The following is a 257080-nucleotide window of genomic DNA, read 5'->3' as shown; positions in this document are numbered from 1 at the left end:
GGGTCTTCGCGGAATACGGGTAGGAAAAAAAATAAGGTGATTGGTTTAGTCATGAAAACATACAAGGGTGGAGTGGGTGGGTGGGGTATATAGGATTTAAGTTAAGCCATTTACATGCTTCTACACGCGTTATTGAGTAAAATTACGAACATATACAACTGATGTAATAGAAACAGAATATTTAAACAATATAAAGAAATTTGTTGTCTCATTAAAAGCATAAAATCATGCCTTTCTGAAAATATTGTGTCACACCTGCGGTATTACTTAAGGTAGAGTGATGTTCTGTAGCTCTAATGTTCACTCCTCTTCTGTTAAATTACTGTACAGAATACAACGAGGGTCGACAACAAGCTTTTCTTGAACTTTATTAACCGTCTCCCCAGCTTTAATGCAACTTCTCAGGCTTGCAACAACAACCTAGCAACAACAACCTAGCAACGGTGACGTTCTGACCAGACACTTCTTTAAAAAAAAAACTCTCTTCCTCACTAGTAGCTTTAGTCAATATTACAGAGAACATGTCCTACAACACTGTTTCCCATTTAGTGTCTTACAGTTGTATCCTAATGTTAGTTTGTAAAGTGGTTGCTGCCTTTGCAAAAGCAGTGTCCACTTTTTTAAATTGAGCATTTTTACTGTGAGACTGTTTATTAGCCGCTCCTTCTTCCCACTCACTTTTCCATTTATTTTGCTTTAATTTGAGCCTAACTCCTACTGAGTGATTTGGTGCACCACTACTGCAGATGCGAGCGGGATCATTGTGAGTAGTTTAAGATTTACATCAGGTGCATCAATAATGTGACTTTTGATTTCCAGGATGATCGCTGGTGGGTTGGTGTCAGCAAAATGAGACTGAGATTGTTTCCTATATTACATCAGTGAGAGTTCACCCCCATGACTGTAATCTCCCATGCACAATGCAGATATTTTGTTTAGTTTGATACCAAATAATTAAAGTGTAACTGTAGGTCTGAGCCTAACTCCACCTACTGCATAATTTTGAGAAATGCTAAAAAGCAGGCAAGAGGCTGAGGAGGGGGAGCATAGCTGTGTGAGGCAGGAGGGCAGGAGTTGCTCAGTGACATATTACAAACCACTCAGAGCTGGCAGCCACAAAAACAACAGAAATCCTCTTCACATCTCGTCCTGCAGTTCTTCAACTCTCCAGCTCTCTGTTCCTGCAGATATCAGCTGGTAAAATCTCGTTTTATAATGTTAAATCGTGGTGTAACCGGAGCCGTTACTAAACCTGTCCAACCACAACTCTGCTCCATCAGCAGACAGGTTCAGCTGACAGACAAAACAGACAGTTTTGGTGGAGTTTCGGTGGAGCTCTGGTTACACCAAGCAATTAGTTTACAGCTCAAAAAATATGTTTTAGTGTGCAGTACCTCTTTAAATGTTCTTGGGGGAAATGTTATCATTGCAGCAATCCAAAGGAAAATTACAAATTGACAACATGCAACACATTGCAATAAAAAATATTATAGATGTAATTTCTATCACAACTGCATTTATTTCTTGACCCAAACATGAGTTGAATTAAACTCGTAATCATCTTTACAGTTATGATTACAAAGTATTTGAATTTATATGATTTTAAAGTGAATATGATAATAATGGAAAACCAATCATAGGTTCATAAAATATCTTGATCACAAATGGGCAAAAGTGCACAAACAGGAGCACAGAATTGGCTCCAGATGTAGATTTATCAAATATGTAACAAAATGAGTTGAAACATGTCAAAGAGTAAGTTGTGTGTTGTTAGCTCAGTGTTACAACAGAAACTAGTAAGGACAGGAAAATATAATAATGAATATGTTGGATGTATGATATTTAAAATGACAGGACAGATAATCAAAACTACACTCACCAAGTAAAAAATGTTCTGTTGACAAAAACTGTAAATCATTGTAATGCTGATGAAACATTAGTGGTTTGAAAATGTACACTGATTATATGAAACTGGAATTTGTCTCACACCACTGAGGTTATCCAAGGATACTCCATTATCTCACTGATTTCATTTATTTACTTATTAAGGCAGACCGATTAAAGAATTTCATATTTTAGAAAGGTTTGGATTCAATGTGTCACTAATATTATGTACAGGAATTACAAATCTTAATGCAAAAACTGGTCACACATTACTCTGCTATTCACTACATGTGAGTGTATTCCCAGAGAAACAGAAACATTTCTGTGTTTCCAGTGAACATAAAATTAATGTTTCCACCAAGGACACATGAAGTCATCTGGCTGTTCGCTGGTTACACTGGTAAGAGTGTGTAAGTGTGTGTATTTTACAGCGTGATAAATGTAATTGTTCTCATATTTAATAGCTCATAGCCTACATATATGATCCCATAACCTGCTTGATTTAATATGATGGACATGAAGCAAAGTGCTAAACACAATATTCACACTGGGGTGTTTGAGAAGAAAACTTCTGATAAATAAAATGGAGCCTTGACTACACTAAACCATCAGTTGAATTATTCAAACAAACTTTGTAACTCAATTACTAAAGGACAGGGACATTTTTATCTTTTGGGTCACCTCCATGATTACACACAGACAGCTAGATTCCCCCACAGACTCACCACATTCACCCAGATTTCATAATATTTATGATATTGTAAGTTTTATCTGCGCTCCAATCATTGGTGTCACAGCAGGTACCCATTAGCTGAAAATGTAAGACACCTGGGACATCGCTGATCCATTCATAACATGTTTCATAAAACCTTCTCTTGTGCTGTATCGTAGTAAATCTCAATCAAATCTTCTGCTGAACACATCTTTTTTAAATCTTTGTTTCTTTTCAAGTGAGGCTCATATGATAGCTAGATAGATAGATAGATAGATAGATAGATAGATAGATAGATAGATAGATAGATAGATAGATAGATTATGTCCATGGCTGTCAGAATTGAGTTTGATAAATATTGATATCTGAATAATCTACACAATATATACTGATACTATCCATTGATTGAATCTGTCTGGGATGGCCAATGAGAAAGCTGGGTGTATAATTCTTGACATAGAAAGGAGGATCCAGAAGTTTATAGAATGACTCAATCCTAATGTTTTGCTTCTACAACTCCTACATATTTTACTGCGTTCAAATGCAACGCAAGTACATGTTGAAATGTTTTCAACCCCCCCGGTAGACAAATATTATAATATATTAGGAACACTTCAGTAGCCTCTAGTACACCACCACCACCCACTAAGACCTCAATAATAAACATAATCACCTTTCTAAAAGATAGCATTGATGGCAGAAGGGTTGTTTTTGATAGTACAAGTGTTCCTAATAAAGTGCTGAGTTAGTGTAAGTCATAGGTGTAAGTTAAGTCTGCAACAGTCTCGTCGACACAACGTCTGACCGTGACATCTGCTGGCTAATGGCGGTATTGCGGGCAACGATTTTTTAGTTTTGAGTACGGTGGCTTTGAGGACACTATACACTATATATACACTTTATATAACACTATAAAATATATACATACATATCAGTAATTGTAGCGTTTATTATTTAGATAGCCATAAAGAGGAAAGACAACCTCTTGCAGTCACGTGGGCCAGTGGCGCAATGGATAACGCGTCTGACTACGGATCAGAAGATTCTAGGTTCGACTCCTGGCTGGCTCGTAACTTTTCCTTTTGAGATTAATATATGTTAAATGTTCACACTAGGCAGAAGGGGCAAGTCCTACACTGGAACAAGTTATGAATACTACCTTACCTCTTACCATCACGTTGAATCATCTATAATGTGCAGTGGAATCACTTAAAGAACCACTGGTGTAATCTTTAATAACGCAGTGAAATTAATAAACTTTTATGTAAAGTGTTAATCTGAAACGTCACTAAAACTGTCAATTGAATGTATTGGAGTAAAAATTGCAATATTCAAAGTCGCATAAAATTAAAAGAGAAAGAAAAAGTACAATAATTGAGTAAATATATTTACTTACATTCCATTTCTGTAATTCAATCTTCTTCTTCTCTACCTGTAAATCGAGTTTATTCTTTGTAGTGACAGCCAATCACGTTTCCGTCTGCTACTACAAATCTACCTGGATTTTTAGGCTATGACCAATCAGCGCTCGTATCGCCACCAAATTTCACCCAGCAACTGCCAAGAATTGACCAATCAGTGCCTCCTAATGCCCAGACCAGTCACAGATTGGTTGATTGCGGCTGGAATTTTAAAAATAAAATTGAAAACGATAACGACCGATTACGATTGCTTTACTTCTTACCAGCATTTCAGAAGTAAGTATATCCTTTATAGCTATTGTCAATACAAATAAATTGGCATGTATATACAGTATACATTTCAATGAATAACCTGTGGCTCAGTAACGTTAACTAGTTAACGTCTAGCTAACGTTAGCTCACGTTTGCTGTCCCATCACTGTACAGCTTCCTGTCTGATAGTGATTTTGAGACCTCCTGCTATTATTATGTTGAAGTAAAGTCAATTTAATGTGAACATATCTGACAAACTAACCTCCCTGATGATGATATTAGCGCGTTAAGTCATGAAATGACCGTTAAATTACAAACAAGTGACCAGTACAGTAGGGGAGAACGGGGTAACATGAGCCACTTTTTACATTCGATGATTTTACTGCAAAATGAAAGTGTATTTGTTTCAAATAATAGTAACTATATATACCTCAGGTTGTTGTGTACTCATGGAAATTAAAACAAGTTATCTAATTATTATGGTTTTAGAACAATGACCCATCAAAAAAAGTTTGTCCTATGGCACAACTTACCCCAAGGTAGGGGTAAAATGAGCATGGGGATGGGGTAAATTGAGCGCTCTACGGGTAAATAGTGTTACCATTAAATACTGATATAAAAATTACACAAAATCAAACTAATTCGAGATATCTTGAACTTTATTAATGCAATCAATTTAACAAAGGCAAAAACTCATGCTTTTCAGTAAAATTATATGTTTGTGTCCTGTTGTTCAACATATCACCTAAACACTTTCAGTAAAGATTAAACTGTGAGCTTTGTGTGTTAGCCACAGATATAATATGTGTGTAAGCGTGCTTTTGTGTATACAGACAGGTGACAAATTAAAAGAAAAACTGGTACAGGTCTGAATGCTTGACCCCTACAGTGAGGGGATCTGGTGGCTCTGTTATGCTTTGGGTGGCATTTTGCTGGCATGGTTTGGGTCCACTTGTCCCCTCAGAGGGAAGGATCACTGTGAATCAATATAAAGTTGTCCTGAGTGATCACCTTTATCCTATGATGAAACATTTCTACCTTGATGGCAGTTGTTTCTTCCAGGATGACTGTAGTAGAAATTTAAGATGAATTCACAGAGAGCAAGTTGTCTTTCAGAGTTTTATTGCAATATCCAGAATACATATTTGCAAGTCCAGATCTCCCAGTTTGCTAGGCTGAAGAGATATTGAATGAAGTTCAGTGTTGGTACTTGCATATACAGCCACATGCATCACAATCATCCCATATTCATCACCCTAACAGTTATTTTTAATTAATTCACCGTATCTCTAGGGAGTTTCTTTCGGTCTATGCTTAGAATTAAGACTTGAGGGCTAAATCCTTATCTGCCTTTCCTCCCTGGACATTCCCTCTAAAGTTACAGTGACCGAGTCCCATACCTCACCTTTGACAGTACCTGTTAGGAACATTTTCATACAGGAAGCAGATCATAAAGTATATGTTTCCATTTCAATGACAATGCCCACATTCAAAGGGCACGAGGGGTCACTGAATGGTTTGATGATTATGAAAATGATATGAATCATATGCTATGACCTTCACAGTCACCAGATCTCAACCTATTTGAACACCTATGGGAGATTTTGAACCAATGTGTTGGACAGCGTTCTCCACCACCATCATCACTTTAATAACATGATGAATTCACTTGGCATGACAAAAATCATTTGTTTTGCTCTGTTTTGCTGACCACTCTCTCCATGTGCTTGAGTCCAAGATGGATTGATCAACAAAAGAAACTATACTTTCTTTATTCGTGATCACATGATTACTTTTGTTTATGGTTACCAAGATAAAGGGGGTGGCTCATTTTACCCACTGGCTCTATTTACCCCATTCTCCCCTACAGTAAAAGTTACAATGTAGGCTAGTTAATGTGCTGGTTAATGCTTCTTCTACTTGACGTGATTCTGAAATATTATTCGACATTTTGACCTACTGGAAAAATATACATAGACAGAGCGTAATATAAAATCAACATTACACAGTGATCATGATGATTGAGTATAACTGGTAGTAATATAATATACACAGCTGCCTTAAGTAATGTGTTAGCAAATGTTTTGTCCATCTCATCTTTCACAGCTGTGTTGTTTACATCTGTTTCTCTGTTTTCTTTATATTTTAATTTTTTAATTTAAATGGAACCTCGCTTCAGGAGACAGGCTGATGGTAAACCTTAGAGACACAATTGAAATGACAAAGGTGAAGGATATCAACAAAGTAAAGCCATGGATGAGACCCATGTCCCCAGTGGGAGTGCTGGACAAGACTAGAAAATCTTTAATTCAGCACCGTGGAGATCCAGCATCAGGAAACACCTGCTGGATTTCCAGTTTGATGGACTTTCAGGTGAGTGGCTGAAACTTTTCAAATTTCTGCCTGCCTTATAAAATTTTAAATGGTTTGGCCCCTCCTCCACTACGTGACTTTGTGTACACTCACTCAGTAAATTTTATTAGATCCTCTGGGTATCCACTATAGGAGATTGTACCAAACCATTATACCACACTGTGTTTGTGCGATCAGCTTTTACTGTAAAAGCCACAAATCAGCGGAACACCCTGTGTGACAATGTGAGGAGCTGCAGCTCTATTAGCACGTTCAAAACCAACTTAACAAGTCTGTTAAAAGCTTCTCAGCTCTCCACTCACTGATTTTGATATTCTATCTTATGGTCTTCATGACTTGCTTTTATTTGACAAGCTTACATTTGTGATGTGCTATTGTGTGTAGTTTTGTATTGTGTGTCTTGCGTGTTCGTTTTTGTATAACTTTGTATGTTGTTTTTACTCTATACTCTGTGTTATTGTGTTGTTTCTTTGCTCTGACTTGCCAAGGAACTACAGATGGGAATTAGCTTGAAGCTATAATCTGGTACAGTGTATCAAATGGTGACATTTTTGTTTAAATTGTACACTGTCACTTTTAAAATAAATGGCAGCTATGAAGAGGGACCCCACAAGAGGCAGCAAAGACCATGCCCACAACAAGAAGTGTTTCAGGGAGTGTATTGCTATTGAGCTCCTTCCCTCTGGCAGAATTGCCATTGCCATGAAAGAAGCAAAATATACTGGGAAAACTCCCCAGCACGCTGCCACCACCCAGCTCGCTGTGACCACCCAGCACTTTGCCGCCACCCAGCACGCTACCACCTCCTCTCTCCGCTCCCTCTTGGTTAGGAAGTGTCTAACCAGAAGAGCCTGACCAAGACTGGAAAAAGGCTGGTTTCCCTCCTCAAAGCCAAATCATCTGGACTCAAACTATGTAGATAAAAAACAATAACCTCATATTTGTCATATTCTTGGTCTTCTTCATCATCACATAAACTCCTCTGGATTTTACATGGGCCTGCTTTACATTTCTGTTATTTCAGTTGCTGCCATACATGTTTATGCAACCTTAGGACGTCTAAGATTAATACAGTATTTTTTTTACTAGTATATCTGCTGCTGCTAATGTCACTACTACTACTAACTACCACTGAGATTTAACTTTGCCATTCACGATAGTCATATGGTTCCTGCTTTTGTCCTGTAAATTTGTTATAATGAATTGGATTTATTATGTTTTGTTCAGTAAATTGAAAGGCTACAATTTTTTTTCTATCCTGAGCTGTTTGCATCAATCCCTGCTGATCTAATAAAGGTTTGTCTGCTAAAAATGTGTTTATTGTCCATCTTTCATCAAACATTTACTTACAATAAACCCGTTTTCTGACCTGAGCTGTTTGTGTCCAATAAAACATCCATGGCCTATAATAGTTATTATTATTATTATTTCGCGTGTGGGCTAATCATCTTCATATTTTCGCCTGGCAACAATTGATGGTTGGCGGGTAAAAATAAATAAAACAGAATAGAAAACAGATAGAAACAGCATATTAGCCATTTTCATAAGGATTTGGATATTTGTGTGACAATATGAATGTATACTAGTCATAATGTGATCATAACGAGTTAGGGACGATCTCAGGGTGTGTTTAGCTTTATCTCGACTAACGCGTCTGACTGCCGATCAGAAGATCGTAGGTTCGATTCCTGGCTGCTCGGCTTTGTTTTATTTCATCTGTATTTCAATCTGTTTGATTGATTCAGGACACTTACCATGTCCGAACAATGAAGTTGATTGATTGTAAATTGATATCTACGTATGATAAGAATTTTTACAGTTTGTGTGATATATATCATCTCATCGGGCCAGTGGCGCAATGGATAACGCGTCTGACTACGGATCAGAAGATTCTAGGTTCGACTCCTGGCTGGCTCGAGTGCAACTTTTTCTACATACGACGGTTTAGTAAATATCAAAGTTGTTTAAGGGCTAGTATGAGGGGTGCATTATGCAATATTCCGTATTTTAGTATTCTTTTGGTCTCACTTTTAGCAGAAAAATGCAGTGGTGGTAGAAGTACTTCAATCTGTTACCTCAGTATACAGCAATGCAAAAATAAAGCATTACAAGTAAAAGTCCTGCATTCACAATCCTATTAAAGTAAATGTACACAAGTATTATCAACAAAATGTGAAAAAGTAGAAGCATTCATTCTACATTGAATAGTCGTTGTGACTGTGATTATTAGATAGTTAATAAGCAGATACAGTTGTTGAATCAGCACTAAGATAACGAGTTAATAGCCCGATGAAAGCATGATGTTGTAAGGTTTGTTAATGTATTCATTAATGCAATCTAAAAAAGAGCCAGTGGAAGTTTGTCCTATTGCAATGCATTTATTAAATATCTTCTTTACAACAATCATACCAGAACATAGTTAAATGCTTGTTCTTCATCTTAATCTACAGCTGGCTATGAAATTAGGTCCTCAAATGACAAGCAACTTTAGTATTAAGTTAGTAAACTCCAGACAAGACATGAAATACGTTTGGATGGCAAAGGTAGGCAATCAAAAATGTACTCCCCACTGCAAATCAATTTAGTATTTAAAGGGTTTTACACAAAAATCAAAATGAAACAAAAGTAAATGAATATAGGCCTACAATATATATCTTTTTAAAATATACACTTTTTTGCAAATGTAACAAAATACATTAGATATAAAGGCCTGATACCAACCTCTTCATAGGTGCATAGAAAACACATCTATCTCTAAGTGCTTACAACTGATTGCAGTTTGTTTACTTCAGAACAATAAAACCTGGCTATCCTCAGCATTCTTGGTCACATGTAACACAAGTCATAAAATGTTTTGTATGACTGTAAAAAGATATGCCCTAAGCACATAAAGGCATATTAACACAGAGGATAATAATGTTTCTATGAGATAGTTGTGTTAGAAAATTATTATTAAATGTAATTTATTGCAACAGTATTTGCATATGGAAAATGAACACTACTGGTTTTGTGTGCAGGTCGACTAATGGAGGCTTTTCACAGAATGTTTGTGTACTTGTCTATTTCCCAACATGGCCACTGGTGACCTCTGAGAGGAAAATTACCACTTTCTCTACAGCAGTGACTGGTTAAAAATGAAAAAGCAAGAAATGACTGTTCTTCTGTGTACTTTTAAAAATATCACTGAGACATCGATTTGTTACTTTAGTTTGTACATTATTCATATATAAATACATTCTATGCATGTAGAAACTGCTGTTCTCCTTCCTGCATCCACAAGCATCTGTGAGAAGCCTCTTTATCGTATATCGATCAGAGTCCTGACTGAACCATTATTATCAAAATAGAAAACTGAAATAATAGGTACCTGTGATTTGTGTCACATTCCACAGTGGACTTTGCATATTTTTTATAAACCATCTCAGGAACATTTCTATAAGAACCTCTGGACAGATGATTTATAGATTCATTTTGAATGTTAATTTCACAGCAGAAGTGTGAAAGTGAAGTTGAAGGCACACAGTATTGAAGATGGGTGGACAGTAAGATATTTACACAGCCAATGCGACTAATATTTACACGAAATAATCATATGGCGACACTTCTGCAAAGTCAGTATGCAGCAGGTATATCTGCATTCAAATAGGGCTTTGGTGTATTTCGGTACTTCATTATTGGGTCATAACCTCTTTAGGTGTTAATTATGATATTCTCTCACATAACGAAAACTTCAGTAACATTCTGGTCAAACCATTGTATGATCTGATGCATTAAATCAATCAATCCTCTACAACAAGAATTGTACAAATCTTCTCCTGCTGCCAACGTTCACTCTTTGGCAGTTCCTCCAAATATCCACCAGGTGTCTCCCTCCACCTGCGTTAGTATTAGTAGGAGGGGTCGCTGATGGAGGCGCCGGGCTCGATGTGCTTCAGGTGGCAGGAGTGGCAGAGAAGGTGGCCGTTCAGAGGGTAGCAGCGGTGACCCTCCTCGTCATTCAGCTCCATCTTACAGTCCTTGAAAACACAAAGGAGGAACAAGGATGAGACGTGTCTGCTGAAAGGTTACGTGAGCTTCAATAGAGGATAATTGGTCTCATTTTTGCTCAGTATCGACCTCGTTTTCTACAGCTGAAAGAATGGACAGCAATAATTGCCTTGAGAGCATATAAATACAGCATTTAGAACATGTTATTTTAACTATTCTCTTACCGTGTACTTATCTTTTATTTTATTGTTGTCTTATTCAATTAATTCTTTTAAAGTAGGTTTTATTAAATACTTTTTTCTTTCTAATCTATTATTGTTTATTTAATCATATATTTTATTTACATTTTGATTTTACATGTATCTCCTTGTATTTACCATCCTGTGCATTTCTCAATCACTTGTAAAACACTTGTATGAAAAGGGCTATACAAATAAAGTTTGATTGATTGATTGGTCGATTGTTTATTTCTAAGTTTCTAAAAAAAAGGAAACTTCTTATTAGTAGTTTATTTCATATCTGTGCATACTAAAAATCAAAAAGCATGCTGTGGTTGGTTGAAGGATTTCTTTATCTGCCTAATGGTTTACAGTTTAGAGAGAAAAATCTGCTTACAAAGACAAAATTCTCCTCTTTCAACAACCTGAAAGATTTAAAAAAAACACTAGAAGGACCCAACGACTCAACAGTTAAACACTGTTTTAATAGCGAGCTGCTCCTCACAGCTCACTGATCTTTCTTTTCATGAAACTGAAAGAACAGCAGCTGTCAGTCAGCCTTTAGCAACAAAAACAAACAGAGAAGGCACTTGAGTAAAATGATGAGATAGTGATGATGAGGTGTTGCATACCTGCTCTCCTCAGCAGTGTATAATTACCGCAGAGACTGTGATTAAGATTGGGGATCTACTCATTAGGTATTTCTCTTAATGAGACATTCAGGAGGGCCCTGGCTCTGAGCCACTAAACATATTTTCAGATAACTCAAATGCAAAGCTTCATTTTTCAGTCTTGTAACAGAGAAATCTGAGCTGTTTTTTTTGTTGTTTTTTTTTTTTACTCACCTCACAGTGATAGCATTCCACGTGATAGTCTTTGTCCATGGACACAACTCGAATGGTTTCATCAGACCCCTGATAAGAAATTCAGACAGACAAATGCAACTGAAGCCAATTTCGCCAGAAGACAATCCAACGTCTTATTCTCTTCAACTTCTCTCAGTCTGCCAAAAGCTTCAAAAGATCAATCAGAACTGTGAGCACACCGAAGTGAGCCAGGAGCTGAATTGTCTGTACTTTCATCTGCTCCTCTGCATTACAATCTTGGAGCTCAAGTGCTTGTCACTCGTGCCTTTGAGCATAGACCATCCATGTTTTTATCAGTAGAATTCCATTATAGTTTCTCAATTTACTATTAGGAAACAAGAACTCGTACTCAGAACTATCGTGAAAACAAAACGTACTGAAGTGCACGTATAAAGACACAAAAATATAGCAGTTATGAGCCCAAGATTGCAGCAAATAGTATACCTCCTGACTATGAATGCCCACACAATGGAGGTGTTTCATCATGTGTTACTGTAATCTTTCTTCGGTTACAATATCAGCCTGAGAGGGAACTCCCCTGAACATCCATACAACAAAAGCTTACATAAACACACACAGCAGCCTGGGCCCTGTATACCTAAACAGACACAAACAAACACACACTACCTCTCCTCTAGATACCGGCCTCACTGAAGGGGGGGGGAGGGCAGGGGACATTCCAGCAAAGTCAACTCTAATTTTGGACATTTCTTTGCTTTTGCCAGAATGTCCTGCCTGCGTGTGAGCCACACTTCTCCCTACTATCCTTACACTCTTCCTTGACACTACCTCGCGCTGTTTTGACCTGTTGTCTGGTGGAAAATATGGACATCTGCTATTTGCACAACTAAGTTCTGTGTTTGCGTCATAGCGTGAGCTAATATGGATTTATAATCGGAGTTCCTGGTGGTTGAAGGTCCACAGGTGAAGGTGAGCAACGTCTAGATGTCATTAAATAAAAATGCAGTGATACAGGGAGACGATATGAGTCCGAAACACAGGCTGATGTGAGCTTACCTCTGAGGGAAGGATGGGCTGGTTACAGGCTGCACATTTAGGGGCAAGGACCCTGGAGGAATGAGATGGAAAAAAAAAAAGATTCATAGATTTTCAATTCAGTTCATCTGGATTCAGATTCACTTCATCTATAAAGGTTGAAGTTCATATTTGATGTCCCTCTGTCAACCTTTAAACTTTTGACCCCCTCTCTCTTTTTTTTCCTGGCTCTGACTAGATTCAAGATCCTGATTGGACTAAGGAGATGCCAGGGTTGCAGATGTGCTGGCTTTCCCTCAAACACGTGACTCCCCCAAATCCAAAAACCGAGTAGAAAAACAAAAAGCAAAATGAATTCATTATGTCCACACACATGGCTGGCACCTGGATGTCTGAGGGGATAACAAAGGGCCTCTCAGTGCGGACTGGCATGACTGTGGCTAAAAGTCAAACACACGCTTCATACACAATAAGGTTTGTCTGCTTTAATCAGTGGAGAGAACACGTGGCTCCTGTCGCACAGCGATCGGCTGTGTGCTTGGTTGAGCTGTACAAGCTGTCCCAGCAGGGAGAAGAACAGCTGTAACTGTAGAGCTGCTGTTGAGGCTCTACAGGTGTTACTATTGATAAATGACATTTGAATGTAGTTTCTACAGGTACAACGTTTTCCTCACTCACACAAAAACTTAGATTTTTCACTCAGAAGTTAGAAGCTCTGTGTTTTTCCCGACATTACAGAGCATGTTACTGTTGAGTTTGGAGGACAGGAGCCGTGGCCAAACGCCATTCTTCACACCTCTAACAGGACAGTGATCTTTCCTCCCTCCCCCCCTCCTTTCATCCCTGACTACACTTCTCATGTGTCTGCCACTCGTGGCAGAGAGGAACTTTCAGTCAACCCGAGCAGACCTTCTCAACCTGATCCTGCGGGGACTCCAGATCATGTGCTTGTGTTCTTTTGAACTGACTGTGTAACAAGTGATGCTCACCTGTGGTAGTCTTTGACACAGTAGATCTTATTTTCAGTGTCCACAGTGAAGGGCACTCCATCAAGGCTCTCATTACAGATGACACAGCGGAAACAGCCGGGGTGGTACGACTTCCCGAGGGCCTGCAGGATCTATGAAGAGAAAAATGAGTGAAGAATATAGGACATCGATACTCTATTTTCTTCTCCCATTACCATTTCGTATTTCCTCGCTATTTGTATCCCACAGAATTAAAATAGTCATTGTTCTAAAAGAAATCGTTGCTTTTAGAAAGTATGAATCTTTAATGATCCCTGCTGGTATATTGGGTCATCACAGCAGCTGAGAATAGGACAAAGCCATGAATAAGTCCATTGAGTACTCAGGATAATATAACAAGTAATCACAACTACCAAATAATACTGAAAGACAAATACTGCAGTTAAATGAAAATACTGTCTTCACTAGCAAATCTGCGATGGCGGCAGATTATTGAAACATGTACATAACATACTGAACATATAAATATATTAACATTCTCAGTGACTGTGTCTAACAGATTTCTGCTGTAACATAAATTAATTCTAAACAGATTACATCTGTTAAATGTGCAGACGTAAGACGTCATCTTCTTTATCTCTGTCGAATGGAGAACATGTGTAATCGTGTCGTTAAGAGAAATCCTTTATATACTGCAAAACTTCCTGACTTGTGTTTATGTATGTTTATGTGTGTGTGTGTGTGTGTGTGTGTGCGCGTGTGTGTGTGTGAGGGGTAAGAGAAGCGCATACAGAGCCAACACTTTCTCCTGAGTCTTTATCCAGATGTAGCCACAGAAAGCTCATTTAGGATGAAGTAACTCAAAGTTTCTGCTGAGATCACCTGGCTCTGACCCACACACACTAACACACACACACACACAATTACACACGGCTATAAAGACGTAACACACACTTACCATGTCCATGATCAGATGTCCACATGCGTTGCACTTGTCCGCAGACTGCTGGAAACCAGAGTACTTTAACAGAGAAAAGATGACAGTGATGTCAATGGAATTAGTTTTTTTAATAGATGATTGCAATTTCTGACTCTCTGTTTAAGACTGAGTCTCCCAGGCAGAATCCTAAAGTAGCCTATGTGGTTTAGCATTTAAAACTGCTTCTTAAAACTGCTTAAAATCACTCCTTTTCCTCTCTGAAAACAGCATCCCTACAGCCTGTAAAAAAAATCATAATAAGTACAGTTTTCAGCTTTATGTTTGTTGAATTTGCCAGTTAGAAAGTCTTTCACAGTCAATATGTGGTGGTTTTTGATATTTAACTCATACAGAATGAGAATCAGTGAGCTTTATTATTTGTTATGTGTGATCAGGTTCAGTGAGGAGAAGCCACACACTAACAGGCCTGGCAGAAGAGCAGATATAATTAACAGCACATAGAGGGAGCAGGGCCAGAGAAAATTTAATTCAGCATGATTTTTTTAATTGAGCAACTAAGAGCTTGTGGTGGAAAGGCAATTAGATGAGGTGTGACGCGGAGAGCTACTGACTGAGTACAAGTAGGAGCTGGGGAAATACATGCAGCAAACAAAAAAATGATTTAGAATGGATTTCCTATGAAGCATGTACGCTGCATGTACACTGACACTGGCTGCAAAATGTGTCAGCACATTTTCTCAGGGGGTTTCAACTGTATTAAAATATGCATTCTGAAAATTTCCCGTTATTGCAAAGCACATACAGTCATACTGTACTGGTGTGACTGGTCAGACCGCCCCCTCCACCCTATTAACCATAGCAAAGCAGCTTCTCCAATTACCAATCTCCGTCCAGTTCCACCCAAGGGAGGCAACTGATATGAATCATCTGCAGTAGATGCTGGAAACTGGGCCATAAGGTCAAAGTCTCTAACCTACATTTTACATGTGAGTTGAAGCCTGACAGATTATAGGTTGTATTTAAGGAAGTAAGAGACACGTCAGAAATGGTGATACTAGGAAAAAGTGATGACCCCTTGTTAATCATAAATACAGAGAGATACGTGAGTCAATAGAAATGTGGGCTGGGTGAAAGTGAATGTAGTTGAGAGACTCAAACCATTTTAAAGTTGCAACAATGGCTTTAAGAGCACATACCCCTGTAGAGGAACACTGAATATTGATTGTGTATTGACCACTCACCAGAAAGTCCTCTTCGCAGAAAACCTTCCCTCCAACATAGTAGAAAGCCTTCCCCCTCAGCCTTCGACCTGCAGACAAAAAAAAAAAAGTCCATTTGTATCATTTCACTCAAGTGATACACAGCATGACCGGCAGCACCTGTGACTCTCAAAAATGTCCTCTCAGAAAGGAAAACAAGTTTCCATTATTGAATTATGATAAGTAGATTTGAGCGGGCTACAAAATGTAAGTCGATGATACAATGTTGAAGTGTCTTAGTGGAAAATCTTGCAAAGCCACGAGCCCGGCCTCAGAAAATAGTCACAGCACTAATGCATAAAAGACCATGGTGATTAATTACAGCCATTCAAAGGTAATGGGCCCTCTTGCAGTATTCATTATATCCTGCTGAATCCCGGGCAGATAAATCAAATACACGGATCTGTGGTGTGCTGGTGTCTTAATATAATATTGCTGGAACACAGAGCAGGCTGCAGTCAGACAGGGAAAACATCTGGATCAAACACATGTGGGGAAAAAATGGTGATTGAATCCAATTACTAGACAGGTGCAACAGATTAAACACTCTGCTCTATTATATTTCATTGCAACAACAGGCCAAGACCTACAACGACCCGCTATTCTTCTTCTTCGTTCCCCTCTGGTGTCTTTCCACGTGCTGGGTGTGCTTCCTGTCTGTCTGTATGTTTTAATAGCTCTATGGTCTGGATCTGGATTCTCATAGCAACACACACACACACATACACACACACCAAAACCTCCTAGCTCACTTTACATAGCTATTCTTGCCCAGGTCCCACAGGAAGAGGGAACATTCCTCACATTTTCGGAGTGGGGAGGTGAGGGAGGGGACAGCAGGGGAGAGGAGGGGTTAACCTTGGTGAACAGGAGCCTTCTTTATCTCCCATACTCCATCTCATGCTCTGTTTACTTGATTACTTGTGTCCAGATAAAAACCAAAACCAAAGCAGCTTAGCCACTGCGAGATTCAGAGTTCATGCTGGTTAACTGAAGATCCCCTTTCAGACATGTTTAAAGACATAAAAATACTCCATAAAAAAGTTCAGTCTTTACATGACATCTACTCCTTCTCCCTTGTAGAAAAATCCAGAATCTATGAATATATAAACATGTTTCTTTTAACTGGTAGACAAGACAGGTCTTCCACTTCACTGAAAAGTCCATTCTCAATGTTTGTGCACTGGAGGCTTAGAGTTTCCTCATCATACTTATGTAAGCTGCATTCTGGACCACGACTGGCTTCCAGACTAGTTGTGATGTCACAAATCATCCTAGTAGGTACACGACTTAAACTCAGATTTTCGTTGAGCTCAGAGAAACTTTCAACTTTCAGTAGATGAATGTGAAAACAAACTATGTACATTCATCATTCTGCACAGTGAAGCTCAAACAATCAAGTTTGAGCTTCACTGTGCAACTACCCTCCACTCACATTTTTAGAGTGGAGGGAGACTTTGGGACGAAGAGGAAAGGTAGTCATGGGCATTATCACAGAATAGCACATTTTACAGGGCTTTGATTCATTTTCTTGAGAACACTGACAGCCCACAAAGTAGTCAACAAAATAATTTTGGCACATAAGGTGCATAGTGTGTTTGGGAGATTTGACAATATATACCATGAGTAAATATACATTTGTCAATTGTCAGAGAATTGGACTATAATGTTTATACAGTGATAGCTATCCCATTCATATGTCTGGGAGAATCAGGCTATCGAGCAATGTTGCAAATAACTTACCAGGACTGCTTTATGGCAACACTGGATTTTTATATATTTGCATCCATGTGATGAAGTAGATATTTAAAGGTATACTATGCAGGATTTTCCTAAAAAAAAAACAATGTATGGACTCACAAAAATAATCATCATCACAAGTGTGTGGCGGTGTATGTATCTACAGAGACGCCCTCTGCCTGTATTTTCTTATTATTTTGCTGTGTTCGGGATGTTTCTGGGCGTCAACCTCTGGGCAGTGGGTGTGTAGCCTCCAGCCAATAACAGCACGCAGGGTGTGAGATTGGGACTCACTTACATCGCTGTCTCCTTCTCTCTCCTCTGCTCTCTGAGCCACACACACAAACACACACACACACACACACACACACACACACACAGCAGAAAGGCCACAGCGGACAGGATGACGCGTGGGCTTTGGCTGCATTCACACAAAAACCGACAATGAGGTACCTCCCCACAGGGTTGTGCAGAGGTGTGGACGTGTTTATTTGTGCTTAACCACCGTGAAACAATCAGAAAATAACATTTCATTATTATTCTCGCAACGGCGCTCCTAATCTCTCTCCCTTTCTCTCTCTCTCTGTCACTCTGGTTTCGTTGAGCTGGGGAGGATGGGACGACTTTGAATGTTGTGTTTACAAACACCAACCGACAAATCCTGCATAGTATGCATTTAATTTGCTGGATTAACCAAATACAGACATTCCTGTCTGGTTATTTTATTTCACTAAATAGTTTATCAATTGATAACCAAATGTACTATTTCACAATATATACATATATTGATATTATGATATAAAATTACAAATACTGTGATAGAGGATTTTATCTATGTCACCAATGCATAGAACATTGATTTGAATATTCTTGCAAAATGAATAAAATGACTAATAGTCTAATAAGGGAGACAACAAGTTCTTTCTTCCCTCTACTAAAACTCCTACTGCTGTCTGTAAATTACTTGACAAAAAAACACAACTGAAACCTCATGATTCATCTTTTCAAATCAACAGTACATGAAATTCTCTGAACCAATTACTCACAATTACATTATCTGACTTTAATAGAATAAAAACGGTCATGCAGCAAGCGAGGTCTGGCCAAGACTCACACAATAACTACCGTAAGAGGAGACAAGTCGTTTTGATTGGGCCAAGGTGTGGAACTGGCCTTGGGTAATTACTGACAGACAGTCGTTTTGGAACTGTGTCCATTAGGACGGAGTGAACGATGAAGGGGATGAAAGTGAGATATGGGCCATTCCTCTTCTTCACATTCTTCATCCTGTCTTTTTTCCCAGTGAGTCAGAGAGGGAAGGCTCTGAGCTTTAGCGAAAAGATAAGAGCTTAATTAAAGTCAGGAGTCAGGGACGACTGTTTGAAAAGCACCAGAAAGGACTGTGACTATTGCGCTTTCATAAAAATGTAAAATACCTGAGCCACAGAACAAAACACAAGGCCATTTTCTAATTAAAACATTCTATGAATCCCCTTATGTAATCCCATTCAAAAAATAAGGAATTCACAACGACCCTGCCATGACTTCCTAATCGAGCTGCGACCCTGTTCTTTCCTGCGAGTAAATGACTTAAGTGAGACATCTCAGCAGAAGCGCCATATCTGTTTTATACCGATTTCACATTTGGAGACTGTTTACTCTGAGATTCAATCTTACCAAAAGTCATTTCCTGTCCTGCTAAAGATATCTATGCTATGTTTAATTATCAAAGAAAAACTTGCCCTGCGCTTAGAAGAATTCTCTCTGGTAGTCTGAACACATTTCTCTGACTGTGAGCAGCACCTGGAACATTTGGTCAAGGCCCTGACAATCTAGCCAGCAGATGTTAACATACCACTGGATTCAGAACCAATCAGATCCTTGTTTGTATTCCCCAAAGCCTGCAGACTGGTTGGGATAAAGAGCTGATGTTATGAAAGCAGAATCTGAGAGGGGGTCTGTGTTCTTGAGTTCCTTACAAACCCAAGTCACACCTTGCACTGCTGCTGTGTGTGGGCCTCTTAGTATTACAAAATGACAAAAAAATCTGTGTGAGAATCTCATATGAGGAGAGGCAATCGTTTTCTTTTTACTTTGATTTCCACAGATTGTTTGAGTTGGCTACTGTGTAACCCAAATCCTCTGATGAAAAAGGAGAGCTTTCCTCTCCAACTGGAATTGGGTTGTACCTTAAACTGTTTGTAAACTGTTTGTAAATTATTAGCCTGGAGCAATGCCCCCCCCCCCCGGCAAAGTGCTGAATCCCAGACACGCAGACTGAGCTCTCCCAGCGAGCAAGAATGTTCTTCTGCCTCACAGGAGTCACCTTGAGGGAACTGTACGGAGGGGATGGGAGGAAGTTCACGACCATAAAGACTTGTTATGCAACTCTGCAAGTATAACAGACATATGGTCATAGAGGTTTTGGAGGAAGATGAGAAGGGACATCTAATATAAAGGCGCTTAATGTATATTTGTATGTGACTTTGTGTCTGTCACTGTCTGACTGCATCTATGCGCTCGTCTGTAGTCGTGCTGCAGGTTTACTTTGTTGATAAAAGCATGAATACATATGTATGAGTATGTACATGTCTGCTCCCATTGAATGGTCTCCCTGTCCCGCACTGTACTCTGGTGCACCCAGCTGACATAACAGCACCCACTGTCCTCCTGGAGCCCGGCCCATTGAGGGCCCCTACGCCTGCATTCCTCCCCAGCTGAGATGCTTTTCCCTGGGGCCGCTCACAGCGAGCACAACCTTTATGCCCTCACATGGAGCCAGCTATGAGAGGTATGTGGTGTGTAAACTCCTCTCTCCCCCCACTTTAGACATCAGCTTCACTCTGGGTCTCCTCTTTTTCATCTCCTCTCTCATACACACATATACACACACACACACACACACAAGAGGGAGGGTAAAACAAGAGATGTTAATCATACATTTGGGGGCGTAACCAGCCAGGTCAAAGGTGCTGCAGAATAATTGGAATGAGCAGGGGTCAGCACACTGCCACAAATACTCCACATACCCAACATCTGATAATTGGGACAGAGATTTTAATTGGCTGGAGCGGTGAGCCAGGTTGTACTTTGACTATGGACTTGCACTGGTGTTCAGGCATGAAGCTACAGGTCAGCCATACGTTGAACAGTGCAGCCAGGGTGTCTGCAGGTGCCTAATTGGTCAGGTAAACTGTCCAAACTGATAAAGTGGCCAGTGACCCATGTAGCCAACCAGTATGAGGTGCTGCAAGTCACTTTTGCTTTATTCAGGGTTTCCACACCTTCTTAAACATCCAATTCAATGATTTTTCAAGGATTTTCCAGGCCCAATGCCCTCAAATTCAAAGACCTAACAAGGCATAGTTTGAGATACGGATCAAGGTTAATTCCCATTACATCACAGAATTTTAATAATGAGAACTAGCAGGCTTTACAGAAGCTCACAGACTCTGTGGTCTCTTGCCTTCTCTAACACTGCACAGCAAAACAATACTCTAATCTTGAACAAAATATATAAATTCAAGCACTTTCAATGGCCCATGTCTATTTATGTCTACTTTCAAAAACTTTCAAGGCCTTGATTTTTTTTTTTTGTCTCAAATTCACAAACTTTCAAGGATTTCAAGGACCTGTGGGAACCCAGTTTATTTCAAGTGCCACACAGCACATTTTGATGTTTAAAGACACAGTGAAATGTTGTTAGCTCATGACTAGCTAGCAGAGCAATATCTTACTAGCAGGAGTGTGTTTGGATTTCGACTAGCACAAACTTTGTTTATAGTTGAGGTCTAATTACTAATTTCACCTACTATCCTCCTCCTGTTCTAACAACGCCGGTGAGGGAGGTGTGTGTGGAGGCTAACAGTCCTCTGCAGCTCCATCTCTGTCTACAGCTCTGTATCACGCTCTCAGTCACACCCACCTTTGAGCAATCCTATCACATCTGTAGGATTTCATTTAAATCCCTCTCATAAATAAACTCGAAAAAACATTACATTACTGAAGCTGAAGACTTTCTAATTTTACTATAACTTCAAAACCCCTGCCATACCCAAGCTGATTCACCGTTTTCAGCATCAATGTCTGCTCTACACAGGACTTGGACACACTTTATAAAAAGTACAAATTATTTCATTGGTTTAGGATGGGGGAAAAAAATGTGTGCTGCTGCGTATGTCTTTGTGTGGGCTGCAGGAGTGACTGGCACACCCAGAAACCAAACACCAGCAGCACAGGACAGTAATCCCCAAATAATTGCCTGTTTTTGCTCACGGCTGTGAATGACTGAAGGAGAAGGTACCACTTTCATTCAAGAAAACAGGGTCTTTGGCAGCCTGTTAGTCGGAGGGCGATATGAGCCTTACATGTGAATCGACCAAGGAGAGAAGGTGAAAGTGAATGGGAGTAGTGAAGGAAAACTGTGTGTGTGTGTGTGTGTGTGTGTGTGTGTGTGTGTGTGTGTGTATGTGTGTGTGTGTGTGTACTTACTGCAGGCACTGCAGGTGAAGCAGCTGTCATGGTAGAGGCTACCCATGGCCTGGCAGGCCTGGTTGGCTCCGTACACTGCTTTGTTACATTTAATGCAGACTCCTGGAACACAACACAGAATAGCAACAAGTCAGAAAAGTAGCAGGACAACACACATTTACTCTAAATATGATGTAGTCACACATTATAGCAACTCATACTGAATTAAAGAATGAACCTGAGATAAAAATAAAGACTCAGTGATACAAAGTTTGATGTTACTCCAACACACTCTAGGTTAAACTATTAATTTAAGTAACAGGATGAAGGCCAATAGTGTGGAGGCTCTGATCCAGATTAAACCAGGCAATAACAATGGAGAGAGAATCACTTCACATACAGTCAGGAAGTCAGGAAGCTGGTTAGAGGGCTGTATCATCTAAAGGGGAAATATATCCACATTTGCTTATTTGACTTGGCTCAGAGACTGAGAACTCTGTTAATGAAGACTTTGACACAAATCAACATACACACACACACACAGTCAGTGGCTTGATATCAAGACATTAGAGTCTACTTAATATTGGTCCATTCTCTCCTCTAAGCCAAATCAGATGTGCAGAGAAAATTAAAAATCTCAAAAATAAGAAAGAGAAATGAAAGCCCATAAAACATGAAAGCAAGAGTTTTCTCTCTGCTGTGTGTTGGGTGAAGAATATCAGTTCATGCCTTTAAAATAGCGAATCACATGAGAGCATGCCAGGCAAATTACATAATCTGTCCTTTGACTTTGGACTGCTCATGATCAACACGGGGTTTCTGTGTGATCAGTATAGAACTTTTTTTTTTTTAATCTGGAGCTTCTTAGGATGCAACACTTCTTTCCTGATGCCTGACATGAAAATGTTATCTTAAATCGCTGCCAATTTCCATCCCTCTAAGCACGCACTGTATGACATGACGCGATATGACAACTGGCATATGAACTGTGACAAGTGACAACCCCCATCACCGCTGACCCTGATGGGTAGTCAACAAGCTGCTAAATCAATCGGATATGGTATGATAGGACCATCCAATCATGACGCATTAAGTTAAACAGTAACGACGGCAGTGATGAAGGAAAGAAATCAAGTTTCTCTTTAAGCGTCAGGATGTGTGTGTGTGTGTGTGTGAGTGAGTGAGGTTATTTGTGAGTGTGAGTTTTTATAGAAAAACTCCCTGGTGACAGAGAAATAGAGCTCAGCTCAGTACTGGTCCTCCTCGAACACTGACAAAGAAACGCCTGTTTCCACTGTATCCAACACACATCACGCGTCTGCCTCTGCCAAAAACACACTGTTACATTTAATAACCTTCTTCAAATGTTGACTTGCAGTATACAATTGGGCTATATATAATTCAGCTAAGCCTCTCCTAATGCCACAACAGAGGACACATCATCAGGGGCCCCAATGGCTGGAAAGAAGATTTAGAGATAATAGAGGGATAAAATTAGAAAGCAAAAGAATGTTGCTCTTATGTAAGCTATTTTGTTTACATGAAAACACAACAAAAGTACTCATGCCCTCAAACTACTTAAATTAATGAATGAAAGTCCTGCAAATCTTTTGTAAATGCCAAACAGTTTGTGTCAAAGAAGAAACTACCCAACAGAGATAAGATTCTCAGGAAAACAGTACACATAAAAATCATAGCGAAAGGTTTCAGGGATGAACATAGATACTGTACAGTACATCCGGACTTTTTCCAAACCTGACACTGGGCCAAGAACATTTTTCCTTTAAATGTGTTATAGCTAGCTTTGATTTGTATGCCCCATGAGACCCAAAAAAACTGTAGTAAAAGTCCATTCGCTCTTTTCTTTTCCCGTTTGGGACCGAAAAATTCCTTGTTTTTTGTAGCAACCTTCTTGCCGGTTGGGCCACTACAAATCTGCTTTTGGCCAGAGTCCCATATTCCAAAACAGTGTGATTATTCAGGGCACTCGCTGCTTGCTTCAACTGGGGGGGGAGGGGAAGCAAAACACGGAGCCAAAACTTCACACCCCCCCCTCCTCCCTTACCTTTCCCAGCTGTCAAAACTCCCAGTAGATGGCTGCTTGCTGACCAAAATGCCACTGGCTGAAAAATAAACCCTTGTCCACACATTGCAGCAGCTATTATGTGTTATTCTTTCTCCAATTTAACCAAAGTATTCAGTTTGTTATTAAATATATTACTTTTACGACTGAGCTAAACATGTGGTTGACTTCCATCTGTAACACATTCACTGCTATGTATGAATGGAGTTGTGTCACCTATGGCATAATTTTCAGACTTATACCACTCTGCACACAGACATACGCCACACCCAGATGTGACATAACATCTAACTCAGACAAATACCACAGGCTATATATTCAGAGACAAACAAGCACAGAGACGTGCACGAGGGGATATCACACACACACACACACACACACACACACACATAAGTCAGCCTCCAAAAGCCCGCCAAAGCAGAAGCCAAGGATCCCTGGGAAGAGTTAAGACGAAGCTTTCCACTCAACAGCCAGATGGGATAAATTAATCCTCCATCTTAACACAACACTAAACGCTCAACTCTAAGTGTGTGTGTGTGAAAGTCAGAGGAAGAGGGCAGGCAGAACAGTGGGATGTCCCACCACTCATTTCCCTCTTGGATCAACTTGTCTATAAATCTCACATCCTCTCAGGCTCTTGTGGCCAAGGACAAAGAAGCATCCACAAACTTGTCCCTAAATCTCTCCTGTTTGTCTGGTCACCCATTCAGCCGCACTGCAGGCACCCCTAAACTTGTCTGGGACTCCCCTCCCCTTTTGTATCTTAAGACCTCATTTTTAAAATTCCTCGCTCTCTTTCTCCAGACATTCCTCAGTGTTCCCCCGGTGCAGCCATTTGGCACCGGACTCATTTTCCCAGAACCTCCAGCTGCAGTTATGCCAATCAGCACTCGGTTGGGAACTGATGGAGCCCAACCATGTGTATGGACGCAGCTAGATTGGTTAAATATCGTTATGGCGGTATACATTTAGACACAAGGTAACATCATCTTTCAGTAAGAGAACCATTTTCAAACATAAATGGAATCTACAACTGTGGAAACACACTAAAAGCATTCAATAGTCTGAAAAACTCATCTTTTTCAAACTTTTCTGTGTGCAACTATGAAGGTCTCCTATGATCATACTGAAGTTTTGTGTAGGAAACTAGCCTACACAAGTTTTTTTATGGCATGAATGCATGACTCAGAGGATGAGCTATGGTCTTGTGGGAAACTCTGTGCAGGAACCGTGTGGGAACATGTGTGTCTGTGTGTGGAAAAAAAAAGACACACACTGTATTACTTTAAAACCTACACTTCGGCCGATTGTACACCACACTCTCCCACACACCCGTAATATTCACATCGCTGTGCTATTTATGAGCTTTGTCATGACAGTGACGTATGCCAGAACATCTTCCCTTACACACCAATATTAGCACACAGGGGGGCTGAGGAAGGCTGTGAATTACAATCGTGACATTGCAGCAGGAAATTCCTGCAGCGAGAAGGCCATTGTGGGTTGTGTGTTTTTTTGTGTGGCTTTAAACATGATATCAACCAACTCATGCTCTCTCCCCTCCTACTCTTTCTTTTCATAAGCGGGACATCCCGTTTCATGAATGGCCTCGGCTCCAAACACCTGGCTAACACATGAGCACCAGCTTTCTCTACAACAAACACACTCTCATAATATACTGTACATCTCGCTTGTTTACAGTATCTGAAGTGTGATGATGGACAGCCCCGCCAACCTCTCTAACAAGCTTTAACTTCTCTTAACTATGTATGAAATGTAATATCGGATGTCTGAAAAAGAAATCTATTTTAACGCGAGGATAGATCAGGACGACTCAAGTGAGAACGCATGGGCACAAGGAATGACACGAGGAATGTGTTGTCTTAATTAAATCAATCTAATCACCATGGTTGCTTGCTCCTAATCTGCCCCGAGATTCCAAAAATAACAATCTGAGGTATTGGTGTCATTCATTATTATTTTCCCTGTGCGTTTGGTGTGCACAAGCATGCATGGCGTGCCTGCAGAAAGAGTGATGAAGAATGTGCAAGCACAGGTCTGTAGTAATGATGTCATTTAGTGAAAATAGCGAATGCCACTGTCAGCCAACCAAAGTCAACACGGGAAAGAACATTTCAAACAGTCACGCACTAAATGGAGCACAGATCTGACAGAAGTGATCAAGCTCTGACTAATGACGTTAGTTACTGATGTTGCCTCAATAGTGTTCCATTAAATCTCTGCAAGCTGAGAGAAGATGAGAGGGCAACATTCTTCTCTCTGGCCTTGGCCCCACCTTTTTCTGCTAAAGGGTTTGTTGTTCCTGCAAAGAGGGCAGACAATGAATCATTTAAAAAAATACGTGAAACAAAATTAGAAAATGATTCTATCCGCTTTCCACAGACAATAAAAAGCCTCCTACAGTGTCTGCCTTTAAGGTCAGGCATTTCATCAGCAAAGACCATCACGAATGTCGTTAAACAAAGACATGAGACAACTGGGATGCCCTCCTAATTATGCCACAGAAACAAGGAATGTGTGTGTATGTGTGTAGACAGGAGAAAGACAACAAAGGGTGACAGTGTGTGTGTGCGAGCGTGCATGCAAATATGAAATCAAAAAAACAAGAGAATTCATGTTCAGATCTGTGGGTAGGCGGTTTTGTCAATGAAAGGGTTTACTGTAGTGATCTTGTTGATGTTGGTAGTCTAAAGTCTTACCAAAGTAGTCAGCCTTTGGTTGGGCATCCATCTCTTTTTCCAGTCGCTTTGTGAGGGCTTCTAATTTTATTTCAGCTGCTGAAGGCCCCTGTTCAGGAGGCTGTGTGAGGAGGGACTGGCAGGGTATTTGGACAGACTTGGGGGAGGATGGGACCTCAGCTTCACCACAGACGGCCTGTCCACAGGTGGGTATTTGGCTCTGACCGTGACCCTGGTTGAAACTTTTGGAGATATTGCCAGGGTTGATGACGGTGGATGCGACCTGGGCTTTGGATTGATGTGTTTCAGAAAGTGCAGGCAGGGGAGAGGAAGCCGCCACAGGACCATTCTCGCTGGCAGAGGGTCTTGAAGTCGAAGAAGGTGGTGCATAATGAGCTGCGGGCTGTGTGGAGGTCTGCTGCACGTGGAAGTCCGCTCCTCCTGTGAAGGCACTCAGTGGCAGGGCGGGGATGAGGTCTGGTTTTGGTGAGCCAGAGGGCTCTCCAGCCCATCCAGTGGCTGACCCAACAGAGGAGGTTGGACTCCGGTTTACAGATGGGGTGACAGCCTGATTCTGCTGAGATGGAAGACTGTTGGTAGTGGGAGGTGCAGACTGGCGCTGAGGCGGTTGCTGAGATGTACTGCTGCTCCCTGGCCCAGACAAAGATGGGGAAAGCTGGCTCTCTCTGGATGGGGCCCAGGCAGCCGACTGGCTGGCCGGGTGACGAGCATGTGTGGGCGCACTATGAGACGCGTTTCCTGGGCTGGGGGGAGTAGGGGTGTTGTTCTGGTATGAATGTGGCTCTAAGCGCTCCTTATTATCGTAATTGTTTCCGTAGCCATATGCCCTGCCGACTGGAAGCTCAGACTGAATGCCTGCGTGGTGTTTCTGGCCGTCAAACTGTGCGTACTGATTCCCAGCCGTGGTGCCCGGCACAGGGCCAGAGAGTATCGGGGGCTTCGCTGCCGCTTCACCCGGCTGTCTGTAGCTATTGATGGGCGGCCTGTCTTTGGTGTAATATGTGCTGTTGTGACCCCCATTCATTTTTATGGCCTGGTTGTTTCTTGCCATCTCCTCTTGGTGTTTCTGCATGTGTATTTTGGTCATTTTAGAGGCAAAAACCTTTCTCGTCTCCTCAAAGTCGGGGTTATTTCCCGCATCCCTCCTCGTTCGAAATAAACCATCTCTGGATGCTTCGTACATGTTTAAGTCCTCGATAAACTTACTTGCCTCTAGTCCTAAATCTTCGTATTTATCCATTTTGAAGATATTGTGTGAGTGTGTCTGCTCCAACAAAAGTTAAGTTACAAGTCACTAGCTTGACAGAAATGCTAAAAACGTTAAATCACAACAGTCTGTAAAAGAGTGATACTTCCAAGGTGAATTATTAGCTTACAGTCCAGCAGCTCGCAGTCTTGACAGGAGACAGCTGAAACTTTGTCAAAGTTTGTCTCCGTTGTTTCCAACTTTCTCGTCCCTTTTAATCGTCCGTTAAAAGTTAAAAGTCTGAAACCCGGCTTAGCCTCCTCCTCGGTGAATATCTTGTCCGTCCTTCTAACTCAGCTCTGCCCCGAACAAACCGCCGTCTGTCTGGTTATAAATGTGAGCAGCAGATCTCAGATCCGATAGCCCGGACGACCCCGCAAACTGCCCCCTCCTCCTCCCCGCTTTACAGTCCCAGCAGGGGACCTTCATTCAAAACTTTACGCCTCCGTACGCCGTCGAGAAAAGTACTTTAAAGCGGTTAAAATAGCTGATATGCGGACAATTTTGCGACGGTTTGACTGTTAAAAATAGTCTACCGTTGAGAACCAAACCGTGGGATAACTGTAGGAGCGTGAGCCGAACGTTGGGACTGAAAACAGGGAGCAGTTTGTTTTTAAAGGCGCAGTGCTCACATCTAGCGACAAGTCAAAGCCGATTAACTGACTCCTACAGAGTCTTCTTTTAAAACATATCGAGGAAAGTTCAGTTGCTTCTTTGAGTCAGCAAAAAAAAACAAAAAAAACTTATGCAATATCCCTTTTGCTCCATAAAATTAAAGGGTTGACCTGGGAGTTGGGAGCTTTACTCATGGGCAGAGGTGGAGTGTAACTAAGTACATTTACTCTAGTATGAGGTATTTGTACTTGAGTGTACTTTGTACAATTCAGAATTCATTTCACTACATTTATTTGACAGCTATAGTTCCTTTATTATGATTTTATGTATAAAAACATCAACTTCAAGTTGTCATAAACAGTTAAAAAGTGCAATTGTACATTCAGAAGCAATGAAATGAATCTGCTCTGGCTCTCTCAGCCCTTAAAACTATATATAAATAAGAAATAAAAATAATAGATAGGAAATTCCACAAATAATAAATCACTGTGAGTTATGTAAGTGCTTACTGCTCAGTAATCTAACCGCCTGGGGGTAAAAACTGTCTTTGAGGCTTGTCTGAGCTCTGATGCTTTGTAGGCGTTTTCCTGAGGGAAGGAATGAGAACAGACCGTGTGCTGAGTGGCAATATATATAAAAGTATGGGCCTATTATATGTAAAAGTACTTTTTTGATATTGTATTACTTTACTTTTACAATGCTGCCATAAAGTAGTCCTGCTCAGTAATATGCAACGTTTCCTCTTTCCCTTCTAATACTTCAGAGATATGAAAAGCGACAGCTTTTTAAGGCAAAATCTTTGACGACAAATGTATATTTTCTCATGGTACAGATTGTCATATCTCCAAACCATACTCTGTCCCATATAGTTAAATGTCAGTCATTTTATTCAATGTTGACTAGTGTGTGGGTCAGAAAATAAATAAGTCTAAAGAAAACCCTGTATTTAAAATGTGCTGTACTGTGATGATGTCCATGACTACCTTTCTTCTTTGTCTTAAAGTCCCTCTTCACTCAAGAATGTGTTTCCTTCTTGTTCCTTCAGTTGGATTCACTGTACAGAATTCCCCCAATCATCTGTTGAATGGGGGAAAGTTTCTCTGTGCTCACTTTAAATCTGAGTGTACATACAAATGTGATACATTGTGACATCACTAATACTTTGGAGCCAATGATGAACCAGTATGCAACTTGTGTGATGTGGAAACTTGAAACCCCCAGTGCGCATACACTGAGAATAGACTTCAGAGTGAAGTAGGAGACATCTTTAGAAATGAACAATAATTGCATTTTCATATTCTGGACTTTCCAAAGAGGAAGAAGTAATAGATGAGTAGATTTTAGTAGAAAATAATAATTATATGTCATAAAACATGTCTGGAAGGTATCTAACATATTTCTAACATTTTCAATGCAGGGCTTTGAAGTGTAACGTAATGGGTTTTTTTTTTATAAATACACCACTGCCTATGAGTTTATTTAAAAGGAAAAGTAAAGTGAAGCAAACTTTGTAATATTTCAAAGGGTGAAAATGTTTCACCTGAAATTTTCACTTAAACAGTAAAATCTTTCTTGAAAAACATACTTATTCATACACAAACATACCACACAAAAAACAAATATACATGTGATTATTTTTAACTAGCAAAGGAAGATAAGATGGGTAATTAAAATGTAATCTGTGGCTCTCTGACGAAACTTCTTTAAAGCTTTCCTGGGTATCATGAATCATCTTAACAGTGTAATAAACCCGTATTTCATGTAACTATATTGTAACCACTGTGTATGGGTGTGTTTTACTTGTGGTTGAGGGGGTCTATTTACAGTGCCCGTGCCCTCTCTGTTTTGGTTGAATGACGTCATACATTCCTGCTCATGAAACAAACACACTCACACACAGAGTGACCCCTCCACATTGTGTCCTGACCCTGGCTGGAATATTTGAGACCGAGTTGGGGTACAGTAGGATGAACTCATGGTGTGTATGGAAAAAAAGACTCCATCTCCCAGCAAACACATGGGAACACATTATATTTGTGTCACGGATGGAGCCTGAGTGTGCGTACGTTTTCTGACAACCTCCAGTTGATGTGAAGAAGTTGAGGCCTCTGGGCTGCTGCTGCTGCTGCTGCTGCTGTAATTAAAACAGAAGCTTTATAAGACACGACCATCTGTATAATAATAACAGAATACAGATCCATAATACAACCTTTCCTTCAAGCAAGAAAATTAATCTGCTTAGTTCTTTCTCACACATATTTACTAAAAAAACAGTTTAGAGTATTATTGTTGTAATGTATTGTTAAAGGTTTTACCTCCAACATTGATGCTCTCATGTGTTTTGCAATTACTTCATGAAATATCCTTAAAGATGTAGTAACAACAACAACGGGGCTCATTTGGTTTCATCAATTATGTAAACGGCCCATTTGTGTCATTAGCACCTTATTAAAGAAAAAAAAGGATGATACTGATTATAATGTTATTAGCTAATCTTCAATCTCTCCACAAATTCATTTTTACTAATCGATCTTAGGGGGTGGGCAATACAGACAAAAACAAAATCCAGTTCACAGTATTTTTCTGGAGTGTTAATGACGTCAATGATTGACAAAAAAGTCAGTGATATTTTCCTCAGGCATACAAAGTGAATCATCTTATTCTCATTGAGGTGAATACCTGCTGTTTTACAGCAATATCTGGGGCTGTTATGGAAGAAACCAACATTCGAGTCAGTTTTATTCACTAAACTCACAAGTTTATCTCAGAGGGCTTCACCATCTGTACAACATACTACACCTTCTACCCTTAGACCCCCAATTCAAATCCTGCTTATTATACTATACAGCATTACATCTGCATAAAAGCATATGAAACTGCAAAACTGAGTAAAATTAAAGTAGAGTAGGAATTACTGGAAGCACCATGAGACTTTTGTAAAGCAGCTGTAGTACTGAGTGAGATATAGCCACTGAGTGCTGCTTGACAGTAACAGTTGGTCTGGATGGATGTAAACAGATGGATTTAACAGATTTTCTTGAAAAAAAAAGGATTAAAGCTTTGGCAGCAGGTAAAAGTATTAAGATGAGTCATCCAGTTTTGGGTACCGCTTTCTGATAAGAGTCTATAAGTTGTAACTAATGGCTTCATTAATGGTTACTAAATCATTTACTAATGCTTCCTAGATTGGTTACAAGCCATTAATAAGAACTTTTGGGTTGCCAGGTTGTGAAAAATTCCTGCAGCGATTGTGTCAGTAATAAAATCAAGTTATTAATAGCCATTAAGGGTGATAAATCATCACGACTGCAGTTACTAAAAGGCCGAGAAAGAAGTGAATTTTGGTCCAGATGCTCTGCAGAAGACTAGAGGTCAAATTATCCATTGGAGGAATCTCCCTGATGGACTTAAGAGCTGCTGGAGGAGGATATACAATCCACAACCTGACATCCCAAACATTTCTCTTTTTACTGTCTTATAACTATAGTTATTACAGAGTGGTACCCACTCTGTAGATCATGTTGAATACAATACATGTTAAACTGTGTGAGTGAATCTGTGAGCAGCATTGGACATGACCTATTTTACATTCACAAAAACGACGGAAAGACTGTTACTATGGAGAGATACAGTAAATAAATGAATAACCTTGGCAAGTGTGGCACATTCACACACATGCCAAGACTTTAGCTTTATCCCCTAAACAATTAAAGGACTTGTAAAAAATCTGCTTATACAGTGAGCTCACGCAAAAAATATTCACGGATGACCAAATTACCAGGCTTGAGGTCCGCCTGCGAGATAATGAACTGTGGCATTACTGCGTCCCCCTGTGAGAATATGCAGCCCAGTCCAGGCCCTCGTCTGGTGCAACGGAGGGTGACTGCGACTGCTTCTGCTTTGCACTCCACCCTTTTTTCCGCCAACAGAGTTTCTCAAGAGGAAGGGGAGTGTTTTTTTTTTAACTCATCAGAGACAATTCATGCTGTACATCTCATGTGTAAGGAGAACTGTGGTCTGAAGAGAAAGTGACTCACAGTCGAATACTGTTGCCTATTCAATGACCCTAGTCGTCATGGAAACTGCAGAGCTGACGAAAAGTGTTAAATGACTCCAGGGGCTGTCAGTGACAAAATTAATTATATGGGGAAATGCATCGGTACAAATCATAGCTCCTTGTACCTAAAATACTTTTCTGGAATATCTTACTTATCTATTTATTCAAACATGTTTCAGTTTGAAAAAACGTCCCTGGCATTTCTGACCCTCCTAAAAAAAATAGCTGTGGTGTTTCTCTTTTCAGTTACACAGCAGCTTGTGCTTATTGTTCAGGCCAGTTCAAGTTCAGACCTGTTTATCAGCTCGTGTTACTATCAAGGAAAGTGAAGAGGGTGTGAAACGAACAACAGAAAAGATATGAAAAGAAGAAAATAGGAGTTAACAGTCACCTCCCATGAATCTAATACTTCTTTCATACAGCCAGTCTGAGATTGTGAAAAAAAAGATGAGTTGACAGATAAAAAGCTTCTGTATCTTTGTATAGTACTCTCACCCATTCCATTTTGTGCTGTGACAGCATCTAGTTAAGATTAAATTCAGAGTCTGACACAACAGCGTTGGCCCTTTGCTCCCCTCCTCTTATTCCTGGTTTCTCTTCCTGTTATTCTGTCTCTCTTGTTAGCCTTTTCCTGTCACCTGATGGTCAGAGATAGAACGTAGAAATATGGAAAAAAAGAGAAAAGGTTAAGGGGATCAGTGAGGAATGTTCTGTTTGTCCTTATGTCTGCACATTTTTTAATAAAACTCAAACCTTCTTTTACTTGGGATACAGCATGATTTCATCAGTCACAAGCGGACCATCTTATGCTATGAAAATAAAAAGCTTCCTCATACAGAAGCTGACCTTGCAAGTCTGACTAATGTGCATCAATGAGATTCCTTCTTGTTCATTCATATGATACCAGACCACATAACACATGAGACTTTACTTACACAGCTAGCAAAAATCTTTGATTAACGGGAGACATGGGAAAGCTGTGAAAGACAAGTGTTTGTACATATCAAATAACTGCTTACTCACCCAGCCTTTAAAGATAGGCCAGTGGGTGTACACATGGATACATTTCAGTGCCGCTGGCGTGAGTGTGTATGTGTGCTCTGCCACGACAGTGCTAATGGCTGAGTCATGTTGGCCAAATGTTAAAAAGAGCATTGACACAGAGGAAACCGAGCTGATGAATATGCACTGTTAGTGGTGAGGCAGGCACAGTGCAGCAATGGATAAGATCAAAAATCCCCGACCACACTAGGCTCTTGTGTGACTTCTGACGGCGACGGGGTTCAGAGAGCTCGGTGGCAAGTCCAGAAGCCAATCAGCGGCCCATGTATGGTGTTCAGAAGAGCTCTGCGGCTAAAAGTGGCAGGCAGGGGTAAAAACAAACACTGATAAGGGAGGATCATGATTGCAGACAGGCGTAGGGCAGACGGGAGAGGTGAGAATTTGATGTCCTGGGTGAGATGCTGAAAGTGGTGTTACGAGAGAGACGGGGAATCTGAGCGACGGCTGGAATCTAAAGTGGTGATTGGGTTCATGTTTGATTGTCAAGAGAGTATGACTAAATTTGGAAAGAGACATGTGGCAATTTTTAAGGAGACTGAATAAGACAAAGAGAAACTCACTGCTCCTCGAGTCTTTTATTAAAAAAAACAGGATAATTTAAATAAAATGTCTTTAGACATATTTACATTATTTAGGACGGCTTTTATGCCCCAACTTTCTGTTTGTCTTAATTTATGACATAAAAAAAGTCCACCTCTTCTGTCTGTGTCTTCTTGCTGAGTCACAGTTACAGAAGCTGAACATCACTCATGAACAAGAAAATTGATGAGGGCAGTCCTGGGAGAGAGGATGGCTCTCTTGATGCTGCGCTCGCCAAGAATCTTCTGTCCGAGCTCGCTCTCCAGCACCAGCTTCTGCACCCGATCCGTATCTTTGGACACCTGCAGAGGCACCGTTACGGTCCCGCAGGCCTTGTTGTTTATCTGAGGGTGAAGAGATGAATAGATGGGAGAAGTAAAAGAAATATTCTACTTTCAACTAGTCTTCATCTCTGACTAAAGTGCTCACTCGTCAAGCTGTGCCTCAACTCTTTCTTCTGAATAACAATCCCAAAATAACAGACTCCACCTCTCATTCCACATACAGTGAACCCTTAAAACACATAGTTAGTGGTAGGTATGGGAAGAACACTCAGCCTTGTATGTTTAGATGCAAGTGTATGTGTGCGCACGCTGAATGTGAACATCTAGAGTTCCTGTGTGTGCTCATGTCTTTGGAAGTGGTTGAAAATTAATGCTGTGTGCATGCATGCATGTGTGCCTATGTGTGTGTGCATATGTGTGTGTGTGTGTGTGTGTGTGTCAGTGTCTGAGGCCACTCAGCTGTGGCTTCCCTTCTGGGACAAACCCAAGTATATGATTAGAGGATAGAGGGAATGAGGTTGCCTCCACAGGGCTGAGGAAGCCCACAACAGAGTACTCAAGTCTGAAGTAAAACCAACATCATCATCAGCGGGCACTGTAGCTCAAATATATGAATGTGTGTGTTAGTGTGTGTGTGTGTGTGTGTGCGTGTGTTAGGGGAGAGGCAGCATATCAGGATGAATTACTTTTGTGCATGAGAGGTGAACAAGAAGTAAACAAGAATGCAGAAATGAAAATGCGTAAAGGATTATTATTTTGACTCACAGACAGCAAATACAAGTAGGAAAAGAGTTGTCGAAACACACACACACACAAACACACACACACACACACACACACACACACACACACACACACACACACACACACACACACACACACTCTTGGTTTCTGTAATTTCTGTCTTGTCTTCCTTGTCTCCATCAGATTACAGAAGCAAAACCCAAACAGTGAAATACAGGTGCTGTTAGTCAGCTGACTGTGCCGTTATAACACATTTTGTGTGTGTGTGTGTGTGTGTGTGTGTGTGTGTGTGTGTGTGTATGAGGGGATTAGAGGGTTCTCTCAGGGGATACAACCCGCTAGAGATAAAATAAAGTCAGATTAAAACAGTTTCAGCTTTAATCTATTAACTGAGCCAATGTTCAAGGCACTGTGAAGGCTGACACGTGTGTGTGTGTGTGTGTGTGTGTGTGTACTGCATGTGTGTGTTCATGAGTGTATTTGTTTACTTTCATGTGCCGGTGTTTGCATGTGTGATGCCTGCAGTTGATCCATGTTCATTTTCTGAACTGTCCCATCACAGCTGGATATTCTCTCTGATTGTCTATATGCCTTTGAAAGCACACACACACACACACACACACACACACACTCTCATTCCTGATGATGACATACAACGCCAAACCGAGGGCTTTCACTATTTATGTGATTGAGTCATGGGCAGAAAAAAAAAGGCACAAGAACTAAGAGTGAGAGAGTAACAGTGAGTCAGGAATAACATGTTCCTGGCTTTTAATTATTGACCCACTTGTCTGTTTAGCTTAAAGCGCACCACTTGACATGCAGACGCATAAACACACACACACACATACACGTGCAGACATACACACACACACCGGCTAATCATAGGCTCTCTTGAAAATTACAGACTATGAATGTAATCATGGACTAAGACTTTGGGTTTAAGAGCGGAGAGTTTGAGTGAAAATGCTGGTGGATGCAAGAGTAAATGTGTGTGCATGTGCCTATTAATAAAGTTATGTGAACAAAACGAGCAAAGCTGAGTTTCACCTTCAAAACTAAAAAATAAGACAATTAAGGAGAAAGGTTTTGCTTTTAGCTAGCTAGTTTTTGTTTTTGTTCATCTTGTCTGGCTGAAAAGCTTTCTTATAATAAAGTCAACAAGGATCAGTGTGTAAATAAGACAGAAGACGGCGTGTGCTGCATCACTGTGTGATCCTACCAGCACAGAAAGTTCCACAAATTCGGGGGCCTCCATGTACTCAGGGTCCACAGTCGGCCAGGGCTGTTGCAGGACATCTCCTCCTTGCTGGACGAGGGAGCTGAGGGGATTTTTCACCTGGCAAAGACCTGGGACAGACCCAGGAGGAAACGAATAACATGACAATACCTGCTGGCACACACTCACTCAATATTCAAAAAATCATCTCAAATTCAGCAAGCCAGAGAAACATCTCTGTTGATTTGTTTTTCCTTTTTATTGAGGAAAAAAAAAATCTTGAATAAGGGTCAAACAACAACCTAACTAGCCCACCACCCCCTTGTCCTGACTCTCAGTTAAACCAGCATGTATATACATCCCACTGGAAGCACAAGGGAAGGATGTGAACTTCCTCTATCCTGCACTGTGTGTGTAAATCACAAACAACGAGTGAGAGTGAAAAGCGCCACGTGACTGAGTGTGGCAGAGATCACATGTCCTTTGCTTGTATGTCCTGTTTATAAAATGTTTTTTTTTAAATATATGAGTAAATATGTGAGCACAAACTAAATGCACACTGCTACTTTTTAAAAACACATACATCTCTTCTTAGTAGCCATCGTCTGTCAGGCTCCCTGACCGTTGCTATCAGCTGGAGTTTAAGTTTTTCCGGAGCCTCTCTTTTCTCAGCTTGTGTACGTGTGTCATCGACAATGAGGGGATGTCCTCGAGGCTAACGCAAGGGCAAGCGTCAACATGAGGCACAAAAATATGACGCTACATCTTCCTTTCTATTATCTGTTTTCTACAGTCAGCCAAGAGCTCACAGCACTGCTTTCAGTTCTGTTTGAAGGGCACCAAATGTATTTCCAGTAAACTGTACAACTGTAATGTAGAAAATGAAAAAAAGTCTCAATGTCACCTTTCACTTATTTACTTAATGACTGTTAATTACGTCACTGTTGGGCGTTCACTCATATTAGATAAGGAGCAGTGTCAACATTACCTTAATCTGAGAATACTTCCTCTTACAGATATTGGAAATAACCCAATTTTACCACAAAAATCACATATTTCTTTCACTGCGTCAGTCTAAAATTTGAGGGAATTTCATTGATATTCACAAAACTACATTAATTAAATCAACAATGGACAACTGGACATCTCCAGGTTTCTCCCATGACAACCAAACTGTGAACTTTTCCTCCTGCGTGTGTGTACAATCTCTCTTTGAATGCATCATTTATTATTTGTGAATAATTTGCACCAACCTGCCCAAAGTTCAGAGGCCAGGTGAGGGGCCATGGGTGCCGTCATCATTACCACCGTAGCAAGAGCTTCCTCAAACTCCACACTGTGCTGCACCACCCTGACTGTTGCGCTCTGAACACACACACACACACACACACACACACACACACACACACATACACACACAGTGGCAAAATGGGATGTTCATTGAGTTATTGAGTAATTAAAGGTAAAGGGGATGTGTTTTTTTTTTCTAGGTACCACAGTGGACACTCACACTCAGTGTGTTGGTGAGACCCATCAACCGAGAAATGGCTGCATTGAAAAGGAAGTCCTCTGTGAAGTGAGATGTGATCTGTCACAGACAAAAGAATAAAAAGCAGCGTGTGACAGTCTGTTATGTTACATTTTGTTTTAGTTCATTTACATCCTCTGCTTCCTTTACTTAATCGACCCAGTCATGGAATATTTGCCTCAGTGACATCCTCCTCCCCGTTATCACCATGTGCACCAGCTGAAGGCACACAGCGCTCTGCATGTCAACATTCCCGTGCTTCAGCCATCTGGGAAGAACAATCCTTTTGGGAAGGGCCTTAGGGAGGAGGAGGTCGATAACTGAGGCTTTTCTGAGGGACAGATCAAAGGACGGCCTCGGCTTTGGGAGCTTAGGGCAAACAGCCTGGGGTCCTTTAAAAGCACCCGGCCCTGAGGGGTGGAGAGAGAGAATCAAACCTGGCAGCGAAAGGAGGCTATTTATAAAGTGTGAAAAGAAACTGAGTGGATTTAAAATCAATTTCCATCCCCTCCTTCTTATACTTTTTACTCTAGCGGTTTCAGGTTACGATGGATGTTCGGTATTGGATAGAAAGGCTGGACTATATACTGCCGGACTGTGTAATGAGTGATATATTACCTCAGACCATGCTATCATATATGTTTTTCTAACTGAGAAAAAACATCTTACCATGCCGTATAACAATTCAATCTATTCCCGTATAAAAAGAGTAAAGAAAATACATTTTTAAGGCTGCGTATGAAAAAACACAAATAGATAAAGGTGACAGATGTAAGAGTATGAATCTATTTTTTTGAGGGAAGATGAAAACTTTCCTACTGTGAAAAGCTGTGATTTTGAAAACGAGCCTATTACTGACCCCTACTGGTGAGGACTGTTAAATGACGCCACTGTGAGACATTTACAGCCAGTCTGAGGCTTCAGAGTTTCTACCTCTTGAATAGCATAGTTCTTGTTCTCCCAGATCTTCTTGGTCTCTGCCAGCTCTTTCTTCCTCAGCAGGGAGGGGCTGGGGATGTCTCCGAGCTGTCGAGCCCCTCTCAGCTTGGTCACCAGCTGCCACAGCCGAGACTGCCATCGCAGAACGCCAGGAAGAGCGTCGGCTGAGGTGGCGAACAAACACAGACACAGAGGAAAAGGATCATTTGACACAGTGTAGGAGAGAAATCTTTTCAAAAATAGATTTCACTCATTTAAAAACAACTGATATCAATTGCTTTAAGAAATTCGTGGCTTATAGACAATAACTATAATGCTTAATAACAACTTCAGCTCACTCTTGACGTTCCAGAGGATGTCCTGTTCAGGCGGCGCGGCGTAAAGGGTGTAGAGGCGAACTGTGTCCACGCCGTACTGCTGCACCACCTCTTGAGGGTCCAGACCGTTGTGTTTAGACTTGCTCATCTTCTCCCATGTCACCTCAACACGACCACCGCCCAACGCCACCGGCTCTTTATCTAGAGGAGGCAGGTTAGGAGTCAAAGGTCAGAGATAGCTCGACCAAGTGTCAGCCACTTTCTAAGCTTTTCTTTTAATGGTCAGAACTTCAAAATTTAATTTTAATCATACTTGTTTAGCTATTAAATTCCTGTATGACTCTATTTGAAATTATTTTTTATTCACATTCTGACAATGAACCGCAGGAGTGAATCTAACCAGAGGATCCTTGCTGTGTCTACATAGAAAATACATGAAAGGGAGTCTACAACACTGGGATCCCCTCTTCCGTAAGCCACCAGTATCTCCTGTTTATCCTTTACCAAGTAATAGAGAGAAGCCGAAAATCCTCAAGTTAGAAGCCAATAGAAAGAGACCTTTTACAATTCTCCAAAGGATTCCCTCTGATTTGATGAGTGGTGGGTTAACTTGCCACTCAATTGGGAAAAGCTTAGAAACAGAGAGCATAAAATCGAGAGAGCTATGCTGATGTCAGTACAAACTACAAGCGAAAAACAGGATTTTTGAGTCTTGTTTGAGCGGTCTTATCTGGCAGAGCCTTATGGAGGGATGCCTGCCTTCTCCTCTCCAGTCTGTTAAAGATGTGTCACATTGACAAACACGCTCCAGATTCAGGTAGCATGTACCTGTGAAGTCTATTTCTTGTCTCTTTAGGTACTGGCCGCTGTCTGCCAGTTTGAAAGTCTGGCCCTTGATCAGACCCTGGACCAGCAGCTTCTGAAAAGGCTCCCTGAGAGACAGAGAGAGAGTTCATTAATGTACATAGACAAACTGTGAAGTGCATGCACAGAGAGAGCTGGTAAAGCACTATACCTGTGTGCCACGAGACCCTGGTCCTTGCAGAAGTGACAAAGGAAGCGAGCATAGTACAAGTGCATGACAGCGTGCTCCTTTCCTCCGATGTACACGTCCACGGGCAGCCAGTGATCCGCTACGTGGCGCTCAAAAGGCCTGGAGAGGAAGAGCAGGTTAAAGTGTAAGCTCTCAAGAGCTGGTATCAAGAGCAATGCTGGGTTGAAAAGTAACAGCGGATAAGATTTTTTAAAGCTCTTTGATGCTTAGTAAAGATGTAATTTCTGCTGTCTTATTGTTTTTTCACTGCACTTCCCAGAAATTGCTCGTCAAACGCTGTGTCAAGAACCAAGACATCTTTTTTTCCCCTTCTTTTCTATTGGTGAAGTTTATGTAGAAGTGCTCTTTTCTTTGTTCTTCAATGTTTGATTTATTCCAAACTGCTGTTGCTACTTCTTTTAATATCAAACACATGGAAATTTTTTCTTTCTTTCCAGGAAACACAGACAGAAGACGTTTAGAGCAGTAAATGTAAGAGCTTTGATTAATCAGTGTGACGTTAATCGGCGTAGCAAAGCAGACTTTTATCCATATAAAATGGCATAATATAATTCTGGAAAATGTTTTGATGTCAGATGGCAGTGGTTGTCATGATTTGTCGGACGTGTACGCACACTTCCTCTAGGGGGCAGGCTGTATCTGACACACGAGGAACCAGTGATGGAGTGAACAGAAGCATCCTGAAGCCTCCTCTCTCCCTCTCGCTCTCTCTCCCTCTCTCTCTCTCTCAGCCTTCAAAACATACTACAGTAATGTGTGATAAAAGCTCATCTCTGAAGACTTCCCCTACACTCAGCTTCACATATTAGTAAGTAACTATTTGTGGAGAAAAACATATCACAGATTAATGGAGACTGAGCTGTTAGGTGCATGCGGTTAGCTTGACTGGCATCCTGGTCAGCAGAGGCAGGGATTCCACCTAATGATGCTTTTTAGGGCAGACTGCTATCTGTAGTGTGTCACCTATCACACCAGTAATTACTCTCCTCCACACCTCTCTGCCTCTCGCCCTCTCTCTCTCTGGCTGATGGTGTCTGGGGATATTGAACCAGGAAGGGGAGTTATGAACTCACACAGCTGAAAATAATTTAGCCTGTTTGTTGGCACCTGGCCAGGCTCCTCTAATACATAACCACACACACTTCCATTTCCTTCCATCTCTTATTTGCTACTTTCAACATTTTCTTGCTTTCCTATTTTCATCACTCCCCCCCCCTCCTGTGCACATAAGGCTCAGCAGGCCAACTGAAATGCACAAATAGTGTAATTGCTTTTTCTGTTGTGCCATAATCTGTCCCGCTAAGAAAAGTGATGGGGAGAGCGGTTCCCCTCCCTCCCTTTTAAAGCAGCTTTACAGCTAGGTCAGGGCGCTGGGAAATTAATCTCTTTTGTTAAGCTCGGGGTATCGCCACCATCCCAGCAGGTGACAGCCATGGCTCCATAATCCCTATTGGCAGCGAATTCACCTTCTAGGCGAGTGTGTGTGTGTGTGTGTGTGTGTGTGTGTGTGTGTGTGTGTGTATGTGTAAAGAGAGCAGAGTGATATGTACACAGGCGGTATATGCATGTTTGAAATGGGTAAGTGGGAGAGAGTGGGTGGCCTTAGACTGTACATAATTATGTGTTTGAGTGTAACTTTCCAAGAGTGTATACAGAACAAAGATGTGTTTTTTTTTAACATCTAAAAACAGACCTATGTGCTTATCCGCCCACTGCTTGAAACACTTGTGCAACTTTTTTCTTTTCATTTTCACTCGAACGAACGAGGTGAAAATAAGATCTGTGCGATTTGTGCTAAAATCTATCACAATGTGAGAAAGAAAAGAGGAATAAGAGCTTGCATTTGGTGGTTAAAGTGTGAAAAGAACAGATGGAAACAGCAAAGTGAATTGTCAGGAGGAGGCTGGACATACCTGTCTATGTTATGAGGGTCTGTGTATCTAAAGTAATACCAGGCTGAGTCCACAAATGTGTCCATGGTGTCCGTCTCCCTCCTCGCTGGGCCTTTACATCTGACAGAAGAGAGGTAGACAGGGACAAGGGGGTTGGCAGATGCAGCACAAAAACAAAAAAAAAAATCAATATTGGGCTGATAAATTAGAAAGCAAACAAATGAGCGATCCTTGTTTGAATGCTTAGAGAAATGGCACATTATGTGATTTAATGTGTGTGTGTGTGTGTGTGTGTGTGTGTGTGTGTGTGTGTGTGTTTGTGTGTTTGTGAAGCTGGCTCCATCTGGCTGTGGAGGTCATGTCCCTGTAGAGAAGTACAGCTGAAGCCTTTCTGGCACCAGAGTGCTGTTCCTGTGCCCTGACTAACAGGCTGTGCTAACAGGGAACGAACTGGCAGGACTAACACATGATCATGTGTTTGTGTTGGAAATGCCACCTCGCACCCCTTTTTATCCAAGCCAAACAGTGCATGGTACGTGATGCGAATCTGCCACCATCACTTTCACAAATAGAGGGGAGGACATCCGCAAAGACAAAAGAGAGCTTTCGGAAAGTGTTTTTCCTTTAGATTTAAAGCACTTAATGGAACAGTGAAAGCGTCTGCCTTTTACTTCATAATGAGTCTCAGTAGAGTTCAAGTCAGTGTCCCAGAAAGATAAACAGAGGATGTGAAACAGAGCAGGTACCGTTTCCTGGACCTTATGGGATGTCTCGCTGTCTTTTTCTGTCTGTCCACCCCTCTGACATTTTCACTCACACAGACATTCATCTCACAGTCAAAATATTAATCTTGAGCACGCTCAGCGAGAGGCAAACCCCGTCAACCACCTAACATACCGGTCTATAATATGGATGTGATGATGAGGTAAGACCTGAGGGTTGCCTAGCAACAAGGCTAAGGTGTAGCGAGGTTAATATTTGGAAGCCAGGTGTTATTTCATATGAAGCCCCTTCTATCACAAAAGAATCCAAAAATAGAAATGGAGAGTCATTTAGTGCATAAATTCTACTTGAGCAAGTGAGATTTCTGACCTTCTTTCTAACAACGGAGTGACCAATCAGAGGCCAGATTGTGGTCATTTGCCAGACAGCCAGTACTGAGCTACAGTCAGACTACCAAGGATCAGATTAGATGACACACAGGCGTACTCTCTCTGAAGATGGCCCTTTTCTAAGCCATGAAAGGAGCCCAACAGCAAAACTAGGTAACTAAATCTGAAGCAACCTGTGTGAGCGTGTGAGTGAGTTTGTTGGATAAGCCAGAAAAAGCCAAAAGGCTCTCAAACAGCTGCCCACTCCACGAAGGCTCTCTTCCCATGGAAAATAGCCCTCCATGTGTTGAGTGAATGTTCGCTCTATGCTAACTATGCGGTCTCTCTCTTTACCTGTGAATTCACGGAACAACAAACACTTGCACGCGCACCTTCCCGGCCAGGCTAAGCCGAGGCAGGGTTCAGTTGGCAGGCCAATTTACAGCGCCGCAGAGGGCCGGAGACGAGATGAGCGCACAGGAAATGACTTCCTCAAGGACAGATAAAACTCCATTTCAGCCACCCATCTCTCATCACCCTGCTCCTCTGTGTTCCACTCAAACTTTAATTGGACATGGTCGACGAGTGAAGAGAACAAATTTCCGAAGACATTTAACAACGAAGGGGAGATGGGTAGAGAGGAGATAACGGCGTCTTTGCGATTATAGCCATCAATCACTCCTGATGGGAGGAATTATAGTAGCTTTGTGGAAAGTGAGTGAACACAATCTGATGACTTGTGCCATCTGCGACTGAGTGGGCCATTGTTTTAATCAACATGGTGCCATGACGGTGATTAGTCTTATTCAGGGAGGAATTCCCATGTCAGCGAGGGACTCTGGAGACGGCGGCTGAGCAGCATTCTGCCTTCTTGTACGTTATCAAACACTGAAATGATTCACAATCAGTCTGATGTGTGTGTGAAACCAGTGTACAAAAGGTAAATGTGTGTGCGTGCATGTACGGTATTTGCGTGTCTCCCTCGAGGCACAGCTGACTTATGTAACTGCCATCATCATCTCATGCTGCTCCTGTCACAGATGCCGCTCATTACATAACCGCTTCAGAACAAAAGTATTAATCACACAATTCACAGGCTCGCTCTCAGTGCTCTGTGTTCTTGTAAAGCTGTCAGTCCTCTCAAGCCTGCCCTGACAGCGGGGCTCGATTTGTCGGTGCCGGTCTCCCAAGGAAATACAGGAAGTGCAGAGGAGAGAGGCTGGAGACGCTGGAGAAGAGTTAACACGTAATTCAATTCTCACTCTGCAAAACGCTGTTATGGACAGGATCATTTCCCCAATCGCCTCGTGTTGTGCTAAAAAGAAATAACACATCCTCCACTTTTTCTGCATCCCATTTACATCATCACACATCCGAATGGAGACACTGATCTGCATGACGTGGCGTGAATCTGAGTCTTCACAAATGGCACTTTGGCAGGAAATGTACGACCGAGACTCAAGAGACTTTAAGTATGTCAGCGGGAGGATTGTTGAGGGGCTCCGTCCCTCTGTCCTTCCGTCCTCCATAGCTAGCTTCGTAGTTCTTTCATGTATTTGATGTGCGTCATTTGTGCATTTCTGCATGCATTTCAACATCAGGAGGTGACGCCTGTTGTCATGTAATTATAGAATAAAACATACATTGGCTGTAAGTTACTACACTTTTAACCTCACTGTACATGGAAAAGAGAAAATGTGAGCTTGTTTAAAGTCAGAACTAGCTGCTACAAAAGCAACATTGAATTTAATGATTTTTAAAAAACCAAATGATGAATTTTTATATAATGATCATGTGGACAAACACTGATATTATACATGCATATTTCCAGAACATGGTTTTCCTTTAGGATGTAATATGTTGGTAACATGAAATAGACTCACACAGGTGAGTTGGATTGTGATACTTATATAAAACATAAAAGTAAAGAACTTAAATGATGCCACTGAGTGATCTCACCTGGGGCATGTGCAGTTTACCCAGTCGTGAGCCGCCTCCAGAGGCGACGCACCCTTTCCTGTGAGAGACGGCAGCTTTGGCAGCGTTACCGGCAACTCCTCCTCAGGGACTGCAACTGGACCGCAGGACCCACAGTGCACCACGGGGATGGGTGTGCCCCAGTACCGCTGTCTTGATATCAACCAATCCCTGAGCTTTGAGCTGGTAAGGTGGCCGCCAACCTTCTGCTCTCTGGCCTTCTGGGTAATGGAGTCAAAAGCCTGCTCTCTGGTGATGCCTGAGAACTATATATTTATATAGATATTAAAGGGGGAAGGGGTACTAGATTTGTACATTATTAACATATTATCAATAGTTTGGTCGTCATTACCTTATCTGAGTTGATCAGAGTTTGTGTCCCATCTTCGTGGCTTTTAACAACTGTGGTCCACTTTAAATTCAGAGCTGTGGCCACAGACAGATCCTCCTCACTACAGTCTGGGATACCTGGAAGACACAGGTGCAGCATGAAGAAAGAACAGAAGAAAAAACAAACACAGACTGACAAAGACAGAAATACAATCAATCTCTCGAGAGTGCAAAAAAAATCCTCCCTGACTGTGGTGATGTTAGGCATGTTGTGATGTGACTAATCGTTAACAGTCCCCTGGGTTCCACCTCCACTCACTGTGAGACAAACACAGTGGTTTCACATCATTACAGCGTCTGCAATACCGCATGGCACAGGCATTGTGTTTCATCTTTACTTACTTTACATGTCCTCATTTGTTGTTGGCATAGATTTAGAAGAAAATCAAAAAAGGAATGGTGATTTTTATCTGGATTCACCTTCTCAGCTGACTGCATGAAGAGGCATCTCTATTAGTCCATACATCCCCCCTACAGTATCAGCTCCAAGACACATAAAAAGACAACGATAACCTACCAATCACAGTGTCCAGGTACTCATCAAACGCCTCTTTGTGTGATATAACCAGAGGAACCTCATGGCCAGTGAACAGGTTGTAAGCGGTGACCTCTGTCAGGGAGTCTGGGGAGCAGAGGGCAGAAGGTGTGAGAGCGGCGGCGCTGCCTCCCCTGGTAGCTCATTATGAACAATCATTCACCACCGAGACAGAGACGACCTCAGGGGAATCCCAATTACCATACACTCAAGACAGCTACAGCTCTTACAACCATACCTTGACAGTTTATGGTTAAATAAAGATTTTACACGAGCTGCACACAGTCCCAAACATACATCCATAAAAGTGACAGGAATACATGCAGCAGAAATACTGTAGATGCTTTAGTTCTGTCTGAATATCAGAATTGATTTTACACAACTGCACTGCCTCTGTTAATTAGGCACTTCTCAGTATTGATTGCTGCAGTCTGATGAACTCTGACAGCATCAATTAGCTGTTGCTAATAAAAACAGCTTTTAAATGTGCATCTTAAGCTTCCTTCCTCTGCCTCAAAAATGGGCAATCATACATCTTGACATACAGTACCAGTAAAAAGTTTGGACACACTTTCCTATTCAAACTGTTGGCTGTTGGGACTGTACGCCTAAAACAAAAGCTGGGGTCCGTATAGAAAGATGCTCACCTCTGCCTGGCTGAAATGCTTTCTCCAGGGCAGAACGCACTGAGCTGCTACCATGCAGCAGTCTGTGGGAAGGCAGGATGGCCAGGTAAGCAGCTCCAAACACCGCCTCTGGGGAGGAGCAGTAGCCCGACACAGTCTCCCCCGTCTCCTCCCCGTTCACCTGGGAGATAAAAGACAAAGCGTGTTGGAACCTCTGAGCATCGGTGTGTAAACAGCCACATTGTAGCTAATGAGGAGGAACTCAGGCTATCGTACAACATGGTTTATTTCATTATTAAAATATCTTTTCTTTTCATCTGTGGATTATTTTCTCAATGAATCGATTAGTTGAAGAAACCGGAAGATATTCACATTTATTTTTTTCTTTAAAAACAACTCAAAATAATCAAATAATCAAAATAGTTGCAGCTCTAGTTTATTTAAAAAGATGATGTCTACCATGTACATTAAACACATTACTAAGTTAGTTATAAAACAGGTTAAGATATTGTATTACGTTTTTCGACACGGAAGCATCTGTGATTTTGTAATATTGACTAAAGCTTTTTAGCACCAAAACAGTCGATTCATAGATTACTTAGTAGACAGAATGTCTCATTTTCATATTTTATTAATAGCTTTGTTCATTTATTAAGTAAAAATGTCAAAGAGCTTCTTTCTTTTTGCTGTTGCATATAAATAAAAACTTTTTTTTGTTGGTCGAACCAAGTAAAGCGATCACTTTTTACTTTGTGAAGGTAATTTGTCATTATTTTTTCATAGTTTTTACAATAAATGTATTCTATACACAGCATCTTGGGACTGTGACATGTGCGTGTAACATGTAGTGTACAGAGCTCTTTGATACATAATAAGGCCTCAATCCTTTAATTATTTATAGATGACACTCATCCTGGAGGGTTCTGAAGTAATGAGTATGTCATGTTGTAAAAGACATGCTAATATCAAGCTTCAGCCCCCTGGAGAGATAATTCAGTGAATAGTTCCTGTAACAATCTATGATAATAAGATGAAGGACAAGGCTCCATCCAATTAACTTAACGACCCCTGGTTTTAACTTGAATTACGCATTCTGCCAGAGAAACCCCTTCACATACAGAACAAGACACAAACAAAGATGCACTCTCACATCCTCTGAACCTCTTTCACTCAAGAAACATGATGACTTTAAATCAACGGGACGACTTCAGCAAACAATTTTTCTGATTCTGTTTCAAGAAGAGAAGTTTAATAAAAGGAACGCAAGTGAGCTTTTTGCAACTGCTCCATTCCAAATGACGGACATGTGAAGAACTGTAAACACGGCTCTTAGAAAACTCAATAGAAACTAATCTGACATCATCTGTTTGGGTAAATTGCCGCCTGCAGATGTGGGATGAATTCGCTGGATACAAACAGCGAGAGTAAAGATTTTTTCATGTTTTGGTACATGACTTTTAATGGGAATACATAAATAAACAGAAGCATCACAGAATCTAAAGTAAAAGCAAGCAATCAGGGCTCGAGAGAGAGAGATGAAAAACAGGAGGCTGGGAAGTGGGGGAGCAACAGAGAATCGAAAGAAAGAATTATGATTGAATACAAAAGGGAGCTGAGATTCACCTTGAGTTTGAAATCGAAGTAGCAGCCGCTGCATTCTCCGATCCAGTTTGCCTGCATGGCTTTGACCCCGTACCACTCTGGAAGGTCGGCCAGGGCATCCAGGAGAGGCTGGAGGAGGGAGGTGGGAACAAAGGGAAGACATGTGAGTTTACTGCTTTGTACAAGTTGGGAAAGAGCTAATTTTCCACTACACTGTGGAAAAGAGATGTTTGTAGTGGTTCCTCGAGTACATGTCTGTCTAGGATAATGTAATTGACTCAAACTCAGTGTGGCCTTATTCAAAGCCCCGCCAATTTATTTCAACAAAGCAGCCGAGTCGACCAGGTCACATTATGCAGACAAAGAGGGATTTTCAAAAATCCTGACCTCCGCTCGCCCTACTTTCCTTGATATCACAAAGCAATCGCTTATGAAGTAAAAGCGCTCTCACACTCTTTCTCTCACACACACAACACACACAAAGAACACAACAGTTATTCTGCGTGATTAAAGGAAGCTATGCATATCAACGAGGCCGACGCCAAAAAGCCACAGCTGGGCTGAAGCCAGAGATGTTACAACTCTCTATTTCCCTTTCAGTCTATCACAATCTATTACCCACAATGCCCCTCACGTCGCCACTCAGCATGCCAAGTTCCTCATCGAAAGCGATATCAATACAAACATAAACACTGGCTATAGTCATCACTAGCATGACAGCGGAGCGCGTCAGTTATGGATTTGCTCCAGAGTGGGAGAAGAGAGACATAAATCCCAGAGAAAAGTGTGTCAGCGTGACTGAGAGACTCTCAGAGGGCGACGCGGCAAAACAAAGGAAGAAAGAAGAAAAAGCAGCAGCACAGAGATGACGGAAAAGTAATGATGGCTTTAAATTGAGAGGCAGTAAATGTTTTTACTTTCCTGGGCAAGAAAATATAGTTTGGCATAGAACGAGGAGTAACTGAAAGATGTACAGCAAGGTCAAGAGTCTCCATGGCAACTAAGAAAAGCTTGAGAGAGAAAGCCTGGTATAGCAATAACCAAGGAGTGTGTGTGTATGTGTGTGTGTGTGTGTGTGTGTGTGTGTGTGTGTGTGACAAAGAAACATCAAGAGCATTTTCTGATAGGGATTAGCAACATCCAAGTTTACATCACGTATAGTTTCTGGAAGTTATGTTGATGTTCAAGCAGTATTATAATCGATACAATACACCGAGCACTCAGCTGGTGAATCATTTAGCTGTCAGAGTGGTGTAACAGGGAGACGGCATGTGTGTCTGAGTGCAACAAGTGTGATTATGCATGAAATTGGAAACTCTGCTGTTGCCACGTGATCATTTTGTCATTTTCTGCACACACATATTAGTAATAATATGTATTCATCTGTGTCCTGGAAGAAAAACTGTGGTTACAATTTATGAGGAAACTCTTTGAGCACGACGCAGGACAAACTGATGACCACTGAATAAATGTTGCAGACTCAAACACGTGTGCAGGCGAGCAGAGAAAGCAGGAAATCACAGTCCAATTGCAGCGTTTTTTTGGGGTTTTTTTTTTTTTTCATTTGGCAGGCTCCGTTTTGACGCGGTCCTCCTTTCTCTCCGTCTGTCTTTCTCACTTCTTTTCCTTAACACCTCCCTCTTCTCTTCCCTCTCACTTCTCCGTTTTGTCAGAGAAAATTAGAAATGCAAGAACACATTGTCACAGTCGGCTGCTTCCACCTCCACTCACACCTCTGACATGGACAAGCACGGGCGACTTCGGCGCTGGGTGAGGCTTGAATGTGGACAAAGTGATTTTTTTTTAAATCAAAATGATAAAACTGGCAAAAAGAATTAACGTTACCCTCAAAGGACAAAACCAGTGTTTTGCTAGTTTGAGCTCATTAAGTATAAATCACTACTTTACATGATTTCTAACCATTTTCCAAAGCACACCAGACATTTTCAGAGTGACTTCACACCTCCCAGGCAGTAATTCGTTTCTATTCTATTTAAGTACAGCATTAAAATCCACTCAGACAAATTAGAAACTTAATTTTGTCACACTTGCTCTACTTGCTCCTCTCATGGCACCAGTTTGCCACATTTTAACCACATATTCACAACTTATAAAATGATTAACTCAAGTTTACATGATGGATTTATAAGAGTGTGAGAAAATTTCTCTCCAATCCCACATAAAACCCTTTTCTTCTAGAGGACAACTACGCAGCGCGTTCCTACATGTCCAACGACGCACGTGCGTGTGCTACATGTTTAATGCATGAAGCCTCTTTCCTGTGGGTGACTCATATGAGTCCAGAGGGGGCAATTTCACCCTGCACCGGGCCTGTTCCCCTCTGCGCTAAAAAGGTGGAGGCTTCTCATCAGCCAGCCTGATGGTATTACCCCGAGTCGGCTGGTCTCTGTCGTTGGTCAGGGGAAGCCAGGCTACAAATGACGGTCTCCAGGGGTCTGATTGCAGAACTGGAGAGGCAGGGCTGCAGTTGCTGTGACTGAACTGTCAGCCATGATTGTTATCAGACGGCCCTGCTGCTCATGAAGCTGCTGGCCAGCCATTCAGACGCCACTTGTCACACATACAGCACACACAGAGACACACACACACACACTACAGAGCCATACCTTGGCATAGTTTGTGGTCTTGATGAACCATTGTGTGAGCAGCTTCTGCTCCACCAGAGCGCCAGACCTCCAGGAGCGACCGTTTTCATCCACTTGCTCATCAGCCAGCACTGTCTGGTCAACAGGGTCCCAGTTCACCACAGCCTGGATAACACACACATATACACACACACACACACACACACACACACACACACACACACACACAAATGAGTAGATGCATACACACACTGTTAAAATGAAAAAGTAGAGCTTAGCAAGTAGCTTAAATTTAATAGACAGACCGCAAGCTTTATTTCAAGGTCATCCCCATTTCATTACACATTATCAAAAGGCTTCTACCGAACTCTCTGTTTTTCATTTTATTCATTTTCTTCCAGGGGTGACGGTTGAGCTGCTTCTGTCACTGTCAGGGACCTCAAACCCAAACCAATCATATTATTCCTGCCGAAAGAAAACCAGGATAAGCACTTTAGCGCAAAAGGCCAATCCTACCTCTTTCTGATAGGCCAGTCCTGCTTCAAAGAGCTTAATAAACAGATACTGTGTCCACCTGTAGTAGTCGGGAAGACAAGTGGTGACTTCCTGTCAAGAAAAGCCAGAGTCAGGTCAACAGTGCGAGGTGTCACACTCATGCACAAGTGAGCAAACCAGACCTAAACTTGCCAAACTCCCTGGTTGATGCTGATTTCTTGTTTCTACTCACCCGGTCCCAGTTGAAGCAAAGGCCAAGGTTGTCCAGCTGCTCCCGCATGGACTGTATGTTACTGAGGAGAGAACGCAGAACAGCAACAAGTGAGAATTGTATAAATGAAGAAGTCTCATTAAAGACAGATCTGATGTACGTACCTTTTAGTCCAGTCCTCTGGGTCGAGACCTCTCTCAATGGCTGCGTTCTCTGCTGGGAGTCCAAAAGCATCCCAACCCATTGGATTTAACACCTGTGGATGCAGTTAGTAGCTCTGTATTAGCACTGAAATCATTATCAGCAACAACTTTGATAATCAGTCCATTTTTTAAAGTAATTGATCGAGCTGAAATGTCAAACATTTTCCGTTTTTAGTTTCTTAAATGTGAGGATTTGCTGCTTTTGCCTTTATAAAATTCTAAACTGAATTAGAGCTACAACGATTAGTCAACTAATCAATTTTTATTTTTATTAATGGGAATTTATCTGCAACTATTTTGATAACTGATTAATCGTTTTGAGTCATTTCTAAGAAAAGAACATCCCAATTCTCTGATTACAGCTTTTTAAATGTGAATATTTTCTGTCTTTTACGACAGTAGACTGAATATCTTGTTGGGTTGTGAACTGTTGGATGGGATAAAAGAAAACTTTTGGGGATGTCACCTTAATTTTTTACCATTTTCTGATATTTTACAGACCAAACTAACCAATTAATCAAGAAAATAATCAACAGATTAATTGATAGTGAAAATAATCGTTAGTTGCAGCCCTAAATTGAATATTTTAGGATTTTAGACAGTTGGTTGGACAAATCAAGCAATTCGAGGATGTCACCTTGGGCTCTGGAAATTTTTAACTATAAAAAGTTAAACAGAAATTAATCTACAGATTAAGCATAATGAAAATACCAATTTAAACTTAACAGACTTTAAAGATAACTGACTTCCTTTGAGTTTAGTCTTTTTGTTACCTATTCTGATATAAAACACAAGGATCTGAGCCAGCAGTGAGAGTAAAAACAAAAATATTTCACTTCCATCTTTTTTAGGAAGTAATTTATTCAGCCAAATAGCATCGAGTTTCCCTTAATGTACCACACATGATGACCTCTATATGATAATGTGTTGTCCCCCTGCTGATCTCAACTCCATTACACATTGTGGTTCACCGATGTAGTCTGAAATTTAATGCAGCTGTTACATAATGTCAGAGCCAGGCTGAGTTCAGAATAGAGGATGAGGACGTGACGGCTTTAAATACTAGACAGCCATTAACATCTATATGGAATTGATGCAAATGAATTTCTTAAAACACCACCATGATCTGCTGCCACTTTCTCTCTATGACTGCTCTCCTCCTCTATAACTTTTATTCACATCCACATTTTATTGCCCCCCCTCCCATAACATTACACTCTCCTTGACATGAATCATAGTTGACTCACGATGACGTCTCTTTTCACTCATCTCTTTTCCCCTCAAGCTCCTTGGCTTGTGTTTCTCTGCTGGCTGAGAGAGAGACGAGATGAAAGCGCAGGAGTTGAAGGCATGAGCAAAGTAGAGGAGTAGCAGAGTGACAAGGAGTCGAGGACTGGAGAGGATCGTTGTATGGACTCCATCGGGTCTGATGTTTCAGATGAATTGGTATCCTTGGTAACTGCATGGCCCTCATTTGTAAAGCCGAGTACTGGATGGTATTAGGCTAAGAGAGCTCAGCACAGCGGACCACTGTGACTGCTCAGGAGGAATACAGGCACACTGAGAGTCAGGCAAAAGCTGGAGATAGCCTATGTAAATAACAACGCAGAGAAAAACATGCACCTCATTAGGACGGATACGCTACTATGTTGTTTATTCAGTGTAAACTCCATTAAACCGAGACAGAATTCATGAGGTGTCGTTACAGGGAGCAGCTGTGATGGACAGGCTGCATTAGCGAGCTCAATTCTCAAAGTTCAAAGAGAGTGGCAGAGGCAAATTATCTTTTCACTGCTAATAGCTTCAGCTCCACTTATCCTTCTGTCCACACAAAGCACGAAGACTAGCGCGACTCTTTACAGTTTCATTCCTAACCTGTTATCACGGAGTCTCACATTTCACAGCGCTAGTGACAAGAGGCAGAGGTAGATGGACGTGGGAGACACTGGAGGCTGTTTTTATGACGATCTGTCTGCTGTAATGTCAAATAAGTCAGTGCCAACCTGTGACAGATGCATCCATCCACATCTCCAGGCTCTTCAGTGTCACAGCAAGAAGGACGGGAGTGCTAGGAGACTGATTTTGTGAATGTGGGGCCACACTGCTTCACGCAAGTGTCCACCCACACAGTCTCAGCTAAAAGCTTCACTCCATCTGTGGCGGCTTTGAAATGCAACGCCAACGATTTGTCGGTTTTCTCATCACACTAATTGATGTTAAACCAAACTCTTGTACTTCCTGATCCTGACAATGTTAAAATGTCTTTCAGTGCTCACTCTGCAATTAGATGAATTCAGCTTATTCATTACAAAACACCTATTGCCATTTAAGTTTCAGAGTTTTACACAACAGCCCATGTGCACAAGCAACTGCAGAATAAAGAAGGACAAGAAGAAGACAAGCGTGATTAATTTGCTTTCATTTAAATCGTTAAAGGGTCAGTTCACCCAAATTATGAAAAAGATTTTCTGATCTACTGTAGCTGTGGTGGTATCTCGCCATGCAGTTACTTTTGGTTTAAATAAATAGTTTGACATTTTGGGACATACGCGTGAGAATGAGATGAGAAGACTGATACAGTATCATTCTCATGTCTGTGTGGTAAATATGAGGCTACGGCCAGCAGCCTGTCAGCCTAGCTTAGCATAAAGACTAGAAACAGTAGGAAGCAGCTAGTTTAACTGCTAGACACAACATGTCTTCATTCCAGTGTATGAAGACATCTTATGTCCATTCTCAGTGTATGTGCACTGGAGGCTTCAAGTAAGGGATAATGCCTGACGAAGTGTCCGTTATCAGCAATTTATGGATGACGGGGAGGCCATGGCGTCCATTAATTGCTGATAATGGACACCTCAATGGTCACTTTCCAAAGAAAAAAAAATTAAGACCATTTTGCAATCAAAATCTAAAGTTTTTCCACAAACCATAACTCCCCTGGTAACACCAGTGGGATTTGACTAATACCTGGGACAATCATTCCCATCCGTTAAGGTTCTTATGCAATGGAAATGTTGTTTACTGCTCCGGTATATAGGACGAACCTTAGATACGACTTGGCAACAGGAGAATAGCAGATGTCCACTCAGCTAAAATAATCCTTTGGCTCAGCTATGAGCCAGAAAGCTAACGTTATGCTAGCAAGATTTATGGTTGACAAACAGTAAATATAATTTGACACACAAACAACAAGACAAGCTAGCTATCAAGCCATGTCATTGTCCCCAGATCAATATCAAGATTTTCACAAATAAATGATAGGCCATGTCTACTGTCAGCCGCAGCCTGATGTAGTGAGTTGAACAGCGAAAACATTCAAGATACAGTTGCCATCCTGTGGTGTTCAGTGGATGAGGCACTGAAGGTATTAACTGCCCATTTCATTGTTGTTTTTTTGTGTCTCATCTTTTTCATCTTCTATTTGATTTAATTCCCCTGTTATTAACTCTTTGTGCCGTTTCTCTCTTTTCTTTTCAGTTTCTCTTTCTTCAGCTGCACCCCAGTCATCAAATTTGTCATATTCTCCAAAATAGGTTAAAAGAAACGTTGAAGTCACTCATTGTGGTAATTTGTAAGCTTGTTAACGTGTTGCAATAAATTATAAACGGAGGCTTTGACTGTGTCCCTGTTGCTATGGTTACTCATTTTAGCCAGCACATTAATTTAAAACGGTGAACAGACAATTTCACTGTAACAACATAGTTGGTGTCTATTATCAGGAATTAATGGACACCCTGCAGCCAATCAGAATCGAGCATTCATCCAGACCATGGTATAAGTTTCCATATCACACTTGTGTAAGTGGTATACTGGACCACCATTGGCCCCAAAGTACTTGTGATGTCACAAATTTAAGGTGAGCTCAGAGAAAATTTCTATTTTCAGCAAATGAAGGTGAAAACTCTGCACAGTGAAGCTCAAACATCCAATTGAAGTGATAATAGGCAAAACACATTATTGAGTGGAGGGGGACTTTCATACTTTCATTATTTGGACTACTTGTTTAGGAGAAAGTAGTTCCTTGCTTATTCTACAGCAAACAAATTGTGGAAATCGCACACTAATCAAGTCATTAGAAGCTCAGTAACGATGAGATTTGATGAGATGTTGGTGGAGAACAACAGGAACATTTGGTCTGAGTAGAAAATAATTGCATTTTATTATTTAAAAGACCATTTCCTCACACATGAAAAACTCCTTGAAATCCAGAAAATTGCTACAGGGTGTGACCATCGACAGAATGTACCCTTCCTTAATTAACTAGTGAACAGAGCAGACTGTGTGCATACAGTGGAACAAGGTTTGCTTTCTGACAGATGCTGAGAGAAAGTACACTCTCGGGCAGAAAGTAGTTGCCAGTCATGTGAAACCGTGTTTCTGTTTGGGGAGGAATCAGACCGAAGGGATTCTCTCTGCAGGTGAGGGAGATACACACCACAAAATCCACCAGGAAAACAAAAAGCAAAGAGAGGAGAGGCTTGTCATACAACAACCTTATCGTCAGACGGCGTGAGGACAAACCAAAGGGAAAGAACTGAACATATGTTGTCGCCGTAATGTCAGAGGATGTGGGTGACTGCAGGATATGTGTGTCAGACACCGGTCACAGCTTCATCACGCCCACAGTTTAGTGGACTCAAACAGAGAGCTGAATATCGATCGCAACGCTTTGATTTGAAACAGAGTCGAGTCAATAACACACTCGAGCGCTTGAGATCGAGAATATGGATTTTACTTTTACCTTATTTACACCCAATTGTAGCCGCAAAAGGAGGCCTCATGGAGAGGTTCAAACTTCTTCCACTACTACTTATATTCTCACAAATTGTCAGCCTTCAAGCATCAGGGTTTATCTTCATTATGAAACAGTTCAAAATGTTTAAGGGGTCTTAAAAAAATGTGTTTGTGGAGATTGTGGAGTTTAAGTAAAAACATCAAAAATCACAAAAAGGTTTTTAACCAACAACATAATGTTTATAATTAGGTAATTGCAACAAAAAAGTGTAACGTATATTAAAAAAAACCATTAAAAATAGCAAAAATGTGAATTAAACAATAAAGTTCTTGATTAGAAATGAATTCCCTCCACTAAAATAATGTCCTTGATGCTCAGATGTGCACTGGGCCTCACATTTATAAACTCAAGGACAAGCACAGAAAAATCTAATTACATGCTCCTTGGACTGTGTAAACTTTGGTTACGTAATTGAAAAACAGCAGTGTGAGGAGGTATCATTATGCTCCTAATGGTACTTACAGTACATTAATGCTACACATAGTGTGTTATATGATGTGCACACTGTGAGAGGTGAACATGAGTAAAGCGATAAGCAGTGTCACAGTTCAGTGAGGGAGTGCAAACAGAGATGATAATATTCTTATTAATGTGTTGTGGTGAACGGTGCCTCTTTGTAGTGTGGACACAGATGTCAGCAGTTAAATATATATTTAATATACATTATTATGTTGTATATCAAATATGGAGGGACTCCAAATGAGAGACTGTTAGAGTACTGAATGATACTTAAGCCAAATCAAACTTTTTCAGAACATTTGAACTCAGTCAGGAAAGCTGAATTATGACAACACACTACATTAAAATACATCCCTCATAGTGCTTCAGTATATTATATAACTGAGAGTTTAGCCACAGAAGGAGACGTGTGGTGAGGGCCAGATAACAAGCAACAAAGAGACTCGGGCGTAAATGAAAACTTTAAAGCTTCAAGTCATAATAAGTGGCTTTGTTTCTGTTCTGAAAGGACATGCCACCTGGTTTGAGAAGCGATGCGAGCATATACATGAAATAACCTTTAAACTTGTCTTATCGCTCATGACAACAAATCTGTCAATGAATGTGGAATTGCTGTTGACCAATAAAATATTCATTAGTTGTTTCATACAAACATTGTTTAAGTTCTTGTTTCAATGAAGGTGAGTTATATTTTGATAACTCCACTTATCATCTCTGGTGCTGAAAATCCGCTTTGCTGTCTATTGATCTTGTATTTTATGTCACAGTCATACGTTCAATGTTCTTTCAATATTCTCTCCAATTTCTACTTTTGGGAAAAAGTACTGCACATTCATAAAAAGCAGTGAAACGGTGATGACACGTTGAAGAAAAGACACGTACCTGATGTCCTCTCATTCTCTGGAAGTGGCCGATGGTGTCACTGATGGTATAAACTCGAACGTGGCCCATGTGTAGTCGCCCAGATGGGTATGGAAACATGGAGAGGACATAAAACTTCTTCCTGTTGGAGCCCTGGGAAAATAATTATGTGTACAAAAATCTCATGGGATGAGGAGGAGATCAAAAAACTTTTAATCCTGAGAGACCACAATAACAGTGAAGGAGCTCCTCTCCTCCGTTATCAGTCTGGCTTTTGAATGAGTTTTGAATAAAGGACACTGCATTAACCTGATGAGGTCAGGACACCAATAATAACTCATCATATACAGAGCGGGAGCGATGACTTCTTGTGTATTACTGTATGAGGCTCTAACAGCGTCTGATTATAGTGTCAGAATGTGAGCGGCGGCAGCACTGATTATGGATGGTTTACAGTCACAACACTGTTACCACAGCAACACTGTAAGTACCGCTTACATCAAGCTATACGTGATTACAGGAAATCCGAGTCATGAATTTTTCAATAAATTAATTAATTAGGACCAGGGCTGTCATGAATGCACTTAATCACTGTCAGCCTGTCCCAGACAGCCGCACGCTCAGATCATTAGGATATATAATCAGCTCTGGGTCCAAGATGAGCTACAAGGGCCAGAGCCAGTAATAGTTGAGAATCATCTGGATGGATGCTTAATGACCTATTGATCAATTATTTTTTTGAAAAAAGGCTAAAAGGTGTTTTAAATGTATACATACAGATTTGTCCAAATTGATAGATTTTGTGAATGTGGATTTTTTTAAGCACAGTGAGTGAAAAAATACTCAAAAATGGGCTTATACAACCTTGGTTTTTCTCAACAGCACTGACAGCTGTTTTTACAGTATGAGTGATGTCAAAAATAGCAGATTTAAAAGCCAGCAGCTCTGTCCATTACATGAAAGACTTTCAGAAAACTTACAAGACTCACAGCGCGCAATTTCATGTACATTAGTGTCCCAGTTTTGAATGTTATCCTGGTTTTGATCTCTTTCGGGACATGAAGTTTATATAGAACATGAGAAACCTGGTGATTCATATACTGTATATATGTATACATCTTAGAATAAAGGTTTCTGATCATCTGTCTGCAGGTGTGTCTTGATTCCTAAACATGTCATCCATTTATTTCTGTACCGATTGAGTCACCTCAACATTTTTTTGGCTCCTGGCTGCTTAAACTCTGCTGCATGTAAAGCTGAAAGGATTCAGTTGGCAGAAAATTAATTAGTCACTATTTTCATATTCAAATCATTGTTAGAAGCTCTTTAATGAAAATTGAAAATGACAAACATTTGCTGGTTGCAGCTTCTCAAATATGAGGATTTGCTGCTTTTCTCTGTTGTTAACTAAACGTCTTGTCAGATCAATCAACGGTAAAAAATAATTATTACTTGCAGCCCTAGCGCCATATAACTCTGCTAAATTAAGCTTAGACTTTCCTTCAATTTCAGTGTGTTCATTATCATCATTTACATCATGTTTTTTTCCTTTATTGACTAATGAATAAGTAGTTCAGCACACAGCTGCAAGCATGGCAGAGAATAATCAGAGAAGTGGATCAGGTGCTCACACACTTTTCTCAAAACCAGGATAAGGGTTTATGTAGGTTTCTAAATCCAGGATATGATGTTTATTGTCCATAACACATAATCTGGATCCTGAGAGAACATGATCCTAACTGTCGCTATTGCACATGTAGACACTTTCACAGATTTATATCCATCACCAAGCTGAAGACCGTCGGCCGTCTTACCTCCTTTAGCGCATCCTTGCGCCACTGTGCCATGATTCGTGGGTGCCACCATTCTTCCACTCTGCGCCGGGTGTCCGTCCGGTAGTCCTTCTCCCACACTCCTGTTTCACTGAACAGGGTGCGGCTGCTAGGGGACAGGAGGCGGGGTACTGGGTTCAGGAGAGCACCCCTGATTTGGCCGGACCAGGCAACACCCAGAGGATACAGAGCCAACTTTCTCACCGAGACCTGCATGGTTCTGTCACCTGAAACAGGAGCAGACGCTGTAAACTGGCAGGCAGAGGGACGGGATGGGTAAGTTATTGAAAGTGAAGCTGAAATGACTTTTTAATTAATTAATCTGTAACAATTTTGATAACAAAAGAGTAATTTAAGCCATTTACTAAGCAAATGCCAAATATTTTTTAGTTCCCGTGTCTCAAATGTGAGAATTTGCTACTTTTGTTTTTTCATATCACTGTAAACTTAACGTCTTTGAGTGTTGGACTCTTAATCAGACAAAAAAAGTAATCTGAAGACGTCACCTTGATCTCTGGGAAACAAGCCTTTTTTCACAGATGACATTTTGACGCGTCACAGTAGGAAAAGCTCAGGTGTAAATAATAAAATGAATAACGGCTGAATTCCATTTAGCTGTTTCCAGATTGAGGGTCCTGGTCTTATTCATACTGGTTCACTGTCATGATTTACTGGGACAGTTATTAGTAACACCTGTAGAGCTGCAACAATTAGTCAATTAATCAATTAGTTCATTAGAAGAAAATTATTTTTATATAGAAAGTTTTGATAATCGATTAATTGTTTAGGTCCCTGTTTTTCTCTCTCTTACATCACAGAAAGTTTAATATCTTGTTGGACTGTTGTTTGGACAAAATAAGACATCTGATTTATCACTGTTCTGATGTTTTATAGACCAAAACGATTCACAAAAAAAGTAATCAGAAAATTAATTGATAATGAAAATAATCACTAGTTGTAGCCTTAAACACTTGTGCTTTTACCTGCTTATGACAAGTCAACATGTCTGCTGAGAAAAAGGCCTTTCATGATGGGGAGTTTTTCTATTTTGCGACATTTTACAGAACTAATCAAAAAAGATGTGGCTGATTTATCAATAATGAAAATAACTGTTGGTTGCAGCCCTACATTAATGTTGAATGCAATGAACTGTGTTCCAGTGATGTTCATTACATCAGAAAACACTTAAAGTGTGTAAAACAAAAACTTTAAACAACTAATTTTGGTAAAAAAAAAAAAAAAAATTGCAGTATTTAGTTATGATTTTCTTGGTCTCATTATTAATTTTATAAAAAAAACATGATATGATTCCATTGGATGTTCATCAGATCATCAGATCATCATCAATAATCGTTTCCCCGCATTTACTTTATTTTTACGTGAAATCAGACACACATCGATTTCAGTGTTAAGTTTTAACAAAGCTTGTTTCTTGTTTTAAGATCTTTTTTAGAGTCTTCAAACTTTGGAGACAAAATATTTCTCCTGACAAAAACACTTGTTGAAATTTGTCTCTAAAGGTTTAATATCCTAAACAAAACTAAATGGTATAATGGTACATTGAAAAATGTAATCACACACTTTTAACCCACATAAATGCCTACAACTACACACATCGCCCACATGCCATTAAAATGTATCCCTCTCAACAACAGGCCCAGTTCAAAGCTTCATCATGGATTGTAAGCTCAGACACAACAAAGCGACCGATCTCGGCTCCGCAGCTCTTAACGTATAATTTATTTTTTTTCACAGTCTGTGTTCTGTGCAGGATTTTGTGAAATAAGAGGGTTATTCAGTGTGATGTGATTACATTCTGGACAGGCTCTCATTGGGCAGCCCGCTCAGACGTGAGAACGACTTCTTCAATCCAATGATTTTGCAATTATTCACTGATTTATCTCCTGTGAAACTGCCCTGCAATTTTATACACGTCTCTCCCTCAGCATGACTGGACAACACCTGTGTACAGAATATTTACTCACTCTCAGTTTTGAAATTATTTCTTTTAGAAATGCAAAAGATGGATAACCCAGTTAACAAATTAACCATTTAACCAGATTACCCAGTTAACCAGTCCTACAATTAAAAACTTATGAAACAAACATTTTGTTGTTGGCTACATCAAAAAGGCTGCAGACAGTCCAGACTTTCCAGTGGCTTAATGTAGGTCAGACAGTCAACTGCATGTAAGAAAAAAACAATTTGACCTAAATTTGTCTCCTACACAGATGTACATAAACACAGTTTCCAAGGTAACCTGAGAGGTTTCTGTACAGTCTCTGCCTCCTTTACAGCGGAGGAAAACTGCTGCTAACCTGACATGTCAAGAGAGTATTTCACAGCAGTGACACATCCAGATCTCAGACTGCGAGACCTTTTGAGCTGCGGAGTGGAAAAAGTGATCATCTCTGAGGCCTGACTGAGATAAAAATGTAAATGAGGTAAATAAAAGTGATGCCGTGCAGAATTCAAACCAAAACTTAGTTAAACTACCAGACTCCAAATCATTCAACAAGAATGTGATGAACCTGAAAGATTTACTGACCAGCATGGACAAAGCTTTCGGGGATAACCAAGCTTTTTTTCTGCCTAAATACTGTAAAACAAGTGAGAAGCGATGTCTCTCCCCTCCTCTCCTCCACCCACCTGCTTATGGGAAAGCGTTTTTCACTGAATTCTCTGTAGTATAACCTCAGCACCGCAGCAACCAACACTCCTCCCTCAGGCTTAGGCTGGGAGCGTTGAGCACTCAAGGTTGTGTGCATCTCTGGCGGTGCGAGTGAGTGGGTTGAGGCGAGAGACTGAGAAAATGTTTCTATGGTGACTGGGCTCATCCATGCGGGCGTCTCCTGTTAAAGAGTGACTGAAAACTTCTGCAAACAGCACGCTGGCACCGCTGCATGTGAAGGCAACGCTGGAGATCAGTCACTGAACTTCAGTTACTTTTTGGGTGCTGAACAACATGTATCTCTATTAACGAGTATCCAAAATTGAGTGTTTGGTCAAATTCTCTGTCTTACTTGTATTTCTTATTCTTCTTAATCAGATCTTTAAATTTTTTTAAAAAGGCATTTTTTAGAAAAATATTTTTTATACCTCAAAGTGACATATCAAAAAAAGTTTTGATTTCATGACATAAACTCTGGTATCATATCTGCATCAGTATATGATATACTGAACATGTGATTGGGACTTATTATTGTAATTAGGGCTGCAACTGGTGATTATTTTGATCTGCAGATTATTCGCTAGATAATCAATTAATCATTTGATCCATAAATAAATAAAAATGTCCATCATAATTTCACGAAGCCCAAGGTGGCGTTTTTAAATTGTTTGTTTTGTCCGTCCAACAGTCTAAACCCCAAAAATATTAAGTTTACTATCACATGATTAAAAAAAAATGCACAAAAAAAAAATCCTCACATTTGAGAAGCTTGATACTCGAGAGAATGTGCATTTTACCTTGAAAAATAGACTTAAATGATTAATTAATTAATTATCAAAATGTTTGGTCTATTAATCAACTTATTATTTCACCAGTGGCTGTAAAACTGTGGCAGAGCTGAAGTGTCTCTTGTTGTTCTAGCTGAGCGAAAGTGGAATCAATAATCATCATCAATAATGCCTGCTCGGTCATGATATCCACATTAGAAATAACTTTACTGTCAATAAACACTGGAGATGAAAAGATAAGTCGACAGAAAATTAATCCCCAACTGCCTTGATAATCATTTAATCATTTAGTCTTTTTTTTTTAAGAAAAAATGAAAATGAAAAAGAAATCTTTTGGGTGTGTGTGTGTTGTTGGTCGGGACAAAATACATTTGTTGTTGTTGATTTATAGCCCGAATGACTAATCAAGAAAATCATCAACGGATTACCATCAAATGATAGGAAATTAATCAGAAACCATTTTTAATAATTGTTTTCATGTATATTTCAAGTAAAAGTGAACCAAACATTGACAAGTTACAGCTTCTCAAATGAGAAGATTTGCTGCTTTTGTCTGTTTTACATAAACTGAATAAATCTGGGTTTTTGAATGTTGGCTCAGTAGTTTGAAGATGTCACTTTGTGCTCTGGGAAAGTGTGAACGGCAACGTGTCACTATTGTCTGACACTCTATAGATTCTATAGATCATAATGCACTTACAATGTAAATGATGAGGCCCGAAATCCACAAATCTCCTTCTGTGCAGCATGTATTGAAAAGTTTATCTAATAATAATAATAAAAATAACAATAGTAACTTTATTTGACGCTACTATGAAGCTTCAGCAGTCTGAAAGTCACTCTTTTTATTACTATACTTCCACCACAGCTCAACAGAGAAACACATAAAAGCTTCAGATAAACTTTTAAATACATTTTTACACAAAATAACTGTGTGGATTTTGTCCCCCGTCACTTACATTGAAAGCAAATTTAAAGGGAATATTTTTAATAGTCAGTATGAACAGGAACTCTGGAGCGGCTGACTCTGTTGCTGCTTTTAAATCTCATCTTAAAAGTCATTTTTACAAAACTTTCCGAACAACAACTGATAGACTAAACTTCTTTGGTCATGAGCTGTTGGTTTTTATTTCTTTAACTGAGTCTTTTTTCTCTTTTTATGCGTGTATGTATATATACAGTATATGTATATGTGTATGCATGTGTATATTATGTATATATTTCTTTATTTACCTCTTGCAATTGTCCCTAATGTTGTTTATTTTTGTTGTTTATGTCTTTAGTTTCCTCAGTGTTTTCTTATTCATGTGGCCCCCTGACTGTTGACATTAAAAATTGTGAATCTGTCCTTTAAACATCACAATTTGGTTCTCTTGAAGTGTTTCTGTTCCTCTATTACAATTATAACACGTTACTAAATTAAAATGTGATTCATTTTTAGCTTGTTGAAACATCCTTCATGCTGTCATGACATTGATTTCACACGTATGAAACGTATTTTTCTGGTCTATCAACACAACAGAGCAAATATCGACACATAAAGTCAAAGTAAACACCTGTTTGTGTCTGTTTGTGCTCGCTCAGCTCGTTAAAGTTAATTATTTGTTGTTTTCTGGTTCAGTCTGTGTGTTGTTGCTCTGAGTGAAGCATGAAGCAGAATATAAAACACGTTTTTAAAAACAACTTACTGCTTTATTTCCAGCTCTTTATGTCCGCGTTATGGTCGCTGATATAAAACCATTAGTCCATGTCGTAAATGTCATATTCAGCCTTTAAATTAGCTGTAAATGACCTGCTTTCCTGTCTCACGACTCCTCCATGCGCGCAGCCATCTTGTGTTTGAAGTAAACTTTATCAACACGCCCTTACGTTGACAATGACGTAACGTTAGACCAGGTCCTCCTAATCCTTCTGATCATGTAGATTTATTACAGAATTGTGTATAATCTACCAATAGATTAATCTCAAGATTTGTGGATATCGATAACATTTAATTTATAAATCATCTATAAGCTATAATAGCAAGTTGTGGGCTGTCAGGTTGGGAAAATCCTCTTCAGTGGTGTTTACCATTTCCATTTGATAACAATGCAGTTAGAAATGTTTGTAATGCATTAAAAGTACTTGTGGGTATTTTATTTTTCAATAAGTCATTAAGACTGCAATTATAAATGTTAATAAGTTTCTAATTAATGGATTTTGGTGGTCAAAAGGTCCGAAGGAGCTGTAACTAAAAAGAGTTTTCACAACCAAATGTTGTTGTTATTAATGTCTCATTAATAATCTTTAAAGCATCAGTACATCATATTTTAACCATTAATAAAGCTTTTTTTTAATACACGTAGTAGACTACCTGTTTAATATGTTTGCAAATCCATTTAGTGCAAACTAAAAATCACTGGGTTCAAATTTTACCCAATTTGAAGGTCAATATGCCACCAACACAACATTTGGTTTTACCCAGCAACAATTTGTTATTTTGACCCAGTGTTACAACTAGCTTTAGCTGAAAACTGTCACAGATGTATTGTTTGACATACAAAATGACGTACGTATAACAATCACAGTTCTTACAGTACAGTTTAATGATACAGTTGTTAACAATAACAAACTGTGACATGTAAGTTTAAAAGGAGTAGATTATAAAGCTTTAGTTTGGATAAATAACCCAACCGTAAAATAAAAAAATAACACTAAAACTGGATCAGAACAACCCTTTGTCTTGAGTGGCTTTCTGTATAACATTAACCCACTATTGTGTTGGTATATATATGTTGGTATATATATATATATATATATATATATATATATATATATGTTTACTTCATGTTTACTGTTTTATCTCAAACTTTACCTGCATTTGTCTTGTTTAAATCTTTTGGTTGTTGTTCTTTTATCTTCTGGGTTCACATTTATGTTTCTCAAATTATAATCCCACACAAAGAGATGAAACATTTCAGCCGTAAAACATCTCTGAAATAATTTCACACAAATCTACTACCAACAGGTATCCTCTGGAGAGCTTTCATTATACGTGATTTCTGAGACGAGCGGAATTTCTTTGATGCCAACTTCCAGCGTAAAGTGATTGCTGACTGAGTGAGCACTTCCACTAACTCTCATCTTCATCACAGAGCAGAGAGGCACTGAGGAGGAGGAGGCAGTGTCTCATCAGAGCCTCTTTTTTCTGCGAGCTCTCCCCGTGGCTCTCACCTTTGATCTGACGCTCAGACAGAGGCGGTGAAGGAGGGAAGAAGTCAGAGGAAAAGGAGGGTGGGGTATCATTAGCAGGAGACAGAGAGAGTTCCTCAATCTGACGTCAGTGAGCTAAACCTGGGGCTCTGCTCCGGCCTGCCATCGTATATCAGAGTTAAATGGGCGCCTCCGGCCAGGGCACAACAGGATGTGGCTGAAGAGGAGGAATGAGAGAGGGAAATGGGTTTTTGACACAGTTGAGACACTAACTCTCTGTCTGTCAGCAGACAGATGCAGCAGGAGACTTTGTGAAGAATGAATCTGACACTCTCTTCCTTATTTGTTACAGTGTTTCAAAGACGACTGCAGGTAGTTGTTCAAAATTTGAATTCCTGGAAAAGAAATACTGAAAATTTGGAAAATAGAGGTTCCTCCTGCTCAACTTTATTTTGATGGTCGACTTCTGTGTTTTAAAAAGTAAGAAAAACATGTAACATAATACAAATCCTTTATGCTTTGCTGCACATGATGGATGACAAAGGTGTATAAACAAAAAGGAAGTTAGCTTGAAGGTCATTGCTCCTGGTCAACTGTCATTGAACTGATTTCATGTTTAAAGTCAATGAACCATCAATTTAAACTAGATGAGTGCTGAAGTCTGCAGCGGAGCCAGGAAGACACTGCAAATATGACTGATATCAGCTTTACTCATTTGATAATAGACACAGATTTAAATAAACGAATCTATGTATTAGATTACAGCGCATTAGAGTGCATTATAATGACCAACACTGTAAGTATGAAATAGATGCAGTCTCTTTGTGGATGAGGTCATTTCATGGAGAAAAAGGCTTGTAACTGGGTGAAGAGTTGTAAAAATTGTTCTCAATATGATACAAATATTGACTTCATAGAGAACAATCAAAGTTAAAGTTTGGGGGTTATTCTTTCATGGTAGGAAAAAAGATGACGTTTCAGCCCTCAGGCCCTCTTCAAGATCAACAGTCATAGTAGGACACAGGCACCGGTATGTTATATAGACCACACCTTCATAACACATCTGATGGTGATTAGCTAATCGTGTTCCACCATTATGGTGAGAAAAAGCAATCAAGAGGCCTTCAGTGAATCAAAACTTTAAACAAACACTGACAGAAACTACAGCCAATCAATTCTCTTCAAATAAAGTGACAAAAACCATTATGTTTCACACCACATATGGATTTAAATTTTACATTTTACATATGATTTTTGATCTTGAAGAAGGCCCGATGGCCTAAATGCACTTGAAGAAAAGAGAAATGCATATTTTCCTACTCTCAAGTCTACTTGCAGTGATCAGCACCTCACTACAACCCTTGGTGTGTGTTACCTTTTAATTATGTAGTTATTCTTTTAAGGAAATACATGTGTTCACTTTCTTGCAGAGAGCTGATACTCTCATATGAATATTAAGCTGCAGCCAGAAGCCTGTTAGCTTAGCTTAGCGTAACGACTGTAAACAGCTAGCCTAGCTCTGAACAAAGGTTAAAAAAAACTGCCAACCAGCACCTCTAAAGTTCATTAATTAGCATCATGTATCCCGTTTGTTTTATCCATTCAAAAACATAAAGTATAAAATGTTGGGTTTTTTTCACGGGGGTTTATGTCTAAGTCTTGGTCAGGCAGTGTAACTGCACAGTCCCCGTAAAACCACAATTTGTTGTTTCTGCACTGTTTTTGTTTTTTGTTTTTTTGTTTGAAGTCTCAACTAATCTGTGTCATTAAGGCTGTGGAGGTGTAATTTGATCAGACTTTATTGACAGCCTGAAAACACAAGCAAACAATCTCATAACTGTCTTCAGATTTTGGTTCAAATATTGCTAAATCCTGCACTTCCTGTCTGTATCTCTACTGTCGTTATCAAATAAAAAAGAAGGAAAAAAGAGAAAAAATTCTGATTGGTGCATGAAAATATACATATGTGACATCACGCTTTTCCCATTGAGCCCTGCCCACTTTTATTTCATGTTCATGGAGGACTCCACCTCTCGTAGTTAGAATCAGACTGAGCACATTAATGTTACTCGGGGCCTTTAAGTAACAAACTTATGAACATAAAAACCAAAATTCTCCCCTTGTTAATCACTGTGAGACCTGTACTCTGAGAAATGAGGCTACTCAAGGTCAATACATTAAAAATAATGGTCCTGTAACAATGTGACATAAGGAAAAATGATAGGTATAACAGGAGCAGATGGAGGCCTGATGTCCTCGGGGAATGTCTGGGTGAGCGAAGCCAGTTTATTGCTGGAAGTCTGTGGAGAGACAACACTCTGAAATAAAACATGGATCCAGTTCTGTAAAAGTCTCATCCTCTTTCCAGACGCCAGCTTTGTCTCACGGTTCCTCCTCTTAATATTTTATTTTAATTAACGGCAAAAAAAAGCATCATTTCTCAATTTAATGACAAATTCTTTTAATCAGTTATTTTTGGTTGCATTAAAGTTCTTGGATGGCTACATTGCTATTTGAGTCTCAGGTACAAACAGGCCTTCTGCTGTTTTTCAAACAAATCCCTTTTGAAAGCAACCAATCATCCTCCTCTTCGACCCACATCCACCTCCCCATTCCCACCATGACAAACAACCCATGGTAATCACCTTCTCTCTCCCTGTTTCGGAGGACGATTGCATTTCACTAGCAGAGAACCAGATGACAAACGACCACACAGCTCTGCCGGAGCAGCTTTGCGTTAGGTAGAAAGCAGATGAGAGGAGTTGGGGTGAGGCGGACTGACTTGTCTTCACCTGTCCAAGGTGACCTTTCGTGTACGGGTGTGTGATTCACAATCCGCCTCAATGAGAAGTGAACCGCTGCTGCTGCTGCTGCTGGTGGAGACACAGAGAAGTAATCTCACACCATCTCAGCTCACACACACCGGTGAGGAGCAGGCTGATAGGTCTCTGCACGCCTCTGACTGCTGTTCAGAGAGCCTGATAAGTGTGATGTTATTTCCAGGGCCTATTTCACATTGACAGCCTCATGTGTCCTTCACTTATCTGTTCTCGTGAAAGACAAAGGCCCCAGAATGAAACACGGTGGTACAGAGGAGATGAAGGAGCTGGAAGAAGATCTTAGAGAATCTGTGAGGAAGTAACTGGCAGCACCACTGACTACACTGATCTCTCTCACACTGCTGCGTAGCTTTCATTCATCTGGGATGAAAGACGCAGATTCTGCAACAGTGAGGCTGTTCTACAAAACTACACATTTGTTATGTCTTCTCTCCAGTTCCCCATCCACTTCGCCTGATTTCAGAGCAGCTCCTTGGCAATTAATTGTTACTAATTAGTATACAACTCCTCAGTCCTGCAGATCCCTCCGCAGTCTCCTCAAGCTGGCTGTAAGCAGAGCTCAGGCGGCACTCTGATTAAGATACACTGACTTTTAAATTGTCATCTTGTTATTTCCTCCAGCAAAAAAATTAATTTCTGCATGTGCTCATGAGCGTTTTAATTGCTTGTAGCTAAAGGTTAACACTGAGATGGAGAGCGTAACTGCAAGAATGAGAGAGATATATCAAATCCATACCATGTATCTCCAAAAAGTCTACTTTTCATGAGAGCTAAGAAAAACATCCCTGTTTTTTTAGATAATCCGGAGAGTTGTAATCTATTATAAATTTAAAGTCTCCCTCCACTAACAAATGTGGTCAAATGTGAATGTTTGAGCTTCACTGTGCAAAATGATGTATGGTCAGAGACATTAAAAGGCTGTTTTTGTATTCATCTGCTGAAAGTGGAAAGTTTCTCTGAGATTATCTTCAGTTGTGTACATACAAGTATAATTTGTGTCATCACAACTAGTCTGGGAGCCAATCACAGTCCAGTACGCAACTTATACAAGTGTGATGTGGAAACTTGAAGTATCCAGGTCACAAACACTGAAAATGGACTTTACATTGAAGTAGGAAACATCTTGTATCCAGCAGTTCAACTTCTGAAATATTGTGAATATTTGCATATTCATAGATTCTGTATTTTTAATGATGGAGGAGGAGGAGATGTAATTTCTAACCAAGTAATTGAACTTTTTTCATGGAAAAAATGTCTTAAACATGTCTAGAGGGGATCTTTAACAGGCACAAGAGTTTTATCAACCTGTAAAGGAAACACTTTCACAGTTTTTATGAAAAATGTTCCAACTTTGGAGATACATGTTTTTTTTTATACTGTGTGTACACTAAAGTGTTACTTCATGTATCTAGTTACATAAAGTAACTAGATACATTTACTCAAGTTCAGTACTTTTTAGCACAATTTCGAGGTACTTTTACTTTACTTGAGTTTTTTCAGTATGTGCTATTCTTTATATTTCTACACCAGCACATTTTGACTTTTTAATCCACTACATTTATTTGATATAGTTACTAGCTACTTTTCCAATTTAAGTTTGCATCCAAACAGTTTATAAAATGTGACACATTGTTATAGATTAAACTACTCAGCAGAATATAAATTCACATGATCAGTAATGATCATCTAATGATATAATATACTGTGTACAATATATTTCTCTGTAAGAAGACTTGTACTTTAAATACTTATTGTACTACTACTTACTACTTATTGTAGAATTGCTACTTTTACATAAGTAAAGAATATGAAAACTTCTTCCTTTGCTGTAAAGAAGTAATATGTGATTTGATCTTATTACAGGTGTTGATGAACCCATTTTCAGAAAGATAAAGTATATTTATCTTCATGAAAGTAGGAATTTATCACATCCAGTTATCCCATTATCTCATGATCACTCTGTGCACTGAGTGGATTTTAAGGTTTGTCACCAGCTCTTTGCCTGTTTTGGTGCCGTCTGATCAGTTTGTGCTCTGACTGTTGTGTCTCCAGATTGAGACACATGAGAGAAGAAGAAACTCTCCTCTGTCAGACTGAACAACTGTCCTTCAGATTGGATCTTAACTCAACATTGTTATGAATTTTTGTGGCTGTTCTGATCTTAAATGACATAACATTAGTAACAATAAAGCTATTAGTTGTATTAATGTTATAATCGAGCAAACAGATTGTATATCTCCTCGTTGGTGGACGCCACTGCTCCTCTGCTTCTAGGGAAACCGCCGTTTTGTTGCCGTGGTGATGAGTCCTGGCAGTGATTGGTGGTATGTGACAGGACTTCTGGAGACGAACAGGGGATTCACCACGCAGGCTTTAGATGTAAAAGAGGAGCTTGAAAGTCGCGGATATGAAGATGCACGCACCCAACCCTCAACTTCTAATTAAGTCAGCTGTCTGGTGAGCCGGTGAGTCAGACTAATGGTGTCTGATCCAGCACAGAGTTGATGAAGGCCATCCAGAAGCCACTACCAGTTCCTCTTTTTGGTTTCCTGGAGAAAGAGCCACATTTTGAGACAATGAATCTTTTATACATTCTCCTTTGGCACAAGAGACTTTTATCTTAGTCCCATTTGCATTTTTGTCACCAAAGCAATTTACATTTTTATAGCATAATTAATGAACAAGAAAGTCATTTACATTTCCTCGCTCTGTTCACCATTACATTGTCTGGAGTGTATCTGATGCGGAGGGAGCAGCGTTTGGAAACGTGTGGGAGTGCTCGCGCGCACCGGAGAGATGTCTGAGTGTGCAGAAAGAGACTTAAACAACCACATGATTGTTTTTAAGCAATAAATAAATAAATAAAAGCTGGAGCAGAATACACTGTCATAATTAAAAGGAAGACAAGGGGATGAGGGCTTTCAGGTGCAAATTGAGGCCAAGGTGTCTTTCACTTCGGCTGGCCCTCACATCAAATACATGGAGCCAGGCCCTCCAGAGAAAATTATACAATTTAAACAGCACAGAAGAAAACAATTCATACAAGTGCCATTTATATTTCCTAGCTGGCAAAGATGAAAGAGAATAATCAATCTCTATTTGCCTCTGGTCAATGATTCCAGGTCTGTCAATAGCTAATTATCTTTCCTGATACATTATATATACATTGTTATGAAGAGCGTACGGGTGAAAAGCATAATTATTTCTTCATTAAAAGCCTTTTCGAGGACACAACAAGATGTGAGGACAGTTAAGTGGCTGTCAAACTTGGATGATGTCTCTTTTGTATGAAGAAGTCAGAGAGCTGTCGATTTGAATTTTTGAAGCAAGTTTGCGCAGTTCTTGTATTGGATTGTACTATGTTGTCAGGAGTAGCTGATTTTTTGAGGTTAAGAGCACATTCTGTGCAAAATTTTCAAAGGATATGTAAGAAAAAGACAGGAAAAAAGGAAAATATCAACTCTGACATTCTGAAGATCAAACAACCACATACTCATTACAGGCAGAGCGTACAACATTAGATACCTGGATATATTTAGAGATGGTATCTCCAGTAAAAGCTCTAATTATGATTGAACCAATACAACAACATTTTGCAAAGAGGTTTGTATGAAACATGCAAGAAATGATTGAAACCATTTGTGTCTGACACTGTGCACAGTCTTGGCCTCAGAGTCGTTTTTCAATCATCAGCCTCTGTCAAGCTGAGTTGCATAAGTGTAATTTTTAGGAGACATGGTTGTTGATTGACTCTGAGCTCAGTGAGATTTGAGCCAAAGCCGGCTCACAGCGACCGCAGCTCGATATCCTCCTTGCCAAAATGAACCAGGTGTTCCACCACTCATACTAATATATAAACTTTTATTAGAACTCCGCAGAATTGAGATTAACTGCAGCTGTGTCCCCAGCTGTAATTGTAATCAGATTTGCTGTTTGTGATAAAGTGCTGCATCCAAAACACAAAGAGGGGCTGGGGGGGGGTTAGGAGGGAGTTACAGCAGCAGCCAGGTGATACACAGTGTGTACAAAACCCCTGCTGCTACAGCACAGGGGAGGCAACATGTTTATTGATGTGTCTGGCTGCCCCCCTGAGAGCACACAATATGGCTAAGAGTAAAACAAGCACCATCATATGTAGAAAGCTCTCAAGTTGCAGAGCAGGTGAACAAACAAGCGAGGGATTATGGACTGTGGGGTTTACTTCACGGAGATGTTTTCATACGTATTAGCTTGAAACTTACACGCAGTGAAAATGTTTACAAAATGAATGTTTTTTATAAATTTCACAGGCTGATTGTGATGTGAACTAGATTCTTTAAAATGTCACCAAATGAATAAACATAAATGTGATGTAAAATTTCAATGAGAGAAGAGAAATCAGTGGCGTCTGCTTTTGTACTCTTGCTTTCTGTTGGACAATCTGTTGACACACACTGAGACACTTATTAGATTAATTAGTGATTAATAGATTATTATTAATTATGTAAATTTAACATTCTGAATTTATCTCACACACTGGAGCTTCTTGTTTCTAACCTTGCGTCTGCTGCATTTGCCATTAAATATCACAGTCTTTTCTGTTCTATACATATCTGTACCTATAGTGTCGTAACTATAGTAACAATAGTCTTGTAGTCAGTTGCTTTCATGACTGAACTGATGTTTTGTTGCCACTAAAATCCCATCATGTTTCTAAAATATCACATTTAGAAATGTGTTGAGCTGTGAGTTACTTTCAAAAAGACTTTATATCTGTTTCCTGGTGTCCAGAACTGTAACAGATATTGAGGACACTGATGTCGAGTCTCAGGATAAGTGTTTGTTTTTTGAATCAGTGTAGTTATATTTGTTGTGTCTGTCTGTTTTACAGCCAAAAAAATAAATAAAATGATAAAAGATTCACTATTTCCCCACCTGAATATTATTCAAGTGTAGGTTTTGAAACAAATGTATTGTATTTATAGTTTCAGGGTCCCTCTATTTTTCATGCTATCTCACTGTCATGACTCACTGACCCTGTTTACACTTGGTTTTAAAATGTGTCTTGAGTGATCGGATCACAAGTGGACAGTGCTAAATACAAGTGTAAACGACCACCAAGATGCATCATAAACCGATCACTCAAACCACTTGCTGAGGTGGTCTGGGAGGCATTTGACCACATATCTTCTGTACTGTAAACACTAACATGTCCTGATGCATCCCCGACAAGGACATAACAGGAAAATACGTCATCAATGCAAGACGTTGTGGTTGTTTTGGTGCCAATGCTCAAAAAAATGGAGAGGAGCACTGATGTACGTGGACGGAGTGCAAGTGAAACCAGACGTTCTTGAAATATTTTTGTTTTCTTAGCTAGCCCGTGCGAAGCAAATCTGGTGCTTGTCTGGCAATCGACTGATGTAATAACTGTGTGGAGGTGACGTAGGAAGTAACAAAATCTGAACACAAGAGTTCAGCTGGAGACACATGACAGACACAGGTGTGGACGGTGACGTGTCTCGGCTGTCCACTTGTGTGATCACTGAAACGCATTTTAAAACCAAGTGTAAACAGAGTCACTGGCACTTGAACTGAACAGAGCCATTGTTAATGTTATTAGTAATACCTGTGCTTTTCCTGGTATGACAAGTCAAAATGTTGTGGGGGGGGGGGGGGGGGGGAGGGGGGGGGGGGGTTGGGGGACTGTGACCTCAATATTTCTAAAACTCAGGCTACATGACTCTGCTCATTTCATGTTTTTTCTCCAGTATGGCTACTTCAAGAATAGGCTCACAATTTTTCATATCTGTCTTAAGACAATAGTCAGACACCCATATGAGCAGTGAAACAGGTTTTTGTCACTGTAATCTTTCCTCTTGTTCATACTGAACATTACAAGATCCTCCAAATGTGCTTAGAATATAAGTGACAGAGGACAAAATCCACAGTCCTGGTCTTGTGCAGAAACATATTTAATATTAAATTTAATAAGTTTAACTGAGGATAATATGAGGCTTCAGCTGTCTGTCTGTTAGTCAAATAAAGTGAATATCTTCCACATTTACAGTCTTCTTAGTAAAATATTCCTTCTTTGTGTCTGGACAGACTTCGTTTTCCTGTTCAGCTGCAGTAGAAGGATCATAACAAAAAGAGGGACTTTGGCACTAAAATGACACTGACTTAGTTTGACTAATTTCACATGTAAAAAAGGAGTGTTAGATTTAATCTAGTCAATTTCAAATTGACAAGGAACTGCATGACCACTAATGCAGCTAAAATGTTCATGAATACAATGATCCTCCCACACATCACGTACTGTCTGACAAGTTGGGGACACATCAATAAAACCACACTAAAGCCAATAGAATCCCTGTACAAACACACAATAAAAACTCTACAAGACAACACAATACAACCCAACAAGAAGCCACAAGGATACCATCATTGCAATATTTTGAAACAGCACACTGGGAAAACCTGGCTAAATACAGTAGACTGTGTCTCCTTTTCAAGGTATTACACACATATAGCTCCTCCACCACTCTGTACTTACATCCCATTAAAAACAAGCCGAATTACTAGAGCATCAACTAGAGGAGATTGTCTTACTCCTAGAGGACAAAGTAGTTTTGGCCAATTTGCTTTTTTTTCAGAGCCTCTCAGGATTGGAATAATTTACCACAACATATAAGAAACTGTGCCAACTACCATTAATTCACCACAACATTAAGAGCCTGGTTCCTAATGAACATCAGAACAGTGAGGTGTTTTTCCTGTGGTTTGTTGTCTTATTTGTCATTATTATACTTAGTATAAGAGCTGCTCCTGCTTGTCACAGGCTCTGTACATAATATCTGCACTTCACTAGTCCTAACACTGTATTGTCATGCTATTTGTTGATTGTTGTCATGCTATTCTTGATTCTGCATGCATCAAGAGCTATCTTTCTTGCCTCTGTGTAGTTCAGGCTCTGTGTGAATCTGCATATTTTCACTGCTTTTATTAGTAACATTTGTGCTTCCTACTGTTTGCCTGCTCAGAGACTACAGTTGAAAATTAGCATTTTTGGCTAACTGGCATATTTTCAGAATTGTTATTAATATGCACTGTCCCTGTCAAATAAAGTAATAATAATCATCATCATCATCATCATCATCATCATCATCATCATCATCATTTGGACATCTAAAGCTTCATATTAGCTTAAAGTAAACTTCTAAATACATTATTGCATGGAAGGAGGGCTGTGGAGTTTGTCCCCCATCACTTACACTGAAAGTGCATTAAATGGTGAATAGACTGCATTTATATAGCACATTTCTAGTCCTCCAACCACTCAAAGCTCTTTACAGCACATGCCAACATTCACACACTGATAGCAGAGGCTGCCATGCGAGGTGCCAACCTGCTCATAAAGATCTAATCTAATGCACACTCACACACTGCTGGCACAGCCATCGAGAGCAATCTGGGATTCAGTATCTTGCCCAAAGACACTTCAACATGTGGACTGCAGGAGCTGAGAATCAAACCACCGATCCCTACCTCCAGAGCCAAAGGATCTCAGAATGGCCAGCATGAACAGGAGGAATGATTACAGCTAGAAAAAACATGTGTCAATGTTCATTTAAGTACCTGATTATTGTTTTAGGACAGACTTGATAAATTGTGAGCCTGTCCTTTAAGTAGCCATACTAGAGAAATAAACATGATATGAGCAGCGCTGTGTAGCCTGAGTTTTAGAGATAATGAGGTGGCTCTGTCTCAAAGGAGCAGTTTGAGGGCTTAGTATGCTGCAAGAGGTTGCTCTCTGTCTGTGCACTACTTATTTTTGTTTGCTTTATCCACAGTCTTCTCCCATCCTAGAGAGAAAAACTGCAGTGTTCATGGAAGATCATACAACCTGCTGATCAGCAGACTGAGGCTGAAATTTTGTCTCCAGATCAGTAGTTTTGTTGTTTTGTTGAGTGTGTGTGTTGGTGTAGGTTTGACTTGTTGACAGGGAGATGTGTTTTGTGTTGAACTTGGCGCCTCTGTCCCTGCGCACTGGAGGCTCTCCCCCTTCACCACTCCTCCGGTGCTCAGCGCTCACACCTGAAGTGACACAGAGGGAGTGAAGAGCTCAGAGCTGTGATGAAGGCACAGCGCACAAAGCTGCTGCTCAGCCTGCTTCTCCTGTAAAAGCAATTGCAAGGCTACATTTGGAGAGCAAGTCATAAGGAAAATATCCAGAGGGAAGGGAGGGAGGGGTGGGGGGGGGGGATGCGCGCATGTGACAGACATTGGACGTTTCCATTTATACCAGTCGGGCAGGGAATTGAATCTCTCCATCGGGAGCTGCGTTTTTAAAAATCACTGGCGACTGGCATTTTCAAACACTGCCTCGTCCGTCGCCTGCGGATCGTCACAGCACCATGCGAGCAGGAGAGACGCGCCCTGTGCCATGCTGAACAACTGTCCGACTCTCCTGCTGGCTCTGACCGCGGTGGCCGGACTTCTCCAGCGATGCCAAGGCTGGAGCGACGAAGACCTGCTCCTGCCGCCCATCAACTCCTCCAACAGGTTCCTGGCCAACCTGGAGGTGGACGTGCGCTTCTCCAAGAGGTCTGTGGAGGAGAGCGAAGCCTCGTCCGACGCCTCCTCCTCATCATCATCATCCTCCCTGCAGTCGCTGTCCCAGTGCAACGTGAGCGTCCAGAGACTCCTGCCCACCTCGCTGGTGGCCCGCTGGGACAGCAGCTTCGGCTTCCAGTGTGATGTGCTTATCTACACCACCAACAACCAAGGAAGGGCTTTTTTCTCCGCGGCTTTCAACAGGGCGACCTCGCCCGTCGTCATCGAGCACCTCGGGGTCACAGGGGGTCAGCAGGAGTTGAGGCTGTGCGTGGGATGCGGGATGTCTCGGTACCGGAGGTTTGGCCAGGGCCGGGCGCGGGGCCAGCAGAGCGGGGATCAGGTCACTTTCTGCTGCGTGGATTTCAGCCTCGATGAGCTGAAGGGGGACAAAAGTTGGAGGCTGAACAGGAAGCCAATCGAGTCGACACTTGTGGCTTGTTTCATGACTTTGGTGATCATTGTGTGGAGTGTTGCTGCTCTCATATGGCCAGTCCCGATCATTGCAGGATTTCTGCCCAATGGGATGGAGCAGAGGAGACCCAGATAACTGAAATTATCTTTATTACTTGGTAATTAGCCTGTGCTGCCTATACGATAATTGTAGCCATTCAACTGTTCACCTGGATGAATGATGATGATGATGATGATGATGATGCGGAGCTTTGGATAACTTTTTGATCAAATGTTTTAGTTTTGGGTGTTCTTTAACCCTTAATAGCTCGCCTCATTAGGACAAGCAAGGTAATGTATGACAGATTATACTAGCCAATAGTAATCTATACTGGGACCAACACCAATGTGTTTTTGTAGGCCTTCTATAGCCTGGGTTATGTCAAACTGTGCACACCTTTCTCTTTAAACAGTGTTTGTAGCCTATAGTTTTTAATCTTTCTAGAGAGTTTTTTGCCTTATCCCATGTGTAGGATTTTTTGCACTGAAAACTGAACTTTAACGTGTGACGTCACATATTTAATCTATAGTAATGTTCAAAGTAAGTGTAATAGTTTTCTTTTTTTCCAACACATTCTGAGAAATAGATGTTGTTTATGACTGACAGAGAGGCTTTCAATATTTATATTGTTAGATTTATAATGTCAAGTTCAATATACGTGCTTATTTGTATTCATGTTCCAACGGTTTCAATAAAATTGATTATAGGTTATATTTCAGTTCTCTATGACCTGTTCTCTTTAGCCTAAATCAATTTGGATTTTACTGTATTTCAAGTGAACACAGTTAGTGATGCAAAGATTATGTATTTTGGAAAGTTTGGGGGGATTTTAAGGTGCAGGATTCACCTTTAATTTATGGCTATAACTCAGATTTTTTTTCCGCACCCATCATTGTTGTCTTCGATTTGATTGCTATTGAGTAAATTGTAAACAAAAATACACGCATCATATACATTTTACAAATGCATATGCTCTTCTGAGGTGAGGATTATTATCAGTAAAATGTATTTAAGCACAAAGTAAAAGAAATTTTTTGAAAATGGCCCCTTTCAGCGTATGAAATTATTGATGCAAAATAAGCAGTATTTAAATGATGATGCAGGTCCAGGTGGTGCAAGCTCTGAGTACTTTATATATCCTACAGTTAGTTTAATATACAGAATTTTATTTTCTTTTAAAAAGCATCACAGTTCATTTTATTTAACTGTCAGGGAGAGGTTATCACTCTTCTGTAATTATTTCAATTTGTTAGAAGTAGAGTAGGACGTGTTTTCACTCGTTAAAACGTGTATTGGAAAATATTCTAATATCCACTGTAATACAGCCTGTGAGTGAAGTGCAGGTCGTTTGGCATGTAAAGAGATTTTATCAGCTTGACTTCTCAGCAAAACTGTTTACCTCCTGCTGAGACTTGTTTGACTTATTTACCCCAAATTAAGAGCATTCAGATATGCCTGCCAACAAGGATCACTTAGGGAAGATCATTTATCTGTAAAAATACATTAGAAAAACATGAACATTTATGAGTCTATTAGAGTTCATTATCTTATATCTATTAGGTTTCACTGTAATATTTCTATTATATTCTTATTCTATCAACTGTAATCTCTGTATTTATTGCGTTTATTTTGCAGAATTGCATTGATTTCAACAGGGCTTTTTCTTTGTTAACTCAAAAAACAAAATATTATCTAAATATTATAACCACGGATGTGTTACGGTTATGACGCGTGAATGAACTCTGTACCTGCCAAAATGGCTGACCTGGCCACGCCTTTACATTAAAAGGTGTGTCCTTGCTGTTGGCGCACACACACACATACAGGAAGTGAAGCAATTGAGTCTCGATAACTACGAGTTGAGTTGCACGTAAACGACAAGAAAATGTGGCGCAGGATGGTCGCAACTTTGGACAAGAAAGCCGTGAAATAATGCGCAGATCTCCATCTATTTCCCTCCGGATCAAAGCCAAAGAGCTAAATTGTGGGGCAGCATGTCCTTATCAACAGCCAGAGTCTCACTACAGATCTTCTTCTTTCTTACTTTTATTGTTTTCACGGTATCAGGTAAGTTCAAGTCTAATGTTCATTTCGTTAACGAAAGCTATGACTAAAAATGATCGTCAACGACCTTTTTCTCCATGACTAAGACCAGACGAGACGGCACCGACGTCATTAAACACTAACTGTGACTATATCAACATGCTGTTGACGAAAAAATAAGAGACTAAAATGTAGTTTAAAAAATAAAAAGCTTCTCTCTTTATTTTCGTTTACAAAAAAGAGGAAACAGAATATTATAGACAGGAGTCGCAGTCTGAGCAGCATGTTAGTGAGCAGAGCAGCAGCAGCTCCGTCTGTGTTTACTGAGGCGTTCAGGTGCACTGCTGAATGTACGTAACCCGCGCGTTGGAAGCACTCAGACCCCAATACAAAACGACTGTAGTTACACGCATAAAACAGAGAAAATAGACTCCAGGTCACGTTTGCGTGTATATAGTGCGAGTGAATCGTGAGCCATAAAACAGTAGTGTATAACTTTACCTTTCCTTATGGTTGTTGTTATTCTAGCAAACATTGAGAACTAGCTTGCTAGACAGCATTTTTTAACCTTATGTCATTATTAAGTGGGGCACAGTGTTTTTTCTTTTCTTGTTAACACAGACCTCAGATCTATTTGCAATTAGTGTATGTACAGTATTCTTTTTTATTTTATTACTTTTATTTCCGTTGTTCAGAACAGAAAGGTAAGTTTGTACTTAAGACAACCAAAAATTACAGCTCTTATTATTTTATAGTAGTTTTAAAGACTGTAATGGGCCCCAGTTTTTGAATCGTGCTGGTTTAAAAGAAATATGCAAATCAGAACATGTTCCATGTTTGGATGTATTGTCCCTTAAATTGATCCCATCAGACCAGACACTTTTCCAAAGCTGCATTCTCAATCATTCAACCTGTGTTTTCATCAGATAATGATAAGTTTTGGTTTTGGCTTGACCAGATTGAATGAAATATTCATTGTAATCTGATGGCTAAAGGAGACTAAAATGTCAACAGTTTTCATTGACTAAAATCTAAGAAATAGTTTTCTTTGACTTAGATAAGACTAAAATGCCTAGACTTTTACTTGACTAAAAAAATCAGGATGACCTTTAACCAGTTTGACGAAATATGATAAAAATTAACAAGGACATGTGACTAAACAGGACTAACACTAAATAAAAAATAACTGATGAAGATTTACTGTGAAATGATTTACTGTGAAAAGGTGAGGTGGATAATTATTTCAAGCATCAGAAAGGACTATTCCTCAAATTACAGGACAATAATTGTAGGACGCAACATCAGACAGAATTATTAGATTATGCAGTTTACTATTTCTTTGCCGTTTTTATTATGCTGTTTACCGTGTTGATTAATCGTTGAATGAGTGTATTGATTAGTCCTGTCCAGAGTAAATGAAGTTGTTAGGCAGGATCAAGACGAGGACAAAACGGAAAGAAGGGCTCTGTGTAGTTTCACTGTGACAAAACCTCATCGTCCAAAAGCTTCACGGAGTCTGTCTGATGTGTCATGTGTCAAATTGAAGGTTCTGTCTGTTTTGTTCACTTTAGAAACGTGTAGATACATATATATAGAAAGAGAAAGAACGCAGCGTAACCAGGAAATGTGAGACAATAGAGTCAAGCAGCACATTAGGTACTGAACATGGCTGTGTTTGCTCAGCACAGGCCTGGTTAGTCATGAGGAATGGAGCCAAGCTGTCAGCCTTAGTCATATTGACATTGAGTGCAAGCATATATCTATCTTTGTTTTCTCTTTATCAAGTTGTGATTCTCTCAGTCTCTCTTTCTACATTTTATCTAGGGGCTCAGAAGCTGACCATTGCCCCTGACCGAGGCACCACCCTCAACATCAGCAGTAGTCAGGTCAGAGGGTCGGTGTGCAAAGTCTGCACAGGGTCAGGACGCTCACGACAATGTAGTACATCTGTGCTGTTAAAAGATAACGCTCCTGTCTCGGTGGAGTTTGAATGTTCCAGACCTCAAGATGTATTCAGCATGGAGATTGTACGAAATATAGGTAAGAGGGTTCTCATCTCGTCTCTGGTTATCTTGTAAAGAAATCAAATTATCTTGCAGAGCTAATATGCTTGGATTTATGTGAAAATGTCTTCTCAGAATGTACCACAAAGTCGTGCAACGGCCACATCATCCAGGCTGACTCCGGCTCCCTCCCTTTGCTGGATTTTAAACGCAAGTTCACCTGGAACCTGAAAGCTCCAACATCAAAAGCATTTCAAATAGACTTCACCAAGACAGGTCTGACACAGATTAATCCATCTGTGAGCTGCCCAGACAGACACACCTACACCCTCCAGGCCTTCCAGGATACAGGGAACGTGGCTTTAGGGAAATACTGCAGGACTGGTACTATCAGCAGTGCTCAGATACTGAATCAAGGGAGCTTTTCTCTGGAGGTCCCAGCAGGTCAGAAGCTGCAAAATGGCCAGTTTGATGTGTCTGTTGGGGAGGAAATCAAGTGTAAGTTAGTGTAAATTGTAGCATCCTAATAACGTCTTCTCTGTCTCAGGTCAAGTGTCAAACATCAAATTATTTGACAGTTTATGGTTTTTTCTCTTCCAGCTCTTGCCAAAATTACACTGACTTTACCACAAGGGACTTCGTCTTCCGAGTTGCTTTCTCCAAACTACCCGGACAGTTTTCCTGACGACGATGTAATGGAGTGGTACTTTCAGATCCCAGCCAAACAAACGGCATCTGTTCAGTTTCTGAATGTCACACAGCCACATTGTCTGAAGAAGGAGACTGCGGTGGAGTACCACGGCAAAGGGAGAGGAGCATTGGTGCTGACTTTGAAGGACACCCAGCCGGCCCAGAATCAGGGCGACTTCTCCTTGATGCTGAGGAACTGCGAGATGGACAGGAGACGAACTGGTTCTCCTGGACTCTCCCTAAGCATCAAGGTGTCCACTCCAAGAGCAAATTCACCAGGTGTGTGTCATATCGTCTGCACTTGATGAGGTTGTTTGGTTTTGGTAGCATTAGGGCTGAGCGATATGAACAAAATCAAATATTACGATATTTTTGACGAAATACCTCAATATTGATATCGAGACAATATTATAGAGATGACTATTGGTGCTTTCACAAAATATTTACACAATAAAAATTTTGATAAATAATCATCAGTAATGTGGATAAAATGATTAATGGACACACAGACTCCGGCAACGACAGATCTGGACGCACCAGACCACTGAATGCTCGGCCGGTGAGTGACGTACTGCGAGTTGGGCGGTGTTTGGTTTTTGCTCTGCTGTTTTCAATATGGCGGCTGCATTACAAACAATCTCATTGTACAGCTAAACAGTACAGTAAAATATGTTTCTGAAAACATTTGAGGTGAGAAATAGTAACTTCAGTAACAGAATCTTGATTCATATTTGATCAGCACTGCCCAGTTTGATAGTTTGATCTGAGTTTGTGAGCTGGCCTGACTTCATTGATCATTTGAATAAAGTTGAGGTCAAGTTGTACTCATGCAAATTCAGATACGGTGGTTGGTCTGTCGACTCGCCGTGAAAATTACATCATTTTACTAAAATGCAGCCTTTAAAACCAGCCAAAGACAACACTTATACCATATTATAATATAATAATATCCAAAATCTAAGATGATATCTAGTCTCATTACACGATATCAATATAATATCATGATATCAATATAATTTCATGATATCAATATAATATTGATGTATTGCCCAGCCCTACGTCACAGCTTTTGATAGAAACTTTTTACCTCTGAGAAGGTTATGTATTCAGCCCTATTTGGTTTGTTTGTGTTCTTTGTTTATCTCTAATATTTATGGACTGAGGTGATCAGATAGGCATTGAGCTATAGAACAGTTTTGATTTGGAGATCTCTGTCGTTTTTATCCACACTATTACAATCAAACTAACTGAGATGAAGGCTTATTTCAAAAGCTTGTTTAAAGGGTCAAGAAACTGATTTAACTGAAATTTAAAGCTGCACTAATCAATTTTTTTATATCAGTAATGGATCAGATTAACGTAATATGAAGGGTGTTACTCCTTGTGACAAACTCACAGAGAATCATCAACAACTCTGCAGTTCCACGCAGCTCTTTTAGCATTTTAGCATCTTTTAGCTTGTTGTTTTGGTTTTACAGTCCACAACTTGACTGTTCTCATTCACTCTCACTGCTCACTGAAGCAGCAAAAAAAGCTCTAAAAACCCTCCATATGCTACTTCCACAGCACCAAATGACAAACAGACAAAGTTAGCAACTAACTGGAGAACATAGTGGAGCATTTAGCAGCTGTGAGTGAGTATCGGAGTTAAATTCATCAGGTTATTCCAAATTAATGCTAATGTTGCTCTAGATGTGTTTATAGGCTGTTGTTTTATTACACATTCCTCAGGTTATGTTATTAGTTGATAATATGTGTTGTGTTTGAAGCTTGTTCTCCTGCCAGAAAATGTATCATCGCTGCTATAAATTAAAATAAGTATTATTAACTAACTACAAGCAAATATTACTTTAACTGTCAAATAATTTCATGATTCTTTTTAAAAAGTCCAATTGGTCCATTAGTCTCTCAAAAATGATGACAATTTATCAGTACCTGGTGTTTTATCTTAAGATTTCTTACTTCATCTGATCAACAGCCATTTAAAACAACATCGTGACTTTCAGAAAGATATAAAAATGAAAAAAAAAGTTAATTGTAGATTCTTTGAAGTTTTGTTCAACAAATGTTTTTTTTTTTTTTTACCTGTTTTTACACTTTTTAGACATATATAGATACATTTAGTGTTGATCAACAATTAGATCTATTAATGGATCATTTCATCTAAATCAAAACCCAAAGCTGCTCGGAGGATTGTTCAGTGTTGGTGGAGGTTTTGCTGTTTAGAGGGTGAATGATTACTCCTCTACATGTTGCAGCAGGTACGCGCTTAGAACATACAGATAATCTTTATTTTGCATTTTCTTGCCTGTTACAACATGGGTGTAGATACATTGTTCGTGTGGGATTGACAAGATTTTCCATTTTTCTGAGACAACTTTTGTAAGGATGAGTAATGAAAGAGTGACGTGGAGAGGGGGCTTCATATATGAGCCTTCAGGTGTCAGGTTAGGGGAGCTCTGAGATTGCCTCATTGCTGAGTCATGAATCACCGTCGTGATTACAGGAAACCCTTCCTTCGGCGTTCGGGGGAATCAACTTTTATTAGTCAAAACAAGATTAAAATCTTTCTTTTTGACATGGTTGAGGAGGATGATTTCAGCTGATATACACGTGCCCACACATTTGCATTTGTGTGTCCGTAGAAGAGATGTTCATGTGGAACTACACTGTTTTCTGTAGTGTTATGTAGTGTGGACCTGAGGAAGCAGAAGGGCTGTTCTCTTCACATCAAGAAGCTGAGGCCGACCTCTGACTGCAAGATGAAGATGAACTCTGTGACGAAGGAGATGATCACAGTCTCATCAGACAGCGTTGCTCAGCTGTCTTTCCAGGACTGCCTCGCTGAAGACTTGAACGTCACCACCATGAGCGTCATAGGTAAATCCAGATTTGACTCATTTACTGCTCCTTGGCATGGAAAATAAACCTTGCATTGCAGGCCTCACAATCATTAGTCACAACATACTTAGTAATTTAAAGAAGGAAGGGTCTCTAAAAAATGCAATTTCATTGCACATTAAAATGAATATAGAATGAAATCAACATGATTTCTGCACTGTGCAAGATCATTTCAGTTTCTAACAGCCCCAAACATTTTCAGTCTGTAATTCAAGCAAGTAAGAACATAGATGTGATGTCCGTAATAATGATATATTAAATTTATACTGCACATTTCATTCGCAGTGAATCTCACAGTGAAACAACCGCAGTGTTGTTTATCAGCTATTTTTGTATGTTTCAAATTGCTGAAATGTCCTTGTTTTATTTAAAGCTACACAGATCAATCTCATTATATTAATGACATGACATGACGTGTATCCAATGACAATGACGATGTCCAGAAATCCCTCATCATCATTCGCTCATTCACTACTCCCTACATAATGGACACTCAATAGTTTACTCAATAATGAGCAGTAAATTGAGATTTCAGACGCTAATCATCTCCGTTTTGCGTCATTACATTCAACTGTTCAGTCGCACAGCAGTAATTTTCTCATTGCATTGTGGAATTGTTAGCAGAAACGACTTTTTTCAATCCACTGTGGATTTTTGAGGACACTATCAGGTGGATAAATTTACACCCTCCAAATTCAGACACCCAGATGACATGTCAGAGTGTAAATATAGTGCACTATAGGAAAAAGGGAGTGATTTCAGACACAACTTACTGTATGTGTAATGTAAAGATAGCCTGACTGCAGTTTCCATCTACTCTACGGGGTGTTTTAGTGTCTTTCAGCTTGTTGTTTTGGATTTACGGCCCGCAACCTAGTTTTTTGGTTCACTTGCTGCTCCCATCAAAGAAAAAAAAAAAGCACCTATACACTGTGACCAAAACAAGACTCCAAATGAATGCTAATGTTGCTCTGTGTCTGCTGGATGTGTAAATAGGCAACTGTTCGTTAACATGTTCACCGTATTAACTTTGTATACGGTGATAATATGTCAGTGTTGGGTTTACAGCTTGTTCCACTGCTTCCAAGTGGCTGAAAAAATCAATTAATGTTGGAGGATTGTGGCTGTAGCCCCTTAGGAAGGCAGAAATTTTGCCTCACTTCTAAATCTTGATTTAATCGACCTCTATTAACATGTCACTCACATTTCCCCAGGGTGTAATCAACTTAAAGACTGCCCGAAGTCGCCAGTGTCTCTGTTACGACCTTCACTGCCGAGCTGCCTTACCGCCTCTCTGAGCAGTATGACCTGGCACCTCCGTCCTCCTGAGCACGGCACGGTGGAGCTGACCTCCGCCGTGCCCCTCAAACAGTCCCTACCTGGGCAGCCATGCAATGAGAGCATCATTAAACTGGCAGAGGATGATGGAACCAATATTGGAGAGTTCTGCCCTCAGGGAGCCATTCAGAAGGTCCAAATCCACACTAACGTTTCAGTCACTGTGTCCAGAGTGGGAGGTAAAGCACTGATGCTGTCTCCCAAACCTGTGCTGAGTGCCAGTTTGAAAAAAGAGATATCAGGTAACAAGAAGATTAAATTGATGATGTGGTTTAAACCATACGTCCTGAACGAGTGCATCTTTTTCCCTGATATTTATTTTTCCTTTCTTTTGAACACAGAAAGGTACATATTCACTGTATCTCCAATGAAAGACACTCCTGTCCTTTTGGCTTCTCCTGGTTGGCCAGTTGGAATGAAGTTTTACTCCACCATCTCCTGGATCGTCTCTGTTCCCCCGAAGATGGAGGCGAACCTGATGTTTGCCAACCTCAGCCAGCCCAAGTGCAGCAACCGCCACACCAACATCAGGGTGCAGAGAGTCGGCTGCCTGGAAGAGGACTACAGCCGCAGGGAGGACGAGGAGGCTGAGAGCGAGATCACTGTGCCAGCAAGCTTCTACCTCAACATGTCCAACTGCATGCCTGAGAGAGGAGACTTCAGCGTTATCACCAAGATCACCCTCCAGAAGAGCACGAGTGAGTATGAGAAGCTTGTGTTTTTGGACTTGGAGGATTTAATGGGTCACAAATGCTGTGTTGACTTTTTTTTTTAACACCAACTAACGCCTTGAAATTACCTTTCTATGCTTTCATTTTGTCTTTGTTTAGCACCTTTTAACCTGTCTTTACCCCACGTGATTGGTATCCTTTTTTTTAGCACAAGCTCTGCTAGTAGTTTAACTTATCATTTTGTCAATTTAACAAAGTATGAAGCCACGAGGAACCAAATTTACAAGAAAAAGTGACACAGGCGCCTATGAAAATGTACAAATTTTGAGTGATACACTCAAAATATTATTACACAATAGTTCATTGTTGTAAAAAAGTATTGCTTCACTATTCATACACACAAATACAAATGTAATAAATAAAACTATACTGCAGTCTATTTACATGTCAAGTGATTTTGTGCCTTTTTCAGGAAAAGTGTGTTTTCTGCAGTTAATCATTGAAAATATTAATAATTCACAGTTTAAAACATGTATTTCAAAAACTGTTTTGTGGTCTTCTGACATAAATGAGATACTGTATGATAAACCCCACATCAGCACTGATATATAAATAAGGTTATGCTACTATAATTAAAACATGCTCAGTGTCTTTACTGATGGATATACAGACTCCAGAGGGATTTAAAACCATTATAAATGCTTCTAACGTTGCCATTTTGGGAGGGAATAGAACTATTTTTCTCAATTATCCAGAGCTTAAATGTAACAGTTATATTATAGCATGTTAATTTAGTTAATAACAGAAAAGATGAAATGATATACTGTGTTGTTTTGTTTCATGTAGACCTGATGCTGACCATCATCCTGAGTGTGGTGGCTGCTCTGTTGGTGATTTTTATCATTGTGCTGGTGGTGGTCTGTGTGGTGATAAGGTGAGTGCATCTGTTTTGTTTTTCAAGGTTTATTACCTAATCTTTATAAGTAATTGTTTTGAAGTCTTTAAAATTACTCACTAAAGTATCTTTACTAAGAAAAAAAAAGTCTACTAGAAAGAAAGAAACAGCAGCATCTTACAGAACTTTGTCTCTTTGAGATTTTCTGCTTTCACTTGAAATCTTCTCAAGGATCTTTTAGTGGATAATTGATATATAGATCCCCAAAGTATTCATACATTAAAAAGAGATGATGATCAAATAAAGAATCACATGAATAAATTGTGTAAAACGTGTAAAGGAGCCAATCATCTGTGAAATAATTTAAGAAATCATTAAAACTAAGCTCATTATTATAAAATGTTATTTCATCGTCAGTTTTATTGAGTTCATTTATGTTTCATAATGGCACTTTCCCTCAATAACATTTTATTAACCTTATTTTGACTCGTCAAAGCAGAAAAAGTGTAAATACTAATATTAATAATGGCTTTGTTCTTTTTAATCGTCCCAGTAAGTGAGTGAACATGCAAAATACCAGAACAACTGACTCACCTAAATGGATCGGAGCCATCGTTAATGTTATTAATTGTGATTATTAATTCCTCCTGAGCTGTTCCTGCTTTGACAAGTCAAAATGTCAGCTGTGAAAAGTGTCTGTTGCACATCTCCTGCCTGTCTTATGCAACAAGTGGCAACAAATGTAGCCAGATAGCTCCTGAAGCGACAACGTAATGCCAAATTAATTCTGATTCAACCAACTAGAGGCTGCTCAAATTAAACACAGTTACAGTAATAAGTAACCTTTCCTTTTATTTAACTGGCTGAATCTGACAGCAGCACAGTCAGCAAAGTTTTATATGTAAATGTAATAAATATTCTGAAACAAAATCAGACTTTTGAAAGAGGACAGTTTAAGTTAACGTTTCAAAAAAGGAAATAAAACTCCAATAAAACTGTTGCTATAACAACAGTGAGTTGAGTTTTAATACTTTGTTTATCATGTTCACAAAGTATTGGTTCATCTTTATATTTTACTCAACTTATAGATGTGATTATTCATTTCATAATTACTTTATCTGACATTGAAGAGCTGTAATGCTGTATGTAATTCTCTTTCTCTCTCGCCAAACAGGAAGAAGAAGAAGCAGCTGAATCATCAGGTCTCCATCTACAATCCGAACGGCACCAGCTTCCTGCCAGGATACAACGGCTTCCCTAAATCACGCCAAGACAACGAATCCCACGTGTACGCGTCCATTGAGGACACGCTGGTCTACACGCACCTGCTGAGGAAGGGGGCAGAGATGGGCGTCTACGGAGAGTTTGACACATACCGACCCTTCATGGGGAACACAGACTCACAGAAGCCGCTGGTCTCTAAAGACAGCATCGCCGACAAAGCGGAGGTCGGGGTTTACCAGCCGTTCCGGTATTCATCTCAACAGGCTCCTCCGCTTCCCAACAGGCCTCCGAGTCACGGCCAAACCTTTGTGGACAATGATATTTACCAGACTGAGGACCAAAGCCAGGAGGAATGTTCTCCGAAGCTGGGGCCACGGCTGGATCCAGAGGGAGGGAACTGAGGAGGAGATTGGATTGAGCTTTCTGCTTATCACTTGACCTACTTGAACTTTGAGATGTTCATTCCCTGGCATCTGTGTGATTTCCTGCAGTTCGGCCTTGCAAGAAGCCTTTTTTTTTCTCCCCTCTTGAGCATCATTTTGCACCAAAGCCAGTCACACAAAACAACCCTGTTCAGACCTGCCTGCCGCTGTTACCTTGTTTTATCTCAGATGAAGCCGCTTTTGTTTGAAAGCAGTGCTTAATCATCCCATTTATACCAGTTTAGCCCCTTTAAAGAGATATTTTTAATTTGAGATATTTGATATATGTATTTTTGTACATATTGTGGATGCAAACCTGTGTGCTATTTACAAGCTTTTCAGTTTTTCATTTTTGTCATGAAACCGGTGAAAAGAGAGGACTCCACTGCTGTTGCAGCTCACTGCTCTTTTATAGCATCATCAGGACATGAGGACCCGATGACGGCTGTATTGCAGCAGATTGCAACAGCAGTGTGTGTACATGGAGTCATCCCTTTGTATTGTTACTCCCTCTGCTTTTGCACCTACTATGGATTCTTCTAGATATCATTATATCAGCCAATAACGGTGCCTTACATAGATGCCATTACACTCCTAACGATACACCTTTAGGTCATAGATTGTTTTCAGTCATTTTGGTCCATGAGAAAGACAAATTTAGTGCTTTTGTTCTTTCTTGGACCTACACTTCTGGGAATCTCAAGACTGATCTTCTGACTGTTTTCTTGATCGCTGAGGGATCTGTTTCTCTGGTCATACAGAGACTTTTTTGTTTTCTTTTTGTGTATCATGATGAATGAGAGTCACCAGTCAGAGACTATATTTTGTTTTAAATGTTTTGTATGTTGAAGACCAAGGACCACTTCTACTGGACTACAAGGACACAGAACGAGAATCTTTATACATAATTTAAGTGCAGTTAGTGAGCAAAAAGTTACATCTTGCAAAGGATCTCAGTGTGTTTGTTGATTGATTGAACTTTGTTACCGGGTTTAACGGAGAGATATAATTGCTCATAATGTTCTTATGTGTGGAACAACAAACCACATCCTAACTTTGTTATATACAACCAAAGGTTTATTTTGTTTTCATAAGATTTTGTACATTTTCTGATAAATGGAGTAACAGATTACACTAACACAGCAAATCAAAATATTTATGTAGAGAGTTCACTTCGACATTAGTCTGACTCAGAAAATTAATAGGTCTCATTTGAGGACACAATCAAACTCCTGAGAAAGACTGAATAAATTGTCTTGTAAAGCCATGTTGCCTCCTGCAGTTTAGAAACCAAACAGCAGGGGGAGACACATACTCCTGATGAAATGAGGTTTCCTGAGACTCTGTGAGAACAGTCTGAATGTTAAGTTACAGCTCTGTAATGTCTATTAATGCTTTACAGTTTGGCTGATTGAGTTTTAAAAGGTCTGAGACGAAGACATTATACCCACAAACACTCTGCTGCTGACATCAGTGGATGACCGTGGTATCATGGAGACGTCCAAACATGTTGATCTGATGTAACATTTCTTTGGGGTGACTTAACTATTGTGAATGCCAACGCAGAATGATGGGAAAAAGTGTGGGTGGGTGCAGATACAGTTAGTTTTTACAAACGTTGGACCAGGAAACTTCTGCAGGGTTTGATAATAAAATGTTCGGAAATTTGAAAAGGTTTTGTGTTTTCATGGGAGGGGATGTTAACCCTGTTTTTTCTGTAGATTTAGAGTCATTCTCTCGCACATCTTCCTCTCTAGACTGGCAGTTTACATCCATCTCCCTTATTACATCTGTGACATATATGAAATGGTGATGTTTAAGAAGAAACGTCATGCTCATAGTGTTACAGTTCTTCTTATTCTTGGACATAATGGTTATTATTTCTTTGAATATACTCCAAAAACACATCATTCATATACATTTGCTTAAAATAGCCCCAACTGTACCCGCCTCCTCAGAGCTGATTATATTCAGATGATTGCATTTCAGAGTCACATACATATGATGTGAAACACTTTGTGTCCTGTTTTGAAAGGAAATTTTTGGCTGTTTGTGAACCTTTAAGCCCATCGGCCCTGTAAAATGATCTGGTAAAACACAGCAACCGTAAGCCAAGAGTTTGTTTATGAGTTGTTACATAAGCATTTTTTTCCCTCTGATGACCAAAAGATTTATATTATAACAGCTGAATCTCAGCAACACAATGAGAGAGTTGTAACTGTGGAGACACAGATTTATTAATGTAATATATTATAGAATATAAACAGCATAATTTGACATTCATGATTGCTGCACAGTAAAAAAAGCTTTTTTTTTATTGTGTTGATTAGCAGATGATATAAAAATACACATAACAAAGACAAGCCATCGAGTGGTGTTTACCTCGAAGCCTGTTATCTATAAAGTTTGAGCACATGAGTCTATTGAATCAGCATCTCCCAGTGAATTCAACCTATACAACGACAAATCCCAGACCACCTGTGTGGAGTCACCCTGATATGGATTGACATCTGAATGGCTTGGTCAAGAAAATGTGAGCTTAAGAGAGATGCAGCACATTATTTCGTGAATGTATTGCAAAAATCTACCTGATAGCTGTCATTCGTTTCTGCAAGCTTCATCTGCACAGGTGTAAATGTCAGAAAGAAAGGAGGCTTCAGACGATATTGAACTCACACACGGAGGCCTTTTCAGCTCGGCAGTTCTCATCAAACCACTTCCCGTTGGCTGTGGTGGACAGGATGGCACAGTTCTGGGTACGCCCCCCGTCTGGCTGCAGGGTGATCTCTGTCTCCCAGTTCTTGAAGCGCACATTGGACCCTGATTGGTCCACCCATTGGCCATCGGTCACCATGTCATTGACACCCAGCCAGATGTGCTCCTCCGGGCCGATGCTCTGGCGGACGTAGTTGTAGAGCTGGTCGTTCTCGTCTCCGGTCACAGGAGTGCACAGGCTGCCTCCCTTGGCAATGCAGTCATCGCTGGCTGCGTGGAAGTTCTTCTTCACTGGATCAGCCAGGAAGCACTTGCCAAGGATCTTGGTTCCTCTCAGACAAACTGAGGGGGAAGAGAAGTCAGTTTTTTTCAGGTGTCATTGTTAATCTGGTGTTTACAGTCTGCCAATCTACCTTGACTTTTCATTTTTACATAACATCATGTTGGCAGTGTAGTAAAATGTCAGTTGTGATACATTTTTGTGAGTCTGTGCAAACATTTTCTTGTAAAAAATGGATGTATTTAAATAAGAATTGTACCAATACCTGTTTGCAAAGCTTGCTGCTCTTTTAACAAATTCAGCTCTTGAATGATGTCATTAACCTGTTGCTTCAGTTCCTCAATTGCTGCACTGTTTGTAGAGTCTGTTGAAACAAAAAACAAAGCAAAATCTAATCAGAAACATAATTCTTCCATCAAAGATTAACAAGCAAGTACATAGTCTTCATTTCCAATGTCAAGTTAATATCAAGTCCCACCTTTCTTGCCATTTCTTTTCTTCGTTGATGTTTGCTGCTCTGTACAGTGTGCCAGCAAAATAAGACAAAACATCCAGCAAACTCCTCTAGCATCCATAACTCTTTGGGGGGGAAAAACGCTTAAAATCCACCGTAAATAAGCTGTTTTAGTGCAGCTCCACAAACGCTCCTCGCAGCTCTGAGTGCTGGCCAGACACAGACTGTTGTGTTTTACACGCCCGTAGTGGCGGCACAGAGTTGAGTGAGGAAATCTTGTGTCAGAGAGAAGAAATGTTTTACAGATGTTTAACAGCCGTTTTTATGGTGCTTTTAAATGATGAAGCATTTAATGGGGTTCTGACAAGCATGACTTGGTTTCCACATGTTTGCAGGTTACCGGTGAATTTCAGGAGAGCCTTATCTGTGTGTGTGTGTGTTGTGTCAGTTCTTACATGAACAGTATTTGAATTGACTAATTTATCTAATATCAGCATATGTTTATGCCACTTAAGCAACAACTTTTTAATCATAACCAGTTCTTTGTTTAGTTTCAGGTTTTTTATATTGTTTCTTGCTGATTAGATTTGTTTACTGGTTTAAGGGTCTCTTGTGTTCCTGCTGAGGGGCTCCAACAGGCCAGAGGTTGGATGCTTTTGGGTTTCTTTCAGAGCAAACATCTGGTTCTCCTCAATGAGCTGGAGGAGGTGCAGTTGACATGCAGCAGGGCCTTATATAATGAAGAAATGAAATACTGTTGATGGCCCTCTGATGAGTTCAGTGTTCTTACTGACTAGACACGCCTCACAGCCAAATGACGCATTAAAATGACACAATGCAAAGTTTCATCTCCAAACATGAGCAAACACACAAAAATAGCTTGATGATTTCTTGCAAAACATTTATATAAATACTGACTACGTTTCACCTCATTATACTCAAAGACAAAACAAGGAGGATATGGTTTCAACAATATATTTGAAATCAAATATTTACAGAATAAATTAGCAATGAAGCAGGTACTGTAAATAGTCTAGTAAGATGACATTCATTGAAAATAAAGTCATTTATAATGTACAAAAGTTCAGGCAAAGGCAAAGGCAGCTTGTATACAGAAATACATACAGAGTAAGAATTCCCATTCATGGTGTTTCGCTGACGCTCGAGCCTCTGATTCAGAGCTCCAGTCGGCGCCGCAAAAGTACAGACAGTGCACGGGTCGCGATTCAATATTCACTCAAATGCATAGTTAGTTAGTTTAGAACTGTCAGTGCAAAACTGTTCCAGCCGAGACAACATCACAGTGGCCATCAATACTTACATCTTCCACGAGAAATGATGTGTGCATGTAGTTTACTGCAGAGATGATGACAGGAGAGCAAACTTTGTCTGCAGCTACTTGAAAGTCTGTGTTGAATGATGTGATGGTTCACACTGGTTGAAGGTAACTAACTAGTTTGTTTGTTATTTTTGGGTATTTTTCTATGTAAATGTATTTGGTTTCTTGCTACCACTTCTTTCCAAATCTTATCTTTCTCTTCTGTTAATATTTTACAGTCTTGTTGCTTTAAAACCATCTGTTACTGCAGCTGCTGTGTTCATAATACAAGTACAATCAGTCGGGAGCCTAATGTGCTTTGTGCACATTTGTTCTTTGCTCAGTGGATAGGAAGCACTTCAGATAAATACAAAGCCCTTTGTATTGTAGTTTTGCTAACACACAAAGCAAAGCTCAGTATTTTACAAACAGTGCAGCTCCTACAGTATGCTGGTATATCCACCTGGGTATATCACCTATATAATTTAACATTTTTAGGACACTCTTTCACAATGAAAGACAAAAAACACTGAAAAGATGTCAAAAAATTCACAGGAACACACAAGGTTCAGAATAAATATAATAAATACAACAAAATGAAGAACAGAATACAATAAAAGACACATCCTGAGGTAAAAACATGCAGGAATAAATTAAGTGTGCTTCATGTGTTTGCAAAAAAAAAAAAAAATGCAATGAGTCCTCTTCATCTTCTCTCCATGACGAACTACCTGAAGCCTCTCCTGAGTGTTCAGCACGCTCCCTCTGGTCTACGTTGGGCAAAGCACTGTAATAACAGCAGAGATGAATATTAGCAGAGTTGTGACTGATGGATGAGGCTTCAGCACTGGGTCACACTGCAGGTGCAAATTACAGAGAGGGAGACAAAGGAGGAAAAACAAAAGGAAAAAACAGCTGTAAGACTGCTCGATGTTTGAAAATCATCATTACAAACTTATTTCAAACGTATGTTTTGATGATTTGAGGGATAAATACTTGCAGGAAATAAGAAACAAGAGCTATATAAACTAATAATTATACAACAGTGTCTTAAATGAAAACTGCAGGTTAAACAGAGCTCTAATTTAAGTGTGTCAGTGAGACTAGACATGAACAGGAATCAACCATGCTGCAGCCAGTCACTGTGTCACTGTTTGGGGAAATGGGAGAAGTGAAAAGGAGAGCATCAGGGTCAAACTGCACTACAGTTCACTGACAGAAAGGGGGCGCCCTCCCATCAGGATGGTGCACATCACATGTGAACGTGTCACAAACCTCTCCATCCGTCGCTCACACCAGAGCTAGCGAGTGTAAGGCAGCAATAAATTAGGCAGAGTAGAACATACGAAGTAGAGTAAGAAAGAGAAATGGAAACGGTGTATGTGAAAGAAAACAAAAGACAAGAGTGAGGAGACACTGAAGGACCATACAGGTTGTTAAATGTACAAGTATTTGGCACCATTTTAGCCTGATTTCCTCACACTTGCAGTTCAAACTTGCTTGATGTGGGTGTTTTTTTGTCAAAGTTTACTTACTGCTGCATGGTAATACAAGGAAACACTTTCTGTTGATGCATTTAAATATTTATTGACCTATCTGGTAACATCTGACACCTCAACTCCAAACTACCCCATTTACATTATGATTTTCACACTATCCAAATATGCATAAAATTTGTTTGTCACCCACATTTGATTTTCCAACAATATAACTTGTGAATGCAAAACTTTATCGCAGGCAACAGTCAATTTTTTTACAAATTGTTGTGTCTTTGAATGCATCAACATGGACTGTTTTTACAGCAGTGTTTGTTCACAAATTCAATACCGAGCGACGGCAAAGTACAGCAACGTGACCAAAAAATAAAGGCAAAGACAAGACTCTGCAAGATTATTTTACCCAAGATTTTATATTGAATTGAAATCAATGGCTGCCTGGTAGGTAGCAAATGCATCTAAATTACTACGATATGCAATGAAAATTGTCAAAAGTAACATACATGATTTGTGGTAAATGAGCTGTAACATGCAAAACCACTGATGTGGTCCTTTCATTTTACTGTACGTCATCAGTACAGCCACTATTGATCAGTCATTGATCCTTCTCGGTTTCTGTGACACACATCTTACAATGCAGCCAACATATCACGTCACCTGCTTCTGCAGTGTGAGAAGAAGAAAAGCTCACCTTTGAGAATATAGTCTGTTAAGAGACTGGGCACCTTGTCGCTGTCGTCTCTCATAGCTTGTAGAACTGAAAGGCGGCAGATAGAGAGAAGACAGAGAAGTGCGGTCAGTCAGTGGCGACGGCTCGGCCACAAGAAATCAAACTTGACAACGTAGATGAAGAAACGTACTTTTGGTCAGGATCTGGAGGTCCTCTATCGATGGAGGATGTCCTTTTTTCTCGTAAGGGATGACAGTGGTCAAATACTGTTAACCATCAGAAAACAGTGACAATGAGAGAGAAATTAAAAAGGCAAAATGTAATTATAACAGTCAGGAAAAAAAACAACATGCAACTTCACTTGTTCTTCAATGTAATAGTAGATTTGGTTAGTTGTTATGAAAAGAAAGATATGAAAAGAAGAGCGACGATGCTCCTAATAAAGGGACAGAGATTATTAAGAAAGAAAATACAAGAATAAAGTAAAGCTGCCAAGAGAGAAATAAGAAGCAACCTGTCTTTCACTGCACCCGCTCCCAAAAGTTTGCCGAAAGCTGTTTTGAATGACAGAGGAGAGTCCCTCCATGCTGAAACGCTGAGGAGGAAGGAAGGAAAGCAGAGAAACGTAAGACGAGAGGTGACCAAAGATAAGAAAAGACCCAGGAATATACTGACAGATCAGTTTGCAGAGGAACAGTGAAAAAAAAAAAGATCTTAAGATATCACATGATCAGAGTAATATCACTGACATTTCACGAGATGATAAAAGAGAAATCTACAACAACAGTCCTAATCAGGCTGCTAATATTTCAAACACGACAGTAAGAATAAAGCTCTCACTGATCCGAGCGTCTTCTCCGCGAGACCCTGCGATGTCCCGCCTCCCCCTTTCAGCTTCTTCTTCTTCTTCAGCAGCTCCCGGTGCTCCTTCTGCCGGTTTTGTACATCGATGAGAGCCGAGATGAAGCTGTTCTTCACCTCTTTCTCAAAGTCCAGCTCGTCCCTGAGAGCCAGCTGCTGCACCAGCTCCTCCGAGAACCTCCTGATGGCCGTCTCCGTCTCCTCCAGACGCTCGTTCAGCTCGGCAACGTTTAGGGTCCTCACCCCTGCACCGCAGACGCACAAAAACACACAGTTATCTGATGCTGAAACTCTGGTGTTTGACTTTCAGGGAGCATTTTACATACGTTCACCTCAAGTTTTGGAACTTTGATCATGTTTAACATAGACAACCGGCATCATAACAGAAAATCCCAAAAAGCACGATATGTGCAATGAAACACCGAATACTTGCTACACACTGAATATCTTTGGGTTTTTGACTGTTGGTCGGACAAAAAAAGGTATTTGAAGACCTCACCTCCAGCCGTGTGAAATTCTAACGGACAATCTTCACTATTATCTGACTATTTTATGGACTGAACAGTTAATAAAGAAAATAATCATTAGTTGCATTTCTGACTTAACTTGCAAAATTGGGATGTAAAATTAACCATCAAAACAAAGTAAAAATAGCAAAAATTGGTGGCAAAGCACTGATAGTGTTGTACCGGTGTTTTTGTGTTGATAACATACTGCGAGAGAATGTATCAATATATATATCGGATTATTTGTCCCACCATGAGTCCTGTCTGTCACACACTCACTGTCTTCGAAGAAAGGGTTGGTGTTAGAGTGCTGGACGTCCAGGGAGAGCATCGAGAGGTCCGACTGAGAGGGATTCTGCTCTGCCTCCATGTCAGGAGAGTCCTGCATCATCTCCTCGATCTCCTCGATGACCTACACAGAGCATCAGCACACACACACACACACATCAGATACACTCAAAAACATCCCAGTGAGGATAAGTTATTAAATCTGTGTGTGAAACATTTTAGCTTTGTTAAGCTGCTGCTCTGCGTTTTTAAGATTGACATTCTGTAGCTGCATGTGGGAACAAACACTGCTGAAGTTTGGTTTTTGTGCATCTTACCTGCTCTGCGGTGAAAAGGGGCTCCTCGGCGAGACAGGAGACGATGATGGAGTGCATGTCCAGCTGCTCCCTCAGCTCCTCATCGTCCGACAGCTCCGCCGTGACATCACTCTTTCTCTAGCCAGGCAGGAACAGAACAGGGGGAGGGAATTTAATCAAAGCGCTAAACCCTGGCACAATGAATATTTGAGATTTGTGAGATGAACGGAGGAGAGATTTGGAAAGGGAGGTGGAGGGCGGCTGGGGTTGAAGAGAAAGTGGGACGGGGGGGGATGGGAGGGGTGGGATCACTCACTGGTTTCTCCTCCAGGTTGAACGTGGGGACGTGTAGGGCGCGTGTTCGAGACTGTTTCCAATCCACAGGCATCACGCGCCCGTAGTTACTGGTTAAAGTGCTCCAGATCCTGTGAGGAAACAAGAGGAAGTCTTGTCAAACAATGTTTCAGTTTTAAATACACAATTATACTGACACATTTATCATCATTACCAACCAATTCTATCTTTTCTGAACCTGTATTTGTAGCCAAGGATCTGGCAAGAGACAAGATACCACAGAAATATTTTTAGAAATCAGATCCACAAATGAATCAGAATCAGATCTAATAGTTTTGGTGTGGACGTTAAATATGACACAGTCCTATAATCTCCAACACTGAAGCCTATCAAAGCCCAAAGCTACAGGATGCTGCCTTCTTTTGGAACTGAACTCATGTTTCTTTTTTCATTCTGAAACTTTTTGTCAACTTAACATTTTAAAGGACTTTGGAATAGAAATGTTGTTTTTCAAACAATGAGAATATCAGAAAAGTCTCTCATCTGTTTGTTGATACTAATAAAGACAACATACTGAATAAGGTCGGGCAATACTACATTAAAATAATATTAAAGCTGCACAGTATTGATTAATCTGCATATTTTCTCCATTAAGCGATAAACTAATTGTCTACAAAATGTCAAAATAGAATTAACCTGCTCAGAATTGCTCATCACAATTTCCCAGAGCTCAAGATGACGTCTTCAAATTGTTACAAATTGTTGTTTCATCCAAACAGCAGTCAAAAACCCAAAAATTCAGTTTACAATGATAAAAAAATCCTCATAGTTGAGGAGCCAGAACCATCAAATATTTGTGCTTTTGCTTGAAAATATACTAAAAGAGTGGACAATAATTGACAGCTCTACATAATAATATATAATCTAATATACAAAATAATAATATAAAAATATCGGCAGTAGAAATAGTACTTTTTAAAATCGACTAATATCGGTTTTAAGAAGCCATTTAGGGGCAGATACCGATATTATACCGATATCAGAGCACCTGTTAAGGTTTCATCTGTAAAGAACTTATATTTCCATTGTGTATTATTACAGTGGATTAAAGCTGACTTGTGTTGTCTTGTGAGTTGTATTGGCTTGACTGAACATGCTGTAGCATCAGTCAGTGTAGCTTTCCTCGTTATCACATCCTAAATGCATCCTTTTCTAACAAATGATGGATTTTCTCATATAGGGAACGAGCAGTTGAATTAAATGTCCTACTCCAGATAAGATGCTTTTCTATGAGTGTTAGACCGCCTCCACATCCTCACATCGTGCATGACACATAAACAACAACAGGCCACAAACATCAGCACTCACTCGTCTCTCTCCAGCAGTGAGTCCTCGGTGATCTCACTCACGGGGGCGATGCTTTCCGTCTTGGCGTTAAAATTTCGGAAGCAAGCGGACAACTTCTCGTCGAAATCGTTCACCAGGTCCTCCATGGACCTAAAGGCACCGGTTTCCCCCGGGGAGAGACTGCTCTCGTGCAGCTCGGGGAGATCATCATCATCATCATCATCACCCAGGAGGAGCTGCGGAGCTGCCGCTTCCCCCGCGGCGGCTACACGGCCTTTCTGCGGGAGGAGCTGGTCTGAAACCATGCTGAAACCACCCAAATGCGGCCACTCGTCGTCGAAATGTGCTATCGGCGCCGCCATAGCCCGGAACAGCCTAGTCGGCCCGGGTAAATGATGAATGTGTTGTGAGGGTGGCAGGCCTCAGCATCCTCTCAGCCCGCTTACTCACTACAGCGGCTGCAGCGGCTGCAGCGGGCCGACTAGTGGCTGCAGCGTGACTGACCCACACATCATGAAAGCATGGAGATACTCATTTAGACTCAGTGCATGTATGCACATAAATATTATATCAAATACAATAAAACCCCATGAATCCCCTCATTATTTCATCATTTGGACCTCTTAAAAGGTCTTTTTTCTGATAAACTCTGATTGTAACGCTTTTATTGATCACCAAAAACAGTGAGCAGACACCAGAGCAGATATAGGGCAGGTTAAAACATACTAAGTGTGTGTGAGAGAGTGATTCAGAGAAACAGCGACCTCCTGCAGATAAAACAGGAACCACGCAGCCGCCTCATTCCACAACATATCAGCCGCCTGCTGCGTGTTGCCAATGGAAACAGACTCCAAACAACAAACACGGGAAATCCCTCTGAAAGGCCAAAACTGAAGCCATGAGTTCACCTCTGTCCATGCTGAAGAAAACAAGGCGCACCCCGCTGCAGGGCTCTCAGGATGAGCAGTGGTGGGTTACAAAGACTACAGGAGAACTATGACTTCACTGTACAGCTGTGAAAAAAAGGAAACATACACACAGAAAGCTAAATTGTTTTTGACCTACAGGGGCAGAAAGAAAGTACCTTTCAGGAGGAATCTTGTAACAGGTAGGCTGCCAGTTGAATCCTGTAATAAAACTAAAACTTTTATTTTTAAATATCCATATATATGTTCTCCTTCTTTGACTTCCTTTTTCACATTTTTCTTGTGTTTTTCCCCAGAATTTCAAGCAGCGTTGGTTGATAATGATGACTCCTCTGATCCAAATCCTCCTCTGACCTCTCACACTCAGCCCAGTGATGCTGCCTCCACCTCAAAGTCAAAAGTCTCAGCAAAGAAAGGTTTTATCACATTTCTTCACCACGACCGTGTACATTCTTTACAAGAATACAGCACCACTTTCTGATGAGGCACCAGCCCCTTTATAAAGGATTTATAAGTATTATTAATGGTTAATAAATCATCTACTAATGCTTCTAACTTTATAAATCATTTATAAGCCATTTGTAAGCATAATTTCCTTTCTATGCCACCATAACATTTGCTCAAGTCATTAATGACTTATTAAATATAACTGCCGGCGTGATGACTTTGATGAAAATGTGAGACATTTAACTTTTTATTAATGATTCATAATCATTTATAAGTATATATGAATCAGTATACAGTATATTAATCACTAAACATAAAGGGTTAAATGTTTCACACTTTCTGATAAGTCATTAGGTCTGAAGTCATTAAGTCATTAGTCAAAATAGAATTAGATAAAGCAAATGTTATAGTGGTATAGAAAGGAGGGATTTTCACAATCTGGCAACCCCAATTAATGGCTTATAAATGATTTAATAACCATTAATTGATGTTTATAAACCCTTTATAAAGGGGTTGCCTTTACAGAACTTATCAGAAGGTTGTACCAAGAATATAATGGATGCTGTTACACTATCAGGTGCCCCAGTGAGCGACTTCCAGCTTATGTCTGCCATGATGAAGCGTCTGACCCTGCTGGAGAAAAAAGTGAGGAGCCAAGAGCAGGAGATCGAGCGTAAGGTGAGCTCGCACCTCCTCAAGGTGAACAGCATCTTTGACATCCTCGAAACGTGTCAAACCCCCCAGTTTTTATTTTCTTCTTTCTTCTGAAGAACAAACGGATTTCAGTCATGGAGGAGAAACTGAGGGCTCTGAAAGAACCAGGTAATCACCTACAACATAATACAGTTTGAATTTCTAGATACAAGGGTTGTATTTTGGCTGAATTGTGCCTGTCTGTGGATGTAGGGAGCACCCATGATGTGAGCTGCAGAGATGATCTTCAAAGAAGGTGTCAGCAACTGCAAAATCAAGTGTATGAGATGGAGGTAAGTTGTTTTGATGGGGAACCCACAGTCCTCCTTTTGTGCAAAAATGTATTTAAAAGTTCATTTGAGGACAATCTGACAGTCAAAGAAAGTAGATTACTTTCACATTTACAGTCTTTTTAGTACAAAAATTCCCTCTTTTCCTGCTCAGCCAGTTCAAGGATGGTCAGCATGAACAGGAGGAAAGATAACAGCAAGAAAAACATGTACAGTGTTCATTTTGGCACCTGATTGTTGTTTTAGGGCAGACTTGAAAAACTTGTGAACTTCTCCTTTATTGAGACATCTAATTTATGTTTTTATATTGTGATTAGCCCCACCTGAATTTTACTGTTCTCTCTCCTTGCAGAGCTTTTTAAATGACTACGGATTGATCTGGGTGGGGGACGGGGAGGCCAGTGACGCAGCTGAGTGTGAGCAGCCAGGTAGTTTCCATCTGCTGTCATCTTTAAGGCCTTGAACTTTACTAAAAACATGTAGCTGGGATACTAAAATGACTCCTTCCTGTTGCAGGCACCTCTGGGGTCAGGAACTTCCACATGAATTTTGACCTCATCCAGCAGAGGATCAAGGAGCTGAACATCCTTGCAGGGGAGGGAGAGTTTTTCGTACAGTCGACAGCTACGGGTGCACAGCTGGCCAAAAAGGATCCGGTCCAACTGAAGCTTTACAGAAACGGTATCGTCATGTTTGATGGTCCTTTCCGCTCTTATGAGGAGCTCAGCACCCAGGTTAGCTTATTAAAACCGTGCAGGAAATAGTATAACTCCTTAAACTAGGATCTAAATTGGTTGTTCAAATCTTCTCTGTCTTTGCAGCGGTGCATGCAGGATCTGATGGACGGGTATTTTCCGTCTGAGCTGCAAGAAAGATTTCCAGATGGTGTCCCTTTTGAGGTGTGTGTCTGTGCGTTTATGTGTGTCTTTGTGCTAATGATGTGCTAATGAGTAAACGTGCAACTTTTTTTCTTAAGGTTCATGACAAGCGAGATGAGGAATTTATCTTCAGGCTGCCGTGGGATCGTTTTCCTGGTGAAGGGAAAGCTGTCAGCTCTCAATTACCTGGTTTGTCCTGTAAACATCACTCTGTCACTCCCCAAAAATTTAATCTGTGACGGAAATCCTTTATCAACCAATTTCTGGCTCACAGGTAAGTTAAGCATGGTGGTGAAGCCCAGTCGAGTGATTGATATCAGGGTATCAGTGAGGACGACCATGCAGGTAAACAGCAGAGAAGATCCACCTCATTAATTAACTACTCCTGTCTGAACATGTGCTGAACATATAATACACTCGTTGTCTAACAATTCATTTTCCCAGAATCCATCTGATGCTCGGAGCAGCAACTCAGTGATCCTCGTAGACACACCAGCACTGCAGGAAATGAAGGAGAGGTATCCAGAATTATATCGTCCATTATTGTAATCATACAGCCATATTTTATTTAAATACCATTAATCTTCAATAAAAATTCAGATTTAACCTTTTAAATTCAGATAAACCTTTTAATAATTGATTCACCAGTGGGGATACAGACTCATGTTTAAACCTACAAAAACATTTTAAAAAAATTAGTGAATATTCTGATGTTTTTAAATGATACTAAATACAGTAAAAAAATTATGTTAAAATCCTAGAAATTATGTAGTAAATGCTGCTTAACATATTTCCTTTTGAAGTAAAGGTTCATCCTTAAAAATATTGCATCTGGGATTTAATATTTAATGCAGTGCGAGCATCAAACAGTCCATCCAGACACAAAATATACTGTATGATGATGTCAAACATCATTTTCTAACATTAAAGGATTTAAGAACACGCGACATGATGTGAAGACTGATTAAAATCCTGACTCGACCACAGCGGCTGATTGTCAAGACTGTGGAGATTACTGTACGCACTGGTCTGAAAAATAGGGCAGGTCAACACGGACAGCCAGCGACAGGATCTAGGACTCATATCTGCAGCCTCCTAAAAGAGTCTCAGACCAGTGTTTGATTTATAGGCCATCTGGGTTACCACACATGTAATATGGCTGCTATGAATGTAATACTATATCATACTACATTATCCTGAGTGGAGTGTTAACTCATATCTGTCACTTTATAAACACCAGCTTGTTCTAACAATCAGTAAACCTCGTTAGTGTTACTTTGACGTCTTTAGATGTGATCTCGTCACCTGTCACAGGCTGCACACGTTCACCTCTGACCGGCCTTCGTCTGCCCGTGATGTCATCACGCTCAAGGTGAGGTCAGAAGACGGGAATCATACTTACATATTGAAAATGTGCTTCTCGGAAACAATCGGCCACCTGCGGAAATATCTGGACAAACACAGGTGAGCTCACATCCTCACTGAGATATCTTTCTTATTGTTTCTGTCTTTACAGTCATGCAACACTTTTTGTTTGTGATTATTTCTCTACAGAGGAGGTGGTCTCCCTGACTATGACATCATCAGTGCGTACCCAAAGTGCCACTACGATGACGACAGCCAGACGCTCCAGTCGTGTGGACTCACGACTGACGCTACTTTGCTGCTGCGAAAAAAGGCAACATTCAATGTCTCTAAATAAAGAAATCTGTAAAAAAAAAAAAAAAAAAAAATACTGTTTGACCTGTGAGGCATTTTGTTCAATCGACATCTTCATGCTGAGTTGAATTTGGAAACAAATTAAAACAAAAGAAAATGTTGAAAATCTTTATTTCTAAAATATGCAAATACAAACAAGGACAAAAGTATGAAAATATAAACATCTTTTCCCTTTTGCAAAACATTTGAGATGTTAAGGCATGCGGAGCCTGACTTTCCAAAGAGAAATCTTGTGCTACTTGAAGTTTAAAGGTCCCATGAAATGTAAAAAAAAAAAAAAGAAAAAAAAAAAAGAAAAGGCTTGTGTGTCCCTGGATGTATTGATCTCTTAAAGTCTGTCACACACACAAAAAAAAGTTAATTGTTGCATATTTTTATATTAAAATTCCTTTTCTCTCCTTGTAAAGTGTCAAGTTTTTAAATGGCTTAGTCTGCACTCAGGGCAAAAATCCATCCAATACAATGTGATCTGTGATTTTGGGGGTGATCCAGCCAACCCCTCCATCATCATCATCATCATCACCACCACCATTTGGGATTAAAACATGTTAAACCCCCCCTAAACATCCTATTAAATACATCAAACCAAAAGGAGAAGAATCACGATCTTGAACGCCACTTCATGGGACCTTTACACACTGTGGTTGCTCAAACACATTAGCACATTATTACAGAAAACACATGAGGACCCAGAACGCTTTCACACTGAGCTGTCAATACAAACAAAAAAAGAAACAAATAAATAATACTGAAGATCAATACTGTTTCTCGGTCATACATTTATCAAACACTTAACCGCTCTGGCGAATGTGAGTCAGCTGTCATCGACCTGAAATGTACAGTATGCTGTGAAGTTATTCGTCTACATAGATCACACAGACTAACGAGTTTTAATTAACTTCATCTATCTACCGGGAACAAAACACTGAAAGGGGAGGGGGGAGGAGGGGCCCTCTGTGATGCGGCCCGAAGTTATCTGCTACATTCAGAGTCAGGGAATGTATTGACTATCCTACTGGTTGACACGCTGGGAGAAAAAGGTCATATTGGAAGAGTCAGCTGCAAACAGCCCTTTGTGGTTGGTCTAACATGAAATTAGCATTGTGGTTGCAAACATGACAGAAAAAAGGCACGTGTCGGTGTTTCATTCAGGACAAAAGCGCTCAACAGACGTTCGCAGACTTGCACGACTGCCTCGACCACAGCTTCTTTGGTAATAAAACAGTTGTAGGCCTGGTGGTGTGAGAGCGCTGGTTTGGTATCAAATCCTTCAGTTGTTATATCTCACAGGAGAGTCTGATGTTACAGCGTCCGCCATTTTAAATAATGGCATGTTAGTAACATTTCCTTGTGAGTTCACTTAAAAGCACAGATTAAAATATCTTCAGTTGATTGTCAACCACTTGTTGGATCATTTCCCTCAAGAGGGAAATCAAAGAGTTAAATAAATTATATTTGTGGGACTTCGACACAAATAGTTAACCACTAGACTAGGGAGGAAAAAAAAAAAGTATAAGACTGTTTGGTAAATGACAGCATTGTGTCATCATTATTAAAAAAAACACACACACACACACAATGCTTAAGGATCAAGTATTAGAGATAAGTTATTTTCTGTTAGCCCTTGGACTGAAATAGATGAACTCACGGGCGGGGGCGAGGGGTGGGGGTGGTTTCTGAGCTACAGGCAGACTTGAGAGTCAACGTTCAGTCAGTCATTTGGGCTTTCCTCTGTCCTCGTTTTAAGAAAATTAAAAAATCCAGTCCTCTTCCTGACATTCAGCAACTAGGCATGACAGACGAGCCCGTTTTAGATGCTTCTGAGGAGAAACTGGGGCTTACACGCAAATTCCTTCCGTTGTCTGGGTGGCGAGGTTATTGGGTGATGCAGTTTTCTCCCATGTCCTGCGCGTACCGATCCAGTATTACGTTACGTAATTCCTCGACATCTCGACGGAGCTGCTGAGCTTCGACCAGCTTCTTCTGCAGCACCTCTGGACTCATCCAGTCCTCGTCCTGTCCTGCCACTGGTGGAGGGGCTGGAGGAACAAAACGTGATGCTGATTCGTGTTGTAAAGTTCTCACCACCCAAACTTTTTACAGCGCTAATCGTTTTCTGAAACTATTTATCACTTTTGTTAGTAGACATTTATTACAGTTTTTCTTAACCAACAAGAAAAGGAGTTTTTTCTCTTACATGTGAGGCCCAGCAGCAGGGAGAGGTTGGGGTCTTGTCCCTGGGCTCTCTGGGTCAGAATGCTGCACAGGGAGCGCAGGTCACTGAGGCAGGACGCGATCTCCACGTGAAGCCTCTGTGTCAGAAGAGCTCCGGCTGGCTGTAAGGCAGAGGAAGCCTGGTTAGTGCTCCTCTGCTCTGGATTGCTTATCTGCTCCTGCAGGGTCAGATTCTGCTCCATCAGTTCTTGGTTCTGGGCTGAAAGCTGGAACACAGCGTTCAGCACCGACATTAGCCAATGGAAGAGTCAGGCTATATAAAAAAATACTCACAGCTGTTGCTCCTCAAATTGAGCAACAGGATACATGTTTTGGGGGGATTTGTCCATATCTCACCTCCTTCATGGCTGTGCGGAGCTCTGACACGTTCTGTTCTTTGGCCATCACCTCCTCTCTCAGAGCCTGAGAGCTGCTATCTTCCTGAGATATCTGCTCCTCCAAAGTCTGAAAAAACAGACAATTAATGACGCTCTGATGTAACACAACAGGATCCACACAGCTGTTTACACTCATTGTAAAGAGATAAATACCTGAATCTGGGAGCCGAGCTGTTCCATCATCCGGTGTTGCTTCTCAATAACCTGCAAAGAAAAGACAAGAGCGTCACTTCCTGCTTTGACATAATGCAACAACACAATGAAGTGTTGTTGTGTGAGGTGCAATTTATTAATCTAACTGCACTCAGGATGTGCTTGGATAACAACTGTTAAACTACACAATCCCACAGCTCCAAATTTATACTTTTTTGCCTACAGTCAGTCACAGGGTAAAGTTTCCAAAGCTAAAAAGATGCCTGCTGGTCACTTCTGTTTAATGAACTCCAATTCTTTTAATTTTAATATCAAATTACATCAGCTTTCTTCTCCTTGTGTAACCGGAAGTGTTTGCTTTGCAGGTGAAACACACAGCAGCGCAGCAGGCACGGCAAACATTAAAGAATTAAAGACATTAAAAGAGCAGCTGCACTCAAACCAGATTAACCAATATTACTAAGAAAAGAGGAAAAGTGCGCTATACTTTGATAAACAGTTTGCTAATACACACTTTAACCACAATGTACAGTAACCGACTTTCTAGGAAATGAGCACTTCTCTGTAATTAAAACTGAACACAAACTTCCTCTAAACTCACTGAATCAGATCAAACTTCAAAAGTTTTCATTTCATTTCAAAAGTTGCATTCTAACTGGAGGATGGGTATTGTTGGTTTTATTTTATTTTTACATAAAACAGAAAAACATGAACAAAAAAAAGACCTTTTTCAGTTTCTGCTGCTCCTCTCTCAAAGCACAGTTCTCTACTCTGAGCTTCTCGATATCAAGGGTCGGCAGTCGGGCTCCATCCTCGAGGCCCTGCTGCACCCGCTGCTGCATGCTGATGAAGACAAATATAATAAACACACAACACACATTACACAGAGTTATTACTGTCTCTGTAAACAGAGTGTAGATAATTACCACACCGACTGAGAATGTGTTGTGGTTTATACAGCCTGTGTGTGTGTGTGCGTACTCTGTAATGGTGGTCAGCAAGTCTCTCTCCCTGCGTTTCTGCTCCTCCAGCTGTGTGTCCTTTTCCCGTAGCTGTGAGCGGGTCGCCTCTAGACAGACCTCCAACTCTCTTACTTTGTCTTGTAGCTGAGCTGCTTGCTGCTCGGCCTCCAGAAGCTGATGCAAAAAAACAAAACAAAAACAAAAACGTCCATGTTTAACACTGATCATGATTTATACACGCTGTCCTAAGTGGAAAAAAACCCCCCACTATCCTAACCTGCTTGTTCTGGCTCTGGTAGTCCTCCAAGGTGGGCAGGTCAGCTAGATAACGCTCCAGAGTCTCAATACGCTGCTGGTTCTCTCTCTTCAGCTCCGACTCCTTCTGACACTTCTTCTTAAGGTTGCTGATGTGCTTGTCTCGACTACGGATCTGCACAAATAGGACATTGTGGTAAGTGGGATAATATGCTCCAAATATAACAAGTACTAGGTGTTACACTTTCCTTGTAACAGACTGAGTCTCGAGGTGAGAACATATGACCAACTGTTCCTATAAACACAATCACATGTTGGCCTCAGAGTAAAAGCTTCTTCTTTCTTAATGAAAATAAGTGAACTAGTTAAAGCCAACATGTAAAATCTAACTTACAAATTTTACAGGTTTTAAACATCTTCTATTCATGACAAACATGAACAAAGTGCAGAAATGTAAAAGCAGGTTTCAGCCAATAAATGCCACTAAAATAGAAGCAAAGTCAACACTGAAAAGCAGACGTCATTTAAACTGCTCAGTGCAACATCATACGTTAGGAAGACGTGTTAGGCAATCACACACACCCTCTCTTCCTGTTTTTTCATCTCCTCTGCGTGTCTCTCACAGGTCTCTTTCAGGCTGTCGGTTAGTCGGCGTGTCTCGGCCTCAACCGCCCCCAGCCTGTGTTCTGCCTCTGCTTTTTCCAGGGCAACGCAGTCGGTGCGCTCGGCAAACTGCGCCCGCAGGAAGGCGTTCTCCCGCTGAGCTTCCTGTAATGTCATCATGTGATACTGAGGTTTCAATAATGTTCTTCAGGGTAGATTGTTTGCACAGATGATGGTTGTATTAACAAAAGGTTTTCGGTTGTTTTTGCACTAACCTGTAGTCGGAGCATACACATGTCCCCATAAGAGGCCCCTCTGCTCAGGAGGGCTCCATGGACTTGCAGCTCGCTTTCCCTCAGACGCTGCTCCAAGTGGTTCATATGTTGCTTTTGTCTGCACCAAGACCAGAACCACAAAACAGTCAACAATGTGTACAGAAACATAGCCTGCAGAGCCTCCACGGTTGTGAGACAGATTTATATACATATTTTAATCACAAGGTATCAAACATTTTAATGTTATAAAAAAGGTGACAAAGATTCCTTCACCAACCCTCCCAACATGAAACTATTAGAAACACTTGCCGCTCAATAATAAGCTCCTTCTCCTTTAGCAGACTCTCACTGGCTTTGACCAGAGCGTCCCACTTGCCAGACTCTGTGTGCACAGGCGTCGGGTACAAAGATGGATACTGACCCACTCCAGCACTCATTAACTGAGACAAAGAGACACAAACATGTGACAGTTAAAGCTGCATCATGTAATGGAAATACGCGATGGAGATACGGGTTGTGAAGATTTGCAGATGCACAATTTTGACCTTGATTATACATTAACTGTCTGGAAGGATGACAGCCGTCCAGCTTATCTTAGCACAATATAGATGGTGTATAATACACACAATACAGCTGTTGACAACAACACAAATGTAAACATTAACATACTTTTTGTCCATGACAAGATAGTTAATTTCAAATGGCCATCACAAAAGAGACACAAAACTTGATGAGTATGAAGTAATGCTCATCTCTTTAGATTAATATGTAATATCATCTCAATGACTGTTTAAAGTCTTTCATCCAACACACACGCTGAAGACACTGGTGTCAGTGTGTTCTGCTGCCCTGAAGAATAAATCTAGCACCATGAATGAAATAATAAATGCTGAACTCAAATCACAAAGAAACAATTTCTTCATACAGTAAAAACTCCATGAGCCCAGTCGTATTTTGCTTTGAATATTCTGCCCAGTTTAAGTATCTCAAATATGTAAATAGTTTTAAAAACCAGCGTTTAAGTGATAAAGTGTACATTAATGTGTCAGCACACAGTATGTGGAAAAGGCGACAGTTGCTGTCGAGTGGCAAACACTCAACGGTCAACATCTGCCATCATTCACTCTAATGGGGGGGAAAAAACATTTTTAAAAAATCCTGAAAGTGCTGTTGTGCAGCAGATTTTTACCATTTTGATTTCTTGCAGACTACAAAATGGAAGCAGTGACATGAGAAGCTGTTAATGTTAACAAAGCAAACAATTTTCTGAATTAAACATCCAATAGAATCTACTTTTATGAACCTGACAGACAACATAATATCCTTTGAAGTTCTTGTGATTTTTTTGGCTGATTGGTTTTGACAAATCCTTTAAAATAGGACAAGACGCCTGTGTGCCTTCAGGCTTTGTTAAGTCAAGTGTAACATTATTTTTCTGATGTTGAGCTATGTGTCAGGAACCTAATTTCTGGCCCTATTTGAATGTCCAAAACCCCCCGACTGTCCCACATGTCTACTCTGACGGCCTTTACTTTGCCAAAGTACTATTTTGTTTTCCTCGCCCTATTCATAGCAGCCATGACGACATTTGTTTTGCCACCCAGCTGTGGTACTGCTTGAAAGGGTGACATCAGTGCCTACCCTACGGCGGTCTAAAAAGAGCTGTGACAGTTATCAGGCCAATTTTAAAAACCCTCGACAGTCCTGGGTTTGTGTTTATTTACAACTAGAGCGGCTGACTTCTTGTTTAAGAATGAAATCTTACCTGCATTTGTTCCACTTGCAGGCGTAAACTCTCCAATTGCTGCTTATGTTGCTGTTGTTGCTGCCAGCTGGAAAGTTCACTACATCTGTCCTGCCGCAGTGGCTCATAACCCTTGGAGCCTGCGTGCTCCCTCAGCAGAGCCTGTGTCTGCAGGCTGAGAGGGCTTGCATAAACGCTGGCCGATCCGGCTCCACCGGGCTGACTAACCCTCTGGCTGGAGGGCTCTGCTATGCCGGAGACACCTGGCCTAGCTTCAGGCAGAACCTTATAGCTGTGCTCCATGGCTCCCCTGTAGGCCTCAGACACACAGTCTGCGGTGTCTCTAATCCCTGTTTGTAATCGGAGTCTAACATCAGGGCATAACCCCCCCAACAGGGCTGACTGATTTAGCGTGGGTTCCACAGCGGGAGTGTCAAACCTCTGGCCTTCGTCCACTCGTGTGTGATCTGTGGGGAAAAGTGAGTGGTCCAGCCCATTGACGAGGCTTCGGTAGCGGCTCAGGCAGTCTGGTTTTGGCCCCACAGGGTCGCTTCCCACACCAGCCTGAGCATCCAAGTTGGGCGAAGAAGCTGATTTGGAGAGGGAGGAAGACTTGGAGGTGGAGCCGCTCGGAGTTCTAGAGCCAGAGGAAGACCTGTGACCCTCGACTGAGGACTGGGAGTCCTCCTGGACAGACACCTGGGGCTTAGAGGCCGGGGCTCCGGCCGTGGATGGCATGACATGTGCAGTGGGTATAGGAATCTGACTGCGAATGGGTTGGAAAGAGGGGCTGCTGCTGGAACTGCAGAAATCTTCAAAGAGTAAACAAACAAAAGAATAATTAGCAAATATATTACAAGTCTTATTCTCTCACTGTCCAGTATACAGTTGTATGCAAATGTTTGGCCACCTGCTGACAAATAACATATTTTGGTGATTTTTAAATTGAAAATATGTAAACACAGCCTGGAAAACATGGGGGAACATTAAGGCATAGTTACTTTTTACGACAAACATTGAAAAAATAATAAATAATTAAAAATATTATTGTGGCATTTGCAAAGGTTTGGGCACCCTACATAGTCAGTACTTAGCAACACCTCCTCTGGCAGATATCACAGCTTTTTGTAGCCAGATAAATGTCTTTCAATTCTTGTATTTGGGATTTTCTCCCATTCTTCTTTGCAAAAAGCTTATAGTTCTGCAATATTGTTGGGCTGTCTTGCATGCACAGCTCTTTTAAGATCTACCCACAGATTTTCAGTCATGCTTAAGTCAGGGGACTGTAGCCTTCCCCTGCATTGTGGGCAGAAAATATGTTTTTTTCCATATCCTAGAAAGGCTGAGTTTAAATCTTTTCAATTAAAAAGAAAAAAAAAATCACCAAAATATGTTATTTGTTAAGGGGTGGCCAAACTTCTGCATACAACTGTACAGACGTACCTCCTTAAATCAGTGCAGAATATCTAGAGCACTACTGCGGGCCATTTCCTCTATTTTCAGTTGGTGATGTAAAGTTGATGCAGCAGGGTTTATGGGTGGCCTACTTTGTTGATGAGGTGTCACCACGGAAAGAATTAACTGTCTCTCACTGACTCGACCGAGGGAATAGGCTTAAATATAGACTTAAGCTAATGTGCAGAATCAAATCTCTCTATTACAACATTAATAAAAAAAAAAGGTGTTTTGTTGTACAGTGTTTAATAAAAACTTGTATTGGCTTCCATGTCGCTGTGTGTACATGCAAGACAAGCAGAATTCACTGGAAAATTCAGTAACAATAGAAGTGCTGACTAAAGGGTCTTCCTTTTTACTTGGCCCAAACTCCACACAGAGAAGCATCCTCGGATTACTCGAGTTTACACCCAGTGCACTCTATAAAACATGCATAAAAATGTCCTCACTTGGAAACCTCAGAGATCACATTATGCTCACCACACACTGCAGGAAAAAAAAACAGCAAGACCACTGCAACCAACCAACAGCCATCTCCACAAGTTACATAACTCTGATTTCAACAGCATTACAAACCTGAGAGACCTGTTGAAGTCTGGAAACCAGGCAGTCAGTAGAAGGCAACAAACATGTTATTAGCTGTGGCATTTTTTCTAAAGCTGAACTGGGGTGAGCTGAGCTGCAGAATACTTTAAATCAAAACAGAAGTCCGTCGTCTGCATTTCTGGGCGGCACGGAATCGACCTCTGAAGCTAAGACTGACAGCAGCGCAGCAGCCAGGCCCTGTGCCCAAAAAGCCGTATTGTCCTCGAACAGCCAAACCAGCCTGTACCAAGCTCAGAGCAAACACATACAAACAGGCATACACAGGAAAGGTTAGGGGTATTTATAGCCCACCTCTCAAGTTACAGGGTGATCTGTGGGTGCCGCTTATTTAAGCACCTTGCCTCCTCCCACTGAAACACACATCACACACGTGTACATCCACAGTCAAAGAGTGAATGGCATATTATTATCCCTGCTCAAGTTTAAACCACAACTTCATTAAACAAGAAACTTTTTAAAAATCGCAGTGAAAAATAATAATTAGTATTTAAAAGGCAAGAATATTAAAAAGGAAATGACACCAAGTTTTCAGGAAGATAAAACCTCCATTATAAAAGAGCCCTCCAGGCTCCCTGATTCATGACTTGAACAAGTCTAAACTACTCTGCTAGATGTTTGCTCAACAGACATTCCTGCCTTTCCAAAGTATATCATAAAGACAGTTACGTAAAGCCGTAAAACTGAATATTTTGATTAACACCAAGCAATTTAATTTTGAAAAACTTCTTGTTTTTTTAAAAGAAGTTTGGTATTTCTAAAACCATTTAATTCACATTCTCAGTATGTTACTCAGTGGTATCTACAACAGGTCATTATTGTGGCTAAATTTGGGGTTAATTGTCACGTTGCTAGGCACTGCTGTCAGTTGAAGTGCCAGGAAAAGCTGTCCCAGTGCCAGTAGCGTGCTCAACAGTTGTGACAAAGAAACTGAGGCCGGTAAGAAGCCGTTACATTCATTCCTACATGGAGACGACAGCTACGATAGTAACATATCCAGAGATCACAACTAAATTGAGCTAACATAACAATTAATGAAAATTAGGTATCCAGTAAGGAACTGAACCACCATTTTTGTTTGAATGCAGTTTCAGTCCTCCTAGGAATGTTGTCTTATAAGCCCTGAGCTGAATCGGTGCGTTCAGGGATTGAAAGATAAAGCTTCACACCTCAAGAAGAAGCAAATTCCGTTGTGTGGAGGACGTAAAAGATATGCATCTGCAAAAGGCTGATTTGCCTTTTGTAGATGCAAATTAAAGAGTTGCAAGACGTTTCCAATGTATGCTTCAGCAAAAGGTTTCAGTCATCTCCATGGTAACCAGACACTATCCTCCAGTTGGCTTGTTTAGTTACATTATATCGTTCGGACCATAACTAATTAAACAAGAATGTTACAAGTTATCAAAAGTTACAGACCAAAACATCAATAAGAAATTTAAGTGAAAACTACCATTTCCTTGGCGACGTGGTAACACTACCCAATCACACTGCACAACAAAATATGACAGGGTCCATGACATAACAAAATTCTCCAGGTGCAGGACATGAAAGGAAAGTGTCGAGCGATACTTTTTTCTGTCGAAAATACAATATTTCTGTCGAGCGACACTTATCAAAAGTGTTGAGCGGTCTACTATAAATCAGCCTCAACACTCCCTTTAAGGTTTAGAGACGTTTAGATCTGGATGGTGGGAGGTGAGCAGAGGTTGTTTAATTCCTCGCAGTGATCAGGAAAGCACCAGAACACACATAAATTCATCTGTACATGGTCCTACAAAATGGCTCATATTCCACTGCTGATATGCAACTGGCGCGGATGGTTATGGAAACTACTGACACCCATGAGATCCTTGCCCATACTATTACAGATCCACTACCATGTTTAACAGCTGCCAAAAGACAATATGAGACGAAGGCATCATTAGAGCTGCAAGATGCGAGACAAGTTTTCTCAACTACTAACAGTCAGTGGTTTTTGTTCCTTAGACCCGCTTTATGTCTTTCTGGTTATGAATTGTATCCATGAAAATGAATTCTCAAATGGCAGCCCCGCCACAAATACCACCTTTGTGTAGCACAAACCCTGCAGTCCTGATTCACTTCTGATGATTCTGCAGTCATTATTTTGTAATGTCCTGTTACACAAGACTTCATTCATCTCAACCTCGACATTGAACCTTTCTAATACCGCATTTCTTTTATTCTGAGTACAGAACATACACACATGCACACTCTAACTCACAAAATTCTTTGAATGTGACATTTCACACCACAGGCAAGAGTCCAGTTTCCATCTCACTGTCCAGTCCTGGTATCCCAACATCCAATCCTCCCAATTAGACTAATCACAAGAGCGGCACAGCAGAGCCTTGGGGCATTTTTGACTGGGACTTTAATCTACCTCTGCAAATCTCCCGAGCACCCACAGTGGATCATGAACATTTATTTCACTCTATAAATAGCCCAAGAAACAACATGAACATGAAGAAAACATCTTTCCAGTCTCAGCACAGAAAAGGGGGTTGAGTCTGAGGGCCATGCATAGCTTTTCACCACATTATTCATTATACGACTGTTCTCAACTTTCAAGACGGCTTAAAAACTGATTTAAAAGAACAGTCGTGTTATAAAACGCCGATATCTTGTAAATTGCATGTATGCAGCAGACTGTTATACTTTTTTTTTTTTTTAATCAGCCACCATTAAAGCACATAACTCAGGCTGTTTGAGTGCAATCTAGAGCTCCGTCACTGACAGACAGACTTCAAAATACTGTTGCATAATACACACTACAGGAAGGAAGAACAACCAAGAGTCACCTTCTGCGCTGTCAGATGCTGAGGTGCCAAGTCCAGTGTCCCCACTGTCCGATGTTCCAGGCCGACGGCCAAAGCGACTTTGGAACTTCTCTGACACAGCTGGTGTCTGCCACTCCATGTCAGCAAACCGAGCTAATGTACATTTGTGAAACAGGACAATGGCAACAGAGGAGTATTATCAACACATGCTGAGCTGACACAGAAATTAATGCATTTTGACGAGCGTCTGTCAACTTACCCGCTGGTTTGGAGTCGATATATCTCTGTGAGGTTTTCATTCCATACAAGACAATGTCACCTGATAGGGATGAGGAGAGAGAGAGAGAAAAAAATCAGACACAACCAGAGGACAATTTTACAACATCATCACTGGCCAAATTCTTGAAATATCTCACTGTAGGTAAGTTAACTTTGCCTCTCAGTCACTTTAGCAAATAAGTGAAAATCTGAAAAACCTATTCTCAATATTCAGTTGAGAAGGAGACTATTGAAAGTGTCTGTTTGACTTTTATGGCGAATCAGAGACGATGTCCACTGAACAAATTGCTTTGTTTCCTCTCCTGCATATTGAACATTATGACCTGAACGATCTTGGGCGTTGGGCCTGAACAGCTGTTCGTTATTGACTGATTCGCTCACCTATCAAACTCATTTGCCCCTCAACATGCCAGGAACAACCTCGCCAGACTTTTCTTGGTACCAACAAAAATAACAACATGAGCACATGTCGTACCGTTACATAATATGTTACACAAACATTTATATCCCTAAGAGGCTACGGGAAGCTCTACATCATTTGTGGGAAGCAATGATTTCTTTTGGAAAACACGCAGTCCGCAGCCTGGTTGTTACAAACGAGGCTAATCCTTTTCTCTAGCTGGTTAATTCATAAAGGAAATGACTCGCTAACGCAGCTAACTATCAGCTAACCGTGACTAATCGCTAAATTGAATATGTTAAATGTAATAAGACTGACGTTAGGTCAAGCTAGATGCGACAATGCTAGCTATTCGGGTCTGTGCCGTTTTAAAAGCAACGATTTCTCTTTTGTCTCCTCGCAGTTATGCTCATTTTTGTTGCGCTGCACCGTTAACCTTTTTAGCTAATCCACGACAAATCCGTTTCCGTCTAACAAGCCAGCTAACAGCTAACCCAACGTCTTGCTTAGCTAACCTACTCGCGTTAACTTACCGTTAACGTCTTTAAAAAATCAGTGTTAGCTTTCCTGCTGACATTATTATAGCTACACTCGCTGTCGGCGGTAACAAAAAGCTTACCTTTCCTTTCACATTAACATAAAATCTAGTAACAAATCTCGGTGTCAGGCTGCCAACTGACGCTGAATCTGATCCGTCCGCTGCTGCTGCTGTTCCGCTAACTGCTCCTCTGACGGCAGACAACAGACCACAGCACGGGAGGCGCTTGTTTAAACACACAGCGCCGCCCGTCAAACAGCGGCGGCTCCTGAGAAACCGTTTAAAGATAACTTGTCTGCGACGTATACTCGTCCGCAGTAGTCAAAAATTGTAGACTAAAGCGCCAAAAACTAGGACTGCAATATTCTTAAGGCTCTTCATAGGCAATAATACTGCAGGTGCAACAAAAATAAGATGAACGGGTTCAATCTGTCATATGACCAGTCACCACTATAGTAATACAAAACGAACCAACCTAACCAAGATGGGTTGAGATGGCTAGAATAACCTAGAAAATAAGGATTTAAAAAGTTATTTAACAGTTTATTTATATTTAATAGGACTACAACGTAGCAGTTTATAGCAAAAATCAACGTTATTAAATGATATAATATTAAACACAAAATTATTACCCACTGTGCTATGTATATAATCATTGCAAATGGATAATAACTATTTTATCTAGTATCACTACTCTCATTTTATTATAAACCATAATTACTGCACAATATATAATGATAACCTTTTCTATTTTACTATTCAACTATTTTATTCTATTTTTATTCTATTGTTGTGTGACAGTGCTGTTGTGACACTTAAATTTCCCTATGGATTAATAAAGTATTTCTTATATTATATAAAATATGTGACATTTTTATTTGTTAAACTGAAGAGCATAGTCTAAATTAGGACATATTCAATTCTATTTTTCAGTAGCTCTACTACAACTATATTATTATTATAATTTAAAAAGTTCTGCTCTTCACTCTAAGTGACCTTGTTGGCTCACACCAAACAGCACAGCTTTGGATGGCAAAGAAGTGAAAATACCACAAATGCTGACATCAGTTTGTTGTAGGAAGTTGGGACATCAACGATGACATGTGTTACACCTAACCTGACAAAAAGGCTACTGCAATTCTTTGCAGCGGTTGAAATACAATTACTTGCAACATCTGTTTCCATTCTGTCTTTCCTTGGTATTATTACAATGAATGAATAATTTAACATGTTTGGAAAAGGTGCCTGGCATTTTTCTATGGTAAAAAAGCTCTTGTGAATCATCATAACTAGTGTGACAATAGCTTAAGCATGAGCACAGTTTAATAGGAATTACAATAGATGGAAACTCAAAGTTGTCCAAGATGTCTGCCTCAGTTATGCTGAAAAAACTGGAGATGTGTTTGGGTTTAAAGAGCTGAGACAGCAGCTGTAATAAAGAAATGGTGGTCATGTTAGAGATTTATTTTCCTTTTGTTCAGCATGTGACCTGCGATGTTTAACCTTTTGCATAAAATGCAGCACTTCTCTGACACAACACAGTTTGTCCCACGGGGGAGAAAGAACATTGAGCCTCTGGATTGTTTTTGAGGTAAACTAAATGAAAAAGGTAATACATAAGAAAGAAATAATATTTAGAAGAAGAATCTATTCATATCACACTGGAGGAGGTCAAGCCACTTCTGAATGGTAAAAAAAAAACAATACTGTTTGCGCTTCATCCTCCAGTTTTGCCTCCAACAACCTCTGTGGTAAGTAAAACTTCTCCTGCTTTTGCTTCCAAGCAGAGAGATTTTTTTTTAATTTCGTCCACCTCTAGATTGCAGTAGAATGTTAAAGATGTGTGTTTAATGCTCTTTACCTCGATGGTTGTTAATAAATGCCACATGACTGCCTCATTAGATGACTTCTGCATGTTCTTATGATCATTCCTGCCAATTCAATGCAATTCCCCATCAGTGCAAGTAAACTCAGATACTACTCTCTTGTGTTTTACTCTAGCTCAACTGGCTCAATTCATCTTCACATCCTTAAGCTGCCACTTAAATGTGGTCAGACCTTTGATATACATCTCCTGTTGGCCTGGCTGCTTGCTACATGCTATCAGTATACCATCCCAGCAGATCTCTCAGGTCACAAGGTGGGAATCTCCTACATGTGCCTGGAGTATTTTCAATGTCTGGTGAAATAGCATTCAGCATATATGCACCTAAAAAATGAATGGAACAGTTTGCCTGCAGATCTTAAACTCGCTCCATCACTTTTAAAAGCAAACACAAGACCTTCCTTTTCAGTTGAGCATTTTCTTAAATGAACACACCATATTTGTACAATATGTATGTTTGTATGTGTGTACACAAACTATTTGTGATGTCACCAAACATGCTTGTAGGCCCACCACTTAAAATCTGATTTTCAATGAGCTCAAATAAACTTTCCACTTTCAGCAGATGAATGTAAAAACAGTCTTCTAGTGTCAAACTCTCAGTGGTGGAATAAGTATTCAGATTCTTTACTTAAGTAAAAGTATCAATACAGCAATGTAAAATACTCCATTACAAGTAAAAGTCCTGCATGAAAAATCCTACTTAAGTAAAAGAACATAAGTATCATCAGCAAAATGTAATTAAAGTACTGAAGTAAAAATATTCATTTTGTCCTTGTAACTAATATATTATTATATATGACATCATTTGATTATCAATACTGAAGCATCAGTGTTAGAGCAGCATGTTACTGTTGTAGCTGCTGGAGGTGGAGCTAATTTGAACTACTTTATGTACAGTTAGCTAGTTTAGTCCAGTGGTTCCAAACCTAGGGGTCAGGCCCCTCCAAAGGGTCACCAGATAAATCTGAGGGGTCGTGAAATGATTAATGGGAGAGGAAAGAAGAAATAACAAAGTTCTGATACACAAATCTGTTTTCAGTTTTTGGACTTTTTCTCTTTTTCTCTTTGATTTTTGGTGAAATGTTGGATCATTTGAACATTTATTGAAATTAAACCATGTGATAAGTTTAGAGGGAAAAATCACTATTTGGTGGAGCTGTTAACAACTCATAGACATCTGAAATGTGACCCCAACCACACACTGCTTTTTGTAAGACGTCAAAAGCCAAAAAGGTTGGAAACCACTGGTTTCATCTTTAACAATGTGTTGTATTTTAAAAACTTGTTATATTATCCATTGTATTAAGTATAAGTAAATTTTAATTGTGTAGCACTTATCATAGATATTAGTCACAAAGTGCTTTACAAGGCATAATACAACATACAAAAAAGAAAGAGATCATAGTAGATTAAGTGACCCCACCCCAAGACACATGATTAAAAAGTGCTAAACTAAAACACACAACATGCAATGAAAAAACACAATACACAATAAAAAACATAAAATGCTGACCTGGTGCATACCGGTTACACAAATACCTGCCTAAACAGATGTGTCTTTAGCTGCTTTTTAAAAGAATCCACTGAATCAGCAGACTGTAAAGGTGCTGGCAGAGCAAAGCTCGATCACCATGGGTCTTAAGGCTTGTGCGTGGGACAGACAGCAAATTTAGCATATTTGACCTGAGGGACTGAGCTGATTAGTAAGGGTGTAGTAGAGCCACATATGTAGGAGCCTGACCGTGCAATGCTCTGTAAGTGAGAATGAGAATTTTAAACTGGATCCTACACGCAACAGGGAGCCAGTGAAGAGATGTAAATATAGAATAGAAAGTAGAATATTTCCCTCTGAAATGTAGTGGACTAGAAGTATAAAGTTGCAAATGGAAATACTCAAGTAAAGTACAAGTACCTCAAAAATGTACTTAAATACAATACTTGTCTCCACCACTGCAAACTCTGCATATACATCATTCTGCACGGTGAAGCTCTAACATTCAACTGAATTAACAAGAAGAAAAATAAATTTTTGAGTGGAGGAGGACTTTGACTATTAGATTTTTTGTTACATTTTTAGCTGCACATTTTCAGATATAATTATTTTATTCTGAATAAAATCGGACCGGAAGTGTGTTTCTGTTTTAGCGGAAGAGAGTTGCGTGATGCGTTCACTGCGCACAGTGGGAGGAGGGTTGCGTTCAAGTCGGAGAAGGTATTAGCGAGAATCCTGTCAACAAACTCACATAGAGTGCGATTTATCACGTTTGTTAAATGGACATCTCTTGACAGGAGCCTTTCTAGCTCAAGGAAAGCGGTGAGATTTCATTTGTAGTCGTAAACTGTAATTAAACGGTTGCAAATGTTGACGTTTACATGAAGTGGACGTTTTGTTTAGCTAGCAAGGTAACGCAAATACGCTAACGCCAGCTACTTGATTAACGACAGCTCTCTTAAAGGCCTGATGCATTGCTGGCGAACGATTCCAGCAGACTAACAGCTCCTTAATGTTTAAATAATTGTTATTGTTTAGCAGAAAACTCGATTTAAATACTGTCAGAGCTGCATTAGCTAACATTAGCTACCGCTAGTTAGCTAATAAACTCGTCTTGTTTGTGTTCGTTGACGGGAGCTTCACTGTCTTGGCTCTGGACTGAGTTAAGTCTGCACACCAGCTAACATGCTTCTGTCTCAGCTGATTTTAAACAAATTATAACGAGTGAATCTCTCAAATGCCAGCTGACCACCTTGCTTTTTAACTGACATTAAACCGACGTAAAACCACTGTCTTGAGTGAACTGTCCATCCTGTATTATTAACTCTTTTCTTCATGTCTGTAACTTTACAGCTGATTTTCAAGAAATACAGAGTAAATGTCATCTGAACCCTGACCGCTGGATCCTCTTGCCCAGATCCTAATTCATGTTTTGTGGTGAGGCCATGACTACTGTCAACATCACCCGAGATATCCTGCACAGGCAGATCAGAGTGAGTAAACAGAAACCACAACATCCGATGAGCTGAATACACTGGTGAGGAGACAAGGTGCCTCTCATACATAGAAATTACAGGCTTAATTTCATTGCAATGATCTGGCATAGTTGCTGGGCTCTTATTCAGAGTTAGTACAGGTGCGTGAAACACAAAATACAAATCGCTTAAGTTATCAACGACTTGAAAACCACCTCTGAAGGGGTGTTTGGGGATGAGATGATGGAGGCTTTGATTCATGCCTGTAGGACAAGAGAGCATCAGGCTTCCAAAGGTCCTACCATGTGACTGACCCCTTCATCAAGAGACTTGGACTGGAGGCTGAGCTACAGGTCAGTGACTGACAAAGTGTGTGTATGCCTGTGTGCATGCAGAGAGAGACTGAGACGATACTTCTGCACATTATATCTTCTTCTGACAGTTTATACTGTATGTTTCAACAGGGCCACACTGGCTGTGTGAACTGTTTGGAGTGGAATGAATGCGGAGAGTAAGTCTTCAAAACCTAAAATTTTTACCTTATGTACAATTATAGTGTCTTTCTATGTCTTACTTTTGTGGATATTATACATACTTTAATGCAGGAAAAGGTCTTTTACTCTTTGTATGTCCTGTTTTTGTCCTGGTGATTTTTTTTTTTTTTTTTTAAATTTCAGTCTACTGGCCTCGGGCTCAGATGATCAACATGCCATCGTCTGGGATCCATTCAGACACAAGAAGCTTACTACTATGCACACAGGTCATGCAGCAAACATATTCTCTGTAAAGGTAAGTAGGGCTGGAAGAGGGAGGTAGTGAACGGCAGGTGGCTGAAATCGTTTACAGTGTTTTAACATAACAGCTTGGTAGGGTAACTTGAGTGTAAAGAGCGAAAACAAGGTCTCCAAAATTGTTAACATTGCAGGAAAGGTGATTGGCAAGTCACAAAAGCAATTTTGCATTATATTTGACTTTGCTGTACAATACAAGGCTAAAAATATAACTGCTGACACTTCATACAGGCATTGAACACAGAATGTCTCTTTCAGGGAACATTTGTTATTTTATAAGATCTGCTGTCTGGTGTTTATATAACCTACCTGCTGCTACCTGCCCAATCTGCATCACTGTATGTTGTATATTTTGTATCTTTTTAATGGTGCATTGTGCCATACATAGTGTATGTATTTTGCTGTACTTTGGGAGAAATAAAGTCAGTCAATCAATCAAGTCCCTGTTGACATACAAACAATAATCCAATTATGACGTGAAAAAGGCAGAGATGTGAATAAGGTTCAACCCACATAACAATAGTTGTCCTAATTGTGTTGATCGGCTGTTGCTCGCTAATCTAAATTGGACTCATTATTATTATTTCAATGCATTTTGCAACACAAACAGCTATTCAAATTCAGGGCGACGGTATGCAAAACATGCTCTGTTCATGTGACTCTTTGCTGTGTCTCAACCGTTCTTTAGATATTACAAAGTGCTTTTTATGTTACAAGTTCACTTCCTGTACATTAGGTGGCGCTGTTGACCATTTATTGAGTGGCTTGTCATTTGGTGAAAAAGCATCTTTGTACACGTTTTTATCAGTTAACAGACAAAATCACCATGTGATCATAGCACTGTTTCATGACAGAATACTTGATAAAGAGGTCAAATAATGGCAGGAAAATGTTGAAGTTCGTTCTATAAGAACCGGTGTAAACATCTTAGCAGTGTCGTATCTTGTGGGTATTGGCAATAATTTGATTAATATATCTTTGAAAACAGCAGTTAATCACAAGACGACCCATCAATCACTCTGGTGTGTTTGTTTCTCTGCACAGTTCCTCCCGCACTCCGGGGACAGAATTTTGATAACAGGTGCGGCTGACACAAAGGTCCATGTGCATGACCTGACAGCGAAGGAAACCATCCATATGTTTTCTGATCATACCAACAGAGTCAAACGCATCGCCACAGCGCCCATGTGGCCCAACACCTTCTGGAGCGCTGCAGAGGACGGCATCATTAGGTTAGAACCCAGGAATCATTTTTGTAACTTTATGTTTCACAGTCTGTCTGATTTTTATATTTTCAGTTAATATGCTCACTTTCTTCTTGCGTGTACAGACAATATGACTTAAGGGAGAACAGTAAACGCTCTGAGGTGCTGATCGACCTGACAGAGTTCTGTGGTCAGCTGGTCGAGGCCAAGTGTCTCGCTGTCAATCCACGGGACAACAACTACCTGGCAGTTGGGGCCAATGGTCCTTTTGTACGCCTCTATGATATTCGGATGATTCACAACTACAGGTTGGTTATGGCTACCTGTTTCCATATGAAAATTTAATTCGATGCTCACAAATATTCAACAACCAATCAAATGTAACACATTCTCCATTCCAGGGATTGACGTACACTTTCACAACTTGGGGTTTAAACATGTTTTTCCTTCCTTGTACAGGAAATCTATGATTCAGAGCACATCAGCCGCTGTGCACACTTTCTGTGAAATGCAGAAGCCCATCCCAGATGGAGCTGGCCAGTATTATGTTGCAGGTGCATAATGGATGAATTTTTTTCTATCAGATTAATTTAATTGGCACATTTGTATTCAAATTATGTAGTAAAGACATCAGGAAAAGTGCAGTTGGCAATAAAATTTGTCCCTCTGTTTGTATGCTGCAGGGCACCTGCCAGTGAAACTCCCAGACTACAATAACCGCCTGAGGGTCCTGGTGGCCACCTATGTCACCTTCAGTCCAGATGGCACTGAGCTACTCGTCAACATGGGTGGAGAACAGGTAACGCTTCTCTGAACAAACATGGAACAATGAGAGGAGTTCTTAAGATTTCAGGTTCAGTGTTGAAATGTTTGCTCTGTGTGTTCATCTTCATGGTCCTGTTAGGTGTACCTGTTCGACTTGACATTTAAACAGAGGCCATATACCTTCTTGCTTCCAAAAAAGTGCCAGTCATCAACAGGTAGGTCTGTGGCATGTATACTAAGGAAAGCTCTTAAATGGCCTCAGTGAGGTACATAAAGTATGTCATCTATAGATGTAATGACAATTTTTGAAACTTTGGCATTCCAGGGGATTTGCAGAATGGAAAGACAACCAATGGCGTCTCCAATGGAATTCACTTACCAACCAGCCACATTCGGTTTGCTGAAAGCAAGATGCGATCAAGGTAACTGTCTTTTCACCAACAGTCTGCGATTCCTCTTACACACAGATTGACTTTGTAAAGGTTTATAAAGTTGCACACACTAAAATATCTGCTCTCTTTGTTGCAGTTCCACTGAGCTCCCTCCTAACTTGGAGAAGATAAAGCAACAAGCTAACGATGCATTTGCACGGCAGCAGTGGACACAGGCCATCCAACTGTACAGTTTAGGCATTCATCAGGCCAGCTGTAACGCCATGCTGTACGGGAACCGGGCTGCAGCTTACATGAAACGCAAGTGGTAAGCCTCATTGTATCATAAAGTTGTGACAGTGCAGAGATGATTCATTTTCTTCTCCTGAAGGCTATGAAAGCAGTTATCAAGTGTTTATGCTTGTATCTGTGATTCACAGGGATGGAGACCATTATGATGCCCTCAGGGACTGTCTGAAGGCTCTGACTCTAAACCCCGGACATCTGAAAGCTCATTTCAGGCTGGCACGGTGTCTGTTTGAGCTCAAATATGTGTCTGAAGCTCTGGAGTGTCTGGATGATTTCAAAGGAAAGTTTCCAGAGCAGGCGCACAGTAGCGCCTGTGATGCCTTGGATAAAGATATCAAGGCTGCTCTCTTCTCCAAGACAGAATCAGGTGGGAAAGAGTGAAACAGTTTTATATATTTTTTTAAAACAAGTATGTACACAGTTGGATCTTGAAATAAACTTGAACACCACATCGCCACCATCCTTTTTTGTAACTCTGGGATACTTACACAGTTTGTATACACAGTTAGGAGAGTAAAATGGAGCTTTTCATACTCAGTAAAATGTTTTTTTCAGGTTTAGAACATAAGTGAGGTGTTCATAAGTGATTTGTTTATTTAGTTTGGCTTTTCAAGAGTAACAGACTCTCTGTTTATTTGTAAATACCTATGAGTGACTTCCTGACTATAATTATGATTTCTTTCCTCCCTAGCAGAAGATAAGAAGGCCAACAGCTCCATTCGGTTCCATTCGTTCAGTCGGAAGGAGTCCATCCCTGAAGATGAGCTGGTGCTGCGAGAACGTAGCTTTGACTACAAGCACAGATACTGCGGTCACTGCAACACCACCACCGATATCAAAGAGGCCAACTTCTTTGGGAGGTCAGTAGATCTGACGCCCGGTCTGCTGATGCTTCACTAGGGGGCAGCCACGACACAGAGAGCAACTGATCTACACTGGAGATAGTGGAGCAAAAAACTGCAGTGAAAAGGAGCTTTCATTCGTAAATGTAGTCAGTGGCAGATGTGTAGTACCAATTTAAAAGGTCATTATTAACAAAAAAATATAGGACTTTCCTCAATTCAATGGGATGTTGGTATTCAAACAGCAACAGTTTGTTTTGTTATTCAAACACTGTTATTTTTAGTAGCCGACAGATAATAGAACACTTCTATTAAACTGCCAAGTCTGATATTATTTATTCATGACATTTGAATATTTCAGTTTTTCCAACATGATTCATTTGTTGAATAAGAAATGCTTTGTGATGTGGAATTGAATGATTACTCAGTCATTTAAAATGTGTATCGGCTCACACAGGCCACAGAAAATCATGTGAGACACAAATCAAACTGGTCCAACCTCTAAACAGCAGCATTAGGTCCTTTGTACTGTCAACAAAGGAAAATATATGTAGAAAAAGATATTACTCATTTTATTCCATCCTCATCTGGCCTCCCACTGCTCTACTTGTTGCATTTAAAAAGGCAATCTGAGTGTCAGCAGGAGCCAGTCGATACTACAGAAGTAATAATGTGGCTGAATTTAGGGGAAATATCCAGTTAAGAAAGGTGTGACTAACTCAAACCACTGAAATGTGATACAGTACAGACAATGTAACAGAACTCATGAATTACAAACTTGTTAACCTTCATCAGTTACTGCTCACACCAGAACTGGGAAAGCCCCATTTACACAGAACGTTGAACTGATCAAGCGTTCTGTGAAAGAAGTACAATGTAAAACGGTTACACAACTAAGTAATTCTGAGTAAATACAACATGTTCCAGGTTCATACCATGTCAGGCAGGTCTGAATGGTTTTCTTGTCTCCACAGCAAAGGCCAGTACATCGTCAGCGGCTCAGACGACGGCTCTTTCTTTATCTGGGAAAAGGAGACGACCAATCTGGTGAGGATCCTGCAGGGAGATGAGTCTATAGTCAACTGCCTGCAGCCCCACCCCAGCTACTGCTTCCTGGCTACGAGCGGCATTGACCCTGTGGTCCGATTATGGAACCCCAGACCGGAGGTAAACAACTGATGTTTGTCTGTGTAGTTTGGTATATAAAACTTTAGGATTTTTAAAATTTCACTGATTCTGTTTTCTTAAGGGAACAGGATAATGTTTGTTTACAGTAACTACAGTGTATAATAGCTATGATAAATTTAATTTGATATTAACCCACCAAGCTCTGTTTTAGGGAGCGATGGCGTCATTTTCAGTATTGTCATTCATTTTTTCTGTGAGTCGAGGAGGATCCACCTGCATTTTCGTCTTTCTTACCTCTACACATTTATTTTTTGTGAGAACTATCAGCTGTTCTTTATCATTATGTGGATGATTTACACAGTAGGTGCAGTTTCACAATGCATATGTTAATGTTCACACCAAATCAAGTTGTTACCAGTAATTATCTGCTTTAGGTTCTATGTTTATGATCAAACTGCCCCCGTATCAGTAACTGTAATTGAACGACACTCATTATTGATGCTATATTGCATTTAATAACAATATTGAACAAGATAATGTTAGTGAAAAGGCTCTAAACCAGGGCTAATGTTAGCTGGTTAGCTAGCTGGCACTGTTGATTATATAACATTAAGTGAAGAAAGCTCACAAACATGAAGCTCTTGTTTTTACTTTTATTATTTAGCTTCTGACTCTTTGTAAAAAAAATGTTTTAGGACGCATTACAGTGCTGTACATTTGTTTTGACAAAACCAATAATTTCGCTGCTAATAATAGCAAACGACAACAAGCTAACGCTAATGTTAATTACTTGTAGGTTATAGTTAAAACCACTGATGCTAAAGTCACTTTAAATGGTGAAATTCTGAAGCTTTAAGAAATTTACAAATTAATTCAAGTCATACTGTTTTATGGTGTGAGCTGAGATTATTTATACCTCACACTGCGGTTCACACGACTGCAATTTGCAACATTTTTACACAACTAAATACAAATAAAAACATACCCAAAAGCAACGTTTGTTTATATACTATATCATCAAGGCTAATTAAAAACTCTTAATGTCAAAATAGAATTTAACAACTTTTAAAGCTGTCAAAATTATTTGAGGAGGCACGATGCTTCTGGTTGCAGATGGCTTCCTACCTAACTGCTCATCATTAATCAGTTAATTAGCGTAGACAGCATTGGTTTAGTTATGTCATTTGAATGGTCTTTTCAGTTTTTCTGACATATTTACCTGTGACTGATGACCACCTGATATATACTTGCAAAATAAGTTGTGGTCATGTGATATTTCTTCATTTTACAAGTCGATGAGGAACACCGGAGTGCACCATTAAGTAATGTGATGGTTGTGATGACATAAATATAAACAAAACATACCACCACCGCTGAATCTGTATCACTCTGCTGCCATTCTCTGTTTTCTGACAGACGGAGAACGAGAACGGACGTGTGGTAGAGGACATGGAGGGTGCTGCTCAGGCCAACCAGCGACGTATGAACGCTGATCCACTGGAAGTAATGCTGCTCAACATGGGCTATCGCATCACAGGCTTGCGTGGCGTCGGACCGGACGGGTCAGATGACGAGGACAGCTCAGAAGGACAAGTACAGTGTCGACCAAGCTAAACAAGCTGTGAGCCATTCTGTAGAATGGATGTAGGAAGCAAAGCACTCTCCCAGCTCCAGTTTGAATCTTAATTCCCCCCCCTATCTGACAGAAACATTGAGTGAATGTCATGTCACATCTCTGCACTATGCATTGCCCTCCCCTGTCCTAAGAGATGACAGGTGGAGACCACTTTCGGGGAGAGGAATTCATTAGGGTGAAGAAGACACCCATCTCGCCCCTTCAAAGCACCGACAACACCTCAGCCTCTCCCTGCACCCTCTGGTGGCAGGGGGACACCTTTTGAGGAGAGCACCTTCCACGTCACTCCCCAGTTTCTCACGAAGAAGAAGAAGGAGGAGTTTGGCACTTATCCCTCCTCAGGTTTATGTTGGAGAGACACACAAACACGTAGAAGGAGAGGCGGCCGGGTGACCTATTTTCAGGTCAGTGTGGCCACACAGTCGCAGCGTCCTCCATGGAGGATCAGATCTGATCAAAAAACCAAGAAGACGGTGCTTTGTTGCATCTCCTGTCTGCTCTACAGCTGGAGCTAAGAGTCACAGTGCCCGCTCATCTCAGAAAGGCCGCACACCCAAGTCATTGATTCTGAGTTAGACTTGATCCTCTTTTCTGTTGGAGTTTTGGTCACAGGAAGCCTAGAATGAATTGTCACTCTCCAACTTGTGAAAGTGCTGCTCCAGTGAAATGTGTTTATAAGCTTTTAGTTTATAAATGTGTGAAAAAAAACTTGTGTTTTCTTCTGCCAAAGGTTGTCATCTATGATTTCAATGGCCAAGGATTAATGTTTGTTTTCTATGTTTCATTGAAACATAATTTTGGCATCATATACTCCTTTAAGTTTAGAGGGAGGTTTTACTACAATAGATCGTTGATGAGATCAACACGGTATCGACAAGTAAATATTTGTCTAATTCAGATCTTTTGTTTTAAACGAAGTCCCCTTGATTGCAAATTCAATTTGGCGTGAAATGTCAGTGTGAAACTTTTGTTGGGTTTGAGTGGGACACAGATGCTAATTTGTGGTATATAACAACTGGGCGCTAAGTATTTGGTGGCGATAGGGTTCCTGCCTACTAGCTGCGTGGCTCTAGCACTAGTCCTCTGCTACGGTCAGGTGTTCAGTCCTGCTTGCATGAGGCTTCTCTGACCATAGTTGTGGGCAAAAAGGACACAGAGCCATCCCATTCGTTGCTCAGAGAACTGCTCGTTTGCCCCCGAAAAGGGTAAATGTTGAAGAATAACAACATGCGACACTAGGCTTCCATGTGTTTTACTTAGTTCATTAATTTGAGATATTCTGTTTTTCTTTAAGGAATCCTGTAATAACCTTTGTTGCAAACAACGTAAAGAATAAAATTATTGAACACCTTCTTGTCTGAATTATTTTGCTTTTGTTCCATTTCTTTTTCATTATAATGAATTATTTGTCCTTTCAGTGTTACAGATACATTAGTGCTGCTGCTGCAATACTAACTAGGTTGACAAGATTTACTGTAGGTGAGTCTACGTTATGAACTCTGTGGTTTCCTGCTCATTCGTCAGTGTCTGCTCTATTGTCTGCTTTTGCTGACTATTAGGTAACAAATGTTTGCACAGTAGGTGAGTAGTTAGAAGAGCATCTCCTACCCCAGATAATGCACAATAAAGAGGTGACCTAGCTTTAGGAATAGTGGAGATTACAATGGTGAAGCTCACTGCCGAGTGTGGGTGTCAAATTAAGGTCAAATGTCAGGCTAGCATGGCTGCTGGGATGAGGGTGGCACAAATACGGCATTTTCAGGTGTTTATGTTTAATATATATCTGTTAAAATATATGTCTTTGTTGATAATGTATGTTGAGCTACTATAGCACTTTTACTGTAATATGAGAGACGTTTTTGTACATTTCCTTATGTTTTTAAATACATGTGCTGTGACAGTGGCTTGGTTTTGCCCCTTAAAGAAGCTCAGACAGTGCAGCAGCTAAAAAGAAAAGGTTAAAAAAATAAATACAGTAGAAGCTTAAAAAAACTTATTTGAAACTGCAGCACTCATTAAATGTCGGTAAAAACAATACACCGTAGTTGTGAACGGTGCTGCGTTCACTGACCGACTGCTGATGAATTTTAATCCGCGGAGGCGACGCCTGCGCGCTTCCGCTTCCCCCGCCGCCAGTGCGTCACTGTCACTCCAGGCAGTGATGGCGGAGGCGGACGATACCGACATGATGATGAACTACAACGCGGATTTCTTGAAAAGCGACAGAAAAAATAGCCGCTACCCGTTCTGCGTTGTCTGGACACCCATTCCTATTTTATCGTAAGAAGCTGCTAACTCATTGTTTCCAGCTCTTTTCTAGCTTAAACGTGGCCGCGTTGCCGCTCAGGTGGCAGCATCTTGTTGTTTTGCAACGTCAAATGTATTAAAGCAGATTTAATATATCCCGCTGAGGGGGATTTTATGCTCTCTTTTGCCTGTTGTAAATGGCTGCCTATAATTTACTGAATGCAATGTGTTCTGCTGCACAGTGAAATTAATTTATATGTTTGCATCCTGCAGGTGGGTGCTCCCCTTCATTGGTCACATGGGTATATGCACCTCTTCTGGAGTCATAAGAGATTTTGCAGGATCATACTTTGTCTCGGTGAGTAACTCATCGTTCAGTTTATCTCAATTTATTCATCTCAGTTTACATGCCATTCTTCTCCTCATGGCTCAAGAGAGTCCAGAGATAGAAATGAAAATGATAAAGATGGCATGGTGACGTGTAGAGTGCAGCAGCTGAATTGATTATAATATATTCAATCAGTGATCCTCTGAATCTTTAGTTTATTGCATGTATTTTGTGTTTTTAAGGTACCAATTATACACTCACTCAGCAAATTGTTGTTCACAGCATAATTTCACTCGTATAATTCATTAAATATCTTTATTTTTTCCCAGGAGGACAACATGGGCTTTGGTAGACCAACAAAGTAAGATACTTGATCAAAATCCAGAACTATTATGATGCTGTTTCGACACCAGATCAGCCACTTAATGAAATGGTTACATATTGCAGGTACTGGAAGCTTGACGTGGACAAAGTCTGTGGCCACGGTGCTGCTACATGGGACAAAGCAGTGCTTGATGCATCCGAGGAATACAAATGCAGGCCAGTAAGACAATATTTTGGTCTTTTAACACACATATTTATACATCATTACACATATAATGACAGCTTTCTCTGTTTTGTTGAAGCACAATCTGTGCTTCGATAACTGCCATTCCCACGTTGCCATGGCCCTCAACCTCATGCGCTACGACAACAGCACGTCGTGGAACATGATGAACTTGTGTTTACTGTCTCTCATTCATGGGAAACATGTGAGGTAAGCATTTAAAACTCACTCTGACATTTTTAAATGAGGAACAAAGCACATATAGAATCAGAGTCTTGCATCTCTTCCAGGTTAGCATCGTGTTCACTCTCCTTTACTCATTTTGCTGTAGAGGTTTTCTTTCATCTGTCTCTCTGAAGAGCCCACAAGCACGGCACTGTTATCATCTTTTCCGACTATAAGTTAAATGTGTATGTACCACTGTACTGGGCAGTAATTACGTTACATTTCAGTCATTTTGCGGATGTTTTTGGGGTTGAGTGTCCAGGTCGAGGACACTTGGACACCTGCTTTACCATCTGAGTTACAGCTGTCTTCAGGCACACTATCAAAACCTCATGCTTCAATGCAAAAGTGTCTATCTGGTTTTGTTTGTGCTGTTTGTTACATCAGTTAGTCAGCAAAATCAACATCATCGATTTTATTTTATATAACTGAATCACAAATCTGTCTCAGAGTTTTTTTAGTACAACATACAACACCCTCTATCCTGAAACCTCAAGTTTGGATAAGGAAAAAAACTCTTCAAAACAAACATTTAACAGGGAAAAAAGTAGAGCTGCAACAATTAGTTGATTAATTAATTAATCGATTTAGCCGCCAACTACATTGATTGATTTATTGTCCTTTTTTAAGAAAAAATACAAAAATTCTCTCGTTCCAGCTTTTTAAATGTGAATATTTTCTGGATTCTTAGTCTTCTATGACAGTAAACTGAATATCTTTAGGTTATGGACTGTTGGTTAAGACAAAAAAAGGCATTTGAGGTTGCATCTTGGGTTTTGGGAATCGACATTTTCCGACATTTTATGGATCAAATGACTAATTGATAAATAGAGAAAATAATAAACAGATTAATCGATAATGAAAATAATTGTTATTTGCGGCCCTAGAAAAAAGCGAGAAACCACACAAAGAGGAGGGATTCCTCTGCCATACTGGACAAACCTGCAATAGGTAGCAGTAGTAGAATTACGAGTTAGGAGAACTAAAGTATGATTTACTAACAAAACTGGACCAAACACATATGAATGAAGCATCTTCATCACAAACATGTACACAGCCTGTTAAATTGCTCTGCCGCTGGATGCTTTCGTAAGCATTAAGAGACATATGGCTCAGAGAACCCCCCTCATTATTCTCCGCTGACCCACATAGAGAAAGCTGGCGTCACAGCATGTGCTGCCCCTGCACACACACGCTCCCACGGCACAGGAGTCCTTTAAACAGAAGGGGAGTCGTGTAATTCATCACTGACAGATGCCACTGGAGGTCATCTCTCTGCTGGGGCTCCCAGCGCTAGGTGGGTGGAAAGGACAGTAGGACGCGGGACTATAGGGAAGGAGAAAAGAGATTGGATCATGTGATACTTCAACACACCTTGCATGTCCTTGACTGTCCAAAATATACAGGAAAGGGTCTTTCACCTTCTCTGCCACACACATACAGACACACTCACAATATCCAGGTGATGATGATGACGCTAACACACATTTACCCTCTTTGTATCCTTCAGCTGGGCAGCGTTCCTCAAAACCTGGCTACCCTTCTTCATGCTCTGCGGAGTCCTCGGCACGTTCATCCTAACATTCAATCTGCAATAATGGAGCAGGAAGTGCATCGGGATCACTCATAGACTGTGGTTATACTATTTATTTATTTATATTTTGACATTTCTTTGACATGAATGATGTGTTTTGATGGGACACTTGTTTGTACACAAAAGAACCAAATGAAGGACTTCATTGTCTGTAGTGATCTCTAGTGATGTAGTAGTGTCTCTGAGGGCAAAGTCAAACTGTTGGTGGGTAGTTTTGAGATCAATAATCAACTTATAAAGTTTTGTGGGTTATTTTTCCTAACAAAGTATTTATCATTTAGAAACGTGTTTAAACGATTTAAAATGTATCTTCCAAGATTAACCTCGTTTTCCACAAAGTCTTTTTGTTTTTGTCATTATGAGGATTATAAAGGGCGATGCTTTTTTCCAGATTGCCATGCGGTTAAGTTCCACATGTATTTTTCATGAACAGCAGTGATGAATGTGTTTCCAGACTGGCTAATGTACATTTCAGTGATGAAGCGCCGCAAAATGGATCACGAAATCTTAATGCTGAAGGTATTCATCAATTATTTGTGAGAGATATGAACCGCTACCAAAGACAGAATGATGTAGGAGCCACATGTGAGCAGTAGTGGTATTATCCTGTAGAAACATCCTCCTCCCCTCAGTCTACTTTCCTCTGGTACATAAAGACAAACGTGTGAAGTGTTTTTTTGGGTTGTTTTTTTTTTACATGTGGTTATTATTTATATTTCTCCAGATAGAATTTGAATGCTTTCAAACTGTGCATCCGCATGCTGGAATGTCATTATACAATAACTATATATACAACGAGCAATACTACATTACATTACTATTACTATTACAATACATTTGTATTTGATTTGATTGTTTTTTAAGGCTGTGTACCTAATGAGTGTTTTTTATTATGGTTTATCTATAATATCAGTTTAATATTTTTGTTTTTGTAACTTCATTTCGGATGTGCTGTATACAAAGCTGGCAGACTGTGGTGTAGGTCACAGGCTGCAGATTCCCTGATCGTCCTCTGTACCTTTAAGGGAACAACGTACCTTTTTCATCCAGTAGATTCTGCGTGATATGAACTCCCATCAATTTGCGGGAACCTTTTTTCCCAGAGTGGAGCAGATGAGGAGGGACTGAGCGCTCTACTCTGCAGTATTTGATTAGTTTGTGAGAACAAAAGCTGAATTTGACTCATTAATTTACATTGAAACAAGGTTTTCTCTGCTGTAATTCATACTCTTGTGTGTTGAGATTTATTTATTTTTTGTTGCTGTTAATTGGCTATAATTTAAAGATGTGTATTTCTGCAGTCCGCAGTGTGTTTTTGGGAGTACTACTTTACGCACCATACCAGTGCTTGGAGTGTCCCTTTGGCTGTAAGTGTTTTGCTGTCACTCGTACAGTGAAATGTGTCTCTAAGGATCTGCTCACGGTACCACAACTTATTCCAGGATATGCAAAGACTTTCATCATCACAGGGAATAATATACACCAGATTGGACCCGATTCATTTACAGAGCTGGAGAATGTTACCAACATCATTTTAAGCAATAATAGGTGAGAATGTCAGTGTTTGTTTTTTTTGTTTCATTCATGTATATGAAGCCATATTTGGACAATATGACAACCTTCAGTGATGTGTATCTAATAAATAAATAATGTCTATTTCTGTGGATGTGTTTTTTTTTTGTTTGTTTACTTTTATAGTGCAGTGACATGTGTGAGTTGTATCCAAACATGAGAATAGTAATAATGTGTAAGGATGAATCTAACTATAGTAGTTGTCTTCACAGGATTACAGAGATGGCGTCTCACAGCTTTTCTGCCCTCATTAACCTGCGCCTCCTGGACCTCAGTGGCAACCAGCTGGCCCTCATCCATCCAGAGGCTCTCAGTATACCTGGCAGTCCCCTGCAGGAGCTCAACCTTAGCCGCTCGCTGTTCAACTTCACTGCCCTGACGGACCTCACTACGGTGCTGCGCTGGGGTGGCCTCCAAAGGCTCCTCCGCCTTGACCTCTCTGGGAACCACCTCGCCCTGCTGCCCCCGGGGATGTTCTCCCACCTTCCCAATCTGCAGCAGCTCTTCCTCGCTAACAACTCTCTGATGGCTGTCTACGCTGGAACTTTCTCTGGCATGAACCATCTGGAGGTGCTGGACCTGACCCGCAACGCCTTCAGGACATTCAGGGATGATGCTCTGCAGGAACTGGAGAAGCTCAGGAACATCCGAATCCTTCTTGGTAACAACCCTTACACCTGTTCCTGTGAGAGCCGTAATTTTGTGGCCTGGTTGAACGAATCGAGGGCTCACATAGATGTGGATGCCGTGAGGTGTGCTTCCCCGAGAGGGTTAACTGACACCCGGCTGCGAGGGCTCGGGGTTCAGGCCATTGGATGTGTTGTTCCAGTCCAAGCAGAGGTGACTGACCTCACCCTCCAGACATCCTATGTCTTCTTAGGGCTGGTGCTGGGGTTTGTGGGCATGCTCTTCCTCTTTGTGCTCTACCTGAATCGCAAAGGTATGAAGGAGTGGATTATTGAAATGAGAAATGCATGTCGGGATGTTATGGAGGGATATCACTACCGATACGAGATTGACTCAGACCCTCGGCTGGGGTACATCTCAGCAAATAACGCCGGCAACAGGGCACGGGGGCATTTACAATTAGCTCTGTTACAGCAGCAGCCAAATGACACCTGTATGGTTCCTACAGACACACAGGTCAGACAGGTGACGACCTCACCACCTGTTGACTTATGAGCTCTCACCGAAGCTCGAATAATTTGAGGAAATGTGAAAAAGATGCAGATGTGAGTAGTTTATGCCAGTAGGTTTACATTTTATTCGATGTTTTTGAGCTTCTTGTACATACTGCAGGTATGAATTTCACCTTAAAGTGCCTTTGTGTTTTTAAGGCACTGGAGCATTGTGTCTGTACAATGACCTCAATATTGTGTGTTGATATCAGACATTTTTAAAGAATATAGTACATATAGTTATATAGGGAACATCTGAATTTTTGTCAAATGTGATTTCCTGCTTTTTTAATTTTTAGTATCATGTCTCTAAATATCTTGACAGTGCTGAAGACTGGTAGAAAGATAAATGACAGTTTGCTCAATGGCATGGAAAATGTGTACTGACCTGAGAAACTGTATGTAACTGTAAGGTTATGTAAGATTCGTGAATTTAATTAATAATATAGCTTTATTGTTACATGTAGAGTCCATATTGTGATCAGTATTATCATATTTAAAGGTATAGTTAGATATTAAAGCTACTTTCAGATATAAAACCTGTATTCACATTCGTTATAAATAAACTTTTTATGTATTTAACTTTCTCATGCATCCGTTTTATTGTGTGAAACCATGTTGCATAGGCTCTTTTTTTTTTTTTTTTTTTTTTTTTTTTTTTTTAATTTCACCTGTTTCAACTCAAACTGAGAGAGTGATTAAGTGCATGTGAACACAGTGGAGAAAAAATAGGGCAAAATGAAAGATATTGTTTGGAAATAGACCTGCTGGCTCTGCAGCTGTGCACCTCTGTGCGCCTGTCAGACCTACCTTGTATATCTGTGTTTACAGCAATTATGTGTGTGTGTGTGTGTGTGTGTGTGTGTGTGTGTGTGTGTGTGTGTGTGTACATGAATAACATCCATTTGCAGACAAGTGTGTATTTTCCAATGAATCAGTTGTTTTATGTTTTTCATATGTTTTACAGCTATTTTATCTCTTTCTTTTTTCCTCTCCTATCACAAGTATTTCTTTGTTTATATATATTTTTCTTTTACCCCCCCTTCTCCTCCTTTTTCCTTCTTCTGTGCATTCATATCCGCCTCGCGTGACGTCACGGCTCACCTGTGGGTGGGTGTAGGATCTGGGATTAGCTGTAGCCGCAGGTAATAGCCAAACATTAGAAGACTCTCGGCAACACAAGACTTTGAATTTCACCAAAAGGAGACGACACGGATGAGTTCAGTTGTGTTTTTCGGCAGAGGAGGCAGTGCACTTTAAAGTTTTAAGACTTTGTTTTGTTTCGTGGAAGTAAAATCACCTGGAAATCTGTGGGCGGTCGAAAAAACCTCCTTTCTTTCTCTGTTTGAAAGCGCTAACAGCGGAGGAAAGTTTTTTCCCTTGAGACTTCCGCGGTTTGCTCACAGATCAAGTTATCTGGGATAAAAAGACAGACACAAGTGTTTCCTCTTATGCGGTAAGTCCACGTTTTATAAATTAACTTTAAAAACAGTTACATGTTGACTGGGTTGGTCTGTTTTCCTGCACACATACTGTAAACCAAACAATCTATAATTGCGTGACGCAATGGCCCAAATTATTATCAGGCCAGCAATCGATGCACTCAGTTTTATTTACATTCTCGAGTTTAGGGGAGGTTACTTTACTGGAGGACAAGTGTTTACTACATAAGCCTGAAATGCTGCCTGTTTAATGTACCATGGTGCGTTTAATGCTTGCAGGCCTGTGTGGCAACAAGAGAGGAGGTTCACACCTGGTTATTATTTCTTAACATATGCCTCTCCCACACCAGGTCCCGGGCATTTTGAGCCATGCCTGGCCACAGCACAGGGGCTCCCCATGCGTCCCGCCACCACAATAACCACAGCTCCAGCTCCAGAGCAGACAAGTACAGACAAGCTCGGACTATATCCCGAGAAAGCACCACCAGCCAAGACTCCTACAGGGATCCTCACGGGGAACACCCGAAGGAGCACCACACTGGCCGCTCCCGGCACTCGGAGACCAAGTATGGTCACAGAGGGCACCCACGAAACGGCACTGGACGGGGCTCAGAGACTATAGGATTTATTCCGGGGTCAGCAGACAGCACGCCTACTAGCAGACATGCCTGTGGCTCCTGTGCCTCTATGGGCTGGAGTGGCTGTAAGGCCCTTATCTGCTGCGTACTGACCTGCGGGTTTTATGGCAGCCGAGAGCCCTGCCTGCCTGTTAACGAGAGCTCCACAGACCATCCCCCTAAAACAGGTAGCGAGGCCCACCCTCCTAATGGCATTGCTATGTCCAACCCTACCTGTGGCATCCATTTAGAGCCCAACAAGTCCAATAAAGTCACTAAGTTGCCCACAAGCGACAGCTTCCGCTACCAGGATGTGCGCATCGCAGGTCAGACGGTAAAGTATCCAGTGGCTGCAACCAAGCGGCCCCGTACACACGGTAAGGGGGAAAGCCAGCGGCCGATCAGCAACACCAGCCTGTTATCCCGTGAGGACTATGACTTGGATGACCTGAGTGACACGGGCACAGATATTGACTCTCTCATCACCAAGAAGCTGCTGGAGCTTTACGCCTTGCACCAGATCGACCAGCTGGCCAAGTGCACCTCCGATTCCTCTTTCTCCCGCAAGACCAATGAGATCAGCGAGCTCATCTACAGCATCGCTCAGGACTACAACCTGGAGGAGCAGGAGGCCGAATGCAAGCTGGTGCACGGAGTCATCCGCATCAGCACCCGGAAGGGCAAGAGAAACAAGAGCCATCAGTCGACGGGACAGCGTCCCAATGGGAGGAGCGACGGGACCCTCCCCGACAGCGGCAACGAGACCATGACCAACACCTTCATGAGCAGTGACTGTAAGATCTGACACTGTGCTGCATCATGCAACATTTTTTCAACCATTTTACATGAATAATTACCGCTGTATAAACATTCATAAGACACCACTTTATGACTCTTTCACCACCACCTGCAACATACCAAATATACCAATCATATGATCTGCCTTCTGTTAATGACTCATAGCTGAAGCTGAAGCTCTTTTGTTTGGCTCATAGTTTTAAGGCCTGATGCACCAGGCATTTTACAGGCAGTGTCCTAATAACAATTGGTTAATCTGAGGCAAGTCGATACAGGTACAGTGTCTGCTCAAACATTTTGCACAATAGACGGGATGACCAGATTACTCTAAAATGACTGTGTATTAATGTTCGTTTTGTTCATGTGGTCTTTTTTTTTCTCTCTCCTGCCACAGTTCCAGAGGTGAAAGTTTCAGAGCAGACGCCATCAGATGAGCTGGCCAGGAAAATGAGACATTACAGCGGAAGAAGTGAGTTATATGTGGGAATTTTCCATAACTGGTGCAAAGACACGTGTGTGGCCCTCTTTTGGCCAACACATGAGTGAGGAATTATGAATTGAATACGATCCAGAATCAATCAGCACCTGAGTGTATGATTAGTGGGTAGAAATATTTCACATCATAATAATTGTGTTCATTGTGCTGATAGAGCAACAGCCTTTATTTGTCCCGGTCGCTGAGGATTAACTACCACACCGGTGCAACTCAGCCTCTGAGATCCATCGTACCTGCTGCAGCTGCAGGCGTTTTCTCACCTCCTCTCTGCCTTCCAGTAACATACCACTCTTTAGCAGTGAAAGCCCTGCATTCCTGCCTTTTCTCTGCATATCACAATCCCTTGCTCATTAGCTGCCTCCTCCCCTCCTCTGCCACCTTATACCCACCTATCAGTCCGCCTCATTCTCCCCTCAAGCTCAGCGGTCATGCAACACCACCTGCCAGAGCAGCGGATCAAGTCACATTAAATATATGCCACATAATGTCCCATGGTTTATTATGTAATTTTAGCGAGCGGCTTGGGTTACAGATGGATTACCACACAGCAGCCTCTGGTTTTTGTTGTTATTCTGCGAAGAGGTTGGTAAAAGGATGGGGTGTCCTGTTACATGCCTTTTTGAATGAGAGTACACCACATTGTGTTTCCACAACTTTCACACCGCGGCCTGGGAATGTATCAGCGTCCCAGGTTAAACTCAGCGGTTTTAAATGTCATGTTTTGTGCATGAAATCCAGAGTTTTTTTTAAAACCTCAACTTTATTTGTATGCTTTTTTTTTGTAATCAATGCATTAAACATGTCTCTTTCTCACTTGCAGTGTACTCCTCCAGCAACGCCACCGAAACAGACTCTTCAGGCGCTCCTTTGCTTCTCTGAAGGGCAACCCGGGATCAAAAGTGCCTGCCTGTATACTGACAAGGGATGTAGCCAACTAGATGGACAGTTTTATCCTTCCGCTATCATTTATGCTGTTACTGAGTGGAATGCCTTTTACCATGGATTCTCCTTTTAGTGGTCCTGCTATTGTTTGCTATCAGGGTGTCATTTAACTTTACAGACCTTTATTTCTCCAGAAAATGACCCACTGAGGACGCTAAGTTTTGTAAAGACAGTGCACGTTTTTATGTATTCTTATGCAGTGTTTAAGGTTGTTTCACACCATTGTGTTAGAAAAAGAAACATGACTACACTCCATTGAGGTTTTCAGGCCAGAGGATAGAAACTGATGGTAGAACATAACCGTCCTCATTTTTGTGTGATTGTTTATGCAAGCATGTTCTGTATGTGTGTGTGTGTGTTTCTGTGGGCTTATTGACTGCCATTTAGTCTCCTTAGAAGCATGTTGTGACCTGAAAATCATCATTCATTTGTATTGTTAAGCCATATTTTGATGTATATATTTTTACTTTCTGGGTTGTTAAACCGTTTGCGGCATTTGGCCACAGCTTTTTTTATTCAATGGTGACTCCTGTTTTCAATAAAATAAAAATCATCATGCCTGTTTCTGCTGTTCTGTGTGTGTTCAACAAGAAAATTTCTTCTTCTTTAAGTCATCTCAGAAAATGTGCTTCATGCTTGCAGAGTTTTCCTCACCAGCCAATTATTTGCTTTCTTATATCAACACTGCTACTGGTTTTTCCTCGCAAGGTTTTCTGATGCTGTGTCTTTAGCCTACTTTTCCTCTTCTGTCTCGCTTTATTGTTGTCAAGCTCATCTCCCCGAGGTCACTGTGTTGTGGCAGGCAGGCTTTCTCAGCCCTCAGCAAAATAAGAAACTTGTTTGGCTGGTTCTGACAAAAAGGAAATAAAATCCTGGAGTCTGTGTTTGTCATTTATTGTAAAGAGTAGAAGCAGTGCAGAAAATCAGCCCGATTTCAGGAACTTGTCCTGAAGTTAACAAGTAATGTATATTTAAGATAAACCTCAGTCTTAAGGTAGTATGCTTTTAGATGAAAGGTTTATAGTTGCAGCTGCAGCAAGACTCACTCAGTGAGCTCTAAAAATGAATAATGAATGTGTTGAAATATGTTTTTTGACAGTTGGTTGACTGACATTTTCAGGTGTAGTCATACTGTAATTACAGTGGTATTTTGTGCTCAGGAAATGTATGTTTTGTTAGGAATATGGAGCATTTTCAACATTGAAGACTTGAGTAATTAAGTGTCAGCGTCTTGAAACAAGACAAAATAAACAGACATCTCCACCAGCATCAAGAATTCAAAAACATTCTTGTAATAATGTGATTTGTAATGAAAATAGGTGGAAAGATCTCACTGCTTGATATGATTTTTCACATGCTTGTAGAGAAAGAAACAATCACTATGTAACAAAGCCTGCATAATAGCAGTTTATCTGGATTCCTCTGTACCAAATGTCAAGCTTTTTGACTTTTGCTTTTGTGTTTGTGGTGCGTTGCAGTTGCCCTGCATTACCCCGTTCCCTCTGGCTCTCTGCCCCCATCAGCACATTCCTGTTTTACCTGAATGAGGTGTCATGTAAAGGCTCACTGTTTCACAACAAACATACCACAGGATAGGTTGAATCAAGAAGGGCTTGTTCTATATCAAATATAGTCCACAGATGAACAGAAATCTCAGATTTTTCAGGACACGTGATTTAAACATTTATTCAGCTTACTTTTGCATATTCAAATCCTTGTTTTTGTTAAGAGCTTTGATTTTCTGATGTATTTGTAACAAATATGTGTAACAAAAACTACATCACTCAGTTTAAGACCACTTTTTATGCTTCTGTCTCTCTAGAGTTTGTCCAAGTAAATATGTGACTTCCACTATTTTCCAAGAGAGGGAGACAAAACACCACAAGCAAAAACCCCCCAAGGCTTCCATACTGTAATCAAGAAACATAATGGGGGGTTAACTGCTGATTTTCACTCTACCTTCATGTGACATTGTATAACCCTCACATTACTAGGAAGTCTAAGGTATGAACTTTTTAAATGTGTCAGTGAAGTAGCTACTGATATCCAACACTGACAGTCAGTCAGTGTAAACACAAGCTGGTAAAACAAGAAACAGAACACAATGCATGAATCACACAGGCTTTCTCAATATGAGTTTGCAACACCAAATTCAACACCCTTGCTGCTGACTGGATTTTACTGTCAGAGTGTAGCAGGGACTGTATGTAATTATTAGGAAGGGAGACGTTATCAGGACGGTTATGTGTTTTTTCTTTTTGTTGGAGGAAGGATAGTCTAAAACGTTTCGGAGAGCATCCCTGATTTGTTTTTTTTTAAATTATTTAATTCTTCCCTCTTATTGTAAAAATAAATAAAAATAAAAATAAAAATAAAGATATGTTATGCCATATGTAGAGGACTGCAATCCTGTCTCTGTATTGGGGTGTTATTTTCGCTCATTCATATACTGTAAATACAATTTATTTATTAGCTCTTTTCTCTTTTTCAAAAGTAGGGAGCGGATGGATTTAAAAAAAAAAAAAAGGTATAATTTCCTCATGTTTTGTTGCCATTAACATATAACAAGTGAAGAGGAGCGTCCAAGGAAAAATATAAATAACCTTTCTTTTTAATAAAATAAAATATTAGATTCAGCCCTCCTCCCCACATTAATCATTTCCACACAGTCCCTTACAAAATATTTTCTTCACCTCTTGTTCCAGTATTTCACTGGAGTGACACCACACACCATTGAAAGGAATTTTAAATCCCAAATCACTGCATGTTTAGAGCTGTATCATGTAGAAAAGTCTTTTAAACCATTTTAAACACATGTTCAGGGAATTGACTCTGACATATTTACTATATTTGGAAACGCTAGTGGCCTGACAGTTCAAAATATGTGGGCTTGAGCAATACTTGGCTGCGCAACATGTGATTAATGATGCATCTGCCAAAAATCTGTAGAGGTTCAGAATAAAGCGCCATTATCGGTTGATATAGCTGGAACATGTCAGATTTCAAACACAGCTCATTATTCTTTAAAGACTGAGACAGATCTTCACTTTTATGTTCAGGTACAAAAATAGATTTATTTGAAATGTTCTGTAAATTCAGACAAAATGTATTTACAACACTGAAGCAAAGAGAATATCTTCAACATGAGACACAGTATATTAAAAGTTGGTACAGTCCGTCTTTTTGTAATATGTGGAAGGTCAAATCTTTCCACTTCAGCGGATACAATCTTTTCGGATATGGTTAAAGTGACCTCAGCTTCAATGTGAATAAAAGTGATTCATAGTCTCATGTTCACAATGGAAGACAACACGTTTGCAACAATTCACACAGTTTTGAGCACTCCACTGTCAGGAGTTCCTTCATTTCATGAGGGAACATTGTTTGGTTAGTTCAACAACAAAAAAACCCCCCAAAACATCACAGCTGTGTCTGATAGTCAACTTTCTCCAGGACCGTTTCATGAAGTCCACCAGTCGTCTTCTACCTGGAGAATAGCATGTCGACCAGCAGCTCCAGCAGATCAGCCTGGCCGATCACGGGCCGGAAGAACAGTTCAGTGATGAGGCTGGGTGTGATGCTCTGCAGCGTGGAGGCTGTGAGGAGGATTCGAGCAAAACGCTCCTGGTCCCTGGGGTGAAGGAGCCGGACCATATCGCTCAGGGCGTGCTGAGCTTCCTGTTGCAACCCCTCAACGAACAGAGCTGCCTTTAGGTCTGGGACATCTGTTCAATGTAAAGACAGGATATTATTAGTGATATATATAGTATATATACATATATATATATATAATACACAGTATTCCAAAAGCAGTGATTGAAATTTTACCAAAATGAATCAATAAATCAAATTGTGTATCATACAGTAATGTGGCAACATCAGGTGAGAACATACCTGGATTAAATATCGTCGTCCCCTTGAGGTATGCGTACTCCTTTGGACTCAAATCCAAACTCCAAAACTTTTTGATGCAGGACTTGAGTTTGCTGACTCCAGCCATGGTGGGCTGCTCTCTCTCCATCTCGGGGCCCTCCTGGAGGTTCAGGAGAATCTTTTTCAGCATGCTGTCAGCAGGAGAATCCGTCACCTCAAAGTCCACATGCTCTTGGGCCAGACCCAAAATGAAGAGCGGTGCCCAGCAGCTTTTGAGAAGTGAGAACTGGTCATTGGGTGGAAGCTGGTTAAAAGCGGGCAAGTTCTTCATGAAATGGACGGTTTTAACCAGAACTGCTGAGGCTTCTTTGCAAATCTCAGACGGCCTTTTCAAGCACACTGTCCGACGCAGCTCACAGTTGCATCTATGAGGTATTGAATTGTAGTTGAAGTTGTGTTGACTTGGTTTGCTGTTATCCATTTGGCTGAGGATGTTGTAGAGGATAGGATTCAAAAGTCTGTCGCCGTTGGTCGAACAATGACATTCGTTATCCATTTTGTAGGTTGTAGAGATGTCACCTCCTCTCACAGGACGGGCTCTTCATGAGCTTGTGAATACTGGAGCTGCTGCCTCCAGTATCTCCGTATTTATAAGGCCAACCCACCCTGCTAAGTGGACCTTGACTTGTCAATACACTCTCAGTGAAAAACAACCGCATGCTCTGCCAGGTGACTGATGGAATAACCCTGTGAAACCGATAAGCTTTTCTCAATGAAGAAGAGCTAGTGGAGTAACGCCTGGATATCAAGAGGGATGGGCCTTATCTTTTAGCCGGTGTCATTAACCCAGGCGGTACCAAGCTACCAAGGACTGCAAAGGTAATCAGCCCCCACTGTGTCCCTGCCAGCTCACACCTGGAGAGATGGAAAGAGGCCAAAGCAGATAGGGGGCACTGACCTAAAGGTTAAGTCCTCATGAAGTGTAGCAAGTTTCTTTTTTTGTGTAATTTCCACTTATTCTGGTACAAATACATTGAAAATTTGAAGACCTAATTTGTTTGTGATTAGTGTTACACAACTGCACAATACAACTTTGATATTAAGAAAATAAAATAAACCAATATTAAAACATTAATTAAAGTCCACCTCCACTAAAATGTGTTGGACGTTAGGGCTAGAAGGCACGGCAAGTTTATTTGTATAGCACATTTATAAATACTTTACATAAACCATAAAAGGCATCAAGTGGTGAAAGAAGTACTCAGATCCTTTACTTGAGTAAAAGTACCAATACAACAATGTACATAAGTATTATCAACTTGATGTAGTTAAAGTATTGCAGTAAAAGTAGTGGTTTGATTCCTCTGAATGATATATTATTATATATGACATCATTGGATTATTAATACTGAAGCATCAATGTGTAAGCAGCATGTTACTGTTGTAGCTGCTGGAGGTGGAGCTGGTTTCAACTACTGTATGTACAGTAAGCCAGTTTAGTCTGGTAGTTCCCAACCTAGGGGTCGGGCCCCTCTAAAGGGTCACCAGATAAATCTGAGGGGTCATGAGATGATTAATGGGAGAGGAAAGAAGAAAAAACAAAGTTCTGATACACAAATCTGTTTTCAGTTTTTGGACTTTTTCTCTAACCTTTGATTTTTGGTGAAATATTCAATCATTTGAACATTTATTGAAATGAAACTATATGAGAAGTTTAGAGGGAAAAATCACTATTTGATGGAGCTGTTAACAACTCATAGACATCTGAAATGTGACCCCGACTACACACTGCTTTTTGTAAGATGTCAAAAGCCAAAAAGGTTGGAAACCACTGGTTTCATCTTGAACAATGTGTTGTATTTTAAAAGCTTGTTATATTATCCATTGTGTCAAATCCGGTAATGGTTCAATATGCAACTTACACAAGTGTGATGTGGAAACTTGAAGTGCACAAACACTGAGAATGGACTTTAAAGTGAAATAGGAGACATCTTGTGTCCAGCAGTTAAATATTTGAAATAAACAATATTTGCACATTCATGGCTTCTGAATTTGTCAATGAGGGAGAAGGAGCAGATGTTATTTTAAGGATTTTTAAGACGTAATTGAACTTTTCTTTGTGAAAAAAAACATATTAGCCATATACCATATTAACCATCTATACCATCTATATCTTAAAAGTATTTTTATATATCTTAAAACATGTCTGGAGGGGATCTTAAAGTAGCACTAGTTTCTCCAAATGCTTTCCATGATTGTAACTGCAAAAAACAAAACAACTGTCAGTGGAAGGAGTTCAGACAGCTTCTCTTGATGTTATAAAGCTTTGGTACATCTCAGAGTGACTTTGTAGGTCAAATAACTGCTTTTATTCTTAATTAATCAAAGTTGGTCAAGAAAATTCAAGGAATTTCAGTTTATGGTGTCTGTGACAGGCGGTACAATGTTCTGCTCGTCATTTAAATGAGTTAACCCTAATTTGTTATCTTCCCCGTGCCTGGCACCGAGGTTTGACACTGATAAGGAAATTACTTTATTATTGTCACAAATAAACAAACAGCATTTTCAATGACCAGCATTTCTTCACCATATTGTATAATGCTGCAGATATGTAACAGATAACACACTATAATATATTATACTGTTTACTTTTGGTGGGACACTTGCTGCAGAAGCCAGGAAGCCTGTAAGAATTATAGGATCCATGTTCCAAGGGGAGATCTGAACCACAGAGCAGTGGAGTCAAGGTCAGTCCACAATATGAATGACTGCAATAAAGAGATTACAAGCCAGACACAAGTGGCAGCACCAGTCACTGAATGTTTGTTTTATTTCATCCGGCTCTTTACTCATTCCTCCAAAGAAAACTACAGAATCTGTTTTGTAGCCTGAATCTTGGGAGTAATCTCATTATGACACAAAGATTATTCATGTGAGACATGACATATCCGCACTCACATGAGCTGAATCATAATGGACCACAGCTTCGCATACATGATACAACACATTAGGTTACCCTCAAGAATGTAGTCCTCTCTGTAAAGTGACCTGTAATGCACTCAGCAGCCCTCCGGCTTGATGAAGCACGCTGACAGTTGTAAACGCTTGTGATAAGGCTTGTGTTTATAGAGGTTAGGAGCAGGCAGAGACGGACACGGAGGACAGACGCTTATCTCGTCCAGGACAGTAAAAACAAAAAGACCTTCATTCTATAAGTGGAACAACTGCTGTATTCTGAGATCAAGGAAATGGGGAAAGTCCAGGTCTGATGAAACATGATGTAATGAATTACAGTCGAAGAATGCCCAAGACTTGTTATCCAAGATACCTTCAAACTCTAATAAGTGACTGTAATAGCGATGTGATAATGTGATAACAATTTAAAAAATAAGGAATATGTTTAATATAAACCCACACAGTTTTTGATGGAAGCAATGTTTTCATTCGTTACTACTGAAAATGAGTTTCCTCAGGTTAACGACCTCTCTGTTCGACCATTTCATGTGTGCGCGTGATGGACACCACGTCTGGAACATGACACTTGACCTTGACCTACTGTTAATACAGTGGAGGGTCATTTAATGAATTCCCTTGTCACAAGGTCAGCGATCCAAAGTTGAGACTCATTCTTCCACTGTGGGGTCATTTCAACCCTCAGGAGGAAAAAAAAAAAAAAACAACTTTCAGAATCTAATTATTGGAATGCAAATATATTTTCACACATGGTTACACCAAGCTCACTATAAACGTGGTCATATATTTTATTACAGTAATTATACATTTACATAATTATATAGTTCAGCTGGGCCAAAAACCTGCAGCACAAAGACGCCGTATTTATGTAACAAGGTGTCACAGTATTTATAATATTTCTGTGGAGAGATGTTTCCTCTTCCAGGCTCACTATTGGTTTATTTTACATTTTATATTTCATCACAGACAGACTTTATATTTGATTATTGTGTCTATTTCTCAATTTGTTGTCTCTCAGTATTATACAAACTGAAAAGATTTAAGGTTTTAAATACAGTTTTATGTGTACTTGCCTGTGAAAACTTTTATGTTTGTAAAAAAAATGTTGGTTTCAATACTAATTTTACTTTTTTTCCTCTGTACTTTCTTGACTGTTAAGGTTTAACAAGGGTTTCTACAGGTTAGGGAGGCTGTGACTAATGCACAATAAGAGTGTAATATGATGTGTAAAGTGATGTCAGGGTCCAGACACCCGCGTTAGTTTTACTGTCTATTACTATCAAAACACATTGATAAAAGCTGAGTTGAAGGCCAAAGGGAGAGTTAGCCTTAGGGTTAATGAACTCTTGACTGAAAATGGTTCTTAGATGTCACTCTGAGAGAGGTAGAAAAATAAACAAGTGTTAATGTAAAAGGTTTTAACTTTTTTTTTCCTAACAAAAGGCCTCACATATTGATGTTAAAAGTGTTTCATACTAATTTATAAGAATAGATATGTAAAGTTAAAAACTGAGCCAGGATACTGTGTCTCTTAACCGTCATTGCGGTTTCACTTCTCCTTTTAATATTTTAACTTTAAATATAATACCTCAAATATACTTTAAATATAATAAATTACCCCCAGTCGTCCAAGAAGATTGGTGTCATTCTTAAAACTGCTTCCATTTCTTGGATATTATATTAGGATTGCAAAGCATTTAGATTTGATTTCCTGATACAGGAACAAGAATGCACATGGAAATACAGTAAGATACTCTGACAGAGAAATTCTAGAGAAGACATATTGTTATGACAGATACAGATAGACATGATAAAAACCATAATATCTTTGAGCATGGGTGTAATCTTTGTATCTAAGTAGGCCTATCTTATTACTGGCATTTCTGTTATAAGGAACTTGATTCTTGTCTTTGGAAGAAAGAAAGACAGAGAGAAAGATCTTTTTAGATTTTAAAATCTGGACACTGAAGACTCTGAAAACTCCTGTGTACCAGTCTGTCCCTTTTCTTTGGCCTTTATTCTCTCTGTTTACTTACTAGCACACTAGTACTTGATGGTGTTGTTAGTGAAATTTTTAATTGCTTTTAAGATTCTTTAGTAATTTGAGTACCTGCATGTGTTCACTATAGCTACGCGTAGTCAAATTAAAGTTGTAAGCATATGAGAGATATTATCTTGACTATCATTATATATGAAATATATGTTTAATGTGGTTATATGTAAAATAAACGACATGTAATATAAAGAAAATAGATTTTTTTCTTTATTTGAAGCAATCAAATTCAAAACACATATTCAAAGTACAGTAACATATGAACATGTATAACATCACAGAGAAAGAAAAGAATTAAAAGAAAGGAAAGGGATTAAATGATAACATTAGACAAATAAACATTCAATAGAAATAAAATAATGTATAGGTATAGATATAGTTTTTTTTAAGGGTTAAAGATTGATATTCAAGAATTTTATAGTTTTTTTTGTTTGGGTGTTTTTTTTTAAATTTTGCAACTTCAGTGTTGTAATACAGCTGAATATCATTAAGACAGAGAATAAAGTTGGGTTTTCTATTTGTCCATTTTTCACGCATATAGAATTTGCTAAAAATAACAAACAAAAAAAAAAACATTATTGTCTGATTTATATTCAAAATAAATTAAAATACTACTGCCATACAGCATGACCGTTTGAGCAGCTATACATATATATAGATATACACACCATTTGCATCCACACCACACAACCATATTTTGTATATATATATTTATGTGTGTGTGTGTGTGTGTATATGTGTGTGTGTGTGTGTGTGTGTGTGTGTGTGTATACAATACATAGGCGTTGTCTCAATAATCCAGACTACAGAGATTGGTTTGACCGATGAGCACCTTGAACAAACACAAAGCATATGCGTCACCAGAAAATAGCATTAAAAATGACACAATATAACAATAAATAAAAAAGCCAATAAATCTAAAAGCAACATCCAGGTAACCCCCAAGCTCTCCAAAGATCAAAAAACATACTACTATATCATGAATCTTACAGTGTTATCAAACATTAAATACATTCTATCAAAAAAGTCAAAATGAGATGTAAATTGCGGACAACAGTCTCCTTTCCAAAATATTTTATTTATTTTTAAAAATTCCAAAATATTTTAACTTCATCTCAGGAAGCGGATCTGACGTTGTTTCTGAACGCCGTTCCAATGACGTAAGGTGTCTCGGAATAAACAATCATGGCGGACTCTGAAGAAGCTGTATCTCCTGTGTATTTAGTAATTAGCAACATTCCTGCCGCTTTTCGTTCAGCGGACCTCAGAAACTATTTCAGTCAGTTCATAGAAAGCGGTGGTTTTAAGTGTTTCCACTATCGACACCGGCCGGAGGTTCTCAGGGAGTCCGAGGGCCAAAACTCGGTGTGTGATGACAGCGAGGAGAGCAGCTCCAGACCCCCGGAGAGCGACCGAGTAACGGCAGACAGCAGCTCCAGACCCCCGGAGAGCGACCGAGTAACGGCTAATAGCAGCTCCAGATCCCCGGAGAGCGACCGAGTAACGGCAGACAGCAGCTCCGTGAAGAAGCAGCAGCAGGCGGTGAAAACGGGCTGTTGTGTGATCTCAGTTCAGGCTAAAGACGCCGACAGATTCATCAGGATGTATTCGGGGAACCACTGGATTGACTCGAAGGGCAGCTGGCTGTCCAGACGCTGTGTTATCAAAAGAGTAAAAGTTTCACATGAAAATGGTTAGTAGAGACACATCCTGCCTTAACTTAAACCCGTAGTAGATTCTACATTCAAGATTTCTTTATTGTCATTTCTGAGTAACCTTATTCAAATACATTGAAATGAAATTATGTTTCTCCCGGACAAAAAAAACAAAAAACACAAACAAAAAAAACGTGCACTTGTAGCATAGCCGATTTAATTACACTGAACTCTTCAAGAAAAAAAAAAAACTTAGTAAATATATTAAGAAAGTTTCAGAAACAAAAAGTGAAGGAACTATATAACTACATGCAGGTACACAAAAGTATAAAAGCCTTAAAATAGCAGCAAAGGTAAACATGAGTTAGTGCAGTTTGCAGCAAGGCATCTTACTGTTGTGAAAATGACTGATGCAGTATGGAGATATTGCACTTAAAGTCCATTGTTAGATCACATCACTCCACGGTTTGTCTGGAGGACTATTTTCTTGCGCCTCAGCCTGTTATCAGAGCCCACTTTGTCATTTCCCTGATTCACAGAATTTGCAATCAAATGAAATAGGGAAGAGCAAATCAATCTTCACTGTCTATTACTGAAGCTGTCATCAGCAAATGTTTATTGCATTTACATGATAAATAAGTTGAGCAGTAACTTAATGATAAAAATCACACTTCTGTCATCTTCAGTCAGAAAACTAATTGAGTCATAGATTAGTTGTTGAGGTACTTTTCCTGAATGGGAACCTCTCAGTTATATAAAGAGCTACACTCTTTCTAATCTAATGCAGAAGCAATTTTTTGGCTTCTAGGAGAGTTGTTGTATGTTGACTTGTATTTTGCCTTGATGTGGGTGTTGCATTGTATGTTGTTGCTGTAATTTTATTGTGTTTTCTCTTGTTAAAGTGTAATATCATTGCATTGTCATGTCTTTGTGCATCTTCAGATGAGGAGCCATTCCCCTATAAGACAAAGTATGAGCAGCGGCACCGCTCGTCCTTAACGGAGCATTTCACAGAGACGGACCTCAAAAGCTTATCTGAGCTGAATCCACCTGCTCTGATGCGGAATGGAAATGTGGGAACACCAGTGAAAGTGTTCCTCCAGCTCATCCAGTCCTGTCGCCTGCCTCCTCGCCTCATCCGGAAGTTGGGCCTCACGTTCCCCAAGACCAGTTCCAACCGTCGTTACGGCAACGTGTATTTCCAGTATAAGGATTCTTACATGTTTCCAGCCACAGAGGAGACTGTGCTAACAGCTGCCGGGCATGAAATATCAGGGCCGGGCGCTTTAGCCGCACCATCCTCGGGACGGAGGTTGCTGGTTGATCACACAGAAACAACAGAGACTGATGAGCCACGGAAAGAAGAAGAGGAGGAGGATGCACAGTCAAATGCAGATGATGTAGGTTTAAACCCATCAATATTTAATAATTTGTCAAATACAAATGCTTTTTTATTGTCAATATGTGATATAAGACTGGCTGAATTGTCATGATCTTCCCTGCACATGTGGTTTTCCAATTATTCATGTTGTCGGTTGTAGGATGATGATCGCTGTGAGGAGTGGGAGCGCCATGAAGCTTTGCATGATGATGTAACGAGCCAGGAGCGAAGTAAAGAGAGGCTGTATGAAGAAGAGATTGAGCTGAAGTGGGAAAAGGGCGGCTCAGGTCTGGTGTTCTACACGGACGCCCAGTACTGGCAGGAAGAGGAAGGAGGTAACCAAAATGATAAAAAACATTAACCCTGCAGTTTTCCACATTTTCCAGACCTTTTGCTGAAATACATACATGAAAAATCACATCACATTTTATAAGTTATCTTACTGATGGTCATTTTTTGCTGGCGTTGTCAAGCATTTCAGAAATAATTTTGGTCGAAATCTGACACGTTAATCATTTTGTTTTGGTAAATTAGATACAATATTCCTCTTTCAGGAAACAACACATCACCCAGCCTTATGTCATCGACTGCTGGCACAGTTTTTTATGATCAAAATAGTTAAATAACTGAAATGAAAATCAGCAGTACTCATGAAAAACTGGAGTTGACCACTAATACTTCAAATAAAGTCTTTGTGTCACAAAGTATTGATTATGTTTATGTCTCTTTCTGTTCTTATTTCAGATTTTGATGAACAAACGGCAGATGATTGGGATGTTGACATGAGCGTTTACTATGATAAAGGTATCTCAAGTTACTGTTATTCAATTGTGATGACCTTCGTTGACCAAGAGAACCAAATAGTACATTTGCAAACCTATAAAATTGTTCTTGTATAGTCAGATTTACTTCAACCCAGCTTTCCCTCACACAGATGGAGGTGACATGGATTCCCGTGACTATGTGCGAATGTGGTATGAAAAGAGGCTGAGGGAGGGTCTTGAAGATGGATCAGGACACAATCAGACTATCGGCAGCTTTGAGAGGTTCACCAAGGTAAAGAGGTTGCCACAGCCCATATTTTTACCCCATTTTTTTGCTCTACAGTCTGTACAACCAATGCTTTCATACATTTTCCTGGGTTAGGGTTTTGGCCGTCGACTGATGGAGAAGCAGGGCTGGAAGGATGGTGAAGGCTTGGGGAACAGTCAGATTGGGATTCCTGAAGCCCTGGAGAATGAGGGCCAACATCCAAACTGCAAACGGGGGTTTGGGTGAGTATAAACATGAAAACAAAATTGACAAAATGTATTTGCATGTTTTGGTATATGATTTAGCTGACATGTTATTTAGTGCTTTCCTTATATTTTGGTACATTTCTTTGTTTTGCAGGTATCATGGAGAGAAATTGCTCTTGCATCCTGGAAAAAAGGCCAGGCCAGATTTCCATATAACTACAGTGTATGATAAACCCAAAGACATAGATGAAGGTGACACCTTACTCAGACGTCAACCAAACACCAGCATGAAGTACAGAGGCTGGCAGCCAGGTGGCACCATTGGACCACGAAGATGACTAATTCAATTATTATTTTGTATATATATATACTTTTTAAATGACTCATTTTCTGACTTTGCTATTAAAACATTTTTACACCATTCAATCCACTTGTGCTGAGTTTTCCTTTGTATATAAAGAACCAGTCAACGGTTTGGACACACCTACTCACTCATGGGTTTTTCTTTATTTATTACTATTTTCTACATTGTAGAACAATCAAACCCATAAAATAATACATATAAAATTATGTAGTAAACAAAAGTGTTAAACAAAAATATGTGGCGCCACACAGAATTTAAGAACTGCTTTTATTTTGACACCTCGGTTACGTGACCCGGATGTAGTTAGCCCGTTAGCTAGCAACCGTTGTGCGCATGCAAACATAAAGGCGGCAGATGGTAATTAAACAATACTTAAATTGCTAAATATAAAGTCTTAACATCGTAAGTGAAAATATCGCTGTTATTAGTTTGATTTATTTTTGTCACGTAGACTTTTAACCAAGTGACGTTAACTTATCTGAGTATTAAGTTATTGGACATTCAAATATGAACTTAAGCTAACCGCACAAATGTCGTGGTGAACATTTCTTTAGTAGTAACAGAGAGGCTGAAGTTGGCTACAAACATTTCATTGCCATTATCTGACACTGGTGTGATCCTGCCAGGTGACGTCCCCTCTGGATGCTGATATCCTGCACAGGACAGCACATGTGGCCCCTCTGACATCCAGGTCCCATCTCATGTGAACCCTCTCAGCACTGAAACCATGTCCAGTCAGACAGGAGGCACTCCCCCCTCACTACGTTTCGGCCAGGTGGTCATTGGACCCCCAGGCTCAGGTAAAACCACTTACTGCCAAGGTATGCAGGAGTTCCTGACTCACCTTGGACGCAAGGTGGTTGTGGTGAACATGGACCCAGCCAATGAAGGACTGCCATATCCCTGTGCAGTAGATATCTCAGAGTTGGTCACTTTGGATGATGTCATGGAAAATCTGAAGCTTGGGCCCAATGGTGGGCTCCTCTACTGTATGGAGTACGTTGAAGCCAATCTGGACTGGTTAGAAAACAAGCTGAAACAGCACAGTGACTGTTACTTCTTGTTTGACTGTCCTGGACAGGTGGAGCTCTACACCCACCAGAGTTCAGTGAAGAACATATTCTCACAGCTGGGAAAGTGGAATTTCCGGGTGAGCGTCTTCGGCATTCAGAAATGGGGAAAGATCTAATTTCATCTAAGCATGAAAAACCAATGCCAAGTTTGCACCACACATATTGTTTTGATATGTCAGAGCTTACAATTGTAGACATTCATGTGTATTATATCTGGGAAGCAACTTCACATAAAAGCAGATTTGTTTCATCATGTATATAGGCTACAACATTTAAATAGTGTGATCAATGATTTAAATTAACATTAAATTGCATTTATGTCTCTGATGACTGCCGTTACTTGAACTTTCTCTCCTTGTTTAGCTGGCAGCAGTGCACCTCGTGGACTCTCATTACTGCGCTGACCCAGCCAAGTTCATCTCTGTGCTGTGCACCTCCCTGTCCACCATGCTACATGTGGAGCTTCCTCACGTCAACGTCCTCTCCAAGATGGACTTGATTGAGCAGTACGGCAAACTGGGTAAGATGAGGGCTGGTTGATTTACTTGAAACAAAACAATATACAATACACCAAACTATTACATTCACAAGCTATATGTATAAATAACGAATTGTACACTTAATTTCTATCTATCATTATAACATTTTGTTCATTTCCTGTCTTTATTCTTGGACAGCGTTCAACCTTGACTTCTACACAGAAGTCATGGACCTGAACTATCTTCTTGATCACCTGGCTGCGGACCCCTTCTTTAAAAAATTCCGCCATCTAAATGAAAAGTTGGCAGAAGTCATACAAGATTACAGCCTCGTCTCCTTTGTGTCTCTCAATGTACAGGTATCACTGTTTGCTGTTTTGACACATTTCTTGCTACATATTACAGAAATTGACCGACTATGATTCAGGCTTAATGTGTTATGTACTGCTGGTGGTACATTATAGCCACAAGGACCTAATATTAGTATCAATTTACGGAACAACGTTATGCTTCAGTAAACTAAAAGGAAGCATCACTGGGGATTTCCTAATTGAAAAAGGGCTTAAGCTACTTTGAGGAGAGTTGTGCATGGCTGTCAGCAACCATCTGTATTTAAATTAATAGAACTAATGTAATGTAATACATTTTGGTTATATTATATACCAGCTTGTAGTTATTACAGGTATATAATGTAACTTATTATTCCTAATGTTCCTGCATAAATGTGCATGCATGCTCTGGGGCCTTTTTGTGACACAAAAAAGAAAAGCATAGATTTTTATAATATATTTTTTTCTATCCGACTGTCTTAAGAAAACTGTCCTTGTGTTGTTGTTTTTATTCCACTAATTACAGAGGGAAAAATGTATATAAGAAAGGTACGTTAAATTGATGCATTCACAAAAGGCACAAAAGGCTGTATTTAAGATAGATTAAGATAATTGTGATGATTATCTAAATGAGAGCAGAGTAGTAAGTAAACTGTGTGCAGGAGCATTAACACATCATATTGCATGACTTGGCTTCATAAAAAAAACCCTGCCATTTTAGAGTGGGTTATTGCTCAGTGACTACCAAATTTTGTCTGCTCTGAGCTATATGCAGAAATCACAGATCTAATGTAGCCCGACTAGCTTCATCAAACATCGTTCTGTCATACACAAAAATGAAGCCTTGAAGTCTCCGTTTCTGTGTATAACACAAGATGTCTGACTGCAAGATTGCAAATTAACTTACTCTCACTTAATTACTGAAACCTTGAGTTTGTCTAATGTTATATTTATTTTCTGCAGAGTTATCCGAGGCTGCTTAGAGGTGTTGATGTTGATCTGAGTAGAACTGGCCCCCGAAAATGTTAAACACCAGGCTCCCTTCCAAAAATGACTGACAACACACCACATATATTTCATCTTTTCAACAGATGAATCGCTTTTAGCATTTGAAATTCAACGCTCAATCAATTTTCTGCAGATGGATAGGACTTTTAAAATAGAGTGGGCTGTCTGCACACTCCCTGGCATTACTCCTTTATAGAGAATGATTTGCTCTTGTGTGCGTCCAGAGACAGGAGTCTAGACCTCTGTGCCATCACTTCATATGGGTCTAGTAATTTATACAAATAGCAGGTTGGCACTCTTGTTTCATCATGGTGAAAACGCAGCGTTGGTTCATTTCTATGTTTTCTGCACCCTCTAAGTTAAGCAGCCACTAGTTACCTTGGTTACCAGTGGTATTTAGCACACCAAATTTTAAAAAAAGCTTGACCTTGAGAAAGACAAGATGCTAAACTCTGAGCATTTGAGACTGATGAAGTTTGGGATTTTGTGGCTTTGTTTGCATGTGTAGCTTATCTCAGAATACCAAACACTGATAAACAAAAACCAAGGCTGAAATGGCAGGATTACTACATTTCCAAGGTTTCAGAATCTTTTCGAGGACGATGCCTTAATACAGTGGATCCAAATACAATCGTCTCCGAACAGTATAAAGTTATAGAGGTTTTGTTAGCAAGTGTTTTGGTATTAGGTATTTTCAGTGAAAACCCCCTGATCAAATGCTTCTGTTTTCTGTCTCCAGGACAAAGAGAGCATGATTCAGGTCTTACGAGCAGTAGACAAGGCAAACGGCTACTGCTTTGGAGACCTGGAGGAGAGGAATCTGCAGGCCATGATGTCAGCTGCTGTGGGGGCAGACTTCCAGTTCAACTCGTATCCTTTTCCTCATCACTCTGGTGACTCACTGTGACTCATCTGGTTTAAAATCAAACCTTTAGACCAAAGATTTAAGGGACTCGGCTTACAAAATGAAGGCTCTGGTTTTTTATAATGGCAACATTATGCCAACTGTAACCCAAATCATGCACTATACATTTTAAAAATGTGTTATTTTCTTGTGTTTCCCTTGACATTTCACCCTCCAGTACTCTTGGAGTTCAAGAGCGGTATGTTGAAACCAGCGGAAGGACTGTGGAGGAGGAAATGATGGACCAGTAAATTGAAACGCCCAAATAAGGGCCAACATCCATAATAATAAGGACAGAAGCTGGTCGTCTTTTTAGCACCAGTATATCAGGAGAGTCTTGGCAACATCCATCTCACTTGGCCTGAATTGTGAGCCGCTCTACAAAAGCGGTGGAGAGACAGGAACTAAATTTGGGTTCTGTGGATCCTTAAGGTTTACACCACACCTCATAAAAAATTACAATGAGGACGACTGAAGGGAGCAAACGCTGAGCTTTCTTTCAGAGAAATCAAAGAGTGATGTGATTAATCCTGCTTTTTCACTGCTGTCGACACATTTTATTAAAATGCATCAAATGTAAAAGCCCCGGTTTAGTTTTTGTTTGAGTGCATTAGATGTTTGAGCCACCCGTACTGTTGAGGAAAGCCGGGCGCAGCTCTTTATTCATGCTGAATGAATTAACTGAAAATATAAAATGTTTGTTGCTACTTATTTTAAATAGTAGTGCATGAATTAAGTCTTTGTTTTTCAGTGTTTCAGTTCTATAACTTGATGAATAACATCATAGCAGAGATAAAACAGAAGACTTGGACTTTCCTCGTGCATACCCTCCTTCCGTGTGCATATATTAGTGAGGAGGGTGTCTGACAGAAGGATACAGAGAACAAACAACATTTTTCCCTTGATATACTGTGGAATATAATGGAAGTTGACAGTCGGCAGTGCCTCTGAGATGCAAGTGCAATTGGTGAATTTGTGTGTGTGTGTGTGATGGAGGGATAAATATTAAAATGAATACATCTTTTATGTTAAAGAAGAAACAAAATAATCTTACTGTGCAACCATATTAGTTTTAAAAATGTCTTGAAAGACTGATATCCTCGTTTTGTTATTGTAACCGAGCTTTTTCAAGGCTTTAAATAAAAAACTACTTATTTTGCAACATGTGAGCGTGGTGTGTAATCATAGAGTAATTTGTCAGAAAGGTAAGGTGACTCAAACGCATCACATCAGAAGTAGTAATGACTTTGGCAAAGAGCGAGTCCTTGTGTGTTGGGTCCATTCTTTTCTTTTTTTTTTTTTTTTTTGTCCAGCAGATGGCACATGTGCTTGCAAATCCTCCTCCCAGATCCGCAGAAATCTGCTCCAACTCTTCCCTGCAGCCAGAGCAGAAAAATTAAGTCAGGCGGGGAGAGGAAGCCACATTAAATCTGTGTTTCTGCACAACTGGCCCTGTGTCTGGTCTCTGGGATGGAAGACCCTCTGTCTTTTTCTAAAAGCAACTAAAACTCTCTCTCTACTTTGGAGATCACTCATTTCTACTGCTGTTATTGTCTTCCTTTCTTTACAGTGAAACCCAGTTTAAATCGTCTGCTTTTTAAATCCAAAGCAAATAATGACTACACACACACACGCACACGCACACAACACACATTTTAAAATTGAGGCTTCGTGTGCGTGCGTGCGCTTCTCGTGCCAGACTAAAATAATTGGTGATCCACTTTGCGAGCTCGCACTGATGTGGGAAATGACATTAAACCTGAGTGTTATGATGTGGCTGTGAAATTATATGTGGACAGCTTCTTGCCTCGCAAACCTCTCTGAGCTCTCCGTGCATTAGGGGGGTGTGTCAGGCAGAATGTTAAATTGTGATCCGATGTTTGTACATGTGATCAAGTATGACTTCTCACTGGTACTTCCTGCCTCCCCCCCTCTCTCTATAAGCCCCCTAGAGGTAGATGTGTGTGCATGTGTGTGTGTGTGTGTGTGTGCGTGTATTGGAGAGAGAAGAGAGACAGTTTCTGTGTGTGTGTGTGTGTGTGTGTGTGTGTGAGAGAGAGAGAGAGAGAGTGTATGTGTATCAAGAGTGAGAAAAGAAACCGAAAGACAGATTTCGCACCACTTGCGCTCTAAATTTGAAATAAACACCCAGAACTATTAAACGCCTCATAAACCTTTCTATGCCTTTGCATTTCACCCTTTTAAATAATAAAAAAAAACTCTGTATTGCACACACACACACACACACACTTCTCATTACCATCCCACCCCTGCTCAATGCTGTGCACACACCCTGAGCGTTTTGCGGATGCCAAAAATGTCTGCTTCATTTGACTGAAGGGAGGGGACAAATGCTCCATTTTCCTAATTGTTGTGAGACTTTGAAACTATCCATGCATCCTCTGTCTGGTAGATAAAGTCTGGGGTTTTTTTTGTTTTGTTTTGTTTCTTTTCTTTTTTTTTTTGTACAGCGTAGTTCAATGTTATAGGGTGAGAGAGCTGGAGCCTGCGCCCATCCCCCCACACTCAGCCGAGGAGTGTTTCTGCTGGAGTGAGAGACAGACAGAGAGGAGAGGGGGTGGTAGAGGAGAGCAGGCAGGCAGGCAGGCAGAGGGGAGGGAATAAGAGGGAATGTGCATTGGTAGTCTCGTTTGCTGCAAGGCTTCCTCCTTCTGCTCTGGAAAAACCTGTGTGTGTGTTGCCTTTGCTTGCCTAAATACCTCTGAGAATCACTGGTGGGAAATAACTTAATGCACCAGGTCATTTTTTTTTTAGCTGGATGCATTCATAGATATGGCTTTTAGTGTTCTTTTATTCTGTTTTTTCTCTCCAATTAAGTGTGTGGCAAGTCAAGCTAAATGAACTCAGACAGCAAATAGTCCCCCTCCCTCCCCTCTCTTTCATTTAATTCTCATCTTGCAATGTGCGCTGCACAGCTCTTTACACATGTGTGCACACAGACACTTTGAAATTTATATATTTCATGAATTAATTGGTTTCCCTTTTGCACAGCTCACTCAATAAATTCACCATGCATATATTTTTTTATAATGCACATCCTCTTGGGTGGTTTATTTATTTATAAATGCATTGTTTTGATATGTTGGTAACACAACATTTATGAGTTGTGTGAACATTAGACTCCTCGTGTGGAGAAAATATTCCACCTATAGGGGGAAAAAAGACAATGTGATGTTGTAAGATAGAAGAATCCAGTCCGTGTTGTGAAGGGGATCCGGTCCATGCTTTGCGGCCATCTGTGCGGCTCAGTAAAATGGCTGTATCTAGCGGAGCCTCGTGTTGGTTGGGCTCGCTCCCTGCCTCTACCCGGGCTCACTAACACAACTCCCACAACAATTTCTGTCGCTTTTTTTACGCATTGTATGGAGCCTCCATCATCTCTCTAACCCATTTACGGAACCGGAACCGGGGGGATGGCAGCCGGGTTCGGTCCGGTTTGAGGGGGTGGGAATGAATCGGCACAAGGATAAATGGTTATAAACAATTATTTATATTCAATGCTAGCTTTTGATTGTGACTGACTCGCCGAGAGAGGGAGAGAGGAGGTGGGGGGGGTAATATCATGGCCGCTCAGGTCGCCACTCTTAACACTAGCCCGCCTTCCGAACTCAAAAAGCCGGATCGAGACCCCAAGGAGGAGTCGGTACCGGGGGAGAAGCAGGCGGACAAAAAGCAGCCCGGTTTGGACAGCGGGTCGCCGGGCCGGGGGGAGCCGCAGGACGGGACCGACGGTGGAAATGCAGGGGGAGGAGGGGAGCCTGAGATGAAGAACGGGAATGGGAACCCGCCCAGGGCTAACAATAATAACCAGAATGACTCTGTCGGACCGGAGGGGAATAACCACCCCGGGTTGGTGCACCACCACGGCCCCGCTTTCCCTCCACCTTCGTACGGATACAGCCAGCACTACGGTCGGGCCCCTTTTCATCAACATGGCGGACAACAAAGCCCTGGCATGGCAGCTGCTGCGGGTCCGGCCGTGCAGTCGAGCAACATGATGGACCCGTATCAACCTAACTCACACGAACATGGCTTTTCAAACCACCAGTTTAACAATTACAACCCATTCCCGAACAGGACTCCCTATCCCGGGCAAACATACGCCATGAACTCCCCTCGCAGTACCCCGGCGCCGACAGCTGGGGGGCAGCCTGCTAAGCAGCAGCAGCAGCCACCACCACCACCGGCGGCGGCGGGAGGACCCACGGCGATGGCTGGATCTTACAGTAACCAGAGATATAACATTGGAAACCCTCAGCCTACATCCACGCCGACACTCAACAAGCTCCTCACCTCCCCCAGCTCGACGCGGGGATATCCAAACTACCCGTCCGGCGACTACAGCAACCAAGAGGGAGCCAGTAAAGACATGGGTAGCAGCGGCCAGTATGGAGGGAGCAATCCGGGCTGGCAACAAAGAAGCCATCACCCGTCGCCTATGAGCCCGGGAGGTGCCGGGCAGCCGCTAGTTAGAAACCAGGTAAAAATCACTTTATAACAGGAGCATCATGTGGGCTTTTCTCACGTCTCCTTCCCTCCTCCTAGCTACTTCACAACGAAGCAGGCCAGCCATTGTCTGCTAGTAGTTCGCAAAGACTCTAAAATGGCTGCCTCTCGTGTGTATGTGTGTTTTTCTGTCTTCCTTTTACACTTAACCGTTAAATAACGGCCGTTTTCAACATATTTATGGAGGCGTGTAGCGACACATGAGAGCCGTTTGAAGATGGAAGTTGTTGAAACGACGTTAACGTTAAGGACGTTCAGGGAGAGCCAAGAAGGCCCGACTTTGAAAAACGGGGCGAAAATGCACACCGACGAGCAACGGCTCATTTTTCACTCCCGATAGCTTTCCTACACGTTTTAAACGTTAAATTTACACTGTATTCTGTTTATATGTATAAATAACAGTATATAAAAGGCGGCATGTTCTCACACATTAGCTTGTGATAGTCGCTTATACGTTCACGTTGTATTGTTTTCTTGCCCGATAAGCTATAATTGTGTGGCTATGACGGGAAGGGATGTGTTGCATGCCGAATTAGCCTCACGGTTAGTTAAATCTCTTATATCCCTCCAGTTTAAAATACCATAAGATGTAATGTAAGGACGTAAAAGATTACATTTTGATCATATAATGCTTAAATGAGAACCCTTTTGCTAAAAAGGCTGCTGGGCTTCCCCCACACATGCTGCCTGTAAACAAGTCAGCTCGGCCATATGAGTGAGTGGCTGCAGCCCGCAGATTGCAGTTTGCACTGGGATTTGAATTGTGGAGGTAAAAATCCTGCTGTCAAAGCCAGGAGATAGTTGGTCTTGGGTTGACATGCTAGCTGAAATCTGATTGGCTCCTCATCCGCTGCTCATGGCCATTTATAATTACATGTGATGCAAGGCAACAGTTGCTGATAAGAACACACAGCATTAACTCATCACAGGGTCACCAGAGGTATTGCTGCTCGCTTCACTCCTCTTTTCTGCTCCAGTTTTCTCCACCAACTCAACATATAGTGTTGGAGATACTGGGACATACTTGGATAATGTGTGGTTTTGTAATTTATTTAATATTGTCTATACTGAGGGGAGGGGGGGGGGACTCAAATTACCAGCTGTGTGTTTTAGCATATATGCAACATGGGTTAAATTACTGCCAGAACCAGGCCTGTCTCATACTTTGTAGCTTGATGATTTAAAAAATGTACCTTCATGATAACTGTAGCTTGATGATTTAAAAAATGTACCTCCATGATAACCGCAGTCTGTATAATTGTATATGACAGCTCAAGTGCCATGTGTTGTTTTTATCTAATCCAAAACACATTAACAGCATTATAATTAATGTTCACAACAACAGTGTTTACTACATCTGCTGTCCTATTAATTATCTAGATTTACATACCACCTAATTTGTTACCCTTGATATTCCTTAGATAAAAGAAATACAGACTCATAGACACTCTGTTCTATTTTTTAACTTGTTACACAGCAGCAAAAGACAAATTTGAGCTCAGCGTGTGAGGATGTGTGCGGTGTTGATTCTGTGTCTGGCATGCCACACAAGTTTTGACTGTGTGACTGCAAAGAATTCCCCCCCAATCCTCCCCCCAAGCCAATCAGAAGGCAGTCCACCATCTCTCACCCACCAAGGGAGTTTCCTCTCTGTCTTATGCAGATTAGCCATGTGCTGCTCTTATTTATTTCACTTAATTATCCTGGATCTGCAAAATGTCATGTAAGGCATTTTGCATGCTATTTGTGAAAGACTGTTAAGCTGAGGAGGCTCTTTCCCAGCAAAGTGCACATCTGGGAATTCACTTGATGTAATGAACGGGGATACTTTTGTTGAAATTATCATACAATTCCTGATATTTTAGTGCCAAATAGTTTTGATGGAGGTGAGGGGAATAATTGTATTCTAAATGTAAGGTATGAGCGTAACGCAACATTAAGTTGGAGACATTTTTGGATTTAGACATAGTATCTGAAGATTGGTTGTAATAACTGTTGGGATATATAGACCAGTAGGCTCTTGTACATTTTTCACTCTCTCTGGCTGTTGTGAAAGTACTTCCTTCATTTCTGGTGTCATTCATCCAGAGCCAAACTGCCTTCTCCGGGAGAAAAAAAATCTACTTGGACCAGGCTCAAAACAGGAGCACAGCTGGGATATGTTTAAGATTGGGCAGACTGCCCTCCATTTGAAAGTAGATATATATAGCTCTGTTGACTTCCGAAACTATGGCAAAGTGAGGTGAAAAAAATCAGAGTAATGACCGTGGGAAACAAGGTGAAAAAAACACAATTTCCTCATTCACTGAAGTTTGTTTTACACTTTTAGCTTTGCAGAAGTTTAACACTGCAGCCAAGCATTTTATGGACTTAAATTATATAAGATCAAGTAAAGATGTTAATCACACCATTTGTAATTATCCACATTTCACATGTGTTATTTGGTTGTTTAATTGGTGTATTATTTGTGTTTTTCACTTTGTTCAGCCACCTGGTCCCATGGACCCAATGGTAAAAATGAGAGGTCAACCATATGGAGCAGGCAGTCCTTACGGTCAGCAATCGCAGCAAGGGCCTCCCACAGGTCCGCAGCAGGGGCCCGGTTACCCTGGCCAGGGATATGGCCCTCCGACTCCCCAGCGATACCCAGTGGGAATGCAAGGACGCACTCCTGGAGGCATGGGTGGCATGCCGTATGGTCCACAGGTACATCACAGCATAATATTTATAAATTACTACTCAGTTTATGCATTTCATCCTCTATCAGTGCTTTTTTTTCAGTTGTGTTCAAAGTGCTTGTGTATTCTGTTTAGATGGGATCTTATGGACAGCAGGGACCAGGAGGATATGGCTCTCAGGGCCAGACACCGTATTACGGACAGCCTGGTCAAGCTCCTCACCCAGGCCAGCAGCAAACCCCCTACTCTCAGCCCCCAGCAGGACAACCGGGTGGCCAGACACCTTACCCAGGGCAGCCTCACCCACCGCAGACTTCTGCCCCACACACGCAAGGAGGAGCCCCCTATCAGCAGCCCCACATGCCCCCACAGTCCCAGGGGCCACTGCCAGGCCCATCCCAAGGGCCCCCACAGCCTCAGCCTCCTTATTCCCAAACCTCAGCCCCACAGTCTGGCCAGTCTCCCTACGCCCAGCAGCAGGGCCCTCCCAGTCAGGCCCCGCCGCCAAGTTCCCAGGCTCCCCCTGGATCACAGGGCCAGTCTAACTACCCAGGATCCACACAGGGGCCTCAACAGCCCCCCTCACAGCAACAGCAGGCACAGTCCCAACCTCCACAGCAGCCACCGGGACACAGCCAGCACCCACAGGGCCAGCCGGCAGCGTACCCGCAGAACCCTCAGCAGCAGCAGCAGCAGCAGCAGCAGCAACAACAACAGCAGCAGCAGCAGCAGCAGCAGCAGCAGCAGCAGCAAACACAACAGTCACCTTATCAGCGCTTTCCTCCTCCTCCACAACAGCAGGTACCACCCTCAGTCTGGGATCATATTCATCACACTTAATTATCTTTCTCTGTGTGTACTCACATGCGTGCTTCCCTGTATCTCTGGCAGCACACTTAAGCTTGTGTTCTGTTGTCTTTTAGGAGGTATCCCAGGACTCTTTTCAGTCCAACGCCCCGCCATCCACTCAGCCTAAAAGTGGCCCAGAGGACAGCCAAGGCCGCCCCTCCAGCCTTCCGGTCAGTTATGCTTGTTATATCACTGCTGGAACACGGAAAGCCTTTTTTACTCTGTGTTTTCGCTTTCTATTTGTACCTTGAGGTTTTTATTACAGGACATATTTATTTTACTGCTTATCAAAAAATATGAGGCTCATTGCATTTAGAAATCCCTTTTGTGCTGCTTTGAGTGCCAGTTATTAATGTTGTAAAAGCTTGTACCGTGGCTGCCGTGCTTTCTGTCCCTTGACGACTTTCGACTTAATGTGCTGCTGTACATTAGTGGCTGTTAAGACAGCTGTGTGGCTGATGCTTGTGGAAAAGCTGCTGTGTAAATCAGTACATCTGAGATGAATACAAGGGAGTTTGTTTATGTATTAAAATCACATGGCAAGGCTGCTGCTACATGCTGACTCAGCTGGCATCCTACAAACCCTGGTAACCATGGCAACCCCCAGCACTAATGCGCACTCCTTTTTTTTTTTTCTTTGAAAAAGATAAATAAGGACAAAGGCCTCTGGGTCTGTGTGTGTGTAGTATCAGTATGTGTGCCACTCATATCTAAACACCAGCGTGGGTATTGCAACATGCTAATACTACAGCCGGTATATGAATTAAACAATGATAATAAAAACCAAAAAATGTATAATTAATCTGATTTTAAATGTAAATGCTGTACTGGAACTGATTCTTCTGAAGTCACAAATTGTCTTTTTCTATTTTTCATTAAAAAAAAATGTGTCCGTTAACTCTGCCTTTGCTCTTCTTGTATGTGTTTTCAGGACCTGTCAGGGTCCATCGATGACCTGCCCACAGGTGCAGAGGGTGCCCTGAGTCCTGGTGTGAGCACGCCAGGTGTGTCGAGCAGCCAGGGCGAGCAGAGCAACCCGGCTCAGTCGCCCTTCTCCCCTCACACCTCTCCCCACCTGCCAGGCATCCGAGGGCCTTCGCCTTCCCCAGCTGGCTCCCCTGCCAGCGCCAGCACGCCCCGCACAGGACCGCTGTCACCCGCCAACATGCCAGGTGGGCCGATCCCTCACACGCTGAAATGAAACATAAGATCAGTAACAAACTTTGTAATTTAGGCACCATAATGTCAAACTACTGACCATTATTTCTTCAATCATTTGATGTTTTTTCAGTATTTTGCCATATTATTTTTGCTTTTTGTCATGACAATTTTCTTGCATTGATTATTGTATTACAAGGAAAACAAACCACAAATCAACTTAAATTCTTAACTGAAACCACATTGCCCCGATTTTAAATTCTCTCATAAGTAGCTGTAACCCTAGAAAAAACATAGTTCCACATCGAGCAGATACTATTTATACAGTATATTTTGTTTTTTCTTGTTTCAACACTTTCTTATGACTTATTTCTTTCTCAAATTGTATCTTACAGAAGTTTTGACATTGTAACATGGTTTTATGTTAGGCAGGATGTATTTTTGCTAGCCACGTTTTCTAGTTTTGTCAGCAAAATACATCTTAAGAAAGGACTTCTTAATATTTTCTACCTGTCAAAGACCTGGTAGGATTCTTTGATATTCTGGGTTCAACTTTGTTGATCATTCAGTTGAAAATGGAAATTCTTAGGCCTTAAATGATTTAACCACAGTAGCTAAAAGTATGACTCTTCTTTCAAACTCATCAATACTTCACCCAGTCATGATATATCACTATTGTACCTTGACACTAACTTGACTTGAATACTCATCTGTAGGGACCCAGATGCCTCCTAGGCCATCGAGTGTGCAGTCAGATGGGAGCCTACACCCTGCAATGAGTCAGTCTCCTATGGCCCAGGACAGAGGTATGCTGCAGCCTAAAAGCAAAGTGTTCACAGAGATTAACACATCAAGACTGTTTGCTGTAGCATCTGAGTCTGAGCACCGTCTCCCTCTCTCACCCTGTTTCAGGGTTTATGCAGAGAAACCCTCAGATGCCCCCGTATGGCTCCCCTCAGTCAGCCTCTGCACTGTCACCACGCCAGTCCTCAGGGGGACAGATGCATCCTGGGATGGGCCAATATCAGCAGAACAACTCCATGGGTGGCTACGGACAGCAGGGAGGACAATATGGCCCTCAAGGTGTGTGTAGTTGTGGGTTGGCACTGTTGGTGTTTGACTTGATGAGAGAACTTTGTTCTGTCTGGAAATTCTGTTGTGATTTTGTGAAAAGATTCATTGTAATGGTGGATATTTTTGAGCTTTCAGGTTTGATTTATAAAAGTTTTCTTGATTCACTATCTATTTATGAAGTTTTCTCATGTACATTTCCCATTAGACAGACCTATGGAATATATCTCCTAGCCTCATAGGAATACCATGCTACCGCTGGTCCCTCCCTCTGACTCTGTTGCTGCTATTAATAGCTGTGAAGCAGAGAGTCAGCTGATGTAGCAGAGCCTCCTGTCAGTAGAGCTGAGACTGTGACGAAGGCTTGTTGCTCAGGGTGCATAGCTCTCACTGCTAGCACACTGTAGGGGAAAAGTCTGCCTCTCACACAGCTCTTAACAAAAAGACTGTTATAGTTATAACAAAATGCTTTTACTTTTGAACTCACAAATAATATGTTGCAATGAGGATTTTTCCAGACTAGTGTATAGTTATAGCCAAGTGATTACTGATTTCTTTCTTTTTTTTTTTTCTTTTTTTTTTTTTTTCATAATTTGTTGATATAATATCATCCTCAGGTTATCCTCGGCAACCTGGCTATGGCAACATGCCCAATGCCAACTACCCCGGGCCAGGCATGGGCCCAATGAACCCCATGGCAGGCCAGGGTGGGGGGCCACCATATGCTGGCATGCCTCCAGGAAGAATGCCTCCAAATCAAATGGGGGCACGTCCCTACGGCCCCAATATGGGACCCAACATGGGTCCCAACATGACCCCTAATATGCCTCCTAACATGGGCAATATGCCACCCCAGGTAGGCTCAGGGATGTGTCCTCCTCCAGGCATGAACAGAAAGCCCCAGGACCCCGCAGCCATGCAGCACCCTGCCACTAATTCCATGCACAACAGGTTGGTTTATGATGGATCCTCCTTTTATTCACCTTGCAAGACTTCTCATTGGCTTCTCACTTGGGCTTAAATATGAGATGGCAGTGCCATACTTCGTCACTTGTGAATACTAGATGCTCATTTATGTTTTCCTCCATCCAGGATGCCTGGTTACCCCAACATGTCTCCAAGCATGATGGGCTCTGGCCCACCCTATGGCCCGCCCATGAACAACATGCCTGGAATGATGAACACTCAAGGTGGATCACCTTATCCCATGGGTCCAAATATGGCCAATAACTCGAGTGGTAAGTTGTACAGAGATGACTACACCTAGCTTTAGTCTTTCTTTAATTTGGCTATTTCACAGCTCAAGAAATGATTTTATTCTAATCTCTATGCTTGTGTGTCTAGGTATGGCCCCGAGTCCAGAGATGAACAATAAGATGAATAACAAAGTAGATGGGGGTGGAACACCCAAACCAGAGCCCAAATCTAAGGTAACTTTGACTACTATATGTTGTAATAAACATATTTTTCAAAGTCTAAACATCACAAATATGCAAAATGTTTCACCATATTTCAAAGTTGGACTCTCATTTCTCTTGTGCAAAACAGAAGTCCAATTCTTCGACCACAACCAATGAAAAGATAATGCGCCTGTATGAGTTAGGCCCTGAGCCGGACAGGAAGATGTGGGTGGACCGTTATTTGGCCTTCATTGAAGAGAAAGCCATGGGCATGACCAACCTTCCCGCTGTAGGACGCAAACCCCTCGACCTCTTCCGGCTGTATATGTCGGTTAAAGAGATCGGAGGCATGACACAGGTTAATATGGCATTTCTAAACAATACTGCATTATTACTGCAAATTACATTTATTTCTTGCCCCTTTATTGAATCGGTTTTCTAATTGTCTTGTTGTGTGTCTCTCAGGTGAATAAGAATAAGAAGTGGCGTGATCTGGCCACTAGCCTGAATGTGGGTACATCCAGCAGTGCTGCCAGTTCTTTGAAGAAGCAGTACATCCAGTGTTTGTACGCCTTTGAGTGCAAAATTGAGCGCGGTGAGGACCCTCCTCCTGAGATTTTTACAGACAACAAAAAGAACCAAGCTGCTAAGGTCCAGCCACCCTCTCCAGGTAAGAGTCATACTCATGCAATCTTTTCAAACAAACACGTTTCAGTCCAGTTCTGATTCAGTAGCCCACATCCATGCACTTCAAAACCAACAAAAATACTGAACTTGCTGTGTTTCATTGTCATTAATGTCATGTACCATCTCTGTCTGTTCTTCTCTTATTTCAAACTGAAGCGTCCCTCTGCTCCACAGCTGGGTCAGGCTCTCTGCAGGGTCCCCAGACACCCCAGTCCACCAGCAGCTCCATGGCTGAGGGAGGAGACTTAAAACCTCCTACTCCGGCCTCCACTCCTCACACCCAGATGCCCCCCATGCCACCAGGGTCTAGGTGACTCTCGTTTAACACCTCTGCAAAATTTTACCAATTGATTTGTAGCTTCTCAAAGACATTACAATTCGAGAAACTAATTTCTTTTTGCATTTTCTTCCGTCTCTCCCATTTATCTCCTTATTTCCCCTGCCCCCCTTTGCTTCTCTTCTAGGAGCAGCGTTAACCTGCAGGACCCCTTCTCTGAAGGTAGTGACCCCGCTTTCCCCAGGAAGAACATGACACCCAACTCCGCCTATCAGTCTGGCATGAACACCCCAGACATGCAAGGGCGCATGGGCACCTACGAACCCAACAAGGACCCATTTGGTAACATGCGGAAAGGTGGGCACACTGAATAGACAAAAGCTCAACTATGTTATCCTAGAAATTAAGACGTCCTTTATTAACTGCTCAGTTAATTAGTTCTAAATTGACTTTATTTTATTTCTGAATCCATTTCCAGTTGGGGAGCAGTTTCTACCTGCCAACCAGGGCCCTAACAGCGGGGTGGGTGACCAACAGCAGCAGCAACCGCCACAACAACAACAACAACAGCAGCAGCAGCAGCAGCCTCCATTCAACAGAGGTCCGCCTGGGGCCATAGGCACGATGCCAATGGGGCCCAGACAGCAGTATCCTTACGGACCAGGCTACGACAGGAGGTAAGAATTATTGAATGGTAGATGGTGTTTTTCAAGGTCATTGAACACTACTGATCATAATCAGCAGCTATCTTTATGATCTGTCAAACCTCAAAGTCCCGATGCAGGTCAGAAAAAGTATGTCTGCTAAATCATTTTCAGGACTGAAATTGTTTACATTTGATCAAATTTTAAGACAGGGTGGATGGACTTCTTACACACTTAGCTTAAATTATGCTTTCTACAATCTACTGTCATGGGTTTGATGCAGAAACAGGAACAAAATGCAATCTTCAAATTCAGTTGAACATCTGAAAAAGGTGCAACTTTTAAAAAGGAAGATGTGGTTGGACTGTGGTGCACGTGTGACTGGTGTTGTCTCTGCCCATCCTGTGAGTTAAAAAACAGTCATAGTCAAAACAATAATCAGTCAAAAATAATTTCTTATTCATGCACATGGCTGTGCATTTATTTATTTATTCATTTGATTAAAAACAATGTTGCCCACTGACATAAGATAACTTGTCTTTGTGACAACAGAAGGGTCACGATTAACAAAAAAAGTTTTAAAATTAAAACTTCTGGTCTAGATTGAAAATTCAGGACAAAATATTTGACTGTACTTGTAAGAACTCGTTAGATCTTGTTCTAAGTTCTGCCTTGTGTTTCCAGTTTTTCAAACTAGAACTTTTCAGATATTCATCTTTGTTCGCTGTTTGGTAGGTGAGTGTGACGAGAGCGGGTCAGTTGTGGGGCAGACAACGATGGGAAAAAGTGATGCTAATACAGATTTTATTTTACATCCAGATGTGATGACTGGTAAACATCAGTATTGTTAAATTACTAGAAGAGCTCCTCCCACAGTAAGAGGTTGACAGAACGGAACAGAGAGAGAACAAAAGACCGGCTTCAGACCAGCTCCCACCCTGCTTACCAGGTCTCCAGTGCTGGGTGCATCCGTCAGAGAAGGCGGCTGCTGGTCCGGGGAGCTCTCTGCTCCACACAGTTGTTAAAACAGCCCACTGCTTGATTCTCTCCTGAATTTGTAGATGGACGGGTGATGATGAAAAGTCTGGTGGAGAACCAACTGCCATTTTTAAGGGTTTTTCTAAATAAATATATAAATAAAATATAATATATCTTATAAATAAAATATAGCAAAGCAGCGTGCTTGCACTGTTCTGCTACTTTGTGGGGAAAAATGGCTCACTACTAGAAATGTTACATGATTTAGAAAATATCAACGCTACTGAAATGTTACTGGGAATTGCAACACTGTGCACACAAGCTACAGTTTTCTCAGGCAAATGTGAAACAAGGCAGCAAAACAGGCGGCAGATATGGTGAATCAGAATACACGCTTATATCTAAACACTTGTCCTGCATTATTAATTGCAGTGTTTGTCATGTTGCAAACCAGCTGTTGCATTCCTTCCCCCTGAGAGTACCTGGAACTTGGATTTGGTACCAACTCCTGAGCAGTGTCGAAATTTAGGTTGAGAAACTCGCCCCAAAAGCAGACAGAGTATAGTAGAAACAGAACCTGCAACAGTGGCTACATCTTAAGTTATGGATCGTTTGTTAAGTAGTTTTCTTCTCACTGGCCAGTTCTTGTACAAACAGTGCTGACACCAACATGGCTCCCAATAATACTCTGCCTGATGTTTTTCTGAGTGCCACTAATAGCACTAATTTTGTTTGGCAATTTCTTACATTTTTTAAGTCTCTTGTGCTACTATTACATTATGAAACTCAATGTCTTAAATAGGTCCTTTTTTTAAAAAAAAAAGTAGTTGCCTGCTTGTACATGACTGGTAGCAGTCACAGGGTATTTTGGAAAGTAGCTGACATTAAACTGACATCCCAAGTATTTGTGTTCAAGTTGTAATCTTAATACATCATCCTTTTTTGAAGAGCTTTTGCATCATTTTTATGTCTTTGTGTGAAAACATATCCTGTGTATTGTTCTGATTTTCCCAGATCGGAGCAAGGAATGGGCCCAGAAGGCAACATGGGATCCGGTGCTCCTCAGCCAAACCCTATGATGCCTGCCAATGCCGACACGGGGATGTATTCGCCAAATCGCTTCCCACCACAGCAGCCACGGTCAGTTCACATAGCACTTATTTGCCAAGCTTCTTAGGCTTAAAGCTCCTGTCACTGGAAACTGATCATTCTTCATATGAAACAATTGTATTGCTTTTGTGAGTCCTAATGTGTGTTGGAATATATTTTAAATAATGTGCGAGTCTTAGAAGGTTCAGAAATGCAGGAAATAGATGAGAGTTTTTCAGTGTTAAAAGACTACATATTTGATCCAGTTGTAGACAAAATCTAGTTAAAATTATTCTGATTTTTATTATTTTGACTAATATTCATCAGAACATGTTCACATCAGGAATTTTGTTGCCATCCTGCTTGGATAAAAATATTTACCCCAAATTTTACATGATTTCCACAGCTCTTTGGTTTGGCCTTATTGCGTGTGGATGCAGTGATGTAAGCACAGACAGAGTCGTGTTGCTTTAAGTGTACTTTGAATTTGAAATATGTAAATCCCATTTTAATTGTCTGAGGCGGGTATTGTTTCCCAACTATTAAGTAGTACAATTAACAAAAAGGGCAATGTATTTATTTTCAAAATTCACATTTTTACTTGGTATTCAATACAAGTTTGGGGGGAAAATAATGAACCATATTTGTACAATGGACACAGATATGATGGAGGTTTAGTATAATATAATTGAGGTGAAGCTGTAAACAAAGAGACATACTTACAACTGGATGTCTTTTATCGATTTAGCGTTTTTTGGTCGTAAATTCATCAAAACCCGCCATAATGCTGATTATATGTCTGTCTGTACATGTGTAACAGTGGACCAAGACTTAATCTGGTAAGTGAGAGATGCACAATATTTTCATGGTCAAACTGACGAGGCATAATGTTTGCAGGCTTGATTCCTATGGTAATCAGTATCCTGGACAGGGAACGCCCCCTACTGGCTCCTACCCAAATCAGCAGCCTGGAATGTACCCGCAGCAACAACAGGTAAATGATCAATCTGCACTACAATAATTCAATACACTGGGATCAGACAACATCAGAGTTTTACTTTGTACTGTTTTAGTATATTTCCGTTCTCTTTGACAGAGCTGCTATCATATAGTAGATTTGTTTTTTTTCATTATTGTGAACCCATGTACTCATTTTAATATTTCTCCTGAACTCTTATGTGTAGAGTTACAAGCGTCCTGTGGAAGGGGGTTACCCTCCATCAAAACGTCATGAGGCTGAGTACAGTGGGCCCTTCCCTGGTGGACAACAACCACCGCAGCAGCAACAGCAAGGAGGCGCCTCTGCACCCTCTTCAGGACAGCAGGAGTCATACAATCAATACGGCGGCAGTGGGCCCTTCCCTGGCTCTGATCGCCGTCCCCCTGGCCCAGGCAATCAGTTCCCCTTCCCCTTTGGTCGTGAACGGATGCAGGGAGCAACAGGGCCCAATGCTCAGCCCACCATGCCCCCTCAGATGATGCAGTCAGGCCCGGAGGGTCCTCAGGGAGGCATGTGGCAGGGACCGCGAGACATGAACTATCAGAACTACCCTAGCCGGCAGGGTGGCCCTGGGGGCCCACCCCAGGGACCCAGTTACCCTGGCATGAACCGCTCAGAGGAGATGATGTCATCAGAGCAGCGCATGAATCACGATGGCCAGTGGGCAGGTCAGATGGGCCCGCGGCAGCCTCCTTATGGTCCAGCGGGGCCTGGTCAACCTATGCCTCGTTCCGTACAGTCCAACTACCAGCCCCCTCAGGGTGTGCAGAACCACATTCCACAGGTGTCCAGCCCAGCCTCCATGCCCCGCCCCTTGGAAAGCAGGACATCACCCAGTAAATCTCCCTATATGCACGGAGTAATGAAGATGCAGAAGGCTGGCCCTCCAGTGCCTGCATCACACATAGTGCCCCCTCCAGTGCAGTCACCTCTAATAAGGCGAGACATGCCTTTTCCCCTGGGCTCTGTAGAAGCTACCCATCCTGTCCTGAAACCACGCCGGAGACTCACCGTGAAAGATATCGGTATGACTCTAAACCAGAAATATCAGAATAATTCTTTATTATTGACAGCACTGCCTAGTGTTGCATAGTCCACCTCTATTGGCCTCAGTTCTAAGTTGTTTCTCAGAGAGTACTTTGGTACGAATTTTATTTTTTTTTTGTCTTAACATCTTAGGAACACCGGAGGCCTGGAGAGTCATGATGTCATTAAAGTCTGGTCTATTGGCTGAGAGTACGTGGGCCTTAGATACCATCAACATTCTCCTGTATGATGACAGCAGTATTTCCACCTTTGATCTCAACACGGTGAGACTTAACAAAGTGCCCTTAATGATGGTTTATAATGGCACACTCTGCTTGGTGGTCGTGTCTAACATTTTCTATATTTCTGCTCTTTCTTTAGTTGCCCGGCCTATTAGAGTTGGTGGTTGAGTATTTCAGACGCTGCCTCATTGAAATCTTCGGCATCCTGCGGGAGTATGAGGTGGGGGACCCTGGCCAGAGGACACTACTTGATCCTGATGCCTTGAAACGAGACTTCGACAGCACGGAGGGAGAGGAACCACGGGCTGAGGACATGGATCAGGAGGAAGATGATGAGGAGGAAGAGGAGGAACGGGAAACGGAGAGGCCAGCTCACGTGAAAGAGGAGGAAGTGCAAGAGCAGTGCTCTGAGTCTCGGGGTCGAGATGAAAAGGCAGAAGATGAAGACAGGAAGAGCAAGGGTTCTTCATCTGAACAGACGGGTTCATCGCAATCCTTACCTGCCCATGAGAGACCCAAACAGGCCAGCAAGTTCGACAAGTTTCCCTTAAAGGTGGTACGAAAGAAAGACCCATTTGTGGCTGGCCAGGCCAATAATCACGGTAAACTGCAGGAGTTTGACAGTGGTTTACTGCATTGGAGTGCTGGAGGGGGAGACTCAACAGAGCACATTCAGACCCACTTCGAACCCCACAAGGACTTCTTGGAACCACGAGAACGAATACCTGTGCCCCCAATGTTGCTGAGGAGACGAGTCCCAGAAGAAGATTTACGGGAATATTGTTTCCCAACAGAGGAGGAGAAAAGGAAGAATCAGGATGAAGAAGAAGGGCCAAAAGAGACACCTTCCTCAGAGAAATCAGCAGCAGCAGCAGCCGTGTCAGAGAAGGCCAGCTCCTCACCCGACACCGAGGAGAAGAGGAAAACAGATTCTGAGACAAAGACAGTTGAGAAAGGTGCTAAAAGTCACCAGGAGAATAACAGACCCATTCCTTCCTTTGGCAGTGCTTCAACCCAGCAAGCACAGCCGACCAGCACCATCCTGGAGGATGAGCCTCACAGTAAAGATGAAGGGCCGCTCATTGCTCTGGCCAACTGGCAGGATTCTTTAGCCAGGCGCTGCATCTGTATCTCCAACATTGTCCGCAGTCTCTCCTTTGTTCCAGGCAATGACCACGAGATGTCCAAACATCCAGGGCTGCTACTTCTGCTGGGACGCCTGATCCTGCTCCACCACAGGCACCCTGAGCGCAAACAGGCGCCACTCACCTACGAGAAAGACGAGGATTCAGATGAAGGAGTGGGCCAAAGGGATGAATGGTGGTGGGACTGCTTGGAGCTCCTGAGGGAGAACACACTGGTCACTTTGGCGAACATCTCAGGCCAACTGGACCTCTCCATCTACCCTGAGAGCATCTGCTTGCCTCTGTTGGACGGTCTCCTTCACTGGGCTGTCTGCCCCTCAGCAGAAGCCCAGGACCCATTCCCCACCCTGGGCCCCCACAGTGCTTTGTCACCTCAGAGACTGGTCCTGGAGACGCTAAGCAAGCTAAGCATCCAAGACAACAATGTGGACCTCATCTTGGCCACTCCACCATTCAGTCGGTTGGAGAAGCTATACGGGAACCTCGTACGGCTAATCGGAGACAGGAAGGTTGCAGTCTGCAGGGAGATGGCCGTGGTCCTACTGGCCAACCTCGCCCAGGGTGATACCATGGCAGCCCGAGCAATCGCTGTTCAGAAGGGCAGTGTGGGCAACTTGCTGGGCTTCCTGGAGGATAGTCTCGCAGCCACACAGCTCCAGCAGAGCCAGAGCTCTCTACTACACCTACAGGGGATGCACTTCGAGCCCACAAGCCCGGACATGATGCGGCGAGCTGCCCGGGCTCTGCACGCCTTAGCCAAGGTGGAGGACAACCACTCAGAGTTCACACTACATGAGTCCCGACTCCTCGACCTTTCAGTGTCTCCCCTAATGAACTCGCTGGTTTCTCATGTTATCTGTGATGTACTCTTTTTGATTGGCCAGTCATGACAGCTGTAGGGAGCCGTGGCTCCACTTTTCAGGGGTTTCATCCCCATCCCCTCTTCCCTGGTAACCTGGCTTGTGTGTGCAACAGGGCAAGGAAAGTTCAAGTGACTGTCTTTAATTTATGAAAATCCTTCGGATTCCATTCTCTGAGCCCTCCCCAGGCCGTCCTTGCTCGAGGAGGGTAATCGCAGAGCTGTGGTGGATTACAAACCAGAGAGATGCCCATAAAGTGACACTACTTGCAACATGAATGCCAACTGGATGACACAGAGCAGAGCACCGCAGTTGGGAGACTGTTCTGCACTTGGGGGAAAGTACTTTTTAATAAAGATAAATAAATGAATAAATAAATAAATAGCTGAAAAACAAAAACTGTAACCAAAGTTGCTGTCTCGTTTACAGTGAGTTTGGGAGACACAGTGTGCCCTAGCTCTCCCCTGGAGGGTACAATGAGTCTGTAACTGGTTGACGTTCAGAGGTGAAGCAGACTGACAAGTGGCCTACTGGTTATAGTTGCTGTAGTTGGATTATCACCAGTCAGCCCGACAGTAGACTAAATGCTGTCAATAGTAACCTTCACCGGGGAGGCCTGTGCAGTGTGCAGTAGATTGTAGGACATTTTCTGTACCGTACTGCTCTTGAGTGTAAGCATTCTGTAACACACGTTTCACACAGAAGCTGACGATGCAGCTCTTCTAGAGTTTTGAGGTCATTTTAGTTTGGTGTTAAACAGAAAATGGCTTTCTTCCCCAAAGTATCAAGAACCTACAACACCCTTACCTCCTCTTATCCCTTGATTGTATGAATACCCTTATGAAAAGAAATCACCTCTTAGGACTGGTTTTCAACTTCAAATACAGCTTTGCTGTGGTGTATATATAATGTTGTACATTACACTTCCTTTCTCTGTGTCTGTCTCTGTCTGTGTCACTATTCTCACACTTGTTATTGGTGAGGGATGGAGGCTGACATGTGAGTTTGGTCTGTGACCTCCAGTCCCTGCTGATTAGACCCACTCCTCTGGTCGCTCCACAGCTCCGTAGTACGGCAGACACGGCTCAAACCTGTTATCTCCTGGTACAACAAAAATAAACTAGATGAAGTACACATTTGACAATTTTTCTCCAGTCATGGATTCTGCATATTTGTATTTCAGACTATGTAGCTAAGACAACATGTAAATTCCTCCCTTTCCCTTTTTTGGCTCAATGAATATCATTTATTCAGTATGAAATCTTTATACTATATGTTCCACGTGGTAAGAATAAATGTACATTAAATCTTCGTAAGCTGTTTGATGGTTTTGTTCTTCTGGAATAATTATCTCTTCTGGACAAACAAATCAACAAACGTGTGAATTCTCACAAGATTAGGTTCAACATAATTTCTGAGATATGTGCAACTTCACCTCAAGAAACCTGAAGGAAACATGGTCCCATTCAGTGGATTTAATGTTCATATGGAATTCATTGTGTTTGCAAAAACCTTTATTACAGTTTCTATGTTTCAGTAAAACAATGCGTAAATGTTACCTTTAACTTACACCATCAGTGAGTTTTACACATTTTAACAGGCTTTATATTAGGGCTGAATGGTTTTGAAAAAAATGTATAATTCCAATTATTTTGACTGATACTGCAATTGCAGTATGATTTGGGATGTTAGAGGGAATGATAATTGTTCCATCATTGTTCTCATTTCAATTGAAGAACATATGAAAATGATTATGGTATGATTTTTGCAGGGATCTGTACCAAACAAAGATGTTAAATCTTCATAATATGATATGTAGACCAGGAGCCTCCCTGCAGCACAATATTTAATTCAAAATGGTATTTTGACTCACATTTTGCCTTTATCAAATATTGCACCTCCTGTGATTTGAAAATTACAGGCCATATTGTGATAAAATTTCAACTAATGGTTCAGCCCTACTTCATAACATGGACTGAAGGCTTTTTTCTCTTTGCATACATTTATCGCATTATGCTCCAACAAAGTTCAGTTTACACCTTCACAGGGGGCAAACACAAATAACTTAATATACATTTTCACTTATTATATACACATGTAATGTGTATCAGTATCACGAAACGTGAAACGAAAAAAACACTTTTAAATCAACATTTATGAGATTCAGATTACCTACAAATGGTCAAATGTTCACCTTAATTCCGAGCCAATCAAATGTAAAATACTAAGTTTATAAAGCCAGAATAGTGTTTTCACTGAAGCTTGAATGAGGAATAAAACCATGAGTCCGTGAGACGGTGTGGAGCACAGCCTGCTGGAGGACAGGAAGATGGTCACGTGGTCGCGAACAGCGTGGTCAGAGCAGACGGACAGGTAATACTGTGGCATTCATGTGGTGTCGGAATAATCGGAAAAATGAGTTCCCATCTGGGTTCATTCACGTGAACGCCCCTTCAAGTCGGAAAGTCGGCGAAAATTTTGGTAAACGACTTGCCGAAAGTTGACGTCATATACACATAAACACGGCGGACGAAAGTAAATATTTGGTTGATGGCAAGAAACTTCTTACTCACGTATTACATATCAATCTTTTGCTCACATGTAATTTGTAATATCCGTTGCTCATCAATTGCTGTCCACGTAGAGTGACCTAGATCAGTTAGAAAAGTCATTTATTATCATTAACCCTGATATGAATGTACTGGTGCAGCAACAAGTCTGGGACAAAATACAACACATCTCCTTTGTAGCGTTGTTTCCACATTATGACTGAAAAGCTAATGAACACACCGAAGTCGTAAGAGCGACTTGAACTCTATAGGGACCATCCGAGGAGCACATGAACGTAGCATAAGATTTAGGTCAATAAAAGACAAATTGGAATATGCTATTACCTTTATTACAATCCATAGTACTTTATTAAGAAAATGAAGCTTGCGTGGTGTGCAGGAGAATCGAGACAAAAGGGCACTCTTCATCCCGTGAACCATTATTTTTTAAAGAGGTTTGCGGTTACACCGGAAGTGAAAAGAGCCATTCGAAACGGTCGTCTCTGCATGGTAACCCCAGAACCGTGAAAACCCGCGAAATATCTCGCGAGAGTGATCATTTTAATCCAAACCATGATCTGTCCCCGAGCCTAACCAGTACTTTTTTGTGCCTAAATACGACTATACCTAAATCACAGCGTTGTCACATCATAAAACATAATCATGTTGTACAACGCGCTCAACGAAGAAACAACGGGTACAAATCTCGCGAGAGTCGCAAATGTAGGGTAACCATCTAGACACGACCATTCGAAACGATCCAGCAGCAGCAGCAGCCTGCAGCAGGATGAGGACAAAGATTACACCTGAGCGAAAACAAACGCTGCTAGAAGACGGTTGGCTATCAAATAACATCAATGTTTACCCTCTCTTAAATTTTTCAAACCAATGTCGATGCGGAAAACTGTAGAATCTTTCATTTACCGAGTAGTTTTTCTTAGCTAGCTATGTTTTATAGAAAATATGACGAGTCCAGTATTGACTGTATCGTAGCAGCGAGGATGCTCAGGCCTCTCATAACAAGATTTTGTCTGTCTAATCAATGACTATGGATGTCAGAGCAGTTCTGGAGTTTGCTACAGTTACCAGGGGCCTCTCACTGTTTTTACAGGTAAGTCTTTTGCAAGTTGGCTGTTGTAAATGTGACAAATTTGCTAATCTAGCATTACCAGCTCATACTAACATTACTTTTCCCTGAACGTTTCAGTCACCTTGACAGTAATATACAGTATATTTGTGTGGTAGACAATGAACAATGCTCTAGGGAATACATTCATAAGTTACTGCATATGCTAAGTGGCTCTAAGTGGCTGCACACCTGTGTAGTTTGTTTCTCATCAAAACTCTGCATATAAAGGCAATATATTTAATAAATAACATGTTTTTCTTCAGGCTGTTTTGAATGCTGCCATCCCTGACCATGATGCTGATGCATTCAGGCCCCCACGGACAGAGGAGCCTCTCTACCTGGACTCTGCAGTGGAGTGGTTGTTGGGCGGACTCTCTCACTGGGACGCCGAGCATTTCCTCTTCATTGCCGAGAGGGGATACCTCTATGAGCACAACTTTGCTTTCTTCCCCCTTTTCCCCGTCATCCTCCGAGGCCTGGCGGAGACACTGCTGTGGCCCCTGAGCAGCTGGCTGAGTGTGCGGGGGCGTTTGCTGGTGGCTGTCGCTCTGGGGAACAGTGCCCTCTTCCTGCTGAGCGTGGTCGCCTTGCACGCGCTCAGTAGAATCGTTTTGCAGGACAGGCGTCTCGCTCTGCTCTCCAGCCTGCTCTACTGCGTCACGCCTGCAAATGTTTTCATGACCGCTGGGTACTCGGAGAGCCTGTTTGCCGCGCTCACTTTCGGTGGCCTGTTCCTCCTGGAGAAAGGTTTCACCTTCCGAGCCTGCCTGGCTCTCAGTATAGCCACTGCAGCACGATCTAACGGACTTGTTAACATAGGATTTCTGCTGTATCTTCCATCACTGCACGCCATTTCCCAGATTCGTGTATATCGCACAACAACAAAAGGCCACAGTAAAGTCTTCCACTACATCTGGGTCATCATCCGTCTCCTGCTCACCTCTCTTCTGGGAACTGCAATTATTGCCCTTCCCTTCTGTGCTTTCCAGTACTATGGGTATAGGACGTTTTGTACACCATCAGTCTCCTTAGAGCGGATCCCCCCTGCACTTCTATCGCTGGCTGAACGGAAGGGCTACCGGGTCCCAGATGAAAATAGTCCTCCACCCCTTTGGTGCATGAGACCGCTTCCCTTGCTTTATTCTCACATCCAGGATGTGTACTGGGATGTGGGCTTCCTCCGTTACTTTGAACTGAGGCAGATACCAAACTTTATTCTTGCTCTACCCATGGCTACTCTCGGTGTAATGGCAGCTTATGCTTATTTCCAAGCAAATCCAGAACTGTGTCTGAGACTTGGACTTTGGGAGACAGGTGTAAATAAAGGACATGACAAACCCATACCGGGATTCTTCAACCCCAGAGTGTTTGTGTATATTGTACATTCAACAGTACTCCTGGTGTTTGGGACCTTGTGCATGCATGTGCAGGTAAGGAAATCACATTGTAAGCTTCTTGTGGAATCTGTTTAATAAAATATGTGATGAACAACTGTTAATTTCCACTCATTGCTCATTTAACTCTGCATTTCTAGGTTCTAACCAGGTTCATGGCCTCCTCGTCTCCTGTGCCCTTCTGGATAAGCGCTCATCTCCTCCTCCTCAACGAGCCACTTCTTCATCGAAGGAAAACATCGACGCCCAACATACAGATGCAGACACATTCCAGAAATGGATGCAAGCATACACCTCAAAACCCCGTCATTGCACTGCTGCCACACTTTAAAACTTGTTCTCCCACTACACAGAGCATACTGGGATACTTCTTCTCTTACTGGGTGCTGGGCCTCACACTGCATTGTAACTTCTTGCCATGGACTTGAATTTAGACATTAGTCTGAGCATTAAATGCAAATTTTCTATGTAGAATTGGGCTTTATTCCAAATTATATAAATCCACATACAGGTGTTTTTACACTACATCAACAGTAGATTTTTGTTAAACCAAAGATTGGTAAATTGTTTGTTGCAAGAGCATTAAAAGGAATTTGTCATGAAAATAATAGGTTATTTAAATAGCACAATTTGTCACTTGTATTTAAAAAAAGAAAAATCACTAACTTTTATTTGGGGAAAACAAATCTAAAGCCAAGTAAAGTATGAAAAATGCCGTGCCTCATATTCTTCTCATATTGCCCAGTCCTATATAGAACGTTACATTTTTATGCAGATTTATTCATGCAATAGTCAAGAAGTTTTATTTGCACATCTTAGTTAAATGTCTTTGTAATTGTTTGAGAACAAACTTGTGTACAGTACAACTGAAACTTGACTGTTTACTGTATGGTTGTAAATCTTGGGAAGAACTGTGGTTGTACTGGTAAAATATATTTTTATTTCTTGCTGGAGCATTGAAATTTTAACTATTCTGTTTAATATTGCACTGCATGTTTGGAATAATTATTCCAGGTTTTATGTTGGGGCTTTTAATGTGAATGAAAAAATAAAGTTGTTGTTTCCTCAATTTACTGAAGCATTCTTTTAAGTTCATTTAATTTTTTATAAAGTTAATATTTTATGTGATAAATGTTAAACTGCTGTATATTGTTTTTGTAGTAAAGAACCTTTTGCATTGGCAAGACGGCCTTAAAGATTGATTCACACATAGTGTATGTACACCTGCAAGGCTTTTTCATGAGCAAAGTCATCTCTCCTCATAATGGAACAGTTCTCTCAAGGTGTATCTCTGCTGAACAGTCTAATTAGTTTTATATTTTACAGGATTACATTTCTTTGGCCTTTATTTTCAATTGATACTGTCAATATAACTAAGTCTACATGGATCAGAAGTCAAATAATTACAACTCTGATAATGTGTTGCAATCATTAACATTCCCACGCAACAAATTTGACAAATACAAATAAATATGTCACAGCCGACATACACACGGAGAACTGGCCTGGTAGTCAAACTCCACCTGTTAAAGGATAGATACACATTTTTTCGAGTATGTCTCAAAACATTACACATAGGCCCATATGTATATTGAAACAATTTTTGCTGGCTGTAATAATTTCTCCTGTTCATACCAGCCATTAAGACATTCCTTCCCAATATGCCTCTAATGAAAGAGATGGAGGGCAAAATCAACAGTACACAAAGAGGGAACGGTACGTCAGGACATCAGACGGCAAACTATTCTACATTTGGCATGTCGTATTTGCAGGGTGTTATTATTGATATATTCTTTACAAAAAGCAATTATGGTGTCTACCTTTAGGCTAGCATGTTTGAAATATTATTCTATTCCTTTTGAACAATAAAATAGTAATAACAGAACTTGGACACTATAAACACCATATCTTGTACTGTCATGCAGTCTGCCTGTTCATAGTTCTGTATGACTATAGGTCTCTAGAGGAAAACTTTTTCTTTTTGGTCTATTATGAACAATTTTGCTTGTTAGAAATAAATTGTTATATTTTATTTACAGGCTTTAATAAATTAATGTGGTGAAAACATAATATTTAGGGCTGCTGATGCCAGTACAAACAGATTAGAATTGTACTGGAGCTGCTGTTTGCCACTGATCTACAAATCATGTTAGTGTTCATTTGAGGCGTTTGCGCAGTTACAGATCTGCGATGAGTCCTGCGTGGTCACGTCTACATCCACGCTGTAACGTGCGTTGGCTGACGGAAACAAAAGGAAACGCGAACAATGGTAACCCTCGATTTGCGGAACTCTCGCAAGTCGCTTCAAAATATTCTTGTCTCACTGTTTTATGGTGTGACAACGCTGTGGTTAAGGTCTGGTTAGGTTTAGGCACAAAACTCACTATATTAGGGTTACTGAAAGATCAGAGTTGGAGTTAATAATATTACTTGAAACATGGTGAGGGTTAAAGTTACTACCGCTTTATAAATCTCGCGAGAGTTCTCGCAAATCTAGGGTTACCATCTAGACACAACCCTGCAAGACGCTTGAATCGGAGCTCGTCTGTTTGTGTTTAATTTTGGACAAAAACGGCGAGTTACAATAACCAAATGACTATCAATATCTGTGTTTAGCTTTAATGTAACTACCAAAGATGGTAGTTAACCTTGAGTCAACTCGGATGCGGATTCAACTTGTAAAACTCAACTACGGAGAAGAATGTCTTTACTGGTTCGCTAGCTAGCTAGCGTTAGCATTCAGGATGGGAAACATCAAAATATCAGCCCCCCTACGATGACTGAGTCGTGACATTGTTGTCTCTCGAAAAAAAAAAACGCGGCGAGAAAAGAGAGTTTCGTGTGTGCCTTTAGCTACCTCCGAGACGTGTCGAGGCTGTTTACATGATGAAGAACTGCGAGTACCAGCAGATCGACCCGCGGGCGCTGGCGGTGTCGCCGTCGTCGGCACAAAACCACACCGAGAAGAAAGCGCAGCGGCCGCGGAGGAAATGGGAAGTGTTCCCGGGGAAGAACAGATTTTACTGCGATGGACGGATCATCCTGGCCAGACAGAGCGGTGTCCTCCCTCTGACACTGGGCCTTATTGTTGTCACTTGTGGCCTTTTCTTTGCATTCGAGTAAGCAACCAGAAATATCATTTTTATGTATGTATGTGTGTGTGTGTGTCTGTCTGTCTGTCTGTCTGTCTGTCTGTCTGCGAGGCCTGAATGTAACTTCAAGGTCTCTGCTGATGATGTGCGTGTGCAGGTTGTCACTGCATAATCCTGTATTATTTGTATTTGTTCCATGAGAACACACGTAAGGATTAAAGGTTGTGTGACAAAGCTCATCTTTTTCTTTTTCAGTTGCCCTTTCCTGGTAGACCATCTGACCGTCTTCATACCTGTGATTGGTGGGGTGCTTTTTGTGTTTGTGGTCATCTCCTTGCTGAGAACCAGCTTTACAGACCCTGGCATCCTACCTAGGGCCACCCCAGATGAGGCTGCAGACATAGAGAAGCAGATAGGTAAGGGACACCCAGGAACTGCATACTCACTGTGGGACAGATGGGGTAGAAGAGCTTTGCCATATGGGGGAACTCTTGAGAGACTGTTTGTTGTTGAACTGCAGACAGAGACCTAAGCAGCTTACACTTTGTCAGTGTTGAAGAGTGCAAAAGTCAGACATTTTTTACTTGTGTTTATTTATTTTTCCTTCCTCACTCACTCTTCACTTGATTGCTTTCTGGGTGAAATGTTTTGAACTGATGTCCCTCTAGTCTCTCAGTAAGTTTCTCCCTATGTGCTTCTCTACTTTAAGATACCTCAGGATCCTCCACGTATCGCCCTCCTCCGCGGACCAAGGAGATCCTCATCAACCAGCAGGTGGTAAAGCTTAAATACTGCTTCACTTGTAAAATGTTCCGGCCTCCTCGGACCTCCCACTGCAGCCTGTGTGACAACTGTGTCGGTAAGGATGTGGTGGGAAGTTACCATTTATTCCAACTGCACTAATTAAACTTAACAACTTAATGCCTTTGCAAGGAGGAACATACTATACTGCTTCCTAGATCAATCAACTTATCTGTGTTTTGAAACAATACACTTACCATATATAGACTGAGGACCTTTACAACAAAATGATGTTAAATTCACATGAAATGTATGATTTTTGGCAGCTGTCTTTAAATGAGCATCTTTATGTAAAAAAAGAAAATCAGTTTTATGCCTGTGTGTATCAGATCTGTATAGTTTGTGATTGAGTGGGTTGTCTTTACAGTATGAGGTCATCAGTTGGCAACATAAAGCAAGCAGTTGATTCCAGTTTGTGACTGTAAAGTGTCTCTTGCCAGACTGATGGGTCTGTCCTGTTAAGTGGAAAAGGAAAACCTTTATTTGATTATGTATTAATTTTAGGGTGAGGGTGATTGATTGAGAGTGAGGGTTAGTGTTTGTCAGATAATAGTAAGATAGTGCTCTTAACCAAATTTTAGTTTTGACTATGAAACAACAAAAGCATGGACACATCTACGTGCTGGAGTGAGTGTATTGTATCTATAGTGAATACAGCTCCATTAAAAGATGCCCGTGTTGACCCTAATTCCAATCCTGCTGACTGACTCAGAAGATCTAGTCTTTTTTCCTCTGCTTCAATGATATGAATGATTTAATGTAAACCAGTTAGCTTTTAACCTTTACTACTGCTATACCTTATGACCTCTGTAAACATGTCTCTAATGTCTGCTGTGTATACTGTTTTTTCACCCCCAGAGCGATTTGATCACCACTGCCCGTGGGTGGGGAACTGTGTGGGCAAGCGCAATTACCGCTTTTTCTACAGCTTCATCATCTCTCTGTCTTTTTTGACATCTTTCATATTTGGCTGTGTCATCACACACATTACTCTGCGTAAGTATTCTCATTCAGCAAGAAGACAAATGTGCTCAGTTAGTAGCTGTCACGTAATTGTCCTGTTTTCCAAAGAAAAAAAAACAAAACACATTTTTATGATTATTTTGTTTCTGCTTTGTCTGTTTTTGTTTCTCCAGGTTCTCAAGCGGGTAAAAGCCTTGTCCAAGCCATCCAGGAGAGCCCTGCCAGATATCCTTTGTACATACCGAATTTTCACATAATCAAACTATTTATGAGATTGATGAAGTCTTTTGACGGTGCTGCTGTCTCATGCCAAGAAATAACACAAGTTACATTGTTGACAAGGCATTTCCCGCTGCTCCACAGGCTTAGCTTGCGCCTAATAGGATCAGTGCTTTTAGGCAGATGGCTTTCCAGTTGTAGGTTTGCTGCCTCATGTCATTGTGTTGATGTCTCTGTGTGTTTTTCCTGAATTCAGAAAGAACACAAACATTGTTTGCTCTTTACTAGTTAGCAGCCATTACAGCATTTTTACAAATCATCATCATGTAATTTGAAACGAACATTTCATTGTCATACATTTCCAGGGAAGTTTCAAGTTTAAACAAATTAAAACTACTTGGAAGGTAACACAAAAATTCATCTAAATAGTTTTAAGTATTCCTTGGAAAATGGTCTGCTGTGATGTGAAGTGTCTGTGTATGAGTTGTGGCCAAATTACACAATAACGTGGTCCTTCAAGATGTTATTATAGCAACCATGTTGACACAGAAATATTACACACACTTATTCACCCTTGTCATAGATGTTGATCATGTCGCTCTAATTGCCATCACTCTTCAGTAATCACAGCGATGTTATCCTTCCTTGACTCTCCCTCGTGTACTGTGGTGGAGCTGGTGATTTGTTTCTTCTCCATCTGGTCTATTCTGGGCCTCTCAGGCTTCCATACTTACTTAGTAGCCTCCAACCTCACAACAAATGAAGACGTAAGTGCTCAAAGCCCAATATGAACACATTTCAATTCATACTTGTTAAATGAGTCCACTGACTGATAGCTGTCTGTCTATGGTAACTGTGCAGATTAAGGGCTCCTGGTCAAGTAAAAGGGGTGCAGAGGAGTCTGGGAACCCATACAGTTACAACAGCATTATAACCAACTGCTGTGTGACGTTATGTGGCCCTATGCCTCCAAGGTAAGTGATATCAGGAATACACATCCCATAAGGTCACGCCTCGCATGTCACACACATTCTCTAGAAATCTAGACACATGTTCCTCTATTTAGTATCAGTGGAAATGCCTGAAGAACATTTCCTTGATACAGTTACAGTATTTGTTACAGCACTTTGTAATATAATTCTCTGTTATGTCCTTTAGTCTGATCGACAGAAGAGGCTTCCTGCCTCCTGATGAAGCAATCCCTGCTGCTTGCGCCTTGGAGATAGAGCTGCCTCCCTTCGCGGCCAAGAATGACACGCACATGGTAGGGTGAACCAGCTTGTGGTCCCTCCTGAGTCCTGATTGTCCCATAGCCCCTGTGTTGTTGTTAGCCTGCCCCCCCCCCCTCCCCCCTAGTGTGCCTTCTCCACTGTGTGTGTCCACTATTTCATCTCCAGACTTCCAGCTTCAGTCCATCAAGCAGAGTTGCCGACATGCTGAACTGTGAATCTTTGCCCAGTGTTATGAAAGTTGCATGTTTTATACGTAGTGTCTATGCAAACTAGATAGAATTGAATTTTTAATAATGAATGGCCTATTAAGTAGTCTGGAACAACATTACTAGGGCTCAGCTTACAATAGCTTTAAATTGACACATATGATAAAACCTCATGTTCATGTAGAAATGATTAAGCTTGACAATTAGCGCCGGCGTTCAACAGAAACCTCTGCTGAAGAGGTCATTTATCACCATGCAACATGCTGAAATAATACTGCTGTGTCATTTATTCTTTTAGCTTTAGAACAAAATGTCTTGGAAGTCACTTGTAACGCTGTCTGGCATCACTGAGCAGTTAAAATGCCAGAAAGCAAACACAGAGTTTTAACAGCTTGAAACTTAATCATTTGTTGCGGTCATTGTTGAGTTGCTGAGTTACCCTGTTAGACCGCTGCAGATATATTCTGACCGTTTGTGAGACAGTAAACACGTTTATTGTTGCACCTTTTTGATATCTGAAATCTTGTTTTTATGTTTGCTTATCTACATAGAAATTCAACATGTTGCTGTATCTACCTCCTTGTTAATGTACTACTGAGTTTGCTTGTATGTTATGGTGAAGGTGTATGCATACAAATTACTCAATTATCGCTTTATATTAGAACATGAAAAAGGTTTGCATAGGATTTATTTATCAGCACTTTATCACAGATTATTTGTCACATGCCTTAAATATTTTTGTCACTCAATATTGTCAATGTATCAAACTCCTTACGTATATTATTAGTTATATTGCTTTATTTCTTTAAATCTGTGAAAGATCACCACTTTCACTTACTTTATTTTATCTAAAAAGCATAAGTGTTCTTTTATGTGTTAAATAAACATTATTTTTGTATTTTGGGATTTTGGTCTCTGTTTTAAGTTTATTTTGCTTCTTCATTTCTTCAAGTCTTCATGTGCCTGACTGCAGATATTAAGATGTTTGGCAAAGTTGTGTCTTCTGAGGTTTTTATTTTTTTTTAAATGATAAAAGTATGTAAGATTTAATGCTCAGTGTTGTACTGTATCCATTCCACCCCGCTAGGAGGAGAACTGTCAGGATTTTGCTTTGTCCTGCACAGCCTGAAAGGCACTGCTGCATGTAGACGGTTGATGGTAAGAGTAGGGTCGAACGTATAACCAATCACAACATCTCTCCGCACGGCGCTCACTGTGATTTCTTTCATACTGTAGTTTGTGTTTAGGTTTGCTGTCATTTCTTTCGCAAGTCTTTTAGAGGAATCTCGTATTTCATTTCTTGCATAATAAATCGAAGGGCAGTTGGGACAGATTTTGTGATTGGTTTGTAGTGATTGTGTGGATGGGTGCACTGCCTTACTTGTGATTGTGCATGCTTCACTTGCCACTCATTCGCCCTCTCATTAACATCTCACTCAGTACTGGATGGAGCTCGTCTTTGGAGGCTGATGATTTTTTTTTTTTCCCTCTCTTGTCCTTCTCTGTAGTTAAGATGAAATGGTGTTCTCATCTGTATGGGGCTTTATTGTGCATGCACGGTGACGTGAGCAATCTGCATAAACTTTATCTCCCTTTCCACTCAGAGCCAGAAGAAACGCACAAAGAAGCAGCTTCACCACGCACATCTTTACCCTTCTTCCATATGGTCACATTCTGTTACCATTGTCTGCATCTAACACACTTCCTCCATGCTTCTCCATATGAGTCTATTGACAACGCTGTCACCAGTGCGATCATTGCTTCCACTGTGCCGTGGATGAGCTCCAAACTAACCCCTTTAATCACATTGCAGAATTTTCCGTACATGTTTGTCCCGTTTTTTACTCTCGTGTCATTGCAGCTCTGCCTTTCACAACACAAACTGATGACGTTGCGCTTTTTCTCTGTTTTTGACAAATCTGTTTCTTCCTCTTCACGCAGTGCACTCAGAGCACCAAGGACGTGCTGGAGAGGATGGTCCACTCCTCTGACTTTCATGGCCTCTGCCCTCCTGGCACCCCAAAAACCACCCCCCTGGTCCCGGAGGTTTCCAGCAACATGGCACCCTCCGCAGAGCCTTCGCCCACAGCTGGCTGCACACGACAGCACGCCCACCAGTCCGTGGCCGGACCTTGCCCTCCGTTCACCAGAAGCAGCAAGAGGGACTCGCTGCACTCCATCAACCCGGCCTTCCGTCTGGCTTCTCCCTCACCGTCGCTTAGCCGCGTCACGCTGATCATGGGCGATGCACCTGATATTGGCTTTATTCCGCTGCCTTGAGGGCAACCAAACTTTTTTTTTTTTTTTTTACAGTGGCAGTCATGCTGTGTGTTGTCATTTGGTATCTCAAGATGTCATTCTGATGAGTTGATGAAGCATTGCTCAGAGGGTTTTTATGTTCTGTGAGTGATATAAACAATGTCTTACACGTACTTCAGGATGGAGGTTAAACTTAGTAACACTGGTAAGCACAATATAGAGATATTTTTTGAACACCTTTTTATTATAAGACACCCAGAACATGCCTCCTCATCCTCCACAGAACCTCAAGCCATACATCACAGCCGCAGTGTTTAATTTCCTGCTAATATCTTATGCAAACAGGTCTTTTAAATCTGGGAAGTACATCTGTGGATGCAAGAAGTGCAAAAACAAAAGTTTAGATTCACTGAACTGGCATGCTCAGGATAGTGAGCCATTTCAGGATCAATAACTGGAGAGTTAGCCTTATGTCATTATAATCTACTTCATCCCATTGTCATCAGGTGGATCCAGTCTTTATATGAATAATCAGAGTTTGAAGGAGAAAGTGCAGTCTTTATTTTATTTTGAATTTTTGTATATCAAAATTTTTTGCTCTAATTTGTCATCAGTTCTGCAAGTCTTGTGCGTTTCTTTTCATTGTACGAGCTGTTTCTCTTTAGAAGACTGTAATGGGAAGAGGATACATAAAAGAGATCAAACTGAAATCTGACGCATTTCCCAACATATTTTCAAATGTCTACTTTGTCGCTTTATCTCATGTTGGTTGTCAAACCCACGTATTTAATTTAAATCAAAATCACATCTGCTGCTGCCTGCTGGGGCTTAGATTGCAGTATTTATAGCTGACACATTATTTCCTATTAATGTGATCTACTGGGATGCTCCCAGTACGAGTGGGCATCTGCTTTTTCTTCGCCTCAGGGCACATAAACAGCACGTTGCCCGTCACGAGTGCATTTGTGGTCACAGGCTTGATGTATGGACTGTTCCAAGCAGAGAAATATTTTAGGAATGTTCATGAGACCTCTTTACGCGCAGGGCTAGCTGTCAATTTCACGGCTGTGACCTTTTCCTGCTCTTACAGCGTGGAACCTGACCCCCTATATCTGTGACAGTGGAGTACAATTTCTCATGACAGTAAATGGCAGGAGTTAGTTTGAGCCACTAGGGGGCAGGATGCGAATAAGGATTGCAGTCTAGTCAGACAACAGCTTAGTAACTACTAGAAGAAAGGCCTTTTGATGTCTTATTTATTTTTTGTAACTGAACGTTGAAGCTGGACATAGGTTGTGAATTTGTGAAGAACGACTTCGCCATAGTCAGTAGGATCGTCCATTTACAGTCTGCATCAAGACTGTAGGTTGTGTAGACGATTACAAGCAGTGCTTGTATGAACAAACTTGTTTGTATTTTGTAGGATGTAACAGTGGAACTGTGACATTTGGTCAATAAAAATGATCGGTTTTGTTCACTTTTGCTGTTTTGTTCTGGACTGGTTTTTTTCTCTCTATGGGGTTATTTCCACAATAGCACACACAGTAAATCAATGACAGTCATCCATTCTGACTGCTCCCTCATGGAAACAATGAAGAGATGCATGTTGACCACATGTGTTCAGACAGGCAAACATCCAGTAATGAAAAGAGCCTGTGTGAGGTGTGATCACTGGTGTGGATCACAACTAACCTAGAAAGACAGCTTAGAAATATACATGTATGTGTTTTGATTTGTCTGTGTTGCAATGAGGTGATGTAGTTAGAAAACTCTGTCAGTAAAATCAGGAAAACATGATTGAGATAAATCGTCTTGCACACCGGTCACCAGAAGAAGGATTTTGATAAAAACATTTGCTGTCTTCTCTCCGTCTGCCCTGAGATACATTCCCACCAAATAAGATTAAGTCTTTTAGACTGTGGCTGAGAGAGCTTTTTTCCCTCGTGAATAGCCACACAAAACAGAATATCATCTTTCACATTGTCGTAAATTGTTTCCTTGGCATTGCTGCTGACATGATGTTTACTCTGTGCCCAGGGTTATACTTTTTAGGAGGCAGTTTTGCCTGTAATTATTGAAATTGAAAACTGGAGTAAAATTGCCTGAAGGCCGGCGATCACGATGGCTGGACCACGGCAGCTGAGGGAGTCTGACTTCTGTCAGTTTGTGTATGCTGGAAAGTGAGAAAGTTGCTTTAAAGTCCTTCAAAAATCACTTCTTTGGAAGCTTAAAAAAAAAAAAAGTTGTGTCTGTATATGCCAGCTGCTGCCTCCTGTATGATTATTCACCTTTCAAATAGCATTGTTTTGAATTGTTATAATAATATGCAATAGTTCTGTTGCCTGATATCCTATAAATGTGTGTCAAATAGCTTTATAATGTTGTAACATTGTGTAAGATTTGGAGGCAATTTCGGTATAGTTTTCACTTTACTATAATTGTGTTTTATACATTTCAATATTATTTTAATGCAGCAGGAAATACGGGGAGAAAAAAAGAGAGCAAACATAAGCTGGTGATAAAGCTCAGGCTGGATTCAGACAGGATGTCATGGTTGCATAGCACAGACTGTTGCACAGCAGAACAACGTATTTGTCTTGATATATGATAACTTTAATGGATTTCTTACACATTTAATGTATCTATTACCTCATTGGACTTCAAAAGACTCCTTGCTGGGGCAACCTGTATATCTTAACATGAAACAGATGGTCAGACTTTGGCTCAGGGTCTTGCAGGAAGAAAAGGCCAACGCTTCACTGCCTCAGCAGCTGTGTTGCATTTTGATCACAGCCCTAAGACTAAAAAATGGAGTGCAAAAGAAGAAAAAAAAAAAACTAGAGAGGAGTTTGAAAATTGTGTACAAGTAACAGGTCATCTCTGTCTAGTGGAGTTTATTTGTCAGTTAAATGTGACTGCGGGTGATTATTCGCTTGCTGGAGTGCATCATGCTGGTGTGGTGTAGAGGCAGAGCAGGCCACCCAGTCAGCAAGGGGTGAGTGTCCAGTTTACTGCTGGTTTGCAGAAAAAGAGGATGTATTTAAATTAAACCCAAGGTGACTTTTTTAATATCAGAGATGGGTTTAGATCAGACAGGCTGTCTTTTTTTCACACCAGCAGATGGATAATTGTTCCATTATTTTCAGTGGACATGTGCTCATTATACAGGACCAGCCCAGACAAAACCTCAGTCTCTAATGTGACACTTTTACTTGGCTGAATCCTTCTCTTTTTCTTGGAACACATGAGCAGCATACAGTAACCGAAACATCAGGGAAAGCCAGCTCTTTCACTTAAAACTAATACATTCCAGCTCTTCAAAGAAATAGTCCACTACCAATTTTACCTCCGGCTGTCATCCACTCTGATTCATCATCGTGCTCGTTCCTCTTCGAGCGAGCCACGTTTGGCCCGCTGTCATGTGTGCAGCCGTGTGTCTCACTCTCACAAGTCTTTTCCTCATCGCCTACTGGACTGACCAGAGCAGAACTGAAGTAGCTCAGTGACAAAAAAAAACAGGTGACTCACAGTCAGGGCAGTTGTCAGCATCAGTGCTGCTGTGATTTCGAGAGCTAATGGCACGTCTCTGTGCTGGGCAGTGAAGCTGGATATAATTAACCCTGTACTGAGCAGTATAAACCAGCTGCCAGCAGGCTGCAGCTGCCAGCAGGAATAGTTAGCACCACTGCCAGTGAAACATGAAACAACTGAATCCTGTGGATCACTTGCACACAGTGGTTGAAATTTCTGAATCCTAAAAGTTGAATTGTAATACTGTTTTTACGTATTTGTATTTTCTCCACAGTAGATTTATACTACAAAACTTCTCGAAGAAAAGTTTTTGCTCCTCCAGCTGTGTGTGTGTGTGTTTGACCTCTTAACTAGGGTCAACGTAGATCAAACTGTTGCAACTCATGCATCCGAGGCGACACTAATTGTAGATCCATGACAACTTAGTTAGTATGTCTGTGTGTGTGTTTGTGGAGTTTGGTCAGTACTTATCCATATGTTTGTATACTGCTTTTCCGGGAACATCCCTGGGTGTAACATGGGTGGATTTGATTATCTGTGTGTGTTTGGGCATTGTGCCTTGTGGACAGCGTGTGTGTGAACACCTAAAAAATTCCCTGGAAGCGCTTTTTAAAGATTAAGGGTAGATCAGTTCAGTTCGTTATTTTTTTGGTTTATTTTTGTATAAGCTTTCTTGAGAGATCCACTGTATTAAAAGATTCAGAAGGCAGATCTGACAGTGCAGCTCACAGTGTGCAGGTTATCTTAGGTTGGAATAGTTTAGGCATATTTAGATTGTGTGATTATTGTGTTTTGTATCAGACTGCCGCAGCTGTTTCTGCTGTTCTACATAAACGTCTTGATCTTGATATGAAGGTATGGCTCCCTTTTCTCCTGTCGTCATAATAATCATAAAAATTAATTTCTACTTTTCCAAGATACCATATCAGCCAAACTGCAAGGAGTGCAGTTGTTGGATATGTGAGTGTTTGTTCTTTTCAGTGTGCAGATTAGATACTGAGAGTGAATTTCAAAAAAACATGAGATATCCCTGGTTCTTGCAGTGGAAACGTGTTGGCATTACACGGTAAAATGGAAAGAGCTCCTCATGGAAACCTGACTATGTGCCATGGAACCGGAGCAGTGTACCAGGGTAACACAGGGTCAGCCCTTATCACAGCCATTATCATGCAGACTGTTAGATATGGCTTCAATCAATCCACTGAACAATGCTCTGCTTGCTGACAGATCATTTTTATAATATCAAGGCTCACTTTCAAGCAGATAAACTCATCGCTCTTTGTTTTTTAAAGAGACAGAAAGGCATCAAAGTGCACTTTTCTCCATAAAATAAACCATAATTTCAACATTATTCAGTGAGCATCTATCACTCACACTCACATCATGACAGTTTCTGAGCATAGAAGTCATATTAAACACACTTTGACATATATTTTAACACTGAAAATGTGCGTTCTATTGAGAGTTTATACATTAGTGGAAAGTGGAAAGTATCTTATTTCTATAATATTTTAAGTCAAGATAAAGTGGCATCTATTTTAGGCAATTAGATGTGAAGCATCCTGTGTCTGTTTTAGTCCTGAGGTGATTTAAAAAAATAACAACCTTTTTTGTATCTTTTGTTTATTTTAAGATACATTGTCTTAGTGGATTGTGTGGCTAAGTTAATAAAACAAATCTGTATGTTATATATTTATATTAATATATTTGATTATTTTATATTGTGCAGCTTTACAAGTTAAACCACTGAAGTTGTCTCTATAGCAGATAATTACAATGTTTGATTTTGCTTTACTCAGTAGTGGAAAGTAATTCAATACATTTACTTGAGTACAGTTTGGATGTACAGTACTGTGCAAAAGTTTTAGGTACTTTAGCTTCTTCTCTGTTATGTAATACCATCAGGGAGGATTCAGATGAGTCCCAAATTTATTTTGCAGCATCACAATGACCCCAGACATACAGCCAAACTCATAAACATCTATTTTCATAGACAAGAAGAGCAAGGAGTCTTGCAACAGATGGTGTGGCCCCCGCATAGCCCTGATCTCAGTATCATGGAGTGAGTCTGGGATTACATGAAGAGACAGAAACAACCGAGATGCCTAAATCCACAGAAGAACTGCAAGTTCTGCAAGAATGGCAAGTTCTCCAGGATGCTTGGAACATCCTTCTTGCCAAGTACCTTGAAAAACTGTGAGTAAGAGTACCGAGAACTGGTGCTGTTTGAAAGGCAAAACATGGTCACACCAAGTATGGATTTCATTTTGGTTTTCTTCTGTTTACTGAATTTTGTATGAAGTTAACTGATGAATAAAAACTATTCATGGCATTATTTTTGAAAGCATCTTCACTTTACTTTGAGTGCCCAAAACTTTTGCACAGGACAATATTTGTACTTTACATGATTATCTTAATTTTATGCTAATTTATACTTCTACTCCAATACATTCATTTGACAGCTATAGTTTCTAGTTACATTACAGATGATGAAAACCTATATTGAGCACATACAGTAAGATGCAATGCATTGTTATACAGCAAATTAAACCGCCCAAAGCTTTATAAAATGGGTAAAATGAGCTCTACTGCAACCAATATTAAAATGCTGCTTACCTGTTAATACACCATTAATTATAATTCAGTCATATAATAATAAAACACTAACAAAGCCCATTTTAGTTTCACTTTGTGCTTTAAATATATTTATATATATATTTTTACTGAAGTAAAATATTAAATGCAGAACTTTTACTTGCATTTTTACCACATGGTAAAGTAAATCTGAACACTTCTTCCACCACTTTGTTTATGGAGCCATACTATAGAAATGCAAACATTGTAAGGATCTGGTTATGTACAGGTTAACGTTATGCAATAACTGATAAAGTCCAATGTACTTAAGGCACTGGGTCATGGATCAGATATATATGTAGCAATGAAATAAAAGTGAGTGGAGAAGAAGGTGGGAGGAACCGATAGATAATGGATGCTGAGTCACTGAGAGGGCATGACCAGACATATTCTCAGCTTGTTTGATTTAAAAGGCCACAGTAAACCTTTACAAGGCAAGAATGGGTTAAACGCTCCATATCTCTGCCCGTGTTTACCTATGTTACTTAAAAGAAAGTTACGTAAAGGGGAGAAAGGTAGCAAAGACACAGAGAGAGAGAGAGAGAGAGAGGTTTGCTCTACAGTAAAACACTACAGTTAGTCTGTGTCGGGAGGCCACAAGGCTTTGAAATGTATTGTAAAATGTTTGAGACCGTGTGGTGAATGTCGAGTGGTTTTTTGATCAGTGTCTGAGCCCCAGTCGCTACTCATAGCTCCACAGTATGTAACTCAGAACAGCTTTTGGCCATGTGTGCTACATGCCTGCTTTCAGTTACAGAGCTACATAAATCTCAGCCCTTCACCGGAGAGCTTGCGTGAATCTTTTAAACAAGCCAGGTTTGTTTTAGTTCAGTATTTAGTTTAGTTATCTTTAACAAACACCTGCCATGAGTTTGGAAATGCCTGTAAATCACAGATCATAAACCTATTAATCTAGTGTACTAGAAAGTGTAAAGTGTACTTTTTGTATTTCTTGGAACATCCAGCTGTCCCTCTCTGTCCCGCGGCATGATGGGATACAGTTTTGCCCATTCCCATAAGCCGTCCAGGAAGAGGATTTCAGAAATCTGGATGATGATTTGGAAAACGTGTTGCTAATATATTTTTATTAGTTGCTTATTTGAACGGAGGTTTAACCTGAGTGAGAGTGGCTCTGCTTTTTTAGTCAAACATGAGTCAAGCTAGTATGATCATGACCTTTACAGACCACTCTGTATCTCTGCTGTGCTTAACCCCAAAGGTGTCCAGTGAATCAACACAATTGACTGCAACGTGTTACACTCTTTATCACCCTCAGAGAGAGTTTTTTCTCTTTTCTGGCTACTGGATGAGGTTACAGGAGCAGGATTTCTGGGAATGAAATCAGAGCTTGCTGCTAAATAGGGATTCCCCCCCTCGCTTCTGGTAAATGCTGCAGAGAGTGGACGGAGCCAGCTGGCTTCCCTGGTAGCTTTTAATATGCAATGTCCACACCAGGCTCATGTGTTGAGAAAATTACACAAAATATTTATTTTATAAGCTTTTACGGTTGCATTTGTTGCCTTAGTGGTTATTCAAGGACGTAGATCTGCACATTGTACACAGCTGTCAACTTGTCTCTAAGTCCCTGGAGTGTAGTTGGTAGTATTTGATCAGTGGAGAATTATACCTAGAGCGAGAACCCACAGGGAACACCAAAGCTGGGAAGTGAAGCAAACTGGGGTTTATTTTCTTTATTGTAGTATTTGACAGAGTGATTTGCAACAGGGAACCTAACTACCCTATTGGGGTGGCTGTGGGGCCTTTGCATAACATGATTTAAGCTCCAGTTAAGGAAGCAATCCAAGTTAGGACGTCCCAGACATACAGAAGGAGGTGAGGGTGTTTTATTACCGCGGTCATACATTCCTCTCTTCTAACTGGGCTCCTTTGTAAGTCGGGAATAAGTCACATGTGTTGAAATATCCATGTGTGTTTTTGGCTTTAAGAAAAAGAATGATAATTTATATGGATATAGGAGAGAATGTGTGCATGACAAACAGTCAGTTTTTACCCTCAGCTCTCTGCTCTACCTCATGAAAGCAAGTTGATTTATTGTAGAAATTGCGTTTTTATCTCAAGCGCTAAAGGAATTTCTTATCTTGCTCTGTTGTATATTTTTCTCATGTCTCTAAACCCTCAGCCACTGTTTGATTTACATTTTTCTCTTTCTATAATGCCATCAGCAGTCAACACGACCTCAGAGTCAGTACAGTCAGAGCGGCTTATATAATACATAGTCAAACACTATATTTGACCGTTGAGCTATGCAATAACCTCCCTTAATCCCAAGTTACCCAAGTCAGAACTATGGCATAATGGTGATATGAGAATAAAGCCACAGCTCTCTGGGTTGAGTACTTAGAAAAAACACAAAAACAGGATGAAAAGACAGAACTGATTCTTTATCATTAGATTATTTTCAACATGATTGATAGGAATATATTTATTACTTAAGCCAGCGTTAACATACTCTTTGTGAAATACTGTATCATCACTATTTACACGCATAAAATTAGCCTTTACATTACTGTTCAGGAGTAATTTGACCAATTTGTACATTTGAGAGCAGTGGAAAAAACCCCAAAACACCTGAAATTTAATTAAATTTCCTGAAATGACCAAAAATATACAAAATATTTTAATATTTCAAATTTATTTTTGTGTAGCTGATACACATTTTATACATAGAGGGGTTAAATTTGACCCGTATTTATTACAATTCAATGACCATAATATAATGTAATGTGATTGTAAATGTTTTTCCTCCACAAATAGCATAAAACCTAATGCATAGTCTCTCAGCTCTCTGAGAGCTTCATTAGTTTTTAGTTTTTTTTAGTTTTATTGTTTATTTCTCTACAGGGACAGCGCACAATTAAAAGTAATTGCACCAGAGTTGGCTTGTAGCTCATTTACATCTGTTGTCTCTGGGCAAGTAGACAAAAAAACAACCACAGAACAACAATTACACTACATAAAACAGCATAGTAGAAGCCATCAGTGTGAGATATTAAATATAATGACAAATACAATAAATACAAGCAATGATTGGTGGTGACACTTTTGTGCTGACTTTAGCCAAAACTTGAGGCTGGTTTTAAACTCTGCAAAGCTCCCTGAGTCTCTAATGTTTGTGGGTATAGAATTCCACAACACCACTACTTTAACCTAGAAAACAGATTGACCAAAGTTTGCATTTTTGAACTGTGCTAGATGCTCTAGTCCTATCGACACTGCCACTGCCAGGATAGGCCAGGCATCCTCTAAGAGGATTTATTAATGACTGATGAGGTATTTATGAATTAAAAATAAATTTGTGGTTCAGATGTTTGGTATAGAGACTAATTATGAAGGGATACTGTGAAGGGTCAGAATGTGAACAGTATGTAAGGGTTGGGTTTGGTTACAGTAGGTCATGATTTGATTCCAGTCTAACAATAGTAACAAAGCTTACATGAGATCAACAGCAAATAGTGTATATATATTTGGTATTTTTTCATTTCACTGCTCAGTTCTGAACAATGCAGAGAGCTGGTGTATGATGGCACTTGAATATATAGTGTGTTTTGGTGTGTTTATTTTTTCAATGAGTGCACTGCTCTGTTCTTCCAAGCACTACTGTAATCAATCAAGCAGGCAGCGAAGGCAGTCTGACGTCAGCAGCACGGCTGCTTGCGTAACCTTGTTCCACAGTCCCATAGATTTGTCAGCAGGAGCAAATGGTGAAAAGTAAACCGAACTCTTATCGCGGGTTCTCTCTATCGCAGGTAGGCCCTGATGTCCAGGCTGACTGGTCAACTCAACCTAGTTGTATATACAAACTGCTGCCAAGGCAGACTGTGCCTGAAAAGCAACAAAATCAAACTGGTTTTGTTAATGTTGGCTGACATAACTGCAAAATCAAAGACATGCAATGTAGTGTCAGACATGCAATGTAATAACAGCCGCTGTATCACTATTTCAGCTATGTCAGTACTGTCCAAAGCTAAACATGACGCACACTCTAATAATAGCAAAGGCTTCAAGTATAATGTGCGCCCGGAGGCGACTGAGGGAAGTCTTTTCGGGGGCAAATAATTCACTTAGATTGTAGGAGCCCTGACAGACTCATAAGAGAAGAGCATCACAACTCAGTCACTGTGACAGACAGAGCTTTATCTGTCTTCGCACAATTGATCATTGTGACTCTTGCTTGTTGTTTGGCAACATCGATTTTCAGGGACATCAGCGGACTGATGTCCACTGAGAGAGGCCCGTTCCACCACATCGTTCCTCTTCCTCTTGCTGCCAACGAGGCAAAGACACATAAAGATATTTGGCAAGAAGAAGAAGAACAACAACAAAAATCACTGTGACATCTTTTATCCAACACAAATACAGAGGTGACAAACCACAAAATGTCTTTCATATAAGGTTTTCTGGTGTTCACGACTGCCAGATTGTTTCCTAATGTTTGATCATGGATAGGACTGGAACACACACGTGTCTAATGCATCATTTGCTTAAGGTGTGTTTAAATACTGGCTATCTCACCACACCTACTAGACTCACAGTCTCAGTTGTCATGGCTCCAACAGGATGTCAGTTCAGGCATAAACAGAGGATCCAATGACAATGATATAACGTCACAAAAATACTACAAGAAAAATAAAAGGGCATCAAACACCTATGTGATTGATGTTCTTGTCTCTCTTTCTCTCCCTTCTGTGTGTATGTTTTCCTTGTCTCTCCTCCTTCTGTGTGTGTGTTTTCCTTGTCTCTCTTCCTTCTGCGTGTGTGAATGGCGTGACGTAAGTTCTCCTGTTTTCCAAGTCTCCATGGTGAGAGGAGGTCCTATCTGTTTGAAGTTCCTCGATGCCCTTCTGACCAGATTCTCCGTAAATATTATCTATTTATCTATATGTTGTCATCCTGTTCATAAATTAATTTTACTATATTGGTCTGTTCTGTACACACAACATCTATTTCCTGACTGTCCTTGGAAAATTGATTCCACCTCTGTTGCTCTTACTGAGGTTTCTTCCATTTTTTTCCATTACAGGGTTTTTTCGGGGGGAGTTTTTCCTTATTAGAATTGAGGGTGTAAGAATAGAGGATGTTGTATGCTGTACAGATTGTAAAGCCCTTTGAGGCAAATTTGTGATATTGAGCTATATAAATAAAAATTTGACTTAATATATATATATATATATATATATATATATATATATATATATATATATATATATATATATATACTTTTCAGCAGGCTTTTTGTCTAAATCATTTTTTTCTTTCACTGCATGACTGTCTTGACTTTACATCCAACCGATTGCCTCGGACATGGGACTGTGAGGGGAACCTGAGAATGTCAAGTGGCTTGACATTTATCTGCCGTCATTGTTCCTCTCTTCCCCGAGTGTTTCACATTCAGGTAAAAGCTGGCCTTCTCTCGCAGGATGCACAGCTGCCACACTGCAGGTTATTTATAGCCAGATGACGCAGATGTCTCACATCGGCACCTGGCAGGACCCTCAGCTGGAGACACCTCTGCCTAGCTGCCCAACGACCGTGGATGCTGTTGCCACGGAAACAGCATTATGTTGACATCAAAGGATTTGAGGTTATCTTCCGCAGAGACTGACTCCACGCTTCGCCCACGACCCTGACCTATCTGAGGCTCGTGAGACACTGTCAACCTCCAGCTGGGAGTGTGTGAACCGAACATGCTCTTACAAACACACACACACACACACCACACACACACGCAGATATGTTTGGGGAAAATATTATGATGTGCGTGCCTAAGTGCGTAAGTGCATGTGTTTCCATTTGTCTGCTGCATCACAAGAAACCCACACAGGTCAATCATGAAGCGAACTTTACTCTCTGATAAACATTTTACAGGTGCACTTACACGCTGTGTAAACATGTAGACATGAGCGGTTAGAGATTTTGACATGACATATGATATGTTTGGGTCATATTAAAAGAGGAAATTACCAAGGGTTTCACGTGTATTGTTCACTGGCAAATAACATACTAGCAGAATCTAAAGGCCTTCTCACCACTCAAGGAGTAACGTCTGCTATTGTGAGTAATGTCTGCCATTGTATGGGGTGCTTCATTAAGGGATCTTTACTGCATTTACTGGATTACACGCCGGATTTTTACACAGTCCACTCCTGTAAGAATTGATGCAAATAAGACTGCAGGATTTAAGATATTCAGAGGAGTGAAATAAACAGGAAGGCATCTGACAGCTATCTGAAATCAGGCCTCCTCTCACTACAATATATTTGTATCCCTCAGGAGATGCAATACATACAGTACATGGCATACAAAGCCAACAAATGTTCTATCCACACCAGAGGAATGCCTCTATATCAGCACTAAAACAAATAAAAAAACACCCTGTGCTGTAGATAAGGAAGCAGGATAGAAAGAAATGGCAGGAAGGTATCTGGAAACATTAATGGAAAGCTGAAAAGGGCATCGCAGGTTATCGAAGCCCTTTCATAAACCCCTGCACAATCACAAGCAAAGTAAATGAACGATTGTTCATGTGGTTGTCGGCTTTAATTTTCCATCGGTTGAATAAACAAGCAAGTCAAAGGTACCAGCTCGCCACTTTAAACACAGACGAACAGATCAGCAAGCAAGATTTTACAGTTTTAATTGCCTGCTATCATAGTTTAAATACTGACAAGTGACTTCTGGATTTCAGTGAAGTAGATGATGGATTGCCAGGATGCTTTATGGAGTCTCTTTTATACATCAGACTGCACATGAGCTCTTTTAAATCATTAACAGGCTCGAAAATCACATGTATTCGTGTTGCATGTTTGCTAGTAGTTTTGTTGGGCACAGTCCACACAACAGACTCTTTTATAAACTGTGATGTTGGCGTAGGTGATTATAGAGACACATGAATGAGGAAGACTACATTTTAATAGGGATTGTTAAAACAAGAGCCATGTAGTTTTGCTTTGATGTTTGAAATGTTATATATTTTATTCAAAGATCCCCTCCAGCCATGTTTTAGGACATATAAAAGTCATCTGCTTGGAATAATAAATAGTTTCTGATGTGTTTTGTTCAGTTTTGTTTTATTTTGTTCAGTTACCTTGTTAGAAATCCTTAAAATGACATCTTCTCCTTCACCCTCACTGAAATATCCAGAAGTTATAAATATGCAAATATGTTTAATTTCAAAAGTTTAACTGTCGAACACAAGATGCCTCCTACTTTGCTGTAAAGTTCATTCTCAGTTTTTGTGCATTGGAGGCTTCAGGTTCCCACATCACGCTTGTGTAGGTTGATTATTGGCCCTCGATTGGCTCCAAACTGGTTGTAATGTCACAAATACTGCTTGTATGTACACCACCTTTAACTCAGATTTATGGTGAGCACAGAGAAACTTTACACGTTCAGCAGATGAATGTGAAAACAGCTTCTAGTGTGAAACTCTGCACATACATCATTCTGCACAGTGAAGCTCAAACATCCAAAGCGAAGGAACAGGAAGAGTGGAGGGGGACTTTAAAAAAGGGGAGAAAAAAAGAAAAAAGTCAGTAAAAGAAACAAAAGGTGTTAAAAAATAAAAACTTTGGCTAAAATTTCCTCTAATATCTTTAATATTTGCCTTATACTTGTGAATTACTGGACACAGAAAGATGGACTGGTTCAGGTCTAATTCAAATGAAACAGAAACAGAAAAAAGAAAAAACTTTTTGGTTGAAAAAATCAGGTACAACTGGCAATGAGGGGTTTGCTCATTCGGTTTGTTTTAATGTCTCACAGGTCAAGAAGGCAGAGAAACTGAGGTTGTGACTGGGAAGTTAAATCTTCAGATTCAGATTATATAAACTGGTCAAAGTGATTAGTAGCCGTTGCTGAAGTGCTCTCCAGTAAAACCCTTTTCTCATCTCGTGTAGTGTCAGCAGTGGAGGCCCGCAGTCAGTGACTGTCGATGTTGAGCGTCTATACGTCTGTATGATCATGAAACAGGGTGTTGCTGAAAAAAAAAAACATCCTGCAGGCTCTGCAAACATTCCCTGTGCAAATAAAGAAATACACCAGAAGGAAGGAAAGTAGAGGTTGCACATCTGTGATCTAATCTCTGTAATCGATCATATTTTACTCATCTGCTTTCAAACCTGACATAGACGCTTGATCAATAATAAGCGCTCATTTTCTGAAGCAACGTAGATCATTAGGTTATTAGATTATGAGGCTTGTTTGAGGGAAAACCCTGTCAGCATGCAGGGTCCACCATGGAGAGGGGAGGAGGCTGTCAAATACGTCACATGAAGGGTGTTCCCTGTAGACAGGGCGTCCATACTCAATGACCAAACACAGAAGCCAATCAGAGAGCTCATGCTAATGAGGAGGCTTTAAACCCTCTGGACCTTCTTTATGAATCGCTTCTTTGCAGACTGACCGGAATTTAGCGGCGCACACCGGGGGAAACAGCTGATCCCGCACTAACCTCCACACCTCTCACTAAACTAAACTTTTTCAACTCTTCACCTCAAGATTAATAATCGGACCTGACATCCAAGAGGAATATCTCACTTAAGAGAGAGAAGATACACTAAAGCTGAGCTCGGGGGGAAACGCTGTTTGACATTCTGCTGGTTTCTTTTTTTGGGGAGGGGGGTTGAAAGTTATCACCATGTCTTGCGGTGATGCGTCGGATCAGAGTCGGCCGTTCTGCGTGTTGTCTTGGGATCAGGTGCAGCGCTTGGACTCGATCCTCGGGGAGGCTGTCCCCATCCACGGCCGAGGAAACTTCCCCACTCTGTCCATGCGACCCCGCCAGATTGTTCAGGTAGAAACCCACACACACATACACTACTATAGCCTACTGTTGGTTATGTCCTTAGATGCGGATTTTAATACATATAAAATCATATGTATATGTGTATAATATGCTTTTATTTGCATTAAAATGAAATGTAATATCACATCTGACTGCGTTATAGTTGTGCAGGAAGTGAATACAGTTAAACTAGTGAATCAAACACTTACATATTCCCTCATTATAACATCTGAGGAATTAAATAGTTAAATTTAAATGGTGATTATTCTTTTAAGTCTCCCAGGAAACAAGTACCCTGGTGGCTTCCAGACTCCCCTTTAGGAGCCATTTACCCTCCAAGGACACCTTTGTAGATTCTTATTATCCTTCCTTTCCTAATTGTATTTTTGTAACAGATTACATCATATTTTTTTTGCCATGTTTCCTTGTTTTTTCCTCGTTTAAAACATCTTTCCAGCACTGCTTTTTATTGCCTCACAAATTATCTTTTTAAACTATTTTGAGGTAAACTATGACTCAATCGTGTCTATAGTAGTATGTAACTCACCTTAGCCAGCTAATATATAATATATAGTTATAAATGACCAATATTTACATTGAAATGTATAATTTCCATGCATTAGCCCCAGCAGACAGTATAATCAAAATTAACAGCCATCCCTAGTGCTGATTTGTCTGACTGCCCATCGTATTCGCATTCAAGCAGCAGACTGGTGGAAACACAGAGGGAAACTTACAGCCTTAACAACTCCCCTGGTTTGAATTAAAATGTATAAAACAGACATGTGTCAAAGTCCCTCCACATTTCCAGCCTCTTATGCATTGTGGCTGGATCGCATTGCGCTTCCCTTGCAGAGTCTGGAGAAATAGTTGGCTGTGTAAAGCAAATGCTATGATAGAATTTCAAACTGAACATATAGCCGCTGATCTCTAATGGCAAAGTCATGTCAGGTAGTCCCCCCTTTTTTTTCCATTTTCATTCACAAACTGACATATTCAAGATGAGCTCAACAAGCTTGTGAAGCCCAGAGCTCATGCTTGTGGTTGTGGAAAGATGAATGCTCCATTGAGTGCGCAGGAGGCTTAAATGCAGGTTTGAGCCCCAAATGTGGGGACTCTTGTTTCCCCTGGATTTGTGGAAACCCTGTATAATTTTTATTTTGCTAAAAATCTGCCATCTGCCATATAGATTCATTTAGTGGTTGTCTGAACAGTCTGCTGGACATTGATCATCACTAAATCTCCTGTCATGACTAACTAGAATGAGTGTATTTATAGCTTTAAAGTGTGTTTTATAGGTTCTGATGTTGTAAATGTGTCTCATCTGTTACCCATCACATGAGGCATGACTGAGAGTGACCGAGACCTTTGTCCCGCTGCAGGGTTAGAGGGATGCTAACGTCCACTGCAGCATCATGAAGCTATGAAGTCCAAAGAGTTACAGGGCTATAATTGTAGATAACAACAGCCTCTGTCATAAATTGCTTCATAACACAGACCTGTGGCCTCATTTGCAGCATATGAGTGAGCCAGTCTATAGAATACAACTCCTTACACTTTTACACTCACCTTTTATTAATTAGTATTCACTTATTTCTATATTTACAGTGAGACAATCTTGTCTCTGGTATGTTAAGCCAGCAGGAGCATACTTGTACTCCAGAGGCTGGGGGGCTAAACCACTCACCTGTATCCGAGCACGTATGATTTGACTTCTTGTTGCAAGAGGGCAGAGGGAGTAAAGGTGTTAAGTGTAGGTGTAACTCTGAGCCTTGGCTCAGACTGATGTCACATAACACAGCATGGAAGCTGGCATTATTATTGCTTCTGATTGGAATTTAAACCCAATCATCGCTGTTTTATGGTTGAATGATTACAATGATTACATAACTGCTATTATGATTTTGTCCCTTGCTTCTGAGGGGTTGACTTGCTTTCAAATGTTTGTCTGTAGCCTGACCCAGTGTGTATAAATAGAGCCAGCTCGTTATCTGATCACCATGGGAGAGAGCGTTAACAGACACTAATCTGACAGGTCAGTACCAGAAGGGAGATTTAGGATTGTGTGTGTGTGAGTATGTGACAGCTAATTTGCGCTGCAGTTTTTATTGTTTGAGTTTGTCTGCATTTTTTTATTTGTTCAGTGGAATAGCGTAAAGAGTACAAGCATAGCGTATACTGTAAGTAGCATCTGCCAGGCATTTATTTGTTTTTCTTACAGTCCATTAGCTCTAGCATCAAGTCTGCCTGGTATACGGTGAATTAAAATGTCAAACTTCTCAAATAGCTTGCCAGCTATCAACAACTAGCTGCAGCTAGTTGTTGATGTGTTATACTGCTCAGATCTTCTCTGATCACTTCCAAATGTTTTGAGAACAATACGTTTTTTATGGCACTAGTGGATTGTCATTTCCCCCTCAGACAAGTGAGCTCAATCTATCTTTGATGTTTTATTTATGGACTTAGAAGTGTTTTCTCTTTGTGCTCGCTGGCAGTGATGTTAGCAGCTCTGCCCAGATGTAGATCATCTTCTTCAAATGTGGCGGCACTGAGCCGAGACGCCTTTCGTTTAAACATCTTACAGGTCACTGGGACAGAGGAAGGGAAATGCTGCTGACCCTTAATGACCTGAGGATGTGAGGCTGTAGCCTAAAGCCAGGGTTTTCTTTTTGGACACCAGTCACACACTGGTACTCTCTCTCTCTCTGTATCTCTCTCCTGTTTTTCCACAGTCTTATTTATCTTATTTCTGTGATAAGATAAGACAATCTGACCCAGAGGGAGATGGACCTGGAGCACAGACACACCAGCTCTGCTGCTCTTTGTTTGGGCTCTTTAGGTTTCATTTAGACTTAAGCTGATGGTGATGAAATGGACTTTTGTGAGCAGCAGTATTGATTTCCCCTTCACAAACTATTGATTTCCACTATGGCTATGTGGAGGTTGTTTGGTCATATTTCAACAGTTTAACCTGAGACTTTTTAGGAGTGTGTATTACTTTCATCACTCCTTCACCTACACTCACATTGTCTCATTTGATGTTTATAATTGCTGACATGCTGTGTCTCTCTCTCGTCCATATCCAGGTGGTGCGGGCGAGGCTGGAGGAGAGGGGTGTGTGTGTCAAAGACGTGAGGCTGAACGGCTCCGCTGCCAGCCATGTGCTCCACCAGGACACCGGACTGGGCTACAAGGACCTCGACCTGATCTTTGGCGTGTCGCTGAAAGATGACCAGGCCTTCCGTCTGGTGAAAGACGTCGTGCTGGACTGCCTGTTGGACTTCCTGCCAGCTGGGGTCTCTAAAGAGCGGATCACGGCACTGACCCTCAAAGAAGCCTATGTACAGAAACTGGTGAAAGTCTGTAATGACACGGACCGCTGGAGCCTCATCTCGCTGTCCAACAACACAGGCAAGAATGTGGAGCTAAAATTTGTGGACTCTTTAAGGCGACAGTTTGAATTTAGCGTGGACTCCTTCCAGATTTGCCTCGATTCTCTGCTCTTGTTTGACCGCTGCTCAGAGACGCCCATGTCTGAGAGCTTTCACCCCACTGTGATCGGCGAGAGTGTGTATGGGGACTTCAAGGAGGCCATGGACCACCTGTGTCAGAGGACCATAGCTACACGAAGCCCCGAAGAAATCAGAGGCGGCGGGTTATTGAAGTACTGCCACCTGCTGGTGCGAGGGTTTCGGCCCTCTTCGGAGGCGGACATGAAGCAGATGCAGCGCTACATGTGCTCACGCTTCTTCATTGACTTCCCTGACATTGGTGAACAGCAGAGGAAACTGGAGGCCTACCTGCAAAACCACTTTGCTGGGATGGAACACAAACGGTACGAGTGCCTGATGACTTTGCACCAAGTAGTGAACGAGAGCACCGTGTGTCTGATGGGCCATGAGCGGCGCCAGACACTCAGCCTCATCTCCATGCTGGCGCTAAGGGTGCTAGCTGAGCAGAACGCCATCCCCACTGTGACAAACGTCACCTGTTACTACCAGCCAGCTCCGTACATACAGGACATTAACTTCAGCAATTACTACATTGCGCATGTGCAGCCGCCGCAGGTCTCACCGTGCAGTAATTCATATCAGACGTGGCTGCCCTGTAGCTGAACTGACTGTATAAAGGGCAGAGTTGGATGTGTCTCCATTGCTCTGTATCTTTCAAAGAAAATGGACTGAAAACACACAAAAACAGAAACCCATGTTTGCCAAATGTGACTTGATGAAAACAATCCTGTACTGCTGTACATCTGATTGAGCCAACACATGAATTTTTCTCACTTCTTTTCTCTTGCAAAACATCTGTAAGATTGCTGGTCATTTCTGAGATGTAGCGATAATATCTTATTTAAGTATTAAAAAAAAAAAGTCTTTATGAAGCTTTATATATGTCAGAAATACATTTTTGAGGAAACAAACATTGAAGTTGGAGTTATTTTCATACTCTGGCTTTATTTTTTTAAATTACATACCGGACCAAAGATTTGTTCAGAAAGGGAATGTTGTTATGATTCCAAGTGCCTAAAATGAACCATGAAATGAAAAAAACATCTGTAAAGTGAGAACTGTGCTTTCAATGTTTTCTAGATTACTCTATCTCTCTTTTCAGGAACAGAAGCATTCATTTTTGTGAGATTAAAAAAAAGAAAAAACTCCAGTTTTTTGTTTTGTGGTTATTTTATTTTAACTTTGGTCTGTAATGAACGATGACATTTTAATCTTCAGTTCTTAGGTCTCGATGACTGTAGTTAGTTAAAGTGGTCATTATCTTAACTGTTTCCCCATCCAAACAGTCAACTTGTATATTTTCCTATGGATGGATGGATGGATGGATGGATGGATGGATGGATGGAAGGATGGATGGGAGGATGTTTGTCCTCTACTTGATAAGCTGATGACAAGAAGGCGGCCTATTTTCAGTAACCAGGTCCATTGAAATGCATATACTGTTGGCGGTAGTGAGTTGCATTTGTTAAACTGGGGCTGAGGATCCATTACAATCTGAGGACATGAGCCATAAGGAGGCTTTTCTAAAGCACAATGGCTTCTCTCTCCTCCGTGATACTAAAGCTTTTTAACAAAGGCTGGCCTGTTCTCCCACCCATGTTACCACTGGAAACCCAGCCCTGTTTGCTTGACTGATACCATATCTGTGTCATTTTGTCTGAGTCAAAATCAAAAATCTTTGCAGCTAAAATGGTTAAATCTGTTAAAAGATGGTGTAAACAACACAGCTCATATAGATTATTAGCAGATCTCGGATCTTCACAAGCTGTACTTGTCACATTTGGCTCGATATTTACAGCTAGTGTGCAAACTGAGAACAAAAAGAAAAGTTTATTTTGCCATAAGTGTGAGTCACACCCATTCATTCCTTTTCCTCAGTGAACTCTGACAAGATTTTTCAAAGTCAGATGTTGAAATTTTAGACTTCATATACGCTGCCTTATCTTCGTAGAAATAAGTTAAATATAGTCAGAGTGCTGAAGCCAATACAAAGTCACGTAGGCCTCTTAATGTTTCTAATGTTCTTCTTTCACTTTTTGTCATATTCTCTTGCACGCATGGCCTTCTGTGCAATGTGCATGAACCCTTTCACCTCCAAATCACCACTGAGTTGGTACAACCAGTATTCCTATGCTGGAATTAATACTTAATTTATGTTAGTTTGTGGTAATTTGATTAAACACATTTCTATTGGGAATGTCAGCAACTACAATAAGCTTTTAAAATCACATAGAGTCCCTCTACAAAATGTGCAGTGAAATGAAGGATGTGGGTGAGTCGTCTGCTCGCACAGAGGCTCGTTTATTGTCAAAGTTGTAAGATTTTTTTTCATTTCCAGAAACATTAGTCAGAGCTTGAAGATGATTAATTTTGATTGATACAATAAATATTGTAAGGAGTAGCTGAACACAGTTAGGACTCGAGGAAGTCTTTACAATTGATTACAAACAAGTAGAGATGATGCAGTGTTTTTCTATATTTGTAACTCTGAGTGTAATTTGAAATGAATGGATTTGATAGTTCATTGAGTGCCAACATTAAACCTTTGCAGATATTAATAAACTACATGATGCCACAGGCAGGTTTTGGGTCATGACTTTTAAATGCTGCTAGATTCAGGAGCTATGGACCGATTTTGCAAATCACCCAAACAACAGCATTATGTGTACTAATTTACATTCCTACACTGTGACATGTAGTTTATGGAAACTTAGAGTCCTTGATATCAATGACTTGTTATTCATTGTCTTGTCGTGTGCTTATCCCTGAACACGATTATCATTCCCTTCATGATGTAAACAGCATATTGCTTTAACAAAGGATAAAAAGGCTTGTAGAGCACTAAAATATTTTGAGCTTGAGGGTTATTTTGGTTGCAGTTTAGCAGCAAACACACTGGAAATGATTTCTTACTGGTTCGAGGTCGATTCCGACAGCAGAGTTTTGAATCTAACATCACTCGATATCTTTGTCAAAAACCTTTTTTCTATCTCCGATTGGATCGGATGGAATATTCAGGTTACATTCAACGCATATTAGTCTGCGAAATAAACAATAAACGTGGAACCCCTCATCTGGCTGGTGTGAAGTTACTCAGTAATGAAACTTAACTGGCTCTGCTCGTTTTGGCTCGATGTCCGAGTGTTATGTGCTGTCGATAAGTTGTTCCATTTGTGCTGTATGTGTGTGTGGTGTGTCTCACAAAAAGCACTGAAATGAGACCCTCCCGGGGTGTGTGCTCATTGCTTTCATTTAATCTTTGCACATAAGTTGCACTGAACACAATACGGAAACCTGATCTACTTATCTTTTTTTTCAAAACATCAGTATAAATAAGAAAATGTCACTCTTAATTTCTGATATATTTAAGAGAAAAACTAGTAGTAGTTGAACTAATGCAGTTCATTAAAAAGAATTTTATCAACATCTGTGTCTAGATAACAGAGGTAGGTATTTTATTCCAGGAGATAATAGTGTAAGATTTCAGAGACATTTAATTTGGGCTTCAATTCGAGAGTATGTGTGTGGGCTGAGGTTCTGGGTGATGACAGGACAGAGATGCAGTAATGACAGAGATTTCATAATTTCTTGCCACAACACAAATCAAACTCACCCTGGTCTGGTATCTGTGCTATTACCTCTCCTGTAAAAGGGTTTATTCACCCAAGGGGGCGATTATAATGTCCAACTCACCCATTATCCACAGGGAGTTTCTCACTCTGCGCCTCTGTTTGGTGTATACTTTCTCTCCGTGTTGTCTCCCCCAATGCAAAACTTTTAAAGACTCAATCCAGATCACGCTGACCTGAGTCAGGATATGAAGATGTTTTAAATTAAGCTGTACTCTGGGAGCGCATGACTATGTGTATGTGACATCATCCTGATGGGTGCAAAGGGGAAACACATGTCTTTGTTGAACTGCATGATTGGACCAAGCTGACAGTGCAGCTTCAGCTGGAGGAGATGTGTGGGTTGCTGTCTGTGTGTTGCTGTGTTGCCGGGGCGCAGCACTCAGATATATCCGCAAGTTCATCACCAGTTCTTCATCAGGGGAAAGACTCCAAGCAGCTGTGGTAGAGCTATGTCCTTAGTGCATATAAAGTGGAAACCAACACTTTACAATAAGCCGTTAACATATAGTTATAAACATCAGTATTAGTATTGGCTGCTTTTGTCAGGTGGAATCATTGTATCTCCAGAATCTCCATTTTTGATATTCGATGGGTTTTGAAAGGGCTAAAAGCATAAAAGGTTGGATCATTTTTTTTATTTCACAGAAAAGCTTGTACTTCTCTAACTTATCTGAAAACATGGAAATCCCCAAACTTGGAGATACAAGCTTTCCCCTGCATAGCAATGAAAACATGGAAATCTGGACAGCAACAAAGTAATAAATTCTCTCTGGCTTGGTTGTGCTAAAGCCCTTTTCCATTTAGTAATGGGTCATAGAGCTCAGGAAAGGTTCTTTCCTTATTTCTGGTTAGCAGCTATAATCAATATTTTTCATAATAACAATGTATTAAATGAACATGTATAATGTCAAAGGCATCACTCACTGTGATGACGCTTTAGAGAATTATCATCCACTCGACTTTACAGAGTTTTATAGTAAGTTTCAACTGTTAAGCGGTTCAGCTGCAACTTTACTGTTTTGGTCCACTCTCAGCTGCTCAGCACCAAACAGTAAACAGACAGTTAGCCACTAGCTGGTGAACATAGTGGATATGATATTTCCACTATTTCCAGACCAAAAACAGAGCTAATGGAGAGTGAATATTGGACTTACATTCTCCAGATGGACAGAGACACGACTTCAAATGACTGCTAATGCTTCTCTGTAACTGCTGGATGTGGAAATAATAATAACTTCTTGCTAACAAGTTACTTAAAAAGTGATGATAGTTGTAGATGATAGTGGCCAAAAAATCAGTTAATGCAAGATTTAAAGGAACAGTTTGACAGGGATTATTTGCCTTCCTGCTGAGCATTAGATGAGAAGGCTGGTGTCAACTCTTGTGTCAATATGCTAATTATTTAGCTAGAGCCAGAACTCAATTAGCTTAGCTAAGCACAAAGACTGGAAGCAGAGGGAAAGGGCTAGCCTTTCTCTGGAATAGTGTTCAGTACATGAACGAACCTAAATCAGAATCTTCAAACTAAAACCCACAATACTGAATCAACATTGTTACTGACTGATTCAATAGAGTTTATAGCCCATTGTAAAACCACAACTTGTCGCTTTTACATTTCTGTTTGTGTGGAGATTAAACAAACATGATACAACATGTTAATTGGTGAGATAACTCTGAACAGAGCCAGACTAGCTGTTTCCAGTCTTTATGCTAAGCCAAGATAACCAGCTGTTATGTCTAGTCTAGCTTCATATTTAGCACATCAACATGAGAGTGGTATCGAAAGCAAGTAAGAAAATATCCTAAAATGTCTTACTACTCCATTAAATTCACTGATTTGTATAGCTTTAATAAACCATGTTAATAAACCATGTATTAATCACTATTAAAACCATTACTAACAACCTATAATCTTTATAAGTATGTCTGCATGTGAAATTACTGTATGAAAACTAAATGTCTCCTTTTCTTTCGCGTTCAAGATAAGATTAAATATTTTTAATCTCTATCAAAAATCTCAAACAGCAGACATAAATTTTAGAGGAGCTCAGCAGGACTGAGGTGCAGCTGGACACGGGTTTGACTCGAGCTGTGAATCATCAGACAATGTGTGTGTGTGTGTGTGCTCATGTGTTTGTGTGTGTGCTCATGTGTTTGTGTGTATCTCCTCATTTAGACAGTGATGTCATGACAGCCGGATGGAACATGCTAGAAAATGCCAATGCAGACTATAGACAGGATACTCTCTACTGGGGCGGTGGGAGCCAGAGGGTGGGGTGATTTGAGATGTTTGTGTGTGTGTGTGTGTATGTGTGTGTGTGTGTGTCGGAGTACCAAAATAGCATTTAGGAGAGAAACGGAATCAGTTATTTGACTTCAGAGTTCAGGGACCGTGGGGGTGTCACCGCAGATCCAAACTGCTGCTGGAGATACAAAATAAAGTGTGAGAGACACTCACACACACGGGGGGAGCCAGCGCTGAGCATTCCTGGCATTACAGCCCGCTGACAAACAATCCTAACTTTATCCAGTGCGCCGGGCCAACTGAATGGTTGCAGTGTGTAGAGTTTACCCACTGAGGGGGGCAGTGCCCAGCCCGATACTCCACTCTGTCCCCATCCAAACACAGTAATGTCTGAGGTGGAACAACTCAGTGTATCATCCTCGTCCTATAATCAATATGCCCCTGTCCTTTATTTACTAAAATCACAAAGCAAACCCTTATCGGAAATCTTATAATCTTGTGTTTTTGAGAGTAAGCAATATTTTTTTTTGTTTTGGTCTCATCTTGGCCCTTAGATTCCTGCACTAAAACACAATCATAAATTCTGCCAGAAATATAAGCACAAATGTCTGCTTCTATAAATAAAAAAGGTTCTGTCAGCAAGGATTAAAAAGATTCAAAAGCACGAAATAACATCCGCCTCATACGACTATAAAAGTGATAAATGAGAACATAACAGCTCACCACCCTCCGCTCCACGGCAAAGATCAAGATCAAACTATTGCTTGTTATTTTACCACTACACACTCACACAGACACACAAGATTAAACACTACACTGTACTATACGCTATTGTTGTCTCATGCAATGACAAACGTTATGTACGTGAGTTTGAAAGTTCATTCTTGAACTTGGAAAAAGCAGCTCTCAAAACAATCTCAACACAAGGTCCATTAGTAGCAGTCCTGGAGCTTTTGATCATATTACCCCATCCTCCTGGGTTTAGCCTAGTTGTCATGGAATTACCTCTTCACTAAACACACAACTTTTCCAAAACCAAAAAACACAAGCAAAAGTGTGAGGAATGCATCAAACAGTCTTTATCTTCTCTATGGTGGCCTAAGCTGCAAACATTAGCATCCCTGGCTAACTAGCTTACTACCTAGAGTAGTGACCCTGCGCTATTTCTAAAGGCAAGTTTCATGTTATTAGCTAAGTACATTATTTTGTGGGGTCACAAAGTACATTAGAAAAATGCCTGTTTAGGACAGTTTAGATTATAGCAGTTCCTGCCAAACCTGGAGACTGTCCTCCCAAGAGAAACGACAGAACTGGTTTCAGTAAGTTTCCGAAACAGCATGTTCAAGTGACAAAGCCCACTAGCAATCGTGGTAATTATGAGGGAGAAAACAAGGAAATCAGGTGATGTTATTTTTGAGCAACAAAGTCTGTGAAAGAAGGATTCAATACATCCATGGTAGAGGGTTGGGGGTAGATAGATGCCTCAACAAAACATCGGACTGTAAAACAGGAAAACACTGTTTCCCGTTTCCAACCGCAAATAAACACTGTTTAAATTCTTTGACCACAATCATCGCCTACCCTTAATCGTGTGGTTCTTATTGTGACCATGGCGATGGTCCCCTAAGGAAGTACTAATTTGTCAATTTGTTGTCCGTGTTGACTCAAAAGCTGAGAATGGAAGTTTATTCCTGATCTTCTGTTTCCAAGGCCAAGAATGAACTTTTCATCTTTTTTCAATCTTTTGAACAACATGGAAGAGAAATCCCTAGAGTGCTATAAAAATAGAAATACAACATTTACCATTCCGTGACAGCTCCATCTGTTAAGGAAGATGATGTGGTATGATCAAAAGCTCCAGAGCAGTAATCAAATGCACCTTGTGGCAACAATAGCCAAATTTCCATCCAAATATATCACAAATTTCAACCAAATTTCAACCACTTCTGTTGAGCTCTTCAAGGTGAACATTTGGTAGCACAAATTTTCCAAGTACCTGTCAACTCAAAGGATGGAAAACCATGTGGAAAATGTGATGGAAATATGATATTTCTCTTTGCTTTATGTATTAATTTGAGAAAGTAACGTTACAATCCTCACAGATCTGATGTTTTTGCCTGCTTTTTGTATAAGTCACATGCTTCATGTATGTCATGATTTATCTGTCGAGTCTGTCTCCTTTGCCCTTTGTCACATTTATTTTTCGTTTATACACCAACTTTTCCACTTTAGGCAAGAATTAAATATTTATTGTAATATTTCAACTTTTTTTTTTAAATATTTGGGTGTTTCCACTCTCTACTCAAATTGAAAACAGTATTTCCTTCACAGGATATATCTTGAAAAGTGATCTGAAGGACTTCTCATGAGTTGATGGGCTCCAGTGATGGTTGCCATGTGAAATCCTCCTCCTCCTGGACGTCATGTGGAGCCCATCATCAAGGCCTCTTTCACTGATGTCCTCCTTTCTGCATTCCTGGAACAAGACAGGGAGTGTAATGTTGAGAGAAGGGCTTGGTTGTGCTCTTCAACACTTGTGGAGGGAGGATTGTTGTAGATCTCCATGTCGGGTTTTCGGGAGACGGGCAATGGTGGTGACTCATGTGCGAGGACCTAGGTCCAATCTGATGTGGGTTTGTTTACTCAGGGCCCAGTAAAAGTCCAAGATTCGAGTTTTCCACATGTTTCAGAGCTGCTCTTCACCCCCGCTGCTGTCTGGCTGCTCAACCCCCACAATCTGCCTCCTGCTGCGAATGACTGGGGTTATTGGCCACTAGTTCACTGAGCACATCGGCTTGATCTGGTTATAATAAATCCGTGGCTTTATGTTGATATTAATCTAAGCGAAATCATAAAATGCTCCATGTCTTGATGGTGGTCCAAGGCCATTTGAGAACTTCTGAGGATGGCAATTTCCCACTGAGAAACCAACATTTCTGTCAAACTGCATTTGTCTCTGTCTGAAACCGTGATCAGATGGAAAATGAGGCCTCATCAAAACACATAAATCAGTGATTTGTTTTGCCAGTTTATGTTTCACTTCTGAAATATATGCTTCTTGCTCCAAACCCTGTCCCTCTGCAGTACGCATCAACATCAACCATCAGGAAACTGTCAAAAAGACTATGGCAGCCTCAACCAAACTCTTCACTTGCGCTTTTTCTTCTATTTCATACAAAACTGTAAAAATGTCACAGTGCTGTTATAAAATTCAGAGAAATTACATGGCCTTCTGTGCTAACAGATTTTGATATATTATTGTTTACACTGCTGACAGACTGTCTTTTGTGCGGTTTTTAAAAATCAAAATATAAAAATGCATCCATGTTCACTACAGGCTATAAATGTCATTAACTGGCAGTAAAAGTCAAGAGAAGAATTGATTCCAGGTGCCTCTCAAGAATCCCATAATCCACTTGAATCAAATTTAAAAAGAAATAACAAGATAATGAAACCAAATCAGATGTGTTGGGAAATATATTTCTGATGGCATACAAAAATGATTCCCAAGATAAAACTGTTTCTGGTCTCTAGCAAGAACACAATGGGTTTTCCAATTAATTACTCGAGTGAATATCCAAGCATTAAACCATGCTTGTTAAACCGTCAGAGGGAGTGAGTTGTGAGCGTGTAATTACCATTGTGAGCTCCAGCTGTTTTGTTGATCATTTTAATTCTTCTCAGTCCGTTTTTATAGCGAGATATAAAACGGAGCAGTTCCTTTTCTCATGAAATCATTTTGTCTGTCCACCAAGAGTTTATTGTTCAAAGATGTGGCGTAGGCCGGGCGACCCAAGGAAGACGTTAAAAAACTTTTTTTTATGTGATAGCTTCAGTAACTTATCATTAACTGTTATTTCAAATACCTAGCTGAGGATGTATTTTCTTATTAATAAAACAATTATATAGTTCAGATCTTCAGAGTGGGATGTTGACTTTGGTCAGTCTGTTGTGGGCTTTGGCCAGTTCATTTTCCATACACTGGTTTATATCCTGACCGGCTGAAAGTGTATGACCAGTATAAACGTGCGGATTTGGAACAACCTGCCTCATCCACTTATGTCAACCTACATCGGACACAAGCCTCTACTTTTCCAGAGGGTAAAATTATAAAATTTGGACATTGTACAGAAAGGACAAGGAGCACATGAGGTTTCAGTGTTCTCCAGCCTTCTAGTCTTTGCCAGCCTATTTAAAGCAATGGTTCAACATTTTGCTTATTTGCTTTCTTTCAGAGAGTTAGACGATAAAATTGATACCACTCTCATATCTGTCCAGTACATATAAGACTAGAGCCAGCAGCTTGTTAGCTTAGCTTACCATAAAGAAAGAAACTGGAGAGTGACTGAAATTTAAGAAGTTTTACGGGGGGTCATGTGGCGGACTTATTCTTGGCTGTAAGCAATAATTGTGTGAGGTCTTGCCATCATCGTGAGGTTGCCAAGAAAAAAGTTACTGCTCAGTCCAGCACATGGCCCATCATAAAACCGCAACTTGTTGATTATAAACTTTATATATATTTGTTTGTATACCAAATAAAGAGACGTGTTAAATAGTGAGCTTTATAGGTGCTGGTAGGTGGAGGAGTCTTTGTGCTAAACTACGCTACGCTAAGCTAATCAGCTTCATATTAACATAGCTCCATATTGACTAGACAGATGTGAGAGTGGTCTTGATCAAATAAAATGGCAAACTGTTGCTTTAAATAGAGATTTCTAGTCTTTCTCCTACAATATTTTCTTTGTTATTTTATTTTAATGGGAAATTGACAGAATCAGTATGGAGTTGTTGTTTTTTCTCTAAATTTATGGAGCAACTACTGAACTTTCTTGCAGTATTTCTCTACTGTACCAAATTCAGACCTGGAAAAGTTACAAGCGAGAGCTGCGTCACTGTCTTCCAAATCTACAGTAAAGACTGCAACACCTGTTAACTTCAGATAGGGTTACAGAGGAGCAAATATCCCTGCTCAAGTATGGCAGCCAGTTGTAACCTTTGGCTTTCACCCGAGTGATGTAACACAATAACCTGGTTTCCACAGCTCTTTGGGCACGGATATAATTAATGATTTGATTGGATAACATCGCTTTTCCTCATCTTCATAATCTTTCTGTTTTCCTCTGTTTAGTCCTTCTCCTCTCGAGGAAGGACAGATATCCTCAAGACAGATCTCCTCTTGAGGAAAGACAGATGTCCTAGATGTCCATTTCTATGGATAATTCAGGTAGATATTCTCTAGTCAGGGTTGCACAAAGCAAGCTAGAACTCAGCAGTCAAAAATAACATAAAGTGAAAAAAAAATAGAGCAAAATGACTTTGATGTTTTAATAGAGCATACATTGATGTCATGTGATTTTTCAGGAAGGAAGTGGGAGCAGATGAGTTACGGGGTCCTGTCCTCAGAGACACCTCCTCTGCTTAGAGACTTTTTTACTTCCTGGACCCCACATACACAGAGGGTGTCTGTGTGCTGTCAGCGAACCAAAACAGAAACAAATAGACACATCATCTGTCTCCCACCTCCCCCAAAAGACACAGAAACACACCCACAGCATGCATTCACTCTCTCTAACACACACACACAGTCATTAGTATATAGCCTGACATCATCACTGGAGACCTCCTGGTCATGACATCACCCACGCATTAACAAGTCTGCTTGTGTTGACCTTGGGGTGACCTCCAAGGCCATCAGAAGGGGTTTTTTTTTCATCGGAGCTCTTGGACAGGATTCACCCGTTTCCTTTGGGTTGTTGCAGTCTCATGTGGTAGTAATAAATCCACCACAAACCTGAAACAAACACAGCTGAAAGATGTTTGGATAGCCCCTCATGCTAGGTTTTTTTTTCTTCCCATAAGCTGATTTTCTTTCTTTTGAATGTTTATTTTTGTTTTGTTCCCGATTTAACTGTTTTTCAGCTCCTCCCACACGGTTCCAGCTGAGGGAAGAAATGTATAGTAAATGGTCAACTTGCAGACAAGTAGTGTATGTAATAGTGTGATCTGTCTTTTTTTGTGGGGTGGGGGCAAAAATCTAGAGTTAACATAGCAACAGGTAAAATCTGAATTTAAAATGGCTGACAGTCACACACATTTCTTAAAGTCCTCCTGCACTCAAAAATCTGTTTTTCTTCTTGTTCCTTCAGTTGGATGTCTGAGCTTCACTGTGATGAATGATGTATGTGCAAAGTTTGACACCAGAAGGCTATTTTCAGATTTATCTACTTGAGGAATGTTTCTCTACACTCTCCAAAAATTTGAGTGTACATATAAACGCGATTTATGACATCACAAATTGTTTTAGGCCAATCGTGGTCCAGTAAACAACTTACACAACAATGATGTGGAAACTTGAAGCCTCCCGTGCACAAACACTGAGATTGGACTTTACAATGAAGTAGGAGACATCTTGTCAAGCAGTTACACTTTTGAAACTAAAAATATTTGATTCTGGATTTTTCAGTAAGGGAGAGAGAATTTTTAATGAGGTGATTGAACTTTTTTTGTGGAAAAACCATATGAGACCCAAATTATTATTCCGAGTATTTTGTCTGGAGGGGATTTTTTTTAACATGGCTTAAATGAGCTAATTAATCAGTAACATTAATTATTTGTTAACTGACTGTTCTCAGTTTGAGCTAGTTTTAAACTACAGCAGTTGGTTACTATGTTTGATCAGTTTATTAAAAATATTTATTATTAAAAATATAAAAAGTTGTGTTAAGAGTTTTCGAATCAACCCAGCCAGGTAATACTGATAAACTGTAGCTAGCAGACAAAATACATTACATGTGTCAGAACCCATTTTGAAAACAGCTCAAAATACATTTCCGTCCACTGAAGCTTGTTCACATCTATTTTGGTTCCTACGGTGTTTGAATCTGTTCACTTAGACCACACCACTGATAGGATACTGGTGGTAAAAGATATTTGGGCAACCATTAGATCCTACAATTCCCATAATGCAACTTGATGGTCTTCCTGTCTGGTAATGGCCAATGACTTCCAGACCCTATAACACTGCTACAGTTGAACAAACTGTGGCCAGAGCTGATGAGCAAGAAGTGAGACAGACCTCAGTCTAACCTGAGAGGTGTGAAGAAGTGTTACGGTTCACACAGCAGTTAATTCACCCACATTACTGCTGAGGTTTGAGTCCTGGCACAAGGTTCAGTTGGTAAAGCTGTATCCTTTCACGAGTGCATTACTTGCTTTTTGCTTCACAGGAAGAAATAAATATACTGCAAATATTTTCACTCTTGTAATTCTGGAGTCTGGTTTCCATTTGGCTTCATGTCATTTGACTGTGTTGTTGTCTATTACATGAGCCATACTGGTGACTGATATTTCAGAGCTCCCCTGAATACCAGGTTGTAATTTAAGCTAAAACAAACCTTACAAGACGTGTGGATTTAGTAGTTACAGTTTTTGAATGAAGACATAAAAGCAGAGGCTTGACGTTATTGACGCATGAAATTGCAGCGTTCTTTTTTTTTGAGCCGCTCTCCCATTCATGACAGGCTGATTTGGTTGTTTATTTTGATGGATTTATCCCTCTGTGCCTCAAGCCAAAGAGGTTATGCACTTGTTTGTCAGCATAAAGCTGAGGCTCAAGCACAAGCGGAGAGAGCTCTGAGATCAAATCGCAGCCTTGGGAAGAACCACAGGATCTTTTTGCAGACACACTATACAAATGACTCAGTGTCTGTCCACTGTGCCAGTGTGTAATTGACAGTTGTGGATAAGTTATAGTACATATTTTACATATCCCTTTCCAGCTTTATGTGCCTTTAAAGGCATCAATGGTGTATTGTTTGGCTATAGGGTAAATCATTTCCTCTGTCTCATTTCCTCATAATCTACAGTTCGGGTGACATACAATAACGGTACTTTTGTCGTTTCCAAAGCAAGTCAGGAGTTGGGTTAGACATCCTTTACTCAGTGCATAATTCAGATTTAGTTTGGTTAGTCATTTAGTTATTTTGGTTGGATTGTGTCTAACGGTGGCACCACCGGTTATTTTGGTCAAACATAGTCTAAAGGTGGCACCACCAAAACAGTTTTGGATATGGCAGATTTGGCGTGTGTGTGTGTGTGGCAGTAAATAGAGACTTAGAGACAGCTGAAGGTACAACGACGTCCTTAAAGTCTTTGGGTGGTCCAACCTCTACGGGAAGGTTTCAGCCTACTTTCTTGCGAGCGCCAACACCAAACAGTGGTCATTATTAGCAGAGAAACCAACCCCACCAGGCTGGGAATACCTTCCTGCCAACTGCAGATGTGCAGAACGTCTAAACAATTCTCCCACTCTGTTTTGACATGCTCTATTACAGGTTCTGCATCCTACACCAGATACAGAAAAAAATTGACAGCTAAATGAAATCATTCATTTTCTGGTCTGATGTCATCCAAAAATTGCCATAATTGCCCAGGCCTGGCGTCTCTGGTCTGTGACTGGCAGAGACACCAACTCTGGGCGAGGTGCACAGAGAGGAAAGTAAGACTGCTGGATGTTCCCTGTTGGATCTGCATTAACTCTTTGTCTGTTAAAACATGTGGGACGTACGGTGAGAGAATGCAGGACCCCTTTCCTCTGTCTGCTTGGAAAGCTCGACCGACAAAGTAGTACGCCTTTAACTTTCTACCGCAGTCAGATGCAAAGACAAGATAGGACTTGATGTGGTCAGAACCCGAGAGACTAATGACAGACTCTCAAACCTGGCAGCAGAAGCTCAGGGTGCTTCGGTGCAGCGTATGGGAATGCACACAGATGCAGTTATGTAACCATATAGAGCCTGAGCGCCCCCAGGAAACCAGACTGAGGAGAGATTCATCGACTTCACAAAAAAATAGAAACCTGCTCCTTTCTGCAAAACCATTTCAACTGTCTCAAAGGATACAAATATTTCTTTTCCATGTCTGCTGTTGTGTGTGTATATCTGAGGTGGAGACACAAATTATTTACTTAACCCTAAATTATATTAGATTAGACGTACTTTATTGTGCCAGAGGGAAAGTTTGACTTGGGCAATAGTGCTGCACACAGCAGTAATCAACTTCAACTACAATACTTTGCCAACAGAACAGTACAATGATACACCAAGGACACAATAATAAATAAGCATACAGCAAAATAAAAAAGATATGTAAAATATTGCACATGCTTTGTGATATAAAAGATTTCATTCTTCCAGTTCATCGTTTTGATTATGTAGCCTGCAACTTTATTGCTTTGGTTCACTCTTACCACTCTCCTGCATGCCATTTCTAGATGCAGACAGCTGTTTTCGGCAAACAAGCTATAAAAATCTGCAGTATGTTACCTGCCAAGCATCAAACCAAACGCCTCACCAACAATGTTAGTGACTGGCTGGTAAATGTAGTTGAGCACTTAACAGATAAAGAGACAGATATCTAGCGCAGGAGTTGGTGAAAACCAAACCAGAGCTGTTGCTATATGTCTGCTGGATGTAAAAATAGGCAACTATTTGTTTGCCATATCAACTTAAAAGATGATCATATGTTGTGTTTATAGCTTGTTCTGCTGCCCTAAAGTGCCCCAAAAATCCGTTTTTGCAGGTTTAAAGTATCAAAAGTAAAAGTGCTCATCATGCAGCAGAATGGACTCAATATTATTATAGATTATATTACTAGATTATTATTACTGATACACACATGTGTGAGTATCATTTTACTGCTGTTGTTGGTTTGTTTGTATATATTAATGTCATAATTTATAAAGGCCTTAATCATAAATTAATCACGTGTTTGTGTGTAAAATTGTAATATGAAACATTAGTTGTCAAATAAATGCAGTGGTGTAAAATCTGCAATATTTGCCTCTGAAATAATGCAATAATTATAATATAATTAAATAATTAGAATGTAGTAGCTGAAATAGCATGATATGGGAATACTCAAGTAATGTACAAGTACCTAAAAACTGCACTTAAGCAGAGTAATTGAATTGTTTTCCACAATGGCTCCTTTGTAACTGGCAAATAGATTGAGGGAAAACCAGTAAGTCGGAATATTTTTCATTTTGCATTCACGTCATCAGTGCTTCTTAAAAAAACTTTCTTCCGTGCATTAGCCTAAATTAAGGTGGAACAAGGTGTACTTACGCAGAGTTCTTTTCTTAAGAGTGAAGAGATCAGACAGTTTGGGAAAGAGGTCAGAGGTTGCAGCAGCTCTTTTTCTTCATCCTCTGCTTTTCCTACCCAGAGCCCCAAGCTGAAGGGTTTAGTACACAGTGTTAGAGGATGTTGCGGGCTGATCTTGATCACTGGTTCTTCCTCTTGGCCTGCTTCCCCTCTTACCTCACGGTGACCTGTCCCACTTCTCGAGTTGGCACCTGCCAGACAAAGTGCTGTCTTCAGGGAGGGAGGCAGGGACGGGTTACACACTCAGCCTGTTGTGTAAGAACGGTGTAAAGAGATAATACTCTTTGCTCAAGACAAGCTCTTAACCTGTACTTTCACCTGCCGTCATTAACACAGTTATCTTCAAATCCCTGCACAAAAGAACAAGACTGTCACAGTTTGCTCTCAGATTATTGGGATATGCTTCATCTTTTAGGGATTTAAATCTGAATACAGTGTTGTACAGAAAAACAAGAACACTTACACTTTACCTTTAGGGCAGACATTTAACTTTTCCAGCCAATACTGCTCTGTAATGATATACAATTAAGTTAGAGCATTGCTGTCTACATAAACTGTGTCCATATAAAATGTTGGGTATGCGTACATTTCTAGACAGAGAATCCAAACCAATTAAAACCTGACGTCTTTACCCCACTTATATTTGATATAACTTCAGTAACAAACTGTTGGAACTTGTCCTTCACGGCCTCGCTTTCCACAGCTCTACACACATCCAGCAGCAGGAACGTCTCTGAGATTTGAACTGTAGCAAGGCTCAGTTCCCGATGGACTGGGGGAGTAAAAGCTTAATGCCTTAAAGTTCTGGGAGCATGTTTCCCCAGAAAAGATATTTCCTATGAAAACAGTCTGTAAGTGATTGCTTCCAAGAAGTTGTCAGAGATGAGATATAAACACATTTTTACTAGCATACAAAAGGACCTTGTCAAAAGCACTTGCTGGAGTATTTTCAAGTCATTTCATTCTCTGAATGTTTGTTTAACTGACCTCAGCTAACTCACTGTATACACCACAGGATTCAAAGGAGGACTGACCAGCAGAGACTAGTGCAATTAAAGGCTCAAGACATTTTAAAATAATATCATTCCAGTTCAATATTATCACTTCAAACACTGAGTGTCTCTGCGTTTCTTGGAAAACAGCTCCACAGTGTCAATATTCATACTTTTACACTAAATCTTTCTGCAGTCAAGTTCCTTGAAAAGAAAAAGAAAAAAGAAAAGAAAAAGGTGGGCTACATTATTTAAAAAGCTCTCCTGAGTCTGCACTACACAGTTTTTTTCTAATTTGCACAAAGCTTCCTCTAAAACTACAGGGTGCACCAGAGATGGCCTTGAAAAAACACAAAAGCTGGTACAAGGTCAGTTGTTTCAAAAGAGAAATAAGAAATGAATTCTCATAAAAGGGTCTGATAAGTTGGTTTGTGGAGTTACCTGGACTGTAAAGTTACACAATAGCACCATCTGGTGGTTGTAACTCATAAACAAATCCGGATACAGTTTTTTTTTTTTTTTGTAAGTGAAAGTGAAAATCTCTATTCTGCTTTTCCGCATCTGCAAAGACTCTAAACATAAAAATGCAGACGATCGTTTTAGTTCAAACGTGGTGGAGTTGTGGATGAAGTAATACATATGTAGTAAACTGTGATCTAGGGTCAAGTTGCTCTTTGGCACAGAAGCAGCTGGCGCTGGTGTGCAAATAACTGGAGTGCACACTGCGCCCTGCCTTCAATTTGGAAAGATTAATCATTAGACAGTGACCTGGTTTGAGTTGAGAACCAACATCTTACACACACACACACACACACACACACACACACACACACACACACACACACACACACACACTTGTGATATAATGCAGCCAAAAATACAGATAAATATGGACAGAATATGGAGCCGCCAATAAAATTATAAAATAAAAAAAGCTCAAAGTTAAATTTGGCTGCTTGGATCGTGCATATGAGGACGCATTTTAAATGTCTGAAACACAGTTTAAATGACTTTGAATGAATCATCTCATATTGTAGATTTGTGTTGTCCCATGTGTCTACTACAGTGTCTATATTTTTAGTTGTTGTCACGTGTCGTGGTGGTCAGCTGGGCTCCTGCAGCAGGACACGCCTCTGGGCTGAATGGAGTGCGCCGTGCGTAAAGTCCGATCTGCAGCGGATCCAAACTTTTTATTTCATTTCTCGGTTTTTATTGAGTATCCAATCGACGTTATTCTTTCGCGCAAAGCCGATTAAATGCAGCGATGACGCGAGAGGAAGATCTCATCCGGATTGCAAAAAAACTGGACAAGATGGTGTCTAGAAATAACACGGTGAGATTGTATTTTGACACCCACAGGTGGCGCGTTGTCCTGCCACCTCGTGCCGCGCAGAAGGCCCGTTAATGTCTCCTCTGAAAATGACGTTTTTGGTTTCCTACAGGTTTATGAAGGGGATATGTTTGATTTCCACTGAGTCAGAGTATTTGTAAAGTCTGCACAATTGTAACATGAGCCTGAGTGTACGGTGACAAATGGTCAACAGGTGTTTGGCGCGGGTTTGTATAGATCCCGCTTGCAGAACGTTTTAGTACCCAAGTGTGCTGCGTGTTATGGATCAAGATTTGTCAACTTCTCGGCTGCGTTTTGCAAATCGTTTGCTGGTTGTCATATTAAACAGTAACTCACGTACACAGCAGAAAGTAAACAACGCGGCCTGTGGGCAAGGTCGTGTGTGTTTGTGTGTGTGTGTGTGTGTGTTGTGACTGAATCTGCAACCAGGATGTTGTTTCATGGCGCCCTCGCATAGTTACAGTGCCGTAAATGATAACGCGTTAGTTCATAAAAACGTATGAAAACTTGGCCCATGATCAGAATAAAGCAGACAGATACAGAAAACCTCATGGAATGCTTAATTTGATTTATTATTTGGTTTTATTTAAGAGCATTTTTGTCTAATTTGCAGATGAAAAATACAGAAGTGAAACTGTTACTGATTACTTAGTTTTTGGTTTCCTTTTAAAATGTTCAAAATTGCATGCAACTAATTCTGTATGTAACTCCGTTATTACACATTTATGTATAAATATGTTTGGCAGATTTAAGGATTTAGAGGTGAAAAGTCTAAATAACGTGCTGTGACTTCGTGTGTGCAGGAAGGTGCCATGGATCTGCTGAGGGAACTGAAAGGATTCAATATGACACTGAAACTTCTCCAGGTAGACTCTCTCTCTCTCTCTCACATACACACACACACACACACACACATACACACACATACACACAATATATATATTCAACAGGAGTGCATTATATTTGGTTAGTGTACAGTTTTAACATTGTTAGTAGGAAGCGCCTCACATCAGCATGTGAATTAAATGAATGATTACTGAAGCTTAAATAGTATATATTTATGTATGTGTTTTAGGAAACAAGGATCGGCATGTCGGTGAACGGTATCAGGAAGCACTGCACAGACGAGGAAGTCATTGCTTTGGCAAAAGTCCTCATTAAAGACTGGAAAAGACTTCTGGGTACTTAACTTTGTAGATACATGATTTATCAAGCAGTTAAAGGGGACCTATTATGCTTTTCCTTATTTTCAGTCATATATATATAATGTTACAATGTCAGATGTTTATATTAAATGTGGCCATAGTGTCAAATAATGAAGTAAACATATGTAAAAGTAATCCTTGTGAGCAAAAAGCACCAGCTTCAGACTGCTCTGAAAGCTCGGTTTCCAACGGTTTTTTCTACTTTCAGCCCGAGCTGATGTCAACTTGTGACGGATTTCTTTATATGGTCATCTGCCACAGGCACAGTGGAAGGTCACTGCTCCACTCCGCTAACATTATGGCGTTTTTCATTGTTTTGGGGGTAGTCACGCCGAGCCATGACTTGAGTCGAGCTGGCACGCTGTGAGTGTTTTTCCATTACACGGCAGGCAAAGAAAATAAGTTGTTTACCTGTTGGAGTTGTGCTGGTCGTCTGCAGCTCCTCATCAAACATCATCATCACTGTGGCTGTTTCTGCTTTTACTATTTCTCCCTTATTTCTAACTGATCTGCTGAGCTAACAGCTACAAATATCTCCATATGTTGTTGTGTCGACCAGTTTTTAACGCCTCTAAACGGAGCTCTGCTAATTTGTTGAGGAACATGTTTTATTTCCTGTAAATTCTTCACAATAAAAGTCTCCTGTTATTTAGTAATTTAAAGCTTTTAAGCTTTTAATTTGGAGCAGTAGAGCAGGAAATGTTGGGTTTGCATCAGCAGTGACTTAACATGACTCTGATATGGCTGCCCCTCGGCAGGCTTCTGGAAAGCTGGCCAATCAGAACAGAGTAGGCTCATTTGGGGGGCGCATTAAAGAGACAGGAGCTAAAACTGCCTGTTAAGAGACAGGCTGAACTGTGGGGCTGCATAAAGGGCCAGTAAAAGATAAATAGGTTTTTTTGAACTGTGAATCATGCAAAGCTACTCAACTGGAGTCCCAGAATAAAAATATAGAGCTGGAAATGAACATAATAGGTCCCCTTTAAATAGTCATTTGTACAATAAATACATCAGTGAGCTGCATGATTTGCTGATATGATTCTCCCCCCCCCCCACCCACACACACACACAGACTCTGGCCATTCTCACACTGACAAAACAGCCGAAATGAAGAATGGTGTTGACTCCAGCAAAACAGCAGCATCTCCGAACAGATCACCCTCTGAGACGCAGAGCAGGTCAGTGCTTTCCCATTTGCTGCACAGAAACTGCACACGCACAGGTAACGTGACATTTAACACAGAGCATTATGAAGACTAGATCTGCTCAGTATCAGAATACCTCCAACATCTGTCCACTGTCAGACCCACAGGGGTTAGTGTGGCCTGATTGCTTTAGGGGAAACTCTGGGTCAAATGGTGAGATGTTTATGAAAGAAAGTGTCAGGATGTTTCAGTGCTGCAATTCTTGTAGCCTACCCATCAGTGAGCTAATAATTATTTTAAAATGATGTAATTTCATGTAAACACATTTGTTTGTTTATTTCCCATGGGGACTTTAGAGAAAGAATCACCACTCTCTTTTAATTCTTCTCTTTTTCATTTCCTGTATTGAATCAATTAGAGATGCAGGTTGCACTGTTTATACCTCTCATGTATTGGGGTAACATTCAAGCCACAGTGGTAAAAATCAGTCTCACTGAAAGATAATTACCCGGTGATGTTTGAAAAACTCAGAGGGTCGTTAAACAAAACTCTCTGCTGTTTTGAAGGTATTTCCAGGATCCTCAAAGGCTCCTCTAACCATCTGGATAAGATAAGATATTCCATCCGCTGAACAATACAAAAGATTTTTAATCCATTTCTCAAGTTGTCACTGTTTCCTTTCCATCTTTGTTTGGATTGAGAGTCACAACTTGGGAGGACCTTCTTTTATCTTCTTTTGTCCTTCAGAGAAAAACGTGCTCAGCTCTGTGACTCGAATGTAACACTAATGCTGATACAGGAAAGGCACAAGGTTGTACCCCCCCCCCCCCCCCCCCAAAAAAAAGGACTCAGAGAAAATATAAAAGAAGCAAATTTCAAGGTGTTTTGGTTTTATTGAAAAAAGTCAATGTCAAGAATAGGCCAATGTCTTGAATTACCGAGGATTTTACTCAGCACCAAGAACAGATAGAAAAGAACCAAAATCAATAAAGACGTCAGACTGTCAGCTAACTCAGTTAAAACCGATGGTTCTGTTGTGAGCACTTGGGTATTACTGTGATCAAATTAGGACATCTGAAATTTACCTTAAAGTCATTTCTGTTCTGGAGGCCGAGATTTGGCAAATTTTCAAAGTCATTTTCAAGGCAGATATGTTTACAAGTGCAGAAACAGGATATTTCTAAAGAGGCTATGAAAGTGGTTATATGCTTTAATGTGGAGTCACTTGAAGTGCTTGATTCTCTTCTAAGTTGACAAAAAACATAATATATGTTTTCTGTCTCTTGAACAGAGGCCAAAATGAAACTTCCTTTGTTTCTGTTAGTCACAGGAGACTGGACGTCAAGCCGAAACACAATTTAGATCCTGACAAAAAACACTCCGATAAAAACAGAAAAGAAAAACACGACGACGAGCACAAAAACAAAAAGAGACACGCAGACGACCCTAGGGATGAAAAGCACCTGGATGGAAATGAAAAGCAGGGGCAAGAAATCAGAAAAGAGAAGCATTTAGAAGAAGCCAAAAAGCCAAGAACTGGAGAGGATCCCCAGCTGGAAATAGATAAGAAACAGAAGCATGACCTTCAGAGTGAGAGACACAAGCCAGAACCAAGGAAAGAAAGATCACTGGAGGAACCAAAAAAGATAAAACAGGTGGAAGAACTCAGAAAGGAGAAACACCTTGAGGAGGGCAAGAAGCACTGCTATGCAGATGACATGAAGAAGGACAAACACAGAGAAGAGAGCAGACACAAGAGGCCGATAAACACACCGCGACCACCGAGTGAGCCCCAGAGAGACAAACCCGCAGACGCTCACAAACCAATATTTGAAAGGTGAGAAAGGTGGAGGCCCAAAACTTGATTAGATCAATAAGACCCTGCAGAGGTTCAGATTGAATTCTTCATTTCAGGAGAGGAGTCTTGGACAGCAGTGTTCTTTATCCCACCCGGTTCCCCTCCCCTCCTCGACCTGCTCGGCCTCCCCTCCCAGTCAAACGCCCCTCTGTGGACGTGAAAAAAGACAGGTCGGGACACTTGCACCGCATGAGCTGAAGAGCATGATAGACTGACATGTTCCTGCTGATAGTGCATGACACAACAGTTTCTGAGTTACTCATATGAACTGACATTTGTTCCCACAGTGTGTTTACTGGACACAAGGGCTAACCGGATACTCGCTGTGCATGGTGCATGCTGTGATGGGTCGTTCAGGTGTGTGAGGATTTTGTATTTGTTTGAACCGCATGCTGCATCGTCTGGGCTTCTTGATGTGATCTTGACTCTGATCTGTCCTGTTGTGACATTTGTTCAGGAGGGACAGTAAAGATTCTTCCTCTGGACATCCTCGTCCTCACGCTCCTCGGTCCGCCTCTCCCCCGACGAGGCGACCTTCGCTGGAAGTAAAGAAAGAGAGGTCAGGCATGTTTATGGTTACGTGCACGGATGTTTGTGAATGATGGCGGAGTGAGTTTAGACTCAAATGTTGATTTTCACATCAGGAAAGTTCCACCGGACTCCAACGCTCCGATTGCACCCCTTTCTCTTCATCCTCCACCACCAAGGTCAGGGTCTGCATGCTGTATCACAGTATTTGCTGATAATATTCACTCATCGTGAAGTGATTCAACTCAAAAAGGTGTCTTTGCATTTAGAAAAGAGCCTCCAGACCCCAACGCTCCTCTTCCTCCACTCCCGTTTCATCTTCACCCTCCTCCTGCGCCAAAGCGGACATCCCTGGATGGGAAAAAGGAAAGGTGTGGATCAGAGGAGTTTCTCATTACAAACTGCATGTAGTCACTGTTTTGGAGGAATATTTTGGGAAAAAAAGGTCTGAAATTTCATTTGGACATTTCTTCTCTGCTTTGAATCCTTGTGTTGTTTGCCACAACAGGAAGGAGTCATCAGACTCTAAACCTCCTTCACAGAAGAAGACGTCAGATCACGTGAAGAAAGACAGGTCCGGGATCTGGGAATTATTTTGTCTTTTGTTGGTCCTTGAAAAGTGACTTTGCTGTTGCAAACATGTGATGCATGTTAGAGACACGGAAATTAGTAGCACAGTTATTTAATGTGTCGTGCTTCTAGAAAAACTTTATTTTCACTTGGCTACAAAGGAAAGACCACATAATAAGGATTGGGACTGTTGTTGAGCCAAAAAAGTCTTGAATTTCGGTTAATTTGAACCATTTTGACATATTTTTGCACTAAAGGAGAAGCTTTTTGGCCTTTTTGGTTTTTGTGACATATTATTTGGAGCCCCTGGATAGTCACATCTTTAGCTCAACTGACTGTAAAAAGAACAAAGCATGTGTTGGTACCAAGACTGTTTTCTTCTTGCAGGAAAGACTCATCGGATAGCAAAGTGTCTAAAAAACACTCAGTGGAAGCCAAGAAAGAAAGGTTGGAGAGTCATAAGTGTGAAGCTCCTTTGGAACAGGTCTTTGTTGGTTTTTAGTGCCTGAGGAAGTGTGCCTTACTTTACTGTCACTGTCCATTGCTGGATTTGTTACAGAATCATACAAATGTTTCCTTTTGTCAGGAAAGATTCGTCTGACTCTAAGCCGCCACTTCCCAAAAAGCCCAGTTTGGATGGCAAAAAAGAAAAACACAGGTGTGCAGGAGCAGGAAAATAAATGATTCCACTCTACAATATATTTTAATCTGCACTGCTTCATATCTGACATAACCCCAAGTGTGTGTTTTTAGCCATGCTAGCAGCGTGGCTCTGGGGATTGCTGTGTTGGTCTGTTAAGTGAAATTTCTTGACCAAAATTTGGTACATATCTTCAGTCATAATCTCTCCCCTGATTATTTTGGTGATCCTCAGACTCACAGAGCCGCTAACATGGCTGTCGACTCTTAGCTTTGTCTCAGCTCTGTTGCTCTCTTGTTGCAGGAAGGACTCCTGTGACTCGAAGGCTGGTCAACCCGTGAAACGTCATTCAACTGACTCCAAACCTGACAGGTAGGACTGGTATGAACTGCTTTATATCTCATTCATAATTGTAAATTAATTTGTAACAAACTTTGGTGATGAAAACTTATTTACTGAAAATGTCATAATATTTAGGCGGGAATCCACCGATTCAAAGAAAAGCAGCTCACCTCCAGCAAAGAAGCTAGCAGGTGAAAGGTAACAGAGCAACATTTTTCACACAACTACAAGTTTCACAGCTTTTTTTTAAATGGATAACATACAATAATAATGTTGACTTTGTGTTATAGGAGAGAGTCTCATGGCTCTAAGACCTCTCAGCCTGCACCTCCACAGAGGAAGCCATCAACTGACAGCAATGAAAGGTATTTTAGTATAAAAATATCACCTACTTTTTTAGCTAAGTCATTTTCTTAAATATAAGATTAATGCTGATTGTTTTAAGAAGGGAACAAGAGAATTGTATCTTCCAGTGTTTGAAAAAACTTCAAATACAAGCTATACTAAATGTAACTTAAAACAAGTTGTAATTCTGTGCAGCCTTACAGTGTGTTGCAGTGACAACATTAATTTTGTAAATACTCTCATATCAAAACATGGTCTCAGTGGGAATATTTCACAGCGCTGTTTGGCAACACTCAGTTCAAAGCAACATTCCTGCACTTAAGCTGCACTAATCAATATTTTGATGGTAAATTATTACCAGACTGCAGATACTCTCAGTTCAACAGATTATTGCCTTTCAGTTCAGTCTTATGGCTTTATGGCCCACAACTTCACAAGTTCACAATCTCCCTGCCCTTATCAACCTCGTCTCTAGCAGCAGGCAGCTGTTTTCAGTGAAAACGCTCTGATAAACCCACTGTACACTATCTGCCCAGCACAAACAACAGATGGGCAAAGTTAGAGACCACTTGGTGAACATAGTGGAGCATTGAGCTCCTCGAGAGCCAGATATTTTTCTCAGGAGTTGGTGGAGAACAAAACAGAGCTAAAAGGAGAGCAAAAATTTGACATATACAAATCCAAATGAATATTTATGTTATTCAGTCTCTGCTGGATGTGTAAATAGACAATTATTTGCTAACATGTCATTTTTATAGTTTTATTTATTAAGATTTAATATCATTGTAAAAATGTTTTCAATAATCTTCAGTAAATCCTATGCTGATCCAGAAAAAGATAGACATGGTGCTCTGGTATGTCCTTTTCTTCAGAAAGAGCAAAACTGATGCAGCTAAAACTCCCACCACCCCGACCAGCCCCATGTCGCCTGGCTTCAGCTCTGCCGGGGGTCCGCTGTCGCCTCACCTGGCGACTGGAGACTCCATCAGAGACAAATGCATCGAGATGATAGCAGCTGCCCTGCGCACAGACAGTGAGGCTTAAATTACACTCCATCACAGCAGCTAACGTCTCTATATGCTCACTTAAACAGATTCAATAAAGAACACACATGAATATCACTGCAGCGTGCAGATTAACATGAATGTTTCTTTTTTCTCACAGACGACTACAGAGACTTTGGAACTAACTGTGACAGCATGGCGGCAGAGATTGAAGATCATATCCTTCAGTGTAGTTAAATATTTGCAGTGATTGTTGGTTTGACAAATGGAAAGCATCCCATTTGACATTATTAGTATCATCAGATACACAGTGGAATGAATTCTTCCTTGACTTTGTGGTTGCACTTATCTACCAGGAGATTAAGGCCACTGATATGAAATATAAGAACAGAGTGCGCAGCCGCATCAGCAACTTAAAGGACCCAAAGAACCCTGGGCTTCGCAGAAACGTCCTCGCAGGGAGCATCGAGTTAAGCCGCATCGCCACCATGTCTGCTGAGGTATAGTGTGCTGAAACACCTTTCATGTTGCTGTAGAGAGTAATACAACTCAATTATCTTCCCATCACACTTGCTGTCTTCTAGCTCATCCTAATTCCGCCTTTCTGACATTTCAGTTCTGCTTTCATCCTTTCTTACTTGACTCCGTCCCTTCCGCTCCTTTTTTCTTACATCTCTGTCTGTATGTAGGAAATGGCCAGCGACGAGCTGAAACAGCTGAGGAACGTTCTCACCCAGGAAGCCATCAGGGAGCACCAGATGGCCAAAACTGGTGGCACCACCACCGACCTGCTGCAGTGCGGCAAGTGCAAGAAGAAGAACTGCACCTACAACCAGGTACATACAGACATTCAGTGACAGAGTGGTAGCTGGTATTTTCAGTCAGGTTAGACAGTGGGAATAAAAATAAATTGGTTTTTATTCTGTATTTCGAGAGTAATTAATCTGTAATATGTAGAATTTTTAAAATCTCTTCATATGCTTGTTGCTCTCAGCAGTCAAAGAGAGGCCAATGGTCAGAAGTGCAAAAGGAAAACAAGAAATGTATTTATTTTGTTAAGATTTTTGTTGAGAAGTATATTTTTAGGGCTGTACGATGCAAAGACTGGTCAGTTTATTAACACTGATTTTAGAGTTTAGTAAATAATCCTTAATTAAGTAATTAGATATAATTGTAATGTTCTGCTCATAGCTTACAAAGCTCCCTGTGTGTGTGTGTGTGTGTGTGTGTTCTAGGTGCAGACACGCAGTGCTGATGAGCCAATGACCACATTTTGTCTGTGTAATGAGTGTGGTAACCGCTGGAAGGTAAGTCTCCTCCTCCTTCACCTTGAGCTCAATATGATGTCTTTGTTCTAAGTTTTATCTTGATGTCTGATGCTTTTGTAATCTTTTTTCTAAATTTCAGTTCTGCTGATGCCTTCCAGGTGAAACCACAATTATTTTTGAGCATTTTGAACTTCATATTTTCTATAATGGGAGGGAAGGGAGTTCATAAATGATTGCAGCTAGTGATTTTTTTTTTAGAAATAGTTATATTCTTACACTTTTTACTTGAATTTCTGAGATTTTTAAGCATGTGCTAATAATCAAGGTTTGCTTTATATGGAATTGAAGCCTGAACATGAATGTCAGTTCAATGACTGAGTCATGAAATCAACCCATTTGGAACACATCAATAATAATCACGGTGCTGTCATGATGGAAAGACTATCATAATCCAGTTCATATGCTGTGTCATATTATAGCCGTTCACTTTGTATATATCAAATTCCAATAAACTGCATACATTATCAATATGATGTTGATATGATATGATATTATATGATGTCATGTTTTTAAACAATTTTGACAATCAGTCAGATTACGTTATAGTTTGCATCTAAGTATAGTTTTTTAAATTATTTTTTCAATATTGTTTTTGTCAATGTATTTGGGCACAATTAGTGGAAGTTATTTGATTATTTGCATTCTTATCAGTATCTAGTTTTACAAAATGATTCCAATGAGAACATAGAGACCGAAAATGAACCGAGAAAATACACACACACACAAAAATTGCATTGCAAAGATTGCAAGACATACAACTGGTATATTAATTACTATAAATTAATCTGTGGTATTAATTATGCACAGATAAATATACATCAAAAGAAAAAATGTTTATGTTGCACCACTGTAAACACACAGTAGATGGCAACAATGCATCGTGCCGCCAAACACAGGCAGCATCAGTTCCCACAATTAAATATTTTTCTCCTCAGGTTACCAACCACAAATTAGATGCTTCTTGTTAGTGCCGGTCCAACAGGCTGGTGAAGCCAGAGGGAAGTGCTGCTGAACACTAAACGTGACAGTATTAAAGCCGTTCAGCAGCATTCAACAATACAAACCTCTTTCCTGTACACTGTTGAATCTTATATTTACATGTTTACTCAAGCGTTGTGTCTTGAGCAATGTGCAAATGATACTCCCTCAATCATGTTTTTCTATTTAAAATCGTATATAAAATGTGATGAGCATTTAAGAAATATGGTCTGTATGTCAGATGAAAAGAAAGAAAAGGAAAAATCTTCCCTGCCGCCCTCTCGCTGAGTATCCACCATCTGGTTTCCTGTGCATTGAAACCACATTCATTTACTTCTTCTGCATCATTTCCACCATTAAAAGTCTTCTGCTGATGTGCAGGCAGAGCTTAGAGAGCATCAACACTGGCTCTGTTATTCTATATATTGGCATTGGTGTCATCATCATCATTCCTCCTTCATCCCGAAATCTGAATGCAAGCAGGAAGAAAGTCACCTGACATTCGACTTGAACTCAACAGATACACGCACAGTAAATCAAATATGAATTTCAAAGAAATCAAACCATATTGCTAAAAGAAATTCTCACACAAGCAAGTAAGATAGATAACATGTGCGAAGCCCAAATCTTTGCTCTGTAATCATTTGTTAACGGACTCTGCAACATATTTTCACTTTGTGGCAGCTGCTCTGCTCTGTGACCTCTCTGTCCCCGACAGTTGGTGAATAATGATGTGAGAAAATGAAAGCTGTTGAAACAATTATACTCTGAATACTCTATTCCAAATGAATAATGCTCTCAAAAAATTGCCAGATCAAATATGCACAATTTTAAATCATTCATTATGTTGTTTCAACTTGTCTTTTAATAAAAGTTGAGAGCTTTTTTTTTGCATGCTTTCATTATTATCAGCTTTTTTAGCCTCATTATTAGCTTTCTCAAAAGTAATGATAGAGAAGACAAAATCTACATGTCTTTTATGCGGATGTTGCACCTTGTAGCTTGGAGGCAATCAGTCCGATCAGTGTCACTTCCGTCAAACTTTAATCTACACTCTATTATAGAAAAACTAAGTTGTATCTGTGAAACAGTCTCCAAAACTCCAGATTGATAATGTATGCCGATGATCTGTCGGTTTTGTTTCTTTGTTAAACAGTTAATGCCATCTTCAAATAACTGTCTGCAAATGTTAAGATGAAAATTGAGTATTTGAGGATCAAAAGACAATATCTGAAGTCTTAAAATTCACCAGTGGAGGTTGAAATAAACGGCTATGGACACAATAACAATACTCCTGCAATACATACTCTCTTTGTGAAGCCGATAATTTTATTTTTTCTTAAGATCATGTCAGAAGAATTCATGTAGCTCAAAGGTTTTGTTGGCTTTCGTTATATTGTAAATTGTTACTATTCTGTGTGTGCACTGTGACAGGACTGAGACATGAGACGCTTGTGAGTGAGTGTTTTATTTTTCTCTGACATGACCTTTAATATGAATCTATACATATGTGGCGTGACATGCCATGTCAAGAAAATTTAAAGACACGCTGCGATGTAAAACTCAGTGCAGATGTTACAGGCTCTCTTGAGAACATGTGTGCCAATCCATCACTGTCAACCATGTGCAGGCATCATCCAATCAGATAACTCCATTGGCTTGAAAGAAACCAGACCTCAGGAGTTAAACTGACTGTCAGTCAGAATGAATTTATTTCATTTAACAGCTGAGCATTTTGGCATAATTACATCTCTGTTAGAAGAAAAGCAGGCTGTGCTGGAATATTTCAATGTTAGGCATGTCTTAATGGCAGGTTAAATACTGCATAAAACAATCTACTTTGTCTTGAAAAGCTTAAATGTGAAAAGCAGAGTCTCTTTGATTTTGTGAATATATTCATACCAGTTGTGACCATCTGGCTTACATGGCTCACACTGTTTGTATTCCTAAGCTTGTTATCATCAACTTGTGTGCTCTCTTTTGTTTCTCTACAGTGTTATGATGAGTCTGAACCTCTCAGCACTCCTGTTCTAGCTGCATGCAGCCTCTCTATAAATGGAAATAAATGTGACTTGGTAGGCATGCAGTGTCACCTACGTATAACATCATCACTCAGGGGATTAAATGCACCAAACACTCCAACCTTAGACTACAAATGTGCTAAAGGATTGGGCACACTGTAACTTACACACTACATTATTGTGAAGAGGATACTTACTTACAGATAGAGTAAGGTAACTGTCATCTTCAAACCATTGTTTTAAATCTGATAAATAAGGCTTAAAGTTGTCATGCAAACAGCACTGAAAGCTGTTATAACCATCCAGCTCAGCATATTCCAGGGACTTTGACCGGGAGCTCAAATGAACCAGTAGGGGCATTATTATTCTGTAAATGTCAAATGTCCCTAAATAGGAACGGCCAAATGTTTTGTATTAAAGTGTATTGCATGTTCTCCCTATGTCATCTTTAATCGATATTTGTGTTTGTGTGGTTGTGGTTAATGTTAACTGGGGAACAGAAGTGCAAAGTTTTTTGAACACTGGGACAAAGCAGCAATGTGGAGCAAAGTCTGCTGTGTACTTTTTTTGAAAAGAAATCATGACTTCCACTTTGAAGAAACCACTCAATATGTCAAGTGTTCATGATGGCAGAGGCCTTGCTGTAATCTTGTGACTTGATCCCTGCCTCCTTAATGTATCTTAAAAGCAGTGATGCCACGCCAACCTGCTGCACAGAAACATTATCTTCCTATGAAACTTTTCAATTTAGAAAATCTGCTGCCTCCGAAGCATCCAAACTGTCTTTTTGCCCTTTGAAATTGTGCCATCTGTGCACTCTGGCAACCTGTCTTTGAACCTCTGTGACTATCTCATCCTCTGAAAGCCCTGTGATGCTCTCAGGTAATCTTCTTTCAGATATGATGACCCTTTTAAATAGGAGGCCAGTACTTAAAAAAATGGCATTGCGTCACTTGCATTCCTCACCTCAAATATTGCTTTTTTACTGCAAAGCTAAGACAAAATCCACACTTGTCTTTGCTCAAGCTTTCAATCAATAATTTATTATAGCGGTAGAAGTAGAGGATTTCAATCATTTTGATGCTTCATGTTTGGAGCCCTCTTTCATAACTGTGAGTGGGCGTGAAATGTTAAATGTTCACCTTTACACCTGAGGTTGAGACTTTCTAAATTGCACTGAGGAAAATGCACGGAGGAAGAGAGGGAATGGATGATCTATAACTCTGGACTCCAGTGGAGCTGACTGTCTCATCAGTCTCCTGCCTTTTGCTCTCAGATAAGTGTTTTGCTGTTTTGCTGCTTTTGCTCATGAGTGGTGGGATGAAATGCATTTGATGTGGAGAGCTGATGTCGAGAGACTGCGGATGAATACCCTCCTATATACACCTTTGCCAAGCAATTTCTTTCTGATCTGCTGTATGGAAGGTAAATAATCCTAAAGCCTGAGTACTGTAGAGGGTGAACACCAGCCTGAGCTATAGCTGTTCATAAATCTGTTGAGAACTGACCAGTGTCTTTTCAGGACACTGGTGTCGAGAGTTTTTGAATGGGGTGTTTGTTTAGTATCTCCTCACACTCACAGTCTTCTATTCAGGCTGGAAGTGAACAGTTGCTGATCTGAAGATGTCTGATCAGCAGGTGTGGAGAGTCTTTGACATTACAAAACAGGTTTTGTGTCCCTGGAATTTGCCAGATGTTTGGAAGAAGTTATGTTTGTCAGCACAGGGGAGCAGGGGAGTGGCATTCAAATAACACCGGATATAATATGCATGGTTGCGTACCGCTGGGTGAAATGACCTGGACCAGCCTGGGGCACAGTGGTCTGCTAGAGAGCATTCAAGGCCAAGCTGCAGGACTCCATTTGGATTCTGTGAGGTTGTTCATGGACTTCACCTTAGCTGCCATTCATTTCAGAGCTGCCTTACATGACAACAGTATTAAAACGACTCAAAGTAATTATTAATGTGATTATGTAAAGTAGCAGTGATTCTGCTACATTAACTTTACACTGTTTGTTTTCATCACTGAACCCATTAAGACATGAGATACCTTTTCAACTCGGAAAACACATTTGCTATCTGTCTGCTTTCTCTGTGCAGGTAAGATGTGAGAAAAACTCATTTCCACCTCATCAAAAAGATCTGAGCCTCCAGGGAGGGTGTCTATAGTGGTACCAGACAGAAAATGTAGAGCTTAAAGGGACAATTCACCCCAGAATCAAAAATACATATTTTTCCTCTTACCTGTAGTGCTATTTATTCTTCTAGATCATTTTGGTGTGAGTTGCCGAGTTTTGGAGATATCAACCGTAGAGATGTCTGCCCTCTCTCGAATACAATGGAACTGGATGGCACTTGGCTTGTGGTGCCAAAAAACCCCCCAAAAAATTCAATTGAAAAACTCATCTCTTTCCAGCAATCATGACCCAGTTACTCAAGATAATCCACAGATCTTGTTTCTGCTAAACTACACCCGCTAACCATGAGTAGATACATGCTTTCTTCTGTGCAGTGAGACGGTTGGTGGGTGTAGTTATGTAGAAAGAAAATAGTTCCTACGTGAAACTGCTCACAAGAAGATCTGTGAGTTATCTTGAGTAACAGCGTCATGATTTCTGGAAAGAGACATTGCTGTTGAATTTTTCAAATGTATTTTTTTGGCATTATGAGCACCACAAGTCGAGCTCCACTCAGTTCCATTGTATTTCAGGGAAGGTAGACATCTCTTCAGCAAAACTTGGCAACTCACACCAAAATGATCTACACATAAAAAGTACTACAGGTAGGAGGAAAAATATATATTTTTGACTTTAGGGTGAACTGTCCCTTTAAAGTTATTAATGCAGAGATATCTGACAAGTGAAGATTTAATACACAGACACAATCAGCCGCTGTCTGAAGAGAGCACATAAAGACTTAAAGCATTCAGCAGACTTGCAGGAAAGCAGACAGCGAGACAGACAAAACATGAGCATTATTGAGATATCAATAAAAACTGATGTGAATTACAGGATGCATTAAGCAGGACAATACAGTTTGTCTGTAGAAATGTGGGTTAATTAAATAAGTAACGTATAGCTGGGTAAACCAACAAGACTGAGAGTCTACAGCCGAACTCGCCCATAATAACAACGTGAAGATGATAATATTTACACAGTGATCATCATTACTTTTTTAAATGAATGTTTGAGGTGAATAATTTAAGAGAATCAAATGAGAGATGAACTTAAGTCATCTCTTCCAGATGTTTGATTCAAAACTTAAATGAAATAACCTTCATGTGAATATGCAAATGCTTGTGAATGATGCCCAAAGTGTCACATCTATTTCAGACTGTCCTTATCATCACCATTATCATGTGTAATGAAGCCGACGCCATTCTCATGGAAATTTTGCTCTCTGCTCCCCGTCTGTCGGAAATTATTCAATGAGCCTTGTCGAACCATGAGAGGATGAAAAACCATGACAGTAGCGTCCAGAGCTGCTGTCTTAACTGGAGCATGAGGAGAGATACAAGGTCAATAAGAATCGGATGTATTTCTGATTCAACAGTTAGAATATCTTCATACAACTTACCTCTATCTGATCTGTGTGAACAGGAAGGAAGAATTCATCCTTCCTTTTGTGTCTTACTCCTTTTATCTTGTTCTTGGAGGAAATGAACTGCAACAGTTTTTGAATTTGTAATACTGCCGTCATAGTGGACTTAAGGGCCATGGGATATGCTGTCAGTAGTACAAATAAGATGTCCACAATAGAATCAATAAGATATGCCTGGAGGTGTATGTGGTTGGCATAATAATAATATCTGATTTCTTCAGAACATTAATCCACAATCCTACTTTTCTTTATCTGCCTTCACACGCCAGAAGGATCAGAAACCTTTGGAAGTCCTTGTCTCCTCCACATTTCACAGCAGGAGGTCAAACTCTCAATGTAACATGGTTTCTTATGATACAAAGACTATTACCGTAAAGTTGATGCCACCACTCCTCTTGGTGAAACAACCTTGTTTACAGCTCCATCCCAACGATCAGATGACGCCTGTATTGAGTCAGTAAAGCTGTGATCCGTTTGGAGGTCGATAAGAGCCTGATGCCTCCTGGGAAAACACTGTTCCTTGCTGTCCTCTGTTATTGCTTTGACTACAGTTTCAGGGAAACTGGAGCCAGGGTGAGAGCAGGCACAGCTACTGTTCATCCTCACTTCTGTTGTCTTGGTTGACTAATCTCACTGCAGTGAGATCTCTGGCTAACAACAAGTAACTAATCAGGGTTTTGGTTTGCAGCTGGCCTTCCCCTATTCAACGCTTTGCCTCTAATGTTGCCTGCTTTTAAATCTTGTCTTCATTCAACAATTTCTTTCACTGCCTTGCATCAATGGTGGCCTTTTCTATATGTGATTTAATATAATGTACACGTTTCCTCTATAACCTTCTCTTTATTGTCAGTGTTTCCTTATTTTATGCTGCTTATACAGGGTTTATTTTTCACCACAGGCATCTTCTTATCTTTAAGGTAGTGGCGTGCTTTATTGGTAGTGAATTTACTGTTTCCTAGAAATAATTATTTACTACTAATAATTTCTACTATTTTTTATTTATCAAGTCTGTCCTAAAACAATAGTCAGGCACCCAAATAAACACTGACACACGTTTTCCTTGCTGTAATCATTCCTCCTGTTCATATTGAACATCAGAACATCCCTTCTTAATGCACTTTCAATGTAAGTGATGAGGGACAAAATACATCATTTTGTGCAAAAATGTATTTAGAAATGTACTTGAAGCTGATAAGAGGCTTCAGCCGTCCAACCAAGCTGATGTCTTTCAAAGTTGCAGCCTTTCTGGTGCCAAATTCCCTGTTTTTATTATGATCCTTCCACTGTAGCTTAACAGTGTCCAAAACACAAAGAGGGATTTTTTTTTACTAAAAAGACTGCAAATATGTGAGATTGATTTGACTAACTAATTTGAAGCCTAGTATTATCTTCAGATAAACTTTTAAATACGTTTTTGCTCAAAACGAGGATTGTGGTAAGTACATTTGGAGGGGATCTTCTACTGGTCAGTATGAACAGGAGGAATGAATGATGAAGCCTGTTTCAATCTTAATTTGGGCACCTGACTTTTGTTTTAAGACAGACTTGAAAAACTGTGAACCTGTCCTTTAATCCTGCCAAAGTTTCCTTCTACATCTTTTGCTGTTAACATTGTTGAGATAAAATATACATTTTCTGTTTCTCCTCTCTATCATGTCAGTTTGATGCTGCAACAACCCAGTTTCTCCACACTCATCATCAAAGTTTCATCTCATTTTATCTTATCTCGTGTTTACCGCCCTGGGAGGTTCTGTCAATCCTAGATTTGCACAGACTCAATCATTTAATCCCCTCTTCTCTCCAGAGTTTAACACAGCTATATGTCACTCCAGTCCTAGGAATTGCTTTCTGCATCAGACATTCATTAAATCTAATCCCCCCCCTCTCGCTTTGCAGAGCTGGAAGACCCTTCGGTCATAATCCTACAGGCTCTCTAAATGAGAGGCAGACGACTCATGAACCAGACCTGCTTTTCACAGTTCAAAGTGATCATAAAGTGGTTAAATTATTGAAGTGGGCTAATGCTGTGTTGGTGCTGAGCACTCAAGACAGAGACAGAATGGGACTGCTGCCAAACCTGTACAACAGCACCTGTCAGTACACTACCTGTTAGTGGATGAACACTGAGCAAATAGATCTTCGAGTTATGGCCTGGTCAGTCTTAATAGGGAGACATTGTTAAGCTTGAATGGCGCCATGGCCTTTAGACAGCCTCAAATGTCACTGGCTTTCAGAAGCGTACTCAAATGCTATCATCCATCGACAGTCATAAACAGGGAGGAACTGAAGCCTTCTGCATGAACAGTGAAGGGCTGGGTAGCATTAACGCTTAATAAAAAATCACTAAGTATATTGTATTTGTAATAAGTGGCCTTCAAACTCCACCCTCCCTATCTCCTTCTGCTTTAGTCTGTGTCTTTTCCTACTCGTCTGCTTTCTTGACATCTGTCACCCTCACACACCCTCCTGGCTGCTTAAGGTCACAGCCTGACTTCAGCTCATTAGCTGGTTTCAGTTGATCACAAGAGCAAGCGGTGGCGCCATTTAAGCTCTGTTTTCCTTTTTTTTTTTTACACCTGGGCATTGTGTTAACATGTATGTAGAGGAGCTGCTGCTATCATTATCAATGCCACAGTGGCTCTCCACCATCGTTTAATGACACATTACTGTCGGTATAACCACATTATAATCAATATAATGATTTCAGAAAAATTGATTCATGTTAGTCCCGCCATTTCCCCAGAGACACCAACATTAAAATAACCTTCTTGTTCATTGACTACTTTTGTTCTAGTTGCTATTTAAGCAGTTGGTTGGCATTGAGCCGTAGCTTTAAAGGAATGTTTCACTATCTTTCAGAGTTAGATGAGAAGATTGATGCCACTATAATGTTTGACATGAAGTTGCAGCCAGTAGCTGGTTAGCTCAGAGGAGAGAACAAAGGTCCAAAGGTAATGAAATCCACTTACCAGCCCCATCATCGCCGTGAGGTTGCCTGGCAACCAGCGGAAACTTCAGGAAGTCACTGCTCTCAGCCAAGAAATAGTTGGCACATATACCCCTATAAAACCACAACTTGAAGTTTTTACACTTTTTTACAAAAAATATTTTCAATATGTTAATTAATGAGCTTTAGAGATTTTTTTTTTTTAATCTTTAGACAGAACCATGCCAGCCATTGTTTTCTGTCTTTATTATTTAAGCTTTACATTGACCGTACAAACAGGTGAGTGGTATCAATTTTCTCATCTAACTCTCAGAAAGAAAGCAAACAAACGTAGCTATAAATAATTTATTAATGCTTAATAGATGACTAATAAGCAATTGATAAGAACAAATTCAGGATGCCAGGTTGCAAAAAAAATCTTTGGCTGTTGTTCATCTCAACTAGCATTTTATCTTTTTAGCTAGCTCCTTCGTATATCAGGAGGACACCTCATGACCGTTTGACCACTTAGATTCTGGAGAAGAGCTGCAAAGCATGTGAATAAAAATCCACATTTACAGCTGCAGACTTAAGAAACTTAATTATCACTTATCAAGACATATGAATGCAGATTACTAGCTCAATTTTGCTAATGGCTCATTAGAAACCTGTGAGTGAGAACCCTTATTAATGACTTCATTACCCAAAAGTTGTTCTTATTAATGGTTAATAACAGATACATAAAGCACTAATAAATGGGGGCATGCCTGATTAAAAAGTTGTATTCAGAATAACATCAGCTCTTAACTTTATTCTTTCACTAACAACAGGAGCAATAATGGTTCACTTTCAACGACAACCAAAACTGATCATTTGCAGGTGATAAAGGAGCAGTAGTTAGTGAATTGCTAAAAATGAAGCTAAAACAAAAAAAAAAAACACTGACAAAATTCACAGAGACCAGGTAATTATATAAATTGCAGGCAATGTGAAAAATACTCTTTAAAGTTGTTTAATTTTGTGGCTTCAGAGAACATGATGTCAGATAAATGGCTGATTCACACAAAATAATTTAGTCGCCATTCAGTATTTCACATTTACAGCTTCATAATTTACAATGTAGCCAGTACTGGTACTTCACTCTGTGAATTGTGAATAATTATGGTGTATGTTGTGGGTCATAGTCTAAAGTGTCATTTAATATTTGCATGATATTTGGCACTTTATCTGAAGGGGTTAAATAGCTTTGAACCTTTTTTGTAACTCCAATTAAGTGATAAATGGCTGCCTCAAGCAATTTCTGACAGAGGGGAAATAGTGTCCCATTCACTTCCCCAACACAAATCAGCATCTATCCACCAACACATGACCTTCTCTAACAGAGGAAACCAAAATCAGCCTTGCACCCTGTTTCCACTTTATCATTGTTTTAAAAGCAAAGTGTCCTTCTGGGCTACAGATAACTTTTAATTTCATTCCATCGTTTTGTTGAAAACTCACAGGTGGGTTTCAGATAAACTGCAGTTTCTATTGTTTCATCTTCAATATTCTGTGTACTCGTTGGCTGATGTAAACATTTCAGTTCAGCGTTCGTCCTCCAGGTCTCACAGTGAGGGCCGCGGACCTCCCAGAGGACAGCGTAGGGCATAGAAGTGGACTCCTCTGCTCTTTCAGTAGGAATTCATATGGAGATTAGGCCGCTGTTTCCTTGACAACCCTATTTTACCAAATTAGATTTTTTTCTTTTTTGTCACACTGATCACTGAGGTCCTCTAACTCATACCTTCCATTCTCTCTTTTCCAGCCTGTGTAAATGCACTTTTCTCTCTCAATCTTTTTTGAACATCTGCTCTCAAACTCCTCATCCCTACTTATTCTATACTTATTCTCTCAGGCTTTTGTCATCCTGTAACGCTTCCAGTCCATCTCTCTTGTTTGTCAGTTGGAACATTCGATATGTTTCCTTTGCTGCCTTGATTTATCTCTCTATTTCACTCTGATGGCTGTGGATACTCCATAACCTCAGTACTTGTAGACCTTGACCTCACAGATTCCTGTCCACTTTGAAAATAGAGAGGGTTTCAAAGGTAGTGTTGGTGCATTGCTATCAGGGGATTCAAATTCAAAGGCAAGTCAAGTCCATTTTCACTCTTTTAGCAGGTTTCTTTTTAGCAAGTCACAGGGAGTGCTGATGATCATCTGCCACTCCAACAGCATGTGTATAATTAGATGTGATCTGTGCCTCTCTTCAGTATTACATAAACCCTTTCCCCCCCTTTGTTTTCTCATGCGAGTAGCATTTTTTAAACTGTTTAGCTAATAGCCATGTTTGGGCATTTTTGCAAGTGTGTGTTTGTGTATATTTGAGAATCAGCAGCCAACGCTGCTGCTCTCTGGTATGTCGTACTCTCTTCCATCTCATTTCACACCTTTCTGACAGCCACCCCCATATTGCACCTTCACTATGAATTAGTGCAGATATCCAGTGACCCTGAAGAAGATTGTGCAGTGACCGTAACAATAATAAGGACAGTTGCTGTTTCAGTGAGATGAAACTGTGTGTGGAGGCTCGTAGGGGTGGAGCCAAATCCGAATACGGTATTCAGCAAAGCACAAACGGTGTGTTTTTACAAATATTTATTTCCTACAAATATTTTTTAAATTATTTGTTTTTGGGGAAAAAAACACATCAAATAGCTGGTTTTCCTCATGTGAGCGTGGTGAGTATTTGTGCTCCACCTGCTTGTGCTGATGTGACACTGAACTGTGTGTGTCTTGCTCCTAATCTGTATATAATAAACAAAAAACGTAAACAATATGGAATATTTTACAATGCAGTCTCAAACTTGGAAGTATACCACGAGTCCACACTCAGGTAAATCTTCCAATAAAATTGCAAAGGTGTATACTATGTATGCATTTCCCCTGACTGAGCAGTTGTCCGGAGCTAATGGCTGACATGGAGTTTAGTTTGCTGCTGACTGACTGGTGATATGTTGATGATTTCAACTTGTTTCTCCATCACAAGCTCAGAGTGACGTGTTTCCCGGTATATAACACTATTTTCTCTGTTGTGGAAACGAGAGTGCATTGTTCTGCTGTTTCAATAATTGTAGCTCATTTTAATATGGGTTAGCTTGCATCTGTTTTTGACAACTATAAGGATACACTCACCATTGATGAGTGTATCCTTATAGTTGTCCTTTTTTCAAAACAGTAATGCTGTGTGTGTGTGTGTGTGTATGTGTGTGTCTGTGTGTGTCTGTGTGTGTGTGTGTGCACACGCAGTAACCCTAAATGTTAGCCATGCAATGCATATATTCACAATGTTCTCATAGGAATTTATTAGTTTAGAGTTTAGTTTATTGGTTTGAGTGTGGATTAGGAACCAAATGTTAGTTTTAAAACGATTTTCTTTTCAATGATGTTTATGGTTATATGTTTTTATTGCTGGGTTTATTAAACCCATAAACCAATATTACAAAGTGTTCATAATTACTATAATAGTTTATTGAGTTAGTTATTTCAACACTTTAATATCCTAAAATTAGAGGTGTAATAAAAACAAAAAAAGGATTATTGTGCTCAACTTTTATTTGAATACAAATACAAATAATATAGCTGCCTAAACAAATACAGATAGAAAATACAGAAGAAAACAGACGAGGGGATTCAATTCAATTCATTTACCTGCACAACAGGCTCAAATGTTAATAGTTATAAACAAGTTATATTCAATTTTTTTTCTGAAGTTTTGCAGATCATGTGTCATTGTGCTGGAAAATACAGTACTATTTTACTAGCTTTGTACCAAGAACTATACTATACTACAATCAGTACAAAGACTGTCAACCAATAAAATTCTGACAGTTCAGAGTTTCAGTCAATTTCAGCCGTCTCTTGAGCAAAAAGTCACAAGCATAATTTTTCATTCCACTCTGTGTATTCACTTACACCATTTATTTTTCAATTTTTTCCCTCAAGCATACTTGAAAATTAATATAACATACAGATTGAATGTGAATATTGGCTCGCTGCATCACCATTCTGCTCTGTGCAGTAATTCCTTAACGCCGGTACAATTTATAACTGGCATCCTCAGCAGTAACACAGAGCGTACAGTACGACAAGACACGAATTGGCTTTGCATGGGTCAAAGACGAGAACTGTGCCATCACACACAGACCCCTGTAGATGACAGTGATGACTAAAGATAAAATAAGATAAAATAAGACAAGATAAACCTTTATTAATCCCCGGAGGGACATTCAGGTGTCGTAGCAGCAACAGCAATGAGAATAAAACACAGGAGAAGTACAGGTAAGAGTAAGAGTCCAGAACCAAACCAAGATGATAAGGATACAAATATAGATATAAATAAAAAATAAATATAAAACATTGAGCAGTTGGCCCTAGATATCTGCACTGGATCTCTGAATGAGTAAATGAGTAAACATATGTACAGTATATCAATAAATATAAATATGTACATATGTACAGTCTGTCAATAAATAGTGTCAGTCTATCAATCTCAGTCTATCAATAGGTATAAATGCACATATATGAATATAAATATATGAATGAATGAATATATGAGTCCATGTGCTAGAGTGTCCGGGTCTATACAGGATAGTTAAAAGTCAAAAGTAAGTAAGTGCAGGTCTTAAAGTTTTCATATGGGGGTCAAGCCTTGGTTGTGGAGCTTGATGGCTACTGGCACAAAGGACTGGCACAAAGGTGCTTGTTGTGCTATGCTGTGTCAGCCTGTGGCTGAATGTGCTCCTCATTTTGGCTAGCTCATCACAGAAGGGATGGAAGGGGTTTTCCAGGATAGCGTCCAGCTTCCTCCTGATCCTCCCCTCCACAACCTCCTCCAGATTGTCCAGTTCAGCAACTATGGAGCTAGCCTTCCTCACCAGCTTATTCAGTCTGTTGGCATCCCTTGTGTTGATTCTGCCCCTCCTCCCCAACATGACACAGCAAAAGAGACAATACTGGCTACTACAGACTGGTAAAACATCTATAGCAGCCTATTGTACACATTGAGGGACCTGAGCCTCCTCAGGAAGAACTGCTTGCTCTGTCCCTTCCTTTAGATAGCCTCAGTGTTGTCAGTCCAGTCCAGGAACTTGTAGGTGTCCACCACCTCCATCTCCTCCCCTCAGATGGTGATGGGAGTTGGGGGCCTCTTCTGGCTCTGCCGGTAGTCCACCACCAGCTCCTTGGTCTTTCTGATTTTAAACTGGAGGTGACTGTTGTTACATCATCCTACAAAGCTCTCCACCAGGGCTCTGTACTCCTCCTGGTTGTCATCCGTGATGCAGCCGGAATCGTCTGATAACTTCTGTAGATGGCACGTACTCGAGTTGAAGCAGAAATCAGAGGTGTAGAGCATGAACAGGGAAGGTGACAGCGCAGTTCCTTGGGGGGTGCTGGTGTTGCTCACCAGTACATCTGACAGGCTGCCCTGCAGTCTGACATACTGTGGTCTGCTGGTGAGGTAGTCCATAATCCAGGCCACCAGGCTATGGTCCCCCTGCATCACTGAGAGCTTCTCAGCTAGCCAGAGTGGTTGGATGGTGTTGAAGGTACCGGAGAAGTCAAAGAACATGACTCTCACAGTGCTTCGCGGCTTCTCCAGGTCTGTGTAGGCTCTGTGGAGCATGTAGATGATGGCATCATCCACACCAATGTTTGCCTGCTATGCAAACTGCAGGGCATCCATGGAGTCACTCACCAGGGGGTGTCCCTTCTTGGGCACTGGGACAATAGAGGAGGTCTTCCAGAGCCTCAGGGAGAAGCCGAAGAGATGCTGGAACGCTGCTGCCAGCTGCCCGGTACACGCCTTGAGCACCCTGGGGTCGGCGTTGTCTGGTCCTCTGGCCCCGTTCATGATGATCTTGGAGAGCCTAGCTGGTTGTAATGATCAGGAGTGAGGGGGCAGGTGTTGGGCTGTCTCCAGGACTCAGAGACATGCTGGGGATCAGGGGGGAGGAGTGGGGGGAAACAAGCCTCTGCCACCTGGGGTAAGGGGCTGTGGGAGAGGGAAGGAGAGGTGTGAATGGAGGCACTGGTGCTGCTGAATGGGGACCCAGGCTGCCCTGCCGAACTCAAAGTCCATTTAATGTCCGGTCAACTGAGCTCAGACATTTGCTTTCACACATACAACTCCTCTGGGTAATGTCCAGATAACTTAACGGTTGCAACGCATGTGTGAAAGGGGCTTAAGACTACGTCCACACTAAAACATGAAAAGAAAATGATTTCCGTCCACACAAGTGCTTTAGCACCGTTTCAGGAATAATCTCCTTCCATACTAACACTCCTGAAAACACATATCACATGACCTGTGTAGACAGGAAGTTGATTGTCTACTCCATAGTTGGTTGCTCAGTTGCAGAAAATACTATGGAGGAAGGACAGGAATATTGAAAAGTAAGACCCGAGATTTCTTTGCTTGGACCGACAACAAGGTGGAACTGTTACTGAAAGTAACACGAGTATAAGGCCGTCAAGGTCAAGGTGACGGAAACATCACCACATGATAGGGGAAGGACATGTCATGACTGATAAGATCCAATCAGGAAACGAATGTGGGTGTCTGCGACATTGTTTTAAAAAGTTTCTGTTTCTGCCCGTCCAGACTAAAATGCAGTCCCAGAGTTTTCAAACTAAAACAGTGTCAGCAGAGTTTTCAAAAGTCCCCGTTTTAAGGGTTCAAAAACACCGCAGTGGTGTGGACGCTAGACGTAAATGTAGCTAAAGTTATGCATTTTAAAACAAAAACATATTTGTGTGGACGTAGCCTAAGACTTTGATGTGAAGAAGAACCTTTAGAAAAATCCTTTGAAAAACATTAAAAAGTAGCTTTTAATCTTCCTCAGCCTCCTCTCTGCTCTGTTGCCTTTGCTCAGCCATCGTTACATGACATCATTTCTCTTTGACCAGAAACAATAAATAACGCATATTAGCCCTTAACCCCAGCCTCTGCCATCATCTACAAAACCCTGTATTTATTCAGTTACTGACACTGCATGTGTATTAGAGTAGCACACATTCTCAATTAACGCATGCTGTCTCTATCTTGTCATATCTACACTTTGCTGGCTTCTTTCTGCCAGATTGAAATCAGAAAACTAATCCTAGACCCAGAGAAATCACTGTTGCATAACTAATTGTCAGTTGAATCTGCTGAACCTCTGCCTGTTATTGCCAAATACTGCTGTGAAAAAAAAGAAACATGAAAATAACATCTTGAGAGGGAGACTGTGAGATTTTCACTTGGCAGTTATAACTACTGAGTGTAAATGACTGTCAATCACAGCTATCATGCCTGGGGAGGTCCTCTGTTTGAAAGTATTAGCACTGCAATCAGGGACAACTCTTCACAGTGTACATTGGGAATAATTTATTACCTCACTAATGATGTTGAAAAAAAAACTAAACTAAATGGGTTTGGCAAGCATCAGTAACTTTGCAATCAGAGGCATTGGCGCCACAAGTGTTGTCTGATGTGATAAACTATTAGTGTGACTAATTAATTTCTTATAAACCATTCAACCAACTCTAAATAAATCCTATGTTTATAGACTGCATGTGTGAAAGGGGCTAAAGATACCACTTTATAAGGGGTTTACGTTTAAATGCCAGTGTATCAGTCAGGTCCGAGGTCTGGATTCATCCTGTGTGCAATTTTAAACAAAACCACCACAAAGCACAGAAATCTCAACCTGTCCGAGGACGCTGTAGCACTACACAAATAACAGTGTTCCAATTTCCTCTAAGTGATTGTCCAATCGTGCTGACAACTCAGTAGTTAACAGACTCATAAAAGCCTCATTTTCGTGGTTGCCCATTTAAAATTTTACACTCTATCCAGCTCCTTTCCCTGCCTAAAAAACACAGAATCATTATGCAGAGGCAAAAGGAAGAAAAAGATGAGAATGTAACAGAAATATATGTGAATTTTATCCTTAATAAATATCTGGATATAACCACTCTCCCTTTCAAGCATCACACGCACATGACGATGTTTATTTATATTT

General features: G+C 40.6%; 20 protein-coding genes and 2 non-coding genes across 36 annotated transcripts; 16 read left to right on the top strand and 6 right to left on the bottom strand.

Annotated features, from left to right (window-relative positions):
* The first annotated feature begins 3593 nt into the window (after positions 1-3593).
* Positions 3594-3666, top strand: trnar-acg (transfer RNA arginine (anticodon ACG)). Its single transcript has one exon. It is a non-coding gene; the product is annotated as a tRNA-Arg (tRNA).
* Positions 3667-8486: 4820 nt separating this feature from the next.
* trnar-acg (transfer RNA arginine (anticodon ACG)) lies at positions 8487-8559 on the top strand. Its single transcript has one exon. It is a non-coding gene; the product is annotated as a tRNA-Arg (tRNA).
* Positions 8560-9424: 865 nt separating this feature from the next.
* LOC137191707 (Wilms tumor protein 1-interacting protein) lies at positions 9425-28888 on the bottom strand. 2 transcript variants are annotated; one of them, XM_067602022.1, is made up of 9 exons: positions 26890-28888; positions 26466-26492; positions 22108-22209; positions 15859-15926; positions 14636-14698; positions 13699-13829; positions 12731-12782; positions 11693-11761; positions 9425-10658 (listed from the first exon to the last, which is right to left on the bottom strand). In XM_067602022.1, exons 1-9 carry the CDS (start codon positions 28127-28129, stop codon positions 10530-10532), a joined length of 1881 nt encoding a protein of 626 aa, XP_067458123.1. In that variant the 5' UTR covers positions 28130-28888; the 3' UTR covers positions 9425-10529. The 2 variants fall into 2 exon arrangements, with proteins under 2 accessions (XP_067458123.1, XP_067458124.1); XM_067602023.1 differs by lacking the exon at positions 26466-26492 and having other exon boundaries at positions 26890-28883.
* Positions 28889-34429: 5541 nt separating this feature from the next.
* lars2 (leucyl-tRNA synthetase 2, mitochondrial) lies at positions 34430-65411 on the bottom strand. Its single transcript, XM_067602020.1, has 21 exons — positions 65256-65411; positions 60091-60335; positions 58298-58429; positions 52123-52214; positions 51980-52040; positions 51769-51858; positions 51274-51417; positions 48668-48775; positions 47066-47225; positions 46401-46505; positions 45846-45961; positions 45476-45759; positions 42447-42545; positions 40495-40632; positions 40308-40411; positions 39501-39680; positions 39157-39326; positions 38206-38283; positions 37949-38060; positions 36699-36826; positions 34430-34792 (listed from the first exon to the last, which is right to left on the bottom strand). Exons 2-21 carry the CDS (start codon positions 60322-60324, stop codon positions 34613-34615), a joined length of 2715 nt encoding a protein of 904 aa, XP_067458121.1. The 5' UTR covers positions 60325-60335; positions 65256-65411; the 3' UTR covers positions 34430-34612.
* A 12428-nt stretch (positions 65412-77839) lies between these two features.
* On the top strand, positions 77840-79359 carry LOC137191704 (transmembrane protein 158). The gene has a single exon (XM_067602018.1). It carries the CDS (start codon positions 78025-78027, stop codon positions 78742-78744), a length of 720 nt encoding a protein of 239 aa, XP_067458119.1. The 5' UTR covers positions 77840-78024; the 3' UTR covers positions 78745-79359.
* A 1068-nt stretch (positions 79360-80427) lies between these two features.
* On the top strand, positions 80428-92815 carry LOC137191702 (CUB domain-containing protein 1-like). The gene is made up of 10 exons (XM_067602017.1): positions 80428-80715; positions 82516-82731; positions 82830-83192; positions 83295-83663; positions 86067-86264; positions 87500-87865; positions 87965-88321; positions 89141-89228; positions 90364-92599; positions 92677-92815. Exons 1-9 carry the CDS (start codon positions 80643-80645, stop codon positions 90812-90814), a joined length of 2481 nt encoding a protein of 826 aa, XP_067458118.1. The 5' UTR covers positions 80428-80642; the 3' UTR covers positions 90815-92599; positions 92677-92815.
* Positions 92816-93054: 239 nt separating this feature from the next.
* Positions 93055-94550, bottom strand: clec3ba (C-type lectin domain family 3, member Ba). Its single transcript, XM_067602019.1, has 3 exons — positions 94309-94550; positions 94096-94194; positions 93055-93892 (listed from the first exon to the last, which is right to left on the bottom strand). The coding sequence occupies exons 1-3, from the start codon at positions 94403-94405 to the stop codon at positions 93492-93494; spliced, it is 597 nt and encodes a 198-aa protein (XP_067458120.1). The 5' UTR covers positions 94406-94550; the 3' UTR covers positions 93055-93491.
* A 693-nt stretch (positions 94551-95243) lies between these two features.
* On the bottom strand, positions 95244-101860 carry fez2a (fasciculation and elongation protein zeta 2a). 2 transcript variants are annotated; one of them, XM_067602015.1, is made up of 9 exons: positions 101382-101860; positions 100036-100144; positions 99741-99857; positions 99415-99547; positions 98609-98874; positions 98283-98363; positions 97959-98034; positions 97790-97855; positions 95244-96389 (listed from the first exon to the last, which is right to left on the bottom strand). In XM_067602015.1, exons 1-9 carry the CDS (start codon positions 101720-101722, stop codon positions 96373-96375), a joined length of 1206 nt encoding a protein of 401 aa, XP_067458116.1. In that variant the 5' UTR covers positions 101723-101860; the 3' UTR covers positions 95244-96372. The 2 variants fall into 2 exon arrangements, with proteins under 2 accessions (XP_067458116.1, XP_067458117.1); XM_067602016.1 differs by lacking the exon at positions 98283-98363.
* A 205-nt stretch (positions 101861-102065) lies between these two features.
* Positions 102066-106751, top strand: ubxn11 (UBX domain protein 11). 2 transcript variants are annotated; one of them, XM_067602014.1, is made up of 14 exons: positions 102066-102329; positions 102428-102468; positions 102592-102702; positions 103311-103411; positions 103504-103555; positions 103640-103719; positions 104069-104144; positions 104233-104450; positions 104538-104615; positions 104693-104783; positions 104869-104939; positions 105039-105112; positions 105909-106058; positions 106149-106751. In XM_067602014.1, exons 1-14 carry the CDS (start codon positions 102259-102261, stop codon positions 106294-106296), a joined length of 1362 nt encoding a protein of 453 aa, XP_067458115.1. In that variant the 5' UTR covers positions 102066-102258; the 3' UTR covers positions 106297-106751. The 2 variants fall into 2 exon arrangements, with proteins under 2 accessions (XP_067458115.1, XP_067458114.1); XM_067602013.1 differs by having other exon boundaries at positions 102583-102702.
* cep85 (centrosomal protein 85) lies at positions 106408-119211 on the bottom strand. Of its 5 annotated transcripts, none has more exons than XM_067602002.1 (14): positions 119072-119211; positions 118033-118092; positions 117795-117926; positions 112939-113729; positions 111483-111613; positions 111174-111291; positions 110878-111063; positions 110318-110470; positions 110060-110214; positions 109804-109921; positions 109079-109129; positions 108885-108992; positions 108511-108754; positions 106408-108352 (listed from the first exon to the last, which is right to left on the bottom strand). In XM_067602002.1, exons 2-14 carry the CDS (start codon positions 118070-118072, stop codon positions 108189-108191), a joined length of 2391 nt encoding a protein of 796 aa, XP_067458103.1. In that variant the 5' UTR covers positions 118073-118092; positions 119072-119211; the 3' UTR covers positions 106408-108188. The 5 variants fall into 5 exon arrangements, with proteins under 5 accessions (XP_067458103.1, XP_067458104.1, XP_067458106.1 ...); XM_067602003.1 differs by having other exon boundaries at positions 108511-108649; XM_067602005.1 differs by lacking the exons at positions 118033-118092; positions 119072-119211 and adding an exon at positions 115270-115328 and having other exon boundaries at positions 117795-117927.
* On the top strand, positions 118171-132243 carry wdtc1 (WD and tetratricopeptide repeats 1). 5 transcript variants are annotated; one of them, XM_067602010.1, is made up of 16 exons: positions 118171-118194; positions 123724-123863; positions 124115-124198; positions 124310-124356; positions 124523-124634; positions 125681-125868; positions 125967-126149; positions 126301-126395; positions 126525-126640; positions 126746-126821; positions 126932-127028; positions 127135-127305; positions 127418-127653; positions 127978-128146; positions 129103-129295; positions 130673-132243. In XM_067602010.1, exons 2-16 carry the CDS (start codon positions 123798-123800, stop codon positions 130868-130870), a joined length of 2031 nt encoding a protein of 676 aa, XP_067458111.1. In that variant the 5' UTR covers positions 118171-118194; positions 123724-123797; the 3' UTR covers positions 130871-132243. The 5 variants fall into 5 exon arrangements, with proteins under 5 accessions (XP_067458111.1, XP_067458113.1, XP_067458108.1 ...); XM_067602012.1 differs by lacking the exon at positions 118171-118194 and adding an exon at positions 123041-123192 and having other exon boundaries at positions 127981-128146; XM_067602007.1 differs by lacking the exon at positions 118171-118194 and adding an exon at positions 123041-123192.
* A 754-nt stretch (positions 132244-132997) lies between these two features.
* On the top strand, positions 132998-137103 carry LOC137191696 (transmembrane protein 222-like). The gene is made up of 6 exons (XM_067602001.1): positions 132998-133172; positions 133413-133497; positions 133797-133828; positions 133915-134011; positions 134094-134224; positions 135750-137103. The coding sequence occupies exons 1-6, from the start codon at positions 133054-133056 to the stop codon at positions 135835-135837; spliced, it is 552 nt and encodes a 183-aa protein (XP_067458102.1). The 5' UTR covers positions 132998-133053; the 3' UTR covers positions 135838-137103.
* Positions 137104-137116: 13 nt separating this feature from the next.
* LOC137191694 (trophoblast glycoprotein-like) lies at positions 137117-139121 on the top strand. The gene is made up of 2 exons (XM_067601999.1): positions 137117-137381; positions 137618-139121. Exons 1-2 carry the CDS (start codon positions 137119-137121, stop codon positions 138585-138587), a joined length of 1233 nt encoding a protein of 410 aa, XP_067458100.1. The 5' UTR covers positions 137117-137118; the 3' UTR covers positions 138588-139121.
* Positions 139122-139660: 539 nt separating this feature from the next.
* kdf1a (keratinocyte differentiation factor 1a) lies at positions 139661-143442 on the top strand. Its single transcript, XM_067602000.1, has 4 exons — positions 139661-140039; positions 140376-141436; positions 141835-141909; positions 142757-143442. Exons 2-4 carry the CDS (start codon positions 140395-140397, stop codon positions 142813-142815), a joined length of 1176 nt encoding a protein of 391 aa, XP_067458101.1. The 5' UTR covers positions 139661-140039; positions 140376-140394; the 3' UTR covers positions 142816-143442.
* A 1794-nt stretch (positions 143443-145236) lies between these two features.
* On the bottom strand, positions 145237-147801 carry nr0b2a (nuclear receptor subfamily 0, group B, member 2a). Its single transcript, XM_067601998.1, has 2 exons — positions 146773-147801; positions 145237-146603 (listed from the first exon to the last, which is right to left on the bottom strand). The coding sequence occupies exons 1-2, from the start codon at positions 147305-147307 to the stop codon at positions 146362-146364; spliced, it is 777 nt and encodes a 258-aa protein (XP_067458099.1). The 5' UTR covers positions 147308-147801; the 3' UTR covers positions 145237-146361.
* Positions 147802-152925: 5124 nt separating this feature from the next.
* On the top strand, positions 152926-156477 carry gpatch3 (G patch domain containing 3). The gene is made up of 7 exons (XM_067601996.1): positions 152926-153470; positions 154375-154832; positions 154974-155148; positions 155558-155617; positions 155748-155869; positions 155960-156087; positions 156206-156477. The coding sequence occupies exons 1-7, from the start codon at positions 152963-152965 to the stop codon at positions 156387-156389; spliced, it is 1635 nt and encodes a 544-aa protein (XP_067458097.1). The 5' UTR covers positions 152926-152962; the 3' UTR covers positions 156390-156477.
* Positions 156478-156668: 191 nt separating this feature from the next.
* gpn2 (GPN-loop GTPase 2) lies at positions 156669-161370 on the top strand. The gene is made up of 6 exons (XM_067601997.1): positions 156669-156772; positions 157042-157565; positions 157852-158008; positions 158166-158326; positions 160044-160174; positions 160387-161370. Exons 2-6 carry the CDS (start codon positions 157143-157145, stop codon positions 160457-160459), a joined length of 945 nt encoding a protein of 314 aa, XP_067458098.1. The 5' UTR covers positions 156669-156772; positions 157042-157142; the 3' UTR covers positions 160460-161370.
* Positions 161371-163470: 2100 nt separating this feature from the next.
* On the top strand, positions 163471-181150 carry arid1aa (AT-rich interaction domain 1Aa). Of its 2 annotated transcripts, none has more exons than XM_067601993.1 (20): positions 163471-164709; positions 167223-167441; positions 167549-168214; positions 168337-168432; positions 169194-169434; positions 170137-170226; positions 170333-170503; positions 171109-171442; positions 171584-171729; positions 171836-171921; positions 172040-172249; positions 172357-172561; positions 172735-172888; positions 173049-173212; positions 173334-173532; positions 175492-175617; positions 176464-176560; positions 176751-177591; positions 177746-177876; positions 177974-181150. In XM_067601993.1, exons 1-20 carry the CDS (start codon positions 163792-163794, stop codon positions 179867-179869), a joined length of 6990 nt encoding a protein of 2329 aa, XP_067458094.1. In that variant the 5' UTR covers positions 163471-163791; the 3' UTR covers positions 179870-181150. The 2 variants fall into 2 exon arrangements, with proteins under 2 accessions (XP_067458094.1, XP_067458093.1); XM_067601992.1 differs by having other exon boundaries at positions 173043-173212.
* Positions 181151-182877: 1727 nt separating this feature from the next.
* On the top strand, positions 182878-185984 carry pigv (phosphatidylinositol glycan anchor biosynthesis, class V). Its single transcript, XM_067601994.1, has 3 exons — positions 182878-183499; positions 183781-184947; positions 185052-185984. The coding sequence occupies exons 1-3, from the start codon at positions 183431-183433 to the stop codon at positions 185337-185339; spliced, it is 1524 nt and encodes a 507-aa protein (XP_067458095.1). The 5' UTR covers positions 182878-183430; the 3' UTR covers positions 185340-185984.
* A 1176-nt stretch (positions 185985-187160) lies between these two features.
* On the top strand, positions 187161-195165 carry zdhhc18a (zinc finger DHHC-type palmitoyltransferase 18a). 2 transcript variants are annotated; one of them, XM_067601990.1, is made up of 10 exons: positions 187165-188030; positions 188259-188419; positions 188713-188862; positions 189663-189800; positions 189941-189992; positions 190651-190753; positions 190848-190960; positions 191145-191250; positions 192512-192582; positions 193366-193434. In XM_067601990.1, exons 1-9 carry the CDS (start codon positions 187795-187797, stop codon positions 192551-192553), a joined length of 1101 nt encoding a protein of 366 aa, XP_067458091.1. In that variant the 5' UTR covers positions 187165-187794; the 3' UTR covers positions 192554-192582; positions 193366-193434. The 2 variants fall into 2 exon arrangements, with proteins under 2 accessions (XP_067458090.1, XP_067458091.1); XM_067601989.1 differs by lacking the exon at positions 192512-192582 and having other exon boundaries at positions 187161-188030; positions 193366-195165.
* Positions 195166-208237: 13072 nt separating this feature from the next.
* tent5ba (terminal nucleotidyltransferase 5ba) lies at positions 208238-213313 on the top strand. Its single transcript, XM_067601991.1, has 2 exons — positions 208238-208660; positions 211738-213313. The coding sequence occupies exons 1-2, from the start codon at positions 208505-208507 to the stop codon at positions 212764-212766; spliced, it is 1185 nt and encodes a 394-aa protein (XP_067458092.1). The 5' UTR covers positions 208238-208504; the 3' UTR covers positions 212767-213313.
* A 16981-nt stretch (positions 213314-230294) lies between these two features.
* On the top strand, positions 230295-239979 carry tcea3 (transcription elongation factor A (SII), 3). 2 transcript variants are annotated; one of them, XM_067601987.1, is made up of 21 exons: positions 230295-230528; positions 231350-231412; positions 231622-231727; positions 232824-232929; positions 234221-234733; positions 234811-234924; positions 235212-235313; positions 235399-235461; positions 235552-235653; positions 235791-235856; positions 236240-236299; positions 236439-236510; positions 236796-236864; positions 236970-237032; positions 237125-237199; positions 238052-238212; positions 238344-238400; positions 238529-238683; positions 238873-239019; positions 239419-239490; positions 239591-239979. In XM_067601987.1, exons 1-21 carry the CDS (start codon positions 230460-230462, stop codon positions 239597-239599), a joined length of 2244 nt encoding a protein of 747 aa, XP_067458088.1. In that variant the 5' UTR covers positions 230295-230459; the 3' UTR covers positions 239600-239979. The 2 variants fall into 2 exon arrangements, with proteins under 2 accessions (XP_067458088.1, XP_067458089.1); XM_067601988.1 differs by lacking the exons at positions 234221-234733; positions 234811-234924; positions 235212-235313; ... (2 more) ...; positions 235791-235856; positions 236240-236299 and having other exon boundaries at positions 230300-230528.
* Positions 239980-257080: the final 17101 nt, after the last annotated feature.

Source organism: Thunnus thynnus, chromosome 10, assembly GCF_963924715.1.
Source record: "Thunnus thynnus chromosome 10, fThuThy2.1, whole genome shotgun sequence".
In the NCBI taxonomy this organism is placed as follows: domain Eukaryota; kingdom Metazoa; phylum Chordata; class Actinopteri; order Scombriformes; family Scombridae; genus Thunnus; species Thunnus thynnus.
The sequence above is the reverse complement of the archived record's forward strand: the minus strand, read 5'-3'. Positions and strand labels throughout refer to the sequence as shown.

Excerpts from the sequence above, each read along its gene's own strand:
- LOC137191707 (XM_067602022.1), bottom strand. The coding sequence starts at position 28,129 with ATGGATAAATACGAAGATTTAGGACTAGAGGCAAGTAAGTTTATCGAG. Across the intron at positions 26,493-26,889 it reads ACCAAAGGCTGACTACTTTG|GAACAACAAACCCTTTAGCA; the intron begins GTAAGACTTTAG and ends CCCTCTTTGCAG. Across the intron at positions 14,699-15,858 it reads TCTGCGAAGAGGACTTTCTG|TACTCTGGTTTCCAGCAGTC; the intron begins GTGAGTGGTCAA and ends TCTCTGTTAAAG.
- lars2 (XM_067602020.1), bottom strand. The coding sequence starts at position 60,324 with ATGCAGGTCTCGGTGAGAAAGTTGGCTCTGTATCCTCTGGGTGTTGCC. Across the intron at positions 39,681-40,307 it reads ACAAGAAATAGACTTCACAG|ATAAAGAGCCGGTGGCGTTG; the intron begins GTACATGCTACC and ends TGCCTCCTCTAG. Across the intron at positions 38,284-39,156 it reads AGAACTATGCTATTCAAGAG|ATCACATCTCACTTCACAGA; the intron begins GTAGAAACTCTG and ends TGTCTGTGACAG.
- LOC137191704 (XM_067602018.1), top strand. The coding sequence starts at position 78,025 with ATGCTGAACAACTGTCCGACTCTCCTGCTGGCTCTGACCGCGGTGGCC.
- LOC137191702 (XM_067602017.1), top strand. The coding sequence starts at position 80,643 with ATGTCCTTATCAACAGCCAGAGTCTCACTACAGATCTTCTTCTTTCTT. Across the intron at positions 83,193-83,294 it reads TGTTGGGGAGGAAATCAAGT|CTCTTGCCAAAATTACACTG; the intron begins GTAAGTTAGTGT and ends TTTCTCTTCCAG. Across the intron at positions 86,265-87,499 it reads CACCACCATGAGCGTCATAG|GGTGTAATCAACTTAAAGAC; the intron begins GTAAATCCAGAT and ends ACATTTCCCCAG.
- clec3ba (XM_067602019.1), bottom strand. The coding sequence starts at position 94,405 with ATGGATGCTAGAGGAGTTTGCTGGATGTTTTGTCTTATTTTGCTGGCA. Across the intron at positions 94,195-94,308 it reads GAAAAGAAATGGCAAGAAAG|ACTCTACAAACAGTGCAGCA; the intron begins GTGGGACTTGAT and ends TTGTTTCAACAG. Across the intron at positions 93,893-94,095 it reads GCAGCAAGCTTTGCAAACAG|TTTGTCTGAGAGGAACCAAG; the intron begins GTATTGGTACAA and ends CTTCCCCCTCAG.
- fez2a (XM_067602015.1), bottom strand. The coding sequence starts at position 101,722 with ATGGCGGCGCCGATAGCACATTTCGACGACGAGTGGCCGCATTTGGGT. Across the intron at positions 100,145-101,381 it reads TCACTGCTGGAGAGAGACGA|GATCTGGAGCACTTTAACCA; the intron begins GTGAGTGCTGAT and ends GTTTCCTCACAG. Across the intron at positions 99,548-99,740 it reads CCCTTTTCACCGCAGAGCAG|GTCATCGAGGAGATCGAGGA; the intron begins GTAAGATGCACA and ends TGCTCTGTGTAG.
- ubxn11 (XM_067602013.1), top strand. The coding sequence starts at position 102,259 with ATGAGTTCACCTCTGTCCATGCTGAAGAAAACAAGGCGCACCCCGCTG. Across the intron at positions 104,145-104,232 it reads AGCTGAGTGTGAGCAGCCAG|GCACCTCTGGGGTCAGGAAC; the intron begins GTAGTTTCCATC and ends TTCCTGTTGCAG. Across the intron at positions 104,784-104,868 it reads TGTCAGCTCTCAATTACCTG|GTAAGTTAAGCATGGTGGTG; the intron begins GTTTGTCCTGTA and ends TCTGGCTCACAG.
- cep85 (XM_067602002.1), bottom strand. The coding sequence starts at position 118,072 with ATGAAAACCTCACAGAGATATATCGACTCCAAACCAGCGG. Across the intron at positions 109,130-109,803 it reads AGCAGCAGAAACTGAAAAAG|GTTATTGAGAAGCAACACCG; the intron begins GTCTTTTTTTTG and ends TTTTCTTTGCAG. Across the intron at positions 108,353-108,510 it reads CCTGCTGCTGGGCCTCACAT|CCCCTCCACCAGTGGCAGGA; the intron begins GTAAGAGAAAAA and ends TTGTTCCTCCAG.
- wdtc1 (XM_067602010.1), top strand. The coding sequence starts at position 123,798 with ATGTTTTGTGGTGAGGCCATGACTACTGTCAACATCACCCGAGATATC. Across the intron at positions 124,199-124,309 it reads GACTGGAGGCTGAGCTACAG|GGCCACACTGGCTGTGTGAA; the intron begins GTCAGTGACTGA and ends ATGTTTCAACAG. Across the intron at positions 126,396-126,524 it reads TGGCCAGTATTATGTTGCAG|GGCACCTGCCAGTGAAACTC; the intron begins GTGCATAATGGA and ends TGTATGCTGCAG.
- LOC137191696 (XM_067602001.1), top strand. The coding sequence starts at position 133,054 with ATGGCGGAGGCGGACGATACCGACATGATGATGAACTACAACGCGGAT. Across the intron at positions 134,012-134,093 it reads AGGAATACAAATGCAGGCCA|CACAATCTGTGCTTCGATAA; the intron begins GTAAGACAATAT and ends GTTTTGTTGAAG. Across the intron at positions 134,225-135,749 it reads ATTCATGGGAAACATGTGAG|CTGGGCAGCGTTCCTCAAAA; the intron begins GTAAGCATTTAA and ends TGTATCCTTCAG.
- LOC137191694 (XM_067601999.1), top strand. The coding sequence starts at position 137,119 with ATGTGTATTTCTGCAGTCCGCAGTGTGTTTTTGGGAGTACTACTTTAC. Across the intron at positions 137,382-137,617 it reads ATCATTTTAAGCAATAATAG|GATTACAGAGATGGCGTCTC; the intron begins GTGAGAATGTCA and ends TTGTCTTCACAG.
- kdf1a (XM_067602000.1), top strand. The coding sequence starts at position 140,395 with ATGCCTGGCCACAGCACAGGGGCTCCCCATGCGTCCCGCCACCACAAT. Across the intron at positions 141,437-141,834 it reads CACCTTCATGAGCAGTGACT|TTCCAGAGGTGAAAGTTTCA; the intron begins GTAAGATCTGAC and ends CTCCTGCCACAG. Across the intron at positions 141,910-142,756 it reads GAGACATTACAGCGGAAGAA|TGTACTCCTCCAGCAACGCC; the intron begins GTGAGTTATATG and ends TCTCACTTGCAG.
- nr0b2a (XM_067601998.1), bottom strand. The coding sequence starts at position 147,307 with ATGGATAACGAATGTCATTGTTCGACCAACGGCGACAGACTTTTGAAT. Across the intron at positions 146,604-146,772 it reads GACGACGATATTTAATCCAG|ATGTCCCAGACCTAAAGGCA; the intron begins GTATGTTCTCAC and ends TACATTGAACAG.
- gpatch3 (XM_067601996.1), top strand. The coding sequence starts at position 152,963 with ATGGCGGACTCTGAAGAAGCTGTATCTCCTGTGTATTTAGTAATTAGC. Across the intron at positions 153,471-154,374 it reads AAAAGTTTCACATGAAAATG|ATGAGGAGCCATTCCCCTAT; the intron begins GTTAGTAGAGAC and ends GTGCATCTTCAG. Across the intron at positions 155,149-155,557 it reads CTGGCAGGAAGAGGAAGGAG|ATTTTGATGAACAAACGGCA; the intron begins GTAACCAAAATG and ends TTCTTATTTCAG.
- gpn2 (XM_067601997.1), top strand. The coding sequence starts at position 157,143 with ATGTCCAGTCAGACAGGAGGCACTCCCCCCTCACTACGTTTCGGCCAG. Across the intron at positions 157,566-157,851 it reads TGGGAAAGTGGAATTTCCGG|CTGGCAGCAGTGCACCTCGT; the intron begins GTGAGCGTCTTC and ends CTCCTTGTTTAG. Across the intron at positions 158,327-160,043 it reads TTGTGTCTCTCAATGTACAG|GACAAAGAGAGCATGATTCA; the intron begins GTATCACTGTTT and ends TTCTGTCTCCAG.
- arid1aa (XM_067601992.1), top strand. The coding sequence starts at position 163,792 with ATGGCCGCTCAGGTCGCCACTCTTAACACTAGCCCGCCTTCCGAACTC. Across the intron at positions 164,710-167,222 it reads AGCCGCTAGTTAGAAACCAG|CCACCTGGTCCCATGGACCC; the intron begins GTAAAAATCACT and ends CACTTTGTTCAG. Across the intron at positions 170,227-170,332 it reads TCCTATGGCCCAGGACAGAG|GGTTTATGCAGAGAAACCCT; the intron begins GTATGCTGCAGC and ends ACCCTGTTTCAG.
- pigv (XM_067601994.1), top strand. The coding sequence starts at position 183,431 with ATGACTATGGATGTCAGAGCAGTTCTGGAGTTTGCTACAGTTACCAGG. Across the intron at positions 183,500-183,780 it reads GCCTCTCACTGTTTTTACAG|GCTGTTTTGAATGCTGCCAT; the intron begins GTAAGTCTTTTG and ends GTTTTTCTTCAG. Across the intron at positions 184,948-185,051 it reads CCTTGTGCATGCATGTGCAG|GTTCTAACCAGGTTCATGGC; the intron begins GTAAGGAAATCA and ends CTGCATTTCTAG.
- zdhhc18a (XM_067601989.1), top strand. The coding sequence starts at position 187,795 with ATGATGAAGAACTGCGAGTACCAGCAGATCGACCCGCGGGCGCTGGCG. Across the intron at positions 188,031-188,258 it reads GGCCTTTTCTTTGCATTCGA|TTGCCCTTTCCTGGTAGACC; the intron begins GTAAGCAACCAG and ends TTTCTTTTTCAG. Across the intron at positions 188,863-189,662 it reads CCTGTGTGACAACTGTGTCG|AGCGATTTGATCACCACTGC; the intron begins GTAAGGATGTGG and ends TTTCACCCCCAG.
- tent5ba (XM_067601991.1), top strand. The coding sequence starts at position 208,505 with ATGTCTTGCGGTGATGCGTCGGATCAGAGTCGGCCGTTCTGCGTGTTG. Across the intron at positions 208,661-211,737 it reads GACCCCGCCAGATTGTTCAG|GTGGTGCGGGCGAGGCTGGA; the intron begins GTAGAAACCCAC and ends GTCCATATCCAG.
- tcea3 (XM_067601987.1), top strand. The coding sequence starts at position 230,460 with ATGACGCGAGAGGAAGATCTCATCCGGATTGCAAAAAAACTGGACAAG. Across the intron at positions 234,734-234,810 it reads CACAAACCAATATTTGAAAG|GAGAGGAGTCTTGGACAGCA; the intron begins GTGAGAAAGGTG and ends TCTTCATTTCAG. Across the intron at positions 236,511-236,795 it reads GGCAAAAAAGAAAAACACAG|GAAGGACTCCTGTGACTCGA; the intron begins GTGTGCAGGAGC and ends CTCTTGTTGCAG.